Source organism: Bolinopsis microptera, chromosome 3 (genome assembly GCF_026151205.1).
Source record: "Bolinopsis microptera isolate Bmic1 chromosome 3, MBARI_Bmic_1.0, whole genome shotgun sequence".
NCBI lineage: Eukaryota > Metazoa > Ctenophora > Tentaculata > Lobata > Bolinopsidae > Bolinopsis > Bolinopsis microptera.
In genome coordinates, this window is record NC_087074.1 from 19,848,019 (window position 1) to 20,105,644 (window position 257,626).

General features: G+C 38.2%; 11 protein-coding genes and 1 pseudogene across 18 annotated transcripts in view; 4 read left to right on the forward strand and 8 right to left on the reverse strand.

The window, feature by feature from the left end:
• Window positions 1-5,150, forward strand: part of LOC134812180 (uncharacterized) — a 27,229-nt gene extending 22,079 nt beyond the window's left edge. For both annotated transcript variants that reach the window (XM_063819420.1, XM_063819419.1), the window contains one exon: window positions 4,697-5,150. In XM_063819420.1, the coding sequence (XP_063675490.1) occupies window positions 4,697-4,827 (131 nt within the window). In that variant the 3' untranslated portion in view covers window positions 4,828-5,150. The remainder of the gene's footprint in view (window positions 1-4,696) is intronic.
• Window positions 5,151-18,634: 13,484 nt separating this feature from the next.
• LOC134813276 (mitochondrial chaperone BCS1-like) lies at window positions 18,635-23,533 on the forward strand. Its single transcript, XM_063820966.1, has 10 exons — window positions 18,635-18,818; window positions 18,932-19,098; window positions 19,212-19,349; window positions 20,540-20,611; window positions 20,756-20,879; window positions 21,009-21,100; window positions 21,678-21,774; window positions 21,930-22,152; window positions 22,334-22,570; window positions 23,306-23,533. The coding sequence occupies exons 1-10, from the start codon at window positions 18,640-18,642 to the stop codon at window positions 23,531-23,533; spliced, it is 1,557 nt and encodes a 518-aa protein (XP_063677036.1). The 5' UTR covers window positions 18,635-18,639.
• Window positions 23,534-24,019: 486 nt separating this feature from the next.
• On the forward strand, window positions 24,020-34,178 carry LOC134813277 (nonsense-mediated mRNA decay factor SMG5-like). The gene is made up of 16 exons (XM_063820967.1): window positions 24,020-24,137; window positions 24,300-24,490; window positions 24,625-24,771; window positions 24,905-25,042; window positions 25,292-25,408; window positions 25,588-25,755; window positions 26,767-26,856; window positions 26,999-27,263; window positions 28,174-28,416; window positions 28,621-28,762; window positions 28,941-29,032; window positions 32,785-32,792; window positions 32,848-32,967; window positions 33,196-33,330; window positions 33,490-33,658; window positions 34,000-34,178. The coding sequence occupies exons 1-16, from the start codon at window positions 24,020-24,022 to the stop codon at window positions 34,176-34,178; spliced, it is 2,322 nt and encodes a 773-aa protein (XP_063677037.1).
• Window positions 34,179-40,277: 6,099 nt separating this feature from the next.
• LOC134813278 (AT-rich interactive domain-containing protein 1B-like) lies at window positions 40,278-44,650 on the reverse strand. The gene is made up of 8 exons (XM_063820968.1): window positions 44,594-44,650; window positions 44,057-44,299; window positions 43,441-43,908; window positions 43,201-43,257; window positions 42,769-43,036; window positions 42,298-42,479; window positions 41,731-42,123; window positions 40,278-41,549 (listed from the first exon to the last, which is right to left on the reverse strand). The coding sequence occupies exons 1-8, from the start codon at window positions 44,648-44,650 to the stop codon at window positions 40,305-40,307; spliced, it is 2,913 nt and encodes a 970-aa protein (XP_063677038.1). The 3' UTR covers window positions 40,278-40,304.
• Window positions 44,651-49,342: 4,692 nt separating this feature from the next.
• Window positions 49,343-54,276, reverse strand: LOC134813279 (AT-rich interactive domain-containing protein 1B-like). Its single transcript, XM_063820969.1, has 8 exons — window positions 54,220-54,276; window positions 53,683-53,925; window positions 53,067-53,534; window positions 52,827-52,883; window positions 52,395-52,662; window positions 51,924-52,105; window positions 51,357-51,749; window positions 49,343-51,187 (listed from the first exon to the last, which is right to left on the reverse strand). Exons 1-8 carry the CDS (start codon window positions 54,274-54,276, stop codon window positions 49,943-49,945), a joined length of 2,913 nt encoding a protein of 970 aa, XP_063677039.1. The 3' UTR covers window positions 49,343-49,942.
• A 4,588-nt stretch (window positions 54,277-58,864) lies between these two features.
• On the reverse strand, window positions 58,865-87,020 carry LOC134813314 (AT-rich interactive domain-containing protein 1B-like; annotated as a pseudogene).
• A 15,096-nt stretch (window positions 87,021-102,116) lies between these two features.
• Window positions 102,117-102,482, reverse strand: LOC134813281 (UPF0538 protein C2orf76 homolog). The gene has a single exon (XM_063820970.1). The coding sequence runs from the start codon at window positions 102,480-102,482 to the stop codon at window positions 102,117-102,119; it is 366 nt and encodes a 121-aa protein (XP_063677040.1).
• A 240-nt stretch (window positions 102,483-102,722) lies between these two features.
• On the reverse strand, window positions 102,723-193,256 carry LOC134813307 (eukaryotic peptide chain release factor GTP-binding subunit ERF3A-like). 4 transcript variants are annotated; one of them, XM_063821001.1, is made up of 12 exons: window positions 193,231-193,256; window positions 106,346-106,564; window positions 106,078-106,241; window positions 105,656-105,777; window positions 105,306-105,548; window positions 105,000-105,154; window positions 104,681-104,896; window positions 104,398-104,503; window positions 104,149-104,263; window positions 103,842-103,990; window positions 103,499-103,685; window positions 102,723-103,333 (listed from the first exon to the last, which is right to left on the reverse strand). In XM_063821001.1, exons 2-12 carry the CDS (start codon window positions 106,561-106,563, stop codon window positions 103,269-103,271), a joined length of 1,740 nt encoding a protein of 579 aa, XP_063677071.1. In that variant the 5' UTR covers window position 106,564; window positions 193,231-193,256; the 3' UTR covers window positions 102,723-103,268. The 4 variants fall into 4 exon arrangements, with proteins under 4 accessions (XP_063677071.1, XP_063677072.1, XP_063677070.1 ...); XM_063821002.1 differs by lacking the exon at window positions 193,231-193,256 and adding an exon at window positions 121,341-121,358; XM_063821000.1 differs by lacking the exon at window positions 193,231-193,256 and adding an exon at window positions 120,846-120,952.
• LOC134813312 (general transcription factor 3C polypeptide 5-like) lies at window positions 106,744-109,065 on the reverse strand. The gene is made up of 4 exons (XM_063821009.1): window positions 109,055-109,065; window positions 108,809-108,930; window positions 107,636-107,773; window positions 106,744-107,241 (listed from the first exon to the last, which is right to left on the reverse strand). Exons 2-4 carry the CDS (start codon window positions 108,914-108,916, stop codon window positions 107,041-107,043), a joined length of 447 nt encoding a protein of 148 aa, XP_063677079.1. The 5' UTR covers window positions 108,917-108,930; window positions 109,055-109,065; the 3' UTR covers window positions 106,744-107,040.
• On the reverse strand, window positions 124,054-242,413 carry LOC134813306 (SR-related and CTD-associated factor 4-like). 4 transcript variants are annotated; one of them, XM_063820996.1, is made up of 16 exons: window positions 242,331-242,413; window positions 137,074-137,157; window positions 136,885-136,929; window positions 135,954-136,112; window positions 135,690-135,792; window positions 135,356-135,483; window positions 135,071-135,151; window positions 134,847-134,912; window positions 134,587-134,697; window positions 134,163-134,321; window positions 133,805-133,977; window positions 133,553-133,636; window positions 133,123-133,423; window positions 132,847-132,960; window positions 132,544-132,712; window positions 124,054-126,002 (listed from the first exon to the last, which is right to left on the reverse strand). In XM_063820996.1, the coding sequence occupies exons 1-16, from the start codon at window positions 242,382-242,384 to the stop codon at window positions 124,699-124,701; spliced, it is 3,135 nt and encodes a 1,044-aa protein (XP_063677066.1). In that variant the 5' UTR covers window positions 242,385-242,413; the 3' UTR covers window positions 124,054-124,698. The 4 variants fall into 4 exon arrangements, with proteins under 4 accessions (XP_063677066.1, XP_063677067.1, XP_063677065.1 ...); XM_063820994.1 differs by lacking the exon at window positions 124,054-126,002 and adding an exon at window positions 126,034-128,172; XM_063820997.1 differs by lacking the exon at window positions 134,163-134,321.
• Window positions 200,718-201,725, forward strand: LOC134813310 (NAD-dependent protein deacetylase sirtuin-2-like). The gene has a single exon (XM_063821006.1). It carries the CDS (start codon window positions 200,821-200,823, stop codon window positions 201,631-201,633), a length of 813 nt encoding a protein of 270 aa, XP_063677076.1. The 5' UTR covers window positions 200,718-200,820; the 3' UTR covers window positions 201,634-201,725.
• A 6,376-nt stretch (window positions 242,414-248,789) lies between the features above and the next one.
• Window positions 248,790-252,820, reverse strand: LOC134813311 (calcium/calmodulin-dependent protein kinase type II subunit delta-like; the record flags this gene model as incomplete). Its single annotated transcript, XM_063821008.1, is given in 6 exon segments — window positions 248,790-249,942; window positions 250,163-250,271; window positions 250,467-250,564; window positions 250,696-250,783; window positions 251,230-251,272; window positions 252,719-252,820. Coding segments are annotated over 6 exon segments (540 nt in total), but the record flags the coding sequence as incomplete, so codon positions are not given.
• Between the last annotated feature and the right edge of the window lie 4,806 nt (window positions 252,821-257,626).

The window sequence follows — 257,626 nt, forward strand, 5'->3', positions numbered from 1 at the left end:
ACGAGATTTTTAAAATCCCTCCTAGCTTTGGAAAATTTTAAATATTTTTTTGGATTAGAAGACTGTTTCCATTCGTCATGTAGTCGCTCCTTTTTTCTACATAAATCAAAGACATCTGAGTCAAACCATGGGGGTTGAAATTCATCGGAGACAGATATCTTAGGAATATGTGAATTACAATGAGAAGTGAAAATAGTATTGAAAACTGACCAGGCCTCTTCGACTGGTTTACCACTAAGTAGATGTTCCCAGTTTTCAGAATTCAGTGCATTATTTAAATTGGTCCAATTGGCCCTTTTGAAGCTATAGATTTTTCGTTTGGTAGACTTTTTCTTTCTAGCGTTAAGTCGTATGTCAAATCTTATCGCATAGTGATCCGACTCACAAATACCATGTTTACTGTCAACAATTAATTCTGATATAATTTCTGGCTTATCCGTCAAAACTACATCTAGAACATTTCCCCTGTAATGTGTAGGGTCTGTTACCAGCCGCTGTAAAGATAAATCATTAAACGTATCAATGAATGCTTGTTCAATAGGAACAGAGGAGGAGCCCTCATCCCATCTGACCTGGGGCATATTCAAATCACCAACCAAGGTAATGCTCTGTACTCTTCTACGCCTACGGATGTTATTTAGGTATTGCTTGACTCTATCATGGTTATCATTGCCAAGTGTGCCAACTCTGTAGAACGAGCTAAATATGGATTTTCTTCCTAACTTGTCAGAAAGCTCAATACTCAAAATCTCGGCTCTACATTTGACAGGAATGATTTTAGATTCTATGTCAAGACAATGTTTTATGGCAATAAGGACACCACCCCCATTTACTCTGAATTTCCGACTATTCTGGGGGTCCGGGGGATGAGTAAAGCTAGAACGGTCAAGTCTAAATACTTTGTAATCAGCTGTCGAGATGATTTCACTATCATGGATATTGTCCTTTAACCATGTTTCATTATAAACTACAATATCTGGTTTATTGATATAAATAAAATGGTTTAGTTCGTGAATTTTTGTAGAGTGGAGAGTGGGATTTGCATCTCCAAGTTCACCAAAAGGGATCAAGCCCTGAACGTTACAATAAAAAACTGAGCAGTTTCCCGGGGGTCCTGGATTTTTCATGCTAGGGTTACAAATAAAGATAAGGAGAAAGTTTATGAGTAGTATCCAAAGGTAAAGTGATGCAGTTATATTTTGTAGATATGGGATTAAGCAGTTAAGCCTCGTTTGGGAATAACTTTAATTTATAAATAAACCACCTTGCTGATTTTCTCGTAAGCTCGTGATTACGTGTTTTCTGTCTAAATTTCAAGTGTGTTATTTAACATTATGGTACGGCACAAGCACGTGGTAGTCGAGTGACGTAGTCACGAGACATGCCCCCGTGACACAGCACTCTGCTGTAATGGCCATTCACAAGCGTCTCAGAGTAAAACCGGTTTTTCTGAATATTTATGTGAGATTAGATTCACATCCTTATAGTTCTAGAGAACAGCACGGGTCAAGTATGAAGTATCATTTTAAACGTTTTAAATTAGAGTAGATCGGAAAGGAACTACTTTCATAAACTAATATATTCAAGTTTTATTTATCAAAACTACCTGGTAAAGCGGATTTAAATAAAGCGCTTTTTTCACTCCTAATAATTAAGGCGACTAATCATTTCTTAAGAACAAGAACCATCAACACACTGTTTGATGCAGGTGTAACGGAAACTGACATAATTAAGAGGACCATACACAGGAGCGCAGTCACGAGACATAAGTGATGAGACATCAAAATAAATGAAAATTCCTGGCACAAAAAGATCAAATAGGACCGGGTCCTTGCACGCTCATCCTCTCAATCTCCTCTCAATAGTTAGTTGCACAAACTAATCATTGAGGTTAAGACCGAGTTGGTTTGTCTATTTCTTGCTTTTCCAATTATCAAATTAGATTATAGCGGTGCTTTATTGAAATAATGATTCCTGGAGGTCCAGTATAAATGTCTTGGGTCGCAGACTGACATTAACCATAAAATCGGACCGGGTCCTTGCACGCTCATCCTCTCAATCTCACCTCTAAACTCAATTTAAAGATCTGCCAAAAAATGCGTTACTCAATAAGTTGTTTGGAGTATACAAACAACTTATTGAGTAACTAAAAACCGGTTTTACACGTGCCCACAAGTAAGCATCCAATGAAATAGAGGAAATCTTTCACGTGACACGCAAGACTGATCATGCTATAGGCCATGTGGATCGTCTCTGATTGGTCAGCGTTACGGAAGAAAATATAAAAAAGTGTTTTTTAAATTGTTAATTAAGTCCAAATTTTTTTTTTTTGTCGCAAATTGTAGCCTTATCTATCTTGATGTGCTGTACCATAAGTAAGTTGTGGAACAGCTGTCGGAACTCGTGCCTTCGGCACTCGTTGCTCCAGCAGTTCCATAACCTACCTAATATAACACATATATAGGATATGGGATATAGGATAGTTAGCATATTGTTATTTATAACTTACTAAAGTGGTCATAATTTTATCAATTACTGTTCTCCGAATGAGATAGAATCACACTCTTTCAATGAAGGCAGAGTTATAATCATATTGGCGATAGCGGATTACAAAATAGCAAACTATAATTTATAAATCTTGTATATTTTCAATTTTGTAGTAGACATGATGGAGACAAGCCATTTTCAGTTACTAAAGGTTGAAACAATTATCAATTGAAAACTGATGTTTTTATAAAATATCTTGAAAATAAGCAGTAATTACGTATTTTACCAAACAAACTCAAAACTGTTTTGGTTCAAGATTTATTTTGCAGAGTTTACACAGTATAAAAGCATGTGCATTGTGCTTCATTATAGTTTGTTGATGAGGCGTATTTTTAGCGTTAACCCTGGTGACTGAAGGTCTTAAATCATCCATGTCTTTCGGTTAGGCCCATAATTATCACTCCTGTTTTCTTTCCAATGAGCTCCTCCCTCGACAATCGATATCACGTGTTCCTTTCTGCCTCAGCTCGGTGAATTGTCTCCTTCATCTGGTTGATATTCGTTTTCTCGAACATGAGATAGTAATTCCTGTGATTGCTCTGGTCATTTCTCGACAGTTGTTACCAGAAGGACTTTCAGCATCCATGTTCCTGATAAGGCCTATATATAATTTATCGTCTCTACACAGTACACTCTATTTTCCGCTTTATGAGTTCCTTCTCTCCTTTTGTCATGACGAAAGCACACCACGTGACCTGTCCCGTAGCTTGTAGGCTGTGAAATAGTTCTAGTATTGTCTCGTGGACCAGGATATTTATTTCGCCTTCACCCTAGCCACACCTGGCTAGTCGTAAATAGGATCGTAACAGACTTGATCTGTTATACTACATAGAATCGTAAAAATCAAATGTCAAATTTCATCTCAGAACCATAAATAAAGAAATGATAATGAGTAAAACACATTGCTTAAATTACTACGACAGTTATCATGGATTAATCTAGATGTTCTGATGCGGTTTCTTAAGACTTGGTGGGTATTTATAACTGCCCATAAATGATGCTCTGCTGTTTTAACTTTATTATTATATCTAAGATAACTTGTTACATCCTACTGTTAAAACAAAATTAAACTTATCATAGGATCCAGTGAATTTAGTTTAGAAAGTTCAATCATTCAGTTCCTGTACAATGCTAGAACGTGTTTCTTGGTTATTATTAATTATATAATTTACTGATTGCAACATAATACTATGACATAATGACATCGCTACATCTGACACTGGAAACACGGATCATACTCGCCAAAGACAATTTTTCAGTCGAGTAGATATACCAAATAAGTTATGATGTTCATCGACGGGTGGAGGGGGAATTGTCGGTAGTTTCGTGCAAAACTGCCGGGTAGCCAGGACTTTCTATTTTTATTAATGGACATGTTCATTTGAAGTTGAGATTATTTCTATATATACAAAAATATTAACCAAGCATGTTCAGTAGTTCTCAACACAGAAACTTTATTGTTATTATGCACTATAATGTTACAACTACAAGTTTGCATTTTTGTGAATCTGTTAACTATAGCTGCCTTTACTGGGCCGCGCTCAGCCTGTCATTCCGCCTATTCCTAATCTCTATTCGTTTATGAACATGATAGCCTGAGGTCCCCAGGTAATAGCTGCCTATAGTTAACTGTATAGTATTCCTTATTCTGAAATGTAGTAGGTTACTAATTAGATCAATTTAACAATCATAAAACATCATTGGTTAAAGAGCAGGGATTCGACGGTTATAAGGCAAGATTTGGTCAACTTTGTCGCACACTCTGAATCTGATACCTATTTTCTACTGTGTACGTCCTAAAAACTTAATTATATCAGGCTCCACCTATGAATAGAAGAATCGTCCATCAGGATGATGAATAATTTTTCAGTGCCAGTATTTTGACGGTTGCACTCGATTATATCTTACCCATTTAATTAAATTTGTTAACATTGAAAGACAAATGAACAGTTTAACGTACGGGAGTCAAGCGAACTAGGATAATCGAATAGTTGTATTTGTAATTACTTGTTTATAGTTCCTAAATATGAATATGAGATTTGTGTCTGTTCGTGGTCTTGCAATAATTAGTCAAAGCCATATAAAATAGATCATGCCGATATCTTTCCAGAATGAAGGTATCTTTTACTAAATTAAATTTCCCCTTCAGAAGAAGATACAAGCGAAGAAGAAGATGAAAGTGAACAGGGAGACAACCAGAACTACTCTGATGCAGCAGCCCTGAAAGTCAGCTTAATTTTGCTCGTCGTTCTCCTGTTTGCTGTTGATATGAGAATCTAAACTTGTTGTGTAGTGGACTGGAATGGTTCTACGGTACAAAACACTATCTTAACATGGTGTTTTATCGGGATGTGATAGAAAAAATAACAACTCAAAAACCCGGACGAATCTATAAATTTATAATCTATAATTCAACTTTTGATATTTAAAATTTTAATATTTTAGACAACTTTCAATGTTTTAATAAAAAATAAAAGAAAGAGACTGCGATTCAGTAATTATTGATATTCATTGTATGTTTTTTCAGAATACCTATTATATTTATTGTAATATACATTTTTTTCCCCGATCCATGACTTTTGTGTCAGGACTAGGAACGTGAATGAAGCTTTTTTATTTGGACCAAGTTAAATTGTTATGCATTGTTATGAGATGTGTCTCCATCACAGTTATAGCTTACACCAAATCATTTAACGCGTGATACTCGTAAAATATTTGTTTCAAATATCAGGGACCGTCGCAACGAGTCCAACTCGGCGCGCGTCCTGGTAGGTTATAAACCTACAACAAATCATCAACCACTGAGCCATGGACCAATCTGAACCGTCACCAAATTAACCGACACAAAAGATTAAAGTTTCCAACTGGAGGAAAAAATATCGAATGATGATTAATTGATTAGAAGCAAAGTAAAAGACTGGTATCATGATAATTGATTAAGAATGATATTAATTGATTTGAATCAACCATATTAGTATTAGTATCAATTCATAACAATTTTACAGAAATTTGTACAGATGTCTTTTCAGAAACAGTGGTTCAAAAGTTCTTCAGGGTTTTTAGTACTCTCCGCCTTCTTCTTCACCTTCACCGTCAACAGAGTCAACTCCAGCCTCTTCGTAGTCTTTCTCCAGAGCAGCCAGATCCTTACTGCATACTGGGCCGCGCTCAGCCTGTCATTCCGCCGAATCTCTATGATTATGAACACAAATATAATAGCCTGTGGTCCCCAGGTAACCAGATCCTCCCTAACCTCAGAAAACTCCCCCTCTTCCATACCTTCTCCTACGTACCAATGGACGAAGGCTCTCTTGGCATACATAAAATCGAACTTGTGGTCAAGACGAGCTCAAGCCTCAGCGGTGGCGGTGGTGTTGGACAACATGCACACAGCCTTGCTCTATCCAGAGCCCTTGCGCTTGCAGTAGCGCGCGCCCGCCTCACGGCGGTAAAAACTTGTGAAACAAGCGCGCCCGCAGTGGCGCGAAAGCACATGGTTAGGTGAACACACAGCCCTCTGTACCTTGGCAAGATCACTTCCGGGAACAATTGTTGGTGGCTGGTACTGGTAGTTGATACAAACCTTGAATCCAGTGGGACACCAGTCAACAAACAGGATGGTTCTCTTGGTCTTGATGGTGGCAATAGGTAGTGCGCCATTGACAGTGAGCCGCCGCGCGTGTGCCGACTGTAGGATGGTTTTTTAGCGCTAATTTCGGCCAGCGCCAAGCGCTAATTTCAAATTTCGGCCAGCACAAATTTCTTCAAACAAATCTTGCAGATGATCTGATGATTATCAATCACTCTACACTCGACTGTCACGTGACTTCAATCCGTTCTCTAGCTGGTAGTGGTCCCGAACGACCATTCGAAAGCCCAACCCTCTAATCTGATCCCAACCATAACCCTAATCTAATCCTTAACAAAAGCATTTGTTGAAACTCTAACCCTAACGAGAAATTAAACTAACTTCCTTGTACGGTCATTTCAAATTTACTGGGCCGCGCTCAGCCTGTCATTCCGCTGAATCTCTATGTTTATAAACATAATAGCCTGTCGCCTGAGGTCCCCAGGTAATTTCACATAGCCAATAGCCATGTGTATACGCGTACTGCGCTTGTTTCACGTCACAAGTAGAATATACTTGTATATTCTTGTATATTCTTGTATATATATTCTTGCCATACCACATACGTTCCTTGATGCGCGCGAAAAGTGGCATGCAACGTATGTCAATACGTTGCATGACCCGCCGCGCACGAGTTCGCAGCTCCCCCTGTATTGTAGAAACTCTACCATAGTGAAACGTTACGACGTGATACAAGTATATTCTTAACGGGTGATACTCGTAAAATATCTGTTCCATATATTGGACCGTCGACGAGTCCAACTCGGCGCGCGTCCTGGTAGGTTGTAAACCTACAAGTATATTCTACTTCGGCGGTCGCGCGCTACTGCATGCGAGAGGGCTCTGGCTAGAGCAATACGGTCATATCACGTGATCGAGACAGTTTTTCGCCAATATCTTGTCGAGGGAGCATTTTAACCTTGTAGGATTACAACCTACTAGGACACGTTCCAATATATGGAACAGATATTTTACGAGTATCACCCGTTAAATTTTAACCCTATGTCATTGGGTGGTGATTCGGAATTGGGGGTGAATCGGAATCAGCGTCCGAAAATACATCGATTGAAGTTGGTTTCAACTGTCAGAGGCCGGCCTTTTAGAACAATCTCGAAGATCGACTGTAAAGTGATTTAGCACGCTCGACAAATCTTATTGAGTAACTTTATTTTCCACATAGCCATGTGCAATGTGTATACGCGTTGTCACACGATGGGACCACGTTGAATAGAGCCTCGCTATTTTCTATTCCGTTTGGCGCTGCTAGTCGCGCTTGCGTCCGCGCGTTACGCGTACGTCATGTAAAATATTGAAATCACAAATGCGACCTTATTGTTGCGCGCGCGACCATGCGCTATACTACCCGTTTCCATGTTTTGAATTAAAAAATCGACATGTTTTGAATTAAAAAATCGACGACCACAGTACATAAATTTTGAAACAATTAATTATTCAGTAATTGATGCATCTAGAGTCATTTTAACAGGAGGTGACCGGGATTGGCAATTTTGAGCTATCCCGGTCCCGGTCCCGGTCAAATGCTGATTTATTTATTTATGATCCCGGTCCCGGTCCCGGTTAATTCGGGATTTTTGGTCCCGGTCCCGGTCAATCACTCAAATTTGCCGGGATTTTGACCGGGATCTTTTACATAATTTCATTCACTGTGATTTTAAGTTTTTCCTTTCATTCATTGTGAATTTCGTCTTGCTCTATCCAGAGCCCTTGCGCGTGCAGTAGCGCGCGCCCGCCTCACGGCAAGCGCGCCCGCAGTGGTGCGAAAGCACATGGTTAGGTGAAAATTTCATCTTTAAAAGTTTAAACATCCTCTGAGCCAAATACAACAATGTTTAAAATTGCACATTTTTCATCCCGGTCCCGGTCCCGGTAAATTGATAATCTCAGCGAATTTCAGTCCCGGTCCCGGTCCCGGTCAAGTCACATTTTGTATCCCGGTCCCGGTCCCGGTCCCGGTCCCGGTCAGGCCTGAAATCATGTCCCGCCTCCCGGTCACCTCCTGCATTTTAATATAGCTTGTATACATTGTTATTGTTATGCATAGATAGATAGCCTGATGATTCGAGCGCTAATTCTAATGCAGAAGAATTGACTACTTATGAGTAAAACAAATTTTTTTTAGTAAAACAAATTTTATTTTATACCCACAATCAATTCATATTTAGTTCAAATATTTAAAGTCAAAATAACCATTTCACATAAGTGGTTATATTATAATAAAATAATTTGTGATAAATTAATAAATTGATTTACTCTCAAAAATGAACAAAATATACACAATTTTTACCTAGTGCAACACTGGTTCAGCGCGCGGCTGATCGAAAAAGTTTGATTTGATTTACTAACTACAGTGTACAGCGTACATGAAAAAATTACTTACTGAATCTTTTAATACTAGACACATTTTAATTCAGATGTTGTTCAATGAGTTAGCCACAAAAATGTTCAAATTATGTAGGAGGGTAAAGGACACAATTGCTAGTAGTGCTTCTTTGTGCCCGTTGACTACAATGAACATTTTGCGGAGTTTCTCCAGACGGCTTTTATCGGAGTGCGTGTGATTTACTTGGTTATGCACAAGCCAGGCCAACATTTTGTTTTTGTGTCAGCCGTGCTACCAGGTTGCAGAGTATCATAAACACTAAACAATTATACACTATACAAATTTGCTAATACAATATCATGCAGAGTCCGATCTAGCTGCAAACGTCAGACACCACAGCTCAGCCGCCAAGTACCGTTTAAGTGAACACCGAAACACGAGGTTTAGGTGTCATTTTGTAAATCACTTTATGGATGGATAATTCAGTAATTGTTGAAGAAAATTACAGTCACTGCCACCTGTAGCGTTATGTCATGGGTCTGATTAACGGCCAAGAATAAACGTACGTGCGCGCTTAAGAAACCCGCGCAAATGTTGAGGTAGGGAGTAGCTGCGGCGCGCTTTTAACATATATTACGTATAGCGCCGTACGGAAACGGCAATATTTAAGTAATTAAGTATTTGTTTACATAAATTCCACGTTTTTATCAATAATCTAGCATGGTCCAAAACTGTTAAAGTTGTCATTATGCCACTCATTATCGAACCTGCTTTGGGCATCTAGAAGAGATCGGTTTAGCCTTGATTTGATTGAGTTACAGGATGTGTTCACAAAGTCAGGTTTATTCTGTGGATTGGAGTCCTTGAATTGATTCCAAAGCCAATAAGATTTATAAATAAAGTTATGGCTTGGCTTTGGTGGTATTAGACGGTCATCCCTCAGTTCAGACATGTTAAGTAAAGAGTAGAGAGATATGGGTACCCTATATTTCACTATTTTAAAAAGTTCAGTTATAGTACGAAGTTTGTAAAGATTATGAACAGTAAGGAGTTTATGACTGTTAAATAATGGTTTGGTTGATTCCTTGGAATAGAATTCAGCTCCTAGTTTTTGACAACATAAGGGTCTAACAAGTTTATTATGAACTACCGATTTAGAGCGGACACACTTTGCACATGGTTTAATACGTGGATTAACAGAGTTATTAACATTAGACTCATATTTACCCAGTATTTTACATTGAATAGGTCTAGAACGAGCACATGTTTTGAATTTGTTTTGGTATGAGTTTGCATCTCCAAAAATTATTCTAATACATCTCTTCTGTGTTAAGAATACAGGGTTGATAACTTGGTTAGAGACACCACCCCATACTGAGATGGCGAACGTAAGGTGTGATTCAAATAGTGTGTGGTATATCTGCTTGTGCAGTTTTATAGGTAGACAGTTTTTTATGCGGTAAATACGTCCACAAGCACTTCTTAGTTTCTTATTTAGTGATTCGATGTGAGATTTCCAGTTCAGTTTATCATCAATCAGCACACCTAGAAACTTAGTTGTTTTAACACATATTATTATGGAGCCGTCTATGGAGAGATTTAAATCATCGGGTGTACTGAGCAAACAAACCGCCTAGTTTGATGTTAACTTTCGTATTTTTTACTATTTAAGCAAATTGTATTGTTAGCTGATTTTTTTCAGCTTTAAATTTGATATCGTCCACAAGTTTCGGGAAATGATGTTTGTAGACTGTATGCTCACGACCTTTCGTAAATACATATATGAAGAACATCATATCACCTATTCTTTGATATAAAGTGAAAATCTCCAAATGAGATTTCATTGAAACTTCGATCTGACACTTTCGAAGATATTTAAATCATTGGTAACATATTGATTGTTGTAGATCGCAGGTCTATGAATTCTCACATACCATCTCTATGACGAAGCACACAATTTTTCCTTTACTTAAATTTTGTTTTACTTAGTCTAGATCTTTACTTGGAGCCACAAGGCCAAGGGTAATTTTCGATTGTTTAGGAAACTTTTTTAATTCTTACACCTGGGTAGATTTTATATAGGGTCATTGCTATATTATGTGTATATTGTTTGAATAATTTATCAAATATTTTTCCTACTTGAGGCTGTACAGTGAGTTCTCATGGCTTGTCCCAAATACATCAATGTGCTTGACTTCTATAACTTAACATTATGAGCCTTTAATCTTATGTCCCAACTCCCATCGTATAGATGATGAATTATCGCTTAAATTTAAATAAGTATTTAAACAAAAACTATCATGTGCCGTTAAGCAGCAGGGCGCGGCTCATCTGGGCCACAGCAAATCGGCGAAAATGGGTTCGAAAAAGCCACTATTGGCACTCGAGTCCTTGATCTTTCCGATGGTTCACTGGGGCTTTTGAGCTGCCGTCCTTCAGCTTCTGTAAACTGAAATTACTACCAATCCAAGTTGAGGCAATCAGCCTACGGCTTTTATGGTTATATATGATATGTTTAACTGTAATAAAGATCAAAATTCAAATTTGTTTCTCTAAAATTTGTTTCTCTATTTCTTACAAGCGCACACAAGCAGAATTTCTTCTATAGGCCTCTTTTGAAAATTTATTTGTTGTCATTTTGAACCAAGAATATATTGCTTTATGAGAAAATGCCATTTTCGAGAGATTCGAAGATAAATGTTTGTTAGTGGGCTACAAAATCCTGCCACTCATCATTGCCTATTTGTAAAGTAAAATTATTTCTTGGAGCACTTAAATCAACCACCTGCCACAATAAAAATTCTCTCATTCCAATAAATGTTATATGTTTATTGTTTCTTTTTACCCATATTTTGACCAATTGTTAAAAAAATATATGCTCAAATGGATATTCTTTTAAATAAGTACCGGGGAAAGAAAGTGGACACCAAACATGAGATCCATCTAATAGAACTCATATACGTAGTAATATGTAGTAATGAAAAGCACAATCAATTATATTTTACTTGGTCTTTGTACTTAAGCGTTTTAGTTCAATTCAAAAACGTTTGCTGAGATATTTTTGATGACGTGTGATGATGTTAGTGTCATTATTATTGGATTTGATGTGATTTTCTTATCATAATTTAAGTAGTTTTTTTTGGTGATTGATTGGGGGACTGGTCCGTAGTACCAGCCAATGTTTACTCAAAAGTAATATATAATTGAAATAAGTTAAATATTCATCCCCGAGGGGCACGCAGATTATAATTGTGATGTTATCTATTAAAACTATTCGATTAAAATTTTATTGGTCGAGTCGACTGGCCCTGATCTGCAAACATATTTGATATTGGTAACTTTATGATGCTGCCTCACCGCAATTAGGTGTGTTATCAGTGTAGATATGCGCTATGTGGCAGTGAAATAAGGAATGTTTTGTTAGAATGGCAGGTGGTTTGAAATGTTGTCCTGATTCAGATTGTTTAATTTGAGCTGTATGAGTTTGGTTTTGAGTGATTATTGACTATGTTCTTTGTGATTTACGTAATCCAGGTAGGTTGTGGAGTAAAAATGGTGGCCATTCGTCGTTGCAGCCAGCACTTTGCAAGTCTAGTAGTACTTTTTTTGACGAATTCTTATATATGTTGATAGAAAATATACTGGATGGGCATGTAATGCGAGTGTTATGCTCTGAAATAGCGAGCATTGGGCCTTTATAAAAGATGCTAGATCTCAGGTCAGTCTGTGAGTAAATTGATAACCAGTCTAAGTTTTGTTCGTGTGTCGTTCCTTGTTTGGGTGTGTTAGGAGGGAAAAGTTCTGAAATCGATTTAGGTAACAAACTAGACATATTTCGAACTTTGTGCAGTAAAATAAGTGCGTTTTTAACGATAACCCCTTGAACGGTTAAGACCTCGTGTTCTTTAAATGCTAGTTTTGTGTGCTCTGGCAGTTTTCCGTCCTTGTAGTAGTAGTTCACATTTCCGGCCATAACTGCCCTCATACCTTGTTTTTGTTTAGCAAAAAGAGATTCTATAAGAGATTTTGAAGCAAATCCCCAGACAAGTGAGCAGAAGTTTAAATGGGACTGAACAAAACTTTGGAAAATCTGTAAACGGGCCTTCATTGGCAATTTATGTTTTATCCTGTACATCACCCCAATAAATCTTGACATCTTGCTCCTCAGTGCTTTTATGTGGCTACTCCAGTTAAGCTTTTCATCTACAATTACACCAAGAAACCGGGCTTCAGTTTTACGTTCTAATACTGTATTTTCTATTTGTACTTTAATCAATGATGGTTCTATGCGCTTTTTCGAGAAAATCATATAACACGTCTTTTTTAGATTTAGTGCTAATCCGTTGCTATTAACCCACCGTGATAATGTTTCCGTTAGTTGGTTGACCCTTAGCATTAGTTCTTGGACATTGGAACCGTTAATAATGATATTTGCATCGTCTGCATAAAGTATGAATTTTACCATCATGTTAGAAATACCGGGAAGATCGTTGATGTATATGACGAAAAGTAAGGGACCTAGTATGCTCCCTTGTGGAACACCATGCACAATAGGCTTGTGGGACGAATGTGAATTGTTTATTGCTACATATTGGCTTCTATCACTTAGGTATGACTCAAACCACTTTAGAGCTATTCCCCGGATGCCGTAATGCTGTAATTTATTTAGCAGTGTAGCATGATCCAGGACGTCAAACGCTTTACTGTAATCTAATAATAGCAGTAGTGAAATTTGGTTTTTGCTAAGAGAGTGTAAAATTGTACTTTGTGCATTAAGAAGAGCATGTTCACATGACCTTCCTGGACGGAACCCATACTGATTTTCGAATAAAGAACTATTTTTGTTGAGAAATTCTAAGACACGTCGGTGCATCAGTTTTTCGTAGATTTTTGAGAAGGAACCTAAGAGAGAGATGGGTCTATAATTTTCAACGTCAAGTTTAGAGCCTCCTTTATGGATGGGAGTTACTTTGGCAATTTTAAGGGCCTGTGGAAATATGCCTGTACTTAAGGATTCGTTGATAACTTTTGCTAATATAGCAAGGAAACTATCACTGGAACTGGCTACTTTTAGTGGTTCAATTTTTGTGTCAAGAGTCGCTTTGTTCTTCAAACCAATAATAATTCTTTGAATTTCGATCGTTTCAGCAGGCTGGAGATAGATTGATTGAGAACAGGATGTGGGCAGATATTCCTGGAACCCCCCAGGGTCAAAGGTCTGACGGGCACTTATCTGAGTTTTGATGTTCGTAGCAATGTTCGAGAAATAGTCATTAAACCTTTCAGCCACGGTATCTTCAGAACTCAAAATCGACCCGTCCGAACCTTTAAGTCTTAACTGCTCTGTTTTCCTGCTTCTACCAAGTAAACCGTTGATTATTTGCCATTGTTTTTTGGAGCAGTCCTGGTATTTTTCGAATTGTTTTTTATAGTATCGTTGTTTGGCAATGTTGACATGTTTTTTACAGAAAAGTTTTAGCTTTTTATAGGCCTCTATATTATTCATTGTAGGTTCAAGTACTTTACTATGATAACTTTCTTGTTTCCGCGCACATGCTTCTTCAAGCCAGGGTAATATCCAGGGTTTAGTATTAGAACGCTCATGTTCACGGCGAATATGATTGATTTTTAGTGGATAGGCAGTGTTATAGTGCTTGGTGTATATATCTGCAAGTTTTCCGTATTGCAGACTAGCGTCGTCTGTACTTAATATCTCGTCCCACGTTTCCCCATCGATGAGTTCCCTAAAAGCAGCATTGTTGGCTTCATTTAAGACACGTGTTTCATAACTAAGTTTAGGTTGTGTGTTAGTGGGTAGCCTGAGATGTTGTTGCGAAGAGTTACTTAGTTTAAAAGTGGTAACGATAGCAAGATGATCCGATAAATCCACCGTTACAACGTTACTGCTTACTGTGTTATTTATATTATTTGTGTAGACATGATCAATTAAGGTAGCACTATGATCGGTGACTCGTGTCGGCCTTGAAACCGTCTGAACAAATCCATACTTGGCAAGGAGGTCTATGAGGTTCTGTCCAGAAATATCAGTTTTGAATTTTATAAGATCAATGTTCGCGTCCCCAAAAAACATGATATGCTTGCGAGAATGTCTTTCAAGACCTCGTAGCACCTTTTCCAACGAATTTAAGAAGTTCTGAGTACCTTTAGATGGGGACCTGTAAAAGTTTATCAATACTTTTGTTTGGTTTGTGCCTTTGCAATTATGCACCTTAACTAATTGAAATTCAGCGCATGTGTCTTCAGGATCTGTGGTTGCCTCAAGATTTTCTATATTTTCGGGATCACAAACCCTCTTATTAATGTAAATTACAAGGCCACCACCTTTTCCTGATTTGCGAAATGGTTCCTGAACAATAGGCTCGTGAAACCCTTCGATTTTAATGTCAGAGATTCCGTTTGGTAATTTATCTAACTTCAAATTGGTTTCGTTAAGACACAAAACGTCATACTTAGTATAACTGTCGATTTCTTCACGGAAGTATGTGATGTTCTTTACTAATGATCGCACATTAAGAGAAAACACTTTCAGTTCATCACGGGAGGAACTTTTAATGTTCGATGGCTGCTGATACTTACAATTGGTTAGTATATCGCTGATTTCGTTCCAGTATTGGTAACTTTCATCGTTATCCTGATCTAAAGCGTTACCGATCAAATCTAAACCATGTGAGCGGTCGTATGGATTGAAAAGAGCAGTGATTCGGCTGCTACAGTTCATAAAAAGATCATAAGATGTCACATAATAACCTGGGATTAACGACTCACAGCACTTTATGCAGCCTAAATTATCTCTAAAACACTTTTTATGAATGTACTCATCGCACCATGGACAAAACCTAATGTTTAATCTAGAATAACAAAACCCGTTACAGGCCATGCACTTTGTTTTAAAATTAGTTTTGTTAACACTACTTTTTTATTCGTCGGGACATCAGAGGCATTGATTGGGAGAATTGAGCTTATGCATTCATAGCAGAACCATGGGTTCCCAGAATTTATAATGTGCCGGGCATCGTTTTTTGATAGTTTCTGGCATTTTAAATGTTTACGTTCAGCACATAGGTCACAAATTAGGTCAGGAGAACTTTTAGGGATACGAATATAGCATTTGTCGCAATTGGGCTGTGAGCCGTGTTGCCTATGATTACTTCGCTCCACTTTCAGTGACAGAATAAAGTAAGAGTTGAAAACAGATTAAATAAATGAAATAAAAACTGAATAAAGAAAAATTGATATTAATATATAATCTGATGGGTGTAGACAGTAGGCTGGTCAGATCCGTTTGCAAGAACTTTCAGTTCTGTGTGCAAGACAAGATCGTGACGGTTGTGCCTATTTACTACTTAAAAACTACAGATTATTGTCTGCTCAATATCAACAGGCTCAGCAACTAGTTCTCTTAAAGAATTTGATAATAAATAACAGAAAAGATTGACTAATGCGAGGGGCGCACGGACTGTGGATCAGTCATAGTCTGTCAGAAGTCGGTAGTTGGGTAGATTGTCGATGTGATTTGTCGTTTTCTGTATCATGAGTATTGTGTACAATGTAATAAGATGTAATAATATACAGTAGGCCTCGTATTTTGTTTTATGAATGGAGTATTAAACGTTGCGATTAAGGGACTGTTATTAGAATGACTGATAAGTGTAAAGCCGAGATTACTATGGGCAATGTATTTTATTGTGTAGATAGTGTATCAAAATTTCGATTTTAATTTTAAGTGTTTAAGTGTTTATTACCAATAATGTTACATAGGGGACTGTAATTACTGATTAGGATGACTGATAAGCTTTATTTAGATTACTGATAAGACGGGTTATAGTATGAAAGGTGTGAGCGTGTAACTTGTTAAGATACGACTTGTTTTAAGGTTTTAAATTTGCCGTGCTACGTTGACTTGGTTTGAAATATGTTTGCAGATCAGTCTTTTTGTTTAGTATTGGTATTGACAATAGTTTAATTTATTCAATTCTCATCCGAAACCGAAACCGAAACTGTTCATATAGTCATAGTATAAATCTAAAAATGGACGTCTTAGGGGTAATGATCCTTTACGAAACCCTAGGCTTATTAGAATAGTTGAAACGATTGAAATGCTATAATTTATTTCAATTATTTTTAATTGAGATTGTTTCTGCATTATAAAAAGGAAAATAGAGTACATATCAGTGGGACAATTTTGCAACAAGAAAACAAGAAAACAACAATTTTATTTAGTATCAGTTAAAGCAGACAAAAACATATTTTATATATATAACTAGTGCAAACTTTAGACCATATATCTTAGGGGACTTGGAGTAGCAAGAGAGTGACCAGAAAGTATATGTATACTTTTACCAAGAATACGTCGAAATGAATCCAGGGTGATACAGGATCTGAGAGTGCAGACCATAAAGTTTACGCACCCACCCTTGCCTCCTGAATTCTTGGTTGGAAAGACAATTATGCAAAATTGGTCGTTTATACTCCAAGTCCCTTTGTTAATAGAAGTAGTATTATTTATGTCTGGAGTTAGCTTCATTCAATAATAACAATATCAATATAATCAATATTAATATCAATATCAGACTAAACTATCAAATAAATAAATTATCAAATATCAATTATTAATTCACTCTGATTAAAAAGTTATAAATTAGGATATCTAATATTTAAGAATTACAACTACAAGTTGTTAAAAACGCCCAAAATAGATCTGAGATATTTTCAGTCTGTAGTACAATAATGATAGCAATAGTTTAAATTATGTTATGTGCCGCTGCAATTAGATTAAATTACTGTAACTTAAAATTGTTTGGAGTCCAAGTCTCTTTTAAGTCAGCAGCCTGTGATTGTATTAATAGTGCTTTCGTTCTCAATTTTATCAAGTTAATGGAAGTTTCTAGACAATTGCTTGAAGTTAAAATTTTTTTATGAACAGTGTTCCAAAGCTTGGCTGCATTAAACAAAAAGGTATTTGATTTATTTAGAAGAATAACTGTTAGACTCGTTGCACGGTTTGAAATGTTGATAGCCTCATAAAGGGAGAATGGGCAGTGGTACTTGATAATCTTAGAGAATTCTAAAATACAGTGATATTTGTACAAGTTTTGAGCCGTAAGAATTTTTAACCTGTTAAAAATGGGTTTCGTATGCTCCTTTTCGAAATGTTTATGGCCTAGTATTTGCATGCCATATGGTCTAGTTCTTGCACATGTTGATTGTTTATCTAGATATGAATCGAGATCACCAAAAAGGATTCTTATACAGTGCTTCTGTGTGATAAAAAGACTATCATTTGACCGTTCTTTGAGGACAACTCCCCAAACACTTATACCATAACTTAGATGTGATTCAAATAGAGCATTATATATTTTTAAATATAGTTCAGCAGGTATCGAGTGCCGAATTCTACAGATTGCACCAGTCATGGACCTCAGTTTTTTACGGATGTAGTGCATGTGGGCAGACCAGTTTAGCTTACTATCTATAACAACACCTAAGAATTTGGTATCCTTGACCTGCAACTTTACACCACTATTATAATGTATATATCTGTCAGCTGTGGAACAAAGTTTCTTCCGATTTTTCTCTTACACTTCTAATCCAATGCCACATTTATCAACATTCGATCCATCGGATGGTGATAACGGAGACCTACAAGTTTATTTACTAGAGCTATCTATAATAATTGATGTGGCAGTCATCAAGTCATCAAGAGTCAGAGATTCTCTTGTAAGAGCGTAATTGAACTATAAAATGATACATTAAATCAAATCAAGTGATGCAATTGGCCGAGCACAATAGAAAGGTAACAGATGCTCAAGCTTGGAACTTTTTGATTAACAAATTTTAAACTCACTCCCTGGCCTTGAGGAATTGCGCACAAATTATGTGTTTTATAATTTTTCTCTAGTATTATTTCACCTTATCGCACCACATTTATTGTACAACTCTCACAGTTGCTCTCTATGATTTCCCATTTTTCATTTTGATACCTCAGTCCCAAAACTCCACTCATGTTCAAAGTGCGCTACATGGCCACTGCTCCAATATTAACTCCTTGTTAATTTTCATACTTGTCTCTTGTACCTAGTTACACAACTTCATTTTTAAGGTAATGGATTTACCTGATATAGGAGTTGATGCTTTACCAGATGATGGTGAAAAACCAGGCTATCTACACCAACTCAGGTCTAACCAGTTCTTTGCTGCTGGTTTTGGCTTGGGTGCTCTAGGAGCAGCTACTACAGCTTTAAAGAAACTCAGTGTTGTTGGAATGGGCATCGCCAGACGAAAGTAGGTAACTCAAATTCGATATTTTATAATTACTTGTTTATATCAGCAATAACAATAATGCAGAGCATTATTGGCTAATATAATCAATGGAATTCATTTCATCAAAATTTCAGGCTTTTTGTGTCAGTTGAACTAAACTCAAGAGACCCATCTTATGAGTGGTTCCTCAACTGGATGGCACGCAATGTAAATCACACTCAACATCTGAGTGTTTCGACTGACTTGATAAAACACGATAATGGAACAGTTACCACTAGTTTTGGGTTCTTGCCAAGTACAGGTATTTGCAGCTTATTGTTGTTTTTTTTATTCCACGTAACTGGAAAGCCATAACTAAAATAACGTTTTCAATATCAACTTTCAAATTATCGTTTACGTGAACCTTCTATTCAGGGAGACATTATTTTCGATATAAACGAACTTTCATGTCATGTGAACGAGTAAGAGAGACTAACACACTTGCTAGATCGGGCCAGTTGTGGGAGAGTGTGGTTATAACTATGTTGGGGTACAACCGACACAAATTACTGGGTAATCATACTTCTCAAGAACCAATCTGAACTATTGTTGTTTTCTTAGGGGGGGGGGGGGGGGGGGGCAATGGGTATTTTTTGTGAAACTTGATTTCGAGATAGCAGTTGACCAACAAACTAGGACCAGTGACCGAACTTTTGAGGGGGTCTCAGACCCGAACCGCCAAACGGTGCCCGCGGGGCAGCCACGCCCATATTTGGTCTAATATAGGTCCAATTCAGCCAAATACCCTGAACATGCCCAAAACCCAGGTATAAGGTGCTCTTCTTGTAGCTAGTGGTCTCCTAAACTCGTAAATGAAATTTCATCAAGATTGGACAAAAAATGACTGAGTTATGAGCCAAAAACCATATGCCCATATTTGGGCATACGCATCAAATTTGGTAGATTTCGTCCCATAAATTGGTCAAATATCAATATTTTTGAATGAGACTTACTTTATATGAAAGGTAATATAAGCCTAAACTACATATTCTCTCTAAGTTATTGTCTTATATCTGTTTAAATGTGGATGCTAAGGCGAAAATACCCCAAAAAATGAACAAAATTGCTGGTATCTTCGTTCGCGATATTCGCGGAATTAATTTCATTAATTTGAAAATAACTCAATCAGTTTTCAAAATTTTTGCATGAAATTTTCGGAATCGACTCTAAATCGTATTTCCACCTTATTGTAGGAAGCCGATTTTTGATTTAGGCCAAAATATGGGCATATGGTTTTTGGCTCATAACTCAGTCATTTTTTGTCCAATCTTGATGAAATTTCATTTACGAGTTCAGGAGACCACTAGCTACAAGTAGAGCACATTCAACCTGGATTTTGGGCATGTTCAGGGTATTTGGCTAATTTGGGCCAAATATGGGCGTGGCTCCCCTGCGGGCACCGTCTGGCGGTTCGGGTCCCGGACCCCCTCAAAAGTTCGGTCACTGGTCCTAGTTTGTTGGTCAACTGCTATCTCGAAATCAAGTTTCACAGAAAAATACCCATTGGCCCCCCCCCCCACCCCCGCCCCCGCCCCCCTTAATTCTGATATTCTGCTATACACTAATTCAATGTCAGTTACTAATCTTAACAATCAACATGTATATTCAATGTGTAATGTGTATTTAGGTTATCTCTGAATTAGTAATAGGACCACACTTCTATAATACATGATAGATGATTCATCCCAATTTGAACCGTCCAGAGTTGATGGAAGAAGCAAAATTTGAAGCAGTTCAAAAGATAGAAGGAAGAACAATCGTATATTCTGCGATGGGTAAGAATTAAGATTTTCATTCCATTTATAATATTTCTGTTATAAATATATAATACAGACCATAAATATTACTTTCCACACGTTTTGGTGCTTTATTTTACACTGAATTGATTAATGTAAGTTATTGGTAATTCATTGTGTCAGGCCACGAATGGAGACAGTTTGGTAATCCCCTTCGACAGCGTCCAGTTAGCAGCATATACCTACCATCTCAAGTCAGCAGCAGAGTCCTTAATGACATTCAGGAATTTCTGTCATCACAGGAGTGGTGGGTAAGCATCAGCTTTCATACTTATAACTGAATTCTTGTTAGTTGTTGATTGAATCATTGATTTTGAAATTTAATAACCCCCTTTGTTAAATAAATTGTCATTATTTTACCAAATATTACTACCAGGTATGTAGACCACGGAGTTCCCTACCGACGAGGATACCTGTTTTATGGTGAACCAGGATCTGGTAAAACCAGTTTCATCCACTCTCTGGCAGGTACACTGAGTCTATTGTAACTAATCTCCTTATATGGGCATCACGTGTAAAAGTGTATTGTAACTAATCTCCTTATATGGGCATCACGAGGATACCTGTTTTATGGTGAACCAGGATCTGGTAAAACCAGTTTCATCCACTCTTTGGCAGGTACACCGGGGGGGGGGTGCAGGTACTTTTTTGATGGAACATAACCCTAAAAGTACCCTAGGGGTGGGTGGGTGTTTTATGAAATTTTCGAAAAGTATCATGGTACTTTTTTTGTCCCAAAAAAAAGAAGGGGTACACCAAAACATGATTATAAAAGTACATGGTACTTTTTCATTACCAAAATGTTAGAATTGGGGTTTTCACCACTCTCTGGCAGGTACACTGAGATTCTTTTTGAGCCCCATCTTCACCTGCCTTCACTCTCCCAAAAAAGCTGCTCGAATTATGAGAACTAATTAATACTTTCAACACTACTATGTAAGATATAATTTGAGACTCTCATGATGTATCAAGCCTCATATTGTGGGTTTCCCTTCGTATCCAAATAAAACATATAAGAACTAATTATATAATGTTGTAAACGCAGGAGCGATCGGTTACAATATCTGTGTAGTGAATCTGTCGGAGAAGACGTGGACAGATGATAGATTACAGTACTTGTTTGCGAACTGTCCTGATCGCAGGTCTGCCATTCTAACGTCAAATATAAATGCTATGCTTTTAACATTATAACGTCAAATATAAATGCTATGCTTTTAATCTTAATTCTTCTCCAGAGGACTCAGAAAATAATGAGCATGGTCCATTTTTGAATTTTAATCTAGTACTATCTCCCCAGTATATTGCTTCTAGAAGATGTGGACGCAGCGTTTATAGACAGACAAGCGGAGATACCACGTGGTTACACACGTGCTGATGCTCATCTGTTGTTATCATACAGTGGCCTGCTTAACGCCCTGGACGGGGTGATGAGCAGTGATGCACAGCTAGTCTTTATGACCACTAATCACAAACAGCTCCTCGACCCAGCTCTCATTCGACCGGGCAGGGTGGACGTGCAGGTACATTTATCAAAACACATTTACCGGGCAGGGTGGACGTGCAGGTACATTTCTCAAAACACATTTACCGTGCGATATGAGTTTTAAAATTCTCGAATTTAAGGTATTGTAATTGGGGTTATATCGTTGAAAGTTCTTATTTTATCAATCCTCCGCATAACTAATGAAATTTGCCCGGCAGGAATATTTCGGAAATGCTGTTTCAGAACAGGTTATATCAATGTTGAAACACTTCTTCCCCGACGTCACCGAGGAAGCATGCTCGATATTCTCCAGTCTCGTTCCTGACAATTCTATGAGTATGGCAGAACTACAGGGCATGTTTTTATTGCACAAGGATGACCTAGATTCTCTCATTAATGCTGTTAAGGAGTTAAACTTAAATAACATCGACCCAGCTCTCATTCAACCGGGCCAGGTACGTTCCTGAAGATCTAAATAAATAATAAATAAATAATGGTCTATCTTTTTTTGGGTAGTTTTGAGAAAATGGCAGTCAAATTTTGTTACTATAAGTAGCTTTTGAGTCTATGATCTTGTTTATAGCATATTGAAACATGCTTAATATGAACATTTGTGTTTGTGCGCATCATGTCCACTTACTTTACCAAAATGTAAGTCATTGCAGTGCTCACAGTGATGTACTTTCCTACATAGACCATTATTGCACAAGATGATAACTGACTTAGACCAAAAATCAACTGTAATATAGACCATTGTTGCACCAGCTTTTTATTTACTTACATCACTAAATGATGACATAGACTATTTTTGCACCTTGTATCGATTGATTTCTGAACAACAAAATTATGAAATAGACCATTCTTGAACCCAATAATGTCAAATTGGCCAAATAATTGGGATCTACCGTGATTTTAAAAGGCCGATTTTGTCTAAGAGGCGTTGGACTATTCTTCCAAGCTGGAATTTTAAGATTTTTTCCATGCACTATCATGGATCACTGTGATATATACCTCATGAGATAGCCCATTTTTCACTGAGTTCAAAAATGTAAAAATTTCAAAAACGGTCTATCTCCTGTTAGACCAGTATTGCAGCTGGTCTCACAAATGCACAAAGTAATTTTTGTTTTGTTATAGTAACCTATAATTTCATCAATCTTCAACATGAATTAACAAAATTCCTTCATCAGGAGTATTTCGGGAATGCCGTTTCAGAACATGTTATATCAATGTTGAAACACTTCTTCCCTGACGTCACCGAGGAAGCATGCTCGATATTCTCCAGTCTGGTTCCTGACAATTCTATTAGTATGGCGGAACTACAGGGCATGTTTTTATTGCACAAGGATGACCTAGATTCTCTTGTTAATGCTGTTAATGACTTGAACCTAAATCAAATTAATGATTCTGATAGTTGATAGGTGAAAATATACATAGGTGACCTAAAGAGCGAAAATTGCAGTTTTATTTTGTTTTTGAGAAATTTGATACGTTAATTTATTACTGAATACAGATTGTTATTTGATACTTTTTCTTGTTTTCCTGCTATAAACTTCATTGATCAACATATTTTAAGGAAGAAGCTTTTGGCATATCATTATAATAATATATAATAATAATATATATAAAAATATAAGGATATCAAAGTTTTCATATTTCTCAGATAGTAACCTTAGGACTTCCAAAATTTAACTACTCAATTAAAAAACAACTGTATCACACGATTTTTCAGTCTGGTAGTGTTGAGTCTCATAAATATTTTTCCAGCTCTCTTTTTCCATGTTTTTGCCTCACAGGAGATATTGTGGTCTTTTCTATTGAATATAACTGTAATACATTGATGTAAAGTTTATTTGAATTTTGAAATTAAATAAATTACTAACCAATAACTTAATTACAATAGTATGGTGGAGCAAGTTATTAACAAAGTAAGGGAACCTCCCAATCCTAAGAAGATCTACAGAGCCGCGCTAGAACTGTCCCACCAATGTGACAACGTTTTGAAATCTACTCAGATTCTTGGTGAGCTCCTCACTTCTTACAAAACTGTTATTTCGTGATTCATTTTAATTTAAACTTGAAAATATCAGGAAAATTATATATTGTGGCCTATGTCTTTTGATGACTTGGTGTAAATTGTAAAATGACGAGAAAGGATTAACACTAACTAAGTTTTCTTCCCAGATGAAACAAATAAGTTTTCCTTCCCAGAACTGTTCTCCCCTGATAATGCTGCAATCAGAGACAAATTGCGAACATATGCTGAGCGTCTCATTATTCCGTCCTCTCAATTCTCCAGAAAAGGAGAAGATTTGATTTGGAAGAAAGTATTCTACGATGTTATAACCAGTTGTAGGGCGACTAAAGCTCATTTGGTGAGCGTCATTTCAAGATACTGTCTAGAAAATTTTACAGATGAAAGAAGTTGGAAAATATTTACTAACCTTGCTGATCATTCATATAAACGCTTATTTATTTTTTACAATCTTCTGTAAAACCTTTCTTTCAGTCAAGTCCGGCGAAGCTACCATATAGGGCACATCTCATGTCAGCTGTTGGTTACTATCAACATCTCCTCCTCAAACTTCAGCAACAATACCATCTAAACTTATGTGGGGTTGTTGACTTTGCTCACGACTTTTCCTCTAGCGACACGGTTTGTTTGTTTTTTTGCTCGTTCACATTAGTTGGAGTTTACCACTATTTGTTTGTGACAATTTCCCGAATCTCTTTATTCTGATAAATGTTCATGCAGTCAGCTACCACTATTCTAACAGTAATGTTTTTAGCAGGTTCCAGATGCCATATTAGAGGAAGGAATATCGGCAGTACACAGATGTTTGTTATACCTGGGTGACCTAGCTCGCTATCAAGCTGAAACAGAAGGGATTAATTACAAGTCTATATCAGCTCGATTTTATCACCAGGTACCTATTGTATTAGTTGTTTTTAGTTTTTTATTGTTGTATATGACGTGTATACAACCAATGTTTGTCATCTAACACAAAATTTCGGATTGTTTCTTAATAGACTCAACGATGAGAATGTTCTAATGAAGGCAAATAGATAAATCACTTATCGAAATTTCTACGTCATTCTCATATTCTCAAATTATTTGTTATATAGTAGTGTTGACAACATCGTCTTGTTTAACTTTTAACCTGTTTTCTCTCCAGGCACTGTTAATCTGTCCGAAGGAGGGGCGGCCACATAACCAGTTAGGCACACTCGCTGGTATTAATTATGAGGGATTGGAAGCTGCATACCATTACATGAAGTGTCTCTCCAGCAAGGTGAACTGTTTTATTTTTAAATATTTTAACAACTACCATAGTCAACTAGCATAGTCAACCATTTATCTGTTTATTTCGATCGACCAAAGTTAGTATTATAAGTTTGACCAATTGATGAAAAAACAATTTATTGATTAATTAACTAATTTAAAACAGATTAATTAACTAATTTAAAACAGATCCCGTTTCCCGGAGCTGGTGATAATCTGAAAGGAATATTCAACAAGACCGTCTCCGTATCTAAGGATGTCATGTGCAGTCCTGAATCTTACCCTCCCACACGACGATTTCTAATCTGTTTCCTTCTATTGGCTGATAAATTGTCCGGACCTGTTTCCATGTCAGAGGTTAGTAATTATTTACTACAACTATATACTAGTTACTATATACTAGTTACTACAACTAGTTACTACAACTAGTTACTTGTGAATTTTATCCGAATCCACATTTTTGATTAGGTCTTATGATGGAAAACACACATACTTGTAATTGGATGGATATTATTATCTGTAGCAATGAATAGTAAATCCAAATCCTCAGTGAATAACAAGTTAATTGTGAGTGTGATGGTTACCTCTAGGCTCTACGTAGTTTCGTGTTCATGAAGCGGCTGATTTGAGAGTTCCCGTCGGTCACAGCCATAAAATCACTTGAGCGTAGCGCGCATAACCTTTTTCTTGAACTAATGCCGTTAAAAAGCATTTAGTTTCCTCACATGTTGCGGCGCGCGGACCAAACTAGGCGACCAACGAACCTGAAGCTTAAAGTTCCATATCATTTCAAAATGTTCGATCCAAATTTTTTCCATTTCACCCTTTTGTAAAAAGGCAATAGTGAAAGGTTACGAATGGTCGTTTTTGCAGAAAGACGTGGATTTTGGAGATTGCGGTAGGTGGGTCAAATATATGTCGTGTTCCTTCCGTATGTTACCAAGCAACGAAAAATTTGCGCGCGCGAGGATTGCTTGCGGAAATGTGATGTATAGATAGCCTGTGATCTATGGATGCGCGGCGCGACTGTGTTTTAATGTATACGATGTAATTATAATGTATTAATATTATGTTATAAGCCCAATTTGTACGTGGTACGCGTAGTGTATTGATGTGTAAACAAGTTTAGTTTACCTTTGCTTACAATTTCTTGAATTACAAATGCAAGTTAACGGCAATTGAACTAAATTTCAAATGTTTCCCGTATTTAATGCATAATTTATCAATATTATTATCATGAAGATTGAAGTGAGCTTATTGGAGGTTATACTTAAATTTATAGTAAATGTGGAATGGAAATCTATCGTCCGCCAAAACGAAACAACGGGCGCAATTCTTGTTCTTGTATGTAATAAAACTGAATTACAGGTTGATCAACTTGTTCGTGGTTTGGGCGGAGATTTTGCCGATTGTTACACTGATAACAGACAACCATTTCCTCCGGCACTCGTTTTGAAGGTATGCTATTGAACTTACTTCGTTTGTAAAATTTCCAATGTACACATAATAAATTCACTATTAAGTAATTCCAACTCCTTTTGCAGCACTGAACGTCAAAGATTTGAATAAAGTATTATATTTGTAAACAAGGTTACTTCAGATAGTGACAATGGCAATCATGTTGGCGGAGAACGCACTGGCACCCGGCGTAGACACAGTGCAACCCAAACTTATCCCAGCTCTGGTTATAGAATTGATGACGACAATACTAACGGTCACAATACAGCAGCTAGGGGAGAAGTTATCGTCCCCCGATAACCAGTTCCAGAGTTTACAAATCAGCGGGAATGTCGAGGAGGAGAGGAGCGTTGTTATGCTTCATGTTATTTCTACTCAGTCCCTTCTTCTCCCTCTTAAAATTCTAGGTATTCAATCGATATTTCGCTATTTGTATTTGATGTGTTAAAAGCTAGAAAATTCTATTACTGAGTGAGGAACTGTCTCGGATCAAGGGAATGGGGGGGGGGCCAACCATATTAAAGTATATTAAAGTATATCCCCGGGTCAAAATCGGAAAAAATCCTACATTTTAATATACTTTAATATACCTACAATTAGAAGATTTATATTCTTCGTTAAGATTTACATGATGAACTATATTTTTCACTCAGATTCGCAAGATAAGCCTGTTTTAGGACTAGTACATGAATTTCCATCCAGATTGGTCAAAAATTGGCTGAGCTATGAGCTTTAAAAAATATGCCCATATTTGGGCATACGCTTTTGTCCAAATTCGCTTTTGCCCAAATTCGATAAAATTTCAATATTTTTTAATGAGACTAACTCTATGTGAAAGATATAACTCAGTGTTTGTTGGATATAGTGGATACTAAGTAAAAAGACCTCCATGAACAAAATTGGGAAAATTGCACATAATATCTCGGTTCAGAATACTAGCCAAAATAACTTCATTAAAATTGAAATAACTCCATCAGTTTTCAATATTTTTTCAAGAACTTTTTGGAATCGATTAAGGATTGCATTTCAAGCTTATTTTGGGCAACAATTTTTGATGCAGGCCTCCAAGGAGATAGGGATATATTAAAGTATATTAAAGTATATTAAAGTATATTAAAGTATATCCCCGGGTCAAAATCGGGAAAAATCCTACATTTTAATATACTTTAATATGGTTGGCCCCCCCCCCCCCCCCCCAGGGAATGTTCTAGTGCCAAAACTCTTATCGAATTAAAACAAAAAATGTATTACGTCACAAAAAGCGTCAAGTTTCATAAATCGTAAGATTCCTGTCTGTACTAACCGGAACTATTGCAGGTGATTGGATAAAAGCTCGTCACCAGTTGATAGCACAAGATCTGACGGGTACATTCTGGGCCCAGTTCGGTGATCTGCTCAACCTGTTCCCTCACACACGTGATTTAGAGCGGATTGTAAAGGAAGGATTCAGTCAGTCACAACAGCAACAGAAGATAGCCCTACCTGAAGACGTGGCTTTGCGGGGTCTTGCTCCGTTGTCAACTCTTCATAGTCAGCTGGAGTTCCCTCCCATGTCACCAGGTTAGCAAATAGAAGTCAGTTATTTTATTTTGAAAGTTATGATTTTTAAACTTAAACTCGAATGCCTTTATTAATTATTTCTTTAATATTTCCCTCGTCATCTTGTTTTATCATTGGAAATCCCAAAAATGGATTCCGTGAATTTTTAAAAGTCCTGGATTGACAGTATCCTAGTTCTGAAATTTACATTCATTAAACCTGCAGATTTGAATCTACTCGACGAGTTCGCCCTGAGATTATTGTGTTTAAAATCTGTTGGTCAGTTTGCTGCTCAACTCAGACCTCGACCAGGACTTCAGTACGATCTCAACAGTGATCTCTACTCTTCTCTCCTCGCTAAACCTCAGTTAGTTTAATTTACTGTGCTCTTTCGCCTCGCTAAACCTCAGTCAGTTTAATTTACTGTGCTCTTTCGCCTCGCTAAACCTCAGTCAGTTTAATTTACTGTGCTCTTTCGCCTCGCTAAACCTCAGCAAGGTTACGTCTGGTTATTTATAAGGATTTATAATGATCTATATACCCAGGGTGCGGTCTATGATAACAGACCGTGAACGAACAATGAAAGCGATGGCACACAGACGTTTACAATCAGAAATAAAGGGGCTAGAGTACTCAGGTAGGAATTAAATCTCATTGTTTTGGGTTTTATTAATTTAAAAGTAACAGCAATATTTCCACAACTAATTTCTTCTATAATAGCTAGATAACGAAATTTCCCTCTGAAATATACAGTTTCGAATTTTGAAACGTAACATGAGATTAATACTATACTAGACTTTTTATTTATATCACAGTCCTAGACACCAACCCAAAGAATTGAGATGTGTATATAATCTTTGGGGCGACCATTATTGTGTCCGTATGGTGACAGGTACTGTACAAGCCTGTTGCTCTCACAAAACTGGAATATTTTGAGTGTTTTGTAAGCCTCGTCTGGATCACAGTAGAGAGGAACTCGTGTAGTTTTACTGACGGAGTTCTGACCTACATGAACAACGTTCCAAGCATAAACGTAAGTCTGGTAGTGGTAGTTACGATATAAGGGCTTGTCACAAAATACCTCTGGCATTTTGTTCTGAAACAGCTTGACTGTGAACTTTAATTCTGTCGCGGGATTTCGATGTCGAGCGTCTGTTACAGGGGGTGGTAAGATCGTCGCCTTACCTGTGAGCACTATTTCTGAATCCTCGAATACAACCTCAGCCAGGCTCAGATATAAATTCGAGTTGTCATTTTGGATTTGGCGGTTAAAAGTATTTTGGAGTGTTGGGGACAGATTGGATAGAACGGTCAGCACGTAGTTCGAGTAGTAACCATTTAAATTCATATTCTCCGGTCCTTTTGAGAAATTAGAAATAACCTGTGAAACAAATTTTTCAACAAAGTCCATGTCAAATGATGGTTTGTTGGCAGTGAGCCAAGAAAGAAGACACTCGATAACACAGAACTGGTCTGATTTATCTGTAAATCCTGTAGAAAGCACAGACATTCCATCTGCCTCTAGGATCTTCCAGCAAAAGTAAAGACTGCCATTTTCTTTCATGAATTTTAACGACTGAAGCACGGTTATCTTCTCGTTTATGTTCATTTTGTACCTGTTTAAACGCTTGTACTCTTGCAATGTGATATTTTCGAATTCTTCCATTTTCTCGAATAGACCCTCGAATTGAGCACGAGGACACAAACACATTGCAGTTGAGATTTCAGGCATATCCTAGAGAATTGAGAAAAATGTTGTAGCTTGACTGGTTTATGATCATCTTAACCCACGGAATATAATTAGGGATGAGATGCTGGTGAAGCAGTATAGCTAGTAGTTCCTTCTTGTCTGCTACTTCTGAGATAACACATTCCATAGCCCTTTCGAGGTCCTGGTATCTTGTATCAGTGCTATCAGAGTGTATTAGACGGACTAGATGTTCTCCAATAAACAGTCTACTTGGTTTATAAACCTCTTCTTTGAGGGATTCTATAGAGGTTGTCTTTGTAGGTGTCTTACCACCAAATGCTTTGACTGCAACTATAGAACTATCAACAAGCCTACATTGTCCAAATTCCATTTATTTTCGGACATCCAATCCAAGATTTGTTTTCGAGCTCCGGGAATATCAAAAGCAACCATGAACTTTAGAATATCTTGAAAGTTTTCTTCAGTAAGCTTAACCGATCCACCGTGAAGGATAGACAAACATTCTCGCACATGTTTATTATCTGCTAGCAATAATTGATTGTCCTCCTTTATGAATTGTCTGAGCACAGGACTGTGTTGAACTAACAACGCTGCATTGCATTTAATGGTTCCTGATTCTGTGATAACTTCAACTGGATCATCAAATTCATTGTTTTCAAGGAAGAAAGTGAAGTCAGTGTTGAAATCAAGCTTAACAGTCATTTGCATCTCTGCAAATGCTTTATTTTCAGCGATTTACTTGAATGGGTTTTATTTATATGGGGATATAATGATTGAGACTCCTTAGGACTTCTAAGGAAAACCCAACGGTAAATTTATTTTTGAGTTTGCACTTCATCCCCACAGCCCCTTATACACCACGACTAATATTTTAGTCCTAATTAAATTCGGCTCATTCACTAATATTACGATGCTTGAAAAGAAAAATAAACCCAAGGAAAAAATACGCAAACTGCTCCAATTCTAGTGGTGAAACACTCCACATCATCCGATACTAGCTCACCGATGCCCATCCTATAGATCCGTTACAAACTTACAAAATGCACATATACAAGCACTGTTCACTCATCTAGATTTTGCCTTAAGCTCAATATATTTGACTGTCAATAAAAACTTGTGAGTAGTATTAAGTCTATTAACCGACGCGAAAATTCGTGATTTGATTTGTCCGTCCGCGTCACCGTGTTGTGACTTGACTGCCATTTTATATATCCAAGTCATTCCAGCATTATTTTAACGTGATTTGTTTATATAACTTGTTCATTTATAACCAATCTAAAACAGACAATGACTCGATGGTATAAATTACATGCTGCTAGAATACTAGTGCTGCTAGATCCCCGATTATTACATTGCTTCTAGAAAGAAAGACTCTCAGGTCAATGATCGGGGCTTCACGACAACTATATGTTTTAAACCTAAGGAGACTAAGCTATGATGAGAAAGCGTTCTATAACAGTCCAGTTCACTGCACTGTGGATGATAACGTCTTGTGATACGAATTGCACTTCATACTCCAGTAGGTATCAAGATCTTTCTTCATCACGTATGTAACCCTCATAATGTTTATAAACAACTAATTTCAGTGTCCGCTAACCAGTACGATTCCCCTATAATGTTTATAAACAACTAATTTCAGTGTCCGCTAACCAGTACGATTCCCCTATAATGTTTATAAACAACTAATTTCAGTGTCCGCTAACCAGTACGATTCCCCTATATGTTTATAAACAACTAATTCAGTGTTCGCTAACCAGTACGTAAACCCAATATTGTCTTATAAACAACTAATTTCAGTGTCCGCTAACCAGGACGATTTCCCCTATAAATGTTATAAACACTATTTCAGTGGTCCGCTAAACAGTACGATTCCCCTATAATGGTTTTATTAACAACTAATTTCAGTGTCCGCTAACAGTACGAGTCCCTATAATGTTATAAACAAGCTATTTCAGTGTCCGCTTAACCAGTACGAGTCCCTATTAAGGTTTATAAACAAAACTAATTTCAGTGTCCGCTAACCAGTACGATTCAACCATATCAGCATGATGCCTGTTATAAACAAACTAATTTCAGTGTCCACTAACCAGTACGTAACCCCTACAATGTTTATTAACAACTAATTTCAGTGTCCGCTAACCAGTACGATTCCCCTATAATGTTTATAAACAAAACTAATTTCAGTGTTCCCGCTCACCAGTACGGGGGATTCCCCTATAATGTTTATAAACAACTAATTTCAGTGTCCGCTAACCAGTACGTAACCCCTATAATGTTTTATAAACACAATATTTCAGTGTCCGCTCTAACCAGTACCGTAACCCCTATAATGTTTATAAACAACTTAATTTCAGAGTCGCTAACCAGTACGTTCCCTATAATGTTTATAAACAAATGTTTCAGTGTTCCGCTACTAAACCAGTACGTAACCCCTTTATGTTTTAGAAACAATAATTTCAGTGTCCGCTAAACCAGTACGTAACCCCCTATAATGATTTATATAAACAACTAATTTCAGTGTTCCCGCTAACAGTACGAGTCCCCTATAATGTTTATAAACAACTAATTTCAGTGTCCGCTAACCAGTACGTAACCCCTATAATGTTTATAAACAACTAATTTCAGTGTCCGCTAACCAGTACGTTACCCCTATAATGTTTATAAACAACTAATTTCAGTGTCCGCTAACCAGTACGATTCCCCTAGAATTGTTTTATAAACAACCTAATTTCCGTGTCCGCAACCAGTACGATTCCCTGTCTCCATTCCTAGTACCAGTTACCAGTACCGTGTGTCTTCATCTTAGAACTGTGAAACTACTGGTAGCTACTCAGCGCAGTGTTATCATAATCCCCAAACAGGTTACTAATGAAAGATATGGATAATCTTCTTTTTATAGTCTTCTTTTCAATTGTTGGCAATCGTTTTTTTACTTAATAGGGACAAACCTGGGTATTTCTATAATTTTAGCCTAGAATTGAAATTCGGCCACAATGAAGATGTAATTAAACGTAGTGTAACATGGGGGTTTAAAAAAATAAAAAACAAACTTTTTTTTTTAGTAGTAACACATCACCACCATTCCGCAGGTGATACAAGATCTTGACAGTTTGAAAAAGAGCCGCGAGAACCATTACGCCAGAGATGCTATAAAATATTTCGAGAGCATGTTCAAGAATGGGAACTGGTGGCTGCGAGGGCAGGGTGACCAAGAGTTTATGTCGGTCAGTTCGGGCGCTGTGATTCTTGCGGGACGATGTAGCTACAATACTTTTAGATACAACATCATCCTTGAACTTAGCTTCACATTTGCGATTCCAGATAAATGACTATGTTCCCCCAGATAAAATATCAAGCTCCAACTAACCTCTCCTCCATTCCAGGTAAAAGAACCAGCTCCAAGCCCGGAAATGGCGGGGTTCCTGTCCGTGTTGTCCTGTTGTCTGTACCTGGCTAACAAGAGTCAGGGTATTGTTACGCTGCTGGTTCCTGATGACGCTGTCTCCGCTGCTAAAAACCACAAAAACTGCAATGCTCCTAACAATTATACTGGTTTGTAGTTTCGTAACTTGATTTACTAATAATCTGTTAAACATTAATATGGAGCTACCTTATCGGACTTTATTTGAATGGACATTAAGTGGGCGCTGAAGTCCCTTCCGTTCATAATTATGACCGTTCAAATAAAGTCTGTCGACGGTCCGTTTACGTCCAAGTCAAACTCCTTTCAATTATTTTCCCAAAAAGTATTCCATTACAAACTTATTATCCAGGAAATGTATAATTTCCGTCTATTTTGATTTCTTTCGGACTATGATATCATTGGATCATTGAATAGAAACAAGTTATTATAAAAAATGTTGTATGTAAAGTAAAGTAATGTATTAATACAGGAAGTTTACCGGTGGGGAGGGAAACACTGATGGAGCTAGCCAAAAGTTTACGGTATCAGAGTCCGAGGGTAGCCCTGGAGTTCTACAGCAAATGGCTAATGAGCAACAGCATGTGGAAAGATCTGGTCGCGGGGCAAAATGATGGCACTGATAGCTCTTTAGTATTTAAAATTATTTGAAACAAGCCTGCTTAACAAAAGACTGATATTTATTAAAGATGGGTGTGAGACTCAATTTTATTACAGTAACTTTTAACACTCTCCGATTGAATGATTTAGCGAATATGATACAGCTGAAGACTTGAATCTTAAACTTATGTTCTTAGTTTGACATAGATATTTTAAAACTTTTGTGATATTTTTTTTGAAGATGCAGTCAAATTGTTATTGCTGTAAAAATTAATTACATTTCTGGTTTCCACTTTTCAATCGATGTTTTATCGTTAAAAAAAAGTATGCTTATTAACTGGTCCGAAATTGTAACGTAATAGGGGAACGGGGACAATTTTGGTCATTATATGCAAGCCTCTTGATTTATAACATCAGCGCAAGCGTATCCAAAATGAAATCCACTGGCTTACCTACAAGGCTTACCGAATCACAAAATATTATTCGGTCAACCGGACACAAATTTTACAGTTTTGATTGAATTTCTCACCTGTTACCAATTAGTCAATCAAGTATAGTATTGAAGCTAAAATTACTACTACTACTACTACTACTACTATGTCGGAACTAAGTCGATCTAGCAGATAACCCTCCATTATATCCCGGTACGCATCTCAGGTTCGCAGTTCCTCTTTTAGGTGTTTGTCCCAACTTCACTTCAGTAACATAGACAAAGTAGCACTAGCTTTGTCTTGGTCGGCCTTGCTGTGCTTCATCCCATGAATTAGGTTCCATAATACTAAATCACTGGCAAGTAGCTCAGGGTGTCAGCTGCAGTGTCCCGCCATTTTTTCGTCTCCTGCCTTCGTACTTGTTTGACAGCCCTTCAGCCTTTGTTAAGACTACCATACAAAGTTCTATTGCTAACCCACTATCAGTCCACAGCAGAAAGCTTAAAACAAACGAAAAGTTTGCATTTTCAAAAGGCTGGTCCCATTTTCAATATGAAATTATTCCGAACACAATTTGACGGACTGGATGACATTTTTGCCACAAATCAATTAGTCAGTTATCAATGTGATATGAAACCAAATTAGGAACAGGAGTCAAAATCCAGCATGAAATGGACAAAAATCATATGTCCAATCTCTGTCCAATTTTCAGTTTTTGAAGATGAAATTTCCGGACCGAAATTTTAAACTTTTGACTGGATTTTTTGACCTTGCAAAATAAGTAAGTCAACTATAACTGGCATTGACAGATGAGGGTGCTGGAAGTTGATTTGGTTCGGACAGAAGCCCACAGCAGAAAGCTTAATCAAAACGAAAAGTAGCATTTTCAAAAGTCTGTCCCATTTCGAAATATGAAATTTCTGAACACAATTTGACAGATTGGATAAAATTTTGCCCACAACATTTAGTCAGTTATTGCTGATGGTATGGAAACCAAAGTGAGGTACTGGGAGTTAAAATCCCGCACCCCCCCCCCCCCCCCCCCAACCTTGCCCCAAATCCAATATGAATTTTTATCCAGATTAAACTAAAAATGACTGAGTTATGAGCCAAAACCTATATGCCCATATTCAGGCATGTGATAAATTTTGGCCCATAAATTGGTCAAATATCAATATTTTGAATGATACTAACGTTATATGAAAGGTAAGCCTAAACTACATATTCTCTGTGAGTTATAGCTTTATATCATATGAACATGAAATTAGGTCGGTCCGACCTAATTATATTTTCGTGACAGTAAGAATCATTTGTTCGGGTTCGGGACTCTACGGCGTAAGACTCATTTGTTCACCGCGATCCAACCACATTGTTACCTACGCACACCCAGAACTCGCCCAAAGTATTTATTAAGCAGTAAAACAATAAAACAAATAAAACTCAAACTGTCCTCCTATACTAAGGATACTAAGGATCCTTCACATTATATATCGCATAAGCCATATTTTGACCTTGAGTACATCAGCGCAAGCGTATCCAAAATGAAATCCACTGGCTTACCTACTAGGCTTACCGAATCACAAAATATTAATTCGACAAATATTATTCGGTCAAACGGGGCTCTTACTAATTCGCTCGCCCAAAAATTTCACGTGACTTTGGTTTTTATGGTTTTGCAGCTGTACAAAACGGCTTTACATAAACCCTAATCCCAACACTAACCCTAACCATAACCCCGAAGCTATCCATAACCCTTATTCTTAACTGTAACACAACTCTAAGTCTAGGCCTAACCCTAACCCGAGCCATAAACGATCGAACTCATGTTTTACTAGCATGTCACGTGACCAAAACGGTTTTTTGCCCATAACTCTCCAGGGAAGTATTTTTACCTTACGTCATCAGGGGTGATTCGAAATCAGCGTCCAAAAATACATACACAATTTCATACCCAAGGGGCCTTTTCACAAGAATTTTCTTAAAATTTGGGAGAGCGATTTTGGGACACAAATTTTACAGTTTTGACTGAATTTCTCGCCTGTTACCAATTAGTCACTCAAGTATTATAGGTGGCATATAACACGATTGAGGTGCTGGAAGTATGATTGAGGTCGGAGGAAGCCCACAGCAGAAAGCTTAACGAAAAGAAAAGTTGTATTTTCAAAAGTATTGGAAAATTCACATTTTCCAAATTCTGTCCCATTTTCAAATATGAAAATTTCCGAACACAAATTAGACAGATTGGATGGTTTTTTTGCCCAGATACCAATTAGTCTGTAAATTGATGATGGTATGAAACGAAATTGAGGTACTGAAAGTGAAAATCCCGAAGAAAATTGAAAAATCATATTTTCCCATTTTCGGTTTTTGAAGATGAAATTTCCAGGACCTAAATTTTACAGTTTTGACTGATTTTTTCACCCGCAACCAATTAGTAAGTCAACTATAGATGGCATATGACACGATTGAGGTGCTGGAAGTTTGATTCCGGTCGGAAGAAGCCCACAGCAGAAAGCTTAACAAAACGAAAAGTTGCATTTTCAAAAGTCTGTCCCAATTTCATATACGAAATTTTCTGAACACAAATTTGACAGATTGGATGAAATTTTTGCCAACAAACCAATTAGTCAGTTTTTTAAATAATTGATGATGGTATGAAACCAAATTGAGGTACTGGGAGTCAAAATCCCGCATAAAATTGCAAAATCATATTGGCCCAATTTCTGTCCCATTTTCAGTTTTTGAAGATGAAATTTCCAGGACCGAAATTTTACAGTTTTTACTGTTTTTTTGACCTGCAACCAATTAGTAAGTCAACTATAAATGGCATATGACACGATTGAGGTGCTGGAAGTTTGATTTCGGTCGGAAGAAGCCCACAGCAGAAAGCTTAACAAAACGAAAAGTTGCATTTTCAAAAAGCTGTCCCATTTTCAAATATGAAAGTTTCTGAACCCAAATTTGACAGATTGGATAAAATTTTTGCCCACAAACCAATTAGTCAGTTAATTGATGATGGTATGAAACCAAATTGAGGTACTGGGAGTCAAAATCCCGCACAAAATTGCAAAATCATATATTGGCCCAATTTCTGTCCCATTTTCAGTTTTTGAAGATGAAATTTCCAGGACCGAAATTTTACAGTTTTTACTGTTTTTTTGACCTGCAACCAATTAGTAAGTCAACTATAATTGGCATATGAAACGATTGAGGTGCTGGAAGTTTGATTTCGGTCGGAAGAAGCCCACAGCAGAAAGCTTAACAAAACGAAAAGTTGCATTTTCAAAAGGCTGTCCCATTTTCAAATATGAAATTTTCTGAACCCAAATTTGACAAACTGGATGACATTTTTGCCCACAAACCAATAAGTCAGTTAATTGATGATGGTATGAAACCAAATTGAGGTACTGGGAGTCAAAATCCCGCATAAAATTGCAAAATCATGTTGTCCCAATCTCTGTCCCATTTTCAGTTTTTGAAGATGAAATTTCCAGGACCGAAATTTTACAGTATTTACTGTTTTTTTTTACCTGCAACCAATTAGTAAGTCAACTATAAATGGCATATGACACGATTGAGGTGCTGGAAGTTTGATTCCGGTCGGAAGAAGCCCACAGCAGAAAGCTTAACAAAACGAAAAGTTGCATTTTCAAAAGCTGTCCCATTTTCAAATATGAAATTTTCTGAACCCAAATTTGACAAACTGGATGACATTTTTGCCCACAAACCAATAAGTCAGTTAATTGATGATGGTATGAAATTGAAACCAAATTGAGGTACTGGGAGTCAAAATCCCGCATAAAATTGCAAAATCATATTGTCCCAATCTCTGTCCCATTTTCAGTTTTTGAAGATGAAATTTCCAGGACCGAAGATTTACAGTTTTTACTGATTTTTTCACCTGCAACCAATAACTAATAAGTAAGTCAAATATAAATAACATATGATTATGACACGATTGGGGTGCCCAAATTTGACAGACTGGATGACATTTTTGCCCACAAACCAGTCAGTTAATTGATGATGGTATGAAACCAAATTGATGTGCCACACGTTTTGTGGCATACTGATAGAATAAACTATTTCATTTATTATGATCTTTTGAAAATGTCCCCAGAATAGACTCGCCAGTCGCCACCCGACTACCATCAGCCTTACTTTTCTTTGTTTTCAATTATGAAAGAAATGTAAACTGTTTGAAACGCGACGTTCGATTGTTTAAAGCATCGCTATTGGACTCATAGTTGTGCCACATCGGCTTTATGAATCTGTGATACTGTGCATCTATTTTTACTATAGCGGTTGAGAACATTTCATCCATACCTCATATAAGCCTTATATGATAGTAATAAGGACCCATACCATCATCTAAGGACCGGTTTTAACCGTTTTGGAGACAAAATTGTAGTTGTATCGCGTAAACTGCCGCAGTAAGGAAATCTTCTTATGCCTAAAAAGTCACCGGCTACTACTAGCCTACATTTACTTTGCCTTAGACCGCAATACAAGCAGGAATTACAGATAAACGGTAAATAATTTGAAAAGCGAACCCACTCCCAGGTTTCGAGAGCCTAGTAATTCTCTGTGCGCTTATACTTATAGTTATAGTTATTTGGCGCAATGCACAATGAGCAACCGATCTCGTTTACAGAGGTAAACCCTTATTTTATCCCACGTGATTTGGCTGGCTAGCTTCTATGTGCGTATTTCTGAAAGGAAGAAGTTGTAGTACTAGTAATAGTATAGATTAACAAGAATGCCACCATTTCCATCGTAACTTACACGGTTTTCATCTTTTTAAATACGTTTTACTTAAACACTGTTAAAGACTATGCTTAAAATAGCCCTCAATAATGTAGCCAGGAAAACAAGTTAAATATCCAGGATATTTGTTATCTGCTAATCAGAATACCATGGCTATCATGTGGTACATGGTAGGATTTCAACGACATTTATTATTTTGTGTTTTAATCAGATGGTTTTAATAAAGGTGTCAGATATATTATGGATACAATATTCCTATATGTATCAACCAGAGTGTTACCGTTAGCATTCCATCGAGAGGCTTTTCCATGATTTCAAGAATTTATTTTAATTTTAACTAATAGTACAAGTGCTACCTACGATCGAAATAAAACTATTCATATAATGATAATAAAACGAAATTCGTAAGAATCCAATTTTATTAGTATCAAAAGAAGGGGCAGGTTAAAACTAAAAAGTGGGTTATTAAAAATCATGAAGCAAAAGCATGCACAAGTGCAGTGGCTACCGCCTGGTCTAATGATATCTCCATCTCTACCACCACCGTACAAAATTAAAATATAAAACATCGCCTTGGTTATTCGTGTGTGTGGCAAACCAAAATTCCGAATTCTAGGCTTTTCTCTCCGCTTCACTGCTTGATTTGAAAGCCAAGGGGTGAGTTAAAAACACAATAAATAAAACAAATGATACTGATATAGTGGACAAAAACAGCAGAAAATATACGTGACCCATTTTACATACCATTGTTATCATATACATTAGCACTCTGCACTTATTGTTATAATCATCATGGTAAGATCTGACGCTCTATACAACAGAAATATCACACAAATATTCTTCGTTTGCAGCGTTTGAGGTGCACGTGCTCAAAACTTGGTGCACGTGCAGAGCCGCGCGCAGCGCGCACATCCTGCACTGTCTGAAACTTGCAGCCCTTGGGTAACATATAACCACAGTCATTTGGTGTTATTAACGTACGTCACGTCAACTTCCAGTCACTCTCCATGTGATATAATAAGTTAGCGATCATGGCTCCGATCCTAGGGTGGGTAAACCGGGACATGGCCAGGTTGAGGACCCGGTGTTGGTGGGTCAGGAAGAGTTTCTTGTTGTCCGAATACTTGGCCAAGTGTATCAGAGTGAGCGCAGCACGTCGTAACATGTCGATACTGGTTCCCCCGCACAGTTCTTCCTGTGATATGTTAGACGGTAACGAGCTGTGCCCCGCCATGTGGGCGTTCAGCGCGAAATTAGCCGCCGAAGCTTCTGCGTCCTCCAGGAACTTAAGGAGAAGTGAAATGACTTGGGTGAAGTTAGCGAGTTGGTGTGCCACCTCGACACCCTCGTTCCCACCAGTCTGTGATAAGTTAGACATGATAACCAAGGCGAATTCTCGGGCGACCTGCTGCGTTCTGTCCCCTAACAATAAGACAAGAGCTTTAAACAACGCGGGAATCTGGTCTTTTATACTCCGAACTATCGGCTGGAGATTGGATGATAATATTGACATTTTTGACAGAGCTTCAAGCATGAGTCTCTGAGGGGTAATGGTAGAAAGATAGGCGGGAGGGAACGGGTCAACTGCTTCCGATGACGAGCATGTGACCCAGTGAACTACTGATTGAATCAACGGTGTATACAAAGACTGATTAAAGTTACTGAAGTCCAGCTGCCCGCTTATATTTGCCATTATACAAAACGATGATTCTCTGAGAGAGTCCAGAGTTTTCGAAAAGCACCAGCCGCTCGGAAGTCCCAATGCTTCTTTTTCTTTGATAGAGCGCTTGCTAGTGCGTTCGAACGATTGATTGCAATCCTGTGACTCCAGTTCACTGTAATGGACATGATGAAGAGACAACAACTGAGAAATCATAAGGAGAAATCCGGGATGATGTGAGAGGATCATGTCATTACCCGGGATGAAGGAGAGACTCCGAAAGATGTTCATCACGGACGAGCACCTGCTGCTAAGATGACGGTCCTGGTCCGACTGGATGAACAGGAACTCGTCCTCAATCTTCACACTCTCGTTTTCTACTCGTTTTTCGTTGGAACTTCGCAAGCGTTTCCACAGAGCCCTCAGCGATTCTTCGCTGATGTTTTCGTAGTCAATAGCTTTCGCTGCGACTTTGGGGTCTTCTTTCTTGCCGTCAGTTACTACTGCAACTGTCTCAGGTTTGACACCGTTGACTCCATTCATTTGCGGTATTATAGGATCCTTTATCTGAAGATTATATTAATTAGTTGCTAATTAGGAGATATGATAAGTAGATATTTGATATTGATAAGGTTTTGATTAAGTCAAGACTGCGCTGAAATCACGAATAATTTGAGTGGTATCGTGGCACTGTACAAAAATGACAAACTAGTTTGACCTTCTATTACAAAAAACATGAGGCCCTTACCTTGCTAAGTTCCTCCTTGAGTTCCTCTGATGGAATACTTGGAAGATCTGGCTCCATCTTTAGAACAGGCTCGTTCTCCTTGTCGGCCCCAACCTCCAACGGTTTAGAGTCACCGAACTTCTGGTCAAGTTCCGACAGATTCACGGGGTATGACGGTGTTAACTTTAACTTGCTGTTGATTTCGTGCATGGTGTCGATGTAGTCCAGGGATTTGAGACAGTTGTGTTCGATGGTGGGGTAAGGGTCCGCAGACTCCTTAATGGCTGGGTCTATCACAAGAGTGACAGGAGCAACGTCTTTGTATTTCTTGGTACTCGGCTGTAGGCCGACCAGCTTAGCATCGCTGTACAGCTTACTACCAACTACCTTCTCTCCGAATATATCCACTAATACCTGATGATGAACGCAATGTTACACATCGCACAGCTATTGGAAATGTTTATAAAAATGTAAGATGTTTAATTAATAGTTATATTACTTGTATCATCCATATTTCATGCCTCGTTAAAGGTCAAGTCATAGATCCATACGGCACTCAAATACGGGATTACGGAAATGTTTGTTTACCTTTTGGAAGTGGTCCAATAGTCTATCCAGCATCCTGAGCAGGTTGGGATGGTGTCCGAGGTAGAAGTAAGCAACCATTGTGTTATCACACAACAGTATGTTCAGCACGTTAACTACCCACGTAGACTCAGTTAGCAGCCCCGACTTCAGGGACATTACCAGTCTGATAGTCTCTACATATCCTGGGGTGGGTTAGGTAATAGAAAACAGTACGGTATTTGGGAATTCTACACGTCCCACGGTACAAGTCACAACATGAAATACAACACGAAATCTTAGAGGATTTCCATTACAGTCGTCCCTTAGTATTATAGAAAGTTGGCGATGTTCTTATACAAAATTAGGGAAATCGGGGGATTAGGTTCGGCCACAATACGGCCAAACATGATCTCCCAATTTCCCCGAAAATCAAATGCACGTGACTGTATATTAAAGTGTATTATATATAAAGTGTATATTAAAGTGACTAACCGAGCTCTTTAGAGGTGAGTTTCCTTCTCTTACTGATGTTGGGGGTCGCCTGTTCGATTGTGGGCGGACCGGAAGGAGGAGCAGGTCGCTCTGAAGGGTGCATCCGAACTGGAGCGAGATGGGAGGAAGCTGAGGTGGGCATACTGCTGATGGACGGAGTAGTCACGGTAGGGCTGATGTGAATTGGTTGTGAGGATACTTGTAGGGCCGCTGTTGGGGGCGCTGGGGCAGAGGAGGAGCTCTTTTTCTTGCTTGAATCGGACTGATTCTGCGGTAAGGTTCAGGTTTAATCGTGGTAAGGGGTAAATGATCTGTTTTCAATTTTTAATGAGCAGAGGAACGTCTATTTTTAAACTGTTTAATTAGTCAAAATATATCCTGGTTAAAGCCGTAACAGCAAATAGGGCCCCAAATACATAGCAAAATAAAAACCTTGGCTCTTTCATTGCTTCTGCCTAAATTGCTCATTTTGGTTGGGGCTGGAGCGACCTGCAAAAAAGTGCTTTAAAACTCAGCCAGCCGATACCCATGGAGTGTCTAATATGAGTGAGATCTAAAATGTAAAATGTTGAGATACTCAACTGTTTAAAGCATGAAAAATGATTTGTTTGCAATTTTTCCGGCTGTTGAAGTTGATGGTGATGATAGCAGTGAAACTCTGGCTACACTCACCTGTAGCCTTGGAGCGGGACTGGGTTGGTAAGGAGGTTGGACTGCGTTAGCCGGGTACCGATGTATCGTCTGTTCCCCGTATATAGTCGGGCCTGGAGGTGGTTGGTTGCCGGGGTACGGCTGTCTGAATCTCCAGCTATCAGGCCCATGAGGGGACATGTGGTCCGGCTGATAAGGTGGTCTCATGTACCCCATGTGGGAGGGGTGGTGTCCAGGATGCCCAGGTGGGTACTGGCCTGGATAATACATGGGAGGTCTGTACCCAGGGTGGTCAGAAGGTGGGGGTGGTCCTGTAGGAGGAGGACCGTGGAACCCAGACGTCATATTTGGGGGTGGGCCCCCATTGTGAATGTCAGGAGCAGGATGAGGTCCACCAGGATGGGGTCCAGGGTGGGAGGAGGGAGGGTAGTAGCTGTTATAGTATGTGTTGGGTGGAGCGTACCTCTCCGGCTGCACACTTGTTGGTCCCTGTGGGGGTTCTCTGTCAGTACATCCAGACTGTTAACTCTGTTAACACATTGCTTACTTAACGACATGTCAGGACCTAACTTGGCTAAAGAGTACCAGGTGTTGACCTAAACTAAACCTTACAAAACGGCCAACATATATATCTCACGTTAGTGGTCGCTTGACGTTTTGGAGCGGGCTGTTTGTCCATGTCAGGACCTCGTCTCATCTCATGGTTTAATCTGAGTGGCTCAGGACCGTGGTCACTCAGGAAGTCCAAACTGTGGTCGAACTTGCATTCAAATGCAAACAAATACTTGATGTACTGCTTCCTGAGGAAGCTCACGGCACTCTTGTCGTCTTTAATATTGAGGGCTTTAGCTACTTCGTTCCAAGACTTGTTCTTGTTGACCTGGGAGATGGGAGAATTACATTCTCAGAAAAATGTTAATAATGGCTTCATCGCCTATTATTGAAACTACTGATAAGTAGTGTTAATACTAGAAGCATGCTCAAAGGAGTTTCATAAGCGAATGACAGCGGCAAACGCAGTTTTGTATCCCAAGGGAACCAATAACTAACTGAAGGACCCTGCATTAAGTCTGCACTATACACACTACACAGCGCACTATACACACTACACAGCGCACTATACACACTACACAGTTTTACCATTTACTCAGTTTTTGAAAATGTACAATTTAACCTGGTTTGATGCATCTAATTTATCGTTTTGTTGTTGTTGCATATTGTTTGCATCCATGGTAGCTTGTCAATTGTATAGAGTTTCATTGGTGTGTAATCCGAATTATAAATATCATTAACATTAATTGTTTACTTTTATTTTAATTTATCCTTGTATGATACAACTATTATTGACCACGCAGCTGTGAATCTTAACTAATTAAAGTAGCTGAATAGGTCGCATATTTTTGCGGTTTTAAATGGCGCATTTCAATTCTCCGCTATTTAATCTGGGTTTTTATTTTTCTTTATTTATTTGATGCCACGTTTAAGTTCTTACTCAAAGTTAAACTTATTAATGTGGAAAAAATCTTGATTTTTCAGTTAATTCTTATCAGCATATTCTTGACTCAATAATGAATAACACGGACCACCGTTTGTTATCACGATCAAGTTTTTCAATTTCCATTCCTTTTTGGATGACGAACTTACCGTGATAAAATATTTATTCTTATATAGCATGATTTAAACTTATTAAAGTTACCGGTTACATATCTTCACGAACTATTATTTCAGGTTATAATAGGAATATTTATTTTTGCCATCGTCTTAAATGATTTAACTTCAATATTTCTTCTCTCACATCATTGTTACATATCATTTTGAACGGAATTGTATGATGTATTGCATGTTAATATAATACGATAACAAAATTTTGTGTTATTTTAAAATTAGATGAAATAACATCGTTTTATTATATATTTGGGTGGGAATAATGTACACGTTAGAGTTAGACAGAAATTAATTTAAGGGTTAAGACGACCTGGTCACTATACGGTCTGAAAATAACTGCGAAATAACTTTCGTGTTTTGATGAATAAGGTCAAAGTGAGAATTGTAAATTATAATTTCATCGCATAATTACCACGTCAACCTCTAATTTAATGATAATTAATTCCAGAAAACCTTGCATGAAATGAAACTTACTTGATCGCGCTCAGACTGCCAAAAAAGCGCTTATTAGGCGATTATTATTGCAGAATAGAATATATCCTTCAGGATTTAACACACAGTTAATTGTATAACAATCTCGAAGATCGACTGTATTGGAAGATATGGAACAGTCGACTAACTATAGTAGAGTGTAGAACTAGACTGACTAATTGGTTGCGGGTCAGAAATTTGGTCAAAACTGTAAAATGTCGGGCCGGCCCTTGACTTCCAGTACTTAAGCTAATTCCCATATTATAATCCCTAAAGTAACTTTACATTCATTAGAGTCTTCCTCTGAAGGAAGGCTCGCCAGAACATGTGAAGCCGGAAGCGTGCTCTTCTCCTGGGAGAAAATGCACACCTGAGCTGCTGCACTAGATCGATTTCCTGCTCCACCGTCAACTATTAGAGTTGAAATAGAACTTAAATTCGACTGCAGAATGAGAGGGTTCTTGCCTATTTCATGCTCAAACTAGCATTTTCCTAGTTTCCGTCACACACAGAGAACTTCCTTTAATCGGTCACGTGAGGGTCACGAGATAGCGATTCAGCGCGCTTAGTGGCGGCATATAGCACGTGATATTTGCACAGGTAATTACACGCCATATAAGTCATAATTAACAGGGGGACTGTTGAGCTAGCTCTCGGTGTATCACTTGCAGGGTATCTCTTGCTGGCTGCATCTAGCACGTGATATTTGCACACCTAATTACACGCCATGTATGGGAGGAGCTAGGGGTAGCCGTACGTACAAGTAAATGTTCCGCGTAAACTATGTTGGTATAAAAGTAACTTTGGTTTAATGAAAGTGTGTGAGGACCGTGTACAGTTGGCAGTGCACTGGTTTGTCGTTCAAGTGGTTAGAACGTGGGTCTGTCCGAACTATCCGAAATCGTTGTTACGTTGAAAGCTGTACCTCAGTTCGATTATCATGTTACCTAGCTAGTAACTTGGTGATTGAACAGAGAGTGGAAAACCAGACGAAAGTAAAGATGAAGTCTCGGGGACTGGGGTAGCGGCTGATGATGGGCATGATTAATTAAAGAGCCCTAGGTCGCTCCCCAAACCGGTCCAATAACACATTTTCTAAAAATTTTTACTAGCCTGTCACGTGACCAAAATAGACGCTGCTGTTGTCAGCTATATTCGTCTAGTCCAGTGCACATTTCTAAAAGCTCTAGTTCCATGAATCAAGCTGATGTTTATGTGTTTGCTACCAGCCAATGGTCCAATATTCTTTTTAATATCGTAGTTTTGCTATTGCAGCTCATCATATGTATTTTAGCAAATTTTGTTTTATCATAATCGTAGTTATCCAAATTTATCAGCCGGATTTATTTGGCAAAAATTAGAGAAAGATAAGCAAATATTGAACCTGAAATTCCCAATTCGGCTGCTTACTCTTGACAGGCACGTAGCCAGGGTGCCTCACTCTTGAATTACTTGGGGTGGCCGCTAACGTTAATTGATGATGGTATGAAACCAAATTGAGGTACTGGGAGTCAAAATCCCGGATAAAATTGCAAAATCATATTGTCCCAATCTCTGTCCCATTTTCAGTTTTTGAAGATGAAATTCCAGGACCGAAATTTTACAGTTTTGACTGAATTTTTGACCTGCAACCAATTAGTAAGTCAACTATAAATGGCATATGACACGATTGAGGTGCTGGAAGTTTGATTTCGGTCGGAAGAAGCCCACAGCAGAAAGCTTAACAAAACGAAAAGTTGCATTTTCAAAAAGCTGTCCCATTTTCAAATATGAAATGTTCTGAACCCAAATTTGACAGATTGGATAACATTTTTGCCCACAAACCAATATGTCAGTTAATTGATGATGGTATGAAACCAAATTGAGGTACTGGGAGTCAAAATCCCGGATAAAATTGCAAAATCATATTGTCCCAATCTCTGTCCCATTTTCAGTTTTTGAAGATGAAATTTCCAGGACCGAAATTTTACAGTTTTGACTGAATTTTTGACCTGCAACCAATTAGTAAGTCAACTATAAATGGCATATGACACGATTGAGGTGCTGGAAATTTGATTTCGGTCGGAAGAAGCCCACAGCAGAAAGCTTAACAAAACAAAAAGTTGCATTTTCAAAAAGCTGTCCCATTTTCAAATATGAAATTTTCTGAACCCAAATTTGACAGATTGGATAACATTTTTGCCCACAAACCAATTAGTCAGTTAATTGATGATGGTATGAAACCAAATTGAGGTACTGGGAGTCAAAATCCCGCATAAAATTGCAAAATCATATTGGCCCAATTTCTGTCCCATTTTCAGTTTTTGAAGATGAAATTTCCAGGAGAGAAATTTTACAGTTTTGATTGAATTTTTGACCTGCAACCAATTAGTAAGTCAACTATAAATGGCATATGACACGATTGAGGTGCTGGAAGTTTGATTCCGGTCGGAAGAAGCCCACAGCAGAAATCTTAACAAAACGAAAAGTTGCATTTTCAAAAGGCTGTCCCATTTTCAAATATGAAATTTTCTGAACCCAAATTTGACAAACTGGATGACATTTTTGCCCACAAACTAATAAGTCAGTTAATTGATGATGGTATGAAACCAAATTGAGGTACTGGGAGTCAAAATCCCGCATAAAATTGCAAAATCATATTGTCCCAATCTCTGTCCCATTTTCAGTTTTTGAAGATGAAATTTCCAGGACCGAAGATTTACAGTTTTTACTGATTTTTTCACCTGCAACCAATAACTAATAAGTAAGTCAAATATAAATAACATATGATTATGACACGATTGGGGTGCCCAAATTTGACAGACTGGATGACATTTTTGCCCACAAACCAATAAGTCAGTTAATTGATGATGGTATGAAACCAAATTGATGTGCCCCACGTTTTGTGGCATATTGATAGAATAAACTATTTCATTTATTATGATCTTTTGAAAATGTCCCCAGAATAGACTCGCCAGTCGCCACCCGACTACCATCAGCCTTACTTTTCTTTGTTTTCAATTATGAAAGAAATGTAAACTGTTTGAAACGCGACGTTCGATTGTTTAAAGCATCGCTATTGGACTCATAGTTGTGCCACATCGGCTTTATGAATCTGTGATACTGTGCATCTATTTTTACTATAGCGGTTGAGAACATTTCATCCATACCTCATATAAGCCTTATATGATAGTAATAATGACCCATATACCATCATCTAAGGACCGGTTTTAACCGTTTTGGAGACAAAATTGTAGTTGTATCGCGTAAACTGCCGCAGTAAGGAAATCTTCTTATGACTAAAAAGTCACCGGCTACTACTAGCCTACATTTACTTTGCCTTAGACCGCAATACAAGCAGGAATTACAGATAAACGGTAAATAATTTGAAAAGCGAACCCACTCCCAGGTTTCGAGAGCCTAGTAATTCTCTGTGCGCTTATACTAATACTTATAGTTATTTGGCGCAATGCACAATGAGCAACCGATCTCGTTTACAGAGGTAAACCCTTATTTTATCCACGTGATTTGACTGGTTTCAGCTTCTATGTGCGTATTTCTGAAAGGAAGATGTGGTACATGGTAGGATGGTGAAAAATCGATTTCAACGACACTTATTATTTTGTGTTTTAATCAGATGGTTTTAATAAAGGTGTCAGATATATTATGGATACAATATTCATATATGTATCAACCAGAGTGTAACCGTTAGCATTCTATCGAGAGGCTTTTCCATGATTTCAAGAATTTATTTTAATTTTAACTAATAGTACAAGTGCTACCTACGATCGAAATAAAACTATTCATATAATGATAATAAAACGAAATTCGTAAGAATCCAATTTTATTAGTATCAAAAGAAGGGGCAGGTTAAAACTAAAAAGTGGGTTATTAAAAATCATGAAGCAAAAGCATGCACAAGTGCAGTGGCTACCGCCTGGTCTAATGATATCTCCATCTCTACCACCACCGTACAAAATTAAAATATAAAACATCGCCTTGGTTATTCGTGTGTGTGGCAAACCAAAATTCCGAATTCTAGGCTTTTCTCTCCGCTTCACTGCTTGATTTGAAAGCCAAGGGGTGAGTTAAAAACACAATAAATAAAACAAATGATACTGATATAGTGGACAAAAACAGCAGAAAATATACGTGACCCATTTTACATACCATTGTTATCATATACATCAGCACTCTGCACTTATTGTTATAATCATCATGGTAAGATCTGACGCTCTATACAACAGAAATATCACACAAATATTCTTCGTTTGCAGCGTTTGAGGTGCACGTGCTCAAAACTTGGTGCACGTGCAGAGCCGCGCGCAGCGCGCACATCCTGCACTGTCTGAAACTTGCAACCCTTGGGTAACACATAACCACAGTCATTTGGTGTTATTAACGTACGTCACGTCAACTTCCAGTCACTCTCCATGTGATATAATAAGTTAGCGATCATGGCTCCGATCCGGGGGTGGGTAAACCGGGACATGGCCAGGTTGAGGACCCGGTGTTGGTGGGTCAGGAAGAGTTTCTTGTTGTCCGAATACTTGGCCAAGTGTATCAGAGTGAGCGCAGCACGTCGTAACATGTCGATACTGGTTCCCCCGCACAGTTCTTCCTGTGATATGTTAGACGGTAACGAGCTGTGCCCCGCCATGTGGGCGTTCAGCGCGAAATTAGCCGCCGAAGCTTCTGCGTCCTCCAGGAACTTAAGGAGAAGTGAAATGACTTGGGTGAAGTTAGCGAGTTGGTGTGCCACCTCGACACCCTCGTTCCCACCAGTCTGTGATAAGTTAGACATGATAACCAAGGCGAATTCTCGGGCGACCTGCTGCGTTCTGTCCCCTAACAATAAGACAAGAGCTTTAAACAACGCGGGAATCTGGTCTTTTATACTCCGAACTATCGGCTGGAGATTGGATGATAATATTGACATTTTTGACAGAGCTTCAAGCATGAGTCTCTGAGGGGTAATGGTAGAAAGATAGGCGGGAGGGAACGGGTCAACTGCTTCCGATGACGAGCATGTGACCCAGTGAACTACTGATTGAATCAACGGTGTATACAAAGACTGATTAAAGTTACTGAAGTCCAGCTGCCCGCTTATATTTGCCATTATACAAAACGATGATTCTCTGAGAGAGTCCAGAGTTTTCGAAAAGCACCAGCCGCTCGGAAGTCCCAATGCTTCTTTTTCTTTGATAGAGCGCTTGCTAGTGCGTTCGAACGATTGATTGCAATCCTGTGACTCCAGTTCACTGTAATGGACATGATGAAGAGACAACAACTGAGAAATCATAAGGAGAAATCCGGGATGATGTGAGAGGATCATGTCATTACCGGGGATGAAGGAGAGACTCCGGAAGATGTTCATCACGGACGAGCACCTGCTGCTAAGATGACGGTCCTGGTCCGACTGGATGAACAGGAACTCGTCCTCAATCTTCACACTTTCGTTTTCTACTCGTTTTTCGTTGGAACTTCGCAAGCGTTTCCACAGAGCCCTCAGCGATTCTTCGCTGATGTTTTCGTAGTCAATAGCTTTCGCTGCGACTTTGGGGTCTTCTTTCTTGCCGTCATTTACTACTGCAACTGTCTCAGGTTTGACACCGTTGACTCCATTCATTTGCGGTATTATAGGATCCTTTATCTGAAGATTATATTAATTAGTTGCTCATTAAGTAGATATTTGATATTGATAAGGTTTTGATTTAGTCAAGACTGCGCTGAAATCACGAATAATTTGAGTGGTATCGTGGCACTGTACAAAAATGACAAACTAGTTTGACCTTCTATTACAAAAAACATGAGGCCCTTACCTTGCTAAGTTCCTCCTTGAGTTCCTCTGATGGAATACTTGGAAGATCTGGCTCCATCTTTAGAACAGGCTCGTTCTCCTTGTCGGCCCCAACCTCCAACGGTTTAGAGTCACCGAACTTCTGGTCAAGTTCCGACAGATTCACGGGGTATGACGGTGTTAACTTTAACTTGCTGTTGATTTCGTGCATGGTGTCGATGTAGTCCAGGGATTTGAGACAGTTGTGTTCGATGGTGGGGTAAGGGTCCGCAGACTCCTTAATGGCTGGGTCTATCACAAGAGTGACAGGAGCAACGTCTTTGTATTTCTTGGTACTCGGCTGTAGGCCGACCAGCTTAGCATCGCTGTACAGCTTACTACCAACTACCTTCTCTCCGAATATATCCACTAATACCTGATGATGAACGCAATGTTACACATCGCACAGGTATTGGAAATGTTTATAAAAATGTAAGATGTTTAATTAATACTTATATTACTTGTATCATCCATATTTCATGCCTCGTTAAAGGTCAAGTCATAGATCCATACGGCACTCAAATACGGGATTACGGAAATGTTTGTTTACCTTTTGGAAGTGGTCCAATAGTCTATCCAGCATCCTGAGCAGGTTGGGATGGTGTCCAAGGTAGAAGTAAGCTACCATTGTGTTATCACACAACAGAATGTTCAGCACGTTAACAACCCACGTAGACTCAGTCAGCAGCCCCGATTTCAGGGACATTACCAGTCTGATAGTCTCTACATATCCTGGGGTGGGTTATGTAATAGAAAACAGTACGGTGTTTGGGAATTCTACCTGTCCCACGGTACAAGTCACAACATGAAATACAACACGAAATCTTAGAGGATTTCCATTACAGTCGTCCCTTAGTATTATAGAAAGTTGGCGATGTTCTTATACAAAATTAGGGAAATTGGGGGATTAGGTTCTGCCACAATACGGCCAAACAATCTCCCAATTTCCCCGAAAGTTAAATGCGCATGACTGTATATTAAAGTGTATTATATATATAAAGTGTATATTAAAGTGACTAACCTAGCTCTTTAGAGGTGAGTTTCCTTCTCTTACTGATGTTGGGGGTCGCCTGTTCGATTGTGGGCGGACCGGAAGGAGGAGCAGGTCGCTCTGAAGGGTGCATCCGAACTGGAGCGAGATGGGAGGAAGCTGAGGTGGGCATACTGCTGATGGACGGAGTAGTCACGGTAGGGCTGATGTGAAGTGGTTGTGAGGATACTTGTAGGGCCGCTGTTGGGGCCGCTGGGGCAGAGGAGGAGCTCTTTTTCTTGCTTGAATCGGACTGATTCTGCGGTAAGGTTCAGGTTTAATCGTGGTAAGGGGTAAATAATCTGTTTTCAATTTTTAATGAGCAGAGGAACGTCTATTTTTAAACTGTTTAATTAGTCAGAATATATCCTGGTTAAAGCCGTAACAGCAAATAGGGCCCCAAATACATAGCAAAATAAAAACCTTGGCTCTTTCATTGCTTCTGCCTAAATTGCTCATTTTGGTTGGGGCTGGAGCGACCTGCAAAAAAGTGCTTTAAAACTCAGCCAGCCGATACCCATGGAGTGTCTAATATGAGTGAGATCTAAAATGTAAAATGTTGAGATACTCAACTGTTTAAAGCATGAAAAATGATTTGTTTGCAATTTTTCCGGCTGTTGAAGTTGATGGTGATGATAGCAGTGAAACTCTGGCTACACTCACCTGTAGCCTTGGAGCGGGACTGGGTTGGTAAGGAGGTTGGACTGCGTTAGCCGGGTACCGATGTATCGTCTGTTCCCCGTATATAGTCGGGCCTGGAGGTGGTTGGTTGCCGGGGTACGGCTGTCTGAATCTCCAGCTATCAGGCCCATGAGGGGACATGTGGTCCGGCTGATAAGGTGGTCTCATGTACCCCATGTGGGAGGGGTGGTGTCCAGGATGCCCAGGTGGGTACTGGCCTGGATAATACATGGGAGGTCTGTACCCAGGGTGGTCAGAAGGTGGGGGTGGTCCTGTAGGAGGAGGACCGTGGAACCCAGACGTCATATTTGGGGGTGGGCCCCCATTGTGAATGTCAGGAGCAGGATGAGGTCCACCAGGATGGGGTCCAGGGTGGGAGGAGGGAGGGTAGTAGCTGTTATAGTATGTGTTGGGTGGAGCGTACCTCTCCGGCTGCACACTTGTTGGTCCCTGTGGAGGTTCTCTGTCAGTACATCCAGACTGTTAACTCTGTTAACACATTGCTTACTTAACGACATCTCAGGACCTAACTTGGCTAAAGAGTACCAGGTGTTGACCTAAACTAAACCTTACAAAACGGCCAACATATATATCTCACGTTAGTGGTCGCTTGACGTTTTGGAGCGGGCTGTTTGTCCATGTCAGGACCTCGTCTCATCTCATGGTTTAATCTGAGTGGCTCAGGACCGTGGTCACTCAGGAAGTCCAAACTGTGGTCGAACTTGCATTCAAATGCAAACAAATACTTGATGTACTGCTTCCTGAGGAAGCTCACGGCACTCTTGTCGTCTTTAATATTGAGGGCTTTAGCTACTTCGTTCCAAGACTTGTTCTTGTTGACCTGGGAGATGGGAGAATTACATTCTCAGAAAAATGTTAATAATGGCTTCATCGCCTATTATTGAAACTACTGATAAGTAGTGTTAATACTAGAAGCATGCTCAAAGGAGTTTCATAAGCGAATGACAGCGGCAAACGCAGTTTTGTATCCCAAGGGAACCAATAACTAACTGAAGGACCCTGCATTAAGTCTGCACTATACACACTACACAGCGCACTATACACACTACACAGCGCACTATACACACTACACAGTTTTACCATTTACTCAGTTTTTGAAAATGTACAATTTAACCTGGTTTGATGCATCTAATTTATCGTTTTGTTGTTGTTGCATATTGTTTGCATCCATGGTAGCTTGTCAATTGTATAGAGTTTCATTGGTGTGTAATCCGAATTATAAATATCATTAACATTAATTGTTTACTTTTATTTTAATTTATCCTTGTATGATACAACTATTATTGACCACGCAGCTGTGAATCTTAACTAATTAAAGTAGCTGAATAGGTCGCATATTTTTGCGGTTTTAAATGGCGCATTTCAATTCTCCGCTATTTAATCTGGGTTTTTATTTTTCTTTATTTATTTGATGCCACGTTTAAGTTCTTACTCAAAGTTAAACTTATTAATGTGGAAAAAATCTTGATTTTTCAGTTAATTCTTATCAGCATATTCTTGACTCAATAATGAATAACACGGACCACCGTTTGTTATCACGATCAAGTTTTTCAATTTCCATTCCTTTTTGGATGACGAACTTACCGTGATAAAATATTTATTCTTATATAGCATGATTTAAACTTATTAAAGTTACCGGTTACATATCTTCACGAACTATTATTTCAGGTTATAATAGGAATATTTATTTTTGCCATCGTCTTAAATGATTTAACTTCAATATTTCTTCTCTCACATCATTGTTACATATCATTTTGAACGGAATTGTATGATGTATTGCATGTTAATATAATACGATAACAAAATTTTGTGTTATTTTAAAATTAGATGAAATAACATCGTTTTATTATATATTTGGGTGGGAATAATGTACACGTTAGAGTTAGACAGAAATTAATTTAAGGGTTAAGACGACCTGGTCACTATACGGTCTGAAAATAACTGCGAAATAACTTTCGTGTTTTGATGAATAAGGTCAAAGTGAGAATTGTAAATTATAATTTCATCGCATAATTACCACGTCAACCTCTAATTTAATGATAATTAATTCCAGAAAACCTTGCATGAAATGAAACTTACTTGATCGCGCTCAGACTGCCAAAAAAGCGCTTATTAGGCGATTATTATTGCAGAATAGAATATATCCTTCAGGATTTAACACACAGTTAATTGTATAACAATCTCGAAGATCGACTGTATTGGAAGATATGGAACAGTCGACTAACTATAGTAGAGTGTAGAACTAGACTGACTAATTGGTTGCGGGTCAGAAATTTGGTCAAAACTGTAAAATGTCGGGCCGGCCCTTGACTTCCAGTACTTAAGCTAATTCCCATATTATAATCCCTAAAGTAACTTTACATTCATTAGAGTCTTCCTCTGAAGGAAGGCTCGCCAGAACATGTGAAGCCGGAAGCGTGCTCTTCTCCTGGGAGAAAATGCACACCTGAGCTGCTGCACTAGATCGATTTCCTGCTCCACCGTCAACTATTAGAGTTGAAATAGATCTTAAATTCGACTGCAGAATGAGAGGGTTCTTGCCTATTTGATGCTCAAACTAGCATTTTCCTAGTTTCCGTCACACACAGAGAACTTCCTTTAATCGGTCACGTGAGGGTCACGAGATAGCGATTCAGCGCGCTTAGTGGCGGCATCTAGCACGTGATATTTGCACAGGTAATTACACGCCATATAAGTCATAATTAACAGGGGGACTGTTGAGCTAGCTCTGATCGGTGTATCACTTGCAGGCTGCATCTAGCACGTGATATTTGCACACCTAATTACACGCCATATATGGGAGGAGCTAGGGGTAGCCGTACGTACAAGTAAATGTTCCGCGTAAACTATGTTGGTATAAAAGTAACTTTGGTTTAATGAAAGTGTGTGAGGACCGTGTACAGTTGGCAGTGCACTGGTTTGTCGTTCAAGTGGTTAGAACGTGGGTCTGTCCGAACTATCCGAAATCGTTGTTACGTTGAAAGCTGTACCTCAGTTCGATTATCATGTTACCTAGCTAGTAACTTGGTGATTGAACAGAGAGTGGAAAACCAGACGAAAGTAAAGATGAAGTCTCGGGGACTGGGGTAGCGGCTGATGATGGGCATGATTAATTAAAGAGCCCTAGGTCGCTCCCCAAACCGGTCCAATAACACATTTTCTAAAAATTTTTACTAGCCTGTCACGTGACCAAAATAGACGCTGCTGTTGTCAGCTATATTCGTCTAGTCCAGTGCACATTTCTAAAAGCTCTAGTTCCATGAATCAAGCTGATGTTTATGTGTTTGCTACCAGCCAATGGTCCAATATTCTTTTTAATATCGTAGTTTTGCTATTGCAGCTCATCATATGTATTTTAGCAAATTTTGTTTTATCATAATCGTAGTTATCCAAATTTATCAGCCGGATTTATTTGGCAAAAATTAGAGAAAGATAAGCAAATATTGAACCTGAAATTCCCAATTCGGCTGCTTACTCTTGACAGGCACGTAGCCAGGGTGCCTCACTCTTGATTACTTGGGGTGGCCGCTAACGTTAATTGATGATGGTATGAAACCAAATTGAGGTACTGGGAGTCAAAATCCCGGATAAAATTGCAAAATCATATTGTCCCAATCTCTGTCCCATTTTCAGTTTTTGAAGATGAAATTCCAGGACCGAAATTTTACAGTTTTGACTGAATTTTTGACCTGCAACCAATTAGTAAGTCAACTATAAATGGCATATGACACGATTGAGGTGCTGGAAGTTTGATTTCGGTCGGAAGAAGCCCACAGCAGAAAGCTTAACAAAACGAAAAGGTGCATTTTCAAAAAGCTGTCCCATTTTCAAATATGAAATTTTCTGAACCCAAATTTGACAGATTGGATAACATTTTTGCCCACAAACCAATATGTCAGTTAATTGATGATGGTATGAAACCAAATTGAGGTACAGGGAGTCAAAATCCCGGATAAAATTGCAAAATCATATTGTCCCAATCTCTGTCCCATTTTCAGTTTTTGAAGATGAAATTTCCAGGACCGAAATTTTACAGTTTTGACTGAATTTTTGACCTGCAACCAATTAGTAAGTCAACTATAAATGGCATATGACACGATTGAGGTGCTGGAAATTTGATTTCGGTCGGAAGAAGCCCACAGCAGAAAGCTTAACAAAACAAAAAGTTGCATTTTCAAAAAGCTGTCCCATTTTCAAATATGAAATTTTCTGAACCCAAATTTGACAGATTGGATAACATTTTTGCCCACAAACCAATTAGTCAGTTAATTGATGATGGTATGAAACCAAATTGAGGTACTGGGAGTCAAAATCCCGCATAAAATTGCAAAATCATATTGGCCCAATTTCTGTCCCATTTTCAGTTTTTGAAGATGAAATTTCCAGGAGAGAAATTTTACAGTTTTGATTGAATTTTTGACCTGCAACCAATTAGTAAGTCAACTATAAATGGCATATGACACGATTGAGGTGCTGGAAGTTTGATTCCGGTCGGAAGAAGCCCACAGTAGAAATCTTAACAAAACGAAAAGTTGCATTTTCAAAAGGCTGTCCCATTTTCAAATATGAAATTTTCTGAACCCAAATTTGACAGACTAGATGACATTTTTGCCCACAAACCAATAAGTCAGTTAATTGATGATGGCATGAAACCAAATTGATGTGCCACACGTTTTGTGGCATACTGATAGAATAAACTATTTCATTTATTATGATCTTTTGAAAATGTCCCCAGAATAGACTCGCCAGTCGCCACCCGACTACCATCAGCCTTACTTTTCTTTGTTTTCAATTATGAAAGAAATGTAAACTGTTTGAAACGCGACGTTCGATTGTTTAAAGCATCGCTATTGGACTCATAGTTGTGCCACATCGGCTTTATAAATCGGTCATACTGTGCATCTATTTTTACTATAGCGGTTGAGAACATTTCATCCATACCTCATATAAGCCTTATATGATAGTAATAAGGACCCATACCATCATCTAAGGACCGGTTTTAACCGTTTTGGAGACAAAATTGTAGTTGTATCGCGTAAACTACCGCAGTAAGGAAATCTTCTTATGACTAAAAAGTCACCGGCTACTACTAGCCTACATTTACTTTGCCTTAGACCGCAATACAAGCAGGAATTACAGATAAACGGTAAATAATTTGAAAAGCGAACCCACTCCCAGGTTTCGAGAGCCTAGTAATTCTCTGTGCGCTTATACTTATAGTTATAGTTATTTGGCGCAATGCACAATGAGCAACCGATCTCGTTTATAGAGGTAAACCCTTATTTTATCCACGTGATTTGACTGGTTTCAGCTTCTATGTGCGTATTTCTGAAAGGAAGAAGTTGTAGTACTAGTAATACTAATAGTATAGATTAACAGGAATGCCACCGTTTCCATCGTAACTAACACGGTTTTCATCTTTTAATGTTTTACTTAAACACTGTTAAAGACTATGCTTAAAATAGCCCTCAATAGTGCAGCCAGGAAAACAAGTTAAATATCCAGGATATTTGTTATCTGCTAATCAGAATAGCTATGATGTGGTACATGGTAGGATTTCAACGACACTTATTATTTTGTGTTTCAATCAGATGGTTTTAAAGGTGTCAGATATATTATGGATATAATATTCCTATATTTATCAACCAGAGTGTTACCGTTAGCATTCTATCGAGAGGCTTTTCCATGATTTCAAGAATTTATTTTAATTTTAACTAATAGTACAAGTGCTACCTACGATCAAAATAAAACTATTCATATAATGATAATAAAACGAAATTCGTAAGAATCCAATTTTATTAGTATCAAAAGAAGGGGCAGGTTAAAACTAAAAAGTGGGTTATTAAAAATCATGAAGCAAAAGCATGCACAAGTGCAGTGGCTACCGCCTGGTCTAATGATATCTCCATCTCTACCACCACCGTACAAAATTAAAATATAAAACATCGCCTTGGTTATTCGTGTGTGTGGCAAACCAAAATTCCGAATTCTAGGCTTTTCTCTCCGCTTCACTGCTTGATTTGAAAGCCAAGGGGTGAGTTAAAAACACAATAAATAAAACAAATGATACTGATATAGTGGACAAAAACAGCAGAAAATATACGTGACCCATTTTACATACCATTGTTATCATATACATCAGCACTCTGCACTTATTGTTATAATCATCATGGTAAGATCTGACGCTCTATACAACAGAAATATCACACAAATATTCTTCGTTTGCAGCGTTTGAGGTGCACGTGCTCAAAACTTGGTGCACGTGCAGAGCCGCGCGCAGCGCGCACATCCTGCACTGTCTGAAACTTGCAACCCTTGGGTAACACATAACCACAGTCATTTGGTGTTATTAACGTACGTCACGTCAACTTCCAGTCACTCTCCATGTGATATAATAAGTTAGCGATCATGGCTCCGATCCTGGGGTGGGTAAACCGGGACATGGCCAGGTTGAGGACCCGGTGTTGGTGGGTCAGGAAGAGTTTCTTGTTGTCCGAATACTTGGCCAAGTGTATCAGAGTGAGCGCAGCACGTCGTAACATGTCGATACTGGTTCCCCCGCACAGTTCTTCCTGTGATATGTTAGACGGTAACGAGCTGTGTCCCGCCATGTGGGCGTTCAGCGCGAAATTAGCCGCCGAAGCTTCTGCGTCCTCCAGGAACTTAAGGAGAAGTGAAATGACTTGGGTGAAGTTAGCGAGTTGGTGTGCCACCTCGACACCCTCGTTCCCACCAGTCTGTGATAAGTTAGACATGATAACCAAGGCGAATTCTCGGGCGACCTGCTGCGTTCTGTCCCCTAACAATAAGACAAGAGCTTTAAACAACGCGGGAATCTGGTCTTTTATACTCCGAACTATCGGCTGGAGATTGGATGATAATATTGACATTTTTGACAGAGCTTCAAGCATGAGTCTCTGAGGGGTAATGGTAGAAAGATAGGCGGGAGGGAACGGATCAACTGCTTCCGATGACGAGCATGTGACCCAGTGAACTACTGATTGAATCAACGGTGTATACAAAGACTGATTAAAGTTACTGAAGTCCAGCTGCCCGCTTATATTTGCCATTATACAAAACGATGATTCTCTGAGAGAGTCCAGAGTTTTCGAAAAGCACCAGCCGCTCGGAAGTCCCAATGCTTCTTTTTCTTTGATAGAGCGCTTGCTAGTGCGTTCGAACGATTGATTGCAATCCTGTGACTCCAGTTCACTGTAATGGACATGATGAAGAGACAACAACTGAGAAATCATAAGGAGAAATCCGGGATGATGTGAGAGGATCATGTCATTACCGGGGATGAAGGAGAGACTCCGGAAGATGTTCATCACGGACGAGCACCTGCTGCTAAGATGACGGTCCTGGTCCGACTGGATGAACAGGAACTCGTCCTCAATCTTCACACTTTCGTTTTCTACTCGTTTTTCGTTGGAACTTCGCAAGCGTTTCCACAGAGCCCTCAGCGATTCTTCGCTGATGTTTTCGTAGTCAATAGCTTTCGCTGCGACTTTGGGGTCTTCTTTCTTGCCGTCAGTTACTACTGCAACTGTCTCAGGTTTGACACCGTTGACTCCATTCATTTGCGGTATTATAGGATCCTTTATCTGAAGATTATATTAATTAGTTGCTCATTTGGAGATACTGATAAGTAGATATTTGATAAGGTTTTGATTTAGTCAAGACTGCGCTGAAATCACGAATAATTTGAGTGGTATCGTGGCACTGTACAAAAATGACAAACTAGTTTGACCTTCTATTACAAAAAACGTGAGGCCCTTACCTTGCTAAGTTCCTCCTTGAGTTCCTCTGATGGAATACTTGGAAGATCTGGCTCCATCTTTAGAACAGGCTCGTTCTCCTTGTCGGCCCCAACCTCCAACGGTTTAGAGTCACCGAACTTCTGGTCAAGTTCCGACAGATTCACGGGGTATGACGGTGTTAACTTTAACTTGCTGTTGATTTCGTGCATGGTGTCGATGTAGTCCAGGGATTTGAGACAGTTGTGTTCGATGGTGGGGTAAGGGTCCGCAGACTCCTTAATGGCTGGGTCTATCACAAGAGTGACAGGAGCAACGTCTTTGTATTTCTTGGTACTCGGCTGTAGGCCGACCAGCTTAGCATCGCTGTACAGCTTACTACCAACTACCTTCTCTCCGAATATATCCACTAATACCTGATGATGAACGCAATGTTACACATCGCACAGCTATTGGAAATGTTTATAAAATGTAAGATGTTTAATTAAATACTTATATTACTTGTATCATCCATATTTCATGCCTCGTTAAAGGTCATAGATCCATACGGCACTCAAATACGGGATTACGGAAATGTTTGTTTACCTTTTGGAAGTGGTCCAATAGTCTATCCAGCATCCTGAGCAGGTTGGGATGGTGACCAAGGTAGAAGTAAGCAACCATTGTGTTATCACACAACAGTATGTTCAGCACGTTAACAACCCACGTAGACTCAGTCAGCAGCCCCGATTTCAGGGACATTACCAGTCTGATAGTCTCTACATATCCTGGGGTGGGTTATGTAATAGAAAACAGTACGGTATTTGGGAATTGTACACGTCCCACGGTACAAGTCACAACATGAAATACAACACGAAATCTTAGAGGATTTCCATTACAGTCGTCCCTTAGTATTATAGAAAGTTGGCGATGTTCTTATACAAAATTAGGGAAATTGGGGGATTAGGTTCGGCCACAATACGGCCAAACATGATCTCCCAATTTCCCCGAAAGTTAAATGCGCGTGACTAACCGAGCTCTTTAGAGGTGAGTTTCCTTCTCTTACTGATGTTGGGGGTCGCCTGTTCGATTGTGGGCGGACCGGAAGGAGGAGCAGGTCGCTCTGAAGGGTGCATCCGAACTGGAGCGAGATGGGAGGAAGCTGAGGTGGGCATACTGCTGATGGACGGAGTAGTCACGGTAGGGCTGATGTGAATTGGTTGTGAGGATACTTGTAGGGCCGCTGTTGGGGGCGCTGGGGCAGAGGAGGAGCTCTTTTTCTTGCTTGAATCGGACTGATTCTGCGGTAAGGTTCAGGTTTAATCGTGGTAAGGGGTAAATAATCTGTTTTAAATTTTTAATGAGCAGAGGAACGTCTATTTTTAAACTGTTTAATTAGTCAAAATATATCCTGGTTAAAGCCGTAACAGCAAATAGGGCCCCAAATACATAGCAAAATAAAAACCTTGGCTCTTTCCTTGCTTCTGCCTAAATTGCTCATTTTGGTTGGGGCTGGAGCGACCTGCAAAAAAGTGCTTTAAAACTCAGCCAGCCGATACCCATGGAGTGTCTAATATGAGTGAGATCTAAAATGTAAAATGTTGAGATACTCAACTGTTTAAAGCATGAAAAATGATTTGTTTGCAATTTTTCCGGCTGTTGAAGTTGATGGTGATGATAGCAGTGAAACTCTGGCTACACTCACCTGTAGCCTTGGAGCGGGACTGGGTTGGTAAGGAGGTTGGACTGCGTTAGCCGGGTACCGGTGTATCGTCTGTTCCCCGTATATAGTCGGGCCTGGAGGTGGTTGGTTGCCGGGGTACGGCTGTCTGAATCTCCAGCTATCAGGCCCATGAGGGGACATGTGGTCCGGCTGATAAGGTGGTCTCATGTACCCCATGTGGGAGGGGTGGTGTCCAGGATGCCCAGGTGGGTACTGGCCTGGATAATACATGGGAGGTCTGTACCCAGGGTGGTCAGAAGGTGGGGGTGGTCCTGTAGGAGGAGGACCGTGGAACCCAGACGTCATATTTGGGGGTGGGCCCCCATTGTGAATGTCAGGAGCAGGATGAGGTCCACCAGGATGAGGACCAGGGTGGGAGGAGGGAGGGTAGTAGCTGTTATAGTATGTGTTGGGTGGAGCGTACCTCTCGGCTGCACACTTGTTGGTCCCTGTGGGGGTTCTCTGTCAGTACATCCAGACTGTTAACTCTGTTAACACATTGCTTACTTAACGACATGTCAGGACCTAACTTGGCTAAAGAGTACCAGGTGTTGACCTAAACTAAACCTTACAAAACGGCCAACATATATATCTCACGTTAGTGGTCGCTTGTCGTTTTGGAGCGGGCTGTTTGTCCATGTCAGGACCTCGTCTCATCTCATGGTTTAATCTGAGTGGCTCAGGACCGTGGTCACTCAGGAAGTCCAAACTGTGGTCGAACTTGCATTCAAATGCAAACAAATACTTGATGTACTGCTTCCTGAGGAAGCTCACTGCACTCTTGTCGTCTTTAATATTGAGGGCTTTAGCTACTTCGTTCCAAGACTTGTTCTTGTTGACCTGGGAGATGGGAGAATTACATTCTCAGAAAAATGTTAATAATGGCTTCATTGCCTATTATTGAAACTACTGATAAGTAGTGTTAATACTAGAAGCATGCTCAATTCTCAAAGGAGTTTCATATTCGAATAACAGCGGCAAACGCAGTTTTGTATCCCAAGGGAACCAATAACTAACTGAAGGACCCTGCATTAAGTCTGCACTATACACACTACACAGTGCACTATACACAGTGCACAGTGCACTATACACAGTGCACAGTGCACTATACACACTACACAGTGCACTATACACACTACACAGTGCACTATACACAGTGCACAGTGCACAGTGCACTATACACACTACACAGTGCACTATACACACTACACAGTGCACTTTACACAGTGCACTATACACAGTGCACTATACACACTACACAGTGCACTATACACAGTGCACTATACACAGTGCACTATATATCAGAAAACGACACTCAACGAAGCGTATCAAGCCGCCGCTAAACAATACAACTGTACGCAGCTTGAGTCTGCTCAGTGCACGTTACTCTCTTACAGACAGTACAATTTATGTCTAAATACCGTCACTGAACTAAGTCGGATATGATAATAATATATATATATAATATATATGTTTTGCGTCATGGCTCTCAATACTATACAACAGGAGAGAGAGAGAGAGAGAGAGAGCATGTAATGCAATTAGCCAATGACTGCACAGCGTGCACCGACAACAGATCAATAAGGCCAGGTTCACGTGATATGTATTAGCCAATCACGCCCCACCATAGCAACGCTATAATTAGCGGGAGAGAGCGTAAAGCGGCAATTTCAAACACAGCACACTTGGCTTAGTTAATTTCGTGTCGTGCGGGTATATGTCTTGCAATCTGTACTCTTTTTCGGTGTGGGTATATGTCTTGCAATCTGTACTCTTTTTCGGTGTGGCTGTTGTGTTATTTTTGAGGTTGTAGAAGATACTCGGTACAATATCACAAGTTACGGGCGTGATCCTTACCTCGGGCATTCCGTTTCTCCGGCAAACTTCTCTGTAAAGCTTGTACAGATCCAGAGGAATGTTGTTGGTGTTGTCTGCCATGGGGACCCGTAGGCACGGCGTCCCGTTTTGCTCCATGAAATCTTTGAAGGTGTCGAGGAACTTCTTACGCTGGGGTTCGTCCCCAAGTTCGTACTGCTTGGCGTAGGGTAGGTGACCACTGGAACTGGCACTGTTTTTAATGTCGTCCTCTGAGAGCTGCGGAGACGGACTCGACAGTTGGGGAGTAGCAGTAATGTTCGGGGTGATCCTGTAAAACGGGCTGGTTGAAGGAAACATCGATATATCATCATGAATTATAACCCATTAAGAGAATTCGAGCGTAATTAGATATGCGTAAAGAGGAAATTATAAGTGGCGAATAAAAATCATGAAATTTGGTTGAAATGAGAAATGAGCACTCACAGGGTGTGCCTGGTGTTGTGAGGGAATATGTTGATGGTTTGAGGAGTGAAACTCTTCAGTGTAATCACAGCATGTTTTTGATGTTGAGAATAGCTTATTTGACGGTCAGTAAGTTTATGAGCTGTCGGTGAGGACATATGAATATACGTAGGAATAATGCTCAAATTAATGTTTAAATAATTAAATCGATTGTGAAAATAAGCCTTTAAAGAATGAAATTTTAATTTGTAAAATGGAGGTATGAATGTTGATGCGATAGTATTGGAATAACTGACCCATTATTAAGAGCAGGGGGAGGCTGCTGGTTCATGCCATGCTGAGTGGGCGGAGCTGCACTCATGACATGTTGTTGAGGATGTTGGGGTTGTCCTCCCGGAGACATCTGAGAGCGCTGCTGCATGGCCACAGAGGAAGGGGGTGGCACTGGTCCTCGGGGACTACTCGGTGGCTGGGACCGGTGCTGGATGTGCACGTTGTTTGGGGTCGAGATCATGGGGTTTGAGTTGTGCGGTGTTCGCATGTTGTAGTTCATTTGGCTCTGTGGCGGCACTGAGTTAGATATAGGAGACTTCGTCCCTGGAAAAAAGAGAGGTTAAATTTGAATTAGAAAGATTAGAAAACAGTTTGGACAGTTTGATAGATCGAAAGAAACCATTTGAAGGGTGGTTTTGTCATAAAGGACCAATAATTAATGATGCTTACTCGGGACGTGATGTGGCATTGGTCCGTTGAGAGAGGACGGAGGTGGTCCCTGGTATTGAGAAACAGGTGGCTGACTGTGAACATATCTTATCTTATCAGAGGGGTGCAACCCGGCTGTAGGAGGGTAGTACCCCTGGTGATCCACCGACATTGGGGGTGCTGGATACTGGTGCATGTAACCCTGTAAAATATAAGAAGTTTAGGAATATAAACCAAGGAAGCCTCTAACCACCAATAATCGAATGAAAGTACTGGAGAAGGGACAGTGAGATTAGATGAGGTGAAACTGACTGACCCGATGATCCGGAACAGAGCTATTCTTGTCGTGTGGTTGGTTGGGAGGTGGTCCATGGTGCACAATACTAGTCTTCGGTGGGTAAGGGAGTCTGGAGGCGCCATAGGGCGGATAGGGGGGTCCGTTGTAGTGGGAATGGTGGTATTGCTGCGGTAACATTACCGTCCGAGGACTACCGGACATGTGGTTGCTGGCGTGTTCCACTCCTGGCTATAATAAAGAAGGGTGGTTAGTTTAGTTATTTTACATCTGTTCTAAAATCCAAGTTTATTTCTTTCGGAGTGACGACGTGTCGCCCCATTTTAATTTCTACAAAGACTGCGCCAGAAACGCACGTGCGAACTACTGAAGTGGACGATAGCAGTTGGATACTTTTATTGTTCCAAGACGCGCATTGACTCAAAATTCGCAATTGTTAGTATTATGAGGTGCGCGCGTTGAACGAAACAGTGTGAGGCCGGTAGGTTCAGTGGCGCCAATCCATTACTCAATAACGTGACTCCCACCAGAGCGAGAGACCTCCCTTTACAGTACGCATGTTTTGACCAACAATGTGATGTCCACTAACTAGAACGGAGAAGAGGAGAGCACGGTTTTAGATTATCACGGTCTGATTGAAGGGAAGGACGTGGTTTTATAGGACTAGATAATGAATGTGTAGAATGTACATTGCGGTGTAACTGTGTACTTTTTATCTTACCTTAGTCGTAACCCCCATTTGACCCATTCAAACAAAGTATCTGAAGATTTTCCATTTAATGATCAGACAGGCCCTTACATTTAGAGCTCATCCCTACCAACGGACACTAAAATCAACATTAAAACAATCCCAAGAGGACAGAAACAATGCCCACCCTGTACACTGTACACAGCACCGTACAGAGCACTGTACAAAGCACTGTACAAAGCACACAGAGCATTTTACAGATCCCATCTAAATCTACAAGCCCAGCCTGTACCACGTGAAATTGTTGCAATTCAGCGTGGTCCACAGTGAGGCTGTTCAGCGTGGTCCTAACGATCAATTATACCTTACTCTGAGACTCCCGCGTAATAAAAACCCTGGAATTCACACCCCGGTACATATCATTATTTGTGTTATTATTACGAGTGTAATTACTTATGCACATAATATGTAGCATCTCTCTCTCTCTCCCTCTCTCTCTCTCCGAGCGACAAGATTATCAAACCAAAAACAAATCAACACCTCTATGTTGCTCCTTTATAATATATTTAGATATAATATATATTACATAACATCACTCTTGTCATTGTGTGTATTAAAGAGATATATATTTTCTATTATCATATATACTATACGCCTGGGTGTCACGTGATAGTCCGTGTGCAGAAATCTGCAGAAATCTGCTGGACGCCTCCCAAGAATGCAGCTACGTCATTCAACAGCGCCGAGTAAGTCAGAATATATATAAGTACATTGTAATGCATGAGTCGTATATATTATATACAATACGACGTTATATAACACGACACGTCATTACAGTACACAAAGCAAGACGGCAGCGGCATATTAATTACTAGCGTACAAGTTGTGTATTTATATATACTATATCATATACGCCGTGAGGAATTTATATTTGATGTATTTGATTTGTAAGTTGCCGCCATTGGAGTCTCGAGATTAAATAGAAAGACAATCATTATAATGCGATTAGATCGTTGTTGTCAGAAAGATCGGTACAGATGTAACTCACATAATCTGAATCAGGTTATCAACCATTATATCCTACATATCCTACAGGAATATCTTCCATAGAATTAAGAAAATGCGGTATATCCTACAGGAAATGCAGTATATCCTAGGTAGGGTAGCTATGTAATATAGAGGCACATTAGGGAGGACCCTGTATCCTAGGTAGGGTAGCTATGTAATATCCTAGGTAGGGTAGCTATGTAATATAGAGGGGTATATCCTAGGTAGGGTAGCTATGTAGAAATGCGGTATATCCTAGTGCGGTATATCCTAGGTAGGGTAGCTATGTAATATAGAGGCACATTAGGGAGGGCCCTGTAGTATATCCTAGGTAGGGTAGCTATGTAATATAGAGGCACATTAGGGAGGCCCCTGTAGCTATCACTAATAATATTAGAGGACATGGTCATGTGCACCATCTATAATATAGGCCACCTATATTTAACGCTACTCAAAATCGCGATCATATTATACATGCGGTGTGCAATATATTATAGAGGACGAAAGGGCGATTCCGTCTCGGAATTAAATGAATTGCGACTGAAACTGTTAGTATGATGATGAGAAGAAAACGATTGGATTTCCGGGAAACGATAAGTTATTTTATGAGAGGGGATAAGGTAACAAACCTATGTTCTTTAAGCGACAAATTTAAACGGGAAATTTGATTCTGAAGGTGGGATACAATTCATTAAGTTGATTTCAAGTTGGATACAAGCAGGTAAAAGTTGGCAAATTCAGGATAGCAGCGGCTAAAGTGGCAAGATTAAATTACAAATATTTAAGAGGCAATTGACAGATTGACTAGATTCATTAAACTGAAATAAGTAATAACTAATTAATCTCCCTACTAGAATGAAAAGCTGATCACCTTGATTTAACTAACTAACAAGACGTACAATCCTCCAACCCAACAACTAACGAACCCAGCAAGAGCAAACTTCCCCACACCACAACCCCTGTGTACAGGACACAAACAGGACACGTGACAGCCATCACGTGACCTCATCTGACAGTTAAATGAGAGCGCCCCAGGTCACGTGGTCAGGTCACGTGGTTATCTATCACGTGATTTACTCGGAGGTGCTGCCTGTAGCATAGACCTACTTCTCTTTCAAATAAAGTGCCCTCATTTGACCCATTTGCCTCATTGCTCTCCAAATTGGAGATATTAAGCTGCTAACAGCTAATCAATCAAGCAAAATGGAGGCGCTTTCACTGGGCAGTTAGAGGTCCAAATTACACAGTAAGTGCGAGAGCACATGAGCAAATTAACTGTCCCCCTATTTGATATAACACAATATATGAATTAATCATCAGCTCAAATAAAATATCATTAATGTGACAAAGAGAAAGCTCCTCTCAGCAACAATGAGGGTTCACAACTTAACGATCCCAACTGAGCGGGTAAAATAAATAGTTTGATTAATTACGAGACACTGCAGAAACTTGACTTTTCAGCGATATCGCAAGCTAAATACTTTAAGTAGTTTTAAGATGATTTACAGTGTCATTAAAAAACTCCGCAAGCAATACTGATGCAATGAACGGTAGTCAGAGATAAGTTCAGTTACCAAATGATTGTAAGACTGCGTGGTAAAAATTGGCGGGAATGTAATCAAGGAAACAGATTGTTCAAGAAGGCACATTCCTCAATCTTAATCGATAAGAAAACGGAAAATCTTCCGCCGTTAAATGCGGCAATCAGCTTATTTCTAAACATTTCATGTCAAAACAGGTCATATGAAACAAAGCTATGCTGAGGTAAGTCGTAATTAAGAAAGAACAGCCAGTTTGAAAGAAAAGAGCAGACCGTTAAAACGACAACATCATTGTCCAACCGATTTACAACCACAGCAATCCAGAACAAAGCAACCCCTTTAGGAACCACTGAACAAATATACCAAAACAAAGCAGAGCACAGAACAAAGCAGTCAGATCAGAGCCGCGAGGTGGGAGATATGCAGCTCGAGAGCCAGCTCAGAGAGAGAGACACAGAGAGCTCACTCTCTCTCTCTCTCACTCGCCCGCTCTCTCTCTCTCTCGACTCTGTACAGAGAGAGCTAGTCGGTGGCTGACTGGTGAATAGCGCGCTGCTCAGTAACGCGCTCTCTAATAACTTAATATCAGAGCACACACGGCTCTCTCTCGACTGCCTCGCTCTCTCTCGCTCTCTCTCTCTGGCTGCGAGCTGTGCATTATGGACGTTCTCCCGTATCACTATTTTGTATATAGCATTTCCCAAAGGTGGTAACTACTAAACAACTTTGAAGTTAATGTATGGGCTACAGGTGTGTCTGGTGCCCCTGTAGAGGGTGTCGGTTGGATATAGGGCCCTCACATAACCAGATATCATCCACAAACCCTATTATTCCAGCTAAATATAACATCAGGCACCTACCCCAACCCATCTACCATGAATAATCATGGGTTACAGGTCAGCTTGCAGACTGTTGGACAACTATTGACCATGGCCATAATAAGGTGAAGTCAAAGAGATTATTGACATGGCTTGAGGCAGAGCAGATTAGCTGATTAGCAAGTGAGATGAACAGGGGGGTAATTTAGTAATTACACACACTTACACTCATCTCACACACATAGTGTAGGAATAAAATGGGGAGGGGAGGAGCTGAAAAACGTGTCAATTAGCTCAATTAACGTCATCAGAGTTATGAAACCGTGATGGAGAGACGAGACTATATCTTTCTAAGTATGTGCTCAGCAGATAATAATGGCTAATTAACTTAAATAATGGTTATGTAACCTAAAAACGGTTGAATTACCAACCGATAACCGGCTTATCTCTTTGTTCAATTAATATTGACATGCCAAAAATAACTGATACAAGTTATATAACCGTTACATATTTTATTCTGTAAGTAACCCTACTTGAAGCAGCACTGAATTCAAGGTGATAACGATGAGACTAATTTGATGTAATAAATAGCAAGTGCGTGGTAATAAATAGCAGGCAGCTCAGTATATGTATTATGTACGGTTGAATTTACAATGATTGTTGATTAAAGTCAATCTCAAGTAACTTCATAAGATATACAGCGCAACTCATCTCAAAACCAATCATCGATTACTGTGGATTGATTGCACTATATTGTATCCCAGATTACATGATATAGATACAGAATTTATGGCAGTACAAATCGGTTGATTGGATATGACACGTACGTCTCGAGTGTTATTTGGTCTGGGGCAATCATTTAACACTGATATAAACTCGCTAGCGTATCTCGGTGTGTGTCGTTTATCGAGCTGGAGTATTTAAATAATGCTGTCTTGTGCTTCGTCAGAACACACGGGCGATCATTTGAGGCATTGGTCCTTGCTGGTGCCTTACTCTATGTAAGTTATTATTGTGCAGCCTTTTTTTAAAGGTATATTGAACTTTTTGTAAGTTTAAGTTCTTGTTCGAAAGCCAAATACCCTGTTTCATTTCATAATATTCAACGATCATCGGTGCCTCATTTTTTCTTAATCTTAGTGTCCCAAAAATTGGCCTCATTTTGATAATATCATAACATTCTATGGTCAGCTTTAGTTCATTCTATTCAATTAATAAATCAGTTTGGTTCTAAGATAAATGCATGTTGACCGTCCAGGCTGGTAAATGATTGAGCTCGATAACTGACCCCGTGATAAATAATATTATTACATTTCTGATAAATGATAAATCATGCTACTGTAATCAGTCCTTCACATTTTGATGTCGAATTTTTGCTAAATGGTTTCATTCTCATGATGCCTTGCATTGTTTTTAATGTGGTGCCGATGAAATTAATACGCTAAAAAAGTAAGCGTGTGCGTTTTTGAGTAGACAATGTAGATTACATGTCCGGCGTAACAAAGCTAAAGGATAAAAATATCCTCAAATGAAGTGAAATCAGGTACTTTTATTTTGTGGTACACAGTCTAAAATAGATACAGTGCACAGTAATAGTACGGGTAAAGTTTAGTGGCTGAAGCAAATGCAATACTAGAAGCTATTAAGTTCGGTCATTGTTTTCAAATCTTGTAATGCAAGTAAGATATCAAATAAAATGCCTGGATCAAAGCTGAATCTTAAAGAGCTTTCTTAAGAATACAAAATTTGATTGCTGAGGAACAATTTATTATTTGAGTCCCGTTTCAATGATCATGTTTCTTGACACCTTGAAGTTAAATATCTAAATTCTATCATTTTGCGAACCTTTTACCGCAACCATTGGGTATTTCAGCCATTTATTCGGCATATGAATTCCTGGAAGAATATCGAACTTTTGAGATTCTTCGGATAAATTTCGGTTATGTCTGAATTCCGAAATATGAACACTGTCAAAAACATCGTGTAATTTTCGAAAGTGTTAAAAAAGTAATCGTGCATCTCGATTTCGGAAAAGTTCTCGCAATTTTGACATTTTCGACATGCTAAAAAATACGGTCATTTGTGCATGGATAAAAATTTCGGACATTTTTTTGATGGCGAAAATTAAGAATTTACTTCATAAATGCCAAGTCCTAAAATAAATTCTGATTGCGGTTAATTAGATAACCCTGCAGCTGGTGAGGGATCCTATAAGAAACGTGAAAAATACCGCTGCAATTTCCTTTTATCCTTATCCTCGAAATTCAGGCTTTGGCGCGAAGCGCCAAAAAATTTAGGCTTTGGCGCGAAGCGTCAAAAAATATTTAGAATTCGGCCCCCCCATGAAGAAAATCATTCACCCCTGTTAATTAGATAACCCTGCAGCTGGTGAGGGATCCTATTAGACATGAGAAGGTGGAATTGTAGTGAGACATGGCATGAGAAGGTGGAATTGTCCCATATCCACAAAGTTGGCAAACCCAACAGATATCTGGGAGGAAATTTGGGAAGAATGAGGAAATTTTTGGCATCTGAGAGGAAATTTCTTGGTTAGCGACTGACAATTGCAGTCCGCAAAGAGCAGTTCAATCATTGGGTATCGAGAGGAAATTTTTCCTCTCTAAATGACTTAAAATTCGTGCCATCTTTAATTTTAATTTGTCCAATGTTTTGAATCCAAAATATTACCGAGTGTCTAATCAACTACTTTGAACCTTCTCTATTGATATCCTATTGGTTTAGCATATAATCCAGTTAAAATTTTCCGGGGGCTGCGCCCCCGGGCCCCTGCCGCAGTAGCCTCGAAGCCCACCCCTTTTAAAAATCCTGCGCACGCCCCTGTTGGGAAAGTAACTTAGCCACAGCGAGCGAAGCGAGCGGGCCACAGAAGGGTCTGAAAATGGGTTTGGGAGGAAATTTTTAATTATGTGGATATGGGGCCGAATTGTGCAGTACCGTGGCATCACGGGAGCCACACAAACCACCCACCAACAGTTGTAATTTCACAATGCTGATCAATGTCAAGAGTATGATCATTTTTGATCATTTGTGACGCTGACCAAGGGTGTAAAACAAGGGTGTAACACAAGGGTGTAACACAGTGGCGTAACGTTGCCTGTTGGCGCCCCCCTGCCGAAAAGGCGCCCCCCTGTTGGCGCCCCCTCTCCTTTTGGTGCCCCTCCCTAAAATTGAACAAATTAGACGATTTAAGAGGATACGTCGGTAAAATCTCTAAAAAAGTGTGTATCTAGAGCAAAACGCGCAGTTTTGCTAGTACTTTAGTTAAGTTTTCGAAATTGTCCCACATTCAAACGACGATTTGGCGCCCCCCTAAGGCGGCGCCCCCCTGCACAGCGGGGTCAGCAGGGCCCTTCGTTACGCCACTGGTGTAACACAAGGGTGTAACACCAGATACTGCGTGTACCGTGGTTGTGGTTGTGGTTCCTACTCCCCTCACCAAACTATAGTTACAACATGCTAGAGGACAGGGAATCTAGTAGCACTTCACGCTTAGAATTGATACTACCACAATGTAAGAGTTACTGATACAGTGCCAGGTAATGTAAGCATGAAGTATAATGATTTTTTGAGCTTGATAACTTTACACAACTTAGCCACTTCCGTATTAAATGTTCTGTAGCTCCCTCAGACATGACACTTCTTATACCTTAGATTCAACGAATAACATCGTTCTGTCTGTGATACATGGTCTAAGCAGTAAGCACGGTGTTGTCCAATGTCCAACCACGATGTTGATGCTTTGCTCATGTCATCTTGTCAAGTAACCGTCCCAGTGCCATTTAATGGCAGTGGTTGGCACAGTGCCAACCATCGTCTACTAAATCTTGTCAAAAATATTCAGCAGTGTGCTGTCAACTTCTTTTATCAGAAGTATGCGTTTTATGGAAGCTTATAACGCCGGAAATGTCAATCACGATGAACACCAGATCCCCTGGGAGTTGGACAAATATTTTTAACTAGTTTGAAAGATTTTAAAAAGCTTCGTGTGAGTAATTGTTTTAATTCGAAGAGAAAAACGTAACTCAAACTGAACGGTCGTGGAAATTATCATAGCTTTAACTGGAAGTATGTTTTGTGCCTGGTGAACAGTGCATTATAAATATTCCACCCGAGATGTTTCTACGCCTTATTTTGTAGTTATTTATATGAAGCAAAGAAAAATATCAATAGACCAAACATAAAGTATATTATAACGAGTCCTGCTATAAACAAAGGTTTACGACAGTTTAACTGTAAACTATACAGACTGCACAACTAAATTGACAGTGCTAGCAGATTTTTGAGGGAAAGTCTACCATCCTGGTTTTTAAGCCATTGTCTAGAGAGATAAGAACATTAACTTTAAGATATAACCGACAAAAGTCTGTTCCCTAGTCAAAGACAACTAGAAATCACTTATGCGTGATTTACTTACTTTTTGTAAGCTCACTCTGCGACCTGAACAAGACAAGTCGTTGATCTATTTCTTTATCTAACTATAATTGCCGTCAATAAATCAGAGCCAGATGTACTGAACTACCCTCGGAAGAGCGGTCATGCATTAATTATGTTATGTCATCACAATATATAAACCGATAATTTCCATTTATTTATTTATTTCGTCTATTCATTTCTGTCAAGAGTTCAAACACGTTAATATGCCACCAAAGCGTTATAAGACATAATTTGGTTTAAAATTCATAGCTTGATCGGCAGTTCTTTATGATTGTAATACAAAAAACTGTTTATGTTTGACGATGAAACATTATTTGTTTGAGGGCTGTAAGCTGTTAAAGGGCTGTAACCGTAATAGCCGACTTATAGCCCTCTAACAGCCGGTCGGCCCATCTTAACAGAAAACTGAAAACCTCCATAATAATACATATGTTAAGTGTAACCTATGCTCCATGAATCTCAGACATTAATTTTGTAGTTAGACCTAATTAACTTGTGAACAAATGAACAAAGAGGCATTTTCGAAAGTTTGACTGTGTTAAACTTTTTATCTGAGTGATATATGTTCATCAAATAACTTACGAATTTTTCATGTGCAGAAGAGTTCAGAGGTGCACCGAGTGAGGGAAAATATCGATCTTGGTGGCTGAATTGCGGTTAAAATTAATCTTGAATTTCTTTGTCGTGTCTTTTATACTCTTTATCCTGGCTCAGAAATTGGAAGCAAGATTCGTAATGCGGAGAATACAGCGAGAAGAATCTTTTGTCTTGTTCAAAAGAATAGGAATTTTGTTATTAGATCGAAGAGATAATGTAATCACAGTTCGTTTAGTTTTGGCAGTTTGGCATGATATTTATTGTTATGTGATAGACGACCACATGTGGCTATTATACATATCATTCGATAATCAATAAAAACCCCAAAGAACTCATAAATTTATTCTTATTAGTGCTTACATATTCATTTGACATCAATAATATTGATGCAATATCAGCTGATCTCGAGTACTAATCCCGGGAAATTTTGGTCAAAAAGATTATTCTGCCGCTTCGAAAAGAATTCCCGTCTCAGTTAGGGTTAAGAACAGATAACCGGCCATTATAATACATATAATTCGGCCAATAATTGTTAAAAACCGGAGGAAGTTATAAGTTTATTCTTAGTGCTTACATAATACATAGTCACTTGATACCAATAGATCTGATCTCGAGTACTTCTTCCTCTAGCAAATTAGTCAAAACATCATTCGACCGAAAGGAATTCCCGGACTAATTAGAGGTCGGTAAAATTAAAAAGTTACAAGTTTATTCTGGGCGCTAACCTAGTGATTTGACATCAATATCTGATCCCACATACTTGCCCCCACCAAATTATGGTCAATAGAAAATAATGCCCACCTCAATTAGGGTAAATCTCAATTAACCAGGTCTTCAAGAAGATTAAAAATACCGCGACAATAAACTGTCTACCTAACAGGAATTGTGATAAACGTTTTGACCAGGTGTGGGCTGCAAACAACCTGTCTGTATCTCTACCTTACTTCATGCTGTCTGTACCTCACTACAACATAATATAGACTGTATATAATATATATGAGCGGTATATAATATAGATATAGAATATAATGTGTATATACCGCCTGGCAGGACCTATTAACAAATACAGTCAGGGTCACATGATGAAGTGCGTGACGTCACATCTGAGCGCGTGACGTCACACCTCTGAGCGGTTCACAGGCCAGTGCACTGTTTCCCCACTTTCGTAGTATCATACCTAGCTCTTCATGGGTAATTGACAGGCCATGGAACTCTGTTCCGACCCGAAACAACAATCTTAAGTGTTGTTCTTCGAAATTCAGTAAATTCATGAAATTAAAAAAACCCCCAAACAGGTTCAAAATGAACCGCCATTGGCTGAGGCTCTTGACACACTGGACTCATTAATTAATTTAAACCAATTAATCAAAGTCACACATTGTGAGATATCAAGATTTCCTTACGGCAGCACTATGTAAAAAAGTGATACGAGAGAACGTCCTCCCTGTAGAGAAAGCTGTACTGCTAGAGAGCAAATTAAGGAAGGAGTGACGTCACGGCGCAATTATTCCATATATGCAGCAGGCGGCTCTCACTCGCACTCAACACTTAGATAATACAGCGAGACTCTCCTAGTGTTATTATATGTCAGCCGGCAACTGTGCCGTTACTTTCCGCAGCTCCCACCGCCCCCACCGAGAAGGGAGGGAAATATTTCCCGAGAGGGGAGGGCCGCTAGTTCCCGGGGAAGGGTGCGGGACTTGAATTAGAGCAGGAATGGCCGGGCAGGGAAATAATGCGGCGGATAATTGCCCCATCCTAGTTGCATGTAATTTATACTGGCTGGTCTGCACGCGGTCCAATGAGTTGCTAGCATGTAGGTCACGTGTTGTGCGGCAACAAATGAGCTCTAAACGGGAAACCACGTGACCACAGCGGTGTGCACGTGACGAGTAGCAAGAGCTCAGCTGAGAGAGAGAGCCAGAGAGAGAGAGAGAGAGAGAGAGAGAGAGAGCGGGCTCGCCTGAGATGCAGGGAAATCGCCATTGTCAGGGAGTTATTAATTACTATTCTGCCTCAAGGAACTGGGCGTTACCAGCCCCTCAACTTGCCCGGAACGAGGGGACCGGGAAACGGAAAACAGGGGACGAGAGGGGGGTGTGGGTGTAACATGTGATGTTAAACAGTTAGTGCATGACACCGCACTGCGGAGTACATTTCTTTCATGAACACCGGCAGAAATGGAATTTTTTGCTGATACAGGACGCAATCTATCCGCTTTGTGGCGAGCCGATTGGTCGACAGACAGCCAATGAAAGGTGGCCAGTGAAACGGCAACCTCAATTAGGTAATAACAACTAGGGGCTTCGAATACATGTGCTCTTTAGCCTTTACCACTGTGAGAGTGAGTGACCACGTGACTGCTAATTCAACACCTGATAGTCCATTTCCTGGTACTGGTATTATCGCCATTATCAAAACGGAGTATGACGCGGTAATGAAGCGTATTAGAAGCTGTGAAAACTAATAATAACTAAATCCCATTACATATAACATGACAGTATGAGCCAGCCAGATCACAGGAGTGGTGGAGGAGGCCCCTTTGTTCGGGCCAATATGAAGCTGTCTGTCTCAAAGATTACAGACTTCTCTATATATAATATATATTATATATATTATATATAATGAGATTGTGCAGACAATAGGTGAATATAATTATTGGCAGCAGGACAGATAGGACCCGTTAAGTGATTATGACATTACGTGGCGCTGCTGCTGCTGATGTCCTGACCAAGCTCAACAGTGCAGATCATGTTGTTGTTGTTGCTTTGTGTGCTGCAGACTGCGTAGTGTGTGTCTCCAGGGGTTCCTCTTTTGGATGATGAGCTGTTGTTGGGGAGGGGGGAGGGTAACAAGTTGTGGATCCCGTCAAGTTGATTGTTGGGGGCATGTTTGATAGTGGTTTGGGGTGTTGTCAGTGCTGATTGGTTAAGTTTTTGGGCAGGTTTGAAGTTGTTCTGCTGTATACACTACACAGCTGCTGTTTTCTGAGTATCTGACTTTTCCGTCCTAACTCAGCTAAGAAAAAAACCCAGCAGCAGGCATGAATCCTGACAATTGCTAAAAATTGATCATATAAAACGATATCAAAACCTTATATTTGTCCTCAGGTATTGCTCATCTACTTTTCTCAGTTTATCACAACTGTAACTTGGCTTCAGTACGTGCCAAAACATGATATACACATTGCATCTCAGAAATTCAGATCAAGGGATGATCTAGATTCCTCGGGGCAAATCTAGGCCTCTCACGATGAATAATGAGGATATTTTAATTAGCTTTGAACTCGCACAGGAACTTCAAAGGGGGTAGTATCTTTTTAACACCTCATGGAAATGCGAGCTGCGTCCTCCTGGAACTTGGTAAGAAGCATGGTGAGATCTAGACAATATCTAGACAGCTGAAGACGATTAAAATTTAAATAATTTAAATGTTTCTGAAATAATAACCGCTCATAGCAATTAAATGTTTCCAGAACCCCCTTCAGTGCTGAGATCAAGTTACTCCGGTTTGCCAAATTCATGTTTGGCCAGGTAAGGCACTGCACACTAAGCAAGCATCCGTTTTACTTTTCAGCGACTTCTACTGAGGAGTACAGGAACCAGAGGTTGTATGATTTTCTTACCTTACAAGTCAAAACACGGCTAATATGCATCATATCACCTTTCGAGCAAAATTTAGGCGGCAGCGATAATCAAGAACTTCATCTGCTTCATGCTTGGAAATCGCGAACATGGCATGTGGAAGAAGAAACTATGAATTTAGAATTTAGAATTACAGTCAAACCTCTCTATTTATGCCGTGCCTCTCTATACCGGGTACCTCGATATACCGGGCCTCTTCTTGTCCCCCGAACTTGCTCGTTTTGTGCAAGAAATGTGATTTGTCATAGTTCATACGGCATTATTTGGTGGTGATTTGAGTACATTTCCATCACGACACAATACGTGCATATTATATTATATACCCTTTATAAGACCCAACTGTGGTACATGATACATGTTATCTGCAAGGCTACACTTTACAAGTACTCTGGAATGGGATCATTTGAACCTCTTTATATCGGGTTTTTTCTATACCGTGCACTTTAAGGTTTTAGGATAAGAGAAACCATGAGAAAAAATAATACTTGAACGAAACAAGATCAAAATAGATTTCATGTTGACGTTCCATCCACCTTCTCCTCACTAGCATTTTTGGCCCTTACCCCTGTTAGTACTGTCTGAGCACTGAGAGAGGAGAGATATGTTTAATTTTGTCTCAACAACTGCACCCAATTGGACAAAGTTAACTAGGTAGACTGAATGGATTTAAAATAATTTTCCCAATCTACCCTGTCTAGGAAAACTCTTGAGTGCAGTTGTCTGGTAGCCTGGGTTAATCATGAATACAGGAATAGTTATTCTCGCATGTCTTACAAACCAGGTGGGATGGAGGACTCTACTAGCGTGGATACTAGCCATAGTATTCATATGTGGTAGATTCTCCATCACCACACCAGCAACGACATTAACGTGCAGTTTGTCTCCAGGCCACGTTTTGGAAACCTTGCAGTCATTCCATCTGCATGCAGACACAGCTCAGCAGCAAATCAGTCACTGTATGATAATTCATTTGCAGTCATATGCCCAAAATTGTGGAATGCAATGCCTTACCATTTGAATTCCATCGGCGACCGAGAGCATTTCAAATCGCAGCTCACCCAGTTCATGCTATCTCTTCCGGATACACCGCCCATCAGGGGCTCCACTCCTCAGAACTCAAACTCGCTGCTTTGCTGGAGGAATGACAGAGAGATCTCCACTCTGTGGGGTGGTCACACAATGTGATGGCCCTGTTAAAGCTTAACGAATCTTAACATAGGTGACATAGGTAGGTAGAGGGCTCCACAACTTTAGTTCTTAATCAGCACGACATAGAGGGCTCCACAACTTTAGTTCCTAATCAGCACGACATAAAGGGCTCCACAACTTTAGTTCTTAATCAGCATTAGAAAGTTTGGACCGCTATATCGTGATGATACGGACACGAGGCTTCTCTACCTGATACTATTTGACAGATCAAGCTAATTTGGTCGAAAAAAAAGTATACTACTCATACACTATAATATAGTCTTCGGAGCAAAACTTAATGAGTCCTGCGCTTAGCTTAAGTAGCAATATGATAATGTGAGGCACCGGTCGATGTAAACTTCGTTCCCCCTAAGTCTGCACTCTGCAGGATCATAGCAGTGTCACCTAGTCTAGGGAGTAGCTAAGGATCCATTGGATCTATTATGCGATCTCATCGGTCGACTCAGCCGAATGATAGGAAACTTAATTGAGGGTTAAATGAGGAGGGGTACCTGTTAAAAGTTCAAGAAACTTCCTAGGATACCCCTTCAGTGCATACTGTAAACATAGTACTATTAACTATTATAGCCACCCCACCTCTACAGTCTACATGATACTACTGAGGTTACATATTTTCAGTCAAGATTTTAGTCCATATTCCTCTCATTATTCTTTAATATCCGGTTAGTCCTTGTCCATCCCTACCATTTAGGGCAATTAAAGACAGCGAAACCTTAGTAGAAGAAAAGGAACGCCTCCAACAAGATCAATATTTCTAAATGCAATAACATTAACCGTATCTATCATTACAGGGTGGACCACAATAAACTTTGTGTAAGAGCAGCTGCATAATGCTGGCAGTGGGTACGGTTACTTAATGAAGTACCTTAAAGGTGGGTAATTTTGGGCCACCCTGCCACCTTGCGTCATACAGACGCAATCGAGGAATTACCAATCTAGCGCCGCTATTTCCGTCTTGACGTGTTCGTGAAAAAAGATACTATTATTACTACATACTAGGCATGTAACCTGAAGGTAATCGCACGTTACGGAGGCCGTCAAATTACTGTTATTGATACGGTACGATAGCATAAACGCCTGTTGCTAGGGACCCTAGTAGGGTTGGTATAAATAAAATAAAAGGCGCTCCAGGTGTACTGTACAAGACACTAGTTACAACAAAACTCCTCTTTACAACAAAACCTCTAACTTTTGTAATGAACAAATGAAAATTGTTTTACCGGGAATTGAAGCATGCAACGTCGATATTCATATTGAATATTTAATAAATAAAAGATAAGAACTGGTAGTTCGAAAGTTGGTACGCTCGGTACGCTAGCGTACCTGGTACCGGGAAATTTTTGAGGGATCGAATTATATATTTTTTGAAACAAAAATCAAAATATGTAGGTATAGCAATTAGCAGAAGATCCTCGATACAGGGGCTTGACTTCCGAGTAGGAAGAGAAAGCTTCCCGGCAAGAAGGCAGGAAGGTTTTTGTAGGAAAATGTTGAAGCTTTTCGGTGGTAAGGCAGGATGTTTTCCCCATTTCAATCCAAGCAAAAACGTAACAAATTGGCAAACAAATTCTGGCACATAATATGAAAGATGTCTGTGGAAATGACCGTCTCAGTGATCTAGGTTATCTGTATTAAATTGAAGTTGCTTAATGCCATTTATCATATATAAAAGTAAGATTTTTATTTTTTTAATGCTCATTTTTGCGCCCCTTTAAAATTTAATTACTGACGAGACACGTACAAAACGGGCACGCACAAAACAGATTGTTCCCTTACTGGAGACTGCAATTGAAGATAATGATATTTCGAAGCTGTCTATCGAACTATCGAACATACATGTGCTGTCTCCTTGAAAAATTACCCAATTATTACCAACCTTATTATTTTATCACAGGATTCGCCATTTACCTATTTTTAGCCGTCAAATTTTGTATAATGAAACCGTCGAGTCTTACTACCAAATTCAAGATATTGCTTTATAATTGGGAACCAAAATGCTTCCATGAAAAAATCAGTCACACAAACTGATGGTTAAGGAGTTATGAGTAAGATATTAGTTACTTATTAAAATCGAACTGACCTGATGTTGAGGTCTGGAATAATAAGCGGAGGGATGTTCATAACTGCCAGCTCCAGGAGGGGGCATGCTGCTACCAGCGGGCGGCATACCACTTCCAGGGGGTGGCATACTCGTGATAGGGAGTGACGTATTGGGAAGTCCTCCTCCATTCACTGTGTATGGCATACTTCCCGCCGACGATGCAGGCATCTGCAGTAGAAATGAAATGTCAGTTAATTGTGCACAAAGTTGCTTCACAGCCTGAAACTGTACGATTGTTTATTTATTTCTAGGAAAGTTTATATGCTCCACTGTGATTATTAATATTATTAAATCAAAGTTCTAAACAAGGGATAGTTACAAAACAACGCCTAAGTCTAATCTTTCCCTAAAACAAATAACTAAATATCAAAAACTTCATTGTAATTTCTGCCAATATCTTTTGTCATTTAAGCTAAATTACGGAGATAATACAGATCAAAAACATGTCCAAAACATGTCCTAACATTCTTCACCGACTACGGGCCACTTTTTCTGACAATGGTTCAGTATTGCAGCGTTCATACAAGTTTTTGTTGGAGATGACTCCTGGGTACTTTATATTAAAAAAAGTGCGAAGATGTCTGCGGTGAACAACATCTACTTTTTTAAGGAATATTTTGGGGACGGCCCAGCAGGATGAGTTGTACATAAGAACCGATACGACTAAAGCATTGTACAGTATTATACGTTTGTTTAGAGGCAGTTTATCACTCCAGGCCTTCTTGTAATTGTTGAAAGCAGCATATCCCAGGTTTATGTGACGCTGAATATCAGCTTTGCTACACAAGACGGACCCTAGAGTGATACTTTTCCTCCATGCTTCATTCCCCGATAATAATTTTTCCATCACTGTCAACTTCACCCGTACTAGCTAAATAAACATGAGTGAAGTCCGTGTTGTCTTCATTGACAAAGAGGTTCTTCTAAAGTACAGCTGTTGCCTGGGGCAAAATAGCTCCCAAGTTGTCTTCCTCTTCATCATTGAAGTCGACATCATCAGCGTATTCAGTGTCAAGTGGAAGGCCAGCAGTAGTAATCGGGGAAATCGGCCTATCTAAACTGATTGTTATAGTCCATCTAAGTTCATTCAAAGCACCAGCTAAGACAAGGGTGAACAGACAGCCGGATAAACAGTCACCTTGGAAAACTACATGGAGACTTAAAAACTTAGCTGAAAGAACTCCATTGACCTTCACCCGTAGCCCTGTGTTGGACAACAACAACCGGACAATCCTCAGCTCATCCTCAGTACAGCCACACAGTTTCAGGAGTTCAAGAATCGTAGTGCGTTTGATCGTGTCAAACGCACTAGACATATCAATGCCCATGCGATGATACTCCCATTTCTTCCTTTGGACAACTGACAGTAGAACTCGCTGACACCATACAATATCAGCACAAGAACGGGCGCGTTTTTTAAGGACGATTGATCCCCGACAATAATTGACCCCCTATGTAATTACACCGGGGTCAATTATCGGGGGGTCAATTGTCGCCCACCCGCCATAGACAGAATTTTTCTGGCTGCATTGGACAAGGTGAGTGCACGTAAATTCTTCAGAGGACCGATGGGTTTTTTTGGCTTCTGTTAGGGTGTTATAGTAGCCTCTCCAATGGAATTGGGGAAAGTGTGTGTCTCGAAACAACTGTTGATGATTCCAGCATAATGTTCATGAACTGTACTATTAGAGAACTTAATTAGCTCGTTGGGTATTCCATCAGGACCATTAGCCCTCCCATTTTTCAAGCTAGAGGTGGCTGCATGTATTTCAACTCCAGTAAAAGGGACATAGAGAGCACACGTGGTAGACCCTCAAAAGGCTCGAGAGGTTGCTCATTGCGAGTCAGCTGTTTTCGAGATAGTCTCTAACAACAGAAGCTTTCATGTCATCAGATGCAATTGACAACCATATTCATCATGAACATCAATCGAGTTATTAGGTGGTTTACTTTTCTGAAGATGTCTTACTGCTTCAAACATTTTCCTGGAATCGTTTGTTTTAGCAATTTCACTATAGGTCTGATCAGCTTGAGCAGACCTCACTTCAACTAATCTACTCTGGATACTATTAAAAGATTAAAGTGAGGTGGTTGATGGATGACCTCAATGTAGATCGATCAAGAGATTGATTATTGTTCAGTAGCTGTCGGAGATCGTGTCATCCACTGTGATGGAAACTAAAAATACTTACTTATTGACCAATTATTAATAAATTTATATTCTGATTTATTCCGTTACAGGGCCAGGGGCCAGGTATGGATAATTCGGTTTTGCTGACGACATAATATATTGACATCATGTATTGAATTGTCAGCTTATCGAAACAACAAATCAAACTACAAAAGCATTGTGTCAAAATGAACGAGATATATCATAACTTAAATAATATATATTATAAGTTATGATATATCGAAGTTATGATATATCGTCTGGTTTTGAAGGCAAATCTATATTTATATATTAAAATTACGTTATTCATTGGTTCTTTACCAATGTAAAAGAGAGCCGCTACATCGGCTACTGTACCTTAAATGGTGTGAACTGTTAACTGGTGGGTAACGAATACTGTTTTAATTTCATTTCCCAATTAAGTGATCATTTCCTTAATGATTTCAGTACCTTCAATTAAATTAAACTTGCTTATCCTGTGATTGGGCATTTTTTTTGTGACTTACATTACCGAGATAGCAAATTTTTACCTTTGAGGAGTCATGACTCGGTAACCATGCATGATGAGATGATATTTTGATATTTATTTCCGTATCCGGAATCTATTCAGAACAATGCAGTTATAATTTAGTCTGTGTCTTAAGGAAATTTTACACAATCGCCTGCCAAAGAAGTGTGACTTACATTACAGGATAGACTTTGATTTTCGGACTTAGGTGTATTTAAACTGCAATTCTATCTCGAATATGTCAGATAGCAGCTTTCATCTAGAATTTCTGCAAATTTGAGGCCTTAAGCTGCTAAAAAATGCTAAGTTTAAGATTCGTTCATTCGTTTATTACATACATCACCCTCATACATTTGTGACTTACATTACAGACATTTGTGACTTACATTACTTTATCTCCTGAAACCAAGATAAAAATTCATTTTCGTGTGATATTAACTTGGAATACAAAATTTGTTTGATTCTACATGCTCATTTGGTAATAACATAACACATAAATGTAATAATCCCCAATAACTTGAAATCATATTTTAATAATATCGACGAAATACATCATTGCCTTTAACTCAAAAAATAAAGGTTCTAGGCATATAGTTGATTGATAAGTTGAATATAAACTTGACTATTCCGGTTCTTTTAAGCTATAACACAGTTCTCTAAGTGGTATGGTTCTCCAGATATGAATTTAATTGAACAGTAAACGCGACCGTGACAGAGTGGTTACCATGGAAACGAAAAATACCACGGTATAAGGTTGGAGTTGAACTCTAAATTTTTTTCCAAACTCACAATGACCAAATGCAACTTTTTTGAAGGTGCATCAATTATTGGACCATGTTTGTGTTTTTTGATACAGCCTTATCGACAATCTTAGACAGCAACACAACACAGCAAAGACAGTTCACAAATAGGAAGTTTTTCCAACTTCCTAGATCACGCTCTTTTACAGGTGAATTTGTAGGAAACAGAACAGTCGAACTACATTAAGTCTGAACTGTATTGTTGCTCAGCAGGGATTTTAAGGTGTCGTTTTGGTATGTGTGACATACATTACATTGTGACTTACATTACACTGTGACTTACATTACTACTTTATACACTTAATTACAGGCACATTTAACCCACTAGCAATCATGCAGTAATTGATCTATCGTACTTGAAGGTAGTAGAGATAGGTCTGAGAATTCGATTGTGGCTAGATTCGATTATTTGTCGGGAAAAAAAACTTTTGTGGCAATATTGTGACTTACATTACATACTTTTGAAGGCAGATTTTTTTCTATGAAGTAATACTTGTCACAAGTTTATCACTTGATTAATAAGTTAATACATACTTATACACTAAACGTACAAACCAAATTGCGGTAAATTTAAATCGATAGTATTATTCCTACTTGTCGAAGTAAGACTTGAGAAAAAGGTAAATAATTGGAGCAAAATTAACGGCAGACTTCAGCTGCACTTTTCATGAACTAAAATTTGCATTTAACGGTAAACCCTTATCGAGTCTGGCATTTGAGACCTTTTTAAACAACAAACAATCATTTTTTGATGCTTTCTATTGATTTAAAATTTTCACCAAAGTGGAAGTTTTAGAAAAAAATGCCCAATTATTCATAAAGGTTTTGACGAAAATGATTTCAAACAGGTGTTGCAACTGGGTAAAACAGCAGTACCGTGTCTGCCTATTGCAGAGCGTCAATTTCAGAGCGTTTTAAGTTAGTATTTACATAGTAAAGCCATAAACTAGGAAACAATACTTGTACCTATATTATACTATACTTATATTATAAGAAAATTATACTGTACTGTGAAAACCTTGTTAGAGCTTCCGAGAAATAAGGGATCATGAAAAAAAGAAAAGTGAAAACTGAAGGGAAAAAAACATTCAATGCTGCAAATGAAATTAAGATTTTACAAAAAGGAAAACAATGAGTTGAACGTACCCTAACTTGCATGGAAGGTCGGTGCTGCGAGTGATAAGGCATGTTAGGGCCAGGAATTCCTTCACTATAACCACTCATTTGATGTCCTTCTACTTGCCCTGAAATATTGAATAAAAATATCAGCACGTATTGCTATTCTCACACGGATAAAAAATCCAATAGAATACAAAATGGGTAATTACTTATATATTAATGGATATGAACATAAAAAGAATGAATAACAAAACCATAGTTATAATCACACTGCTGTTTATGGTGCGGTGTGCTTTGGTGGTAACCATTGCATTGCATGTGACCACCAAAACATATTGATATTGAGATTGGGGTTGTGCAACACACAAGAGCTGCTATGCACTGTATACACTAACCTGGATAGTGGCTGGCACTGACCACTACAGACATGTTAGGGGTATATGTTGCCATGTTGCTATTTCATTTTAGTCCATTCCTAACCTATACGATAAGAGTTGATTAAAGCACTTAAATTGGAACTTATATTGCTGAGCTTCAAATCACCCACATCAATATTATGATGAGAATTATGGATTGAAACAAACAAGAGTTGCGGAACTTCACTACCATCCGCCTTCAACAGTTGGAGATGTTAACCCTGTTATGTTGATCCACAATTTAGCCTGTTACCTACCCACAGTACATACATCTAGGTTTGTTTAAGATTAAGGTTATAAATAGATCGACCCAAGATAATACAATGACTTACTACATATCCTTACATTACAAGTCTCCAGTGTTCCGTTCTATAATGTGCTTTGGAAATTTTCCAACAAGAGCAACCACATCAAGCTACTGTTTTCAAAGCTTAAATAGTATAGTATAGTACTATGTTTACAGCACGCTACTATGTACTATGTAGATTTACTGAAAGAATATCCTACTAAGAGATATCCTGTTCTAAGGGATATCCTGTACTAAGGGATATCCATCGGAGATTCTTGATCTTTGGCAGGGCCCCTCCCCATTTAGCCCTCAATCATGGTTTCAAGAGACGCCAAAGTGTAACTTCGCATAGATCCATTATCCAATGATCCTTAACTAGTATCTCCCCAGACTAAGTGACACTGGGATTCGAACCCTGGACCTTCTTCTTCGTAGGGGACTGTGGTCAGGGTTACCACTATAAGATAGAGCATTGGAGCCCTGTCCTTACCCCGGTAAAATATTTATAAGTGGAAAAAAGTTAAACTTTGTTTTTTCCACATTTGGTGAACTGTTTAGTTGCTTGTATGAAGCCGACGATCCTTGGTAGTGAAAATTTGTCCACTATGTCTGTCACACTAAGGTAGTAGGAGTCAAAGTATCCTTCTCGTTGGAAAGACCATTTCGGGCACTGACCAATAAAGTGGTTAGTGGTTCATTGTCTACTCTTCCATGAGACAGTGTGGACAAGTTTTAGGGATAGTTGTCGGCTTGAACTTGTTAAGGTGTTAGTTTAATTTACAGTGTCCAGTAAGGAATTGTGTTGCTGTTCTTGTGCTCTCTTTACCAAGTTTCGGGATTGATCTGGCGAACTTGTGTCTTCATATTACTATTAGTTTGAAATGAGTGTTGGGCAACGTTCTCCATTTTTCCCTAATTTTCCGATGATTTACACTCCGCAGTGCTATCTTCCATAATACTTAAATTGGGATTGGAAGTAGCACTTGGGCGGAGTCCAAGCTATCAGAGCCTTTCTTGGCAAGAAAGTCTGCCTTTTCATTACCATCATAGCCTTTGTGAGCTGGTATCCATCGTAGTAGGACCTGGTTGTCCATTGCTATTTGGTTAAGCTCACTTATTGAATATTGCTGTGCTGGTGCTTTTAAATTTGACTTTGGTGTTGCTCATTGCCATTATTGTTGCCTGGCTATCGCAGTTTATGATGATTTTTCTTGTTTTGGTTCCAGATTCCCGTAATATTTTTGCCGCTGTACCTACGGCAAAAGTATTTGCCTTGAAGACAGTTGAGTTGTTTCCTAGGTGGTAGGACTCCTCACGTGGAGGAGTGTCGTTATCCATAATGTACACTCCTGCTCCAACTTGTTCATTCATTTTGGAGCTGTCCATGTAGCATTGTATGGTGTTCGTATCGTTCTCGATTTCCTCATACTCTGAGGAATTTCTGTGGTAAAACCAATGTTAACTTTCAGTGATGTAGTCTATTAGTCTTGCCCTTCAGAATTGAGGTCGATAGCCTTTAGTAATTAGTAATTAGTAAATATTATTAACTTTAGTAACTGTTCATTTAGTTTTGTGTGGACCCTTCTTGTTAAAAATTGGCTCATATATCCAATGGTTGTTTGATTTGAGTCTAAGAGCTCCTTTTGCCGCTTCTTCTCCTATCACCAGATCAATGGGGAAGATTCCGGTGTCTAGAGCTGCTCCAGGAGCGAGTTGATGGTAACCCTCCTGTTATGAGAATATTCCCTAGCCGCTGTATGCTGCTTAGAATCGTTAAGTTATGTTTTTGGGTAGACCATTGAGCCAGATTGTGCATCTTGCCAATAGTTAGTGTTTTGCTTCGTAGTATGTTAAGAATAAAAAGTTATGGGGACAACTGAGGACCACAACACTTCTTCAATGACTTATGAGCAGGATAGCATTCCTTATTCGAATATTGTGAGAGAATTTACTTTCCTAATTATATGGCATCTATATGGCATCTATGCCAACTGCCATGGTATGATACCAGAGACTCAGAGTAGTCACTCATCAACCATAACTTGATATCAAGAATGAGGATCTTAAGATGATCAAGAAGGCACTAAGATTGTGGTATTAAACTGAGTTGCATTGCTTAACTGAACTATCTAACATTTTCAGGTAGGGTAGATTACTGTCTATTACATTCAGAGAAAGGCTGGGTACCCTGGGTAAACAATATGGTACCTATGTCTAAGCGGCTCTTCTCGAAAATATGTCCTGCCTAATCGGAGCAGAAAGTTAAAACAAACAGTTGCCTTACAATATACTCCAAGGACTAGATACTCATTTCATGAGAAAAGACAATTTTTTTTTGAGAAAAGACAATTTTATTATTTATCACCAATTCAATACACAATCAATAAATATACAATCAATAAATATATATAATATCCAAATAAACTTAATTTCAAAGTAAATGATACAAGTATGCTAGCAGCTATGATACAAGTATGCTAGCAGCACGCTTGCATTAATCAATAGTACACACTGTTAAGGTGGGTCTGACCTGAATAAGATGGTATAAATTTAAACTCAACTTATAAAGGTTAAACGTTCAAACAGAATGCAGAAGTTCTTTTTTTATTTACGTCTAGCATGCTTTTTTATATTCTGTTTTTTTGTGTACTAAAATGTGTTACAAATTATTTACATTTTAATAATTTGCATCCTGATTATGTTTACACTAGTATATTATAATCACAATGTCAAGGCTGTTGTAGGAAAAATCCTTCTTCACAACTACCCTCAGAGGCAGTATCCAACCACTAAGGATAGACATAAGCCAGTCACTGGCTTGTTATAACCATTGATACAAAGGCCATAATCTTTCGCCAGCTCTCCAATATCCACCTTGAAGTTGCAATTTGCATTTTATATCCTCCAACTACACAACATAAACTTAAGCATATTATAGTGTAGACTTTCTGTCACAACAAGACTGCAACTTAACCCATTATAGTAACAACTATAAACAGAACCCCTAATGTCTGCTAACTTTTTTTTATCAATAAACTTTCAAATTGTTACACAAATACATCATTTTATTTCAAAGAAAATATCGCCGAATGACCTTACATGCCTTGACAAGTGACCGAGTGTATACAAAATAAGGGACACCGAAACACCAGTTGACCAGTAAACTGATCATAGCAATTACATCGGGCCCTCAATGCACCTATAAGTGAAGCGATGCTGCAACCAAGGCATGCTAGGTTTATTCCATTGAACTAATAAGGTTACAGCCTAAAATATAAATATAATAAATAACAATGTACCATAAATCATAATTATAAACACACTTTATTTAACATATTTTATTAATTATACTTTTTATCAATTTATATTTAGACAATATAGTTACATTAAGGTAAATTGTTTAACTGTCAGAGGATGTTATATGGTCGTTTAGAACTGTCCAGAGGTACTTAATTAAATGGGTTTGGCTATGGGTATGGCTCACGAGACTGAGAAGAAAAGAGCATATAATGCAAGGGTCCTAGAAGTGGAAAAAGCTACCTTTACACCTTTAGTTTTCTCCACAACAGGAGGCATGGGAGTCGAAGCGCAACGCTTGATTAAAAAGCTTGCACAAAAGATGGAATCTCCAACGGGTCAGCGTTATTCAGACTCAGTTACATATCTTAGAAAGCGCTTGCGCTTTGAGGTATTAAAGACAACTGTTATTTCGATAAGGGGGGACAGAGGGCCCAAGTTGCGATATAAACCAGACAATATTAAAGATTTAGATTTAAATATTGAGCCCTTTGGCTAGAGAATACTTTCTTGAATATTTTCGATAGTTTTTAATATTGGTAATATTAATGAATTGTAATTGATTGATATGTAATATTTAGGCCCGTGGCCAGTTTTCACTCAATTAAATGGGTTTTAAACACGGATGGCCTTGAGATTTCCCTTAATTCATAAGGGAGTTTATTCCAAAAAAAAATTTTCTTCTGGTCCTAATATGAGCCTTGTCTCTGAAAAACCAACTGAACTGGTGATAAATAATAAAATTGTCTTTTCTCAAAAAAAAAATTGTCTTTTCTCAACTAGCGTTCGCGTTTGGGTGTGTGCAAAAGCTTTCAGGCATGCACTAGCAGTCTAGGACAAAAAACATGTAATTGACACTACATTCACAAACCTTCTAAACTGCAGTAATTCTTGAATACCCAGGTGGCTGACATAGCCACCAGATTACAATGTGCAAGAAACTAGCGCTTCTAAAGTGCAAGAAACTAGAGTCACATACATGCCTACACACATCTCAGAGATTCCTAAAACTTACTAATAAGTAGCCAACAAAAATTGTTGTTTTCTTTTATTGCATTCCAGATATGATAGCTTGGCGTAGTTGGTTAAGCCAAATCACGTATTGTGATCATAGCGTATTTGAGATTTTAATTGTTTTGGCAATTACAAACACTACTAACTAAGTTGATCCATTTAAAAAGAAACCTTCCTAAAAGAAAAAACTCCCCGAAAAGCTCTGATTTAGAACCATCATCCCCTGTAGATTCATCCTTAATAAGATTTGTTTAAACATTTGGAATTGAGATCCGTTGAGATTGGTATGATGCGATGGAGATAGTGGAAAATTTAAACCATCCTCAGAATCATCTTTAAATTTCTCAAGAACATCAAGCAGGTGGATACATAAAGCCAATTTAATCAGCATGTTGAAAGAACATGTGGTGGAACAGAGTTACATGCTGAAAATAGCGGGCTGGCTAAGACAAAACTGGTAACTTAATTCTTGTGAATATGGCAGGAAAGTTACATCAAAACTGGTAACTTTGGGAGAACATAACAAGCAAGATACATCAAAACAGGTAATTTTTAGTGAAGGTACACCTCTGACCTCAGTACACATACCCTGATGTGTATATAGTACTATGTTCACAGTGCACCTAACACTACCTGTGTATGAAATCATACCGACAAGAGAACAGCCCTTAGGAGGCACATTCTAATATTTGTAGCTAGATGTCCCAGAATTATTCTTTTCTCTTTCGTGCTCTCTGTGTACTGAATTTAGTTATCTTGCTTTGGGGAGATGGGGCATTTTGACGAAAGACTTTTATGTCCATGAGGTTTCTCTGCATAGGACTCCACAATCCAACACTGGAGCCATCTAGTCGTGCCTTTTCCGCTCTTTTTCTCGACGGATTGATTTTGGAATCAGGTCCAATGGGGATCAGCTCAGCTTCAACCTAAACGACCTTTTAGCTCTCCTTTTAGGATTTCAGCAATTCTACAGGGTATCTTACACAGTGTTATGTCAGAGTGAAGTATAACCACCTGTTTTACTGACTAAGGAATGGTGGACCCTGTCAGAGCCACGAGTATGAAGTATAACAGTATAAGCTGTCAAGGCATTTTCTATAAACTCAAGCCATATCTAATACACAGACAGCCTGTAGAGCCTTCCCTATAGCTTATAGGCAAAGGTTTTGGTCTTACTTTACTCTCAGTTTCTGTTAATAGGCCATTCATAACAATAGTGGAATCGGCAGGTCTGTCTTGGTCTATGGATTGGGCATCCCTCCGGCCTCCTACTAAGTCAAACCTGATAAAAGATCGAAAATTATGAGCCTTACTACCAACCACATTCGAAGATGATTACGGTACACTAAGTTGTATTGGTGGTTCGGCACCGGAATCGTGGCTCTACTCTGCTGGACATTTTAAGCAGCCAAAGCAGTGAAAACGGTTCAACCAACGATTATTCTTCTAACACCGTCTTAACGGGTGATAATCGTTCCAAATATTCCAAGACCGTCTAGTCGACGAGTCCAACTCGGCGCGTTTCTTTGAAGGCTATAAACCTACAAACAACAAACACCTGACACCGTCGTAAAATAATTAACGACGGACCATTTTAAAAAATTTTATTTATACATTTAAAGTTATACTTCTAAGATTAATCGATCCTCTATCAATTAAGCGAAAACGCCTGCGGAGTGTAAGAAATAATACATCATTCATCAAGTGGATATTTTTCGGACAAAAGAAATTTAGTCAAACACAATACAAATATTTTCAAAGTGGTTTAATATCCCCGGTTATACAAATTGGTGCAAAATTTGTTCTTCAAATCTTTTTATTATCTTCACTATTACTTTAAAAACTAAAATTAACACGAATCCTAAAGCATTTTCATATGTTGTTGTTGTTTTCTTGAAATTGTTGTTTTCTTTTTGTATGACCCGCCGCGCACAAGTGCGCGGCTCCCCCCGTGAAACGACCGTGGGGGTCGCAACGTGATAAAAGTAGCTGTGCTATAGCATAAAAATCATTTTTTGACGAATTATGAGCAAATAACCATGTTTGTCAGACGCGCGCACGTGATAGGCTTGTAAAACGATATTTGAGCTGTTTATGTTTTATTTGTATCACGTCGTGACCCCCATTGTCGTTTCATTATGCTATAGTGTAGAGTTTTTACGATACATTTATAAATGATTTTTGTCAAGGTGTTTAAAAATAAAAAGGGTTTTAAACTATTCCCCGTTCTTCACATAGTATATAGCATATAGCCATGTGCCTACGCGTACTGCGTGACGCGCTTGTTTCACAAGTAGGATAGGTCGCGCGCTACTGCAAGCGAGAGGGCTCTGGTTAGAGCAATCCCCTGGTTAGAGCAATCCCCGTTAGAGCAATCCCCGTTCAGTTTTGGTCACACAACGTCAACTTAGTGCAGAATCAAACTTAATTGACGATGTCAAATCATCGCAGCTCGGCGCGGCACAGTAGCGCATCCCGCCGATCTAGCGTCATATACATACATTTTTTTTCACGGAGAAATAATACAGTATATAGTGTTTTTGAATATATATATGTTATTCTTTTTCAAAAGTACTCTAAGTCCAATACAAGTCACAAGTAATTTATATGATATTATCTGTATAATATAATTATAAACCATAAAACATTTAACAGTATTGGCATTGCTTACCTGGCACGCCAATCCCAATGCGTGGCGCTCTTTTGGGATTAATTTGGTTTGTAATAATTGACGATGTCAATTCTTCGCAGCTCGGTGCGTAGCGGCCCAGTAACGCATCGCGCTACAAATTTGGTTATAATTTTTAATTGAATCGTTAAGATAAAAGTTAATTGACGATGTCAATTCATGGCAGCTCGGCGCGGCACAGTAACGCATCGCGCTACAAAGATAAAAGTAGTTTGCGGTTCATGGAAGGTCTCGGTTTGTAAAATATGCAAATACTTAATCATAAGGATCACATTTTGGCTGGCTAAAATAGTAATTGGTCCTTTAATCACCGGGGTAAGCACAGGGCTCCAATGCTCTATATTACAGTGGTCACGATCTTTCCATTAGTGAACTGATAATGACCACAGTCCCCTACGAAGAAGAAGGTCCTTTAATCCCCCTCTTATCTTCTCCACTCTATACTACTCCCCCTCCACTCCACTCTACTCCCCCTCCACTCAACTCTATTCTCCCTCCACTCCCATAGTTTGAGTATATTATCAATGATTGAATGATCTTGAGTGGTCACTAATCAAGCTGCAAGTATAATTTCAAAAATATAACAGATGATATTAGAATAAAAGATCAATCCTAAGCGTGTAACCTGATTATAATTGAAAGTCCCTTATCTTACTTTAAGTTTCCTTATCTTACTGACGACTGAGGTAATGTTAGACTGAGAGATTTTTGATGTAATCTCTTTCATTTTCATTGACAACATTTAACTTGCTATCCAGTTATATATTAACAGTTTGCTGTTTAGCGTGACATTCACATAAGTCGATGTCATGGAATTCGTCATTAAGGCCAGTCTTGTTACTTTTGTGAACTTCTTAGCAAACATCAAAATACTTCTAGACGGTATGAGTCGAGTGTTTTGTTCTTGAATTGACCTCTTAACCGTTTGGAGTTTTCTATTCTATGAATAACAATAACCACCTTAGATTTAGTTTTTTTGGTAAGCATACAGGGTTATTGTTATTATTAAAGGCATCGCATTTTCAGGAGTTGATCAGGTCCAAACAGCTATTATACTTCCGGCAGTCCTCATCACCATGGTAACACTTCTTATCTGTTTCTACCTCTCATTCCTAGCGTGCACGCCTCTGGTTGTGGCATTACCTGATAATAATCGTCAGCTTCTCACCACATCCCATCGTCACACAACAAAACATTTAAGCAGCAATTACAGATGGTTTCACCGGCAGTTTCCCTTTCAGATCAGTAGTCCCTGGTTTAGATCACAAAATCCTTTCAATCTTAGTGATACGATTATATCAGAGTGTGGCATTTTGAGAGGTCCATCCAGAGTGAGAGTTTTTATTTATCTACCACTCCGTATAAATCCGAGATGTGGTATTTGGTCTCGAGTGCTCTCAGACCCTGTACTAGATAACTTCAAAAAGAACCTTCTTTCAGGAAAATTTGTCATTAAACTTCAGGATGACGACAAGTGTAAAGAAAATGACGAGAGACGAGTGACTACAACTACAAGCGGGTTTAAGTTTGACACGACATTCCGTGCAATATTTTGCAACAACAGCAGGATGGTCTCTCTTAATACCACTCCGGCAGAGAGAGAAGCCCTGGACCGAACACCAGGCTTCAACCCCTACTTATCTGTTACAATAAAGTTTGAAGAGCACAGAACTGACGACTACCTGTTGGGAGACGTTTTTGTGTTTGGAGGAGGAGTCATGGAGTTGGAGACGGATGAAACTGCCCTGTTTCACTATAATGAAAGTGAAACTGCCCTGTTTCACGATAATGAAAGTGAAAGTAGAGCTGACAGTGATCATGGTAATCCTGATGAAAGTATAATATCAAGCGGGAGGTCATCTGTCTCGTATTCCTCTGACAGTGAGATAGAAGATGAGGTTATAGATAGTTATGCTAATAACGCTATCATTGCTGATGATATATTCGAGCTGTTGAGTCAACTTTCCCGCGTAACCACAAGTTCTACACTCGGAAGAGCAAGTGCAGTGCTAGACTTCGCACTCGCTGCACTCAAACCAGACCACGAGGTTTTGCAAGGAGTGATTGACAGGGTTTTAGTTTTGATTGGGTGGATTAAAGGTGAAAATGATTCTCACGGTGAGGAAAGCGATATAATTTATAAGGGGAATATGCTATTGCTGTTGTCAGAACTTGTGACTAAACCATATTTCCCGATAGCAGGAGTTGAAGTTATTTTAGCTTTTCATGATAAGAATCGCGAGGAAAACTAAGCAGCTAGCTGATTATACGCAGGTGCGTTCGAAAATTATTGTCATGAGATTCTTTTCGGTATTTGTATATCTAAATGAGTTGTTTTTATCAGTCTAGTTTTTGAAGGATTTGAATATTTAACAAGAATTTCGCCGCGGTTACACCACGCACGATCAAATTTCCCTGGCCCTACAATGTAATTTTTAACAGTTAACTTGTATTGCAATTTGCATCCCTGATCCCAGAATGGTGTTTGGCGAACGTGATACATAATAATCGTTTATATTATATTTTTAACGAATAATAATTTTATGAGCAAAAACGTCGTTCTCAATGTCAAGGTAACATAACTAATAATACATTCATATTCAGCAATATACTAAAGTCTTCCATTTTTCACATTTCACAAGTTCCAAGGCAAAATTGCAGATTCAGTTAATGATCGCACAACATGGAGTTGAGCTATCTTCTTTGTGATTCCACAATCCACAACAACTAGACTGGCCCTAAAATTAAAATTAATGACACATGCCCAACTAAATAATGTAACCGAATGAAATTGAATTAACATTCCCGATTATCGATGATCGATCACATTAATTATTAACATTTTTAAACGAGTGTTTTAATTTACTGTATCTTAAGCCTAAGGTAAGGCTTACATGGGGACCCCAGGCTATTATATTTATGTTCATAATCATATAGATGATAGAGATTAGGCGGAATGTCAGGCTGAGCGCCGCCCAGTAAGGTAAGGCCAGTTTTATAGACCATAAATTTGTATAAATATGTGACTTTGAGATAATATAATATAATAATAGCTTGGCAATTGAGTGCTGAGCGCGATAATTCCCGACAGCTTGCTGGAGGGAACGCGCGGGCACGAATTTGCCAAGCTATTATGTATTATAATATTTTCCGGTTCCGAATTGGAAGGGGTGTAATCCGATACGTGCGCATGATACAATATAGTGTCTAATATATAGAACGCCAGTGTTATTTGTTTTACAACTTGCCGCCAGCCAGTCTGAGGTCTATGCTGATAATACCTTGGCTTCCCTTGCGGGATATATCGGCAAATTATCAGCTCTCAGTGTCCGAGACTTTTAGTGGATATAATTCCCGGAAGGTATTATAACTATAAGTAGCTGTAGAATTTACCGCTATAATTACATCGTATACTTCTAGTTCTAGCCAATAGCTTACTTACAGTTACTGTCTTTTATCTGGCATTAAGGTTAGGGGTCTCATCATGGTCTTGAGTAAATCTTAGTTTATCTTTCGACTTTCGAAACCGTTCGATCCATAATTACCATTCTGCAATCATGATTTACGAACCACCTGTAAATAATCATTGCCGATGAATTTCGCTTAGATCTTCGTTAAACTTTAAATGTTAAAGGGCACAGCTTTCGACTTTCGCTTATTCAAGTTCAAGTTCGTGCCTTTTAATTTAAATTTGTAAATTGGACGTAAAATTTATAAACCAGACTTGGCTCGGGAATGAATTTTCACTTGCAGACGAATAACTCTGAACTCGCACCTGAGCTGTGACCGCGACAACTCGATATTTTAATCTGGTTACTAATGAGTCATACTCGATCATAGTACCAGTAGTAGTCGGGGTATCGTTAATAATAATAACTGCACGGCTTATAGTTTGTAATTATAATATTGGCCAAATTGGGGGTACGAGTGGCCAGTTCTTACCGCCGCGAACATGTGCTACAAATGAACTGCTCAACTTAATTATAATTAAAAATATAAATATAATCAACTGTTAGCCACTCGTTCACTTTCTGAAGTTCATTATCATATGTATTTCCTTGGGGCTTGGGGCAATCAAAAATGTGCTCCAACATCGCAATTCGCAACACAAGTTCATTTTATATTACCTAGAAGTTTGAGTTTATAGACCAAACATCGACAGTTAGAATTAGGTACTGTCAGAAAATGTTGAGTAACACGTGTATTGATGTGAATCACTAGATCATCAGAGCATATGAACTATCCACATGAAACGTAGGCCTCACAAACTATTATACTATGAGTATGACGTAGGCCTTCTATATCATCAATTTTTATCAACTAAATTAAAGACCACGCTTCAATAAATTTGTTTAATGTCCATGCGAGATAAAATTTCCATTAAGTGACAAGATTTACTAAGTTTCCTTAAATTCAATACCTTTTACTATTACTCGGCAGTCGGCTTAAACCTGTAGCTGTTAACAGCCATGAAATTATGTTGGGTGTCTATTTGCTCTGTCCAGCTGACATTTAATCCACAAAACCAGGTGCTTATAATTCCATTTCCACTAAGTCCTTGTCCTTAATATTATTGGAAAAGTGTTTCTAATTTAATCATGAAATGTTGGCTTAATCTATTCTTCAGTAAATATTATTTCGTCCATTACATTTCCGATTTGTTATAAACTTCATTTCACAATCTGAAATTTGATTTGATTTTATAAATTTGAGTGCTGAACTATACATCCTTTAACTTTCCACATCTAAAATTGATAGTTTGCTGTTGTTCATTTGTCATTGGCAGATACATATGATGTTTAGGTTCAAAAGTAGTTTGTAGTTTAATATTATATATTAAACGGGCATATCCTGTCCAAACCCAGGATGCACGGCATAAAGAATTTGTTTTAACTTGTTTGTATGAAAAGCATCAATATATAATCTTAATCTAAAACTGTTATGTCACTTGCCTGCCCACAAAAGACATGGACAACGAGAACTTACATTTTTTCGTGTTGCGTAAGCTAAGCTAACTGCAAGTTTTTACTTTAAACATAGGCATTATTTTCAAGATATCTACTAGTACTGTGAAGTGGACGGAGCCCTTTGTAACACTTTGTAGCGCTGGAAGTGGACCTTATACCGTATAAAATACAGGTGCAGGTTCTGTAAATCCGAAATTATTAACTATGCCGATTCGCTTTTTAATAGAGTTACAGGTGCAGTGATAATTGCACCCTCATAATAGTGACCAGTGAGACTTGAGCGACGTTCTTAATAAAAATGGTGGATAAATTACTACACATAATTAATGCCTCTGTGCTTGGAAGTAAGCCTCGATAGTCGATACTAGTAATAATCGCATGTTTGCACGCGTCTGTCAATATGTACAGTGAAACTGATGCCACGAGGCATTCCGTATTTACTTTTAGTTCTTAATGCTGTGCACCTTGCCAAGTTGAAATATTTGACGACCTAAATTACTAAACATCTTTTATACAAGTTTATGATTATAACGAGAACAAAACATTTAGCAAATGTCTGAAACTTCAACGGGAATATTAACCCTAGCAGAAACAGGGTTCACTAACCGGGTAACAGCAACCAGCGAATATCCTGACCCTGATAATACGCATAACCTCGGGCACACAACAAACATTGTGATCCTAGTGTGTACATTCACTCTAGCAGTTCTGGCAGTGTCCCTTAATTTGGGGGTGGTCACTTTCTATCGGAGCCAGATCAGAAACTTAGTACCCTTCATCTACTCGATATTAGGGGGAAGTGACTTGTGTACCGGGATCTGTGCAGGCCTACACTCTGTTATCTTCTTAGTGTTGCTAGTAGTTAAAGATAAGGAGGATGTCATCCTCTTCTGGATCACATTCCTCTCGTACTACACTACCATGATCTCCTTCAGATTGTCCGCCTTTGTAAGTTTGGTGTTCTCGGTCATCCGTACCATCAACATCTTATCACCATTTAGCAGGATCATCAGAGGAGCAGTTTACATTTCCATAGCAATTTGCTTTGCATTCATATTGGCATTGACCTCGGCAGAAATAGTTCTACTAGAATTTAGTACTACTAATTCAGTCAAATTCATGAAAAGTCACTTCTTTCGACCAGGAAGCCTGAATCAACTGTACGTTTCATCGCTTAGAGGTGAAACCCTGAGTAACAAACACATGTGTGCGATAAACTGGGCATCCACCCTGCCAACCATTCTCCCAGCTACTCTGGCATTGATAGCCACCGTCGTGCAAATCTACTCTCTCCTCAGACCTGAAGTAACGAGCTGCAACATTGATACAAGGAAAGACACCGATAGTACAAAGAAGAGAATAAGCATCACGATCGCCACCATTTCCACTATCTTCTTCCTCTGCTCGCTGTTTATGCTGGCCCAACCCATCATATTCTGTAATAAAATGTTCCCCGAGGACGTGAGGAGAAGGAGAGCTGTCCTGTACATGTCCGGGTATATACCACTGTTCCTGAACGCCGCACTTAACCCACTAATCCTGATACTGAGAGGCGAGAAACTGAATAAGTACATCAGAGACAAACTGGGGATAAGACAAGGCCAGTCTGAGGGAGAGGTATATGGAATGAGGAGCATGAAGAAGGAGGGGCAGAGAGTGGGCGGGAGTCCAGCTGGTGAGCGGACTGAATCACTACCGGACTGAATCCCTAACGGACTGAATCACTACCAATCACTATTGGTAGGGATTGAGGTATATTTTCGGACTGAATCACTACCGGACTAAATCACTACCGCTAATATCTAGACCTAACCACTTTGATGTGATCCCTACTGAACTTTGCAATAAAGGCATAATTATTCGTGAGGAAGACATAGTGGTATAAGATAAACACAGGCGTTGCGGGTTTATATATTATTCCCGCTAGCTGATTGAGATACCGAGCATGTGAAGGTTCACATCACTGTATTGTCGTATAGCAGGTCATTATGGATGACTTGATCCGAACCAGTTCTCATTAGGGCTCCTCGTTGCGTACGTAAGTCTGTGGATCACATGTCTGACAGGCCCCATAGCAAGCACTCCATGAGAGCCCCGGCTCAGATCATGTCATGATATTAGAACTAGTGAACTAAGATCAACTGGTAGGGATTGAGGTACATTTTCGGATCGAATCCCTAACGGACTAAATCACTACCAGTAGTGATATTTGGGTGGTAGTGATTCCGTCCGTTAGGGATTCAGTCCTACAATCAAGTGACCCACGGCCACCCCGTGTCTCTCTTCATTGAGAAACTGTCTTAATTAGAATATGACCTTAATGATAAGTAATTAGTTTGATTAACAACAATAGGAACAGTATTGATCCCAGAATGTTCCTGTTCGATAGACTAAATCTGATCATCCTATGATTTATTAATCATTATAACAAACAAATGTGTTTTACTAGCTCAATGATTTGTTTCTGTATACTATTTTTGTGATACATATCGTCATAACTATATGGCAAACAACGAAAAAATCATCCTGATATTAAAAATTAGATAAATGAAATACAAAGCTTGAACAAATTAAATTTGTTAGGTTTTAAAAATAAGCTTTACAGTTGAACAAAAAAGCTTGAATAAAAGAAAACAAACTTATTTTCTTTATTTTGCAGTGTGCACAGCCTAAAAGTGTGCAATGCCTAAAAGCGGTCCTTTAAAGTACTAAACGCACGATTAAAGATTATGAACCAGTTTTTCATCGTACGATCTCTCAAGAAAGGCCTGCCTAATAGCGAAAAGTCAGTCTTAATGTTTTTCCAACCGCAATGACGTTGAAGCACCGTCAGGTAATGAACACTGTAGATACCATCTCACAGTAAAACATTACACCTGAAAGTGTAAACGAAAAAAGAAGGACCCTCACCACTTGGTCTCCGGTTTCAGTTTGTACGCTTGATACGCGGCCAGAGTGAAGAATGACAACTCTGTCTCGGACATCACTCCACACTCCTCTAGGGTCTTCTCTCCGGGGAGGATCAACAGCTCATCATCCTCTAGGTTGATGACGATATCATTTGCTTTGAAGCTGCCGGCTTGGTGGGATATCTTGAGGGTATCGTAGGGGTGTGTTTTGAAGGGTGGTGGGATACCTTTTACTGATTTGAGGTCCTGGACAAGACGAGCGATGAATTGGTCTACTGTTTGAGTGATGTCCACCTCTCGGATAGGAATGGTGCGGATTGTGCGGTATTCGAAATTTCGAATAAGCCGAACCGTAACTATCATGTAATCACCTATCTTGGCGATAAGTCGGTTAGGTGATAATAATTCAGACAATTTGATATTCAAAATGTTTTGATTGAAAATATTATAGTTTTGTCTATAATCATGATTTCAATACTCATCGAATTTTGATGTCAATCATCAATCAATCACTCTAAGCCATTTGTATACTTTAAAGCTCTGAAGAATTGAAACATGGATATGAAATCTTGAAAAAAAAAACCACCACAAGGAAACACATAGTTTTGAAACAAAGAAAAAAGTTTTAGATCTCAAAAGTTAGAGAGTTAAACAAAATCTTGACTTTCAACAGGCAAGAGAGCTCAACACATACGGAGTTTGTTGGATGTAGAAACGCTATTTTAACAAAGGGTGACAAGACATAATCCAGACATTAATAAATATTAAAGATCTTCTTAGGTTAGACTTCTGGATCGAAATGTCTCGAATCACACCCGTTTGAGCATGTATGTTTTTAGATTTTGATTTGATAAATACCCAGTTATCTTTTACTAATATAAGCGCGGCAGCTGTTAGTTTCCTATTCACTCAACATATCAAATATAATAGTTCAGTATCAAACTCGACCACCAGAAAAATTACGATTTTGATTAAAAATCACGTGACTAAAACCACGTGGCAACTAAAGAGTTTTCCTAAACTAGAATCAATAATCAATCCGACTCTAAAAACCACAAAACGACACCAAGATTTAATCTCTCAAGAAAACTGAGACTCTGGGGTGTCTGGAATCAGATCCTGCCAAATCCTCATGGAGCAGCGACAATTTTAGTTGGTCTGACTTGAAAGCTGATTGGACGTCTTGAGCACCACACCCACTGCGATCGTTTTACCTGTAAAAGGTAACCATAAAACAAATCGTATTACATACTGAACTAAAAATGAACAATGCCGGTTTTAAATAGAGTTGTTTGTGTCAACTGTAAAATAAATTTGAACCAGACTAAACAGCGACAGCAAACAGTAACTTCAAACCACAGTTCTAATCGACCACTAACCTTCATCCCTCAACGTGAATCTGCCCAACTGAGGGAACTGATCAAAAGACTCGATACAAATGGGTGTGGCCAGCTGTAACTTAGCGAACACCACCTCCCGTTCTTTAGCGCAGCGCGGCTTAACTGGCTTCCCATTCTTTTCCACCATCTTCTTACCTGTCTTCTTATCCATCAGACCAACCAGTTCCTGTAGAGACAAAATTGTTTATTTTTGGTCTCTTGGATGGTTGCCAAAATAAATTATTTATAATTTTGATTGATGGAGATAAAACCTTCCAGAGATTTTCTTATAATAGTATTGAAACCTCTGTGCAACGCAACACCAAGATAATGTCCTGTTTACCTCAAAAGATACTTCAGTGACCGAAGAGTGAATGTGCATGATACAATTGAAACCAGGAGCTATGATATTCCGCAGCTCCACAAGTTGAATCTTTGCTAAGAATCTGTCGGCTATTTTACACAAGCTATCCATACTGCACAGCACAAATCCTGCAGGATAGAGAAAAGTCACTTTTAGAAATTTCTACTGTATTGATTACTATAAGTCGCACCTTAATAATAAGTGGTCGGATTGCCCAGCCTTAGAAGGCATAATTATTATTTTCCGTTGAAACTACTGAAGATCTAGATTTGGTATTATCACTGACCTGGAGAAATGTCTTCTTCTTCAACGTTTCTCAGTTTCAGTTTCACGTTGTCTCCAGACTCAGCCACCTCTGAGTCCATGTCGTCGATCAGAATTTCCGCGATTTGCACCACCGTCTGTAAAGAGTGTGTTGCGTAAGAAAAACATAATAAAACAAATCAAATGCAATTAAGTACAGCAACCTTGACCCTTCATTCATCTGACAAACAAAAGGTATTCGATAGATTCACAACATTTTTGGATTCCTTACCTTGTTTGGCATAATAGTAAGGCTCTGATTTTTGCGGCATTCCCCACTTATAACTTTTCCCATAACCATAGTTCCCATATCCTTAAACTTCTCAACGATAGACATCCTGAAAGATTATCATGGTTAAAAATAGAAGGCACTGAGTATTTAAAGCTTATTCGAACAGAGCAAATTATGGTGGATTCTACCTAATCAAGAGAATATCTAAGTTGATTAACAGGTATCAATTCTAAAGAAAAGGTGCTAAACATTACATACTATTTGACAGAATTTCTCATATTACCTGAATGGCTTGCCGGTTTGATTTGTCTTAAACGATGGCAATTCGTCCAAATAGCTCAAGAATGGCGGTCCTTTGTACCAAGGACACACTTTGGGATCTAGCGGTTCCTTTAGATTAGCTCCAGTTAGACCTGATGCAGGCATAAACTTGATGTCACTTGTCTTGAAGCCACTTTGCTTTAAGAAGGGCAGCAATCGACTGCAAATGTCATCGTATCTGAGAAAATGAGAATACAATCAGAGCGGAAACATAGTTACGTATTTAAGTTCAGAAGTGGTTATTGAATAGCGAATAAATAGTGAGGGGGTTAGGGACAAACCTTCCTTTGTCCCATTCTACTGAGGGGTCGTCCATTTTGTTGATTAACACAATTAGATGCTTCACGCCTGCAGTCTTTGCGAGCAAAGCGTGCTCTCTAGTCTGACCACCTCTGTCGAATCCTGTTTCAAATTCTCCCTTTCTTGCTGAGATTACCTGACAGATGGAACATGTCTTGAAAAACGAATTTCGGTTTAAAAAATCGTTAAGATATTTCTGCCCAAAATTCAATGAACTGAACATATATATATATATATACGTCGTTTACAAAGGGGATTCCAAATAAAAATATCAGATGTTTTCTTACCAAGATTCCCACATCAGCCTGAGCAGCACCTCCTATCATATTAGACACAAAGCACCTATGGCCGGGGGCATCCAAAAGGGTGAATCTCTTCTTCTCTGTTTCAAAGAATCCACGGCCGACTTCGACAGTCTTTCCCTTGTCTCGCTCTTCATCATTTGTGTCCAGTGCCCACGATAAGTACCACGATTCTCTGTTCATTTCCTTAGCTTCGCGCTCGAACTTCTCCAACGTTCGTTTGTCCACCTGTAAAGTAGTTGGTTCTGTCAATAACGATGTGAGATAAGTCAAATTAGAACGGAAAGATGAAAACCACTATAATTAAATTTTAGATAAAACAAAGATAATCTGACCTGTCCTGTCAGATAGAGAATGTGTCCACCAATAGTGCTCTTTCCGGCGTCCACGTGACCGATAAAAACAATATTAACGTTATCCTTCCTCTTCTCCTTTGGTGGCGGGGGCGGCTTCTTAACTGCAATATCAATACTTACAGAGCCATCAAAACTTAGTTTAAATCCTTTAAAAAAATGAGTTTTCGTTTTCAAAATCTGTAGTGAGTAAAATAGTCAAATAGGAAATACAAAGGGATCCGAGCGACTTTACTGGGCCCAGAAAATTCCCTCCACGACAAAAAAGCGCTGTTTCTGAGGTGGAAACCCCCGAGGCAAAGGCTTCGATTTTTGGAGGTAAAACAGGTAAACTTATCTAAAAGGGAATCAGATAAAACTAATTTGTTCCAGTCTGTAAAACAGACAACAATAATTGCCCTAACCTGGTGCTGGTTGTGGTACAGCAGCTGGTACTGGGGCTTCTGGTTCCGATTCTTCTTCAACCTCCATTACTTCTTCTTCTGGTTCTTCTTCTGTTACTGGTGGTTCTTCTTCCATCTTTATTGGCTCTTCCAGTTTGATTATTTTAGGTTCCACAGGATCATTTCTGTGAATAATTTTTTTGGTCACTGGTAAATATCTCTATTACTCCATCATAATCACAATTGACGAATAAAATTGGTCGTTGAGCTTAAGAATGTAATAACTAACCTGTTTGAGTCTGATACGGGGTTCTCTACCAATTTAGGCTGTAAGTGCCCATTGAACTGAAGAGGTAAGGGGACAGGAGCTGGATCGAATCTGGGGACGAATGATGGAGCGAAGGCGCTAGGTACAAAAGCCGGGGCCTCGATATTAAGATTACCTAAGTTACGAGCTGCGTTGTCGACTTCGTAGTCGTCTTCCCATGATTCTGGTTCATGTGACATGCTGTAAATAGTAGCGGAGTTTACAGGGCATTAGAGACTATGTTGGGGAGTTGTAAGTTGGACACGTTTGTTTGAAACCCCACGGTGGAGGGTGGCGTGTGCCGCAATTTATTACTGCACTAGTAATCTTGACTCGATGAAAGAAGAGTCTACAAGTTATATAATAAAGAGACTGTAGGATAAAACATAATTATTCACATTTAAATAATTAAAAAGATGAAGTCTGCAAAGCCGTAAAAGAGACCGAAAATGAAAATTTAACAACCCGGTATATATTCTATTCTACAATTATACGAACAAATCATCGCGTGAAGATGAGAAAGACCTCAAGATTTTCGTGACATTTTAACGCCGCGCGTTACGCAAACCAACAATTTTCGGCTCTAAAACGTGCCCGAGGCAGGACCAGTTCATGTGACGTAACTCCAGTCTCCACAGTCCACGGTTTACTCTAAATTGCAACATTTAATGGCCAAATCACATAACAACATTCGCATCATCGTCTCCGACTCTTTCTGACTCTTTTTTCTTCTCCAAAACGTTCTTAAACTGCTCAGTCATAACCTTCCTGACCTCATTCAGAGCTCCCTTAGTGTAGAACCCATGCTCATGAGAATACACGTCAGTTTCAAAGTTTTTGAGGACTGCTTGACATCTTGTGTCCTGTATATCACAAACCTGGACAAGAAGTATTAATCATTAGCATTAAGTTAAGCACTTTAAGTGCATTGTCATCATTATTTTTACATAGTTTAATAGATTACATAACTTAGTATGATGCGTCTACTGATACGATATATCGGTGCGGACTAAGATTTGTACAATCGTCAACATTATTTTTACTCCATACCACATACACACTCATCATTGGCGGTTGGCAGTTGCAACGTTTCGCAATTATACTATACATGCTTGATAAGCTTTTAACTTTCAACATATATTATGTTGAAAGTTTAAGGCTTGAATGAATACGTTCCAGTAAAACTGATTCCTATAATTATCAGTAATGGCCCTCAAATTAAGAGAATTATATCCTATAATTACAATATAATAACCCTTAACCACAAGCAACCTGGTAATGCGACTGTCGTTTAAAAGGAAGCTTGTCAGCTTTGTAGATATGACTTGTTAAAGCATCCTCGCTCGATTCTATCTCACTCGTCTCAGGTTTACCAATCCTTGACCTGTTCGTCTTGTTGTAACTGTACCGCTGTGGAAGGTGTGGTCTTTAAAAATAAGGATAGGTATCCCACAAAATAGTTAAAAGTTGGTGTATAAAACCGTGATTAGCGCTTATTTCTCAGAAATGTGATTCTTAGTATCATTATATAAATGAATTGAAGTAGAACTTTATATTTTAATATTTTCACCACTACTTTAAATACTATTTATAGTTATATATATAACGAGTTATATTATACAACGAATAATTTGAGGAAGCGATGTAACAGAGCCAATGTATTTAAAGTCCCCAATCATTACAACCTGCTAATTTCACTGCCTCTTAATACAACACAGTACAATACATAATACATAATACATAATACATATACCCCATATAACATATTCATATCATCATACCATTAGGATATTAACGAGAAGCGTTTAAGTGTGGTGGATACTTTAAGTCAAACAGTTGCTTTATATGGACATATTACATAGAAATAAGACACATTGTCTCGTTTTACCTCAATATGACCAGCAGTCTCTCAATATGACCAGCAGTCTCTCAATATGACCAGCAGTCTCTCAATATGACCAGCAGTCTCTCAATATGACCAGCAGTCTCTCAATATGACCAGCAGTCTCTCAATATGACCAGCAGTCTCTCAATATGACCAGGTCTCTCAATATGACCAGCAGTCTCTCAATATGACCAGGTCTCTCAATATGACCAGCAGTCTCTCAATATGACCAGCAGTCTCTCGATATGACTAACAGTCTCTCGAAGATGGTCCGCTATACTTTTTATAAACGTTTTTAAATTCAATCATAACTTAAAGAATTAGTAACGTGGAGTAAAGTATAATTAAATAAAAGTAAAGTAGAGTGGAGTGAAAAGTAAAGAAAAGTCGATATAAGATAAACTTGTCACTATATGGTGCTGTCACTATATAATAGTGCGTTTTGCACGCTATATAGTGACAAATATCAGCTGTCATTATAAAGTGCTTGTCATTATATAGTGTTGTCACTATATAGTGCGATTACCGACCAGATTACAGGGAGAGTGTGTGAAACTAACCTTGACAGCAGATTTAGCCTGAACTATTCTCGGTGCTCTGAAGTCTATAAGTTGGTAGGTTCTGTTTAGGGCGTTTGTTCTCGGGTCACAACCCAACTTAATCCACATACCTCTCCACGGACCTGTAGGTGAAAAAGTTCGTTTAACATTGCATACTGGCATTAGTTTGAAAAATTTACAGAATTTCGAATTGTTTGCTCAAACATTAAAGTTTAAAATTGAGATAAAGCTACTAACTATACTAACCAGTGTTACAGTAGAATTAAGGTTTAAAGTTGAGATAAAGCTACTAACTATACTAACCAGTGTTACAGTAGAATTAAGGTTTAAAGTTGAGATAAAGCTACTAACTATACTAACCAGTGTTACAGTAGAATTAAGGTTTAAAGTTGAGATAAAGCTACTAACTATACTAACCAGTGTTACAGTAGAATTAAGGTTTAAAGTTGAGATAAAGCTACTAACTATACTAACCAGTGTTACAGTAGAATTAAGGTTTAAAGTTGAGATAAAGCTACTAACTATACTAACCAGTGTTACAGTAGAATTAAGGTTTAAAGTTGAGATAAAGCTACTAACTATACTAACCAGTGTTACAGTAGAATTAAGGTTTAAAATTGAGATAAAGCTATTAACTATACTAACCAGTGTTACAGTAGAATTAAGGTTTAAAGTTGAGATAAAGCTACTAACTATACTAACCAGTGTTACAGTAGAATTAAGGTTTAAAGTTGAGATAAAGCTACTAACTATACTAACCAGTGTTACAGTAGAATTAAGGTTTAAAATTGAGATAAAGCTATTAACTATACTAACCAGTGTTACAGTAGAATTAAGGTTTAAAGTTGAGATAAAGCTACTAACTATACTAACCAGTGTTACAGTAGAATTAAGGTTTAAAGTTGAGATAAAGCTACTAACTATACTAACCAGTGTTACAGTAGAATTAAGGTTTAAAGTTGAGATAAAGCTACTAACTATACTAACCAGTGTTACAGTAGAATTAAGGTTTAAAGTTGAGATAAAGCTACTAACTATACTAACCAGTGTTACAGTAGAATTAAGGTTTAAAATTGAGATAAAGCTATTAACTATACTAACCAGTGTTACAGTAGAATTAAGGTTTAAAGTTGAGATAAAGCTACTAACTATACTAACCAGTGTTACAGTAGAATTAAGGTTTAAAGTTGAGATAAAGCTACTAACTATACTAACCAGTGTTACAGTAGAATTAAGGTTTAAAATTGAGATAAAGCTATTAACTATACTAACCAGTGTTACAGTAGAATTAAGGTTTAAAGTTGAGATAAAGCTACTAACTATACTAACCAGTGTTACAGTAGAATTAAGGTTTAAAATTGAGATAAAGCTATTAACTATACTAACCAGTGTTACAGTAGAATTAAGGTTTAAAATTGAGATAAAGCTACTAACTATACTTACCAGTGTTACAGTAGAATTAAGGTTTAAAATTGAGATAAAGCTATTAACTATACTAACCAGTGTTACAGTAGAATGCGAAGTGGGGCAGGAGGGTAGTTCTTAAGGGCACTTCTCTAATCTCAATAATATTAGCAAACGATGACGTAGTCCAAATGGGTCTACTCCGGAACATTTCGTCTATTTTATCTCTAAACTCGTTTATGTAGTTTTGTTTGAATACGTTCAGTTCCAAATCCTGATAAAGGTAAAATTGCTACAAAGATTTGTTACAGATTTAAAAAAGATTTAATCTACAGCTATATTGATGATGATTTTTAACCTGATATTAATTTACATTATTGTGCACCGTGGTGCTCCCAGTGCTACAACAACAACAGTTGTTCTTGTTGCTGTTGTAGTTGTACAATGTACAATGTACATCCATGTATGTAATCAGGGTAATTTGAAGACATGATTTTTTAAATTTTAAAAGACTTACTCTACTCTTATAAGTGACTTAATCTAGAAAATGTGACATCATCTGAACCTGCCAAAGTCTAGATCCCGCAGAATTGAAAAGGGCACAAGAAACCGCAAGAAACGGTTACATCATGCTTTTCATGGTGTAACCGTTTCTGTACGGCTAGTTAAACAGGGAATTGAAACTGTGGGGCTCCGTGCAGACCAACCTACCTGTGGCTAAAGCTATAATATACAAAAACAATACATGGATAAACTTGTACCACTTACCCATGCTTTTAGTATTTCTACAATATGGTCTACGACTTTTACACAGCATAATACCCCATGATGTCGTTTATTTTTAATTCTCTTTGCTGTATTGTATATGTACTATTTGTAAAAGTTTCAAATCAAATCAAATCAAGAAGTAAGTTTGAACTTGGGAAAGTTCTTCTTGAAATATATATAATATAAGTGATTACTTTCAAAACAGATGACATGTCCGCGACCTGCAAATTTGTATATTTTATGCAAGCAAAAGTAAATGTAAATGACTATATCTAAATAAAAATCCCGCAGAATTTAAAAGCGGACCTGGTTGCATGACTGAAATTTAATTAAAGGAAGCCTGTACTTTAAATTTATCGAGCAAGTTTGGGAGCAGGAGTTAAAATTTGTAATTTAGCTTCGGTTTGATCAGCTGGTTTGATCAGCGAACTTATCACCGGCATGACCTGGGAGGTAAACGGCCACACCCATACTTAGAGTATCACCACCAATACCATTTAGCAATCATAAATTGGGATTCATTAATCATGTTCGGCTCGAAGGGAAAGAGTACTCAAGTGACCACAAGAACTAATACAATGTTCACATGATTGCCAATACATAAATTGTAAAGTCTAATTAACTTGTATGCATCAGCACGCACACGTACGATTAGACAAATATTCAAAATTCACAGGAGCATATTTCACGAATATCTAATACAGTTAAAATATCAGAGATAAAGGAAAAGTTTTAAGGGCTACAATTCCTGCTTGCATGTTCTGATTGAATCTGCTGGGAGAACATAATAATTTAATCACTTATACATAATTTCATTTCTAAACCGCATTAAAATAACTTTTCAAACCTGCATGGGAGTGGAGGGGACTTCACTGTCAGTGCACTTCCAGTGTATCACTATAGATGGTCGAGCAGCTCGCACCTTCGTCTCACCCGTTCCTTTTGATGCTGAAATAAAGCAAATAATAAAGCAAACCCTAAGTTTGAGGGTTTGTAGGGAAAAAATCAGCAAAAAACGTGAAAAAATAGTGTAAAAGGGTGATAAAAATATAAAGAAAAAATGCACAAACCTGTATCAGAATTCTGGTAAAAATAATCGAAAGGAGCGTCTCTAAGGGCGTGTGTTTGACAGTTGACTCGGATAGAGTGCTTATCTCGGGTGATATAGTGAAAGTCTATGAGTGGGGAGACAATGCCTCTGTAGTTAGGGGTTGGCAGGGCTGGTGGGTACTGGAGCTGGAAGTCTGCCAACTTGTTGAACACTATCTCCTTCCGGACTACCCCTACCACACGGACAGCTTTTGTAATTTTGTTCACTCTAAAAAGGAAGTGTTTTAAATGAGCGTTTCTGCAGAAAGCATGTATCCAAGTAATGTAAGTTAATCTAATTTTTGGGAGGAGAAAAATTTCAAAAAGAATGTTCATTGTCCAACTATATTACTGACAGTAACATAATAAACATTAAAATAGCTCACTTGAGGATGAGTTTGACAGCAGGCTGAACCTTTGTCTTAAGGGGGATACAGGAAGGGTTGGCCGGTCTGAGCTTCAGAGCAACATCTACAGTATCCTCTGTAATCTCAGAGGTGAGGAAAGTCAAAGCTTTCTCTGTGTTCACAACATTTCCAGGAAAAAGCAGGTCCAACCAAGTGCTGTTTTGTGGTACTGTTATTACTGGGGCACTCTGGGAAAAGGGAAATCAGGTGCTGTGGTACTGTTATTACTGGGGCACTCTGGGAAAAGGGAAATCAGGTGCTGTTTTGTGGTACTGTTATTACTGGGGCACTCTGGGAAAAGGGAAATCAGGTGCTGTTTTGTGGTACTGTTATTACTGGGGCACTCTGGGAAAAGGGAAATCAGGTGCTGTTTTGTGGTACTGTTATTACTGGGGCACTCTGGGAAAAGGGAAATCAGGTGCTGTTTTGTGGTACTGTTATTACTGGGGCACTCTGGGAAAAGGGAAATCAGGTGCTGTTTTGAGGTACTGTTATTACTGGGGCACTCTGGGAAAAGGGAAATCAGGTGCTGTTTTGTGGTACTGTTATTACTGGGGCACTCTGGGAAAAGGGAAATCAGGTGCTGTTTTGTGGTACTGTTATTACTGGGGCACTCTGGGAAAAGGGAAATCAGGTGCTGTTTTGTGGTACTGTTATTACTGGGGCGCTCTGGGAAAAGGGAAATCAGGTGCTGTTTTGTGGTACTGTTATTACTGGGGCACTCTGGGAAAAGGGAAATCAGGTGCTGTTTTGTGGTACTGTTATTACTGGGGCACTCTGGGAAAAGGGAAATCAGGTGCTGTTTTGTGGTACTGTTATTACTGGGGCACTCTGGGAAAAGGGAAATCAGGTGCTGTTTTGTGGTACTGTTATTACTGGGGCACTCTGGGAAAAGGGAAATCAGGTGCTGTTTTGTGGTACTGTTATTACTGGGGCACTCTGGGAAAAGGGAAATCAGGTGCTGTTTTGTGGTACTGTTATTACTGGGGCACTCTGGAAAAAGGGATGTTTTTAAACTGTTAGCACCATTTTTATTATGTTCTATTTTAAGGTTGGTATTTATTTAGGGTTGTGCTAGATCTCACATTTAATTACAGTGCACAGATGTTTCGGGAGTTTTAAATCTTGGAATGGGGTTTGTCAGATGCACAATTCCAGTATAATTTAAATAAGGAAACTGCAGTGCCGGAATTTTCATAATATCAAACAAAATAAACTTTCTGCAACACTATAATGGTTTCTTTGAAGGGCTACCATCCAACAATAACAATTAATTACAAAGATACTGTCTAGCACAGGAACACTAAACCTTGCCTGATATTGGTAGTGTCACAATCTTCCTCTTACTTTTTCGCTCTGATCTAGGGCTAAGTGGAGCATCTTTCTCCTCTAAATCAGATACCATAACCATATCTTCAAATGATTCTTCCTTAATCAAGGAGTTACTGTCATCCAAATCCATAGCAATTGGATCATCATCTGCCATGACAGTATTTGCAGCTGTTCTATAAAAGATTTATAGCCAATTTAATCAAGTTATCATCAAAATATGGGACTATGGACTTACGTTAATTAAGATGAAATCAATAGTGTAGTTTAATTGATAATTTCATATCATTAATTTTAGAAGTAAGAATTAGTAACTAATTATGTGGGGATAAAATCAAATATAGCATATTATAATAAAGTATAGAGATTAAGTTAAAATTAATATTATAGGTACCGTCAACAAACATCATTTTTCAAAACAGGAAAATATTTAATCTCACAAATCACTACTGCTAATCTCAGAAATCTTTGGATTAGTATTTATCACAGTGTCTTTCAAGCTCAAAGGGGCATATTCCTTAGAAAAACTATTCATATCAGAAGGGAAGAGTCCCCTGCCAATAACAGTGTCCATGATGTCCAGAGCATACACTGCTAGCTCAGTGGTGTCAGCAGAGATAGACTCAGTCAGCAACTCCTCAGCCCACAGCCTGATATCCATTAGTTGGGGGTATATTTCAGCTGTCATTACCGCTACTGGTGATATCTGAGCTACTATGCTGGTTGAAAACAAGATAGCCTGTTTAACATACTCGTCCAGAACATAGATGTCAGTAAAGACTCTGACAAAGTCGAGAAGAGTTTTACCCATGTTGGGGGCAGCAGGAGCGTTGCTTGCACAGTGTAGTACAACACCCAGAGTGTAGATAAGACGACCCAGAACTAATGTGTCCTCTTCTGTAAGACTTAGAGTTCTCAGTTCTTTGTCGTACTGATTCATAAGGGCATAGAAGAAATTTCCGCACACAGAGTTGAATTTATTTTCCTTTCCGATGGGAATTTTAGTGGCAGAGTTGAATCTTTTAGTTTTCTTTTTCAGTCTTTCCAAAACTTCGATTTCCCAAGGCTTCATGTTCAGTTTCTTCAACTTCTCAATTTCATCCTCTTGAGGAATGACCTCAATCCTGCTCAGTACCCTGGATGCCTCAACGATGACATTTAAAATGTCCAGCCTGTGTCCAATAGTATAGTTGTCTTCATAGAATTGATAGGACAAGTAGTCTGCAACCGTACGAGGAGCAGCTACAGTGCAATTAATCAGGATCTTCTTTCGCAACTCATTAAAGTCTTCCATGTAAAACTCACTCGACATGGAGAGAATAATCTGGGTTATTTCCAAGGCTAATTCATCTGCATTTCCTTTTGCTTCATCTAAAAGCTTGGGTAATGTCCTCAAAGTCACTGCAATCTTATCGATGTCCTTGTCTGACTCCCGAGTCTCTGTCAAGATCTCAATACACTCTTTCAAGTAAACTGGAGGTTTAACAGAAGCCAAGTTTTTGTCTGATGAAGAGAACGGTTTCAAGTCTTCATCGTCATCATCACTGTCCAGGTCAGCGAATTTATCTGGGACTTTGTTGTCGGACTCAACAATGAGTTGCACAGGGGGTTCCTTCACTACGAAGTCCTGCTCGGTGTATCCTTCTAAGAGAGATTTCAATTTCCGTGTATCGTCAGTTTCATCATAATCAAACTTAAGTGGAGCCTCTGTGTTGATCCCAAGGAACTGAGTTAATATCTCAGCTGTAACCATTCCAGCTCTTCTGAAATCAGAATGATTGGAATCTAGATGTACTGGCATGCCAGCAGCCAGTAACAACATAATCTTTTCTTTTATAGCGACCCTCTCATCATTGTCCATGTAGTAAAAGCATATTATAATTGACTCACAAATTGCTAAGTGATGCTCATAAGGTTGAAGATCAACAGAGCTTTTGTTTCCCCAAACAGTCAGCAACTCAAAGAGAGTTTTTGTGAGCAAGTACCGTCGTTCTTCTCTTGTAGTTAATGGATAAAACAGGAGATACTTAGGACGGACATCTTTAAAATATTTGATAAAAATAAGTCTGTGATAAATAAGAGTACAAAGTTTTCCAATGAGAACAATCTTTGGACCAAAGACAATATCAATGAACTGTTTCAGATCATGAAACGGTATATAATCACATGTAAAGAAAGGTAATGTCACAGCTTCAAGATGTTGAGAGGACACAAATGTCAGAACTTCACTGACTTGCTCTCCGTTTTCATGTCCTCTGTTCACAAACTCTAACAAGCACTGCACAACCACATTCTTATCTCCAAGAATTGCTAATTTGCCAACAAGTTTCCCCACGAAGTCATACTTGACAGAAGACTGATGCTGTAATCGCTCCAGTGCTCCAAGGATATTTTGCATCAAAACTACAATATAATTGCTCTTCTCAAACATGTCATGGGTGTTCAATAAGTTCATTTTATTGTCAATACATTCAGGAATATTGCAGAGATGAGTAGCCAATGACTCTATTTCAACATTAGATCTGGCAAGGGACTTTTCAACAATTAGTTGTTGCAATCTTCCAACACTAACAAATTGTTTTAGAACATCATAACATGCCTGTATGACTTTCAAATGTTTACCTTGTTTTAGAGATGATAATATTGTTAGAAAACAATCCAATACTGGGCCATATATAAAATTAGAGTAATAAAGTTTCTTTTTCTCATTCTCACTTATCTGTGAAAGCCATTTTATAGCAACATCCTCCAAAAGAATCCTCAGATATCGGGAGAACTTTATAACAAAACTTGACTGCTGATCTGTAGAGGGCACATTAAATATCAGTTCTTGCTGAATTCCAGTGGACTGACAAATAGTAAGTTTTTCTGCATCAGTAAGATTAGAAGTACTTGAAGAAACGACAAAGAATAGTGATTGAAGCTCTTCAAGGCATTGCTTTAGTTCTTCAACTGAGCTACAATGCTTCAAACTGAGCTCAAGTTCGCCCCAATCTCTACATGACATTTTCTGAAAAATTAATTACGTATCATAAAATTCATCACATATTCATCATCAAAATTGGTATTGAAATTGATGATTTAATTCGATTAGATTTGATTTATTGCGCAAGAGAAAAAAAAATGAATCACATATCACTTGAATATTTCCTTAAAAATTCACATCAGGACTCAGGAACTTAACATTTTAAACAAATTACAGCGTAAATAAAATGTTCAAATAGTTCATGATATCCTATGAGCTCAAGGTAAGCAATGTATTGACAGCCCCTTGATAATTGTCAGCCTTTCCATTGGGGGGGGGGGGGGGGGAAATTTTGTTTTACTTAATGCACAGACCTAGCACAAAATTGTAAAATGACAGATATATATTCTAAATGCTGCCATTTTGAATGACCTAAAAACTGAACCCATACCAAAATTTAACGGAGTACACAGTACTGGTGAAATTGCAAATATAAATATCTTAAAATCATTACCCAAGCATATTCTATGAATTGTAGTGTTAATTTTGTGTACTCTATGAATGAAACGGCTATCGAATACACAGACATTGAAAAAGATCTTGGAGTACATATCAATAGTAAGTTAGAATGGTCACATCACTGTGATATGATATACTCTAAGGCTAGTCAGAGGTTAGGCCTTCTAAAAAGAATATGTTACTTCACCAAGAACACTAAAAAACCTTGGGCCTTCTATCTATCTCAGGTTAGAAGTCATTTCGAACACTGCACAATGGTCTGGTGTCCTCATTCAGATACAAAAAAGAGGTATCAAGTGGATCTTTAATGATATTTACTTGAGCCTTGGGGACAAAAAAAGGTATTTCATAGAGTGTAAGGAACTAAATATCCTTCCACTCTCGGTAAGGTTTGATTACAAGGATATATTATATTTTCATAATATTTTTTATGACATATCAGTTGTGACATTTCCACCTTACTTACGACGTTTCATGGGAAGTAGGTTAAGGCGATCACATCTAGACGATCTCGGTATGATTAGTGACATTTCTCCTCAAGTTCCACAAAACCTTACGTCAAGCCAGACCAGATGTTCATGCAAAAACGGTTGCTGACACAGCATTTGGACTTATACCTAGTATGACCTCTTATATATACAATAAATTAAATCAAGTGATGCAATTGGCAGAGCACAATCGTAAATCCTGAGCAATAGATATCATCTATCCCTCGTAGCTCTTCTCCTCAGGTATCAGGTTGAAGGAGACGTTGAATATAGGGGCGGTCCATGCCTTCTTTGCCTTTCCACGTACACCTCTAACTGCTACTAGCACACTCCTCATTATATCCATGCTCAGGCGTGTCCTGATGTTACACATCACCTGGCTGTAGTCCTCCTTTGTCTTGGTGGCTATCAACACAGCAAGTCTCCTTATGAAACGCTTGGCCTCCGGTGCCATTCCTCCTGTAGTGGTAAATACAAGGGGGACGAATGACCCTTTCTCCAATTGTAGCACTCGGTTCATGTACTGGTTCTTTTTCTCATTCTCGTGCAGAGTGTAGAGCTGTGGCATGGTCTTTCCTTGATATGTAGGCGATTTAGGATTGAAAATGCGCACATCAAAGAAAGTCCTCTCAAATGTGCTCCACACTCCTCTTGCTGATATATCAAGCCTAGCCTTATCAGCATTGTTGCCCTTTTGTTGGAAGTTGGCCGATTCTATAGGTGTTAAAAGGGGCTCAATCCTCACATCCTTGGTCACCAGCCTAAGGTATTCAGCAACGGAGTCTCTCACGTTGTTATGACGGTAGTTCACATACCCCCCTCTCTTACAGTTGAGGATATGATTGTGATCATTCTTGGCTCCACAATCGCAGAATCTTGGGGTGTTAGGGATGTCCCAACCATACCGGAGATGAACAGCATCTCTGAAGTCTTGCTTGCTGTAAGCATACCCTAGCTGTTGAATGGGAAGACATGTTAGCCAAGCTCCTGACCCATGCTCTTGTACCAGCTGCAATGACTCCCTGGTATTCTCATCCACTTCACTCATTATCTCAGCAAGCTCCTTCTTCAAGCATAATTCTTTAACTAACTTGAGGCAATCTACTCTGCCCTTTATCTTAAATTTATCCAACTTCATCAGGGATGTCTCCTGGTGATAGATAAGGTCAACCAGCTCCTCTGTTATCTTGAGTGACGTCTGGTATTCCTTCTCCGCGATCTCTACTGGATTAACAATACCAAGCCCCCCTAATCTTACAGGTAGCGCAAACATTCTCCTGTGCAGATCAGACACATTCCTACCAATAATTGCAGGGATGAACTTTTCTCTTATACACTTCTCCAATGGGATGAAGAGGTCTTTAGTGTCTTGGATGGTACGCATCACAAAGGTCCACCGATGACATAGGGCTTTGGTATACCCTGATAGGGCTGCCTGAGGTTCATCGAGGGCAATATCTGACAACTCTTCTACATCCTTCACCCATTTCTCTACTTTCTTTTTTACATATGTCTCTCTAGCCTCCTCTCCACCTATCACTGCTCCCAGATGACGCTCCCCATCACATGTGATCTCTATACCAGTCTCTCCAAATAAAAACGTGGCTGCTGGTAGTAGCGATTTTTCTTTTAGGATAAGAATAGTCTTCACTGCTTTAGGGAAGTAGCCTAACTTAGGACCGTTCACACTGAGTAAATCCCACCACAGCCGGAGTTTCTTCAGGGTACCTGCTGCTGCAGAGTCATCTGCATACCACGCTTGCATCAATTCTCCTAATTTTTTCACGCTGGCCAGGATGTTGATAAGAGGACGAATACCGATAGCATACTCTGCCATTGCTGCCACATCCCCTTGCGTTGCCCCTTCATCAGAGTAAATTATCTCACACGAATATGTGTCGTTGACAATGAGTTTGGCTGATTTCTGATAGGTGTTTTTCAGGTATTGGTGAAACGGAGGACATAGCTGCCTGATGTTGTGAATAGCTGCTTTGCGATTAAGCCTGTTAAACGCATTATCAGCATCAACAAGAAGCACTGCCTCTGTCTTAGGATCTTCCCATGTCCTCTTAACTGCTCTGATGGATGCCTCAATGCCTGACTCTAGCCCAGCACATGACTGAAGAGGTCCTGCAGCCTCTTGTATATCATCCTTAATTACCCCAATAACCACCTTGCCAACAATACGCCGAAGAACCTCTCCTACCCCCACCGGCCGTACACCAGGATTACCTCTCTTATCGTCACCCTTATTCAGTGGTACCAGTCTACAGGCCACAAACTCATTCAGACTCTCTGGGTTAACATCCTCTACACACAAACGCTTTGCAAATTCAGCTATTGCACCGCAGAGTTGAAAAGGAAGTTTCCCATACGCTTTAGAGCACAAGATGTGCTTCCACCCATCTGCATCCAAATGGGTTGGGCCACCTGAGCCCTTAACATGAAGTGCCGCTTTCTCAACTAGCTCTGCCGATATTTCAGCAAATACCACCGACTGTGCCTGAGGCGCTGTTATAGGTAGAAGGATATCAGCTGGAGGTGTCTCAGCTTTAGGATGTTTCTCTTGTAATAGACTCTTTATCTTTCTATTTAATGTGTGTACCCCAACAACTGAGTCTTCGTTGTTGATGAGCTTCATGGCCTGACATACTTTACCCACCATCATTAACCTACTAAAGCCTTTCATTTTCGATGGATCTTCAGACTTTTTCCTTCGTTTTAGCTTCTCCTGGATGACACGAGCTTCATCCATGAGGGAATTGAGGTCGCCATCCTTCCACTTTTCTAGTCTATCTACCAGGTACTTGGCATTGTCTCTAGCTTTTGACTTAGATGAAGGCTTCTGTAACATAATAGGGATAAATATATGGACTAGCTGCAATGAAAGACTCTCCCAAGCCGTTTTATTCACAAAAAGGTACAAAAGTCGTGTCAACTCTTTGATAAACTTCTCCCCACTCTTACCCCTTGGCACCATAAACAAATTCCTACACCACGTAATAATTTCATCATATATCCCCGTAAGTTCTGACCGTATACACCCTTCCCCAACCATGGTACCCCACGTCAAATTATTTGATCTATTCAACTGGCAGCAGTCACAATACCATTCATCATCTTCACTGGTTTTATGATCCTCATACTCTTCATCACTCATACACAAGCAGGCCTTATGAATCCAAACCTTGCACTCCTCACACTGCAAAGCATCTACATGCCATTCAACTCTGGTTTTACATATAGGACATATGTCATCTATCTTCTCCTTCTCATTTGGTCTACATTTTTTCTTCTTATCGACTCTTGTTTTATGATTGATGTTTACTTCTAGGACTTGAGGTCTATTTAACAAGGGTTTCTCTGTTCTGATGTGGCGCCGAAAGTCATATCTCGAAGAAGATGATGGAGGTTTGATAGAATTGGTTGAGTTTAATACTTTCTGATTATTAGGATTTGGGGAGGCCATATTGGGCGACATAGGTTCATTGGACATAGGTTCGTTAGTACTTTCTTCTTCAGCTTGTTCATTGGTCTCTACATGTTCTGTACTGGCTGGGGCACTCAATAAATGTAATAGATTTGTAGTGTTGTAATTAGTTTAAAAATGTGTTCATGCACATCGAAGTCTTACTTTTACAGAGCACACATTCTGTGGAATAAACTCCCTTATGAATTAAGGGAAATCTCAAGCATACAAGGTAAATTACTTCGTTGTATATTACATTTTGACCAGACGTGGTTTATAGTCGTAAATAATTCAGCCGGGATTTCCATGTCGCCTAGCAGGATGATGGGCATAATTACTTAGTGCTTCTTTGTGCTCACAATTGAATAATAATTATTTGCAAGACGAATGAATACTAAGCAGCAGTCAGGTTAGGAGATAGAGGTATAAATGCTGAAAACTTCCTTCCCTGACCTAACCTCTAAGAATGATTGAATCCAGTATAGTATGACTCGTGAGATCAAGCTATTACATCTTGTAACACATTAGAACCTTGTCATACGTTGTATGACCCGCCGCGCACGAAGTGCGCGGCTCCCCCGTATCGTCACCTAGTGAAACGACCGTGGGTGTCACAACGTGATACAATTAGAACCACCATTTTATAAATCTAGATTTTTGGAAAAATATTACATATTAGTGTCGTGTTACACCTTTCGCTCATTCTATTAGTTGAATAAATGACAGAGGTGGGATTACCAATGATCATGTTCTATTTTCATAATCCTGGAGTCAATCATTCACGATTTCATGAACTGCATGCAAATTATTCCATAATCAGGAATATTTATCAGTCGAAAAAATGAAACAACTCTACTAACGTAAAATGCCTTAATACTAAATGCAATTTCAAGCTTAGCTTGTAGTTCAATTTTTGACATCGCCATTGATTCATGATGAATGTTGATGTGTCAATTAAACATTGAACATTTAATTGACGATATTAACCCAATTTTTGCTTCTGAATCATAAATGCGCGCGGTGCGAGAAGCGACGACGTCTTCCAATTGGACACAAATTGTGATTGTGTTTATGTTTTAATACCATGGTATTCTGTATGATATTAATTTTTCGTTAAATTAAACGAAATAATACACAAATCAGCCGTTTTTTGAAAAATTAAAACATTCCAGCGCGATGCACTGTTGGGCCTTGTAGCGCGATGCACTACTGGGCCGCGCCACGCATCTTCTGGCAACCAGATCGGCGAGATGCGAAGGATTGACAATGTGAATCAATGTTGGGCCGCGCATCAAAAATGTTTATTGCGTTGCAACTTCATTGACAATATCAATTAGTTGTTTGTAGGTTTATAACCTATATTGTCTATTGTTAATGGACTGACTCGGCGCGCGCTACTCCGTATCACGTACTTGCCTTGGGCCAACATTTCAAGAAGAAAGCGGCGCGCGCTACTTTTAAGAAATTTAGACTAGTAACATCCGTCAATAACCTACCAAGACGCGCGCTCACAGGGGGGGGGGGGGGCTAAAACCAGGTTTGGTTTTCGATCGTCGCCAAAAGCGATTAACTTCGTAACACAGAATTGCTTTCGTCCAATGAAATTGCTGCATTATGTAAGTGGTAAGCCAAGCTTTGTAGCGCGATGCGTTACTGTGCCGCGCCGCGCACTTAATAAGGCTTCTCACAGATCGGCGAGATGCACTACTGTGCCGCGCCGAGCTGAATTAACATCGTCAATTGAAGCCAAGCTCTGCATACGAACATATGTAATTTAATTAGGGCATAATGACGATTTGCAATTTACGATGTCAATCCTTTGCAGCTCGACGTGGCACATGGTCATGCATCTCGTTTGACCATTGTTAATGATCTGGCCCGGCACGTGCTACTTCGTAGCACTTGCCATCGAGAAGAAAGCGGCGCGCGCTACTTCGAAGATATTTAGAAGAGTAACATCCGTCAATGTCAAGCATTTCGTCGATCTCAGATCTACCGAGAGAAGCATTATATTTATTGGATTCGCGGCGTGGCCTATTATAGTACTAGTAATGTGCATCCGGCATCACACTACTTAACTACTATACAATGTATAAACAACATTAGACAAAAATGAAAAAGAAGACATGTTTTGATTCGGAGGACGTCGTCGCTTCGCGCATTGAATTACAAATTACACGTTGTATATCTCGTTTAGACTGTGATAAGAGGTATACACTATACAACGTGTATCAGTTCGCAGACAATGGACAAGATTGCAGCAGAGCTACGTAAAGAGCTGGAATGGCTTGGCATCGTCAATCAAGTTTGAAGTTGAGCTTAGAAAATTGAAGATCTGTGATCTGGCCAGTTTATTACCACTTGGACAGCTCCATAAGTATAACATGAGCCTCTCGCTTTACCATATCTTCGGTTGGTTTATGTTTTATTAACACAAAACACACAAGTATTGCATATTGGTAAGTTAAATGTTTAGGATTCAAAAAGTTTTATCCCGAAAACACGAATATTTGTCATTTCTATTCGTTTTACGGTATTGCCATTGGAAATTTTAAGATATTGGAGGAGACAATTTGAGACCAAAAATAGAAACGGTTTTTGTCGAAACAAAATTCAAATTTAAAATACATGGCATAGTAATAAGAACATCAGCAGAAGTTGGTATATTCTATTGCATATACAATGTATTTAATGCTTCGGTAAAAATCTTGTACGTAATACCAAACAGGCCCACGTATGAATTGTGAATATCAGGCTGGTTGTGGATGAAAAGCATCGTCTGTAAATCAATAGAAAGGTATATAAAATTTGAAGTTGATCTTATGCAATTTCATACCAAAAGATGTACTTTGTACTTGGAATTTTCAATATTTCCATTTTGTAAGTTCAAAGTTCAGCATAATGTATATTCAATATTAAGTAAAATCAAATAATTTGCTTCAGTGTTCAGTTCAAAATACCCAAAATTCATCACCTAAGAGCGAATACCATCGCTACAACGCATCAAAATCCGCATGCGTTCAGACCATAATTTTTCGCTCCAGTGCAGTAAACAGTAAAATATAATATGGAATTGAAAGCTTTTACCAAGAAAATGTTTATAGTTCTTTCCAAACTAAACGGCTTTTTAGCTAGCAATCGTATCATCTCCCCATTAAATATTTACTATGTGCTATGGTCAAATGAAAAATCCTCTGTTCACAATATTATGTTCACTCAAAATGTAATCAAAATCACGAAGCGACAAACACAACTAGAAAGAAGTATATTACTCAATTATTTCTGACATAAATCGCAATTCTAGGCAGAACTTTCTATCCAAAAATCATCGGATAAATCGGTGTATGAGTGCGACTTCAACTTATCTTCCATCACTAAAAACTTATGAATAAATACTGTTACCTCGACCACTTTAAAATAAAATATCAAAACAACTGTTAGCCGCACTGATATTACCTCCGTTGTCGTTTCTCTTTTTTCTTTTTGTCCTTATTACTTGCTCTACCCGGGCTGGCACTTCGTTTTCTCTGACGTCGTTTCTCTTTCTCCTTCTTTTCTCTTCTCTCTTCCCGCTCTAACTCTGCCTTAAGTAACTCTAACTTCCGAATATCTTCCTCAAGATCGCTATCATGAACTTTATCTTTCTTCTTCTTCTTCTTGTTTTTCTTTTTCTTATCTTTCTTCGCTTTGCTGCTATGAGATAGTGATCTACTCCGACTCCCCTTCTCGGAACCTAAACTTTCTAATCGAACAAGTCCGGGTTTCTCCTGCTCGGACTCTAACTCTCCTTCCTCCTTGCTCTCCTCAATAGATGTGGCTGCAGCAGTTGGTGACGCCAGTTTCTCCTCCAACAGACTATCTATAGGAGAGCCGGAGGGTGACCTTATTTCTGCCAACTTGGCTTCAATTTCCTTTTGAGACTCCCCGTCTTCCTGAGACGTCTCCATTCTCTCCGGCGTTTTTATTGTTTTGTTCTCCTCACCAGGTTCACTCTCCAAAGTCTTGTCCAGCTCCGGAGTTGCAGCCCTGTTAACCTCAGGCGTCGCAGCCTTGTTTAGCACGGATGTTGCAGCCTTGGTAACAACTTCCTCAGCATCCTGACTAGCCCATTCTAACAAGTCGTCGTCAACTTCAGCGTGTTTCGGAGTTTTCACTGGAGTAGGCGGCAGATTCTCCTCCTCATGAGCAGGACTCTCCTCCTTTGTTGGCTCTATAGGGTCGTCGTCCTTCTTTCTCTTCAGATAGGTCTGGAGATTAATAGCCTTCTTCTCCAACTTCATAGGTGACTCCGCTAGAGTAGCTTCAGATTGAGAGCTCTCCTCAGGTTCCTCAACTGCACGACTGTAAGGGAGGGGTTCCTCAGCAACAGGACTAGTTACCTGCGGCGTCTCCTGGGGTATGTCTTTAGGGATGGATAGTGTAACTGGCGGTGACATGCCTGGGTAATAGTAATCCTCACCCTCCTCATTGTTCTCCGGCATAGGTAGCGCATAGTCCTTGGAGTTGAGAAGGTGGACTATACTGTCGTCGTCCCGTTTTACGCTAAGACTTTCCTGACTGACTGATCGCGGTATTGCTATGTCGTTAAGTTTGTCGAGTTTAGCGCTGACTTGCTCCTCTTGTTTCGTGATGTAGGCGTTCTCTTGCCCGTTACTCAAAAACTGCCCCAAGGGCGTATCTTTTGATGGGTTGTCACGAGTAGTCTCCTTCATCGATACCAGCAGCTTCTCCAGGATTGTCCCCGCACCTTCTGATTCTGAAATTTATGGTCAAGAATTTTTTTGTCTAGCGTACAATACATTTTGGTCTGCGTATTTCCATCTAGTTTTTTTGTGTGATATTTATCGAAAAATATGGAAAACAACAAAAAGTCCTGATTCAATATCATAAGTTAAACTGATTTGAATAATTGTAACAATAACATGTAGCAATATATCACATTTGCATAGAAATAATAATAATAACAGATCGTTACAAAATTATTCTCAAAACTATGAAATAGTTCACACGAAAGTCAATAAACACCCCTTAAGGCTATACTTAGAAATTTCAGCATTTTCAAGACCAGACTTACATATGTATAGCTTATTCAACTCTCAAACCATGATATCTTTATATATAAGATGATCAAAATATGCCACAAAAAGGATCAAAGACGAATTCGTAAAGAAATTCGTTGGGCTGGATCTAATCAAACACTGTCATTGCATATAAATCTCAACAGAGCATATACTATGCTAATAATAGCTAGTGTCCGAAAGGAGGCCTATTGTTTCCGCGGGGTCTAAATGTCATTCTAAAAGGACCTCTCTGTCCCATGGGGCGGGGACCAGGTGGACCGTTGAAACGAGGACGTGCCGGACCATTACCTCTAGGAGCAGGACCTCGCATACCGCCAAATTGTGGGGGCGGAGGACGTCCGAATTGTGCGCGCGGGGCCCCTCCCCGATAGGTCCCGGGACGTGGCCCCGAGTTGGCATGGTCAGAGCTAAAGCGTGGTCCTGAGTTGGCATGGTCAGAGCTAAAAGCCATGTTCTCAAAGCGTGCCATGTTCTCTAGTGCTGCAAAATTCGGACGATGCTGTACAGGGCCCCTCATTTCTTCTAGGGAAGGGCGGATTGAAGAACTGTTTCTGTCAGAATCGGGACCAGGGAAATTTTGTGGGTCTCCAGGAGGCCGAGGACGGACAGGTCTTTCACCGTTTTCTTCATCCAAAAATAAAGGTTTTGGATCGCTTAGAGAATACTGATTTTGGTTGTTGAACCTCGGAATCCCAGGAGAAGATGGTTGGGCATGTCGAGGTGGAACTGATCGCATAGAGTTGACATATCTAGGCTCTCCAGATCTTGGGTCGATTGGAGAGTACTGGTTTTGATTATTAAACATGGGGATCCCTGGAGAGGATGGTTGGGTATGTTGTGGCGAAGCTGATCGCATAGAGTTGACAAATGTCGGCTCTCCAGGACTTGGATCACTAGGAGAGTACTGGTTTTGATTATTAAACCTTGGAATCCCCGGAGAAGATGGTTGAGGACGTCGTGGAGAAGTTGCCCGCATCTGATTGACAAATGTGGGCTCTCCAGGCCTTGCTTTAGAAGGTGAAGGAACAGTTCTGGAGATCGGCACACTGCTATTAAAAGGAGGTAGACTCCCCGCATGAATTCGAGCGTTACTGGCAGACTCCATCGACGAAGGGCTGGAGCTGATCCCTCCAGTCAGATAAATGTTATTCTTAGGAGAGCTGGATTTACGGAATGGAGGTAGACCTCCAGGGTACATTTCATTCCTCTTACTCCTGTTCGGTTCAGAGTCCGACTCGTTATCGGAGTCCATCATGTTTCGAGCTAATGTTCTAGGACTAGGAGGAGAGGGAGATCTCCTGAACCTGAACAGCGGAGTAGGTTCGGAAACAGGGACCGGCTGTGCAGGTCCTAAAGTAGGTGCACCGAACCTGGGACCTGGCAGAGGCATCGGACCGGGCAGGACAGGCATCTGTGGAGAAGGCAAAGGAATCTGGTTCAAGTTGGGCATGTTAGAAGGAGGGAGCATATTGGCCATGTTCGGAAGAGGAATATGGTGAGGAGGAGGAGGTAAAGAGAAGGGAGGAGCCATGCCTTGGAACTGTCCAGGAGGAGCAGGACGTGGCGGCATCCAGCCAGGTACTCCGTGGGGAGCAAGTGGTGTCATGCCAGGCATTGGGAAAGGAACAGACCCGTCAGGAGCTGAATCTGGAACGGTGGGAACAGGCAAAATGGGGATGGGCGGGAAAACATCCATCATCTCCTCGTCTGAGTTACTCTCGATCTCGGTTGGAATTTTGATGTTGGGATTCATAGAGAAAACGGCCATGCTAGGTGGTATACTGAGGGACATCAGCGGAGCATGTTGTTTTCTTTTAGCTTGGCGTTCTTCTTCCTCCTTCGCATCTGATGGATAGAGATTTAGATTGGAGGTGTACTTTGAGAGTTGGGGAAATAATTTGTAGTCGAGACTCGACTTAAGTTGACTGGATGACATTTGTCAATCTTTAATTATAGGAATTCACTTTCAGATCACCGTCAAGCAGTGGATAAAATGACAACAATCATTTCAAAATTTTACCGTCTTCAATTTCCACAAAGAATCGTAAAAATCAGTTATTTTTAACTGTTATCAAATGTTGTGTTGATAATATTGCATGTGCATTGTGCGTTAATCAAAAATTTCTTTTGAACACGAATTATAATATTTTAATGTCACAACGGGCCTTATCATTGGGATCATATTTTCATAGTACCAGCACAATCGATAAATTGAAAATATATTTTGCACTGTCGTTGCGACCTATATAATGTAATCTAAAGACTTTCTGAATCCATGGTACGTACCTTAATTATTATCCTAATTTTCGCAATAATGCATAAAATAATTACTCGTCCATCAGTCTTATCAGTCAAGTTATGATTTCATTGTCACAATTTCAGTTATTTACAAGTACAAGCTATATTTGCAAGACTGCCCTTTCATCTCGTGGATAAAATAATAGCAAACAAATTAATATATTTTATTCGGAATAAATCTGTCGCAAACATTATATGTTTTGCTGATTACAATGCAATACAAAACAGTACAGTACATGTCGTACAATACAATACAATACAAAATTGTGTAATGAATTGTAAATTGCAATACATAGGAATAATTTTAAAAACTCGAGGAATTGGCAGCTTCCGGACAAGTAGTCGATACTTGGATCAGCTTCAGTATTGATATTGTTTCTCTATACGATTCTCTGCAACATAGCTTGGTGATGTCAGCCTTAGATGATGCTATGGAGTCGTGTAGACCAGATTGGTCTGAGGAGTTCAGGACTTGGCTGAAGGGACTGATACAGCTTAGTTTTGATTCGGCAGTCTTGAAGAATGCAGACAACTGGTATGAGGTCGTTAACGGTGTACCCACTGGAGGTATCAATTCAGTGGATTGCGGTAACATTGCTTTGTTCTTTGTCCTAAAGAGTCTGGTTTACGACCCGGTTGTTAGACCAGAGGAGCTCAAGAACCTTGATCGGTTTGTGGATGATATTTCGGGCCAAGGTATGTGGAGAGGTTCTATGATTGGTTTTGAAGAATGGGTAGGGTCATTACGCAGTAAGATGGTTGATAACTATGGCTTAGATATTACATACGAAGTGAAACCAATCACGGAGTTCACTCAGTTCCTGGACATTCAGTACAAGTTTGTTGGAGGGAGACTCACAACAGATCTGTTTAGGAAACCTACTGACGCCAACAGGTATCTAGAATTCTCAAGTTTCCATCCACGACATACCTTCCGGAGTATAGTCTTCTCACAGGCACTTCGATACAGAAGGATAATCAATGATGACGTCTTGCTGGATGAGAGATTGGCAGAGCTTCAGTTGTTTTTTGAACGGTCTTCATATCCTACTGATATGGTGAGAGAGGTCATCAGTGATGTCAGATCGATACCAAGAACTTTACAGTACAAGGCAAAGGATCAGGGTCCCCCTTCTTTCACACCATGGATTGTTACATTCGGTGCGGGCTATGAGGAAACCAAGGAAAAGGCTAAAGAGGCCAGTAACATCATCTCAAATAGCCGTACATGGAGCAGTGAGAACCCTGAGAGGATCCCTAAACTCCAAGTGGTGACCAGGCGAGCCCCTAACTTAAAGGACACTTTATTCAAGAGAAAGAAGCTTGCCTTAGGTTCAGAGTCAAGAACAACTGACCCATGCACCAAACCTGGTGAGAAGAAGAAAGGCAGACCCTGCCAAACTTGTCACCTTGTTAGTGGCAATTCCATGGTCTCCAATAATGGACACTCAGTCAGAACTCAAGGTGGTAACTGTAAGACACGCAACATTGTGTACGGCGCGACATGCAAACTTTGTACTGTTAATAACGTATACGTGGGAAAAACAGTCACCAGCCTCAGCCAACGTGTGAATGGTCATCGCAGTAAATATTATGAGATTTTAGAGGCGAGTAGTAAGGGGAATGTTGAGAGCCACAGAGATTTTGATGACGAGAATGTTTTAGGGGCACATCTTTTTTCAGTTCATAATTTGAGGGAGAGATCTGTTTTCAATGAAAGTTTCCATTTTGATATTTTGTGTTCTACATCCCCAGATAATATTAGAAAGTCAGAACAGTTTTATATTAACAAATTGAAGACACTTTATCCGTTTGGCCTGAACAATGTGAATTCCGTTTCTGGAAGTTAATTTTTCATGGTGTCCCGAATTTTATTTTTAAATCGTCCATTTTTTGTTTATATATGCAGTCTATCAATTTTTGAATTGCGTCTTTTTGATTTAATGAACTACTGCAGACTCCACATTATTATAGTATATGCGATTAATTTTGTTCCGATTTTAAACTATTCCATTTTTACGAGATGATAAATTAATTTTTTGAGACTTTACTACATTTTTGATGAGAATTTTTGACATTTTCAAACTAACCATTGATATTCTCAGATTATGTGACTGATTAAATGCTGAAGATAAAAGAAATATATTCATTTTGCTAAGATTATGTTTGCGTTTCATTGCTCAACAGCTGTTCGAAGGATCAAATATAAGAAAAGCAATACATAGGTATCTATAATTCTATAAAATCATAATCTTGTTGATAAAAAGTGGTTGATACAAATTTGTTAAACTTTATTGTGCTGAGATTTTGATTTAATTTTGAGATGGAAATACGCAGATTTGAAATGTTTAAATTTCTTGATAGTATAGTCCTAGTTAAATTAATCGAGGTCAATAAATACGACACATCATAACATTACTGTCAACCATAGCCATCTTCAATGTTTAAATATAACCATCGTCTGAATGCATTTTGAGAAGTCCAAGATCAATCGATTAACCAAAATATAATATCTTTCGATATATGGTCGGTTTTAAAATATACACGAGGCGTTCTTAAGAACAGACATTTGTAAACAGAAGGCTATGGTTGACTACACAAATAGGTAACATTTTTGAGCGTGAGGTTTCCTTCAAGATAATTACATAACAAGTTTCCCAGTGACAAAAAGACTTAAATAACATGCTTTTTTACTATTCGAATAGCGATCAATTTATCAGAGTAACCTCGCGCTCAAATTTCATGCTAGTGAAATGTTACCATGTAAAATGTAATAAATAGTTATTACGACTGGTGGGTATATTAATTCAAATTGGGATAGTTCGTCGAAATAATTACAACAATTGTTTTCAAGGTCCTGTCCAGCCTACAAAATGTTCAAGAACGTTTTTCTTCAGAGCGGACATTTTGCAAAAACTTTAATCAAATGTGGAGAATTTAAGAAATGGAGAGAACATGATGAGAGTGCTGGACCGGACCGAAACCTTGGCGGATCCTCAATATCATTAGGCTTGGCACGGACAAACACACGAATGGATAACGCAAGGATGGCAAGGGCAAATAATGGATGGTTTTCTGTGGTCGTGCAATCTTGATACAGTGTTAGGAAATGCTGAAAATTTCTGCAGAGTTAAGACACAGTTAATAAACTGCGGAGTGACTAAAATGCTACAATGACGGAAGATCTTTTAACTCATTGTTAACGAACACAGTTGTGGTGGGGGCCGGGATTACTACGAAATGAACGGAGCGTGCCTTGGATATTGCAATTCGTTACAAGTATTTACACGGTACTGTAAAACATCAATACGGGATCCATCTAGAATGTGAATCATTAATCAGCTTTGTTGGCGAGATTGAAAATCAAAATTTTTAATAATGCAAAAATTGCATTTTAATAATGAGTTTTTTCCCTGCGAAATTAAATCCCTGCGAAATTAAATCCCTGTTTCTAGTTTTATTTTGATTTGAGCGTGGAGCTTGAAGCAGGTCAATCTTCAAATTTCTTGCGGCATATATTAATTGTTGAGTGTTAATATCTATATTATAATTTTAGCATTTATCTATATAATTTTAAGATGGTTCCCGTACAAGATGTTTCACAGCATCTGAAAACTTAGCAATAGAAAACAGAAGTAAGAATCAAAATTAAAATCTGTGTTAAAAATAGGCTCATGATTGTAGTTTTATTATTAAGGCTGGCCAAAAGATACTTCTGTTCGCTTACCAACCGTTTAATTCATTCTCCTGAGTCACAGGCTAATTATTCGGGTTAAAACGGTCCAAAATTTGCATTATGTAGCTCCATTTAATCCGTCGTGTTTTCACATTCGTTACCAAAACGTGAAATTTTGTTGTCATTTCAGCAACTGCCTGATATTGAGGACCAGCACCAGGTCCCATATAGGTGGTACAAACCTTGAAGTTTGAAGCCCTGTGGTAGTGTAGTCTCCTCGATCACACCCCCATCCTCCAGCTCACTTATTTTCAACTTTTCAAAGTTTTTGTGGGGAATGAACGTCACTCCCTTTTCAATGTTCCAGTGTTCTTTGAACTCCTTGCAACCCTTACCAGGTGCCCACGCTACCTAAATAATGGGATTTATGATTCTGAAGAATTGGGATAATGTTTAGCGATGAATTTAATAAAATTCCAGGACTATAAAACTAATACCAGATCATTTGATATTATTAGCCTGAAAATGCATCTTATGTTCCGTACTTTACAAAGTGCTCCGTGCAATTTCAGGTTTTCCTTCAAAAGCTCCTTCAGGACATTTTCTGCGACATCTCTATCATTAACATTTATGTAGGAGCATCCTCGTGGCGGCACCATCTGACGGACCACAAGTTAGGATTTGCAAGGTAAAATTTCAATATAATCATCGAAAGTTTAAAATGTTAAAGTCATTAAAAAAAATAATAATATTAGATAGAAACATATTACTTGAGTGAGGCTGAAGAAAAATTGAATCGTTCAAAAAATAAACAAACTTACATCAATACTGCAGGACTCAGTGTATTTCTTCATTAATGACGAAATATCTGATTTTGTGACCGTTTTTCTCAGGTTTCCAATCCAAATGGTCGTACTCAGCACCGATACGCAGTCGGGCTTCGAGTTTCTGTCCCTTTTCCGGGAGTAGTGGCCCGGACTGGTTGATCTGGATCTCTTACCGGATCTGCCCCCGGATTTGCTACTTCTCCGAGCCTCTGGAGAGCTTCTCCTTCGAGATGATTTGTCTCGAGATCGTTCCCGTGATCTTTCTCGAGACTTATCGCGCGATTTGTCTTGCGACCTGCGGGTATGTTCGGATAATTAGAAAATCAACAGCGAGTACAACTGATTTGAAAATTGCCCAATTAAATCTAATTTGTATGTATGTACTATGTATAATTTGTATGTATGTATAATGTTCAATAATAACCTGTCTCGGGGCCGTTCTGAGTGTGAATCTCGCTTCTCTGATTTGTGGGACTTCTTGTTTCTTTCCGGTGACTTGTGTTTCGACCTACAAGTAGATAAGAGATTTAAAGAGACATTAAAGATTATTTATAGCGTTTCCAGTGGGTTCAGTATCTAGAGAAGATCAATAAAAAAGTCGGCATTTTAATTGCGAACATGGGATCGAATAAATAGGATTTTAATGAGAGCTGGTAAAACACCAAAAGTTACGCACCTTTTTCCAGGTTTATCGATGGGGGAGGGTGTGTAGAGTTTCTCTAAATTTCTGGTGTCATATTTGTCGACTGGTTTAGAAGCTGAAAGCTCCTTGGGAGGAGGATCAGGTTGGTATAAACTGGTATCGTGAGTTGTGGTCACTGGAGAGGGGGTCGAGAGGTTCTCTGTCTTCTGGAGATTAGTAGAGTTAAAAGGGTTGCAGATCTGATCTGTGTCATGATTGTGGAATCAATGGAATGTGAAGTATTGAACTTGTGTGTAGGTATGTACAGAGTGAAATGTGAAGTATTGAACTTGTGTGTAGGTATGTACAGAGTGAATATGTGAAGTATTGAACTTAATATGTGTGTAGTTACAGAGTGTGGACGTAGTTTGGGTGAGGATGAGGCCGGTGTCCAGGTTGCTACGAGATTGTGAGAACTTTCTTTGTGGCGTGACCTTTTCCTCTTGTCAGGATTTGAGCTTTTTGAGCGGTTCGATCCATTTGAGCGCGATCGGTAGAATTCATCAGGTTCCTAAAGCAATATTGCTACACTTCTGCGATCTCAATTCAACGGTATTGTAACTCATTGCACAGTAATTGTGAGCAATTGTATTGTTTAATGAATGAGTGATATATCCTCTGTTTGTTCACTTGGATTCAACAATTATTTGACTGCCACAATAATTATTTATCCATCATCAAGCCATTTATCATCTAACGATGTATTCATCAGACATTTTAAATACAATATACATTTATATATAAAGTATCATAAATATTCAAAAATTAATAGTAACCTTAGGTGTAGGGATAGAAGGAGGAGGAGTAGATTTGCTTTTAGGCGTTCCCTTCTTTCCTGGTTGTTTTATATCGTCCTCATCACTATAATCGAAATCGTCTAACAACGACTGAAGATACAGCTATCAAAGATTAGGTTTTTAAAACTGAGAAAATACGGAGTTCATCGAGTTTAAGAAAGCTGCAACATCACCTAAAAGAGAAAACTAAAAAACAGATAGTAGTGACTAAAAATCAAATTGAGCAGTTAATGACATACCTTCACTTTGTTAGCTGTCTCACTAGCGCGGACGTTGTCATCTGGGACGGCGTTTTCTTTGGGTTGCTGTAAGCAAATTGGTGAATTAACTGGTTAGTTGACCAACTCATATTACATTTTCACTTTCAGGACCCAGATTTAATTCTTCGGAAATTCAATTTTCAGTTGATCGGTAAATTATCATAAAACATGCTTGTAAATGGAGTATTGGTTACAAAACTTACTCCAAAATGAAGTAGTTTCCCTAAAATCGGCGGTATTGACGACGAATTCTGTTTTAACAAAGCCTCTTGCTTCCGCTTCAACTGCGAACGAGATATATCAGTATTGAAATATCAGTATTGAAATATCAGTATTGAAATATATCAGTATAGAGACAATATAGGAAATCTAATTTACAATCCAAAGTCCATATTAAAATATTCCCTTTAATTCCTAAGAACCAAAGTTTACCCATCAGAACAGACTAAAAACACAGAAGTTTAAAAAAAGAAAAAAAGAAATCTTACCTCCTCTTGCTGCTCCTTTATTTTGCGTCTCTGTTCTTCAAGTTCTTTTTGTTGTTTAACTATGTCTGGTGTAGCTACAGGCTTTATAGCCATCTTCGCTATTGATTTCTCTGCTAAACCTACTCCTTCTGTAAATTAATTTGTTAAAAAGATTAGAAAAAAAGGTTAACTTGTTTAAGGCTTTCATTTTGAAAATGTTCGGAGGTGATTTTAATTACAATAATCGAACTCAGCTAATAAGGAGTAATAGTTTTGAATGGTAATAGCATCACACACTATAGTCAAATATTGACCTATGAAAAATGCGACCCAAAAAAGTTTCAGGTGTACTTGCCTTTCCTAGCTTCAGGATTTGCGTTATTTAAACATTTCTGGATGGAATGATACGAAAAGACTTTGTTAAGCTCCCACAGTTTAAATGTTCTGCAGATCTTGACCTGAAGATTTTATCAGTATCAATTTCGATATACGTTTAATGAGAGCATATATATCGTCAAAAACTGTTCAATGAAAGACTTTAAAAGACGATCAAATATTAACTCATAGGGACATTCATGTATTAGGGAGGGATTAGGGAGCCAATTTGTAAACCGCTCACCTGGTCGGTGCGGGAGCATTTGAAGAGATGTGTGGCGGTGATGTGAAGGTTAGACTCAAACCGGCCCGCGTACACGTCCTTCTCCTTGTTCTGGTGGCGGGACTGCCGGACTATCGCATCTATCACGTAAATCCCGGACAACTTGTACTCCGGCTTACACTGAGAGTGGGGACAGGAGATTTAATTTGGGGATACTGAAATCGTCACAAATATTGTAGAATTTGTTGGATTTTCTTGTTTTTCAATGGTATGGTAAATGGTAAAAATAATTTTGGGTATTGTTTAGTTTTGTCACAAGAGGTGCTCCCCCGGCCCCCCAGTATAGAGGTGCCCCCGGCCCCGGCCCAGTATAGAGGTGCTCCCCCGGGCCCAGTATAGAGGTAACTCCTCCCGGCCCCCAGTATAGAGGTAACTCCCCCGGCCCCCCAGTATAGAGGTAACTCCCCCCGGCCCCTCAGTATAGAGGTGCTCCCCCGGGCCCCGGCCCAGTATAGAGGTAACTCCCCCCAGGCCCAGTATAGAGGTAACTCCTCCCGGCCCCCAGTATAGAGGTAACTCCTCCCCCGGCCCCCCAGTATAGAGGTAACTCCCCCCGGCCCCCCAGTATAGAGGTAACTCCCCCCGGCCCCCAGTATAGAGGTAACTCCTCCCCCGGCCCCCCAGTATAGAGGTAACTCCCCCCGGCCCCCCAGTATAGAGGTAACTCCCCCCCGGCCCCCCAGTATAGAGGTAACTCCCCCCCGGCCCCCCAGTATAGAGGTAATTCCCCCCGGCCCCCAGTATAGAGGTAACTCCTCCCCCGGCCCCCCCAGTATAGAGGTAACTCCCCCCGGCCCCCCAGTATAGAGGTAACTCCCCCCGGCCCCCCAGTATAGAGGTAACTCCAGCTCCCCCCCCCCGCCCCCCCCCCCCCAGTATAGAGGTAACTTACCTTCTGAACAAGTTTTTCTACTGACATCACTATGTGCTTGTAGTACTGAAATTGTGGGTTAATTGTGAAACCGGGAATGCTGCATAATTCTTATCAACATTCACAAACTGCGATAGAAAGAATAACGTTAATGTAATGCAATTGAGCGTACAATATTGATTGAGCGATATCAATGCATGAATATCTAACCTTTTGAGCTTTCATAGCATTCCGAGTGATGTCTTTCATCTTGCTGCTCGAGACTGGCGGCTTCTGAGTGAGCATCTCCGCAAGCTGAAAAATATGAGCCCTCAAATACTGATTAAAATACATCCTATACTACGTAAATGTAAGTGGAAATATCAAGATAGGATTTAATATAACATTTGATATAACATTTGAAGCGTTATTTTTTAGTATGACTCCTATTTCAGACGAACCACCGTCAATCTCATAAGAAATTTTGTTGGAGGAAGACTAAAAGGACTTATCATCGTAAATATCACAGAAATTCCCGTTTCACAAAGGTGATTTAGTAAACATTTTGCATAAGAAACAGAATAGGAAATATATAATGTTATATAACTGTTAAATTTTAGATTGGCAAATTACCCGCCAGGAGATACATTGGCACTGGGTGTAAGAACTTCCCCTGAAGTTAGACTTTCGGTTTACACCCCATCCTAATTAAAATCTCTCAATCAATACTCAATATCTAACGGATAAATCCTTCTTGGTGATTGAAATAAGTTACCAATTATTTTTCTTTTTGTGAAATATTATTTTACTGTTTAATTGTTTAATGTAATTTTCTACTTTGTTATTTTGGAACTAAATAAGTTCTAAATAAGTTTCTAAATGAACCCAAGACAAAGAACTGTCGACCATTGGGAGGTGGTACAAATCCCGGTATTTTGAGCACAAGCAGAGAATCGGCGGAACGCTCCCAGGTCCTTGGCTACAAGACGAAGAGAAGGGAGTCGCTCTGTAAGCGAGGAGAGGATTTTGATGCCATCGTAAAAGCAAGGCATCAAATTGGGAGCAGCTCGGCCAGTGAGGATTCCACTGACATAACCAAAGTAGTAGACATAGCTGTAGAAACGGTAGGCCCTGCAACTGTGGGAGACGTTTACGCACCACTCTTATACCGGAACCACCCAGTGAACTGTGACGATATCTTAACGACGGACCAATGATGAAGTGAATATAGTCATATTCGCAGGAGGAAGCAGCAAGATCCCCCTACTACAAACAATCGTGAAAGGAGAGATACCCCACACGACCTATCTCGAAACAATTGACGCCCCACTTTTGTACCGAAACCAGCCCCTCCCAGTGAACTGTGACGATATCTACACGACGGCCGCTGACTTTCAGGAGAAAGTCAGAATAGCTATACATGCTGGAGACAACCCCTGGGCATCCCAAAATGAGCCCCTGGGAGTATTCACCTTGGACGTCACCCCAAGGCATAATGGGGAGGTAATCATCATTGTCAACTTCAGGATGGCCCGAGACGGCATACGTACTTACAGTCGTCTTGAAGAAGACTGGCCGTAATATCGGCGAATTGGAAATGGCAATTGCTAAGGCCATCCTCCAACAAGACCAGGAACAAGTGATAAGCCAGCTTATAGTTTAGCAGCTGTTGTAGTATTATATTACATTGATTATTTATATGTACTAACCTATTGATTGTTCTATAATCTATAGGTCCCTTTACCTCAGAATACAACAAGAAACGACATATGAGAGTGGTACACAAATCACTGATCGAGCAGCTGCTCCTTGATATAGCATAGTATAGGATAGAAGAAATGTTATCGGTTATGCCACACGGCACACCTTCATATTAACTTATTGACTAAATTTATGATTTGATCTAGTTCTCAAGAAACGTCTACGTGTTTTATTACCTACACAAGCAATCATTACAGCAGCTTACCTTATAGACTCACATAACCTTTCTAATAGATCTTATTTTGATGGGAATTTCCACGCTTGTGAAAACGGAGGGAAGACGGGAATGGAACGGCAGAGAATGATGACGTAGGGTCTGGAGATAAGGTAAGAAGCAGCGGGACGATATCAAGAGGATTTAAACAGGATGGAAATTAAGAGATAGTTTTGTGGTTTTACCAATATCTGTAATTTATTAATTTTACCAATTAATCATTATCAAGAGGAGAGAGGCCCTAATGCAATGGCAATAGACTCGGGACTAGATATATGTAGAATTGTTTGTTACTTTTATTATTCGCATTACGGTACGATTACTATCGGAATATTGTGGATTTTTATAGTAGTATCGTATTTTTACCATTGCATTTCGTAAACCTATTTAAACGAGTTATAAGTCTTCTAAACCACTAAGTCTCAGTATCACCTACTGAGGGAAATACAGACAGATTGGTTGGACTTATTAAAGAAATGGTCATTCGCTACTCAGGCTAAAAATCTCAGGATCAATGAGTTTGTGAACATGATCCACTTGATGAGGCAGGCGTTGGACCGGATGAGAATAGCAGAACTTGATGAACCAACACTCACAGAGCGCTACAACTTCAAGCGGTTCTTGAAGTTATATGATGCGCTGGAAGTTAAATACCACATATTGTGGATTTTTATAGTACCGTAGTATCGTATTTTTACCATTGCATTTCGTAAACCTATTTAAACGAGTTATAAGCCTTCTAAACCTTGGCTAAAAGACGAAGAGAAGGGAGTCGCTCTGTAAGCGAGGAGAGGATTTTGATGCCATCGTAAAAGCACTGCGATGGCATTAAGACATGTCCTGATATCATATCTGCATAATATTAATAGTGATATTATATGTTTCTACAGGTCCAGAAAATAAAAGCGATCCCGGCCGCTGAGAATGTAATGATAAGTGTCGGCTGAAAGAATTTAAATTCAGTCGTGACAACCTAATTAACAAGCTACTTCATAATATTATAAATCTATATAATCTAACTTAATAATTTTACAAAATATTCACTGCGTACAGATTACCAGTATTTTATTGAAATATCTTTATGGTAAATATCTGCATTGGTTTAGACTTTTTATTTTATAAAATAAAACTATGGTGTGTCAAGGGGGCTGGGGTAACAGTCAAAATGATAAGTGTATCTTTCAATTGTGTTTAAATAGGAGCTCAGATTTCCGTTTCTTTAGTTCTCTGTGGATTCGACCACTTTTGGTCACGTGATAAAATAACGCTGTCTCAATGGCGTACAGGTCACGTGACTAATCGTCACGTGACTGATCGTGACCTACAGAAGGGCAGCTATAAAGGCTGTTAGTGGTCAAGGGGCAAGGGTCAGGAGATCAAATCCAAGCCAAACTCGCTATTATTAGGTGTTGTTGTTTACACGTGAAATTCACGTGATTAGTCATTTGTAAACCACGTGACAAGAGTAGAGGTGCTGCAGAATTTAATTAACATTGAAATTTCTCCGACAGTACCACATGCTCGATGCCTGAGCCATACTCTTACCCCAACCAACGTTCAACACCCATATCTTCTAAATATGGACCTAAATAACTTACCTTATATTTACTTTCAGTTACCATACCTTCCCGTCTAAGAAAGCCTTGGATGTTGCAGAACATCTGTACGCTGCATACAAAGTGATGAGAAACCGTGGCTATAATGAAGTTTTAACCGTGGCTATAATGAAGTTTTATTAATATACTAATATTGTGTTATACTTTGTTCTAGATTACCAGTATTTTATTGAAATATCTTTATGATCTTTATGGTAAATATATACATTGGTTTAGACTCTTTCTTTTATAAAATAAAACTATGCTGTGCCAAGGGGGCGGGGGTAACAATCAATGAATAAAATCATCGACAAAGATAATCGAAAGACAAAAGAAGCGAAGTCTGAAGGGGGAGAGAAACTTGTATATTAGAGTGAGTATAACCGAGGCCGAGGGGTGAATTTTTAAATTTTACCGAGGCCGAGGGGTGCTTTTTTGGCCTCGGTCAAATGGTGAAAAATGGTGAAAAGTTGTGAACATTTTTTATGACCGTGAATTGGCAAAATAAAAGGAAAATTCACCATTTTTCACCATCGCCCCCCCCCCCCCCCCCCCCCCCCGTGAGTATACTGTAAGTAAATTAACATTAACTATTTTAATAGTAATTTTTAACTTTATTCTACATGATAATGAGTACTAATAATTACTAATGTCAATAGTCATCAATACATGTTTATAAAACAAGACAAAGAACTTACATATGAGTTGTAAATCTTAAATTTCCAGATACAAGAGTCGGCGAATGTCGCTTGCAGTCATGTACAAAGAGGAGGAATTCTGTAAGCGGAAGATTTACATCGCAAGCAAGGTTTTAATGGAAAGCAGGAGTCGATGTCCAACCGTTCAGAAATAGTAGATTACTTGGAGGTTGGCCTGAACTAGGGATGGTTTCACACTGTATGACCGAACCCCAGTGAATTTGCGAATCTTAAGGGATATTGTATGAAGTTTAATTGTATATCCCCGAGGAGAGGGGCAGGCGACCCCCACTTTAAGCCGGAAGCATTGTAACCCAAGGACGAACACTCAAACAGATAAAGCCCCACTTGACGAAAGGAGCAGGATACCTGTTAGGTGACAATCTACACGACGGCCTGAGTTTCACAGATTGCACAAGTGAAATAGCTATACCTTTTTAACCATAGGTCATCCAATCGTTCCTGGTCTTACACCTTGGACTCACCCCAACAAAGGGATAATTCCATCTGTTAAAACTTAGGACCCAGACGTTACATAGTACTTACATGTGTTTAAAGAAGAGCCGTAATTTCCGTTTCATTGAATGCATTGCTTGCCTCCTCAACATTACCGGTAAACATGCATCAGCCATTAGCCGTGTTCGCTGTATTTAAATTATATGTTCTTTATAACTAAACATGTTGATCATATCTAGTCACTTTACCTCAATAAACAGGAACGTAATATGCAGAAGGGTCAAATCATGATCACCAGGCTCACCTTGAAACGTAACAAGTTAATCAGGATGAGAAGAAATGTACGGTTACGACACGGACACTTCATATTAATTTTGTTACTAAATTAATAGGATACAGGAAGTTAACCTGTGTTTCTAGTACGAAGCATGTCGGATTTCCTTCTCTTTAATAATAATACCTTTCTATCAATTAAAGGATTTCCAGTTGAAACGGAGGGAAGGGGAATGGAAGGCAAATATGATTTTCAAGAAATGGTTAGAATTTGAGAGTTTACTTGAATGACATTAAACATGGTTTGAAATTAAACAGAAGATTTTGGATTCTAGCATTTTTAACTGTTTCAATCAATTATATTTAAGGGATTTGGCTATTAATCATAGTAACTGGACCCGTTAATGTGAAGAAGTTCACACTGGTGCATAGACCAGCACCGTCGGGAATATGGTGTAACGTCTTAAGAGAGTACGATTGCCAGACCCTTAGAAACCATAAAGTTTTCAATTAGTATCTTCTTTAACCTTATTTTCATATTCACTTCTTTTTATAGTTCAGAATTGTTTTTTTTATTAAAACTTTCTATTCTTCAGGTTAACAAATTTTCTTTTTTTAACTTTGTTAACTTGACTGAGGCAACCAGTTTGGAGACCAGGAGGTCGATTTGGGAACCAACTCTCGTAAGCTAACATTCAAGCCGGTCCTAAGTTCATAAATGTAGCTAAGTTAATCACATATTGGAGGATTATCATAGGTTACGTATATTACCATCTTTCGAACCATTAAAACAGAGGAGCCTTCAAACTGCCTTAACAGAGTGAAGGGCTCTCGCACTGAACGATGCGAATTTTACCATGCTCCTAAAAAACAGGTGCATAAGATGGAGTGTCACAAATTTCCTTTCAAATCTATATATATTTTTCTTACAGTTCTTTTAACATTAAAACGTTCTTTTTTATAATTATAACTTTTCTTGTTCTGTCATAATTATACTTTTTTCTCGTGCACTCTCTCACTACTTCTCTTATTGACTTATCCGTGATCAATCGCCAGCAAATAATGATAATTAATTAAAATCTTTCATATCTATCATTCTGTTTTTTCGACAAATGTTTAGAAATTCTAGCTCCATGGAATTAGACTTTGTATAAGAAGTGAAGGTGTAGCGAGGGGGGTGGTACCAATCAATGAATAAATCATTGAACAGGTAATGGACTAATTACGGCCGCAGCTTTTTAAGACAGAAACTTGCAATTATCTAGAGCTGCATTTTGACTAAATTGTAAACTATTATCGGAATTTTGATTAATTATTTATAGATTCAAAAGTACATACAAAAAGCAAATTAGCAACAACTGAGATATAGTATACGTTGAGTACACAACGTAGTAAAGCAAAATTTACTCAGACATCAGTAGTATTGTAATGTACAATATTAATCAGGTTACTAGCTTGGTTACGTTTATTTTTTGTTTGCCTATAAGATAAAACTGGCCGACCATGGTATTCGGGCTCCATCTGTACGTACCACAAACCTGTAGCCAACAAGTATAGAATACATACATCTGAGTATCCGAGCTCAATTTTGCCTTTAGGTGAGTAGAAATATTCAAAGTAATGATCTGAATAAATTAAAAGATATCCAACCGTGAATCTTGATTTGGTAAACCTGTCCTGATTAAGGGTGATTTACATGGCCGGGTTAGATTTTGCGGAGTTCCACTTGACGAGTAAACCTACTTGACCGCTTAATCCTGAGATTCTAGACTGTTACAGGAACTCTAGGTGGAAGGCTTTTACTATGATGGCTGTAAACATGCATTGTGTATCTATACATCGTGAAGATGGTATATTCATGGTTGGTAGAAAGAGTAACTCTTTTGCGGAACGTGAATGGAGAATGTAAAATTTGCAAAGTGTGGTCGTCAAAAGAGCCCCACCGTACGATCGAACAGATGAGCAGGATAAGCGCATTACGACAAATCGTTTAAGATGTTAAAACTTAAAGACTAGCAATGCAAGTGTACACGTAGTCCTTTCAAATTAGGAGTGTCTTTGATTTCTTTATCAAATCTTGCTTTTTATTAATTAAACTTTTATTTTTTTATAAATGAACCGTTATTTATGTAAAAATGACTGTTTCTTTTGTCGACATTATTGCTAAATTTTAACAAGTACTTTGTTCAATGCCACAAAGTCGGGTCTATTGAGAGAGGATTGATAAGACCTAATTGCTAAATCAATCACTCGAATACTGCCACAGTACAATATTGTAAAGTACTGGTGATTAATGCTTTAATATAAAACTAATTTAAATAATTTCAAAAACTAGCTCTCGATTACCTGACAATGGTAATGAAGGCAGTGTAGTAAACTAATTCAACATCTTGGATTTTCTTAACAATCTGCATGATGAAACAGTTTCCAGATAACTGAAAACGGTATTTAACCCTATAAAAAGAGAAGACTACGTTTGAGAAATCAGCCCTATCAAGATTACCAAATTTTTTCAAAATACTTCTGAAAAAAAATATTCCCATTTACAACTTGCTTTTTTACGATTATAGTAGAAAATTTATAATATTCGAAAATGAGTAACTCGCAGGCAGCTGTAGTTTGGCTCAATGTCCGAAGAAGGGGATAATTAAATCCTGAAGTTTGGGAATATTCTATCGATCTCTAAACCTCTTGATACCTTCCCTTATGCATTTAAGAAATTAGTAACCCTACTTAGGAGATCGCACTAATGGTTTTACAGCATGTACTAATACACGTGAGATGTAATTCATGGGTAAAGATAAGTCTCCCAGTTACTGTACCAAAAGATCCGGTTGGACCGATGCACGTTGAATATTGTGACGTCTAAATGTATACAAGCGAAAGTTGTACTATTTCAGATGACAACAAACATCATAATCACTGCTAGCTAGCAAACACCATACAAAGTAGCGGTAAATTCTTGACTCTGTGTAGACCAATATGTCATTAGTCTTAACTTGCCATACAGTTGAAAAAATTTGTTCAATTTACTATCGGCAAATTTTCCTAATGCCATGATAATACTGAAATGACTTAATCTATAAATTATGGAATCTTTCAAAGTTTAATGGTCTTTTTTCTTTAAATGTTTTTATAGATTGACAAATGAGTTGGAATCATATCGATAATTAATTAGAAATTAAAGCGGAGAATGTGGCCGTATTATATTGAATAATAAACGGTCTCCACCAGAAGTTACAAAAGATATCAACTCTTTAAATCTCATCTAGATAAACGTTATACATTATGGGATTGGACAATTAAAGCTTTCGTTTCTTACAGATAGAAATTTGTTCTAATTTATTGGGGACTCCGTAAATTAAATTTAACACTACGATTATTTATTGTTCACGTAAGAGGTCAATCAGCAGATATAAACAACAAGTCTTATGAGAATTCAGAACCCCCTATAGCCTCACAGGCTGAAACGTCTTATGTACCCTAAATGCGCTGTGAAAACAAATAAGGCCACATTTCGCTTCCAAATACTTGGGCAAATTCCACTGCTTCAGTATCAACAAAACCGATTATCCAACTAAGGAACTAATGGGACAGTCGTAAAATCTCAATATGATGCTTACTGAACAATCGAATAAATGAACAGAACAGAACCAAAATTTAACCTGTCTATTTTAAGAGTCGATCAATGAACAACAGGACATTTGTAGGAGTACAACATCTCACATTGAACATATAAAGGGCAACTGAATTGCTTTTCTTGGAACAGTCAATGAAAGATGGAAAATGAGTTTACTCTAGGCTCAATTAATCCCAATTAAGTATTATCTATCATAACTCAAAAACCATTTTCACATAATGAGGTGTTACTTAAACTTAGGAATTACAGAAAGAACATTTAATTTACATCCTTACGTGTTAAGCACCGTCACTGGTAGATATATAAAACCAAACTGACAAAATTCATTGAAAGTTAAATTTGTAAATGAATATGGCACATGGAAAATTCCATTCACAAACACACAACCCATTACAGAAGGTAACCAGGCAGTTCCGTCAATTTTAATCCGATTTGGATAATGTTACTTTGTTAGCTGCGATTTCGTCTTGTAGCAAAAAATGATTCAAGAAGGCAATAGTCAGAGCGACACAAACTTAACCCGAGCACTATTCGCGCTCTCTTCCCATCTGTTTGAAAAGGCATAATTTTGTCCTGGCAAAGGTTAAATTTACCTTGGAATAAGGCATCTGTTCAACCTTTTGCCGCATGATCCGGACACGGTTGAAGTGGAAGTGCATAATAAAGGATAACTCGGACTCAAGAGTTAATAATTCAAGCTTGATAATGTAATTGATCATGTGTCGTAAGCTTCAAATGTTTAGACCTTATTAAGTTATAAGAAATTATTATTATAATTTAGTATTATTAAAGGCAAATAAGTTAAACATCGTCTATTAAAATTAAATGGTTTTGAAAGGCATTTTTAAAATTTTAGCCATTAGTTGAATGTTTAGTTTATGCAGCTTCAATTAAATATCCCATCAAGCATTTATACAAGTTTTTCATGGTTTAATAGGATCTTAAATAAAATTAATGTCAGACGATCTTCTCGTTCACCTCATTGAGCAACTGGTCATAACCGTTAACAGCGTCCTGGGACTTCCCCAACGAGCTAACGGAGTGGTTGGTAGAACCAATTTTAGCGTGAATTTATGGATAAAGCGCGCTGAGATAAGCAAACTGTTCATTTAATGAAATGAAACTAATTCAGTATAGTTAGATATGTTGATTGGGAAAAATTAAGTTCGTTTTTTTCAAAAAATTGTCTTTTCAACCAGAGACTGATCTCAACCTTATCGAGCGCCAAGCAAAACCCTGCCCGAATAGTTCGGAGTTTTATTGCTGCACATTAGATTCGACGAGCTATTAACGTTTATCAAGTAATTCAAACGGTTAAAAAATTTCAATGTCACTATGGCGTATTTCTTTCATTTAGTATTTTGTAATTAATTCTTTTAGGTTATTATCGTTCTATCAATTTTCATAATGCTTAATTTTTTTTGTAAGACTACTTTTATTTTCAATACAATTTAAACATATAACGTTAAACCAATGGTGTAGCAAAAAGTATTTTTAATGTTATCGTAGAGATCATCACTACGTTAACTTATATTTACGTTTGTTCCATATAGTTGATATAACATGAGTTTCAATTAATTGGTATAAGTTCTATTTAATCGACTGGTATAGATGATCCCTAATATAGTACAAACTAAGATCCACATTACATCTACTGAACACTCAAGTTACGTAACCTGGACACCAACTAAGACGCTAACATTGAACCTAATCTTATGATACATTTAAACCGAAGCGGACAGAGATGTCATCCTAACTAGATGATCGGTTTCAAGGCCGCATACGAGCGCCTAATAAAGCCACTAAATTTAAAAATAATCTCATTAGACGCCTAGGATTTGAGACACAGATTGGACCTTATAATATGAATTCTTATAATGAATATGAATTAACATCTCGTAAATTAAACGTTAAAGACGCAACTAGGACGTCTAACTATGACGAACTAGAGAGAACTTGAGGACACCAACTAGACGTCCCTTCTGAGGAAGTTCACAACCACAGCAAGCAGACATGCTAACTAAAGTCTGAAACTTAAATAGGGACCCTCTGTGAACTAATAGTCACTAAACGTAAATAGACCCACGAATAGAGTAGCCTAACTAGAGTATATCCGAAGAGAGACTATGCCTAATAGAGGGACCAACAGAGGAACCCTTACAATAAAGACCTGCCAAAGTAGCCTAACTAGGCACTAACTAAGGTTCACCTAAAAGATGACACAAACAAGGAAACCTAACTAAGTTACGCAAACAAGGACCCTTCGAGGTACGCCAATAGAGGAATTAACACAATGGCACCTAATATGGAACTAATGAGAAGTTTATAAACTGAACATTTACAAATCTCACTAGGTTCGCCCAGTAAAGGTTAAACATAATTATAATTTAAAATGTTATAGAAAACAGTTAAAGATTAAAAAAGGGAAATGATAATGTTATAATATATTGGCTTCGCTTCATCAATAGCACGGTTCACCAAAAGAGTTAAACAGATATGTTCAATTGTAAAAAGATGATACTATTTAAGTTTAAAATTATAAAGAATGCAAACTGTTCGGAAAAATAATTGTAGTAATTATCAATAGCAGGGGGGGGGGGGGTGGGGGGGGAGGGATTGGGGGGGGATAAGTGCCAGGAGTATACACTTTTCGTATGTCTATTTGGCGTAAAGTTTTGAGCTGACTTCGGTAGAAACATGGAACTTGGTAACGCACTATTCTGAACCCACCCCCTTATTGCAGTAAATAGATCATGTTATGGGTATATTGAAATCATCAAATGGCATACTGGAAGAACGTAAAGGAAAGCGGAAGAATACAGCAAGGGAAGGGAAGAAGCAGAAGAAGTGGGGCAAAAAGAATGAGAAAGTGCATTAAATCACCTTAACCCCCTTTCCTCTATATGATATTATATAAATGGGTACAGATTGTTTAACTGATCCATCAACTATCTCGGTGAGTTAGTTATAAGTAGTTAGGTAAACTTTTTTGATAAGTTTTTCTAATTGTCTCGTAATAGGTTATAGATATTAATAATGAATTGTTTGCATTAAACTATTATATTGATTAGTGCTATTTATTGATATACATTATTTCAGCTTGTTTAGACATCAATGTTGTTTCATTGCTAAAGAGATCAATTACATAGATAAACAAAAATGGAAGAAGAGGAAAAGAGGGTGAAAGCAGACAAAAAAAGGGGGAAATGAAGACAGGAAGGGGGGTGTTGGAGTATGGAAAAGGTACGGACACTCACCCAGAGAGTGTAGGGAAGAAAAAGGTGCTACAATTGAAAGACCACAGGACATGAGGCGAGGGACTGTTAGGAAGGGTAAGGGGAAAGGGCAAATTAATTAGGCAAAAATGGAATCCCAATTTAACTGGAGGCCTTAGAATCCCGAGTCACCTTTGGGAGAACTTTGAGTTTGATGAACTCACAAAATCACGGCAACATGGAGATGCTAACGAAAAATGGAGGGTATGCTTGGCAGGATTCGTATTGGCCGTCAGAGTCTAGAAGACATTAACATTCTGCAAGAGCGCTTATCCCAGTCAGACCATGCGAACTGCCAGCCAACACTTGGATCAAATCGTTAGTTACTACCTCAGTTTACAGAAACACATTCCATCAATCCCACCTTTCCTTTATATGAATATTATATGATAGTGCTGGGAGATAACAATAACTTAAAATAAATTATGATATAACAAGCGCAATGATTTAGTTGTTTACCTCTGGGTAGTTTATAACTTTATTTCTTTAGGTGGGAATTTGTTACATTCCATTAACCCCACCTTCCTGGATATTATATGATAATGGGATACAGATTGTAACCTGATCCATCAAACATCTGGTTGAAGTTAGTTAAACTTAGTTTGATATTTCTTAATTGTTCGTAATGGTAAATTATCTCTAATAATGTTAGAGTTATCTAATATTATTATTTGATTGGCTATTATTATAATTGATTATGACTTATTTCATTGTTAGACATATTACTGTTTTTTAACAAACTTGTTTCTCAAGAGAAATCAAATTTAATAGGATGAACAAAGGTGAAAGAAGAGGAAAAGAGGGAAAGGAAGAAAAGAAAGGGAGGATGGTATAGAAGAAAAATACGGGGACTTTAGAGGAGAATATAACATATATCAAAAGATTGTCACTATATTATATAATCAACAATTTACCTATCATTTAAATTGCAATTTTTAAGTTGATCCTTTTAATATAATTCTTTTAATGAATACTTTAATATGATATATATATAATTTAACTTTTAATATAATAGAATAATTTAAATGTTAATATGAGGGTAGAATACGAGGATAAGGGGGATCCCCCATGAAATGGGCAAGGGGCCACTAGATGGCACTTTTTAGTTTAGGATTAAAAGTTTTTCAACAATCTAGTCAAGATTGTTAAGTCGAATTTCAATAAAATTTCAAGTTTTCGGACAGATTATTTATTCTGGGTGTACTACCCGAACTGTAAGCCAAAATTTTTTCGGTTTACGAAAGATACCGAATGGCTCCGTTACCTAATTGAACTACTCGATACCCGCTATGGCAATACAAGCTGTGGCGGAGACCAGCTTTCAGACGTTTCCGTATAGAATTTTATGGACGAAAATTTTAGAAAATCTTTAATACTTACTGACACCCTTTATAATGTTACATGATATACTACTATTCAGTGTGCAGAAATTATTTGTCGGTTTCAAGTTCCCCTTACATCAACGCAAAGGTTCCTTATCAATGCGATCGGAAAGAAGCCCCTTCGCATTAGCTCAAAAGATCAGCGTTACTGTTTAATTGTAGCTGAGTTATAACAACAGATCGACCAAAACTTTAACCTGGAATTTTTAAAGTTATACTCAGGAGTAATATATTGGCAGGTTATATTATTACCTGATCATAATCGAAATGTTTATCGGATTTGAGTCGGCCCAAATTGATTGCCAAGAGATGGAATGTTCAGATCTCGAAAAACGCAGTTAATTTTATAACAATTTGTAAAATCCATGGAAGAGTTTTACAAGTGATGTTAGGCTAATGGCGTTTTAAAACACTCTGTGATCAATTGTTATTTTATAGAATTGTAATCTTGATACGGAACTAGGCTGTTTAATTAAGTTAACATTTGTCTAATTTTAAAAAAAGCTTTTATGTTTTACTATATTACATCCTAGACCAAAAAAGATGTTAAATTAAAAAAGTATATAAATACTAAGGAAGGATACTGTTTAAATTAATTGATAATAAGCTCAAACAACTAAAAATCTAGAATGTACGTTTTAAAAATGTTTGGACTTTCAAGTTGCTTAAAAGTAACGTTATTTTTTAAGAGTCCATTCTGCTTAGGCTTTCACACTACCCCCCCCCCCCCCAAGATTTTTAATCCTGAGAAAGTTATTACTTTGTGACAAGGAGATTCCCTTTAATATACTTAAAGTCGACTAGGAAACGGTCTCGCTTTCAAAGTAATCGGGAAATCGGTGTCGCTTCCCGTTCTTCAGAGGAATTAACAACTAGGACAAAAATTTCGAAACGAAATTTCAGTTTTTTGGAAGTGACATTTTAATTTGAAATCTCCTACTTAGGCAGCAGAAAAATAAAATTATCTTTTTTTTCCCAGTATTTGATCTAACCTACTTCCTAAATCATCGTCGCAAGAGCCAAAATTAGGCTGGGCCTGCAAGCCAAAAATTATTTAAATGCCACATAGATGAATCTTCTAACCCCTTTGACCATAAATTAGGAAAAGAAGAAATTATCCTATACGAGAGTTGGAATAACCAATTTATTAAGATTTTTTAAAGTTGTAAGGGCGGCTAAGCTCTCATTCAAATTTTCATAGTTTAACATTATTCGCTTTTTTTTCGCTAAGATCTATAGTTAAATTTTACGTCAGATCCATCGCATGTTGTAAAGTTTTATTATAATCTACTATTCGAAATTATTAGACGTCATTATCATATAATCAGCAGAAAAAATAATTTGTAGGTGAAATCAAGGGAAACAACTCCCTCTAAGCCTGACTTTGTAGACTGGTATGCTCTGTGTAACAATTCATTTATGGTGTAAAGTCTAGTTTGAGTACATCAGTTAGCATGTAAGTTGTAATTCTCATCACCAAGTAACCTCACTAGTCAAGACATCCCTTTATGAAGTTTTATCGATAAACCATATATTTACAGCATTATCATTCAATGTAGTATAACAGTAGCAATTTGCGTCTATCCTGAAACATACTTAGGGATAAAACTCATACAATTGAAATGGTTCACTTTCTAAATTACATAACTCCATCTATACCAAATTTCGTGTTTGGTTTTACCATTTAAAACGTGATCACTTTCTTTTAAAAAAACAGTTGAATAACAAACATTGTAACTTGGTTAAAGTTAACTAACCTTCAACAGGAACGGGAGCTGATAAATGTTTACCAAAACAAAAAAATAACGTCTCTTTACTAAGGATTTTGCCGCGACTAATGATACTCACGCAACATTTGCTAAATGGAGCGCCGGAACGTATAACCATTTTCAATGATCATAGTGGCAATAATCGTGAATCAAAGCGTTTATTCCGGTTATAACTTTTATTACAGGTTGATTATTTCTATAGTACAACCAAACCGGAGTTTCTCTTCCAACACCAAGTTATGATCCGTGACGACAGATAACAGATTAACATTATGATCTGAGATTTGAAATTAGCCACCTGCCGGAAAGAATGTCACAACAGACTGCAGAATCGTTCAAAGCAAGGTTACAACGGCAAAAGCGATAAACTTTTAAGAAAAACTGTTGTCCTTGACTGGTGGTTGACCCACGAGAACATGTTTTTCAAACTTTAAAGATCTTTGTATAATATGGTATTATCATTCTCGTAATTTCTTTACGTTGCAAGACTAGTCATTCGGAAACCTCACGTTAAGACGTTTATTCACTTACCGTTCTCTTCTGAGGAATGTTCAGAACCACGCAGTGAGCAGACAGGCTGAAATAAAGTCTTTCAAATCTAAAATAGTACCCCTCTGTGCAAATAACATGTCACTCAAGAGTGAAATCAAGACCCACGGAATTAATAGTGCTCTCAGTATTTATATTCCGAAGAGTGTATATCTTATGACGATTGGACAAAAGAGGAAACTCGTGTACAATAAAAATCCTGCCAAATATGGTAGCTACGTGTACAAGTTCGAGTTAAAAATGAAAAAACAGAAACAAAATGTTAAATCCTTAGTCTATTTGACGTACAAAGCCCTTCGGTTCGGAACAAACAAATTGTACCACAATTTGCTATTTTATGGGATTTACTAGAAAGATGCTAAATGAGCTTTGATAAGCTTCACTAGGCTTCGACCCAGTATCGTACTTAGCTATAATATATACTAGTATTTCAAGAAAACAGTTTGATAATAGAAGACGGTAACTTAATAATTTAATAATTTACTATTTTACTTCGCTTTGACTCAGTATTGTACGCACTGTAAAACGAGTTAAACACAGAACTGTTAAATGTTTACAAAATGATATTAAAAATAAGTTTAAAATAAAAGAAGGACAATGCAAACTGTTTCCATCAATATAATGGCAATATCAATTATCAATAGCCACAGCTGATTGTCACCCCTAGATTATTCGCAGATAAGTGTCCAGAGTAATACAGAACTTTTCCTATTTCTAATTGGCTTAAAGTTTGAGCTGACTTCGGTAGAAAACATGAAATTTGTTAGTAACAACAGTCTATTTAGCAGACAACAAATTATTGATTATTGGAGTATATTGGATCTGTCTATTGCATACTTTCAAATATCGTAAGAGAAGGGAAGAAGAGTAACTACGTGAAAGCCGGGAAGAAGCAGCAAGGGAATGGGATAGGAAGAGAAAGATAGGGTGGCAAAAATTGTTACATTCCATTAAGGGGGCCGGGGGGGGGGGGGGGGTCTTCATCAAAATTCTCTCGAAATCGAGTTTATAGTTGTTTCTGATAGAGGGGAGTAATATCTATCAGCTGCTTTTGGTCCCATGGAAAAATATTGTTCCTAGCTGAAATTATCACCGGTCAAAGGTCAGCGCTTATGTGTAATTGTATTGCGCGAGCGATTTTCAATCGCGCGTTCTGAAAATCGAGTCTAAAAATCTATCTTCTCCTACATTTTTTGAGCAATCACCCTCAAACTTTCAGGATATGTTCTTAGGATCAGTTAGAAGAGAACTCTAGAGCCAGAATTTTGAGATAGGCCTTTAAAGATTTTAATTCGATTTTGAAAATCTTGGACCTCTAAAATTCAAGGTCCAAGATTTTCAAAATCGAATTAAAAATCTTTAAAGGCCTATCTTAAAATTCTGGCTCTAGAGTTCTCTTCTTACTGATCCTAAGAACATATCCTGAAAGTTTGAGGGTGATTGCTCAGAAAATGTAGGAGAAGATAGATTTTTAGACTCGATTTTCAGAACGCGCGATTGAAAATCGCTCGCGCAATACAATTACACATAAGCGCTGACCTTTGACCGGTGATAATTTCGGCTAGGAACAATATTTTTCCATGGGACCAAAAGCAGCTGATAGGTATCACTCCCCTCTATCAGAAACAACTATAAACTCGATTTCGAGAGAATTTTGATGAAGACCCCCCCCCCGACCCCCTTAACCCCACCTTTCCTCTATATGAATATTATATGATAATGGGATACAGATTGTTAACCTGATCCATCAACTACATCTCGGTGAGTTTAGTTATAAGCTAGTAAAGTATAGCTTTGTTTGATAAGTTGTCTCTAATTGTCTCGTAATAGGCTAGAGATTGTCTAATAATGAATTGTTTGCATTGAACTATTATATTGATTAGTGCTATTTATTGATATACATTATTTCAGCTTGTTTAGACATCAACTGTTGTTTCATTGCTAAGAGAGATCAACTTACATAGATAACAAAAAGATAGGGTGGCAAAAATGGAAGAAGAGGAAAAGAGGATGAAAGCAGACAAAAGAAAGGAATATGGAATTTGCAATTTTTACTTTATCTTATTCAGAATATAATTTTGTTTACGGGTGAAGAATCACTTTAATATGAGATAGAATAGATGATATAAATGTTAGATTATCTCATATAATATAAAAGCAGGGATAGCAGTTGCTGCTAGTATAGTTAATGGTTATAGCTCCAAATAGGTTCATCACTTTCACCAAATCAGAGAGTGAGTGATAGATATTTGTTTACACTCCACATATGTACTCGTTACGAGGGACAGAGTAATGGCATATCTGAGGGATATCCAACCCGAAGCTGTAAGGGCCAGGATGCCCGCTTTCAAGGAAAAGAGACCTAAAAGGCCCTTTACGGCTAAAGGGCCAAACTAGCTATACTCCGCTGATGGGCACGATAAGCTATGCAGGTACCAGAACTCGGCCTTCCCACTTAAGATTTATGGGTATAACATTGTTAGAGATCTCTCTTTATAACTACATTACACCCTTTAATAAGTAGTAATAATAATAATCTGTACTATTTGCAGGGTGTTGAGTTTGAGGGTGCGGGTTACAACGATGTCCACCTTACAACCAACAATAAAAAAGTGATATACAATGCAGAGTAGGAAAAAAAGAAACTCTATTTCGCTGTAAAATATCAGCGTTACAGTTTTATTTTAGCTTAGTTATAACTAACAAGAGTATATAACTAAACCTGGAGTTTATTTATATACATATATATAATACTCTATATAATAATATACTCTATAAGCACTGCACAACGTAACTACAATACATGTGTCTTATGCAAATCACAGGTTACAATGTACATGAAAGTCGACTGAACGGTTCACTAGGGAGGTAATCTGGAAATATTTTCGGTGTCGGCTCATCTGATTTCTTCAACATGGAATTAACCAACCTAACTAGTAAAACGAAATGCAACAGAACAGCAGTCTGTGTTTGTGAAGCGACGAACATTTCAATTTGAAATCTCCATCTGCTAAACTTACAGAAGAAGAAACAATTATCCTAATGCTATTCAAGTTTGGATCTAAACCAATTCCTTGGTATCATCGTAAAAACATTCCTGGCTGATGGACTCCATCCAAGTTACTCAGGAATTCAAGTTATGATGAATTCGTTAGTTGCGTTTCAAAAATTCGACCAATACTTACGGAAGAAGAAACAATTATACTAATGCTATCCAAGTTCGGATCTAAACCAATTCCTTGATATCATCGTAAAAACATTCCTGGCTGATGGACTCCATCCAAGTTACTCAGGAATTCAAGTTATGATGAATTCGTTAGTTGCGTTTCAAACATTCGACCAATACTTACGGAAGAAGAAACAATTATCCTAATGCTATCCAAGTTCGGATCCAAACCAGGTTTTAGATATTGACGTAATAGAATAAAACAAATATATTCAGAAAAAAAAAAATAAACAAAAAAAAATAAACATTGTAAGGAGCGCAACTCTCTATTCATTTACAATAGAGTTTAAACGGATTATACGGTTAGTAATTCTAATTTACAATAATAGTTAATTTTACGTCAGATCCATCCATCTTTAAAAGTTTTTTTAATCTACTATAACTAAATAACTACAGCATTATCATATCATAGTAGTATAATAATAAGCAAAATATTTTCGTCTATCCCGAAACAGATTAAGGGGATACAAAAGTCACTACACCAGTCGGAAAATGGTTTCATTACTGTCGTCAAAGACATAACTCAGAATCTATACAACAAATTCTATTGTGTTTGAGTTTTACCTTGAATCAACTTGATACATATTTTCATTTTAACAAAAAACACTGTTTAATATACAAAGAATTGTAAACTTGGTTAAACATAACCTTTCATTACAGATACGGGAGACTGAATATATGTTTGGTACCCAGAGGAACTAAAATTAAATATTAGGGTTGTACGAGGCGATTTTGGCCGCCACTAAAGCAGTGCTCGACGCAACATTTGGCCAAATGGAGCGCCGAACGTTGGCCACGAACATGTGGTCCAGCTACGTGCAACAATCGTGATCAACGCGGCCCGCGCGGTCATCTACGACCCGAAGAAACGCCGGGAACCAATGAGGGCGCTGCTGACGATCGTCCAGAAGATACCTTTAATGAGTCTGGACAGGGTGGAAATAGCCGCCCAGACCGAGCAAGAACGCCCGGACAACAGCGCGGACGCCGACAACGCAGAGGACAGCGCCAGCGACCGCAAAAGCGATTACCAGGAGGACGAGAACCTGGTCGTCCTTGACCACTGGTGGTAAGCACCCTCCACGAAACAGTGTTTTTCAACACTTAAACGTATCCTTTCGAACATATCCGCATATATCATTTCATCATTTCTCTTCCGTGCAGGACTAGTCTTCGGGAAACCTGCACGTTAAACGTTGTCCTTCATTGCTTGCCTTCCGCTCCCTCACCTTTTATGAAAGAGAGGGGGAACATTTGTTTAAAGATCTGCTTATGCTATTTTCTCTTTAGCAAATAGCAGGATAGTGGCAGACACTGCCTCAGTTCGGCAGAAAAAAAGGAACCAAAAACCCCAGCAGCTCCTCTCGTTGGAATTTTAATTCCGGTTTATCGGGTATTATAGTAATATAATAATGAGCAAAATATAGTGTCTAATATTCTCTGCGGCCACGGGTTATTATATATATTGATTAATCGGATACAACAATTCCGGAATTCGTGTTCGATAGCTACGATAGCCACAATCTGGGCCCTGGGGGGGCAAAAAGGAGCTGATGTCTTTCACCAGCTTGCTGAAATCATCGGCTCCGAAGGGCATGGAAAAGGCAAAGCCGAAGATGGGATCGTTGGGGGCCCCGCAACTCACAGCCCCACAAACTACATCGGCATCCTTTTCTCCACCTCGCCGAGCAAGAGAGGTTTGGGGACCCCAACTAAGAACTATCCTGGCCCAAGTATAGGAACCCCCTTCAGTTGTTCAGGTCACGAAAGAAGGAAGAGCCCTCTCCTAACAAAAACTCAAGTCTGGACATACCAGCATTCAGACTTGATAACGAGATTGACATGACAGTTAAGATCGTCAACAAGAACGTGAAGAAACCGAAACCAGGTTTCACCCCGTTCTTTTGGAAGAACCGAACATATCCTTTTCCATGCAGAAAGTGGTCACCTTTACATGTGTGGAAAGTTTGAATAAGATGTGTACATCATATATAATTAAGAAAAGTAATTTATGTCCCATCTTGCTCCTACTCAAACTTACCCAAAAGCTCATACACTTTAAAGTATCTCTTAAACTGACGAGTTTTATCAGCTGATTTATAATTTCATTACATTATTATTGTTTATTTCTCCAGACATGGACGTTTTAAATAGTGTAAAGAGGGGGAAAGAGCATGGAGGGAGACCAGCTGGAGCGAGAGCAGGAGCTTTGATGAAGCGGTGGTTAATCCTAGTGAGAAGAAAAGAACTGCTAAACTTACGGAAGAAGAAACAATTATCCTAATGCTATCCAAGTTTCGACATAAACCAATTCCTGGAGATAGACGTAATAAACATTGTAAGGGGCGCAACTCTCCAGTCAATTACAATACAGTTTAAACGGATTATACGGTTAGTAATTTTAATTTACAATAACAGTTAATTATTAATTAATTGCCCAAAAGCTGATACACTTTAATAAAGTGTCTCTTAAACTGACGAGTTTTATCAGCTGATTTATAATTTCATTACATTATTATTGTTTATTTCTCCAGACATGGACGTTTTAAATGTTAGCTCTACACTATGTAGGAAAAAGAAGTCATCGGAATCGAAAGATATTATACAAAGATAATCTATATAAATTAGTTCCCGCCGTTATATTTAACAGATTATTATTTCAAACGGTGAGTTGATGAAACAAGCCACGTTATAACACTGTTCAGTCTACGTTGTCAGACTTAATTACTTAGTATGTTCCATAACTTCATGTAGTTTGTTGAAACACTTAATAAACACTCTTTTATAAATAATCATAAAAGGTTAGTATTATGAATACATCAAGAATTGTCCTTGAACCAGCATTTTTAATCGGTCTGCTGAGTTACCATCTGTAATATTATTCCATATTTGGGGGTTTAATAGACATAAGATATCCTTCACCTTATGGCGTGTAGATGATCGTTACTGTTACTATTAGTTGTTACGTTTTCATAGTCATATCAACTACGTCTTGTTTACAGTTATCGAACTCATAGTATCTTTTTAGTAATAAGAGATACCCATTTTCATAATGTATTTTCATTATAATTTCCTATAGTTATGTCTAAGTACTCGGTGTTTAATGGGAAGGTTTTGTTTGCCGAATCGGTAAAGAAATTCCTGCATGAGAAGATCGTCATGATCATGCAGCCAAGTAAAAGGAGGTTAATATAACTATGTGCTTTATACTTATGGCGTGTAGATCGTTACTGTTACTATTAGTTGTTACGTTTTCATAGTCATATCAACTACGTCTTGTTTACAGTTATCGAACTCATAGTATCTTCTTATCAGTAATAAGAGATACACATTTTCATAATGTAGTTTCACGATTTCAATATTTTCATTGTAATTTCCTATAGTCATGTCCCTCTACACTTAACTCAGAAAACTCAGCCAGGACGTACACGAAGAATAGGGTAGTCTCTCCATTGAACTGTATGATGGGACTGTTCCACATTCACGGAAAAGACAACTTAGACAGTAACGTCACCAGCAGGATTGCTTCTGAGCACTTCCACGGAACATCAATATCTGTTTTCCAGTTCCAAACGCAAGGTAAGAAGTCTATCCGGGTTTTAAAGCCAAAATTCTTATATGATAACTGTAAATTAGGGCTTGACTGAAAATTGTCGAGTACAAGACTCCTATCAAACCAATAAATTTTGTCTCCTTGATTTTTGTTTTCTTTAGAATAATGGCAAGAGGTGTCCGGGCAAGAGGAGGAAGAGGAGGTAGAAATCCATCTAAGAAGATTTATGAGGACAACTCATTATATGAAATAAGTCAATATTAGGCCTTTTCATTTTACCATATTTAGTTGTTCAAATAATTAGAGATCATATCTTATTAGTTCGAAATGAGATGAAAGTATTTCTGCTTTTACCTAGTCATCGCTGAAGCACTCTCATAAGCAGCCGCAGCAGAATGAAATAAAATATTCAATATTCATCATAGATGTTTTATTCAATTGGAATTGATTTTTATAGTAAAAAATAATTTAATTCAGCTCACTAAAATGACTATAAACTCAATTAAGACGACCTTAATTAGGAGCTCCACAGCTCTGTTATATGTATTGTATCATATGCATCAAACTTTGTAATAGAATCCGCCAACGCGTATTATATTCACACAATTGATTTCAGGACATCGAGCCAGATCTAGAAGATTTCTATGAACAAAAAACCCTGACAACATTGTCAGGTTTATCATGTCTTACCACTATCCAGACTATGTTCTTATAAACGAAGGCTTGAGCCAGTAAAATGTTTCATAGAATTTCAAATGATGGTTGTTCAAAATGCAATTTCATGGTTGATATTAGTTACAAACGTAATGTGTAAATATAATATTAGATTTAGTACATTATATCATAGGAATCATAAAGTTGTTAGCTCTGCTAGCTACCAGCCAAGCTCTACCACCAGAGAAACTGGGGCCAATCCCGATCCGCAATCAGCCGAGTCGGCAACCGATATTGAACTGATCGTACACCACTAGACAGGGACGATAGATTCATTATTCAGGCGATTGTCGCCGAAATAGCTCTTGTTCGAGTTAACAAGACTGAAGACACATATTCCCCGAGTCGGCGACCAACTCACAAGTCACTCAGACTGGTTCCTCCCCCTCTAATTCTGCCCCTACACCCCGGAAGCGTAAACCCCGATTTCCTTCTAGTCAATTGCCTCAAAGACTGCAGCCAGACGCTCCTTTTACTAAACAATTTTATCATCTTGTCGACACCCAGTGCAAAGGCCGCATTTTGTCAGATTCCTTTTGTTTGCTCCTACTCCATCAGCTCGAGTGTATTAACCCCGTATGGTTGACGTGGAATGTGTTCGCGTTCGGGAGAAGGTTCGTTTAGTCGAGTTAGTTTCAGGAAAGCACCTTGAGTGTCATGGTCAAAGTACCAATATCAATGTACGGGATGTAACAAGAAGAAAGCAATATAAACTTTACGTTTTTATTTTAATTGTAAAGTTTGTTTTTTATTTTATACCTTAATAGTGTATAATATAGTTTTATTAACCCTGTAAGAGTACAACTCATTTTAATGTCACCTAGAAATTATAGAGTATCCTTTTTTACCCATTATAATACCTGGTAGTGATGCTTACATGGAGAATGGATCTTGAATATTTTGATATACGGTATATTAAGATATTAACATCAACACTTCCATTTCAGCAAATATACATGGCTGAAGAACACAGCATCATCCCTGTACCACCACCACCTGCACCACCAAGCAACAAGAAACGATTGAAATGTTCTCACAGCCTTGTTCATCACACTATGTACCCTCTAGGGTTGTACACTCTACAGTACTTGGGATGATAGGACACTTACATTTGCACTTCGTTGAGTGCATATAATATAATCATTTAAATTGCTCACAATTGCTGTTTACGTAACGCGCAAAACACTTAATGTAGCGCAACTTTTTATTGTTACAATCTTTGTCGATCACCGCCGGTTCAAAATTTGTTCACTTTGAGCAGCGCACGCGAGTTTTCACTTTAAATTATTAGCTTTCTGATTAAGGTGGAAGGGTGATGTATCTTGTTATATTCCTGTACTAATTGATTTTATTTATTAGGGGTTTATGTCTGGAAAGTAAGTGTCTCTCTTGTTCTAGTGTATACACAGCAATAATACCTGGTAGTGATGCTTACATGGAGATTGGAGAATGGATCTTGAATATTTTGATATACGGTATATTAAGATATTAACATCAACACTTCCATTTCAGCAAATATACATGGCTGAAGAACACAGCATCATCCCTGTACCTGGTACCACCACCACCTGCACCACCAAGCAACAAGGCCAAGGAACGATTGAAATGTTCTCACAGCCTTGTTAATCGCACTCTGTACCAGGAGAAGATTACAAACCGGCAAGAGCAAATAATTGCAGCTGTGGACTTCTGCTGGAGTAACAACTGCAGGGGTATCAAGGGCTAACTACAACCGGGGATGTGATATTTATTAATGTTATATTAATGTTATATTATTCAGGTAGATTAATGACTATTGGAATCTTCTGTTTTACTTGGTATCCCTCAAATTAATCTACCTCAAGCTCTACAACAATGGATAAAATCCTGCAGCCAGCTAAGCTGAACCTAGATGTTAATCTTTCAGCAGACGGGGGTAATGGGACTCGTTTACATACTTCATAGTAATACCCTACCCGCAGTAAACTTTTACAAGAACGCTATAGAATCGCACAACGGTTTACCAGAAACTCACACAGGCTTAACCTGCTACAAACTAGGTGAAAAACTACCAGGTAATCGTATTTTCGGTAAGCTATACATGTCACATTGGGCCCATATCCACATAATTAAAAATTTCCTCCCAAACCCATTTTCAGACCCTTCTGTGGCCCGCTCGCTTCGCTCGCAGCGGCTAAGTTACTTTTCCAACAGGGGCGTGCGCAGGATTTTTAGAAGGGGTGGGCTCCGAGGCTACTGCGGCAGGGGCTCGGGGGCGCAGCCCCCGGAAAATTTTAACTGGATTATATGCTAAACCAATAGGATATCAATACAGAAGGTTCAAAACAGTTGATTAGACACTTGGTTATTAGTAATATTTTAAGGGGGCTCGGGGGCGCAGCACCCGGAAAATTTTAACTGGATTATATGCTAAACCAATAGGACATCAATACAGAAGGTTCAAAACAGTTTATTAGACACTTGGTTATTAGTAATATTTTAAGGGGGCTCGTGGGCGCAGCCCCCGGAAAATTTTAACTGGATTATATGCTAAACCAATAGGATATCAATACAGAAGGTTCAAAACAGTTGATTAGACACTTGGTTATTAGTAATATTTTAAGAGGGCAGGGGGCGCAGCATCCGGAAAATTTTTAACTGGATTATATGATAGACCAATAGGATATCAATAGAGAAGGTTCAAAGTAGTTGATTAGACACTCGGTAATATTTTGGATTCAAAACATTGGACAAATTAAAATTAAAGATGGCACGAATTTTAAGTCATTTAGAGAGGAAAAATTTCCTCTCGATACCCAATGATTGAACTGCTCTTTGCGGACTGCAATTGTCAGTCGCTAACCAAGAAATTTCCTCTCAGATGCCAAAAATTTCCTCATTCTTCCCAAATTTCCTCCCAGATATCTGGTGGGTTTGCCAACTTTGTGGATATGGGACATTGGGTGAATAGAGGATTTCCATTTCGAATTTGTGGCCGGCTCAACAGGTGCCGTTAAAAACAGTAAAGTAAGATATATATCGGGACGCTATATATAGCGTACCAGGATTAGTTTCCGATTAGGAAGGTTCAAAAATATTCACCTTAGTCAGAAAAATGTTATCTATGTTGTATCTTACAGAGAGAGACAAGAAAATGTTTAAAAAAAATACTATTTCAGAACGGGGACTCAATCGAGGGGATCGCACCAAAAAACGGCAACATCACTACCAAAGAGCCCTTTGATACCTAATATTCCCAATATATAAGTTATAAATTACAATATTGTTAAGAGTGGGAGTTTTCCTCCTCATACATTTTCTAAATTTCGTTATCAGGTTGTTACAGTAGTGTTCTATAAAGCTTAGGTTGCTGAATACCAATCCTACTGCGGTCAGAACAGCAAACTGTTGGTAAAAGATGAATGGAAACAATTAAGGACCGAGAAGTCTGACATGTTCTAGTATTGGTCCTGGACCTTTGTACGTTGTACGCACTTCAGGTTTTGGCTACCCTCCGGAACATAAAGAGATTGATATATTAACTATTATAGTAACATTAATTACAATTAATTACAATTAAATCCTCGATGCTCACTTTTTAGTTTGTTTCTTTATTCCTAAACATTCCTCTACTATATGTTGTAGCCAACCTACGAGCCAAGTTAAAAGAATGGACATCCAGTTGTCAATACTACATTATATAGGTTTCAGAAGGGGTCGGATAGGGTTAGTATGGATGGTCCACTAGCGAGGAGGACAGCAGAAGACAGGGTGAGGAGCGTGGTCGTAGTACCACGCTCCTAGGAAAGAACGGTAAGAATGGCGTCACCACCCCCGGCCCAAGATCCAGATCCAGAACGCCGTCACCTCCCCCGCCCAGGTACTTTTCGAAGGAGGACACAAGGAGGGTAGAGAGGGGTGACTGGGGGCTCCAGGGTGCCGAAAGGAGGATCGGACTCTGGATGTGTTGAGATGTAGCTGAAAGAGATGGGACAACCCTGGCGTTGGAGGATAGATGGAAGGGCTTCACGGATGATGTTTTGAAGAGGATGGAGGAGGCCAGGACCACGGAGGATGCTGTGGACATCTGGGGGGTAGTAGAAAAGGAAGCAGAGGACATTAAGGATGTGTTCATGGATTTGGAGGAGCTTAGGGATGCTGGCAAGCTGGAGACTAGCAGGAAGGCTGGGAGTTTTCAAACGCTAAAGGGGGGTTTCAAGTACCTGATTAAAGGGATGCTGGAGGATGTGATGCGGGGTGTTAGGGTTCAGAAGGGGTAGGATAGGGTTAGTATGGATGGTCCACTACGATGCTTGGGACTTGTAAGGAGGCTGGTGGACTTAAGAAAGAGGCGGGAGTGCTTAAGTGCTTCTTGTTTCAGACAGAGTGCCATCTACTGCAGACAACAGAAAAGAATTTCTATAATTTGACCAGCATTGAAAATTTGGAATGATGAGATACAGATTAACCTTGTAGAGATTAAGAGTAATATGATAATATCGATAGTTTAAAGTTAAGATACCCCCGCCCCCCCCCCCCCCCACCTCCGGAGGTACCCCCGCCCCTCTTGACCACCCTATAGGCCCAGTTTTATAACTACTAAAAACTTTTACCGAGATGAATAGGAGTGTTTAATTTGAAAATTATAGAGACAGTTGAAAGTAAAAATCCAGGCTCCATTAAACAAATACTTAATAAGTTAATAAGAAATAATCAAGTATCAAGGCAAACCCTTAGATAACATCTGTATTGATCAAAGCAGATCTTAACTCTAAATTACAACCAGACTCCTGACAGAAAATCAAATTAGTTTAAAATTAAGAAAGTATAAAGAAGAGCCTCGCTATTACTTTTGTTGGTCAACTTTCATTAAACTAATGTCTGCATTAAACTAATGTCTGCATAATTCATTTCTGACATTAGAATATGCTCGGTGAAATACGTGTTGACAATAATTTCTACAAGTAAGGAGAAAGATGGTACGTGCGCGCGCATAAGATGTGTAAAGGGAGGAACTTTTTACAGTGCATTGGACAATATCAGCTAGTTCGACTGGTTAGTTTTGTGTTCATGGCCCAATTCAAAGCTGCAGGCGAAATAAAAGTTCAAAGGTGTAAGTAAGGGGAACATTTTGCGCTTAAGAAATAATGTATACGGTAAACTATACATAGTATACTAGAAACCTATATTCAGTACACGGAGATTCTAAACAGTTGAAATTGCTCGACCAATGCTTATTGTCCCACAGTAACATTTACACGATGTAGCTCAGTGCAATGAGAGTTACGCAGTTCACATAACCTCACGGCTCAATCAGTGAGGACAGGATGTCAGGAATGAGGACATTCTTGTATCCAGACGACCAGTTTCTCGGAGTAAGGAACTTTTTGAAGAAAGTTATAATAGGCTACACAGAGATGAGCGATGACAAGGAATGAAGAGACATCAGCTGAGCTTGACTATCATTTCAAGTAGATCCCATTCCATAAGACCAATGAATGGCTAATCATTTTAGCATTATGAATATGACTATTGCTACAAACAGAACAAAACTATTTTCTCCTCAATGTTATTGGTTTAAGACACTGGCTCATTAAGGAACATTGAGTGGATAAATAATCTGTCAGATCTAAAAACGATTATTAGAGAATGCTGTCAAATAGTATTCCCAGGACCCAGACGATCTTACGTCGTTAATTTTAGGTTTGGAGAAAGTGGATTTATAAGAGTGACAACAACGTTCACCCTAATCAGCGAGAAGCAGATCTCGACCTACTTCAAGATATCCTGTATGCCAAAGATTGGTTAGAAATACAAAGAAAGGCCGATGAGCTGAAGAATAAAGCATCACCACAAGTAAAGCGGTACTACATGTCAACCTACGATCTAAAGTTGCGATATAAACCAGACAATATTGAAGATTTAGATTTAAATATTGAGCCCTTTGGCTAGAGAATACTTTCTTGAATATTTTCGATAATTTCTAATATTGGTAATGTTAATGAATTGTAATTGATTGATATGTAATATTTAGGCCCGTGGCCAGTTTTCAACCTACGATCTATCTGTGTAGAATGGGAGTAGGAGTATAGAAGACTAAATCTTCCTTTTTCCTTGTTGTTAACTACGTTAACAAGCATGTGGAGTCTATTAATTTTAGGAAGATATTTAAATATCGTCTATTACTTGTTAAAGACCTTGCGTGGTTTTATCTGTGTAGAATGGGAGTAGGAGTGAAGAAGACTAAATCTTCCTTTTTCCTTGTTGTTAACTACGTTAACTATTTCAAATCATTATCCTAGAACTATTAGATCGAGAGTATTAAATTATAAAGAGGCTTATGATGATTATTCTGACCCTAACACGATGTCATGTGATTGTTCGTCTAGTACCTTTAGGGGTAATCACTTTAAACATGTTATTACAGGAGACCTCAGTTTAATTAAAGATGATAAGTTAAGAACTGTTTTATCTAAAGGACTTTATAATTATCGTGATCAAGCACCCCCTTCTACTGATCTAGCTTTTAAAGCTGCTAAAAAAGCGATTAATGATTATTGTAGTAAAATGTCGGAGCGATATAAAAAACCTATAGAAATGTTTGCTGAAAGGAAAGCACTTATATTAGAACAAGTAAAGAGACAGTTAGAGAATTGTAAACCTTTTCCTTATAATACTACTCTTTCTGATGAGAACGTGAAACACGAACTTGATATTTTGCATGATAAATATGTGTTAGTACCTACTGATCCGTTTGTCTAACCTTCTATCCCTATTTTAGTTACTCTATTCATTATGTCCTCGTCAAGAGATCTGCTCAAGGCGGTCTCCTCCCTTAGCAGTGCTTACACAGACGATCTGCGGGAGCTAGATGAGCTAAAGAAACGTTTAAGACGAGCAGAAACATTTATTTTGTATTTGGTTTTTATTATTTTTATTATATTAAAGTGTTTTATTTGTACTCATTCGTGTGAAGTGGAAATGAGGATCTAAAAAGATTAAAAGAAAGGAGAAAGACGGGGAAGAAAGGAAAGTATTATAAAGAATGGTATTGGATTTTATATAATTATCCGGCAAAGTAATAGCGTTTCCATTGGAAGGATCTATCCTCTCACCCTCTCGTTAACTTCATCCTCGTGCAAAGGCAGGACATTATTATTATAAATCTTCATCTTAGTCAGAAAAATGTTATATATGTTGTATCCTACTGAATAAAAAATTTCAGAACGGGGACCTAATTGAAGGCATTGCCGCCACTACGAATGGGTATGTAACCCTGAATATAAGATACTTTAATGAATAAACAAATCTTCATCTTAGTCAGAAAAATGTTATCTATGTTGTATCCAACTGAGAGAAAAGAACAGGTTTTCTCATGAGTAAAAAAAATTTCAGAACGGGGACATGATCGAGGGTATCGCTGCCACAACAAACGGCTACGTAACTTTAAAAGTGTACGAAAAGGAACCAGCTGCCCATGTCACTAGTGCCCCGGCTAAGAAAAAACGAGCACCCCGAGTACCCGCAGCAACCACTAGCAAGGGAAAGTCCCTTGTGAGTAACTAATTGTTTTCTTTCTAAACTAGTTTTTATCATGACTTTCATTGTAACAATGCGCATATTTATATACACAAGTAATACTACTATATTGACTTTTATTCAGAATGAGTCGAGGTTATTATAAGTCAACTATGGTATACCTATTTCAAATAATATTCTTAAACCCGGTTATATATTTCAGGATTTCAACGCCTTTCTGGACATTGATTTTTAGTTTAACCCCGCTGCCGTATCCCGCTGCCCGAAACAATCGTCTACAACCCTGTTGCCGAGTCGTATCCCGCTGCCCGAAACAATCGTCTACAACCCTGTTGCCGAGTTGTATCCTGCTGTCCCGAAACAACCTTCTACAACCCTGTTGCCGAAGTCGTATCCCGCTGTCCCGAAACAATCGTCTACAACCCTGTTGCCGAAGTCGTATCCCGCTGCCCGAAACAACCTTCTACAACCCTGTTGTACAACTAGGTAATTGGTCTCAGCCAAGAAAATGTAAAGTCTTCCTCTGACATTAAACGTGTATTTAATAAATATGCTGAAAAGATTGCTGAAATACAAGCTGTTAATTTAAAAAATCTTGTTGTTGTATGTATGTCCGCTGCTACCCACTAAATGTATCCATTTGAATAAAAGAGTTAACTGTAGAACCAATACCGCAGTCAAACTGGAACATCCCATAACCCCCGGGAATGGGAAGTTTAACTTGAACTGTAAAACCAAAATTATACTCCAATTACTATCTCTAGATAGCAACATGACCGTGAAAAGGAAACAAGAGGACGATCAGGATGAAGATCCTTATGTGGTCTCAACGTCGCGTCATCAGGCAAGAAAATGTAAACTCTCCCTCTGATATTAAACGTGTATTTAATAAATACGCTGAAAAGATTGCTGGTAATTAAAAAACTCATGTGTTTGTACATTGTACTATGTATGTGTATGTATGTCCGCTGCTGCCCACTAAATGTATCCATTTTAATAAAAGAGTTAACTTCAACTGTCAGAACCTCTTTTTTCTCGTCATAATTTGTATGTGGCTGGTAGTAATCTTACACAACCTCATCAGCATATTCAATCAGCGCTCCAGAAAACAGTAGAATTGTCACCCCGCAGTCTAAAAGAGTAGGGGATAGTGCGGCCGAGGATATACCTTCCAGTTCCAGACGGAAGCTGTGTCTTCAAAAAGAAGAAAGTATCAGTGTTAGCCAGGTTTGCAATTATCTTATTCACACCCAGCTTCTCCCTGTCAATTTTGGTGTAACACTGGTCCAGGGATTTCCCGGCTTTGCTGACGAGAACGGGCTGCTAAGCCAGCACTTGTCAAGAAAGCTGACCAAATTCATGAAACCCGACTACTTGCACCTAAATTGGAAGGGAGTTGCTAAGTTAGCAGCAGTTCTAAAGAATACTATCCTCTCAATGACATTGGGCAAGAAAATGTAAAGTCTCCCACTGACATTAAACCTTTATTTAATAATATGATCTAACGACTACAATATTTTGGTTCCTATTTCAGTTGTCACTGAAGAGATCATGTTTTGATTGAAACATTTGTTTGACGTAACCCGTCGTTTCAATTTGTATTATATTTATATTGCTTATTATCAATAATAGTCAGTAAGAAAATTATCTTAAAACAACAGAAAGTAGAAGTTAAATATTTCATATCTGATTATTTGTTTTCTTGGAATTGATAATTAAATTGAAGTATTAAAATAAACTTATAACGTTGAGACATTTAATTCATTAATAAAGTTTATATCGTAGCGTATAATTTGCTGGCAGAAAGTAAGGAAAAAAAGCAAAAAAAGGAAAACTAAGCAATATTTACTACTAAGTTTCATTTCGGAAAGGACCCCCAGAAATGGAATAAAACAAATGATATTGGATTTTCAAACAGTTTATAGAATATGATGTTCAGACTTCTTATCAGGCTGAGGACGATCCAACCAAGAGCAAAATACTGATTCATCAGTCATGTCTACATTTAATTTCTCCAATTGTAACGTGTCCATCCGTGGCGACCCTCCCAGACCAAGAAGCCAGACTGGCGGGTCTGGGAGGAGAAACCGGCCAAGACTCTGTTTTCGGTACGTTAAACTTTCGTTGTAACAACTAAAATGTAATTACTAAATACTAACTCCAGTCTTCTGTCATTTTCTCGATTTAATGTTTATATTCTACCATTGCAAGTTGAGGTGACTGGTGACCTATGCCAAGCCAGAATGTATACAAAAAACAACTCAAAGATACAAATTTTATTATTTAGGCTAATGGAATAATTAATTTCAGCTGTCAGAGACCGGGACACCTCATCAGGGACTGTGTTGAACCCTATCCCTCCCGCCAACCCGCCAACCGTCAAGTTAGCAGCAATTCTAAAGAATACTATCCTCTCAATGACATTAGACGTGTATTTAATAATATGATCAAACGACTACAATATTTTGGTTCCTATTTCAATTGTCACTGAAGAGATCATGTTTTGATTGAAACATTTGTTTGACGTAACCCGTCGTTTCAATTTGTATTATATTTATATTGCTTATTATCAATAATAGTCAGTAAGAAAATTATCTTAAAACAACAGAAAATAGAAGCTAAATATTTCATATCTGATTATTTGTTTTCTTGGAATTGATAATTAAATTGAAGTATTAAAATAAACTTATAACGTTGAAACATCTAATTTATTAATAAAGTTTATATCGTAGCGTATAAATTGCTGGCAGAAAGTAATGGCGTATAGTAAAAAAGTGCTGGCGAAGGGTTAGTGAAAAAGTTTGTTAAAGAAGCAGTCAAAGATATAATCATCAAATTGTAAGAGAATAGAAGAGGCTCCGTTTCTCCTTTCAAGTTACATGATGCAGCAGGTGACGTCATGTGACAGTAGGTAACGTCACGTGATGCAGCACGTGACGTCACGTGGCTCCGTGACTTCTCCGACTAATCAATCGTGTTAAAGTCTACTAATTAGCAAAAAATGAAAAATTGGAAGCAACTTAAGCAAAAAATAGCTCTTAAGTTGAAACTAAGCAAAAATCAAAGTAAAAACTTAGTTCAAAAATTTTGCTTGAAAATTTGCTAACTTTGTTAAGTTTAAGTTGGTTTTCGGAACGGATTTTAGCAAAAAAGGGAAAACTAAGCAATATTTATTACTAAGTTTCATTTCGGAAAGGACCCCAAGAAATGGAATAAAACAAATGATATTGGATTTTCAAACAGTTTATAGAATATGATGTTCAGACTTCTTACCAGGCTGAGGACGATCCGACCAGGAGCAAAATAAAATTAAAGCTAAAGTTTTCGGGGAGTGGAATTTCGTACCCGCCTAAAGTAACGGTAAGTCATTATCAAATTTTCACGTGATGCAAGGGACCTGATGAAGGCCGTTACTGCCATCAGCAGTGCGTATACCGACGACCTGAAAGAGTTAGAAGAACTCAAGAAACGCCTCAGGCGGGCAGAGAGAAGAACAAGAGACCTAACAGTGGAATTGGAGTACTTGGCGGATCAACAGGCGGCAAGAATGGACACCCAGCCGGCGCCCCCGCCCTATTTCCACAGCCCCACCTCGCCCAGCACAGAGCCATACAGCAGCCCTCATTAAGCTCGGGAGGACGAGGTGTCTCGCACTGGCTGTTCTTATCATTCTTGTTTTTTATTTGTTTAATACATTTCATATTTTATATTTAAAGTGATTTACTTGTACTCATTCGTATGGAATGGAAATGAGGATCTAAAATAAAGGTTTGAATGGAAGGAGGAAAGACGGAGAAATAGGTGAGTATTGTAAATTATGATATTGGATTTGGAATAGGGTTAGGCGTTTACTTTTAAGATTCTTTCAGCATTTTATTTTTAAGGCGCGCAGAGCCGTGCTAGGGAGTAGGGTTAAATTTAAATAGGTTGTGCAGCGTAAGGCTGTTGGCGAATTTTTAAAGGGTTTTAAATATTGGTGCCAGGGAGCACGGTTATTCTTCAGGATTACGGATACATACTCTTCAAAAAATTGGCCTTATATCATTAATAGTCATTAAAAAAATTATCTCAAAACAGTTAAACCTACATTGATAAAACTGTCGGACGAAAACGGACAAATCAGCAAATCAGCACTCCGGCAGCAGTAGCAGAAAAAATTAATGATCACTTCTCAATTATCCCTCCAAACTTTTTGGTGGGACCCAGGGGACACTTCGCAGCCCTTCTCCAAACAGTATGAACTACATTAATATACACACGATATCTAATCTTGTGTGAGTTTTTGACTTTTAATAGATAATTCTTACTATACCTTTGTGTCACTGTTTAGGCCCGCTCTCTCTTTTTCAACCTTTCTTGATTGATCACCCGGCGCGACCCGAGACAAAGAATGGACTGAGGCAGGCAGAAGCGGGAAACACCAGGCGCGACCCGAGACAAAGAATGGACTGAGGCAGGCAGAAGCGGGAAACACCAGGCGGCTAAGGATACAAGAAAGTCGAATGAGAGGTTATCGGTTGCAGGATCCAGCAAGGATAGGAGTGCAAGTAGGGCAAACAGGGTTTCCTCTGGTCACGTTAATGTGATCAGAGGAACAGGCGGGAACTTGGTAATATATTTTTAAGTAAACATTGGCTGGTACATCGGGCGGGTCCCCAATAAAAAAGTTTTGACGAATCTGATGTACTTAATATTTCAACTATTCCAGAACTCAAAAACATTAACGAAAGAATCAGATAAACGGAAAGTAAAGTTGACTTGAATTTTGAAGATGTAAAAACGGCCTTAGGGAATTTTTTAATTATTGACTATGTAACCCTATTTCTCGTTGCATTTTTACTCATATGTTTATTGAATATTGGTTGTATCCATAAAATTATGGAAGTGATGCCTTAGAGATGAGCGTGATCTCGACTCCGATAATGTATGCTAATTTTTACAGATATTGATTTTCCTTGAGAACAATGCATGAATGTATTATGTATTTTTATAATATCTATTATTAGAATAATTTTATTATTACAAATTGTTTGGACCTCTCAGAACAATATAGAGGATAATTTGCTCTAAAACAGAGCCACAGTGACGTCATGATATATAACGGCCGCTACAAGGTTATGAGAATGATTATTAGTAGTAAACTAGTAATTATTGCTTAATCACTCTCCGTTATTTTAAAATAGGTAGTTCTGAAGTTCGCTAGCATTTGGTCAGCTCTGTCATCTTCTGTTATCTTTTATTAACAAATAGTTTTATATTATTTTATATTTTAATCGATCATCTTCAAATAGCAAAAGATATGAGCACTGTCATAAAGCCGATAAAGATTAGACAAATCAGTATGAAAACGTCAAAGAAGAACACTGAATATTTGTAAGTATTCACAAGTTTTAAAAAATATGTTAATGTATGTCTTGTTGATTTTACGGTAACAGATTGAGACCATTAATAGAGATCTAAAAGAGGTTTTATTAAATAAGATTTACCTTATCACAGGATCATCAAAACCGATAAGGATACATACATGTGCTTTCAAGGGAGAGTTATAGAAAGAATCAAAAATCTCGTAAGGTAATCTATTAATAAATAATCTCATTGTATGTGTTATATTCTTATAAAGAATTGATATATTTGATTGCGTACGTTATTAGAATATATATTATATATATATAGATATATCTATATTTACTGTCTCTTTTACAGATCAAGGAAACTGAACTGAACACCATTCAGTCAATGACGGTAAAATCTAACCAAAGCTATCCGTCGATTGTTGTGGTAAGTTTGATTGATGTTGTATTGTATTATTTACTCTTATTCGCTCTAATTCATCTTAATTGAATGGAATTTCTTCAAGGTTGTTTATAAACAATTGCATTCGTATTGGTCTGATATATGAATTATAAGTTGTACTCTCTAACAGGGCCTGAAGACTGTTAGCGATATGCTATGGACGCACGGTGGCGAGGAGCCAGCTGCAGACACGGGGATTCTATTCTCCAATATAGTTTAATATTCAATATTTGACGCAGGTGCCTTCTATGACATGCATCAAGTTTAATATTGAAATCTAACCAAATAATATTATAGATATATCTATATTAACTGTCTCTTTTACAGATCAAGGAAGAGGATCTAGGCTCTATAGAATCCTTAACCCTCAAACAAAACGAGGGATATCCCTCGATTATTGTGGTAAGTTTGATTGATGGCATATTGTATTATTTACTCTTATTTGCTCTCGATCATCTTAATTGAATGAAATTTCTTCAAGGTTGTTTATAAACAATTGCATTCGTATTGGTCTGATATTATATGAATTATAAGTTTACTCTCTAACAGGGGCTCCAAACCATATCAGACATGCTATGGGCCGACGGGGAAGAACCCGTGCCCGATTCTCGGCAACCGGTTATACTATTCTCGCTGTAATCCACTCGATAATATATATAACAAAGGGCAGACAAGTCAAGGATAGATATCAGTATTAGATTAATCCTGATCGAGCTTAGAAGAAAGGGATGTAACCGGATACTAATTATCTTATCAGAAGCTGGGGAAATGCTTGGAATTCCACTTTCAAAACTTATTCTCGAGGTATAAAGTTCCTCCCAAAATGTCTATACCAAAGAAATATCAAGCAAAGTTTCAAGAGATGATATTACAGCTAATTTCAAGACCGATAACTATCTTGAAAATCCAGCCAACATGTACGCTAGCTATATGGAAATTGGAAAACTACCGGGGACTACTCACTACATACAGCTGAAGCATCGTTCAAACCGAATATGGAGAGCCAATCCAGGAATATTATATCAACTAAAAGCGATTTGGAAAGAAAGATGTACTTTGTGTCGATATCAAAAAATAGATTTTAAAAACAACAGTAGGATCATTAGTGTGGAACATGGAGCTTTTTCAAGTTTTTCAATTAACTCAATAAATTTAGTAAAAAGCTGTAATCGATTTTGACATGTATAGGATAATAGAAAGAAACGGCTACAGATTCTCATTTAAAATATTTAATCTAATTAATTATAACTTTTTGTCTATGCTATTTATAATTCATGATTCTAAAATATATATTGTATTATAACAAATGAGGATACAAATTTCAGCAATACCAAATAACCCTAACAGTTAACACTTTATGAACCAGAGCAGATATATATTGATTACTTATAATATATTGATTACTTATGTATGGATTTTAATTCTAAATCTTTATAGGGGTTTTATACACACAATGAACGTTTTACTTCGATGATCGAACCTGACAACGTAATAAAGGACATATCTGAACCATTAAAAAGGGCTTACCTCATCGTTAAAAGCTTTTACAGGTTCTGGAAGGGACCCCATCTCTCTTGTCATTCCTTGTCAGCTACAAAATACATGCTATCAAAGAGGATATGTGTTAAGTCTCAGATCAAAACAAATTTTAAGATTTATTTATTAATGAAAAAAGAATTTTATGAACTGGATGTAGATCATGCACAATTGACATTTCAGTATATATACGTATATCTATAGGGGGGGGGGGGGGGGGGGGGGGGGGGTACCACAGTCCATTTTGTCCATTTTGTCTTTGTCTTTTTTTACATATTTTTGTGAAGGACAGTGTTTTGGGGACAAAATGGACAATACTAGGGACAAAAGGGACAAAAATTTTGGACAAATGAGACAAAAAATTAAACAAGCTCAAATGTAGAGAATGTATATATTCTACTCGACATCAACAATTTAGATTTTCATGTCAGTGTTTTGCTGTACTTAGAATCAACTGAAACCACTGAAGGGACTGAAATAAGCAGAATTCATCAACGGCATCACATAAATAAATGTGTACACGGTTCAGTCAATAATCAATATTTCATTAATTCCATTAATCAAGTGGTGATATCAAAAAAGTCATCATCTTTTAATATCATAACGCTCATAGCGGCCAGAAGCAGATACCCAGACCCACACAATTACTTTTCCATTAACAATATGCCGACAATATCGAGCTAATGGGTGTTCGCTCAAACGTCAAATGTGAATCAGTGAGCAGGCATATCGGACTAGACCAAGTTGTCTTGAACAGTGAGTACACTAAGGCTGATATATAATAACCAAGATTGACTTTACTGTTCTGTCTGAATTTACCCAACTTATTAGCTTGTTGGAACTGTGCCTGAACTTATTTTTTGCATTTCAACGGATAATTGACCTTATTTTCTTTACTGTCCATTTTGTCCCTGTCTTTTTGTCCATTTTGTCCTTTTTGTCCCCGTCTTTTTTGTCTTTTTTGTCTTTTTTGTCTTTTTTGTCTTTTTTGTCTTTTTTGTCCCTATTATCTTTTTTTGTCCCTTTTTTCCCCTCTTGTCCCTTTTGTCCCTTTTGTCTTTGTCTTTTTTCAGTTTTTTTGTGCAGGGATAAAATTGACAGTGGTACCCCCCCCCCCCCCCCCGCCCCCTCAAACCCAGCAATAGCAGCAAATCTGGGGAAACTTTGAAATACACCACTTTGAAGCATTTGACCACCCCTTAAAAATCACAAATTATGAATTCTAGTAATCTGAATATTTACATAGGTCCAAAAATGTCATAGCTTCATGATAGTGCAACGAAATAAATCCCAGAACATTTTGGTGCTGAGTTAGGTGGTTAAGTAGTCGAAATATGACTGATTTGTTAGTGGACATTTTTTTGTACTTCTAACACTCAAACCCTTACTACACTGAAGATATGAGTGTTACAGTTAAAATTGATGGTTATTATTGAACAGAAACGGTTCATTGACACATAGTTGAAGAAAGAAATTAAAAAGGTTAATAAATGTGGTCTGTGGAGTGGTTTATATGTGTTTATGTTACAGTGTATGCGTGCGCGCGCGCGCGCGTACTTAACCATCTGTAGGCCAACATATTTAGTTTATGCTTAATTTCTTTATATATTATGTCACCACTAGAGTGCCCAATACTTTTAGTGAAGGTGTAATGTAAAACAGTTAACCACCAACTGTGGTATATCAAAAAACCCCAAAAGTGTATGCGTGCGCGCGCGCGCGTACTTAACCACCTGGACTGGCACAGCATTGAGATATCACCATAATTCTAAAAGCAGAGTACACCATCCAGGTGCCCAAAACTTTTGGCTTAGGTCCCAATACCATAAAACCTTAGATGTGGCCATAATGTGGTTAAAACATGTTGATTTTGGACCTTCGGTCAACAGAAGCCATCACAAATTAACCATTAATTAGCACAATCTGACCTTTTGGTGCCTTATCTTGTTTTGATATTTGATTATGAGAGATAGCTGAAGGATAATAAGTGATTTTAAAGATAATGCAACAAAATGTGTGGCCGTATGGCGGTTAAAACGACCAAAAACATTGATTTTGGTCAATTTTAGACCTTTATTAACCATGAGGACGCAACATAGGACTCAGCAATGTTTCTGGTCATATAAATGAGCAGGTAGTTATATCTAGATAATGTAGCATGGCCAGCTATAGCTTTACAAAGCTAATATGTGCTCTAAAAATGGTTAATTAGTGCAAATATAGGGTATTTTCGAGACATTTTAACCACCTTAGCTGCACATTGATCGGAATGCATGAACTTGGGGTCAATTATGCATTTGCAAACAAATATACACTCATTTGGATAGCAAACCATTATCTGAAGTTCATATTGTGGTTAATTTTCACTTTAATAGATGCCTTGTTCAACAGCATAGCAAGTAATATAGCCCTTTTAACCACTTTTATGACAACATTTCTTGATAACTTTTATCAAGACCCTTCGAATGTCCTTTGTTGACCATAAATTGTTGACTAAAATCATTAATAATGTTTTGATTGGTGGTTAACAACAAATTTTGACATTTTAACCATCTTTTTAGCACTTTTCACGAATATTAACCACCTCAAATCAACCATACTATTAAATTGCACATTTGTGATAAAAAATTATCATCCATGCACAAATGACCAACCACCACTATACATCTATAATCAGAGCAATATTTATAGCTCACCGTTCATCTTCAATTTAACCACCATTAGGACCACAAAATGCCTCCCATGAGGTTTGAAAACTTTTGTGATAGTTGCACCATGATATGATCTCAATATAATGACTACTCAGTTCATAATATCATGTCTCAAAATGGTGGTTAACCCTAAAACTGGTATTTTAACCACCATAGTGGCCACATAGATGACCCATTAACCACAATTATTCAACATAACCGTACTGCAGTGTTTTGTGCACCAGAAAAACATCACTCCAACATTGAGATTAACCACAATGAGCTGCAACATAATGTTGAAGTCAACATACTCAAATTGTGTGAAAAAAGTCAATGTCCACCAAGTTTCCCCAGATTTGCTGCTATTGCTGAACCACATTTCTTGGATTTTCCAGGCCAAACTTGATATTTCTTTTGAGACTTGGTTGATATATCAAATGATATTGGTAGGATGATGATTAATCACTCTACACTTGACTGTCACGTGACTTCTTCAACCCGTTCTCTAGCTGGTCCTGAACGACTATTCGAAACCCTAATCATCTAATCTGATCCCAACCCTAACCCAATCCTTAACAAAAAGTATACAAAGAACTTTCACTTCAAAGATCCATGGATTACAGCATCCCTATTATTGGGATCGTCTGAAAACCCTGTCCCTCATGTCACATCAGAGGCGCAGAGCACGTTACATTGTCATGCACATGTGGAAAATCCTACATGGTTTCACATCCTTTGGTACCAACCCTTTGTAAAAAAGCTAGAGTAACTCCCATCCATAAGGCAGGAATGAAAGATGATCCTAATAATTACAGGCCAATATCCATCCTTCCACTTGTAGGAAAACTTATAGAATACTTTGTCGGCAAGCAACTCACTGATTACATGGAAGAGAACAAACTTTTCATCCGGCATCAATATGGCTTTCGGAAAAATCACTCCACAACTTATTTGATGTACGATCTGATGGACGAAATATATATGAGTAAATCTAAGTCTTATAAACCAGGAATCATCTTTCTTGATCTTAAGAAGGCCTTTGACACAGTGAATCATGAAATATTGCTTCAAAAATTGGCATATTATGGAATTGGTGGCATTGCTTTAACCTGGTTTAAGAACTTCTTATCTTGTAGATATCAATGCACTAGGATCAATGGCAAACTAAGTTCATTTTTAGAAGTTCTGAGTGGTGTACCACAAGGAAGCATCATTGGGCCTATATTATTTAGTATCTTCATAAATGACATCATTTATGCCTGTAACCTATCTAAGCCCTTTCTATTTGCAGATGATGGTGCACTATTCTTTGATCAAACCTGCAGAAGCACATTTATAAACATGAAAATAGAACTTATGACAATCTTTAAATGGCTCAGTGTAAATAAATTATCACTCAATGAAACGAAGACTGAATTCCTATTGTTTGATTCTGTTGATCAACATGATAAAGTAAGTAAGTAAGTAAAGATTATGACATTACATCATCACAAGTGTCTAAAAAAATATCATTGCACTAAATAGAAAAATAATTCAAATAGATATATTCTTCCATCAACATTAATAATTTATTAAATTTAATTTTATTAATTAATAAAATCTAATGCATTATATATAAATAATTAATTAAAACTTCCCAGTGGAATAAAGATTTATAAAACGTTTCTTTGCCACAAAAGGATGAAACCAAAGATATTCATTATGTGTCTCCTTATTGCTTAAATAACTGGGTCCTTCAATTTTCCCTAAAACTTCGTTCGAAACATTCCAAAAATAAAAATCATTTAAACTGTTTTTAGAAATCATTTCTTTCTTAAATCCTTCCAACCTAACTTTAAAACTTAAAACTGTCAAGCAGTTCTTGACATCTGAAGGGAGTTTGTTCCAGTAAGGAATGACTCGCTCCGGAAGAAAAGAAGACTGGAGATTCTTAACTTTAGTTACACTCTTACTACACCTATTGGTTGAAACTAGATTAAGACCAGATCTGCTCATTCTGAACAAACCCGATCCATATTCAGTCAAACCACTAGTTACTTTAAAAGCTTCAACAAGGTCCCCACGTATTCGCCGCACTGCCAGCGTTGTCAAATTGAGGATATCCAGTCTACGGCTGTATGGAAGAGTACCCACCTCATCAATAAGACGGGTAAACCTCCTCTGGACGCTCTCCAGCTCCAAAACAGTCCCCCAACTTCCATGAGCCGCAACTGGATTCCACAATTGGACACAATACTCAAGATGAGGTCTTATCAAAGCTTTATAAATAGCTATCATTACAACCTTTTCTCTAATAACTAAGTTCCTTACAATCCAGCAGATCATACGATTTGCTTTAGAAATACATGCTTTTATCTGTTCATTCCAAAGCAAGGAGCTATGGGTAATAACCCCCAAATCTTTTTCCTGTGCAGATACTTCTAGTTCTACTCCATTTACAATATAATTCGAGTTAGGATTATTATTCAGATTAATATGGACTACTTTACACTTGGCAGGGTTGAAGTTTAAGTGCCAAATACTCTCCCAAATTTCGAGTTCTAAAATATCATCAGATACACTTTTATGGTTAGCTGCATTACAAACTAACTTGAGATCATCTGCAAATAATTTAATCTTATTTTTAACATTGTCAGGTAAATCGTTTATATAAAGAATAAATAACAAAGGACCTAATACTGACCCCTGGGGAACACCAGATAATACGTGTTTCACCTCAGACCATTGTCCTTCTACACAAACCCTCATGGTTCTGTCTGTCAGAAAGTCTTTTATAACATCTAAAACTTTTCCCTTGACCCCAAACCCCTCCAATTTAGATAGAAGTCTAAAGTGGGGGACTGTATCGAAAGCCTTACTAAAATCAAAATACAAAAGATCAACAGGAGCACCTTCGTCTAAAATATCAAGAATATTATCAAATGTCTCTAAGAGATTAGATAGACAAGATTTACCCTTCACAAATCCATGCTGATGCTTTGAAATTCGTTCTTCTAAAAATGTTAATAAATGTGCCCTCACCAACTTTTCATACACTTTGCACAAAATACAAGTTAATGAGACAGGTCTATAATTTAAGGGATCAGATTTAACACCCTTTTTGAATAATGCTACAACAGATGCTGTCTTCCAAATGTCAGGCAGGACTCCTGTTTCTGAACACTTAACAAATAATTTAGTTACAGCTTCAACAAACGTTTCATCGTATGCTAAGGATTTCAACAACTTTGGATGAACGCCATCCGGACCAGAACTCTTAAAAACATTAAGCTTTAAAAGCTGCTTCTTGATATCAGAGCAGCCTTAATGTTTATAGAGACATGAAATGGTTACCACTCCATCTTAGACGACAACTCCATCTGTCAAATTATATGTTTAGAATCATCCATGACAATTGTCCTACAAACTTTATGAACAAATTTAGTTACATATCAGGAGGTAGTAGGAGCGGCGAAAGCTGCAACCTATATGTTAATAGATCAACATCACATAAAAACTTAATAATAATAATAATAATAACGCTTTATTTGTATACCGCTTAGGCCGTATAAGCGACCAAAGTCCAAAAAATGGAGTTGATACTGGCCAACAAAGCGGTGCAGATAAATTTACCTTAGTAGTCCCTTTTCTAATCAAAAATTCAAATTTATAAATTGTAGATTGATCTTAAAGTCCTGTGTCCATGACTACTGAATCACCAAAAATACTGTTCGCACATACAGGATAGGCTTGATGAAATAGATGGGTCTTGAGAGCCTTCTTGAAAACATCTAGTCGAGAGATGGAGCGTAGTGAGTAGGGAAGTGTATTCCAGATTTTAGGAGCAGTGTGAGAGAAAGCACCAGCTGTAGCCCTCAGCCTTGATAAAGGAGGGCGTTCTAGTAGGAAGAAGTCATGGTCCATTCTGACATGATGTTTACTAGTGTCCCTAATTTTGACCATTGTCCTTAGATATTCAGGAGCACAATCGTTTAGGCACTTGAAAACCAGTAACGCTATCTTGAATTTGATTCGCATTGCTACAGGTAAGAAGTGTAATTCAATCATATAGGGTGTGATGGGCTCCTGTCTCAACTTCCCATGAAGTCCGAATATGAATCTCACAGCAGTATTCTGCACTTTTTGAAGTTTCTGGAGAAGTCGTTCAGAAAGGGCACCATAAGTAGCATTTCCATTGTCCAGAATGGAATGAATTGAAGCATGTACCATTTGGATTTTGAGCTCCTTACTCAGTTTGGAACCTATTCTGCCAAGATTTCGCTGATTTACATAACAAACTCTGACAACGTTGTTGATCTGTGCCTCTAAATTGAGATGGTTGTCAAAAATGAATCCCAGATTCTTTGCTGACTTGGTAGGTTTAATGGAGCATATGCTGTCAAGATTGAATTCAACTTGTTTTGGAGCTTTGGAGTTTGTAGAGATCTCGATTATCTCACTTTTATTGTCGTTGAGTTTCAGGTAGTTCTCACTCATCCATGATTTGATGTGCTCGAAACATTCTTTCAATTTGCTCTTCATAGATTCAATGTCCATGTCTTTCTTAGGATCAAATGAGAAGTATATCTGAGTATCATCAGCATATAGATGGATTTGGAGACCATGCATACTTGCAATATCTTGTAGCTGTTTAGTGTAAAGGATGAAAAATATAGGACCAAGAATTGAGCCCTGAGGAACTCCAATCTCGAGGTCACAGAGAGAGGAATATTCACCCTTAACACCAACGATAAAGGATCGATTTGACAGGTAGCTTGCAACCCATTGAAGAATAATACCACTAAATCCATAGCTATGTTCGAGTCGTCTCAAAAGTCTTTTGTGATTGATGGTATCAAATGCAGCTGACAAGTCAAGAAGAAGAAGAACAGTATGACTCTTCTTGTCAACTTGGAGGAGTATATCATTATGTACCTTGAGCACTGCAGTTTCACAGCTCATGTTTTTCCGGTAACCTGATTGATTTGCTGCGAAAAGATTGTTCTTATTTAGGTACTCGGAAAACTGTGAGTGGGCACACTTTTCTATAACCTTGGAAATAAAACTGAGGTTACTCACAGGTCTATAGCTTTTCAAGTCGTCTGCATCTAGAGAGGCTTTCTTTAGGACTGGTCGTACTATAGCAGACTTCAGAGCATGTGGAAAATAGCCCTCTTGGAGGGATAGGTTAACTATGAGGGTGATATGAGGGAGCAATTCATCGAGACAGTGCTTGAGGAGCCATGTTGGAAGAGGATCGAGTTCACACGACTTATTATTCATCGTCCTAGTAATCAGGGAAAGAACCTCTGATCGAGTAACTAATCTGAAAGCTGTAGCAGAGCATGGTAGAGAACTATGTGTATCATTAGGCATCTCTAACTCTTTTACACAAGGTTTGTCGTCAGATTGACTATCAGCACTGGACAGGCTTTCCTCTGAGATAGACCCATAAATCTTCTTTACTTTATCGTCAAAGTAGTTTTTGAGACTTTCTGCAACTGCTTGATGCGTGGGCCCAGAAGGGGACTTCTGAGAAAGATCTTTATCCAGAAGGTTATTTATAATTCTGTATGTAGCTTTTGGATCTCCTTTAGCATCTGTAAGTCGTTTCTCATAATAGCGATTCCGTTCTCTAGAGATGATTAAGGTAGTATCTACACAAGCTTCCCTGTAGATTTCTCTATAATCTTGAGCATCAGCCATACTTTTATGCTTCTTCCAGAGTCCCAGTGACATAAATTTAAAAAGGGACTAGGAATCCAGTCTGGAAAGAAAAAACGGCTACCATATATTTTTAAAACGACTACCATAAATTTTTCGGCCGCTCCGCGGCCGGATAACGATTTCATTTTACTTTGCTAGTTATATTACAGAGGTTTAGTTATTCATTAGTATAGTTATTAATTCATTAGTATAGTTATTCATAATTGCCAAAAGATTGTGAAAGAATTCCTTACCGGGTCTCGAACTCGCGATCTGCTAATGTAGTAACGATGGATTAACCAACTAAGCTACGATTTCATGTACGCTTTTGTAATATTTACATATAGATCTTCGCGCGTTCCTGCAACTACCATACTACCATACTACCAAACAGTCCATACTACCATACTGGTAGTAGGAAAATCTTGGATCCTGACAGAAATATCTTGGATTATTTGGTAACGCGCAAGTTAAGCGCAAGAACTAGGATCCTGACAGGAATCTGGCATTTGCGCTCGATTCGAACATCTTCTCGGATAAATATAGAATTAAAGTACAGTGCGCGGCGTTACAGTGTGTAACAACCGAGAGCGGCTATTTTAAAGTTGATTTAATAATTTTGTTGACAAAAATTAGTCGGCGTGGCTATGGAAATTAATATGGCTAGGAATTAGATTCTTAGATTCCTCACTTTATGTCACTGGGTCCAGAGTCTTTCAGCAGCTCTGCGCTTTTTACGGGCATCATTGCAGTTTTCATTCCACCAGTCACTACGACCAGGTACAAAATAGATGTTCTTAGCTGGTGCATGCTTATTAAGAACTGAGGATATAACAGAATCGTATTTGTCGACTGCGTCATCTAAACTAGTTAGCTGGGATGGAGATGGCATGTGGAGTACAATGTCAGCTTTGAAAGCATCAATATCAATTTTGCTAAACTCACGAACTGTTTTTTGTTCCTTACTTGGCTGCTTTGATGACACATCAATCTCGGGTGCACTAAACTTAACCAGGAAGTGATCTGACGTTGTGCCCGTGTCTTCCACAATTTCAAGCTCTGTGATGTTTAAGTTGTCAGCCGGTGATTCCAATGTTAGCACTAGGTCCAGTGTGCCGCCAGAGATGTGTGTTGGTGAGGAAACATGCTGCTTCAAGCCTTTTGAATGACAGAGTGCCATGAATTGTTTAGCCCAATAGTCTGGATCCTCTACATGAAAGTTGAAATCCCCTGCTAATATAGGAATACCAGATTTAGTTATCAAGGTATCCATGTAATCAGAAAACTGTTCAAGAAACAATTTCTTTCGGGTTTCTTGATATTTCTTATGAGAAGAAACTTGAGTTGATCGATAAAGGACACAAAATCTGATCAAGTGAGATTTTGCTCTGAAGACAGTTTCCAAAACCTCAAAGGAACTAAACTTCACACTGTTTCTTGTCAGAGAGACAACCTTTGGGTCATAGATGAAGGCAACACCGCCACCTCTCCCACGTCTTGGAGCACTAATAATATCATATTTGTGGTCTTTCACCTCAGCGATTTTGGCCTTATCATCAACTCTCAGCCAAGTCTCTGTCAAGAAGCATATATCCACGTTCTCTTCTCTCAGTAGCTCTAGTACAGATACCGTTTTGTTGCAAATGGATCTTGCATTAAAGGTTGCCATTTTCAGAGCATGGGGTGGACTGTGATGGTGTCCTGGTGTCACATCATGTTTTTTGAGTCATATTCTGTATTCATCACTAGCCTCTGCATCTCTCTGGCAATGATTGGACACTCCATTGATGCTGCATTATGAGACTTGTGCTGTGCTTTATCACTGGGATTCTTCGAGTTTTTGCACCTGGCACAGCACTTTGCTTCACTTTTGGACTTGTTACTGCAATCTTTAGACAGGTGGTTTCCTGAGCAGCGGAAGCAAGTTGGATCATCAACCTTGGTAGGACAGTTTGTAGAAGTGTGACCAATTCCTTGACAATGGTAACAAGAAACAACATGAACTCGATCGGACACAGGATGGCAGGTATTTCCAAAATAAAGAGCTCTTCCTTGGTCATTCATGATGCAAGATCGGATAGCAGGAGAGACTTTAAGTGCAAATGTGAAATACTTGCTATTTTCAGTAAAACGTGACATGTACACAACCTCCAATTTGTGACCAGCATCCACAAGCTTGCGTACTCCGTCATTTTTGGCCAAGATGGACGGTTTCAGTAGCGATCTGCACTTATCTCTTAGTTTATCATCATCGTCTGCTGTAAGTCGGCGGAAGGCATCGTCCCTATGGACGTTCTCTATTGTTAACTTTGGATACATCTTCTTTGCTTCACGCAAAGTATATCCCTTTGAAGAATCTTCATCAATCAACTGAGTAGCATTTTGCCTTGCCTCTGAATCAGGAAAACCAATAGCGATAGAGTTATTGGATTTGTTAACCTTTACAAAGTCCGTTTGTACTGATGACAATTTCTCACATACATTATTGCAAACGGACTCAGCGGACTCAGCTGTGACATCTTCAGGGGGAGATAATATAAGCACTGAACTCTTGGACTGGATCCTAGGACGAGGTGCCAATTGCTGCATCTGTGGAGTACTGCCCATGGTAGATGCCTGGAATACCTCCTGCTGTCTTTCCTGCGACTTGTTAGTAAATAGATCGGACATAAGGAATTTTTGAGAGTTAGAACTTTGGGGCCCTGATGGACCAAGCTTAGCATCAATAGCATCATGAACACTTTTAAGAATATCCACTTTGAAATCTTTCATTTCACTTCTGAACTGATCACTGTCCATACCACCCGATCCAACCTGTTCAGAGTCTGCGTCATTACCCGTCTCAAAGGAGATCTTCTTGTTGTCGGTCAGATTACCCGTAGTTATGCAGTTGGGACAGAACCACCAGGTACAGGGGTTCTTCTCCATAGCTGCAAGGACGTCACTGGAGAGGGGAATTGTTAAACAGAGGTTGTGGTACTTGGATTTACATTTCATGCATTCCAAAAGCTGGTCACCCGGCTGAGCATTGCAGGATTTGCAAGCGCCACTTGAAGCAATATGACCTAATCCAGGGTCAAAATCTTGGGTTTTGGACCACGTGATTAGAAGCTTCCCTCGCGGGGTTCGCCCGTCAATCTTTAATTTTAAGCAATCAGTCATTGTAGTACTTGTATAGTACTTGTATAGTACTTGTATAGTACCGTTAAAGGCACAGCACCAACAATGTGCAGTAGCAGGGGCAACTGGCAGTTAAAAATTGCCGATATAACAGAGATAAGGGAGCTCTGTTTTCAACACGTAACAAAACTGCAAAAGTATTATTAACTTTCAATACTTGGGGGCAAAATGTTGGAATAATGTTCCAACAGATCTACGAAATCTGCCCGATGTTAAAAGCTTAAGTGATTCGTATAAGAAACAGCTACTCTCATCTATAACAACAGACCCTAATTATACCGTCGACAATTCATATGACAAATTTTACACTGCAATCATAGTCGACGATAACTAAGTATCTTCTAATTCTTTCAAATCTGAGGCATATATAATTGATGTATCGAAAGGATTTTCCCTTTTTTTACCACCTTACCATTTTGATTGATTTTGCACATGACTGACATGTTTTAACTGGAGGAAGGGTTCGCACAGTGGTAGTTTTATAAACCACTTTTAATTTATTGACCTATTATACCTAGTGGTAGTTTTATAGACCACATTTAATTTATTTACTTATTATACTTAGTATTTATTTTTGGTGACTGTATCACCCAGTTTTAACATTTGATAATTGTACAGTTTATTGACGACACATTGACTGAATGTTATTTAGTAAAACAAAGTATTTTTTTAGTAAAACAAAGTATTTTATTTATTAGCAGTGCAATCAATTCATATGATATAATTATAAGAATATAATAGTATGTCACACCTATTTAACTGTTACTTTTGAGTAGTCGTGCCTTGGCTAAATCTAACTAGGACCAGTGGTGTCGATTAACATTTAATAGGTGAGTCTAAGTGACACAAATTGAAAATTTTAAGAAAAGACGGATCAAAACACAGATCCAAGGACAAGGAGACCCCACTGCAGGACCATACATGCTATTGGCTTGTGCATGGCCCAAAAAGGTTCCAGTTGTCCAGGAAACTGTACGTAGCTGGTCAACTAGTTTTGAATTCAGACTAGGCTTGATTTGTTCTGGGGTTTCTAGAGGTAAGATTTGATGGTGCCAGGTTTGTTCAGGCGGACATGGAAATTATGCGATGGATATATAGGTATATAAAAATCATATCAATATAAAAATAGATCCAAAAATAGATCCAAAGATTCACACGGCAGTCAGGGAACTTCCAGACAGGATGCTTTTGAAACAGGTATAATTAGCGCTTTTGTAATTAATTATATGCAAGGGATGGGATGCTGATCAACTAAGCTGGATCAATGCCCCAGCTATTTAGGGGGAGCCACTCAATTTCACGCCCAGGTGTTGTCAATTGCTGGGTTTCCAGTAACAGCTTTTTGATACGGCTCTTGATCATACGGCTCTTTATATTCTAATTTATATTAGAATTATTAGAATTAGAATCAAATTTACACAGCAATACAATAAGAATAAAAATAATTTAAGAAGCTTCAATCTGCTGTGCAGGACATTCAAGTCAGTCGAAAACTGTTAGCAGAACACCCTTCTAGGGACATAAGGATATAGTATGTAAACATAATGAGTAATAAAATAATGAGTGATAAAATAAGATATGATTTAACAGTGAACTGTGGGCATGAAGGTAACAATTAAGATTACATAGATGCCCACTTTGGGATAACGTCAGTAATGTTATTTACAGTTATATACAGAGAAGTATAGAACAATAATAGATTGGCAATGATAAAAAATGGGAACGAATAAAGGAGATGTTTAAAGTTCTATACTTCTGGAAATACCTAGGTCATATATAACACAGGGGGCCTTTCCACCCGACAAAAACTCCAGCCCCATAAAATTTGTTTCAGTTGTCACTTAGCTAGAGTGTAGAAATAGTCGAAACTATTGTTTATTTCATAGGATGAGACTCCTTGAATTACATCTGACATAAATTTAGATTTCATACATTGTGAGAATTTTACACTACATTCTATAGTCCTTATGTTCTCGGGAATTGTATTCCAACATTTTGCACCTAAATATGTAAAGGTTTTGTGTGTTCTGGATTTGTGAATATAAAGGTTGCACCTCTCAGCATCACGTGATCCTCCGGATACATAAGAAAATTTATCTGTGAATGATGATGGTGCAGCCTCATTAAGAATTTTATACATATACGTTGACAGATGGAGTTGTCTTCTTAAGTGTAAGGGTAACCACTTCATATTTCGATATACATTTACTGATGGTTCCTGCCAATGAACATCCAGAGCAATTTTTGCTACTTTCTTGTATAATATATCAAGAGAATTAAGTTTGGTTTTGGCAGCCCTGCACCATATTATATCCAGGTAGTCAAATTGGGGGAGCATAAGAGCATTTACAAACATTTTTCTATATTTCAGTGGAAGAAGATTTTTCGACCTGTATAGTGCCCCTATTCTTTTAGCAATTTTTGATTTCACATAATCAATATGGTCATGAAAGTTCAATAAATTGTCTATCATGAGACCTAAATATTTTTGAGATTTAGTTTCTTCTATAAATAGGCATTCTTTTTCCAAATCCAGAGGGATTGACAACGTGTCCAGATTAGGTGATCTATCAAATACAATGAATGAAGATTTTGCAGCATTTAGTCTCAGCTTGTTGATTCTAAGCCATTCATACACAATTTTCATATCCTTAATTACATTCTCATATATGCCTCGGGAAATGTTATCAAAATATAGTGCACTGTCATCTGCAAATAAGTAAACAGTAGATTGTGTGCAATTTCTACTGAGATCATTTATGAATAAACTAAATAGAATTGGTCCTAATATGCTACCCTGTGGCACACCTGTTTTAACAGGGAGTGATGTGCTTACATTACCACGTATTTTGGTGTGTTGCTTTCTGTCCCCCAGGTAGCTTTTGAACCACTTTATGACAAAGCCATCAACTCCATAATACTTAAGTTTTTTTAATAAAATATTATGGCTTACTGTGTCAAAGGCCTTTTTGATATCTAAGAATACAATTGCAGGTTTCTTCTGTGATTCCTTAGACGTAAATATTTTATCAAACAGATTAAGCATTAAAAAAGTGGTGGAATGATCTTTTCTAAAACCATACTGATGGTTGGTAAGCAGTTTATTTGTTTCAACATAGTCTGTAAGCTGTTGGTTAACAAAATATTCTATGCATTTTCCAAGTAGGGGGAGTATGGATATTGGCCGGTAGTTATTTGGATCATTAGGGTCACCAGTTTTAAGAATTGGAGTGACTGATGCAATTTTACATGCCAACGGCATTGTTCCACTTTTCATACTAAGGTTTATAATATGAGCTACTGGATCGATGATTTGGGGAATAATATACTTATATATTTTAATGGGCATGATATCGTTAATCGATTTATCTGATGGTATACTGAGTATATATTCTTTTACTTGTTCAACAGTCACCTCTTCGAATACAGAGAGTTTACACTCTGTTGGAGGCGGCATATATTCTAGGAAGTCGTCTGAATCCTTTTCCTTAATCGATTCTTGTATTATTGTACCAACTGTGGCAAAATGCAGGTTAACTCCGTTAACATTTAAGTTGCTTGGGGAAGAGCTACTTATTTTTCCAGGTAAGTTTGAAGCATGTTTGATAGTTTTCCAAATGCCTTTTAAATCGTTTTTTGCACTTTTCACAGTAAGGTCCTGAACAATATTTGTACGTCTGTTTTCTTTGGATAATTTTGTCACATAGTTTCTTTGGGGACGATAGTTATCCCACGAAGTAGAGCATTTCTTATGTAGTTCACTTTTTCTGCATTTACATATTCCATTAATACAATTACACTTGAATTTGTTTAATTGTCCTAAACACTTTTTATACTTTCTGAAGAGCATCTTCTTCTTCCGTATTTCTGCCAACAGTTCTTTAGAGGGATTACAGAGAAAGTTACTATTACATTTTATCTGTTTAGGTGGACAGTAATTATCATACGATTCCTGGATGTGATGATTAAGTCCATCTAGGGCATGGTCTACATTAGTACAGCTTAGAATATTACTGTAGTTGCTGGAGGATCCCAGAAAATAGCTTAAGGCTTTCAGATTGTTTAAGGAGTGGTCTCTGATAAGAACCTTCTGGAATTTACTAGCTTTACTTACTTTAAAGTCGAGAACACATTTGAGAGCTTGGTGATCTCCTATTCTATCATCAAGTACTTTACACTCTATGAAATTAGAGTAACAGTTAGTCATGACAACATCTATTGTGCTCTGCGTTATCCTACCATCTAAGTTTGCAACTCTAGTAATTCCTGTAACAGTCTGTATCATTCCAAAGAGCTTCATTGTTATATCTAACTTTTTATAATCTAGATCAGATAAAGAGTTTTGGTTAACATTAACATCGCCAATCCATATTACTTTCTTACCTTGAAGTTTCATCATACATTCAGTCATATAATCAAGGAAAGTATCTAGGTGACAAAAGTTTTGTGATCTGTAGAAGCAGCAAATGTACAGATTGGCATCCTTGAGTTGTATCCATATAGCTTCGATTTTAGAAATATCAGAGTAAGTTATATCTAAATTGAGTAATTTGTGGTTTACATTTTGGTTGATCAATATACCACACCCTCCTCTTCCTCTATCGTTAGGTCTATCACACCTTATAAAATCAAAGTTTAAGGGGAAGTTAAGTGTACTAGTGTCTATATCAGATTTAAGGTTTGTCTCATTAATTCCAATTATGTCAAGCTTTTCGCGAAATATTAGCTCCTGTAGTTCGAGAGTTTTTGCCAGATTAGTCAGGCCACCCTGTATATTACATAGACCAAGAGAGAGATTATCGTTTATTGAGGTACGAATGTGGTAATAATAAAGTTAAAAGGAGGACAAATCTATACGTTTCTTCTTCAAGCAATTTAAATAAAATTCATGACATTTAGTTTTATGTCATGCTGATTTATTTGTGACTTAATAATTTAAAATGTGATTCTTTGATAAAAGTATCAAATACTCATTTAACTACAGAACTTTCTACAATCTGAATGGAAAGACTAAGTTTGCTCATTGTGGGATAAATATTTTAAATGTTTCGCCAACCTGGCGATTCCCTTGATATTAAGGTGAACATTATCTATTCCCTTTTTGAAAAATACCTGTTTCCTTACTCCAGTAACTCGGCTGGTAAATAGTCTATTATTACGTTCTAAATCTATATAATTTAACCCATGGCTAGAGCAGGTGTTAGAAATAAACCTATTTAATTCGTTGATAACTTCATTTTTGTTATAACTGCTCCTAGGTAAAATATTTATAACTGAAATTCTTGCTCCAATAAACATTCCCCAAAGTATACTAAGTATTTGATCAATTCCTTCTGTTGCATTTTTCATAGAAATATAATTGTTACAGACAGAATCTACGTAGTTTGTACCTGTTAGTATGAAAACACGCTTTACATCCTTTTTATCCAGTTTTTTGAACTCCTCATCATGTAACAGCCTATTTAACATTTGAGCAGAGTTCGCTCCAGGGTAGAAGAACACCTTAGCTTTCTGCTTCCTCGAACTTAGTAGAGTTCCGTTGAGGTCCCTGAACATACTGCTGCTGATGTAGATGGTATCAATTGGCAGGTCACTTGGGATCTGTTCAGGTGAAGGAGGCGCTGCAGTTGACTTGGCTGAACTCTTAACTCTGGAATGGTGGACTTCAAATTCACGTTCGTTGTAGGGTACATATCCACTAGCTGTAGAAGGTGATTTTCTTGGTTGACTGCAGACAACTGATTTGATAAGTCTAAAAGTTAAACTGATCCTTTTGTCTGTGCATAGTGGATCGGGACATAGTTCATGGTTGAATTGATGTTGGGACTTTTTGGACATAAGACATACATCTCCATGTTCTAAAATTAGGGAAGTCACCACTTGTCCTGTTTTGATTTCAGTCAACTGCATCATCCTGGAAGCACCAAGGGACACTGTTACAATGTACGAATTTTCTTCAATAAATTCTTCATTGTCACTATGAGCAGGCATATGTTCCTCTCCAGATTCATAGAGATTGACCAGAACACTGTTGTAGTTGTATTCTGGGAATAGCTCATCTAGAAAGGAACATATACTTGCCATGTAAGATCCCTGGGGGATCTTCTTTGGGTCATGCATTCCTCCACTGTACACGTAAGGATGTTTCCCAAAGTAGACTGATTTCCTGTTATGGAAGTGGTGGCTGAACTTTAATTCCTCAAATAAGATTTCAACAGAAAATTTGCTGAATGGTGCCTGTTCAATAAGTTCAACAGGTGTGATGGCGATATCAGGGATTTCATAGTCTGTAGTAAGGTCTGAACTTGACACAGGTGTTAAATCTAATCCTGCATAATATTCACCACTTCTTGGAATAACTGAGCCAGTGTCTGTAATCTCGCTGGTTGAAATGTCTATGTTGTTAGAAATAATTGATAGAGGTGCTTCTACATAGCCATCATCATCAATCAACAAAAATGATTCTGGTACCTCACATTCATTGTCATACTGAATGTTATTGTTGCTGGAGTCCGTTTGCGCTGATACATCGAAACACTTGTATTGAGCAATAGATTGGTTTCCACTTTGAGGCGAAATAGTTTCATTAATCTCTGCTATTGTTTGTGAGGTTTGAACAATCTCCTCTAAAATGAACACTTTACGCTCCAGAAACTTCACGCGAGTTTCAAGATCTGAACAGTTTGTACATTTTGTATCACATTCCATCAATAATTTGCCGAAAAATGTTTCCAATGAATCGTTCATGATGTTGAGTTGGTTGAGTTGGTTGTAGATAAATAGATTGATTGAAGTCGATTGAAGTTGATTGAAGTTGATTGAATAGATTTGATACCTCCAATTACATTACATTTTTGTCATGTTGGTCATTTTGGTCATACCTCAAATTATTTGTTATATAGTAGTGTTGAAAGTATTAAAACTATTAAAACTTAGGGTTATATTCTAGATATTTTATTTATTTTTCAACAGGCGACAACTTCCTGTTCACCCTGGATTCATAAAAAAATTTTAACTTTAAGCAATTGTCTAGAAACTTCCATTAACTTGATAAAATTGAGAACGAAAGCACTATTAATACAATCACAGGCTGCTGACTTAAAAGAGACTTGGACTCCAAACAATTTTAAGTTACAGTAATTTAATCTAATTGCAGCAGCACATAACATAATTTAAACTATTGCTATCATTATTGTACTACAGACTGAAAATATCTCAGATCTATTTTGGGCGTTTTTAACAACTTGTAGTTGTAATTCTTAAATATTAGATATCCTAATTTATAACTTTTTAATCAGAGTGAATTAATAATTGATATTTGATAATTTATTTATTTGATAGTTTAGTCTGATATTGATATTAATATTGATTATATTGATATTGTTATTATTGAATGAAGCTAATTCCAGACATAAATAATACTACTTCTATTAACAAAGGGACTTGGAGTATAAACGACCAATTTTGCATAATTGTCTTTCCAACCACGAATTCAGGAGGCAAGGGTGGGTGCGTAAACTTTATGGTCTGCACTCTCAGATCCTGTATCACCCTGGATTCATTTCGACGTATTTTTGGTAAAAGTATACTGTATATACTTTCTGGTCACTCTCTTGCTACTCCAAGTCCCCTAAGATATATGGTCTAAAGTTTGCACTAGTTATATATATAAAATATGTTTTTGTCTGCTTTAACTGATACTAAATAAAATTGTTGTTTTCTTGAAATTGTTGTTTTCTTGTTTTTTCTTCTATATTAGTTACTCATATCTCTTTTACAGACTTTTTTACAAGGACATTGACAGATGATACTCACATTAGGCATTCATTATTGCATCTAAATTATTTCACTTGCATTAGGTTTAGAAATTTATTCTCTGGTTAACAGATTTCAAATGTTTAATTAATTTGTAGTATGACAGTAAGGTATATAAGAAGTTATTTAATTTTGCTTGGGCTATTATATTGACTATTGAGGTTTAATGATGATATGGAATTTGAATTCTATATAAATTTACACTATGTGGTTGGGGCATTTTGCATAGTAAATATGGTTACTACTCCTATATATCATATTATTTGATTGGTATTCGATTTCTGATTATTTCTCTAGGAATATGATTATTATATCTCAATTTTAACTTCTTCAGATTTGAAATGGTCGAAACATATTAAAAGTTGTATTAGTAAAGCAAACAGTATGATTGCATGGGTTACAAGGAATCTCATTATAAGAGAAATTAATGTTATGAGAAATGTTTATAAAACTATAATAAGACCCCACTTGGAGTATTGTGCTCAGTTGTGGTCTCCACCTGCCTGCCATGGGAATTGGGCTACTATCATTGAACTGGAAAATGTCCAGAGAAGGTTCACACGCCTTATTGATGATATTGGAACACTTCCTTACAGTGAAAGGTTGGATGCCTTACAGATTACAACACTCGCAGAGAGACGGGTTAGAGGAGATTTGATTGAAGCCTACAAAATTGTAAATGGATTGGTTGAGTATGGAAAAGATATTTTCAATTTAAGTAGATCGGGAGATAAAATTGTTAGCACTACATCTAACAATATTGATAGAAATATTAAAACCTTGTCTAATAATTTTTTATCAGAGCGTGTTATCAGCTTTTGGAATAAATTACCATCTTTTGTTAGAAATTCAGTGTCTGTTATTGATTTTAAAATTAATCTAGAAGAATTTAAAAAGACTAATAATTTAGTAGACACAGGCAACTTTTGGGAAGTGTCAAATATAGTTTTAGCAAAAATAGAGGGTGTAAATTATATTGAAAAGAAGAAGCAACAAGTCCAATATTTATATAAAAATCCGTGTGTTGCCAAGAGAAAGGGAATAAATATCTCATGAATTTGTTTTTATTTATTTATTTTTTAAATTAACGGTTTTTAACTTTTTAAACTTTTTTATATGTAAATAAATTATGACAATTATGTTAGTTATAGAATTTGTTTGTTTTTTTTTAATGACGAAGGCTGTGAAATGTTCACAGTTCTGATAATGAGGAAATCAGAAAGAATGTTTAAAACTAGTGATGATGTTTATGTCATTATTCTTAATCTAATCTATCTAATCTAATCTTGGCTTTAGGTAGGGTGCCCCGCTAAAAGAACTGGATTCTTCCAGGAAGCATCCCGTGCACAGACCTTGGTCTACATATATATTAAATTATTAACCATTCATTCTGTATGTGCACGAAAATTTATTTCAATCAAAAACATCCAACAACATTGAAGTACACTTCACAGTAAATCCACGATTGGGTACCCTGGCTAAGGTTCCAGCTGTCCGTACAAAAAGCTCAGCTGCTCATCAGACTCTAAATGAAACATCATTTAGCGTAATGGGTCCCAGACTCTGGAACTGTATACCTAGGCACATATGTGCAGTCTCCAAGCATGCTGGCTTCAAGCATCATATGACGGCATTCATGCTTTCTTTGCCGGATAAACCGCCAATCCGGGGCTTCTATTCACATCACCGAACTCCAATTCTATAATGGACTGGCGTAACGATCGAGAGGCATCTGGTCTCTGGGGTGGTCAGCAACTCTGATGGCCTGTCGAGTTTCGACGAAGCAGATCAAAGGTATCAAAGGTAAGGTAAAAGCATATGTATGCTGAAACCCTAACCCTAACGAGAAATTATACTAACTATCTTAAACGGTCATATTATCTTATCATGTACTTTTATTTACTTAAAAATTTTGTTTTACTTATCACGTGTTCGAGACAGTTTTTCGCCAATATCTCGTCAGGGGAGCATTTTAACCTTATTTATGGGGATGATTCGGAATCAGCGTCCGATAATACATCGATTGAAGTTGGTTTCAACTGTCGCATGTCGGGGGCCCTTCTACTCTTTCAGAACAATCTCAAAGATTGACTGTATAGTAGAATGAGTTAGCACGCTCGATATTGGTGGCAATGTGCAATGGACCGTTTCGGTTAACTATGCATTCTGCTCTGCCAACTGCAACACTCGATTTCATTGAATGTATATAACGTTTAAAGGACCCGTTAGTATTTAAGGAATTTCTTCATAGAAAGTCTCTTTCTTCAAGAGCTTATGTAAAATGGAGGGTCCATTTAATAGGCCTGCAGTCTTTTTATTTAGTCCCCCTTTATATACGGTAAGGGCTTTACCGCTTCTCTACAAATGATTTTCCACGAAGCCCCAAAAGGATAAATGTCTAGAAACAGCACGTTTAATGGGTTGTATTATGTTTAATATTCAAGTAATTAAGTAAGATCAAACGCCAATAATTTTTATCTTGGCACTAACAAATAAAAGTTTACAAAACAACTGTAGGCGAAGCGCTCAATTAAAAATGAACAGACAATAAACATATGCGCGGGGTGAATCTATTTTTGTGTTTTATAATTCAAATTTACATTGTATTACATCGTAACACCCATTGTCGTTTTACTTACAATATAGGGGAGCCGCGCACTCGTGCGCGGCGGGCCATACAACGTATGACAAAATTGACCGACTGGTGCTCAGCCCTGTCACTCAATTTAACGGGTGATACTCGTAAAATGATATCTGTTCCACCGTCGACGAGTCCAACTTGGCGCGCGTCCTGGTAGGTTGTAAACCTACAATCTGAATCACTCAATCCACTTTGCAAAAAAATTGTTATGAAGGTGTTATTGTTTTTAAAAGTGTTCCGAGTGATTTGTATAAATGCATATATTTATTTTAAATACATTATATACTATATTTTATACCTGGAGACCCAGTCATAATAAATACATACGTGGCAAAAACATTTAACCTTGATCATTGATTCAAATTATATAAAGTTGAAAAAATGATTTCGTTGCGTGTGCAATTTAGTGATGATGTGTTTGTAAATGTGTCCATTGTTAAATATATACTGACCCAGTGCGCGCTACTTCGTAGCAACTGCCTTGAAAAGAAAGCGAAACGCACGTGCTTCTTTTAAAAAAAATCTCAACACTTATTTTACTTCGGACATTCCAACAGCCACATTGTTACACAAGTGTGTAACCAGCCAATTACAGGAAGCCGAAGGACTCAATTATCAATTATACATTAGGCCAGTGACTGTTATGGTAGTGTGTACCATACTTTCTTCTCCCGAGACTTTGCTGCAATGGGCAGCTCCTCATTTAACCCTCACACCCGATTTCTCGAGTATTTGGCTGAGTGGACCGGGCCGGGGGCTGCATAGACCACTCAGGATCCTTAGCTGAGCGTCGACGACGCTCACCCCACGGCTAGTGACAGAGTCGGGAATCGAACCTGGTACCTCAAGCAATACCAGGCGGATTAACCAACTGAGCCACTAAGCCGTTAAGAAAAATTTATAAAAATATCATCCGTTAAATGTAAATGTAAACAAGCATTTTATTAACAATAAATATTAGAGGTCTTCGCCGCCTCGATGCAATCTTGCTTCGCATCGACAATATGCTTTGTTAATTCGCAAAGTAACGATCTGGAAGTGTTGACTTGTATCACGTCGTGACCCCACAGTCGTTTCCCCTTTATCGTTCTTACGATACAGTGGAGCCGCGCACTCGTGCGCGGCGCGGTGGGTCATACAACGTATGACAAGGGTTGACATCATCAATCAATAATAAATAGTTTAGATCAAAAACTTTACTTTTCAACATACTAATTTTAAATTTTAAATGTGAAATGCCTATTTAACACATTATACCCCGTTAAAACGTTATGAAACCGCAACACACAATAATTTACAATTAATATAAAATTAAAAAGTTTTAATACATAAAATGAAAGTTTTAATACTTTCGGCGCTGCTATATAACAAATAATTTGAGTTTAGGGATCAAAATATGTCGTAATTCCCACAAAGGGGCGCTGTGAGTTTACACGTTGCTTTAGCAACTGTTTGTTCTGACTTTTACTGGATGTGAGCGACATTAACAAAAATAGCAAGAGATCCTTATCTACAGCTCAGGAATTCCTTCTCCTGTGGACAAAAAGATTAAGTCTCAAGGGAGACACTCCAGGACCAGATTCGAAGGTGAAGGATGGATATTGTGATAGTCAACTATTGTTGTAGTCAGTGATGTAGCACTCACAAAGTTTGACAGTTCACACAGGGACAAGACAAAATGTCCATGTAATAAGTCAGTACCGTCATGGATAATTGAATGTTTAAAGTGCAAGCAATATTTGATATGGGCACATAGATTGTTTAACTATGAACGGACTCAATCAGCAAAGCATCAACAGCATGACCGATTGGCACTGCCCTCTTTGTTTGGTTTCACCAGTTTCCACACTCGAAACTGCTGCTTATTAGATGTGTGTTATGTGTGTAGGATCACTGACGCTTCAAAAATCTAACATTCAATGTGAGACTGCTATTGCCGCAGAGAAGCTTGATTCCATCTCAGCTTTTGGTGAACAAATTGCCAAGGTTAACTTTGACAGTCTGAATGACAGCATTGCTACCATCCAGAACCTTGACCTTCATATCTAGCACCTATTGGTCAGTGATAAGGGCACTGAAGAAGCCCCAGCATGGGTTGCAAAGATGGAAGGAAATCTGAACCAGCTGATAACTTCAGTTGACTCCAGACTTGGGAAGGTTTCTGTGGCAGATAATAGTAGTAGAGGCTCTTACGGGCAAAAAGACGTGTTTTCTGCTACGAGTTTAGAAACCTAACCGCTAATTGGACACAATAGTATGATGTCTAAGGATCGATAATATGTTAAGAAGTATAAATTTGGCCTTATTAGTCACGTGCTATACCAATGCGCGTTTTAAACTTTGACAGTCTATTACTCTAAGGCAAATAGAGTAATTATATTCATATTTTGTCAGCAATAAGATCACATTATTTTCTATTTAGTGTGAAAATATGAGCTAGAACGGACATAATCTCGCTGAGTTATAGCTGTTTGAAATTTATGATGAACGCGCGGGTGCCAATTGATAACAACTAAATGCTGTTGCGCGTAGTGCGCGTCGAAAATTTGGCAAAAACGCTTGCGGAGTGACAATATTCAAACTTCGATAAAGTATATGAAGTGGGTACTTCTCGGAAAGGAAAAATTTAGGCAAACACGATGTGACTATTTTTGGGTTGATTTAATACAACTGCAAAAAATTATTCAAACTTCAAGCAAAAAAGTCAACATTTTTACCACTTTTTTGGATTTTTACCCGCGTTAAAACAGAGGGATTTTTAAAATTTTTAAACCATCTTGTGCGGCTGTGTTTTAGCTATTTCCATGCAAGTTTTGCCGACATGCCAACAAAATTAACTTGTTCAAAATATCAAAAAACATGGTTTTTTGGCCTATTTTTTGCCCAAAAATCGGTTTTTTTGCGATTTTACCCGCGTAAACTCAGTCCAATCATCTCGAAACCACTTTTAATCGATTCTACGGTCAAAAATACGTCTAGAAAGGTGTATCTGGGGTCCCTAGCGTATCGAGCAGACAATGCCCGTAAGAGCCTCTACTATAGTGGCCTAACAGAACAAATCAAACTAAGGAATAAGCACTCAGAACCAGTTCCTCACAGCCCCAACCAAGGCACCCAAGGTAAGGTACCGGAGCCTACCCATGAAGAAGAGATTCCCTCTGATCCAAACAAATCTCCAGTTCATAGAGCCACAGAAGAGCTCATCTCAGACGAAGAACAGGAAGTACTCCTCTTAGCCTGCCAGTGTCTTGAATTTACTGAGGAGGGGGCCACGCTGTATGTTCTCTGGGAGAGCATACAGTATCTGGTTCAAGTAAGAGCCTGTCTCCAAAAACTCATCTGGACTAATATTTCTGTGTGTGCAAAAGCTTTCAGGCCTGCACATTCCTTGCCCCGTTAGTTGCCTATCCGTTTTAACCTAATTAGCAGTTAAGGACAGAAAGTCATACACTAAATGAGCATTATATTTGTATTGTTATAAATTTGTTGATTCTGTAAAATGTGCTAAAATTAAATTTCTTGTTTCATTGAATTTCTTGTTTCATTGATTTATATTTTGCATACTACTTTTTAAAATAATTAAAACTTATTTACCATATTAGAATATGCCTCAGTTTTACTAGAAGCATTGAAAAATTAGTAGAAAGCTACTTTACAATACCTTTAAATAAATAACTTTGGTTTTACGTATGCACTTCATCTATAGGATATAATGAAATTGACCAGACATCCCTTTGTCATGAATTGCTTGAGCTTGCTAAATTAAACCAGGAAAAAGGTGAACTGGTCGACATGTACCGCTCAAATTGTTTTAATCATTGTATATTATACTCTACATCTTCTTTCAATTGATGTATTAAAAATATTATGATTAATGGATATTATCTTCAATTTTGATTTCATCACAGGAATGGGTGGTTATTTCACAAGGCCTAGTTCCAATGTAGGAGGAGCTTTAACTAAAGACTTGTTAGTGCAAAATTTGAAAAATGGGGTTTACAAAAATATCATTATCATGTGTGGTGCTGGGATATCTACTGCTGCTGGAATCCCTGATTTTCGCTCACCATCAGCAGGATTGTATTTTAAATTGAAAAAATACGACCTACCTTATCCAGAAGCAGTTTTTGATGGAGATTATTTCAGACAAAATCCTTTGCCATTCTACAGCTTGTGTAGAGAGCTGTATCCGGAGGTACTCACTCCAACAACTACACACAAGTTCTTTACATTGTTGAGGGATAAACATCTTCTTCGTCGTGTCTACACACAAAATATTGATGCTCTTGAAATTCTTGGTGGACTGAACAAGAAAGAGGTTATAGAAGCTCATGGCAGTTTTCAAAGGAGTTATTGTACAAGTCAAAAGTGTGGAAAGGAATACGACCTTCAGTGGTTGAAAAAGGAGATGTTTACCCCGGAGAAGAATGATGGCGTACCAAAATGTGAAGACTGTCAGTCCGTAGTCAGGCCGGATATTGTGCTATTTGGAGAACAACTTCCCAGTAGATTTCACAGCAGCATATCATCTGACTTTTCTGCATGTGATTTACTGATTGTACTTGGAACTTCTCTAGCGGTCAGTCCATTTAATACACTAGTTGGTAGGACGAAACCTGGAGTTCCGAGGGTCTATATCAACAAGACAAAGCCTGGTAAAGTCGAAGGTATAGTTGGGTGGATGCTAGCATTATCTGCAAATGTCGACTTTTCTCGCGATGAGGACCTATTCTTGCAAGGTTTTTGTGATGATATTGTTGCAGATATCTGCTCTGCAGCAGGTATGAGTGAAGAACTCGAGAACATCCAGGTTCAGTCGATGAAGTAGTGTCTTCATCGCGTAAATAGCATTGTTTTAGGTTTATTAATATAATCAAGTTTACATTTTTGCAAAAGTAAGTTTTGTTGTTAAATTGAGAATGGTATATTGAGATGATTTATTTTGTTACTCACTTTTTTAAAGATTGAAAATGTATATTTCCTGCTTTGTGGAATTGTATTCCTGTAATAAGATGTTTGCATGATTTTCGACTGAGGAATCTTAGTAGGGCCTATCTGAATCACATATATTAAATACTAGCCCCTTATTCAGGTATATTTCTTCTGATTATAATTTGAGCCCTTGGATCAGATCTTAATAATATATGTACTTAATGCTGAATAACCATGAAACTGCTGCTCTTTATCGAAATTCAAAAATGTGATCCCTGGAAAACTCAATTTTGTGTCAGACTACAGTGCATGAACCGCCAATATAACAAACAATTAGGTCGATTTGGCAACAATTGACATCCCATTTGATAAGTTGCGTTGTGAGGCAAAATATTGAGACTATTCTTAACCCATCAATATCTTGCAGACGAGATAAGTGTAATTGTAAAGGCAGTTATTTGGAGAACAATGTGGTCAGTCAAGTGACTAACCCGTAGGTTGCTGCCAAATATCCGTTCACCGAAGGTCAATGATAGGCACGTCATTTGTCATGACATTATCTTCCTCATTACCGCATACCACATGACATTATCTTCCTCACTACTGCATACCACATGACATTATCTTCCTCACTACTGCATACCATGTATGACAATGATAGGCACGTCATTTGTCATGATATTATCTTCCTCCTTACTGCATACCACATGAAAATAACATTTTTGACACGTGTTGCAGCCAGGCTTTCAAAATGAGCTGTTATTTACCTTCTATACGTTCTGACAATCAACTATAACAGGCCACATTGTCTAGCCACATTTTTTCAGAACTCCCGTTCTGTAGAATATCTGAGAATTCTACAGAAAAAGTTTTAGGCGGACATTGGCGGACATGTCACCCTCTTTATTGCATTATAACTAGATTCTATAATTTCATAGGATACAAGAATACAAGGATATAAGGATATAAGGATAGAAAAGTGGGAATTACTTTATCGAATACACAATAATAGTAATCCTGAGATAATTTAAGTTAAAAACAATTCCAATTATTTAAGTCTCAAAATGCTGATATTCTACGAATCTAACTCTTATCTTAGCCAACTTATCGGAATATACTACATCATAGTCTAAAAAGTTTAAGAACCTTGAACGTTAGAATGGCAAGTTTAAGTTTAAAAAGTTTAAATATCCCAACTGTAATAAAATCGTTATAAATTCTCCCTGCTACGTTTTTAAACTAAACTTTCTTGGCTGTCTGTCGGCCCAACTTGGGGGACAACGTCAACAACTGGACAATTATATATATACATTTTATGGTACACTATGGCACATCTTGAATAAATAGCTATCATACCGGCTGTATACATTGCAAACAGAACAAGAATGACAGTCACTCTCAATGGAATGGGCAGCGTAGTCAGCCATACCAACCAGATGACGATACCGTCCAGGATCCCGATAATAATTGCCACAAGGATGGCACTGCAATATTGGCCCATCATCCTGTCCGTGGAGGGGCTGGTTTTCCACTCTCCCACTGGGGTTACTTTGTGGATACAGTTGTAGGTAGCACTACAGTCAGGACACCTGTTAGTCAGATTAGTGTGAATCCATTGGATTAGGCATGGCATGTGTGCGAATCTGTAATGTCTTCTTAAACAGTGACACGGCTCTGTCAATATGGATGAAGCTGGACCAGACTGCATCATTCTGGCGGCCATACTTGTAGCTTCACTTCCATTTCCGCCCAACGTCATCCTTTGTAGCTTGCCAAGATAGATGCCAGATCGCCCACAGAAACGGCAGTATTCCACGTCCATTAAAGATATAAACTTCTCAACCTCAGACCGTTCCGCATCCTCGGTAGTCATCTTTACTGCTAGACTTGTCTGAGAAACGGAGAACAAATTTAAACCACGTCTAAGTCGGATTTACAAGTATCTACGTTTTACGGTATAGAAATTTAATTAAAAGCATCGTCGAAGCGGCTTCTTGGCTCATTAGATTGATTGTATTACAGATTGTATTACAGATTAACTTTTAAGTGGAAAAGCAAGAAAATTATCAAAGAAAGGCATTCTTTTGTGCACAAAATTAGTCGTATCGTGAAAAAAATAAAGGCAGGTATTGACAGTCTGAATCTACCGAAGTCGTAGTCAGCAAGGAATAAACTGTGCACAACGACGAATTATAAATCAAGTCATCCGTGGCCAGGGAGCGACATAGCATCGGCATAGTGACAATTTGTGATACAATTGTCAGGTTTATTCTTTTGTGCGAGCTATTGTTCTGTGAAATAAGAAGAATGTAGACAGGAATCCAGAAGTTTGACATACCCGGAACGTGGAACTATTCCAGTATAACTACGGATTTATAATAATGAATAAAAAACACACTTTATGATTGACGGACTGAGTATACGATGGTAGTTAGTGCCGGAAGTTTTGAGAATGATAATACTCGTGGGTTGGGTGTGTAGCTCAACCCTTAAAAGACCTATTCTAGTTGTTGGATTTAAAGGCAAAGCACAAGTATTATTCATTGTTGAAAGTAATAATTGGAGCACTATTAATGACACAAACACATACATTGCTTCATCTGTCCAATAGTGATTTTAACTAGAAATGACACTGCTCGAAGCTCCTTATTGAACCAACTCTATTCTAGGACCGTACTTTCTTAACCTGCTAATATTGTGATCAGAATGACGATTCCGTTCACTGAGGGATGAACTACTCAAGAACAAAGAGCTACTCAAGAACAAAGAGCTACTCATTCAGCTATCACTTTATACATCATTAACTTCATAACATTGACTTTGTTGATGTTTGTATGTATGTATGTATGTATGTTTGTATGTTTGTATGTTTGTATGTTTGTATGTTTGTATGTTTGTATGTAGTTCCAACGTCTATATTACAGATTCAGTACAATACGATGTACGTCACATTACTTTAGACAATCTGACGCTCCTCATCATCACAACATATTGTGGCCTCATTACATAGAATTAAGCTATAATTATGGAATAAATGTCACAAATACTTAACATACCATTCGTATACCTTTTGCATTCGAGTATTTTCATACTAATCCCATCTTACTAATGACGTAACTATCATAATTGGTAATTTTTCAGATTGAATAACCACATAGACACTACATGTATAATTAAATTAACATTCGCTGTGGGGCTAGCCTATTTTTCGTCGACAAATGAACTATGAAAGGTACCGGTAATGTATTATTACGATGTTGAATGAACTAATGTATCACTACGAGTATTGCCTTTCTACACAATTACTATTCTCAACATGTAATGTATTGACGGGTGTTGTTATTATTGTAGACGGTGTGTAAACAGCATACCTTCCGATATTACACATAAAATTCGATCTGACAACCGAAGGAAGAAGAATTATTTGTGAGCATTTCCCGTCGAGTTTGTTTGTTCATACAGAATATAGCCAATCTATACATTGTATTTAGTTGCTGCTGAGTTTTTGTGCTTTTGAAAGCTACCTTTTTCTCATACCATGTCAAATATCCGTGCTCTTCGGGCCAAATTTGAGTCGGACAAACACGATATTGAACCTAAGCAGAGATTTCCTAAAAGTCCTCGAAGTAGTCGAAAAAAGATTGCCAGCTCAGAGGACACAGATGCACCAAAATCTAAAAACCCCTCCAGATCAACATTAAGTCCTTCTCAAAGTAACCCACCACCTCGAGCCCCATCCCCAGCTCGACCTCCAAAGAAAACAACCGAACAACCAGCCGAACCAGTCAGGTCAAATTCTGGGCCCTCTAAAATTAACACGCCGAAAGGAAGACCCCTCAAGGGCAATGATGTAGGAAAACCTGCGCCTCTTCCACCTAGATCCAAGTCTCCTGCTACAACTCCTGTGCCACCTCTTCCACCCAGAACTGACGGTCTACCACCACGAAATGGCACCGCAGAGCAACCTCCAGCTCCCTCTCCAACGAAAAATCAACAAAATGATTATTTAGCCCCTAGTAGAACTGCAAGAGAACCCTCTGTAAGTGATATTGATGACATTTCAGAGGACATATCAGAAGCTGTTTCAGATGTTCCTGATAAGCAGTCAGATAATGAAGAAGCAGGCAAGTCCTCTATGAATAAGAGAACAGCAAAACGGAGGACAACACGTAAAATGAAGAAGAAGAATCCCCGTCCTGAAAAAGTGCCCCCTCCATCTTCTGTCCCCCCTCGAAAGTTAACCTACACTAAAAGAGACGAAGTTGTCATGAGATCAAAAAACAAAGCCCGAGATCTTCACAATCCTACCCCTGTAAAAAACCCCTCCCGTCCAAACTCAGTGTCTGAGGAAGCAGCCCCGCCATTGCCAGCTAGAACTGATATCCAGACTACTGGAGACTCTTCCCACGTGCGACCTCGGGCTAAATCTACTGCTGGACACATCAGGAAGAAAAACCTTGCTCCGAAGCAAGATGCCAAGGTGTTGCACCGAAGATCTACTGCAGATACCGATGTAATCTCCCCAAAACCTTCAGCTCCACCACCAATAACTTCAGCTCCCCCACCAATAACTTCAGCTCCCCCACCAATAACTTCAGCTCCCCCACCAATAACTTCAGCTCCCCCTCCCATATCCTCAGCTCCTCCCAAGTTGCCCACCTCACCTCCTCCTCCTTCCGGAGACACCACTTTTTCCAGCAAATCTACTACCCTAGCTCCTAAAGGTAAGCTTCACCACAGTTCGAATAATTAGTTACTTTAAGGGATTCTTACTTAGCAAGTGGCTAGTTCCTAACGTATTATCTGTATCACATAATCTGTGTTATAGGATACTCAATACTGCAGTATTGTAATATGTTTAGAGTCGTGTGTTTTGGGTTGGTCAATGTTTCACTTATACGAGCAATCACTAAACTTCATCATTTAAATTAAGCACTGAAACTTTAAAAAAATAATTAAACATGGATTAAACTTACTTAACACCAAGGTACAATACAAGGGCACAAACAAAATATAGTGATATACGAGCTCACGAACTGGGCAAGGATAAGCACTTTAATTGTTGTTTATTGTTTCACATTTACGTCAATATAATAGACATATAATATGTCCACGATTCATGCCTTCACTGGATTATCTGCCAGTGTCACAATTATTTAATAAAGGCAAAAACACTACACAGAGTAACTGTATATATCTGATTATGTATTTATGCTAAATACACTGTATTTAAACATAAAATCGAGGGTTTAGCTGAAAACTACATTTCCCCTGGTCTCATAAGCACAAATATTTTTTTACATCACCACCAGTTATCCCAATCGATGAAGATCATTTTCCAGATGTCTTGAAAAAATACAGACCAGTGTCAACCTTGGGAAAACTTAATTAAAAGAGGAAGGCTACAGGAAGCAATGAGCATGAAATGATAACTTCAATTGTCCTGGCCAATATGCTACTAACAAAAGGCGAGATCATATTTCATTGTTATTAAGGCTAGTGTAATGATATCTTATAGCAGCTGATGAAATATGAAACATATATTCTGTTCATCAGATTAAGTCAACCCCTTCGTCAACCAACGAGAAATTGTTTCTTGCGGACAAGAACTGGACGTTTAAATAGGTTACCGCGACAATTGACCCCCTTGACACATTGACCCCTATGTTAATTAACACTGGGGTCAATTGTAACGAATCTAGGTCTTTGCTACGACAATTGACCGCCCGCACATTGGACCCCCCAAACAATTGACCGACGACACATTGACCCCCCGACAAGTGACCCCCTGCCAATTGACCCCCATGTATTACCACTGGTATCAATTGATCGGGTTAGGGGTCAGGGTCAGGGGTCCAGGGTCACGGGTCATGGTCAGGGTTCAGGGTCAGGGTCGGGTCAGGGTCAGGGTCAGGGTCAGGGTTCCTGGGTCAGGGTCAGGGTTCTCAGGGTCAGGGTCCCGGGTCAGGGTCGGGTCAGGGTCAGGGTCAGGGTCAGGGTCGGGTCAGGGTCCAGGGTCAGGGTCAGGGTCAGTATAGGGTTAGGGTTAGGGTTAGGTTAGTGTTAGGGTTAGGGTTAGGGTTAGGGTTAGGGTTAGGGTTAGGGTTAGGGGTTAGGGTTTTAGGGTTAGGGTTAGGGTTGGGGGGTGGGTCAATTGTCGGGGGGGAAATTGTCGGGGGTCATTTTTCGGGGGGTCAATTGTTGACCACCCGTTTAAATACTATCTGCAGCTAATTACATGATGCTAAAACTAATATAAATAATTCTACCCACTCAAATTAAAGTCTTTCGGTCTAATTATAGTATTGCTCAATGAGATGGTGTGGGTCAAGGGGCAAGGGTCAGGAGATCAAATCCAAGCCAAACTCGCTATTATTAGGTGTTGTTGTTTACACGTGAAATTCACGTGATTAGTCATTTGTAAACCACGTGACAAGAGTAGAGGTGCTGCAGAATTTAATTAACATTGAAATTTCTCCGACAGTACCACATGCTCGATGCCTGAGCCATACTCTTACCCCAACCAACGTTCAACACCCATATCTTCTAAATATGGACCTAAATAACTTACCTTATATTTACTTTCAGTTACCATACCTTCCCGTCTAAGAAAGCCTTGGATGTTGCAGAACATCTGTACGCTGCATACAAAGTGATGAGAAACCGTGGCTATAATGAAGTTTTAACCGTGGCTATAATGAAGTTTTATTAATATACTAATATTGTGTTATACTTTGTTCTAGATTACCAGTATTTTATTGAAATATCTTTATGGTAAATATCTACATTGGTTTAGACTCTTTCTTTTATAAAATAAAACTATGCTGTGCCAAGGGGGCGGGGGTAACAATCAAATGAATAAAATCATCGACAAAGATAATCGAAAGACAAAAGAAGCGAAGTCTGAAGGGGAAGAGAAACTTGTATATTAGAGTGAGTATAACCGAGGCCGAGGGGTGAATTTTTAAATTTTACCGAGGCCGAGGGGTGCTTTTTTGGCCTCGGTCAAATGGTGAAAAATGGTGAAAAGTTGTGAACATTTTTTATGACCGTGAATTGGCAAAATAAAAGGAAAATTCACCATTTTTCACCATCGCCCCCCCCCCCCCCCCCCCCCCCCCCCGTGAGTATACTGTAAGTAAATTACTACAAGCTATTACATAAGTAATTTTAACATTCATATCTACAATGACTAATGAGACTAATAATCTACTAATGTCAATGAGTCTCAATCATGATAATTATAAAAATAGACGATTAAATATTAAGTTTTAAATGCTTAAATTTCCAGAGTTTAAAAGTCCAATGTGGCTTGTCAGAAAGAAATATGGCAGCGCTTGGTAAATTTATGAAGTCTAACTTCAACACCTTCTTGACGCCAAGAAGAGTTTTACGAAAATACAAGTTGAGTCGATGCCAACCGGTTCATGATATATGCCTAGATTACGCTCGGAGTGTTTGCTGTAACAAATCTATGCGTTATGACATGTATGAGCGTCATCTAGTACAATCCTGCAAAGGGATATTGTATATTATAGTTTATAATTGTATGAGCCCGGAGTTAAAGGAGGGGCAGGGCGACATCAAGTTTAGGCGGGTGACATTGTAAGTGAAGGGAGGAGAGAAGTCACACGGAGGAGAAGACGGAAGAGCAGAGGAGGATGCAGGATACGCTGTGTTTTAGGTGCAATCGCAGAGGTCATAGGTCGACAGATTGCACAAGGGAAAGACATACCCTTTCTTTTACCATAGTTATTTATCTCGTTTTCATTGTTCAAACACGTTTAATTAAATAACTACGAACTAAGAAGTGTCCACTGCTTACAAATTACTACAAGCTATTACATAAGTGTATCTTTAAATTGTGTTTAAATAGGAGCTGATATTTCCGTTTCTTTAGTTCTCTACGTTTTCTCTCTAATTTGTTACTTTTCCTGTAAACCATGCATCAGCCAATTGCCTGTGTTCGCTGTAATAAATCTATGCGTTATAACTATAAACATGTATGAGCGTCATCTAGTACAATTCTGCAAAGGAACAGGACGTAACTTGCATTAAGGGGCAGTGATGATCACCAGTGCTCAACCTCGACAACGAAACAAAGTTAAGGTCAGGCATGGCCCTAAGAGAAGGGATGTCATGGACGATCATCGGGAATATTTCAGAATTCTTGTTACTAACATCAGAATTAAGGAAACAGCCGGATTTAAACCTGTGCTTCTTGTGTCGAAGCCGGATGTCGGTATTTCCTTCATCTTTAAAGAAAATGATATAATCCCTATAGTCAATAAAAACTTTGTCGAGATTGAACTGGAGGGCATGGCTTTAACTGAGCATCTCATTGATTTTCAAAGAAAATGGTTTGTAATTCTTTTGATATTTTACTTGAATAGACATTAAACATTCTGTTTTTGTAAACAATAAACTATGGATTTGGATCTAGCTTTTGCTGGTTTTCAATCGAATTATTTCTGTTAATGATTTGCTATTATAATCATAGGTAACTATCCCCGTTCCAATTGTGAACAGAAGTTCACCACTGGGCGGGCAAGAGACCAGCACCGTCCTCAATATGGTCGCCAACAGCCTCCTGCTAAACGACGGAGAACAGACGAGGCAGGACCCTTAGTGTCACTAAAGTTTCCTTTCAATCTAGTATCTTCTTTACTTATTTCTTTTATCATTTCCTATTCTTTTTTATAGTTCATAACTTTTCTTTTTTCTTTCATAACCTTTCTTTTTTCTTTTGTTAACATAAATTTTCTTTTTTCTTTTGTTAACATAACTTTAGATCAATCCAGTTTGGAGTACCCCAGGGGTCGATTTTGGGACCCTTACTCTTTGTGATTTATATCAACGACCTTCCAAACATCACAAATTTAACTAAGTTTATACTGTACGCAGACGACGCGAATATCATAGTTACTGGTTACACCTACCAAACCTACCGAACAGACGGAGAACAGAGGAGGCAGACCCTGGCCCATTCACCAGGAGTCTGAAGGGCTCTCTGCATGGACTGTTCCTAAACTTAACATGGACTTCCTAAACATAAGATCATAAAGATGGAAGTGTCACTAAAGTTTCCTTTCAATCTAGTATCTTCTTTATACTTATTTCTTTTATCATTTCTTATTCTTTTTTATAATTCATAACTTTTCTTTTTTCTTTCATAACTTTTCTTTTTTCTCTCTCTCTCTCTCTCTCTCTCTCTCTCTCTCTCTCTCTCGCATTTGCTTATCCGTGATCAATCGCCAGCAAATATGATAAATAATTAAATCTTTCATATCTATATATCTTGGTTTTTTCCAACAAAGGGAAGAAGATTCTTGATGCGTCCAAGAATTTAGCGATGGGTAGAGAAGTGAAGGGTATAGCGGAGAGAGTTTGTCCCAATGACATACGAAAGTCACTTGTAACAGGTAAGCTAATTTTCGGCTCTTGCAGCTTTTTTATAGTACAGAATCAGTATGCAAATTATCTATGCTCGCTTTTTGACTAAGCTCTACTATATCGGAAGTTTGGACTCGTAATATTTATTCGATTTCAAAGTGTAATTAGAAGCTTAAATTTCCAACAACTGTAGATTATAAGTACAAGTTGGCCTCTATTAAAGCAAAATTTACTCACGACATCAGCAGTATTGTATTGTACTAACTTATTAACTTCAGGGGTTCAGCTTTGAGCTATATGTTTAGTTTCTGTGAGTCCTATAGAAGATACATTATTGGCGACGAGGATGGGATTATCACTTCCCCTCCTGTACCGTACCACAAACCTGTACGGCAACAACCGTATATACCATCTGAGTATCCGGGCTGCAGGCTTGCCTTTAGGTGAGTACAATATTTCTAATGGTTTATGATCTGAATAAATGACAAAATTTATCCCAACCGATGGCGGTCTTGGGCGGCAAGTCGTCCTGAGCAACTGGGGGTTGATGTATGTCCTGGAGAGTTGGCGGATGTTCCACTTGACGATCTAATACCTACTCTGACCCGCTTCTTCACTGAGATTCTAGACTGTTCCGGCAACTCTTAGTCTGGGAAGACTTTTCATACTCTGATGATGGCTGTAAACAGAACATGTGTATCTATACACGGTGAAGATGGTAACTTCATGGGTAAAAAGAGTAAATTCTCCTTTTTGCGGAGACTGCTGAATGGACGGATGAAAGAGTTGCAAAGTGTGCGTCGTCAAAAGATGAGCAACAAGTCCAGTCTCATCACAGATGAGCAAGATAATGCTGCTAATTTTACTGACAAACGTAGGAGAGTTAAACACGTAATACGACTAGCTCAACGCCACTACACGTGCAACAAAATTGAGGAGTGTCAGGGTGACAGTAAAAAAACCTGGCAGTTAATTAATAAAGTGCGAGGAAAGCAAAATAAGCAAATGAAACCGTCATTCATGATAAACAATGAGCGTGTTATTTGTCGACGAGTTATTGCTCATGAATTTAACAAGTACTTTGTGTCAATCGCCTCCAATCTGAACGAGGTCTATGAGAGGAGGATTGATGAAGATCCTATAATTGCTAAATCATTCACTGACTACTTGCCACAGTCCTGTCCGTCAAGTATTTATCTCGCTGAATGTACAAGCTCTGAAATAATACAAATTATAAGTGAATTTAATAACGGTAAAGCTAGCGACATACCGGCACATGTAATGAAGCAGTGTAGTCAAACTATATCAGAACATCTTGCCAGAATTTATAACAACTGCATGAATGAAGGTGTCTTCCCTGATCAACTGAAAACGGGTAAGATAACCCCGATATATAAAAAAGAAGATGAGGAATTACTCGAGAATTACAGGCCAGTATCAACATTACCAGTATTTGGCAAAATATTCGAAAAAATTATTTACAGTAGATTATACAACTTTTTCTTATCTCGAGGAATAATATTCGAAAATCAGTTCGGCTTTCGAAAAAACCACTCGACAAGTCATGCTCTTAATTACTCCGTAAATCATGTCGAAGAAAAACGGAATAATAAAAACCACGTATTAGGAATATTTATCGATCTCTCTAAAGCATTTGATACCTTACCATTTGATATGCTACTTAAGAAACTTAGTAATTACGGAGTTAGAGGAAACGCACTAAAGCTGCTCTCCAGCTATCTAAATAATAGATACCAGTATGTTAGTGTACTTGGTGAAGAATCAGAGCCTCTCCCAGTTAAACTAGGCGTACCACAAGGATCCGTTTTGGGCCCCTTGCTCTTTCTTATCTATATAAATGACATCTATAGATGTAGTACATTAGGAAAGTTTGTACTATTTGCAGATGACACAAACATCTTTGTAGCTGCTGAAACTAAGGAACTAGCATACAAAATAGCGAATGAAATTCTTGACTCTGTGTGCCAATATATGCGCCATAATCTACTGCACATTAATGTTAAAAAATCTTGTTACATGTACTTCTCGCCTACTAAACGTAAGACCATTGATAATACTGAAAATGACTTGAATCTAGAAATTGATGGAATCCCGATCAAACAGGTTACTGAAACGAAATTTCTAGGTGTTATTATAGATGACAAACTGAGTTGGACACCTCATATCGAGAAACTAACTAAGAAATTAAACAGTATATGTGGCCGTATTTATCGAATAAAAAACTCCCTCCCCAGCCAGCTGTACAAACAGATATACCACACTCTTTTTGAATCTCATCTAGGATACGGTATAACTGTATGGGGTGGTGTATCAATTAATAAGCTTTCACCGCTATTCCTTGCACAGAAGAAATGTGTCCGAATCTTATTTGGGGACTCGGAAGCATTTAGCGACAAGTTTAAAACTTGTTCTCGTAGCAGGCCAATCCAGTGCAGTATAAACAAGAAAGGTCAAATATCCAATGAATCAACTATACCTCACATTAAACCGTGTTCTATATGTATCAGCTTGAGGAAGACTGGTGATAGACAAATAAGGCCACATCGCTGCCAAATACTTGGGGCAGAATTCCACTCTAGAGAATCAACAAAACCGATTTTCCAATCTAAGGAACTAATGACAGTACATAACATATATAGATACAGATGCATTACTGAAACAATGAAGATAGTGAAGAGTCATCAGCCCATATCCATGTATTCTCTATTTAAGAAGTCTGAGCTCAGAGATGACAGATTTGTGACACCACACTCATCTCACAATTTCGCATATAAAGGGGCAAATCTATGGAATACGTTTCTTGAACAGTCAAATGCACGTGGTAAAATAGGTTCTCTAGGCTCAATTTAATCCCAATTGAAGTATTCTATCATGAAGGCTCAACACCAACCTAACAATATTAACTGGCAGGACTTAAACTTCAACACTTTCCTATGAAAAGACCCCCATTTATATTTACATCTTTTACATTTTACACCTGTCACTCACATCATATATACACCACAAAAGAAAAAGATTCATTCAATCATTACATTATACACTCACTCCACCAAACACGCACACAACCCATTAAAGAAGGTTACACGCGGGTGTACCGTTCGCTTTATCCGAAGGGAAAAATGATACTTTACGTAACGCGCGATTTACGTCTTGGTAGCTAAATTATTCAAGCGCTATTTGTCAGAGCGACACAAATGCGAGCGGCGCGAGCGCTTGCGCGGCTCTCTTATCCACCACTCATGTTTACATCGTACCGGGCAATGGTTCAGTTTAATTATGGTAAGGGCACAGCCTGTCAAAAACCCTTTTCGGATGATCCGTCGACACCGCCTGAAGGTGACTGCATAATAACGGATCATCGTGGAATCAAAGGTTAATAAGCTTGCAGCTTCCGATGTCAATGTATTCATCCTGGTGTCGCATGCTTGAACTGGTTTTGGACCTCTTCATGCTTTTAATTTATTTATTATTGTTATTTAGTATTATGAGCTGATGTGTACATATACATACGGTATCTAAAAATTAAGCGTATAGCGAGCATATTTAAACAATTTTCAAGCAATAATGTTGAATGTATTGCAAGCAGCTTCAACTTAAATATCGCATAAAAATCATTTAACTCAAAACCAAAATTTTATTGGAATATAGGGAAAACTAAAATAAAATTAATGTCAGACCCGTCGCCACTCTCAGCAGTCAACCAGGGCTCATAAAAGCTTAACAGCGCCTGGGTCCGTTCACCAACTGTGCTAATGTGAGTGGCGGTGTGGTAAGACCCATTTTTAACAGCGTGAATATTTATTAAATACAAGCGCGCTAGCTGCTAGCATACTTGTTTCATTTAATTTTAAATCAAATTTATTCGGATATATATTTATTGATTATGTATTGAATTGGTGATAAATAATAAAATTGTCTTTTCTCAAAAAATTGTCTTTTCTCAATACAAGATAATACTCTCTCACTCTATCAGGCCGCGCAAACACCCTCACTACGTTCGGGCGTTATCATGCGCAGCCCTCAGAGCGCGAGAGTATTATTGCGTTATAAGTATTCCAACACGTTGAAAACATGTTCAATGTTCACAATGGGGAAATTTTCCTTTCGATCTAGTATCTTCTTTACTTAATTCTTTTATTACTACTTATTCTTTTTTATAGTTCATAATGGTCTTTTTTCTTTTGTTAACACTACCTTTCTTTTTTTCAATACATTTTGTTAGACTTAACCGGTTGATAGATGTTTGTAGAAAGAGGATTCTGATTGTTATCGTAGAGTATCAACCGGTACGTATAACTATATATTTACAATGATCAATGATGGATAATTGATATAACTATTTGAGTTTATATTATTGGTGTAGTAAATTCTATTTATTACAGGTTCTGTTTCTATTTCTATAGTACAACCAAATCCAGCGAGTTTCTCTTCTCAACACTCAAGTCTATCGTATCCCGTGAACACACATATTAACACATTTAACATTGATATATTATTGTATTCTGATACATTTTACCAATGCGGAGAGTAGATGTCATTCAATATTGACTTATATGATCGGTTTCAAGGCCAGAAGTTACCAATCGGTATGAAAGCCACTAAATCTTTTAATAAAATTAATCTCATTTGACTCAGGATTTGACAGGACAGGAATTGTTGTTATAATTATGAAATTTGTTATAATTATGATGTATTAGAACATCTCGTAAATTTAAATGTTAAAAACAACGATTATTTATTTACAGATAAAAGAGAAGGTGAAGCGATATTCACAACACGTCCTCTTCTGAGGAATGTTCAGAACCACGCAGTGAGCAGACATGCTGAAATAAAGTCTTTGAAATCTAAAATAGTACCCCTCTGTGCAAATAACATGTCACTAAAGAGTGAAATCAAGACCCACGGAATTAATAGTGCTCTCAGTATTTATATTCCGAAGAGTGTATATCTTATGACGAATGGACAAACGAGGAAACTCGTGTACAATAAAAATCCTGCCAAATATGGTAGCCTAGCTACGTGTACAAGTTCGAGTTAAAAATGAAAAAACAGAAACAAAATGTTAAATCCTTAAGTCTATTTGACGTACAAAGCCCTTCGGTTCGGAACAAACAAATTGTACCACAATTTGCTATTTTATGGGATTTACTAGAAAGATGCTAAATGAGCTTTGATAAGCTTCACTAGGCTTCGACCCAGTATCGTACTTAGCTATAATATATAATAGTATTTCAAGAAAACAGTTTGATAATAGAAGACGGTAACTTAATAATTTGATAATTTACTATTTTACTTCGCTTCGACTCAGTATTGTACGCACTGTAAAACGAGTTAAACACAGAACTGTTAATTGTTAAAAAGATGATAGTAAATAAGTTTAAAATAAAAGAAGGACAATGCAAACTGTTTCCATCAATATAATGGCAATATCAATTATCAATAGCCACAGCTGATTGTCACCCCTAGTAGATTATTCGCAGATAAGTGTCCAGAGTAATACAGCACTTTTCCTATTTCTAATTGGCTTAAAGTTTGAGCTGACTTCGGTAGAAAACATGGAATTTGTTAGTAACAGCAGTCTATTAGCAGACAACAAATTAATGATTATTGGAGTATATTGGATCTGTCTATGGCATACTTTCAAATATCGTAAGAGAAGGGAAGAAGAGTAACTACGTGAAAGCCGGGATGAAGCAGCAAGGGAATGGGATAGGACGAGAATAATAGGGTGGCAAAAATGGTTACATTCCATTAACCCCACCTTTCCTCTATATGAATATTATATGATAATGGGATACAGATTGTTAACCTGATCCATCAACTACATCTCGGTGAGTTTAGTTATAAGCTAGTTAAGTATAACTTTGTTTGATAAGTTGTTTCTAATTGTCTCGTAATAGGTTAGAGATTATCTAATAATGAATTGTTTGCATTGAACTATTATATTGATTAGTGCTATTTATTGATATACATTATTTCAGCTTGTTTAGACATCAACTGTTGTTCCATTGCTAAAAGAGATCAATTTACATAGATAAACAAAAATGGAAGAAGAGGAAAAGAGGGTGAAAGCAGACAAAAGAAAGGGAGAATGGAAGACAGGAAGGAGGGTGTGGTGTTTGAGATGTGAAAGGTACGGACACTCATCCAGAGAGTGTAGGGAAGAAAAAAGGTGCTACAATTGTAAGACCACAGGACATGAGGCGAGGGACTGTTACATGCGGTAAGGTGTGAAGGGGCAATTTTATGTAGGCAAAAATTGGAATCCCAATTTAACTGGAGGCCTTAGAATCCCGAGTCACCTTTGGGAGAACTTTGAGTTTGATGAACTCACTATAAATCAACGGCAACATGGAGATGCTAACGAAAAATGGAGTGGTATGCTTGGCAGGATTCGTATTGGCCGTCAGAGTCTAGAAGACATTAACATTCTGCAAGAGCGGCTTATCCCAGTCAGACCATGCGAACTGCCTAGCCAACACTTGGATCAAATCGTTGATTACTACCTCAGTTTACAGAAACACATTCCATCAATCCCACCTTTCCTTTATATGAATATTATATGATAGTACTGGGAGATAACAATAACTTAAAATAAATTATGATGTAACAAGCGAGATGATTTAGTTGTTTACCTCTGGGTAGTTTATAACTTTATTTCTTTAGGTGGGAATTTGTTACATTCCATTAACCCCACCTTCCTGGATATTATATGATAATGGGATACAGATTGTTAACCTGATCCATCAACTACATCTCGGTGAGTTTAGTTAAAGGCTAGTTAGGTATAACTTTGTTTGATAAGTTGTCTCTAATTGTCTCGTAATAGGTTAGAGATTATCTAATAATTAATTATTTGCATTGAACTATTATATTGATTAGTGCTATTTATTGATATACATTATTTCAGCTTGTTTAGACATCAACTGTTGTTTCATTGCTAAGAGAGATCAACTTACATAGATCAACAAAAATGAAAGAAGAGGAAAAGAGGGTGAAAGCAGAGAAAAGAAAGGGAGAATGGAAGACAGAAACAAAGGTGTGGTGTTTTAGATGCGAGAAAGGTACGGACACATATCAAGAGATTGTACATATATAATATATATATACAAAATATTGCCTGCGTACATATAATTGGCAATTTTTACTTTATCTTATTTAGAATATAATTCTGTTTAAGGGTGGAGAACCACTTTAATATGAGATATATATAATATATACTTTAACATATATATATATATACTTTAACATGTTTAATATGAGATAGAATAGATGATATAAATGTTAGATTATCTCATGTAATATGAAAGCAAGGAAAGCAGTTCCTGCTAGTATGGCTCCTGATAGTTTAATGGGTTCATCACTTTCACCAAATCTGAGAGTGAGTGATAGATATTTGTTTACATTCCACATATGTACTCGTTACGAGGGACAGAGTTATGACATATCTGAGGGATGTACAACCCGAAGCTGTAAGGGCCAGGATGCCCGCTTTCAAGGAAAAGAGACCTAAAAGGCCCTTTACGGCTAATGGGCCAAACTAGCTATACTCCGCTGATGGGCATGACAAGCTATGCGGATACCAGAACTCGACCTTTCCGCTATAGATTTATGGGTATAACATTGTTAGAGATCTCTCTTTATAACTACATTACACCCTTTAATAAGTAGTAATAATAATAATCTGTACTATTTGCAGGGTGTTGAGTTTGAGGGTGCGGGTTACAACGATGTCCACGTTACAACCAACAGCAAAAAAGTAATATACAATGCAGAGTAGGAAAAAAAGAAACTCTATTTCGCTGTAAAATATCAGCGTTACAGTTTAATTTTAGCTGAGTTATAACTAACAAGAGTATATAACTAAACCTGGAGTTTATTTAGTTATACTCAGAGGTTAATATATAGGAGGTTAATATATATTACTGATACATCATCGTAGATAGGGTGTATAGGATTAGCATCGTGGCCGATATTTGGATTTGACCAAGAGATGCTAAATGTCAGAGTGCTCGAAAAACGCAGTGAGTAATTTTTGTAAACAATTGAAAGTCACTCTCTGAAGAATGATTTTACAGGTGAGGGGCCGAGGGCTAGATGAAGAAGAACACGCCTGAATCAATTGTTTATTTTTAGTAGATTTGTATTCTTGATACGGCATCTAGGTGTTTAATTTCTTTACATTTTCATCGTGTGCTTAAAAAAAGCTAAATGCTAGAGATATATTACATCTCTACACAAAAAAAGAAATACAAAATTAAATAAAAGAAAAAGAAGAATACTAAGGAGGAGGAGACTGTTTGAAATTAAATTTGTAGTAAGTTTAGCTCTGTACAATTCTAATAATCTAGAATGTAAGATATTTTAAAAATTTCTAAGACTAGACCTAAAAATTAATGTGTAGTTATTTTAATAGAATTCTGCTTAGGCTATTCCACACTATCCCCCCCCCCCCCCCCAGAATAATCCCAGGAGAAGAGGTATTCCTTTGTGACAACAGGCAAGATATCATGTAATTATACTTGAAAGTCGACTAGAAACGGTTTACTAAGGAGGTAATCTGGAAATATTTTCGGTGTCGGCTCATCTGATTTCTTCAACATGGAATTAACCAACTAGTAAAACGAAATGCAACAGAACAGCAGTCTGTGTTTGTGAAGCGACGAACATTTCAATTTGAAATCTCCAACTGCTAGACATACAGAAAAAGAAACAATTATCTTAATGCTATCCCAGTTTGGATCTAAACCAATTCCTTGATATCATCGTAAAAACATTCCTGGCTGATGGACTCTATCCAAGTTACTCAGGAATTCAAGTTATGATGAATTCGTTAGTTGCGTTTCAAAAAATTTGACCAATACTTACGGAAGAAGAAACAATTATCCTAATGCTACCCAAGTTTGGACATAAACCAATTCCTAGAGATCGACGTAATAAACATTGTAAGGAGCGCAACTCTCCAATCAATTACAATACAGCTTAAACGGATTATACGGTTAGTAATTCTAATTTACAATAATAGTTAATTTTACGTCAGATCCATCCATGTTTTTAAAGTTTTTTTAATCTACTATAACTAAATAACTACAGCATTATCATATATCATAGTAATATGTACACATTCAATTTGTAGGTGAAATCAAAGGGGAAACAACTGCCGCCTCAACCTGACTTTGTAGACTGGTCTGCTCTGTTAGATGACGTATTTAGTTTAAGGAGCGCAACTCTCCAGTCAATTACAATACAGTTACGGATTATACGGTTAGTAATTCTAATTTACAATAATAGTTAATTTTACGTCAGATCCATCCATGTTTTTAAAGTTTTTATCTACTATAACTAAATAACTACAGCATTATCATATCATAGTAGTATAATAATAAGCAAAATATTTTCGTCTATCCTGAAACAGACTTAGGGGATACAAAAGTCACTACACCAGTCGGAAAATGGTTTCATTACTGTCGTCAAAGACATAACTCCGAATCTATACAACAAATTCTGTTGTGTTTGAGTTTTACCTTGAATCAACTTGATACATATTTTCATTTTAACAAAAAACACTGTTTAATATACAAAGAATTGTAAACTTGGTTAAAACTTAAACATAACCTTTCATTACAGATACGGGAGACTGAATATATGTTTGGTACCCAGAGGAACTAAAATTAAATATGAGGGTTGTACGAGGCGATTTTGGCCGCCACTAAAGCAGTGCTCGACGCAACATTTGGCCAAATGGAGCGCCGAACGTTGGCCACGGACACATGTGGTCCAGCTACGTGCAAACGATCGTGATCAACGCGGCCCGCGCGGTCATCTACGACCCGAAGAAACGCTGGGAACCAATGAGGGCGCTGCTGACGATCGTCCAGAAGATACCTTTAATGAGTCTGGACAGGGTTGAAATAGCCACCCAGACCGAGCAAGAACGCCCGGACAACAGCGCGGACGCCGACGACGCAAGCGACCGCAAAAGCGATCACCAGGAGGACGAGAACCTGGTTGTCCTTGACCACTGGTGGTAAGCACGCTCCACGAAACAGTGTTTTTCAACACTTAAACGTATCCTTTCGAACATATCCGCATATATCATTTCATCATTTCTCTTCCGTGCAGGACTAGTCTTCGGGAAACCTGCACGTTAAACGTTTTTCTTCATTGCTTGCCTTCCGCTCCCTCACCTTTTATGAAAGAGAGGGGAACATTTGTTTAAAGATCTGCTTATGCTATTTTCTCTTTAGCAAATAGCAGGATAGTGGCAGACACTGCCTCAGTTCGGCAGAAAAAAAAGGAACCAAAAACCCCAGCAGCTCCTCTCGTTGGAATTTTAATTCCAGTTTATTGGGTATTATAGTAATATAATAATAAGCAAAATATAGTGTCTAATATTCTCAGCGGCCACGGGTTATTATATATATTGATTAATCGGATACAACAATTCCGGAATTCGTGTTCGATAGCTACGATAGCCACAATCTGGGCCCTGGGGGGCAAAAAGGAGCTGATGTCTTTCACCAGCTTGCTGAAATCATCGGCTCCGAAGGGCATGGAAAAGGCAAAGCCGAAGATGGTATCATTGGGGGCCTCGCAACTCACAGCCCCACAAACTACATCGGCATCCTTTTCTCCACCTCGCCGAGCAAGAGAGGTTTGGGGACCCCAACTAAGAACTATCCTGGCCCAAGTATAGGAACCCCCTTCAGTTGTTCAGGTCACGAAAGAAGGAAGAGCCCTCTCCTAACAAAAACTCAAGTCTGGACATACCAGCATTCCGACTTGATAACGAGATTGACATGACAGTTAAGATCGTCAACAAGAACGTGAAGAAACCGAAACCAGGTTTCACCCCGTTCTTTTGGAAGAACCGAACATATCCTTTTCCATGCAGAAAGTGGTCACCTTTACATGTGTGGAAAGTTTGAATAAGATGTGTACATCATATATTAAGAAAAGTAATTAATGTCCCACCTTGCTCCTACCCAAACTTGCCCAAAAGCTGATACACTTTAAAGTATCTCTTAAACTGACGAGTTTTATCAGCTGATTTATAATTTCATAACATTATTATTGTTTATTTCTCCAGACATGGACGTTTTAAATAGTGTAAAGAGTCGAGGGGAAAGAGCATGGAGGGAGAACAGGAGCTTTGATGAAGCGGTGGTGAATCCTAGTGAGAAGAAAAGAACTGCTAAACTTACCTAATGCTATCCAAGTTTGGACATAAACCAGGTTTCCTCGATATTGACGTAATAAACATTGTAAGGAGCGCAACTCTCCAGTCAATTACAATACAGTTTAAACGGATTATACGGTTAGTAATTCTAATTTACAATAATAGTTAATTATTAATTAATTGCCCAAAAGCTGATACACTTTAATAAAGTGTCTCTTAAACTAACGAGTTTAATCAGCTGCTTTATAATTTCATTACATTATTATTGTTTATTTCTCCAGACATGGACGTTTTAAATGTTAGCTCTACACTATGTAGGAAAAAGAAGTCATCGGAATCGAAAGATATTATAGAAAGGTAATGTATACAAATTAATTGATTAAAAATTAGATGAACTTAAATGAAATTCCCGCCGTTTTATTTAAAAGATTATTATTGCAAACGGTGAGTTGATAAAACAAGCCATGTTATAATAGCAGATGCTTGCTGAGAGCACGTATTAGCAAGCATCTGGTAGAGTGAGAGGGAAGAGTTCGGGTCTTGAGCCCTTTCGAGTACTCAGTCATTCCGAAAACGTTGCAGGTATGTCATTTTAGAAGAGATAGGAAGATGGTGATATCCTTGACAGAACTCTCAGCCAGGACGTACACGAAGAATAGGGTGGTCTCTCCATTGAACTGTATGATGGGACTGTTCCACATTCTATCAAACCAATAAATTTTGTATCCTTAATTTCTTGTTTTCTTTAGAATAATGGCAAGAGGTGTTAGAGAGGAAGAGATACTTTAAAGTATCTCTTAAACTGACTAGTTCAATCAGCTGATTTATAATTTCATTACATTATTATTGCTTATTTCTCCAGATGTGGAAGTTTTAAATGTTAGCCCTACACTATGAAGGAAAAAGAAGTCATCGGAATCGAAAGATATTGAATTTAAATGAAATTCCCGCCGTTTTATCAACAGATTATTATTTCAAACGGTGAGTTGATGAAACAAGCCACGTTATAACACCAGATGCTTGCTGAGAGCACGTATTAGCAAGCATCTGGTAGAGTGAGAGGGAAGAGTTCGGGTCTTGAGCCCTTTCGAGTACTCAGTCATTCCGAAAACGTTGCAGGTATGTCATTTTAGAAGAGATAGGAAGATGGTGATATCCTTGGCAGAACTCTCAGCCAGGACGTACTCAAAGAATAGGGTAGTCTCTCCATTGAACTGTATGATGGGACTGTTCCACATTCCGAAAACGTTGCAGGTATATCATTTTAGAAGAGATAGGAAGATGGTGATATCCTTGGCAGAACTCTCAGCCAGGACGTACTCAAAGAATAGGGTAGTCTCTCCATTGAACTGTATGATGGGACTGTTCCACATTCTATCAAACCAATAAATTTTGTCTCCTTAATTTCTTGTTTTCTTTAGAATAATATGGCAAGAGGTGTGAGAGAGGAAGAGATACTTTAAAGTATCTCTTAAACTGACTAGTTCAATCAGCTGATTTATAAGTTCATTACATTATTATTGCTTATTTCTCCAGATGTGGAAGTTTTAAATGTTAGCCCTACACTATGAAGGAAAAAGAAGTCATCGGAATCGAAAGATATTGAATTTAAATGAAATTCCCGCCGTTTTATCAACAGATTATTATTTCAAACGGTGAGTTGATGAAACAAGCCACGTTATAACACCAGATGCTTGCTGAGAGCACGTATTAGCAAGCATCTGGTAGAGTGAGAGGGAAGACTTAGGGTCTTGAGCCCTGTCGAGTAGGTCATTCCGAAAACATTGCAGGTATGTCATTTTAGAAGAGATAGGAAGATGGTGATATCCTTGACAGAACTCTCAGCCAGGACGTACACGAAGAATAGGGTGGTCTCTCCATTGAACTGTATGATGGGACTGTTCCACATTCTATCAAACCAATAAATTTTGTATCCTTAATTTCTTGTTTTCTTTAGAATAATGGCATGAGGTGTTAGAGAGGAAGAGATACTTTAAAGTATCTCTTAAACTGACTAGTGCAATCAGCTGATTTATAATTTCATTACATTATTATTGCTTATTTCTCCAGATGTGGAAGTTTTAAATGTTAGCCCTACACTATGAAGGAAAAAGAAGTCATCGGAATCGAAAGATATTGAATTTAAATGAAATTCCCGCCGTTTTATCAACAGATTATTATTTCAAACGGTGAGTTGATGAAACAAGCCACGTTATAACACCAGATGCTTGCTGAGAGCACGTATTAGCAAGCATCTGGTAGAGTGAGAGGGAAGAGTTCGGGTCTTGAGCCCTTTCGAGTACTCAGTCATTCCGAAAACGTTGCAGGTATGTCATTTTAGAAGAGATAGGAAGATGGTGATATCCTTGGCAGAACTCTCAGCCAGGACGTACTCAAAGAATAGGGTAGTCTCTCCATTGAACTGTATGATGGGACTGTTCCACATTCCGAAAACGTTGCAGGTATATCATTTTAGAAGAGATAGGAAGATGGTGATATCCTTGGCAGAACTCTCAGCCAGGACGTACTCAAAGAATAGGGTAGTCTCTCCATTGAACTGTATGATGGGACTGTTCCACATTCTATCAAACCAATAAATTTTGTCTCCTTAATTTCTTGTTTTCTTTAGAATAATATGGCAAGAGGTGTTAGAGAGGAAGAGATACTTTAAAGTATCTCTTAAACTGACTAGTTCAATCAGCTGATTTATAAGTTCATTACATTATTATTGCTTATTTCTCCAGATGTGGAAGTTTTAAATGTTAGCCCTACACTATGAAGGAAAAAGAAGTCATCGGAATCGAAAGATATTGAATTTAAATGAAATTTCCGCCGTTTTATCAACAGATTATTATTTCAAACGGTGAGTTGATGAAACAAGCCACGTTATAACACCAGATGCTTGCTGAGAGCACGTATTAGCAAGCATCTGGTAGAGTGAGAGGGAAGAGTTCGGGTCTTGAGCCCTTTCGAGTACTCAGTCATTCCGAAAACGTTGCAGGTATGTCATTTTAGAAGAGATAGGAAGATGGTGATATCCTTGAAAGAACTCTCAGCCAGGACGTACACGAAGAATAGGGTGGTCTCTCCATTGAACTGTATGATGGGACTGTTCCACATTCTATCAAACCAATAAATTTTGTCTCCTTGATTTTTGTTTTCTTTAGAATAATGGCAAGAGGTGTCCGGGCAAGAGGAGGAAGAAATCCATCTAAGAAGATTTATGAGGACAACCCATTAATGAAATAAGTCAATATTAGGCCGGTTCATTTCACCATATTTAGTTGTTCAAATAATTAGAGATCATATATTATTAGTTCGAGATGAGATGAAAGTATTTCTGCTTTTACCTAGTCATCGCTGCAGCCCTCTTATAAGCAGCCGCAGCAGAACGAAATAAAATATTCAATATTCATCATAGATGTTTTATACAATTGGAATTGATTTGTAAAGTAAAATATAATTTAATTCAGCTCACTATAATGACTATAAACTCAATTAAGACGACCTTGGGTACAGGAGCTCCACAACTCTGTTATATGTATTGTATCATATGCATCAGACTTTGTAATAAAATCCGCCAACGCGTATTATATTCACACAATTGATTTCAGGACATTGAGCCAGATCTAGAAGATTTCTATGAACAAAAAACAGACCCTGACAACATTGTCAGGTTTATCATGTCCTACCACTATCCAGACTATTTTCTTATGAACGAAGGCTTGAGCCAGTAAAATGTTTCATAGAATTTCAAATGATGGTTGTTCAAAATGCAATTTCATGGTTGATATTAGTTACAAACGTAATGTGTAAATAAAATATGAGATTTAGTACATTATATCATAGGAATCATAAAGTTGTTAGCTCTGCTAGCTACCAGCCAAGCTCTACCACCAGAGAAACTGGGGCCAATCCCGATCCGTAATCAGCCGAGTCGGCAACCGATATTGAACTGATCGTACACAACTAGACAGGGACGATAGATTCATTATTCAGGCGATTGTCGCCGAAATAGCTCTTGTTCGAGTTAACAAGACTGAAGACACATATTCCCCGAGTCGGCGACCAACTCACAAGGCACTCAGATCAGACTGGTTCCTCCCCCTCTAATTCTGCCCCTACACCCCGGAAGCGTAAACCCCGATTTCCTTCTAGTCAATTGCCTCAAAGACTGCAGCCAGACGCTCCTTTTACTAAAAAAATTTATCATCTTGTCGACTCCCAGTGCAAAGGCCGCATTTTGTCAGATTCCTTTTGTTTGCTCCTACTCCATCAGAGTGTATTAACCCCCGTATGGTTGACGTGGAATGTGTTCGGGAGAAGGTTCGTCGCCGCCTACGTTCCCTGAGTCGGTTGAAACGACTGCCTACTAACATCAGTAGTAACGTGAACACTGGTACTACCGTTTTCACCTACCCCAGTGTTTCTCCATTAGTTTTCTGTAATGCAAACTTAGCGACTCCTCCCCCTGGTAATGACAACGCTATTGCTTTGTGGTGAAAATTCGATATCAATGTACGGGATGTAAAAAGAAGAAAGCAATATAAACTTTACGTTTTTATTTTAATTGTAAAGTTTGTTTTTTATTTTACACCTTAATAGTGTATAATATAGTTTTATTAACCCTGTAAGAGTACAACTCATTTTAATGTCACCTAGAAATTATAGAGTATCCTTTTTTACCCATTATAATACCTGTACCTGGTAGTGATGCTTACTTGAATATTTTGATATACGGTATATTAAGATATTAATATCAACAATTCCATTTCAGCAAATATACATGGCTGAAGAACACAGCATCATCCCTGTACCACCACCACCTGCACCACCAAGCAACAAGGAACAATTGAAATGTTCTCACAGCCTTGTTAATCGCACTCTGTACCAGGAGAAGATTACAAACCGGCAAGAGCAAATAATTAGTCGAGTTAGTTTCAGGAAAGCACCTTGAGTGTCATGGTCAGAGTACCAATATCAATGTATCCAGTCAGATTCTATCTGAAACTTCAATAGAAACTATCAATGATGCTCAAATCAAGCTGCCCCAAACTTTTAAAAGACTTCTTGAAAAATTGCCTGCAATAAACCGTATGGATTATCAGCGATTAAAATATAGCTTTCAAGTTAGATGTTTAGCCAAAATATATAACGACGGTGAGCTGATAATATTCGATAGAGTTGTCGGGTCAATGGTCAGTATGAGAAAACAGTATTCTACACCTGCCCAATTGAGTGAAAGTGCAATTTACTATGAGGCACTGTATGTGAATGTTATGTTAAAATACCTGCAGATCCAGAAATCCATCTAAGAAGATTTATGAGGATTTATCTAAGAAGATTTATGAGGCTACAAGTACTCCTCTATTTACAAGTGCTATGTCTCAACAAACCGGACCTGGTGCCTTCTATTCGAGTTAACAATACTGAAGACACATATTCCCCGAGTCGGCGACTAACTCACAAGTAACTCAGACTGGTTCCTCCCACTCTAATTCTGCCCCTACACCCCGGAAGCGTAAACCCCGATTTCCTTCTAGTCAATTGACTCAAAGACTGCAGCCAGACGCTCCTTTTACTAAAAAAATTTATCATCTTGTCGACTCCCAGTGCAAAGGCCGCATTTTGTCAGATTCCTTTTGTTTGCTCCTACTCCATCAGAGTGTATTAACCCCCGTATGGTTGACGTGGAATGTGTTCGGGAGAGGGTTCGTCGCCGCCTACGTTCCTTGAGTCGGTTGAAACGACTGCCTACTAACATCAGTAGTAACACTGGTACTACCGTTTCCACCTACCCCAGTGTTTCTCCATTAGTTTTCCGTAATGGAAACTTAGCGACTCCTCCCCCTGGTAATGACAACGCTATTGCTTTGAGGTGAAAATTCGATATCAATGTACGGGATGTAACAAGAAGAAAGCAATATAAACTTTACGTTTTTATTTTAATTGTAAAGTTTGTTTTTTATTTTATACCTTAATAGTGTATTTATTATTTACCCAGAATACATTAATAGTGTATAATATAGTTTTATTAACCCTGTAAGAGTACAACTCATTTTAATGTCACCTAGAAATTATAGAGTATCCTTTTTTACCCATTATAATACCTGTACCTGGTAGTGATGCTTACATGGAGAATGGATCGCGTAATTTAGATTTTATTTGATTTTTGAACAAAATCTTTATTTAATTAGATTTCACATCTTTTTTTGACCAGTGGCTTACAAGCTTCTGGGTCCTGTTTCGAGGTTTTTGAGTGGATTTTTAGGGCCCTGGCATTTGCCGACAAAGCGGTTTTTATATTTCCGTTTTATAATCCTGTTGATTTGTATATACCGTTTTGAAAATTTTTCAAATCTAAAAATCTAATCTATACGGTATATTAAGATATTAACATCAACACTTCCATTTCAGCAAATATACATGGCTGAAGAACACAGCATCATCCCTGTACCACCACCACCTGCACCACCAAGCAACAAGGAACGATTGAAATGTTCTCACAGCCTTGTTCGTCGCACTATGTACCAGGAAAAGATTACAAACCGGCAAGAGCAAATAATTGCAGCTGTGGACTTCTGCAGGAGTAACAACTGCAGGGGTTGGAAGGCACTTGAAACCGCCCCTGGACCCTCACAGAAAAAAAAGAGAGCCTCTAGACCCCCTACCTCCGCAAGCAAAGGGAAGACACTATTGAGGTGTGTTCATATTTCCCGGACGAAGAAGACCGGTTTGTGGTAAGTCTTAGCGGATATTATATTTTTAATACATGATTCACAAATGACTTTATTTATAATAATAATTAATCCTTAAATAAATATAAGATACTTTAATGAATAAACAAATCTTCATCTTAGTCAGAAAAATGTTATCTATGTTGTATCCAACTGAGAGAAAAGAACATGTTTTCTCATGAGTAAAAAAATTTCAGAACGGGGACATGATCGAGGGTATTGCTGCCACAACAAACGGCTACGTAACTCTAAAAGTTTACGAAAAGCAACCTGCCCATGTCACTAGTGCCCCGGCTATAAAGAAAAAACGAGCACCCCGAGTACCCGCAGCAACCACTAGCAAGGGAAAGTCCCTTGTGAGTAACTAATTGTTTTCTTTCTAAACTAGTTTTTATCATGACTTTCATTGTAACAATGCGCATATTTATATACACAAGTAATACTATTATATTGACTTTTATTCAGAATGAGTCGAAGTTATTATAATTCAACTATGGTATACCTATTTCAAATAATAATCTTAAACACAGTTATATATTTCAGGACATGTCGTTTCTCGACAACATCGATTTCTGAATCGTGAAAAATCCAAATAACACTGTATCCTGCTGAAGTGTATAGTGTAAAAAATCATTTCTACATTCATTTAAATTTAAAAAGAAAGAAAGCAGTAAACCTTTTCGACCACCAGCGTACTAAAGGAAATGCTGCTTATCGATCAATACTGAGTGTGACAGCCCTCTAGAGTCTAGGGGTTGTACACTCTACAGTACTTGGGATGATAGGACACTTACATTTGCACTTCTTTGAGTGCATATAATATAACCATTTAAATTGCTCACAAAAGTTGTTTAGGCATCATATATTGTATTTAAATCTTGTGTTATCTATTCTTATTCTTCAATATTTTTTATTTTTCAATATTTTACAAGTAACAAGTGTAAGAGATTGCACCATGAAATAATGATGTCAGAACTCCAACCACTTTGGCTAATCAAACTGAAAAGAAGTGGCTCACCTCTACTGGAGAGGAATATGTCTGGTTTTCTTCAAAACCCAAAATGGCAAGTAAACTTCCAGTACCAGTACCAAAGAGCCCTTTGATACCTAATATTTCCAATATATAAGTTATAAATTACAATATTGTTAAGAATGAGAGTTTTCCTCCTCATACATTTTCTAAATTTCTTTATCAGGTTGTTACGGTAGTGTTCTATAAAGTTTAGGTTGCTGAATACCTATCCTACTGCGGTCAGAACAGCAAACTGTTGGTAAAAGATGAATGGAAACAATTAAGGACCGAGAAGTCTGACATGTTCTAGTATTGGTCCTGGACCTTTGTACGTTGTACGCACTTCAGGTTTTGGCTACCCTCCGGAACATAAAGAGATTGATATATTAACTATTATAGTAACATTAATTACAATTAATTACAATTAAATCCTCGATGCTCACTTTTTAGTTTGTTTCTTTATTCCTAAACATTCCTCTACTATTTGTTGTAGCCAACCTACGAGCCAAGTTAAAAGAATGGACATCCAGTTGTCAATACTACATTATATAGGTTTCAGAAGGGGTCGGATAGGGTTAGTATGGATGGTCCACTAGCGAGGAGGACAGCAGAAGACAGGGTGAGGAGCGTGGTCGTAGTACCACGCTCCCAGGAAAGAACGGTAAAAATGGCGTCACCACCCCCGCTACCACCCCCAAGATCCAGATCCAGAACGCCGTCACCTCCCCCGCCCAGGTACTTTTCGAAGGAGGACACAAGGAGGGTAGAGAGGGGTGACTGGGGGCTCCAGGGTGCCGAAAGGAGGATCGGACCCTGGATGCGTTGGGATGTAGCTGAAAGAGATAGGACAACCCTGGCGTTGGAGGATAGATGGAAGGGCTTCACGGATGAAGAGGATGGAGGAGGCCAGGACCACGGAGGATGCTGTGGACATCTGGGGGGTAGTAGAAAAGGAAGCAGAGGACATTAAGGATGTGTTCATGGATTTGGAGGAGCTTAGGGATGCTGGCAAGCTGGAGACTAGCAGGAAGGCTGGGAGTTTTCAAACGCTAAAGGGGGGTTTCAAGTACCTGATTAAAGGGATGCTGGAGGATGTGATGCGGGGTGTTAGGGTTCAGAAGGGGTAGGATAGGGTTAGTATGGATGGTCCACTAGGATGGTTGGGACTTGTAAGGAGGCTGGTGGACTTAAGAAAGAGGCGGGAGTGCTTAAGTGCTTCTTGTTTCAGACAGAGTGCCATCTACATTCTACTGCAGACAACAGAAAAGAATTTCTATAATTTGACCAGCATTGAAAATTCGGAATGATGAGATACAGATTAACCTTGTAGAGATTAAGAGTAATATGATAATATCGATAGTTTAAAGTTGAGATACCCCCGCCCCCCCCCCCCCCCCCCCTCCGGAGGTACCCCCGCCCCTCTTGACCACCCTATAGGCCCAGTTTTATAACTACTAAAAACTTTTACCGAGATGAATAGGTGTGTTTAATTTGTTCACAGAGCTAAATTATAGAGACAGACTTCATTAAACAATTACTTAATAAGTTAATAAGAAATAATCAAGTATCAAGGCAAACCCTTAGATAACATCTGTATTGATCAAAGCAGATCTTAACTCTAAATTACAACCAGTCTCCTGACAGAAAATCAAATTAGTTTAAAATTAAGAAAGTATAAAGAAGAGCCTCGCTATTACTTTTGTTGGTCAACTTTCATTAAACTAATGTCTGCATAATTCATTTCTGACATTAGAATATGCTCGGTGAAATACGTGTTGACAATAATTTCTACAAGTAAGGAGAAAGATGGTACGTGCGCGCGCATAAGATGTGTAAAGGGAGGAACTTTTTACAGTGCATTGGACATTATCAGCTAGTTCGACTGGTTAGTTTTGTGTTCATGGCCCAATTCAAAGCTGCAGGCGAAATAAAAGTTCAAAGGTGTAAGTAAGGGGAACATTTTGCGCTTAAGAAATAATGTATACGGTAAAGTATACATGGTATACTAGAAACCTTGGTATATATTCAGTACACGGAGATTCTAAGCAGTTGAAATTGCTCAACCAATGCTTATTGTCCCCCAGTAACATTTACACGATGTAGCTCAGTGCAATAAGAGTTATGCAGTTCTCAGAACCTCACGGCTCAATCAGGAATGAGGACATTCATGTATCCAGACGACCAGTTTATCGGAGTAAGGAACTTCTTGAAGAAAGTTATAATAGGCTACACAGAGATGAGCGATGACGAGGAATGAAGAGACATCAGCTGAGCTTGACTATCATTTCAAGTAGATCCCATTCCATAAGACCAATGAATGGCTAATCATTTTAGCATTATGAATATGACTATTGCTACAAACAGAAAAAAACTATTTTCTCCTCAACGTTATTGGTTTAAGACATTGGATCATTCAGGAACATTGAGTAGATAAATAATCTGTCAGATCTAAAAACGATTATTAGAGAATGCTGTCAAATAGTATTCCCAGACGTTGTTAATTTTAGGCTTGGAGAAAGTGGATTTATAAGAGTGACAACAACGTTCACCCTAATCAGCGAGAAGCAGATCTCGACCTACTTCGAGATATCCTGTATGCCAAAGATTGGTTAGAAATACAAAGAAAGGTCGATGAGCTGAAGAATAAAGCATCACCACAAGTAAAGTGTCAACCTACGATCTAAAGTTGCGATATAAACCAGACAATATTGAAGATTTAGATTTAAATATTGAGCCCTTTGGCTAGAGAATACTTTCTTGAATATTTTCGATAGTTTTTAATATTGGTAATGTTAATGAATTGTAATTGATTGATATGTAATATTTAGGCCCGTGGCCAGTTTTCAACCTACGATCTATCTGTGTAGAATGGGAGTAGGAGTATAGAAATCTTCCTTTTTCCTTGTTGTTAACTACGTTAACAAGCATGTGGAGTCTATTAATTTTAGGAAGATATTTAAATATCGTCTATTACTTGTTAAAGACCTTGCGTGGTTCTATCTGTGTAGAATGGGAGTAGGAGTGAAGAAGACTAAATCTTCCTTTTTCCTTGTTGTTAACTACGTTAACTATTTCAAATCATTATCCTAGAACTATAAGATCGAGAGTATTAAATTATAAAGAGGCTTATGATGATTGTTCTGACCCTAACACGATGTCATGTGATTGTTCGTCTAGTACCTTTAGGGATAATCACTTTAAACATGTTATTACAGGAGACCTCAGTTTAATTAAAGATGATAAGTTACGAACTGTTTTATCTAAAGGACTTAATTATCGTGATCAAGCACCCCCTTCGACTGATCTAGCTTTTAAAGCTGCTAAAAAAGCGATTAATGATTATTGTAGTAAAATGTCGGAGCGATATAAAAAACCTATAGAAATGTTTGCTGAATGGAAAGCACTTATATTAGAACAAGTAAAGAGACAGTTAGAGAATTGTAAACCTTTTCCTTATAATACTACTCTTTCTGATGAGAACGTGAAACACGAACTTGATATTTTGCATGATGGATATGTGTTAGTACCTACTGATAACGCTGCTAATAATATTACTATTGTATGTAAGAAGTTTTACATTTCGAAGATTCATGAAGAATAAGCTTCAGATAATTTCGAGATGATTGACAGGTCAGTTGAGGACACTGTCCAAGAACATGAAAAGTTTATGTTAAAATATGGGATTAAATTATTACCTGAAAATCGTAAATTACCTATTTATATATTACCCCTAAACAGCATAAATCGCCAGTGGGTTTTAGATTTATTACTTCAGGTGCTGCATGTAGCTTACAGCAACTTTCTAAATATATGGGAATTTAGCTTAAATCTTTATTACATTCAGCTAAAGATAGGTCACTTTATGATAATAAATGTCGGAGTTTATAGATAAAGTGGATCCTATCTATATTTGTGCCCATTGTTCTGCCCGGATAATGAACTTATCCCAAATAACGAACTTATCCCAAATAACGAAGCACTATCAATTGGCTCACAAGGGAAAAGAGTTGCAACGAAGGTTAACTACATTTGAGTTTAAAAACTTCGTGTCAATAAAGAATACTCAGTTCTACAATGTCATTGGCCTGCTACCAGAAAAAGTATCAGAGAAAACTTCACCAGAAAATCTTCTTACAGAGTATCAACAGTTTAAGGAGACTTTTCATCAAGCCACCTTAATGGTGAAAGGACAGAACTTGAAACCGAAATTGCAAAACGTGATAAAGTGCTTCTTCTCGACGGATTATTTTAAAAAGGTTCCAAAAACTATTTCCATGCTTATTCTTCGTCTGGTAACGATTCCTGTAAGTGAAGCTGTGTGTGAATCTTTTGGTAGTGTCATGGAGAGATATCACCAAAGATTCACACACAGTGATGTTGACGATAAGCAAGTACAGAAGGAAATGTTCCTGTATCTCGTTGGACCCCCACCCAACACTCCTGCTGGGGAATCCTTGGTGCTTAGAACTGTGTCAAAGCAAAACAACAAGCATGTTCTATCCGAGTATGCCCGTTTTTACAAATTGGGTGGAAAAGTGATCAATAGGCTGGAGAACCAGAAATATAATTTTCCTTTCAAATTTTCTTAAGTGATTACAGATACTTTGATTATTGATTTCAACATTCTAGTTTTACTAATAGGTATATTAGAACAAGTAAAGAGACAGTTAGAGAATTTTAAACCTTTTCCTTATAATACTACTCTTTCTGATGAGAACGTGAAACACGAACTTGATATTTTGCATGATAAATATGTGTTAGTACCTACTGAATACTGATCCGTTTGTCTAACCTTCTATCCCTATTTTAGTTACTCTATTCATTATGTCAAGAGATCTGCTCAAGGCGGTCGCCTCCCTTATATTAGCAGTGCTTACACAGACGATCTGCGGGAGCTTGATGAGCTAAGGAAACGATTGAGACGAGCAGAAAGAACTATACGAGATCTGCGAGTAGAAATCGAGTATATGGCCGAACAGGCGGCTAATGCGGAGGTGAGGATGGACACGCAGCCCCCTCCGTATTATAACAGCCCCTCCTCCCCTAGTACTGAACCGAACTCGTCACCTAACCCACAGAGGGCGTGAGCCCCAGTCTCAAGAAGTTGTCTTCATTTGTCATTGTGCATTTCATTTTTATTTTGTATTTGGTTTTTATTATTTTTATTATATTAAAGTGTTTTATTTGTACTCATTCGTGTGAAGTGGAAATGAGGATCTAAAAAGATTAAAAGAAAGGAGAAAGACGGGGAAGAAAGGAAAGTATTATAAAGAATGGTATTGGATTTTATATAATTATCCGGCAAAGTAATAGCGTTTCCATTGGAAGGATCTATCCTCTCACCCTCTCGTTAACTTCATCCTCGTGCAAAGGCAGGACATTATTATTATAAATCTTCATCTTAGTCAGAAAAATGTTATATATGTTGTATCCTACTGAATAAAAAATTTCAGAACGGGGACCTAATTGAAGGCATTGCCGCCACTACGAATGGGTATGTAACCCTGAATATAAGATACTTTAATGAATAAACAAATCTTCATCTTAGTCAGAAAAATGTTATCTATGTTGTATCCAACTGAGAGAAAAGAACATGTTTTCTCATGAGTAAAAAAAATTTCAGAACGGGGACATGATCGAGGGTATCGCTGCCACAACAAACGGCTACGTAACTTTAAAAGTGTACGAAAAGGAACCAGCTGCCCATGTCACTAGTGCCCCGGCTATAAAGAAAAAACGAGCACCCCGAGTACCCGCAGCAACCACTGCACTAGCAAGGGAAAGTCCCTTGTGAGTAACTAATTGTTTTCGTTCTAAACTAGTTTTTTCATGACTTTGTAACAAAGCACATATGTATATAATACACAAGTAATACAATTATATTGACTTTTATTCAGAATGAGTTGAATTTATTATAATTCAACTATAGTATACTTATTTCAAATAATATTCTTAAACCCGGTTATATATTTCAGGATTTCAACGCCTTTTTGGACATTGATTTTTAGTTTAACCCCGCTGCCGTATCCCGCTGCCCGAAACAACCTTCTACAACCCTGTTGTACAACTAGGTAATTGGTCTCAGGCAAGAAAATGTAAAGTCTTCCTCTGACATTAAAAGTGTATTTAATAAATATGCTGAAAAGATAGCTGAAATACAAGCTGTTAATTTGAAAAATCTTGTTGTTGTATGTATGTCCGCTGCTACCCACTAAATGTATCCATTTGAATAAAAGAGTTAACTTCAACTGTCAGAACCTCTTATTTCTCGTCATAATTTGTATGTGGCTGGTAGTAATCTTACACAACCTCATCAGCATATTCAATCAGCGCTCCAGAAAACAGTAGAATTGTCACCCCGCAGTCTAAAAGAGTAGGGGATAGTGCGGCCGAGGATATACCTTCCAGTTCCAGACGGAAGCTGTGTCTTCAAAAAGAAGAAAGTATCAGTGTTAGCCAGGTTTGCAATTATCTTATTCACACCCAGCTTCTCCCTGTCAATTTTGGTGTAACACTGGTCCAGGGATTTCCCGGCTTTGCTGACGAGAACGGGCTGCTAAGCCAGCACTTGTCAAGAAAGCTGACCAAGTTCATGAAACCCGACTACTTGCACCTAAATTGGAAGGGAGTTGCTAAGTTAGCAGCAGTTCTAAAGAATACTATCCTCTCAATGACATTGGGCAAGAAAATGTAAAGTCTCCCACTGACATTAAACCTTTATTTAATAATATGATCTAACGACTACAATATTTTGGTTCCTATTTCAGTTGTCACTGAAGAGATCATGTTTTGATTGAAACATTTGTTTGACGTAACCCGTCGTTTCAATTTGTATTATATTTATATTGCTTATTATCAATAATAGTCAGTAAGAAAATTATCTTAAAACAACAGAAAGTAGAAGTTAAATATTTCATATCTGATTATTTGTTTTCTTGGAATTGATAATTAAATTGAAGTATTAAAATAAACTTATAACGTTGAGACATTTAATTCATTAATAAAGTTTATATCGTAGCGTATAATTTGCTGGCAGAAAGTAAGCAAAAAAAGCAAAAAAAGGAAAACTAAGCAATATTTACTACTAAGTTTCATTTCGGAAAGGACCCCCAGAAATGGAATAAAACAAATGATATTGGATTTTCAAACGGTTTATAGAATATGATGTTCAGACTTCTCACCAGGCTGAGGACGATCCGACCAAGAGCAAAACACTGATTCATCAGTCATGTCTACATTTAATTTCTCGAATTGTAACGTGTCGATCCGTGGCGACCCTCCCAGACCGAGAAGCCGGACTGGCGGGTCTGGGAGGAGAAACCGGCCAAGACTCTGTTTTCGGTACGTTAAACTTTTGTTGTAGCAACTAACATGTAATTACTAAATACTAACTCCAGTCTTCTGTCATTTTCTAGATTTAATGTTTATATTCTACCATTGCAAGTTGAGGTGACTGGTGACCTATGCCAAGCCAGAATGTATACAAAAAACAACTCAAAGATACAAATTTTATTATTTAGGCTAATGGAATAATTAATTTCAGCTGTCAGAGACCGGGACACCTCATCAGGGACTGTGTTCAACCCTATCCCTCCCGCCAACCCGCCAACCGTCAAGTTAGCAGCAATTCTAAAGAATACTATCCTCTCAATGACATTAGACGTGTATTTAATAATATGATCAAACGACTACAATATTTTGGTTCCTATTTCAGTTGTCACTGAAGAGATCATGTTTTGATTGAAACATTTGTTTGACGTAACCCGTCGTTTCAATTTGTATTATATTTATATTGCTTATTATCAATAATAGTCAGTAAGAAAATTATTTTAAAACAACAGAAAATAGAAGCTAAATATTTCATATCTGATTATTTGATTTCGGAAAGGACCCCCAGAAATGGAATAAAACAAATGATATTGATTTTCAAACGGTTTATAGAATATGATGTTCAGACTTCTCACCAGGCTGAGAGAGGACGATCCCGACCAAGAGGCAAAACACTGATTCATCAGTCATGTCTACATTTAATTTCTCGAATTGTAACGTGTCGTCCGTGGCGACCCTCCCAGACCGAGAAGCCGGACTGGCGGGTCTTGGGAGGGAGAAACCGGCCAAGACTCTGTTTTCGGTACGTTAAACTTTTTGTTGTAGCAACTAACATGTAATTACTAAATACTAAACTCCAGTCTTCTGTCATTTCTAGATTTAAAGTTTATATTCTACCATTGCAAGTTGAGGTGACTGTGACCTATGCCAAGCCAGAAATGTATACAAAAAACAACTCAAAGATACAAATTTTATTATTTAGGCTAATGGAATAATTAATTTCAGCTGTCAGAGACCGGGACACCTCATCAGGGGACTGTGTTCAACCCTATCCCTCCCGCCAACCCGCCAACCGTCAGTTAGCAGCAATTCTAAAGAAATGGAATTGATAATTAAATTGAAGTATTAAAATAAACTTATAACGTTGAGACATTTAATTCATTAATAAAGTTTATATCGTAGCGTATAATTTGCTGGCAGAAAGTAAGGAAAAAAGCAAAAAAAGGAAAACTAAGCAATATTTACTACTAAGTTTCATTTCGGAAAGGACCCCCAGAAATGGAATAAAACAAATGATATTGGATTTTCAAACAGTTTATAGAATATGATGTTCAGACTCCTTACCAGGCTGAGGACGATCCGACCAAGAGCAAAATAAAATTAAAGCTAAAGTTTTCGGGGAGTGGAATTTCGTACCCGCCTAAAGTAACGGTAAGTCATTATTAAATTTTCACCTAATGCAGCAGGTGACGTCACGTGATGCAGCAGGTGACGTCACGTGATGCAGCAGGTGACGTCACGTGATGCAGCAGGTGACGTCACGTGACGGCAGGTGACGTCACGTGACACCGTGACTTCTCCAACTAATCAATCGTGTTAAAGTCTACTAATTAGTTCCTTTAAAAGCACTCAATTGTCTTCACAGAACAAATCAAAATCCCTCCTGGCCCTTCCAAATATGTGGTGCCAGGGAGCACGGTAATTACAGATATGTGGACGGTTATTCTTCAGGATTACGGATACATACTCTTTGCTGTTATGTAAATCATTCAAATTGGCAACACCCGTTTGTCGACCCGAGGACTGGCACGAACTCGTGATCAACAAATTGGCCTTATCATTAATAGTCATAAAGAAAATTATCTCAAAAGTCAAAACAGCTAAACCTACATTGATAAAACTGTCGGACGAAAATGGAAAAGTCAGCACTCCGGCAGCAGTAGCAGAAAAATTAATGATCACTTCTCAAACATCCCTCCTTCTGGTGGGACCTAGGGGACACTTCGCAGCCCTTCTCCAAACAGTATCTCTACATCAATATACACACGATATCTAATCTTGTGTGAGTTTTTGACTTTGAATAGATAATACTTACTATACCTTTGTGTCACTGTTTAGGCCGGCTCTCTCACTTTTTCAACCTTTCTTGATTGATTGAAATTCAGCACAGACAGGATGATATTAGGCAAACTTAGGATTGTTATATTTTACTAACGTCTCCCCACTTTAGCAAATATGCATTCTCGATCCAGATCTCGTACTACCAGATCAAGATCACCCAGACCCAGAAGAACCCGCTCCCCCTCACCCAATGGATCTCGGCATCGCAGCAGGTCACCCGGCGCGACCCGAGACAAAGAATGGACTGAGGCAGGCAGAAGCCGGAAACACCGGCCGGCAAAAGATACAGGAAAGTCAAATGATAGGTTATCGGTTGCAGGATCCAGCAAGGATAGGAGGGCAAGTAGGGTGATCAGGGTTTCCGCTGGTCACGTTAATGTGATCAGAGGAACAGGCGGGAACTTGGTAATATATTTTTGAGTAAACATTGGTTGGTACTTCGGGCGGGTCCCCAACAAAAAAGTTTTGACTTAATATTTCAACTATTCCAGAACTCAAAAACATTGACGAAAGAATCAGATAAACGGAAAGTAAAGTTGACTTGAATTTTGAAGATGTAAAAACGGCCTTAGGGAATTTTTCAATTATTTTTCAATTTAACCCTATTTCTCGTTGCATTTTTACTCATATGTTTATTGGTTGTATCCATAAAATTATGTAAGTGTTGCCTTAGAGATGAACGTTATCTCGACTTCGATTATGTATGCTAATTTTTACGGATATTGATTTTCCTTCGAGAACAATGTATTATGTATTTTTATAATAACTATTATTAGACTAATTTTATTATTACATATTGTAATATCAAGTGCTCCGTCCGAGGCAGGGAGTGCAAACGTGTAGCCATTCTCACAAAACTTAGTGATGTTGTAAGCCTCATCAAACACTATAAAAGAGTTGTTAATCAGGGACTTGAACCTGTGTTGTAGGTTCCTATCTGTTAGATAATTGTAAGGGAGGAGCACTACATCAGCGCTCTGCGCTAAGAACTGCGCGGAGTAGTACGGACACGTCTTATTACATATTGACAAAGGGAGAACAATGTATTATGTATTTTTATAATATCTATTATTAGACTAATTTTATTATTACAAATTGTTTGGACATCTCAGAACAATATAGAGGATAATTTGGCCTGCTCTAAAACAGAGCCACAGTGACGTCATAATATATAACGGCCGCTACAAGGTTATGAGAATGATTATTAGTAGTAAACTAGTAATTATTGCTTAATCACTCTCCGTTATTTTAAAATAGGTAGTTCTTAAGTTCGCTAGCATTTGGTTAGCTCTGTCATCTTCTTTTATTAACAAGTAGTTTTATATTATTTCATATTATAATCGATCACCCTCAAATAGCCAACAGTATTGAGATGACAAGTACAGAAAGCAACGTTGTTATAAAACCGATTGAAATAACTAAGCTTAAGGTAGAGGTGAAAACCTCATCAAGGAAGAGGATCTAAGCACCGTAGAATCATTAACTATTAAAGAAAACGAAGGATATCCCTCGATTATTGTGGTAAGTTTGATTGATGGTATATTGTATTATTTACTCTTATTTGCTCTCGATCATCTTAATTGAATGCAATTTCTTCAAGGTTTTTTATAAACAATTGCATTCGTATTGGTCTGATATATGAATTATAAGTTGTACTCTCTAACAGGACTTAAAGACTGTTAGCGATTTATTATGGAACAACGAGGAGCCGGCTGCAGACACGGGGATTCTATTTTCCAATATAGTTTAATATTTCCATTATTATTATCTAACTTTTAAAACAATCTCGAAATAGTAAATATGATATATGAATTATAAGTTTACTCTTTAACAGGGGCTCCAAACCATATCAGACATGCTATGGGCCGACGGGGAAGAACCCGTGCCCGATTCCCGGCAACCGGTAATTCTATTCTCGCTGTAATCCACTCGATAATATATATAACAAAGGGCAGACAAGTCAAGGATAGATATCAGTATTAGATTAATCCTGATCCAGCTTAGAAGAAAGGGATGTAACCGGATACTAATTATCTTATCAGAAGCTGGGGAAATGCTTGGAATTCCACTTTCAAAACTTATTCTCGAGGTATAAAGTTCCTCCCAAAATGTCTATACCAAAGAAATATCAAGCAAAGTTTCAAGAGATGATATTACAGCTAATTTCAAGACCGATAACTATCTTGAAAATCCAGCCAACATGTACGCTAGCTATGGAAATTGGAAAACTACCGGGGACTACTCACTACATACAGCTGAAGCATCGTTCAAACCGAATATGGAGAGCCAATCCAGGAATATTATATCAACTAAAAGCGATTTGGAAAGAAAGATGTACTTTGTGTCGATATCAAAAAATAGATTTTAAAAACAACAGTAGGATCATTAGTGTGGAACATGGAGCTTTTTCAAGTTTTTCAATTAACTCAATAAATTTAGTAAAAAGCTGTAATCGATTTTGACATGTATAGGATAATAGAAAGAAACGGCTACAGATTCTCATTTAAAATATTTAATCTAATTAATTATAACTTTTTGTCTATGCTATTTATAATTCATGATTCTAAAATATATATATTATAACAAATGAGGATACAAATTTCAGCAATACCAAATAACCCTAACAGTTAACACTTTATGAACCAGATATATATTGATTACTTATAATATATTGATTACTTATGTATGGATTTTAATTCTAAATCTTTATAGGGGTTTTATACACACAATGAGCGTTTCACTTCGATGATCGAACCTGACAACGTAATAAAGGACATATCTGAACCATTAATTGGGCTTACCTCATCGTTAAAAGCTTTTACAGGTTCAGGAAGGGAGCCCATCTCTCTTGTCATTCCTTGTCAGCTACAAAATACATGCTATCAAAGAGGATATGTGTTAAATCTCAGATCAAAACAAATTTTAAGATTTATTTATTATTGAAAAAAGAATTTTATGAACTGGATGTAGATCATGCACAATTGACATTTCAGTATATCTATATAAAACACAGTTTTACAGGGAAACCTCCAGAAATACTATGGTACTGGGAGTGTCCTGCAATGGGTGGAGTTCTATCCCCCTGCCTCCTTCACCCCGGCCCCTTCCTAAAAATTCTGTCCCAACTGAGAACTAGACAAAAATATTATGAAAAGCCATGTTCCTGATAGAGATTATCACATATGTTACAACAGAGTATGATACCTTATTTCAGTACAGATAAACCACGCCTCATCTTGATTTGCACAACTATGCAGAGTTTCAACAATGAGGAGCATGGCAACGTCATGTACTAATTCAATTTTTGGGATAAAAGTGTTGAAAAATGTTTCCACATTTTTCAACACTTTCTGAGTGACTGTGTGGCCATTTAAATTTGAACCTTGGTTAAATAAGGTTTATAACTCAAGGGCACTTCTCAAAGGCATCTCAACATACAGGGTAAAACCAGCTAATCTCACAAATTAGGTAGTTTATGAAATTAACAAAATTAAACTATTGATAGGCAGCCAGGTTAAAATTAATTAAGTGGATGAGTCATCTCGTTTTGCCTTGTATTTACTATTTGTGCCTACTATTAACACTTCTCTAATAGCAGATAAGGGTTGTGCAAATTCTTCATTAGATTATTATTAAAAATAAACTAAAATCAAAACTCAATAAATTTTACAGTACATAACTTATTTATGACAATTTTCTTGCTCCACAAGAGTTCCTTTCAGCAAAGATGCTTCTCTACACAAGAGAGTCCACCCCTCAGCTTAAAGGAGTACTCTCTCCTCCAGACGATCCTGTAAGGGATCGTCTCAGCTCAAAAAATGCGGACCTTTAAGTAATCCTTCACATGAAGTTCTTCTAATAATAATGAATCTATACAGTTACATAACTGAAACAACCATGTCCTTTATTGTGGGCAAAATGTGTGTACTGTATAATTTATGCTCACTGTAGAAGATTTCAGGGATAAAGCTTAACTGAATCCACATAAATTCCTAGTGAACGAAAGTGTATCTACTTTATGATATCTATTCAAACTGACCCTATAAGCGCATTTCATCCTTCTAGACAAGTCTCTCAAGGTGTATCTTTCATCATTCGGATAGGGCAACATGTTTTAAAATAAATCTTGTAACATGGTATATTTACCACCTTAATAATTTGCTTTGCAACTTGCTTGAAGAGAACTGCTAGCACTATCAGTCCCAAAAGTGCAGAGGCCGCTGTTGAGGGCGTCCGGGCGTTATCTGGTGCTTGGAAAAGAAAAGTATTTGGAAATATTGCGCAGAAGTACTACAACAGAAGTGGGTTTGCTCTGAGCCAGGTAGTGACAGCTTCAAGACTCCAGGGGTCTGTTGCGTACTGCGTAGATATCGATTTGTTTATGATTATCTATAAACTTTGGGAGTCCTGGCGTGCAGCTAGCGGGAGTTGCACTCTGAGGGCACAGCGAGAAGGCTTCCTGCTTACTGCAGGAGGCCAGCGTCTGTTGACTGTAACCAAGAGAGAGAGATTGCAATATAAAGCAATTGTTATTTTACTCAAACATTTGAATGTAAGCGCATACAGGATCTTTGTGAAATCATGTTACATACTGGAAATTTATACAATCAAGGGCTTCCAGGACCCTTTGGCGACCATGTGATTTGAACTATCTGCTATCATACTGCGCGGCTGAGATTGTACACCTGTGGTGTCCTATTTCACTCATTTTATAAGTTTCCGTTTTTGTTACACCTGTCGATTTTGTTACACTTGTCGCCTGTTACACATAACATAGGGCACAGGCCCAGTGTGTTGTGTGTAAAACATGTGGGCATGTGCTAGCATAATATGGATGGTAAGTTCTAGCTGCAATGTAACATTTGAAATCCTGCCTTACATTAGAATGATTTATTTAATTAATTAGCTTTCTGCTGTGGTATTGTAAGCAGTTATCGGCAAATAACCTCTGGCGGTTGGGGGAGCAGCACTACACAAGCCCCTGAGCCACCTATGCAGAGTGCACACTACGACAATAAATTCTTTGACAGACAGGATAGCGAGATAGTTCGTCATCATAGTTGTTGAGTGCTCATTGCTCATGGATCTACCTCAACTTTTGCACTAATACCCAGAGGATTATTTAATCTAGCACTAACTCCTGTGGTCAACTTGGCTGGAAGTTGGGAAAATCCGTGTTAGAGAGTTAGAGATTTAATCTAAAAGGGGAAGCTGCTAAAATATCTTTGATCTGCCAAGGATACCATTCAATACACATGTAGGGCATTGTATGTACATTGTACAATGAATATCATGAGTACCCCATGAAGCGAGAAATATTAAGGGGAGTTCAGAGGCGGCTATTGAGGGCCCATCTGGTGGCTGGTGTTAAAAAATAGAAATAGTAATTGGTAATACTGTTCGGAAATAACTTATCGCAATACGATGCTCTTTATTCACTCAAACGTTTGAATGAAATCGCACGCATGATCTTTGTGAAATTTTGTGTTGTTGGTTGTCCAATCCTATGTTTGGACGACTAAGCCGCGCAGTTTTAACATATAGTTAATTGTAAACGGTACAAAGCACATCAAGCGCATCCCACTACAGGTAATCTATATGATTTGCTCGTCCAGGACACCTTGCAATTTGAACTATCGACTGTTATGATACTGCGCGGCTGAGATCGTACACGTGTGGTGTCTTGTTTCACCCATACTGTAAGTTTTTGTTTTTGTTTGCTGTTGCCTGTGAAGTGTAACACATTACATACATGAGGCCCTGTGTGTGATGCAATCGGTAGTTTGGAGGGAGCTTGGGCCGGCCCCAAGTTGAAGTCCCCCCACCCCCTCCCCTCCCCAGTCCGTCGATTGGACACGCAACAAAACTGCCAGCCACCTCCCAAGAGCCGCCTCTGGGGGAGTTATCCCATAATTTTCAGAAGAGACTATTTGTGGGTTTGGCAGTAAAACCAAAGTAATATCGTCTAAACCAAGCTAAAATGATCTATATCAATGTATAGTAATCTAGGTAAACTATAGGTAAAAATATAATATTAATCATAAGCTAAAATGTACTAATCTTTGTATTCTAAATGGGGAAAAGAAGAAACATTGTCAGTCAGTCGAGAAAATTGTCAGTCAGGCTATATGGCAGCTTTGTAGATGTTGTGACTATGCTAGTAGTGGTCCCAGGCTTGCGACTGGAATTGCGGTGTTAAATCGATTTAATGGTATACCAACGATCCACCTCCCACTTGTTGTTTGGTACTTAGCATTAATAGTGTTAGCTGTAGCCATTTATAGCAAGAATATTAAAACTAAAGGGGATGACAAGGAAAAGAGGAAGGAAAAAGAATAACGGAACAAACAATTAATTAAAGTATTTATTGGAGCATTAGTTATTGTAATTACAAGCTTCAATAATAAATCACTGAGTACTGACCAAAAAATAACTCTGACCAAATAATAACTCTAGCCAATCTGAATAACTCACAATACTTCTTCAAAGAGTTAAAAAAAACAGAAACGCTTGACGGAGAGAAAGTAACTCACCAAGAAAGCTCCGTCAAAGGATCGTAATAATAATATTAATAATAATAATAATTCTAAACAGTTACATAATTGAAACAATTATGGCCCCTTATTGTGGGGAAGGATCGTAAGCTCTAGCAGGTTTCTAGAGTCTGTAAAACAACCATGCTTAAGGAAAACATGGGGTTACAGACTTCCACAGAAGCTGCCGAAATTGCTTCTCAGGAGACTAGTATCTTCATCATCATGAGAGGCTGCACAAAGGACTAACTTTAAGAGCCTCCTTAGCAATTAAGAAAAGACAATTTTCGCCAATATCTCGTCATGGGAGCATTTTAACCCTATCTCATGGGGGTGATTCGGAATCAACGTCCAAAATTACATCGATTGAAGTTGGATTTTGTTGGCTACTACTGGCTAGATCGGCGAGAGGCGCTACTGTGCCGCGCCGAGCTGCCATGAATTGACATCGTCAATTAAAGTTGGATTCAACTAAACTGTCGGGGGCCCTTTTAGAACAATCTCGAAAATCGACTGTAGAGTGATTTAATACGCTCGATATTGGTGGCAATATGCAAGGGTCCATTTCAGCTGCCTAATGTATTCTGCTCTGCCAACTGCAACACTCGATTTCATTGTATGTATATAATGTTTAAAGGACCCGGTAGTATTTAAGGAATTTCTTCATAGAAAGTTTATTTCTTCAAGAGCTTATGTAAAATGGAAGGTCATTTACTAGGCTTCCAGTCTTCTTATTTAGTCCCCCTTGATGGTTAAGGCTTTATTGTAGATTTACAACCTACCAGGACGCGCGCCGAGTTGGACTCGTCGACGGTTCCAATATATGGAACAGATATTTTACGAGTATCACCCGTTAAAGGCTTTACCGCTTCTCTACAAATGATTTTCCACAAAGCCCCAAGAAAATAAATTTCTAGAAGAAGCACGTTTAATGGGTTGTATTCTGTAAAATATTCAAATAAGATTAAACGCTAATAAATTTTATCTTGGCACTTACAAATACAATTTTAAAAAATAACCGCAGGCGAAGCGCTCGATTAAATAAAAAGATGTATAGATGAACAAACAATAAAAATATGCGCGGCGTGAATATAATTTTGTGTTTTATTCAAACTTACCTTGTATCACGTCGTGACACCCATTGTCGTTTAACTTACAATATAGGTGAGCCGCGCACTCGTGCGCAGCGGGTCATACAACGTATAACAAAATTTACCAAGCGGCGCTCAGCATGTCACTCAATCCACTTTCCAAAAATTGCTATGAAGGTCTGATCGTTTTTTAAAGTGTTCCGAGTGATTTGCATAATATTTTGCATAATATATAAAAGGATATATATATTTATGTTTTTTATATATTATATTTTATACCTGGGGACCCAGTTATATTGATACATGTTTCGTATATCCCAAATATCGGAGGCGCGCGCTTCGCTATATTTGCAGGATACGTGCAATTTGGTCATCAGTCATGGTATGTTTGTAAATGTGTTCATTGTTAAATATGGATTGACCCGGTGCGAGCTACTTGTTAGCACTTGCCTAGAAAAGAAAACGGTACGTGCTTCTTCACTTAAAAATTTGTTTCATTTAAAAACTTCTTCGAAAAAATGTGTAAAAATATCATCTGTCAATTGTAAATGTTACCTGGGGACCCCAGGCTATTATGTATTACTATTATGTTCATTAATATAGAGAATTAGGCGGAATGACAGGCTGAGCGCGGCCCAGTAATTGTAAATGTAAACAAGCATTTTATTAACAATAAATTGTAAATATTTGAAGACTTTGCGGCTTCGACGCGCGCCACGCAAACTAGCATTCTTGTTTTGCATCAACGTTATAAAACTGCTATATAACTTAAATAATTTGAGTTCAGGGAAAATATGTCGTAGTAAAATAAAATACCACACAGGGCAAAGGTATTCAGATGTTCACATAGCCATGTGTATACGCGTACTGTGTGACGCGCTTGTTTCACGGCGGTCGCGCGCTACTGCAAGCGAGAGGGCTCTGGTCGCGCTACAATGCAATTCATAACTGCTCATATGATATAAACAGAAATATAATTACTAAATTCAGGTATGGAATACTTAAGTTACCGATTTTGGAGATCATGTTTGTATTGCTGTCTATACAATGACGTAGTAGTGATGCAGAATTATGACATTTGAAGTTGACACACGCTGCAACCCCTTTTGATTGCGCGCGAAATTGTAGGTTTATAACCTACCAGGACGCGCGCCGAGTTGGATTCGTCGACGCGGTCCTGGATATGGAACAGATATTCAACGAGTATCACCCGTTAAGCGCGAAAGGCCGCAAAAGGCCGGCGTGCACGAAAGGTATACAACGTGTCGTGTAGCAAGACATCACCATGCAAACTTGTTAGTTATAGGCAAGTTTCCACAATTATTATTTTCTATATTCTGCAATAATAATCGCCTAATACATAATAAGCGCTTTTTTGGCAGTCTGAGCGCGATCAAGTAAGTTTCATTTCATGCAAGGTTTTCTGGAATTAATTATTATTAAATTAGAGGTTGACGTGGTAATTATGCGATGAAATTATAATTTACAATTCTCACTTTGACCTTATTCATCAAAACACGAAAGTTATTTCGCAGTTATTTTCAGACCGTATAGTGACCAGGTCGTCTTAACCCTTAAATTAATTTCTGTCTAACATGTACATTATTCCCACCCAAATATATAATAAAACGATATTATTTCATCTAATTTTAAAATAACACAAAATTTTGTTATCGTATTATATTAACATGCAATACATCATACAATTCCATTCAAAATGATATGTAACAATGATGTGAGAGAAGAAATATTGAAGTTAAATCATTTAAGACGATTGCAAAAATAAATATTCCTATTATAACCTGAAATAATAGTTCGTGAAGATATGTAACCGGTAACTTTAATAAGTTTAAATCATGCTAAGAATAAATATTTTATCACGGTAAGTTCGTCATCCAAAAAGGAATGGAATTTGAAAAACTTGATCGTGATAACAAACGGTGGTCCGTGTTATTCATTATTGAGTCAAGAATATGCTGATAAGAATTAACTGAAAAATCAAGATTTTTTCCACATTAATAAGTTTAACTTTGAGTAAGAACTTAAACGTGGCATCAAATAAATAAAGAAAAATAAAAACCCAGATTAAATAGCGGAGAATTGAAATGCGCCATTTAAAACCGCAAAAATATGCGACCTATTCAGCTACTTTAATTAGTTAAGATTCACAGCTGCGTGGTCAATAATAGTTGTATCATACAAGGATAAATTAAAATAAAAGTAAACAATTAATGTTAATGATATTTATAATTCGGATTACACACCAATGAAACTCTATACAATTGACAAGCTACCATAGATGCTAACAATATGCAACAACAACAAAACGATAAATTAGATGCATCAAACCAGGTTAAATTGTACATTTTCAAAAACTGAGTAAATGGTAAAACTAAATTACATCCTATTCCTAGCTGATAAAACCGTCAACTTATGATACATCTTACAATCTGGGCATAATGAAATAAAATGATAACCAGTATATTGTTTACCTGTGAAATATAATCGTTAATATGGTCAAAATTAACTATTTGCCATTTTCAGTTTAATCCAGTATATAGTGATGAAGTCAAATGATAATTGTCGTATTTGATCCCAAATAATGATAAACAAGTGTGACATTCGTTAGTTTATCTTAATACTGATCTCAATGACCTAGATGGTCAGTGGGTGTCCCTTAACAACATTCTCATTGACTCCTATGACAGTGAGCTAGTTTCCATGTGTCGCTCACTTTGTGTAGTACTCTTGTTTCACTCCAGCGTTCTGTTGTCGTCATGTTAGTTGTACTGAAACACAAGGAAATATTTTATAGGTTCGTTTGTTTTTATAAATTGTAATTAACATTTTAAAGGGTTATTAAAAATGCAAGGTCAAGGTTGTTCATGAAACATTAGCATGATTTTAAACATCTGTAGATTAGTTCTTGGTGGAGCAACTAACAATATCATATAATCTGCACTAATTTTCTCTAAAAACTAGTTAATTATGATAAATCGCTCAGCTTACCTGTTTGTGCACTGGACTAGACGAATATAGCTGACAACAGCAGCGTCAGCTCCGAGCAGTTGCACGTGCGGCGCTATCATCGTGCAATTTACTTTTGGTCTGTCCCGTTCTGTGGGGAAATTTCTAGTTATATTATATTGGGGCGGTTTTTATCATATTCACATTTTGTAAGTTCACTCGTTTGAGCTGTGATTGATTATTATACATAGTACTTTTAAAGGGAATAACGCTACATAAAGTGTTCAAACTAAATCATCATCCGCTCAAATAACTGCAATTATAGGGAATGAATTAGTAGACTTACTGGAGTTCTCAAACATGAACTGATGAAACTGCGTCCCCTCAATAAGCTGCCCTTTTGTTTCAGGTTCAAAACAGGTCATAGTAGGTAACACCATCTCTCTGATAATGGTTATTAAATATATTGAATAAAACTCACATTAGATATTCCAATCAATTTTATTCAGTTTGATTTAAGGTTGATTAATTAGTCTCTAGTTTCGAATGTTCCTGATAATAAGCTCCTAACTCACTGATAAGCATCAAGATCCCCAACACAGATGTAATAAAGGAGAGAATGGACTTTTGAGAGGACCTCTTTCTTCGTCAACAACACCGCCTCTGCAACCAATTTGAAGTTGAAATTGATGAGAAAATATGAGCATACCAGCTGAGCTTCACAGCTTAATTGGCAATTAAGTGCCAATTAAGTGCCAAGCCCAAAATTGAACAACAGAAATCTGGAAATCATACGCCTCTTTATCCCAGTATCATTGAATTACTGACACCAATTTATTTGCAGGCCTGGGAACCAGCCTGCATTTCTACACGACACCAGAGTCAAAGTAATTACCAGCTATTATTATAGGCCACTGTGAGACCACTTACAGCGGTTAACAACATTTCTCTGGCCATGCCAAGATTGTTTAAGTTAAATATGTAATTAATGTTGGTTATATTTTGTATGATGGGACATTTTATGGCCAAATTTTAATTAATTACGAAATCCATGCAATCCAATTGACTGGGCCAAAAAGTGTGTGATTCGCTTTTTAAAATGATCTTACCGTCGACGTCTTCGAATATGGGCGGCTGACTTATCTGAACAACCTGAGATAATTTAAGTGACTTTTCTGAAGAAAAATAAAGGTATCCTGACAAATGCTTCTCCGACAGCTCAAGAAATAATTTAAATCGTGACATATTGACGATTGGAAGTGTCGAGACTGAGTTTGTCACTAAATATTTTCCCAGGAAGTAATCAAGCAATAACCAACGATGAACATAAATGTGCTGAAAACATGATGGTCAAGCAGATTAGGATGCATTAAACATTTTACAAAAATGCGCAATGCTCAAACCAATTATTAGATGAATTAAACAGAAAACACTAACTAATTAACATCTCCATTGTTTGAAGATAAATTCAGAATTTTTCCAGAGACAATAATTTAAAATTGGATGCACACAGAATAAAAAGTGATAAAATGCTGATACCGGTTTTTTCCCCCAAAAAAGCAGTGGTTTTTCTTCTAGAACTTTTGATGTTCATCGTCAAAAACGTTGAGAAAAATAGATTATTAGGTTGACCGTTGGGTCGACGTGGTTTATCAGTATTTTAGGTTAGCCAACGTTAGCGGCCACCCCAAGTAATTCAAGAGTGAGGCACCCTGGCTACGTGCCTGTCAAGAGTGAGGCACCCTGGCTACGTGCCTGTCAAGAGTGAGGCACCCTGGCTACGTGCCTGTCAAGAGTAAGCAGCCGAATTGGGAATTTCAGGTTCAATATTTGCTTATCTTTCTCTAATTTTTGCCAAATAAATCCGGCTGATAAATTTGGATAACTTCGATTATGATAAAACAAAATTTGCTAAAATACATATGATGAGCTGCAATAGCAAAACTACGAGATAAAAAAGAATATTGGACCATTTGGCTGGTAGCAAACACATAAACACTTACATCAGCTTGATTCATGGAACTAGAGCTTTTAGAAATGTCTAGCATTTCTAGAAACTTCTAGAACCAGAAAATAATGAAACCCAGGAGCATAACAACAGTATTAAGCGTGCAGGCGGGATCTGACAAGGAAAAAACGAGGAGCTTAGCGAGGGGGCAAGCGTGCTACATTTCATGCAGAGAGTATGTCACACTCGAGCAGTGTTACATGTCACACTTGAGCAGTGTTACATGTCACACTCGAGCAGTGTTACATTTCACACTTAAGCAGTGTTACATGTCACACTTGAGCAGTGTTACATGTCACACTTGAGCAGTGTTACATGTCACACTTGAGCAGTGTTACATGTCACACTTGAGCAGTGTTACATGTCACACTTGAGCAGTGTTACATGTCACACTTGAACAGTGTTACATTTCACACTTAAGCAGTGTTACATGTCACACTTGAGCAGTGTTACATGTCACACTTGAGCAGTGTTACATGTCACAATTGAGCAGTGTTACATGTCACAATTGAGCAGTGTTACATGGCACAATTGAGCAGTGTTACATTTCACACTTGAGCACTGAGCAGTCACACGCGTGTGGTAATTACCTTGGACTGTGAATTGCCGAACTGTTGAGTGAAAAAGTTCATAGCAGACCGAGTGACGGTGCTGGGGGCTACTACGACGGCTGGGGGCGGCGTTTCCACTTCCTAAAATTGGTACAATGATCACCTGATCTTGGAACTGTCACGTGATTTTGAGTCCACGTGGTTTGTTGGGTTAAAATTGTGCTTTGCATCGTTCTTGATAATGATAAGTGTTAAGTTGTTTGAAATAAATATGTGTAAAATGTAAATGACAATCAGTTCAATTTAGCTGGGATTTATGGATAAAAATCCCAACTTTATATTATGGATATATCACATAAATTATTGGCTTATCAAATAACGACACTTCAACCCAGTGAATAAAATAAATCTTACACTCTAGCAATATCTCTATCAATCGCTACTTAAGTACGAACACAAGAAAGCAGTGTGTGATCCGAACGAATAAACAATTCGGACATAATTAATATTATTACACAATTAATAGCCGCTGCCCGCTATCAATTTTAATGTAATCAAATATCAATCGGTGCGTTAAACTTTCTGTTTTTGAAAAGAAACTGTTGGTCCCTATCCTTCAGGTTACCTCCCGGATAATATCGTTACTTCTCAGTGAAATGTGTTGTACTCCAGACCCGCCGTTATAGTCAATGTAATCCTGAATCTGTAGGTAACCTAGTAACCACACCTAGTAACCTATAGAATCTTTCTTTTGCTTGGAGCGGGTTCGCTGTTTAGCATCTTGATAGTTTATTGATATTCAGCAGGACAAATGCTGTATTCAGTATGAATCTCAAAATGGTCCAGAAGCGATGGACCACAATCCTTGAGACTGCTCTAGTTTAATTACAAGAAGAATAAGCAAACATCTTGAATTCCATTTTTGAAGTGTAGTTGTCAACTGCCTGTTTGGCATTGTCAAAGGCGATTTGATGAAAGGAGAGAAATATCCTAATAACACCACCTGTGCTAGCGTATCTCTCTCTCTCTCTCTCTCTCTCTCTCTCTCTCTCTCTCTCTCTCTCTCTCTCTCTCTCTCTCTCTCTCTCTCTCTCTCTCTCTCTCTCTCTCTCTCTCTCTCTCTCTCTCTCTCTCTCTCTCTCTCTCTCTCTCTCTCTCTCTCTCTCTCTCTCTCTCTCTCTCTCTCTCTCTCTCTCTCTCTCTCTCTCTCTCTCTCTCTCTCTCTCTCTCTCTCTCTCTCTCTCTCTCTCTCTCTCTCTCTCTCTCTCTCTCTCTCTCTCTCTCTCTCTCTCTCTCTCTCTCTCTCTCTCTCTCTCTCTCTCTCTCTCTCTCTCTCTCTCTCTCTGTTCAACGGTTTACGGTGCTAGCGTAACATGACATATCCTCAGAAGCTGTTCTTCAAACCAACGTGGCTATAAAACTATAAGACAGAAATAGCAATGAAACAAATACCTTGTTTATTATCATCTAGGTAAGTAAAGAAGAATTTGAAAGCGTATGGAATATGGATCACGACGAAGCTTTGTGTACGAACGCCGAATAATCGACCAAAGAAAATAGCAAGTAAATTAGTTAGATACGGTGTACTAAGATTAAGATACAAGATACAGCATACTAAAATACAGTGTACCAAAATTAAGATACAAGATACAGTATACAAAGATATAATATATTTGAGGAAGAACGATTTAAGTAAAGAAAGCAGCAATTAGAGGATATAATTGACATAATGAAGTCCTGTGACAGTGCTCTCCTGCGTGTCTATACCTCTGTGACAGTGCTCTCCTGCGTGTCTATACCTCTGTGACAGTGCTCTCCTGCGTGTCTATACCTCTGTGACAGTGCTCTCCTGCGTGTCTATACCTCTGTGACAGTACTCTCCTGCGTGTCTATACCTCTGTGACAGTGCTCTCCTGCGTGTCTATACCTCTGTGACAGTGCTCTCCTGCGTGTCTATACCTCTGTGACAGTACTCTCCTGCGTGTCTATACCACTGTGACAGTGCTCTCCTGCGTGTCTATACCTCTGTGACAGTACTCTCCTGCGTGTCTATACCTCTGTGACAGTGCTCTCCTGCGTGTCTATACCTCTGTGACAGTACTCTCCTGCGTGTCTATACCTCTGTGACAGTGCTCTCCTGCGTGTCTATACCTCTGTGACAGTACTCTCCTGCGTGTCTATACCTCTGTGACAGTGCTCTCCTGCGTGTCTATACCTCTGTGACAGTACTCTCCTGCGTGTCTATACCTCTGTGACAGTGCTCTCCTGCGTGTCTATACCTCTGTGACAGTGCTCTCCTGCGTGTCTATACCTCTGTGACAGTGCTCTCCTGCGTGTCTATACCTCTGTGACAGTGCTCTCCTGCGTGTCTATACCTCTGTGACAGTGCTCTCCTGCGTGTCTATACCTCTGTGACAGTGCTCTCCTGCGTGTCTATACCTCTGTGACAGTGCTCTCCTGCGTGTCTATACCTCTGTGACAGTGCTCTCCTGCGTGTCTATACCTCTGTGACAGTACTCTCCTGCGTGTCTATACCTCTGTGACAGTACTCTCCTGCGTGTCTATACCTCTGTGACAGTACTCTCCTGCGTGTCTATACCTCTGTGACAGTGCTCTCCTGCGTGTCTATACCTCTGTGACAGTGCTCTCCTGCGTGTCTATACCTCTGTGACAGTGCTCTCCTGCGTGTCTATACCTCTGTGACAGTGCTCTCCTGCGTGTCTATACCTCTGTGACAGTGCTCTCCTGCGTGTCTATACCTCTGTGACAGTACTCTCCTGCGTGTCTATACCTCTGTGACAGTACTCTCCTGCGTGTCTATACCTCTGTGACAGTGCTCTCCTGCGTGTCTATACCTCTGTGACAGTGCTCTCCTGCGTGTCTATACCTCTGTGACAGTGCTCTCCTGCGTGTCTATACCTCTGTGACAGTGCTCTCCTGCGTGTCTATACCTCTGTGACAGTGCTCTCCTGCGTGTCTATACCTCTGTGACAGTGCTCTCCTGCGTGTCTATACCTCTGTGACAGTGCTCTCCTGCGTGTCTATACCTCTGTGACAGTGCTCTCCTGCGTGTCTATACCTCTGTGACAGTACTCTCCTGCGTGTCTATACCTCTGTGACAGTACTCTCCTGCGTGTCTATACCTCTGTGACAGTGCTCTCCTCTGTGTCCTATGAGCGTCTTATCGCTCTTTCTCGGCTCTACCACATCGCCCTTATGTTACTCCATTAAGAACAAATGGGCTGAAATTTAACGAAACCCACACAAGCAAGCGTAACAACACAACATACTCATATAATAGGACTGTATGCTGTAGGATGATTAATTAGATAAACTGCAGGGGTTACTGCAATAGCTATAGTTACTGATCATTGCTACAAGGTTGTAGTTTAATATCACATGGAAGTCACGTGTACCAATTACCAGGGGCGGTAGGTCAACGTGAAATTGTTTTGGTTAACAGATGAAATGTACGAAAGTACAGTCTCCTAATGTTGCTCCAACTTTAGCTAGTATCTATATATAGTATATACTGTATATACTATATACTATAGTCTATATATAGTAGTAGCTGTATTTACAAAGGCGGCTTTGGTGGCTGGTAGAAGAACTATCCTCGTAACAAGCACAGGTCGGATCACATTTAAACTTATGTGATAATATTCCAGTTTTAATACACCATCAACCCTGCCGCCAAGGATGTTGTTGTCGTCTCATTTCTGACCATTAGACGATCACGTAGTCGGAACAAATGACAAATCAACCATTGGCGGCAGTGCCACACGGCAGCTTAGGTAGTACGGTTGATGTCGCAATTCAAGAATCTGAGAGCTTCATGTTTAGAAACAGAATTGGATTATGCCCTGATCAAACACAAAATATCAAATAAAAGCGAACTTTTGTGACGGTAGAATTTAGCTACAGTTTGCTTCATATTCTGAGCTCTGAGCGATAATACTCTTCTTTATAATAATACTCTTCTTTCCACAATGATTTATAGAAGTCTTTCAATATCTCGTGCATATCCCAGAGTGTCCGCCTAAGTGAAAGGAGGTCTTCAGTCAACTTCTTTCACCATATGGGAGCAGTTCCCCAGTTCCATACAGATAGCTACTATCTTCGATATGATGGTAACCAGCCACCAGGTAACCAGGTAACTGTCTCTACTTTCCAGAATGGATGGCTACAGATGGCTACTATCTTCGATATGTAACCAGGTAACCAGGTAACCAGGTCTCTACTTTCCAGAATCTTGATATCTGTCCAAGGTTTTTGCTCCAACTCAGTTTATCCTCTTCAATTTCAGACACAGATGTCTGGTCTACAAACGAGAAAGAAAGTTCATTTCAAACATTTGGAGCCAAAACTAAACCGCTCAAACACAACAAGTTGGTTATGATATAAAAGGAGGGTATACAACAAGTTGGTTATGATATAAAAGGAGGGTATACAACAACAAAAAGAGTAAAGAATTATGATAAGCAGTGTAGTAAGCACTGATAAGTACTGCAGTAAACTCTAAACTGAGTAAACTACACGAGATAGACATTATTATCGGCTCGACCAATGGTCTTAGTAGTGGCTACAGTTATTGAGTTACCCGAGCTAGATAACTTTAACGTGATAATATGAGTATTATGTTGACTGTAAAATCATCGGTTTTGACACGTGCGCGCGGCTTTTAGGCAATCATAATACCGTTGCTGACAAAATAGCTACTGTTTATCCGTCCGAACACGAAAAGACTCCCAATTACTTAGATAAAAATACAATAGATAATACTGACCCGACTATACCGATTGGTGACCCTATTGTCCAGACTACAATCACCGAAAGAGCCAAGATACCCTCTCAACTTGGTGGAGGTCCGATCCACCACAATACGGTGCGTGTGTAAGATTGTAAAAACTTAAAACGAGTGTAAACGAAGGGTTTAAATTTAAGGAG

Excerpts from the sequence above, each read along its gene's own strand:
- LOC134813312 (XM_063821009.1), bottom strand. The coding sequence starts at position 108,916 with ATGTGGATTAAGTTGGGTTGTGACCCGAGAACAAACGCCCTAAACAGA. Across the intron at positions 107,774-108,808 it reads AGGCTAAATCTGCTGTCAAG|CGGTACAGTTACAACAAGAC; the intron begins GTTAGTTTCACA and ends CACCTTCCACAG. Across the intron at positions 107,242-107,635 it reads AACGACAGTCGCATTACCAG|GTTTGTGATATACAGGACAC; the intron begins GTTGCTTGTGGT and ends CTTCTTGTCCAG.
- LOC134813281 (XM_063820970.1), bottom strand. The coding sequence starts at position 102,482 with ATGATAGTTACGGTTCGGCTTATTCGAAATTTCGAATACCGCACAATC.
- LOC134813306 (XM_063820994.1), bottom strand. The coding sequence starts at position 242,384 with ATGACAAGAGAGATGGGCTCCCTTCCTGAACCTGTAAAAGCTTTTAAC. Across the intron at positions 133,637-133,804 it reads ATCGATAAACCTGGAAAAAG|GTCGAAACACAAGTCACCGG; the intron begins GTGCGTAACTTT and ends ATCTACTTGTAG. Across the intron at positions 133,424-133,552 it reads TCAGAACGGCCCCGAGACAG|GTCGCAAGACAAATCGCGCG; the intron begins GTTATTATTGAA and ends ACATACCCGCAG.
- LOC134813279 (XM_063820969.1), bottom strand. The coding sequence starts at position 54,276 with ATGGATGCAAACAATATGCAACAACAACAAAACGATAAATTAGATGCA. Across the intron at positions 53,535-53,682 it reads AACGTCAAGCGACCACTAAC|GGACCAACAAGTGTGCAGCC; the intron begins GTGAGATATATA and ends GAACCTCCACAG. Across the intron at positions 51,188-51,356 it reads TCAAGGAGGAACTTAGCAAG|ATAAAGGATCCTATAATACC; the intron begins GTAAGGGCCTCA and ends TATAATCTTCAG.
- LOC134813277 (XM_063820967.1), top strand. The coding sequence starts at position 24,020 with ATGGTGGAGCAAGTTATTAACAAAGTAAGGGAACCTCCCAATCCTAAG. Across the intron at positions 25,043-25,291 it reads CAGCTCGATTTTATCACCAG|GCACTGTTAATCTGTCCGAA; the intron begins GTACCTATTGTA and ends TTTTCTCTCCAG. Across the intron at positions 33,659-33,999 it reads TGCTCCTAACAATTATACTG|GAAGTTTACCGGTGGGGAGG; the intron begins GTTTGTAGTTTC and ends GTATTAATACAG.
- LOC134813307 (XM_063820999.1), bottom strand. The coding sequence starts at position 116,812 with ATGTCATGTAGAGATTGGGGCGAACTTGAGCTCAGTTTGAAGCATTGT.
- LOC134813310 (XM_063821006.1), top strand. The coding sequence starts at position 200,821 with ATGTGTGGTGCTGGGATATCTACTGCTGCTGGAATCCCTGATTTTCGC.
- LOC134813278 (XM_063820968.1), bottom strand. The coding sequence starts at position 44,650 with ATGGATGCAAACAATATGCAACAACAACAAAACGATAAATTAGATGCA. Across the intron at positions 42,124-42,297 it reads TATTGGACCACTTCCAAAAG|GTATTAGTGGATATATTCGG; the intron begins GTAAACAAACAT and ends GTTCATCATCAG. Across the intron at positions 41,550-41,730 it reads TCAAGGAGGAACTTAGCAAG|ATAAAGGATCCTATAATACC; the intron begins GTAAGGGCCTCA and ends TATAATCTTCAG.
- LOC134813276 (XM_063820966.1), top strand. The coding sequence starts at position 18,640 with ATGGATTTACCTGATATAGGAGTTGATGCTTTACCAGATGATGGTGAA. Across the intron at positions 20,612-20,755 it reads AATCGTATATTCTGCGATGG|GCCACGAATGGAGACAGTTT; the intron begins GTAAGAATTAAG and ends TCATTGTGTCAG. Across the intron at positions 21,775-21,929 it reads GCGAACTGTCCTGATCGCAG|TATATTGCTTCTAGAAGATG; the intron begins GTCTGCCATTCT and ends CTATCTCCCCAG.